The sequence below is a fragment of the Stegodyphus dumicola genome, chromosome X1 (assembly GCF_044657685.1).
Source record: "Stegodyphus dumicola isolate Sdum_Otavi_A_Nest chromosome X1, ASM4465768v1".
NCBI lineage: Eukaryota > Metazoa > Arthropoda > Arachnida > Araneae > Eresidae > Stegodyphus > Stegodyphus dumicola.
This window is the reverse complement of record NC_140780.1, coordinates 192,884,987-193,138,909: the sequence shown is the minus strand read 5'-3', so window position 1 is coordinate 193,138,909 and position 253,923 is coordinate 192,884,987. Positions and strand designations below refer to the sequence as shown.

Here is a 253,923-nt window from a genome sequence, read left to right as displayed (position 1 = left end):
GAACAAGCTGATTGCATGGGCGTTTTTATGGTTTTAACTTTTTGTAGTGCGAGATTCTTTCCCTTAGAAAATCTGTCACGAAAGCATACCTCCCCTTAGACAGATCGCCTTCACGTGCTTAATAATCTAACAAGCCAAACCAAACACAACCCGAGCGAGGACTCGTAGTCAAGGCACGTCATCATGAAAAGCTAACTGACATTGGCTCATATTCACATTAAACATGGGCAGCAAAAATTCGCTAACTCTGGTATGCAGGCAATCCATTCCTCAGGATTTGAACCCGCTTCAAATTATTAGTATTCAACGATTTTACCGCTACTTCGTTGGGGGCCTTTTGTAGTACCTATAAGAAAAGTAATCGCAAAGACACAATCATTGCGTACCGACGGATGAATTAAGTTCGGAATTTAAAGAATAACTTTCATTCGTGCTATTGCTGTTAGCATTGACATTTGGACAGATGTTAATTTATTTTAAATTCTTTTAATGTAATTAATTTATATCTTTAAATAATTGATCTTCTGACTGTAATTTTTTGTGAGGAGTATATCTAACCCTTCCGTACAGTAACTGTTTTAATTAATTTACACTCCATTAATTTTAAGAGATTTTATATCGATAGATTTCTTTCCAAAAATGTTTCAAGGAATACATATTTTTTTCTTTAGATTTCAAAACATTTTGGATTTAAAATCTTAATAAAATTTTTAAAACAAATATTTCTAGAAATTCCTTCGGCGTATTCAATTATTCCATTTAGTTGAAGTTTCGAGTAGAATATCTTCCTTTCAACATTCATGTAATTTTTATATGTCAGTTCGCCATTTCTACGAAGCATAGAGCCACACATACGAGTACAAAATTCGGGCATGCTGAAAGCACAGTTTTAACATTTAAGAATGTAAAAAGAAGAATATACCATTATAATAATGCGCATTTGAAGTACGAAGGCAAACAAGAAAGCTGGTTGCAACATTTTATATTTTTTCCTGACGAATCAGAAATTGTAATCATTTTTCAATACAAAAATAAAATATTTGATTCTATAACATATAGGCATGAAGGCCCCCTCCGTTACAATTCTTATTTTTTCTTGTTTCTACTAAAATTCGGCAATGTACTATAACAACGTCGGATCCTGTTTGACTTTCATTTGTATAAAGTACCACAAGGCAAACAGTTGTAAAACGATTTATCTTCTTTCGCAAACTTTTAGTCGGCACACAGATAATACATACCTGCTGTCTGACAAAGATACTTTACTCTAAAGACTTTTTCCTAAAGTGCTCTTTTCAAAGAGACTTCACACCCTATTAAGACCTTTGTGTCAACTGACAGCCACCTGCAGAAAGTAGGGGAAGGAAGATCAGATCGCGTTGTCTAAACACGTCTTAAGCAATCTTCGCGAAATTCGGGCTTCGTGTATACACGTCTTAAGCATTTTTCGTGCGATTTGAAATTCGTGTAAAGACGTCTTAAGCATTTTAAAGGAAATTCCAAAAACGCTTAAACACATCTTAAGCAGTTAAAGGGTTAAGGTATTTCTTAAAAATTTCTTGAACTATAGAGAAAATTACTCATTATCATATGTGTTAGTCATCGTTTCGTATTCCTAGACATCCATACCCTGTAAGGTCATTAGGCCTTTAACTGTAATAACTCATTTGCATCATTGGAAAGAAACATTATACCTATTGCAACGATTCTGTTTTCAGGTAAGGAAACATCTGAGAATATCATAAACTTGGTATTAAAATTCTAAAATCAAAAAGAAGAAAGAGGTGCGTGATGTCTTTAAAGCAAGCTACATTACACTCCATGCAAGCAGAAGGCTAAATATAAGATTTTGCCGAAAACAATCAAAACTGCACTATACTGTCCACCACTAGGCTAAAACATTAAAATTCCCATTGGAGGGATCATAATCTGCAGTCATGCTACTGAAAAACCATCCGGGGGAATGCTATACAGATGCCTGTGTTGAACAATAAATATTTTTTGGTGGCATCATGGGTTGCCACGTAAATGTTTTTTGGCGACATGGGTGAGTTTCTTCATGAATATATTCTCATGGCTTATGGGTGGAGGTGTACGAAAAAAATCAACTGGCAAAATATTAGGTACTGTTCTATTATCCGGACTGGATTAACAAATGTATGCATGTACACATATATGTGTATGTGTATACACATACATTCGTACTTACATATATGAACACATACATCCATATATACATGCATACATATCTACATTTCTAAATTAGGTCCTGATAAAGGAACAGTGCAAAATATTATACAGAAGTAGATAAATTATGTGTTTAATAGACAATACAGTGGGTATTAAAATAACGCCCTCACCAACTAGTTAAAAGTCCTTTACTTATTTCAATACAGCCTCTTTCTGCTCAGACATTTATAGATTTAGAAATTTCCTGTGAGGAGACATCAGTAAATTTTCAAGTCCTTGCTACATAATGTAGAATTTCATGAAATTAACTAAAACATACGTAATGCAGAGTAATGACACATTTCTATATTTTAAAAAGAAATTAAAAGATATTTATAATTGGAGGACATCAAAATCAAAACATACTGATATGGCAACGAAATGAACTGAAATATAAACCTAACCTTAGTTTTAAAAATGTTACGATACTTCTTTAGTATTGCAGCTTCCATTTTTTTAAACATCAAGCTGGCATCAGAATTATTGCCAACTTCATGTCTCATGTACACTTTGTTACTGGCCTGCTTCCTCAATTGCTTTTAATATGGCATAAGAAGCATTCCAAGTTCTCAAAGATTTTTGCTATATTAACTCTGCAAAGTAAGATTCATGATGATAGTGAAACGTGCCTCTTCAATTTTTATTCCACCACTTAGCGGAATTCCACAGTCTTTCTTTATTTTATATATGAGCAGCTGTTGTTAGATCAAGAAAATGAAATTTATTGTCCACCAGCTTATAGACAGAAAAATGTCTATAAGCTGGTATTTACCAGTTCCTGTCTTTTATATTCTCACCAAAAGTTTGAATAAATTGTCACTCCCTCTTGTAGAACGGTCGACAACTTGTGGCATGAGTGTGGATGGCTCTCTATTGAGAAACTGAGCGAGAAAGAATTTTTCAGTTTTTTGGCATAACTTGTCATATATACAGCATTGTGAAAGAATCATGCCAGTTTTTTTTTTATTTTATTTTATTTTTTTTTCTGTATGAACAGATTTTCTTCTATGTTCAAAATTTTTTCAGGGTCACCTATTCACATATTTGGTTGGCGGATCATATGCAGAGAATACATCTCTCTTGTCAAAATGTTTCAGTGAATAGTCACATTTTTGTAGTGTTTGTTTCATTTTATGCTGTTACAAACAGTATTCTGAAACCACTAAACCAGCTGTTAAAACATATACTTTTCTTTCATTTGCAAATTTACAAGCTGCACCTTTAAATGCTTTCACTGATGTGAAATTTTATTGAATGTCCATTTTTGCATATTCGAATATGATGTAAAATATGTGCATTTCTTGAAAGAAAGATATAGCACGCATCTTCCTCACTTCTCAGTAAATTAAGAATTTTAAGATTAAAATATAAATAAAATTCATTAACATGTAGAATACTGAGAGCTCTTTTTGTGATGAGACAATTCTGAGTGATTATGAATTATTAACATTTGCATAGTAAGAAATATGGTCACATGGTCTCCTCGAAGCTCTTCTCATTATAAGCAAACTGTAACTCATCATTGTTGGGACTGCCAGATGTTTCAGAATAGTTTACATTGGCGATTTATCAAAAATCTTGACACCTTTAAAAAACAGGATCCATAATAATAGGATCCATAAGCTTGGTTTAATTTATTTGATTATAGCACGTAAGGCCTATCAACCTAAAACGATGGATGTCTTTGTGGATTACTTTCTGGGGAAAACTGGCTCGTATCTACACTAGAAAAGCCTGGAATCCATCTTTGAAGTCCTTTTTAAGCCTTAAATTGATATTAACTTTCTATGAAATACTTTCTATGAAAATACCTTGGCAGCATCACAAGGGCTCATTCATATTAAAATTTGAGTGTATTTCACAGGATAAAAATTTGTTATTTAAATTTAGTATGGGTGCAATATATTTTTCAAAACTATTCTAGAACAAACTTATATACACATTAAAAATTCTGAACTAAAAAAAAAAAAAAAAAACTAAAAAAAAATCTTTTGTTTAAATATATGACATGATAGTTTTTCCATCCAAAGATTATGTAAATAATTTATATTTAAACCAGATTCCTTTCAGATATACAATAAAATAATACAAGTTGTCACATTTATACAAAATGTTCGTAATTTTAAATTCATTAATTATTCATTTGAATAATATATAGAGAAAGAAATATTAATTTTTTTCTAATATAAGGATGAAATTAAAGCCAAAACACTAATTATTAGATGAAATGTATTGGAAATATTAACAGAATGAGTTTAAAACTGAAATCTCATATATTTATCAGTGATTTAAAATAAACACAAGAGCATTTTGAAATGCTATACATGCTAAAATGTTAATATTTGATATGTATTTAGTTAGCATCTGTAGTATTTTCAGAAAAATTTTCTCTGCTTCTGAAATTCATATTGCAAAAGCTGGCCGAGCGGTAAAGACGCTGAACACTGGTAGTTCGGTCTGAGGTTCGAATCCCGCGAACGGGCTGGCTGCATGGGCGTTTTCGTGGTTTTCCCCATGTGTAACGTGTATACGAGCCAGTTTCCCTTAGAAAGTCCTCCACGAAAGGCATCCCTCCCTTTAGGCAGATAGCCCTCGTGTGCTTTGCCATAATTAAATACACCAACACCATATTGCAAAAGCATGTTTCAATTTATGCGCAGAAATTTACTGAGCGTAAGGGGCGTATCTTTGATGTGACATCATCTTACACGTAGTTCGGATGTCACGTGACCACCCTGCGCGTTTGGGGATTTAGCGCATCTGTAGCAATCTTGCTTTTGAGCAAGAAGAAAGGAGGTGAGGACTTTGGCGAACGCCGTTTCCTCCAGTCCGTGAGGCGCGGTAAGTTAGAAGTTGGCGAGTAAACGACGCAACTTCGGAGTTCTTAGAATGGAATTTTTAACTAATTCTGCAGGAAGGATATCTTGAAAGATTTAACTTGAATTTAAGGAAGTACGTGAAGAGACTTCGAGTGAGGATTATGTTAATTTTACTTTTCATTTTTCTTGAGTCGGGCCAATGAAAATTCAGGTGTTTGGAATTTAAAACATTTTTTTTAAATAACAATTAAACTTCGTATTCTAGCGATTGCAGTATTATCCAGTCCGTGAGGCACGGAAAGTTAGAAGAAGTTGGCGAGTAAACGACCCAACTTCGGAATTCTTAGATTGAAATTGTTAACTAATTCTGCAGAAAGGATGTATTGAATGTTTTCTTTATCGCAGAATTTGGCGATATAGTTCCTTAGATGAATGTATTTTTACACTCATTCAGTCTGTGTTCAAAATCATCTCGTACTTTGCAATTTATGCATAAAGGAGTACTTGAGAGTTTTAACTTGAATTTAAGGTAGTTCGTGAGGATACTTCGAGTGAGGATTTTGTTGATTTTACTTTCCATTTTCCTTGAGTCGGGCCAATTAATATTCAAGTGTTTGGTATTTAAAACATTTTTAAAATAACAATAATACTTCGTGTTCTGCCAGGTGGTCTCAATTTCCCTTTCCCTGTCTTCCCTAATTTCTTTTTTGATATCCTGCCATGTATATATTGGGAGGATTGGAGTATTGCGTGAATTTACCGCCAGTTTAGCCAAAAAATCAGCCCTTTCGTTGATGTCAATGCCTTTGTGACCGGGTATCCAACAAATTGTTATCTTACTATTTGGCATGTTTTTGTAAATTTCATATCGAATATTCTCAATTATGTTGTTATTTGAATCTTCGAAGGAGGCAATAGCTTCTACTGCCGCAAGACTGTCAGTGAAAATTATCGTCGCTTCGGAAAGGTTGGCTAGATATTTCAAAATGTACCAAATTGCTGAAATTTCCGCGGTGTATATAGAAGCATTTCTTACAATCTTGATGGCTCTGTTAACGGTATTTTTTAGATTGGTAACTCCAAAACCAGTTCCGTCCAAATTTTTGAAACCGTCTGAGCCCCATACGTTTTCTGCTTTAACATCTGCAGTCAAATTCTTAATAAAAGGAGCGTAATCAGTGACAAAATCGTGAAGATTCTTTAAATCGATGTTACACAAATTCCTAAAGTTTATCCAAGGCGAAATCCGTTTCTTTTGACGGACAACGTTATTATCTAAAATCCATTTAGAATCATAGCTGTCAAGAACAGCTCTTAAATCCTTTCTTTCTTTCTTAAACCTTCCGCCTCTAGTGACGGGAAAAAAATAATCGGCTCCTTGAAATTTTTTATTTATGATGGATAATATTCTTTGCCAATTTTTTATCTTATTGTAATGCGGAATTGCTGCAATTCTCCTAATAACGTCGTTGGGAGCCAAATGACTTACCCCTAAGGCTTTTCTAATCGCTTTATTGATGTAAATATCGTACTTATTTTGGGAGGAGATGTATTCTCCCCATCTGATTTCACATCCGTATATGAGTTGGGGAATCATGATTTGCTGGATGATATTTAGTAAGTTTTTTGTTCTCATTCCTTGAGTTGGGTGAGAGAGAATTTTGATCTAGTTTAAAGTGTTATTTAATCTTTTAACTAGATAAGCTTCGTGCGCTCGCCAACTGAGGTTGTGTTCGAAAATAACGCCAAGTATTTTATGCTCTTTTTTCCATCCAATACTGAGAGTACCTATTCTGATGGGGGAAGAGTATTTCTTTCTTCCTCTTGAAAAGTAAATTAGTGTTGATTTCTCAAAGGAGAAAGCAACCTTATTTTCAGAAGACCAGCTAATGATCTTTTTGAGAGTGTCTTGTAAGCAGGAATACCGGCTGTCCTTCCTAACAGTAACATGCACATAGATATCATCAGCTTAAATGAAAAGCTTGGTACTCCTATCATTCAGTTTACAAAAATCCAGCATAAAACAATTGTAGAGGAAAGGCGATAAAATGGCTCCTTGTGGAAGGCCCTTGGACATGAGCTTATCTGTTGATAGGATAGATCTCCACTTTACAGAAATAGTACGATTAGTAATAAAATTGTAGATTCAACGCACCAGGGTAGTGTTCATGCCCATCTTTTTTAGCCTTTCAATCAAAATCTCATGTTGCACGTTATCGTAAGCTCCTTTGATATCTAAGCAAATTAAGTAATTTTCCAGAGTTTTGTTTCTGGCTGACCAGACAGAATCATAAATGTCTCTAAGACAGTCAGTTACGCAAATGTCTTTTCTAAAGCCATAAATATTTGAAGGAAAAATTTTTTCTGTGTCAGCCCACCACTCTAAGCGGCGCAGGATTATTTTTTCAAGGGTTTTCCCAATCACAGACGTTAAAGAAATTGGCCTGTAATTTGCAATCTGTTTCCCGTTTTTATTCGGTTTTAAAATTGGAACAACCCAGGATGTTTTCCAGATTGTCAGAATATTACTTGATTGCAAACTTTCATTATACATCTCAAGAAGGGCTTTCTGCGTATATTTGGCAGCGACTCTCAGACTTTTGTAAGTGATTCCATCGGGACCCGGGGAGGAGTTTTTCTTACTCCTTAGTGCGTACATTAATTCTTTGGCGGAAATTGGCTCAATATTTGCCAAAGGAAGGTCAATAGGAACCGGCTGGTTAGTATTGTCATTGGCGCTGTAATATTCCACGAAAATATCCGCCTGAGCAGCCTTGTCTAAAACATCTGCGTTGGAGTGAGTGATCACGAAATTAACTTCCAAGGGAGAGACCAATAGATATTTTTTTAGGTTTTTTACATTTCTAAAGACTGATTGAATTTGGCGCACTCCAAACTGAACCATATGTTTTTTGGCTCGACCTTGTAGGTGATTTCTCTGGAGTGTATCTTGATAGCACTGTTAATTACAGAGGCAAAAGCATTAACTTTATCCTCCATATTACCAGCGTGGCTCACAGGCAAACGTGACAGTGATATACTGACATCTCGCCAATTTGTATAGCTTTTAATTTTTCCAGGTCTCTTAAAACTATGATTAAAATTAAGATACACAGGGAAATGATCACTTTGACCCGTATCATCAAGTCTCTGGAACGACAGCTTGGACGCGATATTGACATTTGCCATACAAAGGTCGAGGATTCCTCCTTCTTGGCCACGACAAATATGAGTAGGTTTCTTATTATTTAGAATAATCATTTTAGAGTCAATTAGCCAATTCATGAACTTTTGACCGCTGGGCGGTGTAATACTATCTCCAAAATTTCTATGGCGAGCGTTGAGATCGCCAACCAAAATCGTGAAAGGATCCTTAAAGGAATCCAAGACCATTGAGTCTTCTGGTTTAAATCTTCCGGAAGGCCTATAGCAATTTACTATAGTAAATGTTTTACCGTAAGCATGCACTTTGATACTTAGAACTTCCATGTCAGATTTAATTCCAGTATCTGGAAGTTTGGAAACAGGTAGATTTTTTAACACAAAAATGGCAAGGCCACCGCCTTTACTGGGAAAAGTTCTTTCTTTTAAAAACTGTTGTATCCAGAAAGGAAAGGAACCCTAGGGTTCCGACTCCAGGTCTCCTGGAGACACACAACTGAAGGTTTTAACCAAGAAACAAAAGAAGACAAGAAACTCAAGTTCGCCTCGAAACCTCAACAATTCCAACTTAAGATAAAACACATGAAATTAGAAAGTATCATCATCACTTTGAGGAATTTCCTCTCCTTGAAGCGTGTCTCGCCCATTATTCCAAGATATCAGAGGAGTAACCTCCTGAATAGTATTCAAATTTAGATGTTCTGTTTGAAGATTTTCATATGCAAGGCAGGTCTTTTCAAGATCCTCCTTGTATTTTTGGATTTGTTTGAGGGAGTTTTCATACAGGCTTCTAAGTTGTGTATTTTCTGTTTTAAGTTTGTTATTAACTTCCTTAAGATTTAAATTGTCTACATAAAGAGAATCAATTTTCCTTTCGAGATTTTCTAATCTTGCGACTATCTTACTTAAAACATTTTCCCCTGGTTTCTCCGATACCGCGCCTTTAGTATATTTATTTGTATTGGTGTTAGTAGGGTTTTTTTCTTCCTCTTTCTGGACAACTTCTGCCCAGGAACAATAACTGGAATTCTGGATAAGTTTTTTCGATGAAGATTCACGCTTCTGTCCGTTCGCTTCCCCTTTTTTGATATTTATTTTTGGGCAAGATTTGTCTAGAGCATTATGCTCACCTCCACATCTAAAGCAACTGGTGTTATTTTTACATGGGTCGTTGCAATCATTTTTACCACAGTTCGCACATCTTGCTTTGCTTTTGCAGAGTTTCGACTTGTGGCCTATATTACAGCACTTGTAGCATATTATGGTATTTTCAATATATTTGCTTACCGCAAAATTTATTCGACCTATTTTGATATCAGACCGATAACAGGAACCAAGTTCCTTAATCAGAATTATTGGCACCTTTTCGTCCGACCTTGGCTTAGTAAATCTTATAATACATGAAAATTTAGTCTCACTTTCTTCTAGGCCAGCTGCTATGTCTTCTAAACTAAGTTGTGTATCAACATTTTTAACTATATGTTTAGTTGTGTACGTATCTTCAATTATAGAGGCCTTTACTCCTACACCTTCCAAGGATTTTACTTTACAGACGTTTTCTATTGTTTTGATTCTTTTCGTGGAAATGATGATTTTTTTTCTCTCTCGTGATGTATATATTATCTTCTTTATTAGTAATTTCGTTTAAAATAGAACCTTTTTTGAGCAACTTACCTATCGGGATACCAGATTCAATTGCCTTCAGAACAATTTTGACCTCTTTTGTGCCATTTTTAAAAGCTATTTTTACCTTGTCAATAGGGGTTGTGTCCGCGCTATAAAAGTTTCCATTTGTTTTCCTCTCTTTATTGCTGCCACTGTCCATGTCACTATCTGTTTTACGCTTGAGTTCGTTAGGCATAATCCCTAACGATTCTTCTGGAAACAGAATACATTCGAAATAATTGGAAAAACCCGTAGAAAATAACAACAAATAAACTTATCGCTGAAAGAAAAATTTTTCCGTATCAAAAGCACTTAAGTCTCGAAATCAGTAAACAAATCCCTACATAAGGATGTAATCGTCTCGGATTTAGCGCTGACCCTTCTTCCTTGTCATATACCTATGCAAGACGAGTTTAGGAGTACTAGACTTCCAAAAATTTTGAGTGGCGTTAATGTGAGGCTCACCCAATATTTAGCATTTGTTTGAAAGCGTAGCTTTTCCTTTCCTTACCTCGTTACAAAGTAATATGCATAGATATCAAATTTTTATCAGATGTTCTTGTTTTTAGAACGGTTATTTCGGAATATCAGAGTGATTATTTGGGGAGATTTTCCTTAACGAATTTAGTAGGAAAACATGCACGTTACCTCTGTAACCATAATATCAATATTATACTTTGTGTGTTAAGAGTCTTGGTTATAGGAGTGGTATTTTAGAGTTACGATGACAAGGAGTTGATATTTTTCTCATAATGTTATATTTTATTGCTTTTTTGGTTAGTATGAACTTCTGTGTTCTAAGTGATTATTGATATTATCTTTGTTTTATAGTAATGAAATACGTTAATATGTTTGAAAGTTTGCAGTCATCCACCTGCATAGGCTTAAACTATGCTTAATATAGTGTGCAGAGTAGTTTTGTAATAATTTTTCAAACGAGTGCTACATTAATAATGCCCATATTATTTTGCTATCGGAAACTGAAGAATAAAACTGGAAGACAGTCGTAAAACATCGTAAGTAGAAAGTTTTTCATTATTTAATCCTTTAAAAGCCGATTTAATTTTCATCATGAATTTTCAATTCGTTTAAACTTCATGACTACTTTAGAGATGTCATCGCTAAAAGCGATTTAAACTGTCAGTTATTATAAATGCTTCCTTGCACTGTTATTGTTTACTAAAAATATTTGAAAATGAGGACCCACATGGTGTAAAATAAATTCTGTTACATCTCCCTAGTGAAGTTTTTGCTGTTCAGCAGTTTTTAAAAATACATGTCTTATTTGTATCATTTCTAATTCTAAAGTTATTTTCGTACTTTGCTATCAGTTAGAATTCAGTGTTCTTAACATAATGTTACATAAATTTTATGTTTGTGTTCATAACTTAATGTTACATAAATTTTATGTTAAGGATTGTCTGATTATTCAAGATTTTAAATAAAATAAGAAAAATTTGTGCAAGGGAAAATGTGTTTTGATTCATGCATCATTATTTGTAGGTACTAAATGAATGGCACTGTTCTGTTTTTGGGATCAGGTTCAGAAATGTGTGAATGTATGCACGTGTGTATCCAGTCCTGATAATAGAACAGTACCGATTGTTTAATCTTTCGGTCCATCAAGCCAAGTGCTGGTGTAACTGGTGCACTCACGCTGTGGTACAGAATTTAGGAGCGACATAATTTTTAGTATTTAAGGGTGACTGTGGGCAGCAGAATTTAAGGCAAGTAGAAATGTGGCAAAACGATTCCGAGGCCTTCTAAGCCTATATATCCAACAATATATTTTTTAGCACTTTAAGGAATATAACACAGATTCCGGTAAAACTGGATTTATGTTCCAGTTTGGCGCATTTTCAAAAAAATGCCAAATCGGTTATTTTTGCTCATTTTAAAAAATTGCTAATTAATCATGTTTGCATATTAGATGGTTGCGAATTCGAATTAATTCTGTAAACATGCAAAAAATGGGAATTTAAAAAAGTTTTTGGATGCTGTTAAGGAATTTTGTTTGACTGAAGGTATGTTAATTTGTAAATAAGATAAGTGGATATTTCCTTTGAGTAGTGCAAAGATAAATTTCCTTTTTTATGTTATTTCATTGTTTGATTTAAAATGCAATTTATTCAGATTATATACTTTTTTTTTTGTTGGCTGCTCCTTTGACTTTTTAAGTGAATATAGTTCGATGTGTACGTGGACAAAGTCAAGGGATTTGCGCAATTCTCTGATGTTTTTCTAAGTGAAAATAGGTGGATGTGTACATGGATAAAGTTAAGAGAGTGCGCAATGCCATTTTTATGGAATTCAGGGATTTTTTTTTCAGTGAAAATCGGTCGATGTGTACATGGATACCGAGTTTGTGCAATTTTTCGTCTTGTTATTTTGGCTTTGTATAGCGATTTTTGGCTAAAAATTCACCGCTTTGCAAGCCAAAATAACAAGTCAAAGAATTGCACAAACTCGGTATTCATGTACCTCCAAAAATCTGCAAGTTTCGCCAAGGGGTACCCTAAAATATACTTTTACCCATACTCAGTATCCATGTACACATAAACCTATTTTCAATAAAAAAAATCCCAGACTTGCAAAAAAATGACATTGCACACTCTCTTGACTTTATAGGCCCACCAGCGGCTGAGCGGTAAAGTCGCTGAACGCTGGTAGTTCGGGCCGAGGTTCAAATCCCGCAAACGGGTAGAGTAGACTTTAAGGTACCCCTTGTATTATGGCAAAATTGTTGTTTGATTTATCGCCAAGTTGTTGTTTCATTTATGGTAGCCTGAGTAGTTGAATGGGAACTACTCTGATATGCGCCCTCAAGGCGCCTTTTGGCGAGAAACTCCACGCTGCTATATTGCTATCTAAATTTTTTGTCTACATTTCGAACTTTAAGCCTAAAATGTCTCCAAAAACACGGTTTTCGCGAATGCAAAAACCACGTTTTGAACACACAATTTAAGCTAAAAATCCGAAACAAAAACAAAAAATTTAGATAGCAAAACCGTGAAGTTTCTAACCAAAATTATTTTACAAGAGTCTATGTACACAGCGATATGTTTTAATTTAAAAAAAACATCTACGAATGGCACAATCTAGGCAACGAACGAATTTACGAACTACGCACACCTCGCTTTAATAAATTAACATAACAATAAATTTCAAAGAATACCACGTACACAGCATCCTGTTTCAACTTAAAAAACATCTACGAATTGCACAATTTAGGCAACAAACGAATTTACGAACTACGCGCACCTCACTTTAATAAATTAACATAACAACAATAAATTTCAAAGAATACCATGTACACAGCGTTCTGTTTCAACTTTAAAAAACATCTACGAATTGCACAATTCAGATGGTACGCACTAATCAACAAAATAACTAAAATAAATTTCAAACAATTCAAAAAAACAACAATAACGGCAGAAATTCATACTAGAAAAAAGAATGAACATTATATTCTACAAAATAAGAACAAGAATAAAATAAAATGCACTTACCATTAATGCTTTTTCGAAGAGCAGATATACCAATTTCATACCGCCTTTAACATGCCGCCACGTAATCACTAGTATCGTATTTATATGACAGCCAGACACACTATCGAGAAAATTCATACTATGGTTCACAAATAAATAAAATAACAAATAATCACAAATCCCTACTTCTATCACGCACAACCACTAAAAATAATCTCCCATACCTTTTTTCCACACCTCCAAATACCCATTGCCCCTCAACAGGATGTCCACGACGATATTTCCTTATGCCGAACTTCAATTCAACAACTTTCACCATTAAATCTTTCCCCCCTAGCTTCTCAGACACAAGGCATGACGGGAACCAACGAACTCCAGCGAAAGACTTTTCAACGTCAACAGGGTTGCCATACAACACGCAATCGCGCCAAAAATGGTTGAAATTTGGTGAAATTAGGGCGTATATCAGAGTTGTACCGTTGAATGTTATGGAAACCCTATTGTGACGTAATCGGGTGCATGATTCTGGGAAATTTTGAATCATGGGATGTTTTGTAAGCGTTTTTGTGGTGTGTGTTGGATTGATTCTTTAGACAGTAAAATGGCCGAATGTAGTAAGATTAATTTGAAGTTTCTGTATGATTTGGAGCGAAAGGGGGAAAAGAGCTTTAATTGACTGGTGTGTAAATGAAGGTTTCCTTAGTAGCCATTATAAGTGTCTTGCATGTAGGAAGGATATGCGTGTAAGTCGAACGTAAAAACCGTTTACATGGATTTGAATGGGTTTGTAGGAAGAAAGGTTCAGATGGTAATTATGCGAAGCATTCAATCAGAAAGAGTACCTGGTTTGAAAAAAGTCATTTGAGTATGATTGATATTTTGATTGTTACGTGGCTCTGGGTGTACGAAGCGAACTCGAAAATCATGGTAAGTGAATATTTGCTTTTGGTAGTGCTTAAATGTATAACATGTTTTTCCTTTTTTATGTTATTTTATTGTTTAGTTTGAAATGTACTTTATTGAGATTATGCATTTTTTGTTTGCTTATATCGTAGAATTTGGTGCTCCTATGACTTTTTAAGTGAAAATATATCGATGTGTACGTGGACAAAGTAAATGGAGTGCGCAATGCAAGTTTGTGCAATTCTGGGATTTTTGGTTAATCTTTGGATTATGGTAACTTGGCGATTTTTTGGTGAAAATTGGGCGACCAACCCTGCTACAGCAACCTGCTAGTTTTTGTTTGGATGCCATTTTGTTTTCACAAAGTAAAGGCATGTTTTTTTTTTACTCAACATTTTTTTCCAGCAATCTGCTAGCTGAATTACGCTTATGCTAGAAATTTTATGGAACAAAAGTGCTTAATCATGATGAAGACTAGGTGCGAAATTGGGACAAAGTGCAGAATCGGCCACTGCTTGGCGCATTTTTACGAATTGCACATACACGGTATCATCCATGTACTCGTCGACCTATTTTCACTTAAAAAAAATCCCAGGATTGCACAAAAATGGCATTGCGCACACTCTTGACTATATCCATGTACACTGCTAAAGTCCTAGCTAGTAAACTTTATCGTTTTACCAAAATGTGGCCAAACTACTGTTACCATATTCCAAAGATTAGCCTAAATTCCTGCAATCATAAAATTCACAAAATAACTATCATTTAATTAAAATATCACTAAACCATGTACACGTCGACTTATTTTTACTTAAAAAAACATCCCAGAATTGCACAAAAATGGCATTGCGCACGCTCTTCACTATATCCATGTACACTGCTTTTTTCTCATAAATTAGAAAAATTTCACGAAAATACATGACAATTTTCTCAATCTTTAAACCCGGTAAAAAGAACATATATGAAATTACCTGATCGCGAAAAAGTATTTACCCTTTCCAAATATGAACATTTCCACATATAAAATAAATAAAATATCCAAAAACTTTTACCTCTAAATCATCTATTATATTATAAACGTCACGAATTCATACCGCAACCATTACAAATACTTAGTGTCAGATATTTAAATTATTTCCATGCACGTTTACTTCAACTAAAACGTATACCAAATTCCTACAAACATAAAATTCACAAAATAACTATCATTTCATTAAAATATAATTAAATTCAAAAACACTACTTAAAATATAAATGAGCACATACATTAAATTAATAAAAAATTACCTTACAATCCTAATTACTTTAAACTAAAACATTGCTAATAACAATTTTCCCAATAATACCAAATTCCTTTCCACCTTACATTTAGAACAATGCATAAAAATAATATCCTCAAATAATTAAAAATACTAACTTACCTAATCTTCTTCAGAATCTTGATTACGTGTCTGATAAACTTTTCTTCTTTCTGTTTCAGGATCTTTAAAATCATACTTATCACAGCAAGGTACCAGGTAAAATAAATAACTTAATAAAACATCTTTATTTCTATCTCGCACAACCTTAAACAAACATTTATTACTACCCTTTTCAATACCACTAAATACCCATTTCGAATTCACTTTAGTTATGGCCATGGGATCCAAAATTAACCAACACTGTTTCACACAACACAGAATAAAGCCAAATACAAAATTTCCAGATTTTTTCCCGATTTCCCCCCTTTTCCGATTAAAGAACCGTAATTCGTCCATTAATATCACATGACATATCCCATGATCTCTCATTTCCCTCACACAAAATAATGCGTAATCGGAACTGAGTACTGCTCACATTATTACCAAAGTCCCAGGTAGTAACCTTTATCGCCTCCAAAATGTCGCCAAACTACCAGCTACCATATTGTAAAGATCAACTTTTTTTTTTTTTTTTTTTTTTTTTTTAAGTGAAAAGTCGATGTGTACATGGATACCTTGTTTGTCTTGTTATTTTGGCTTTCGCAAAAATCGTCGCTTCGCAAGCCAAAATAACAAGTCAAAGAATTACACAAAATCGGTATCCATGTACCGCCAAAAATTGCCAAGTTTTGCCAAGGGGTACCCTAAACTATACTTTTACCGCATGAGCGTTTTCATGGTTTTTCCCATGTGTAACATGTATACGAGCCAGTTACCGTTAGAAAGTCCTCCATGAAGGCATCCATCCCCTTAGGCAGATAGCCCTAGTGTGCTTTGCTGTAATCTCAGTAAAACCAAACCAAATCCTTTATCCATGTACACATCGACCTATTTTCACTTAAAAAGTCAAAGAAAAAATATAAAAATCCAATTCTTACTCTTGTAAAAAGCGCCAAACAAATAAGAGGGCGATTCTGCACTTTACCCTCCAAAAAATACACACAATTTCGCTTCATTTGGCGAATGGACCATTATCTCCATTCTAGCCCAAATTTCTTAATGTATATTTGCATGGTGTAAGTTATTTACCGCATTCAGCTGACAGTTGAAAAATCTGTGGTTTGAAGTCTAGTGAGAATATAATTGATTTTTCTTGTTTTGTAAACCTTAAATGTCTGCATTGGCAGCAAGTCCACAACAAGTGAAACAGTAAGGCTTAGATATAACAAAAGGGAGTTCTTTATATACGAAGATGGAGGATAAATTCCTGGGGAAGCATTTTCACAAAATACCTTGTAAATTTAAATACTGCCAACAATGGCAATAATAGTTCAAACCCGGTAACCTAATGGATTCGCTTTTTCGGAGGTAGCAGCTGTTCCTCTTATGTTGTTTTTGGTTCCTTAAATTGCTGTTCATAATTTTGCATGTTGTAGCATCATACTCGTTGTTCACCTTTACACATGTAATTTCTTCTTTACTTATTCACTGTTATTTTGTCTGATTTCTATATTATCTTTTCTGAATTTTTTAACTGTAAATAGATGGAATTATTTTTGTTTAATTAAGGAACTTGTCTGAGATGGATGCTTGTCAGCAATGATGTAAGGATTATGTTAATTTTCCTAGCAGTTAAATTTTGAGTTAAAGTTCCTTTCCTGCCTTCCTGAATTTCAAGTTACAACTTCCGGCCAGAGCGTATTTTTAGAATCGTGTATGAATGCAAACTGAGAAGTATTTAACCGCGAAGTTCTACCATCTTAGTTAAGAGAGAACCAGTGATTCTGGCTAGCACGCATCAGCCTTTTTAGGCTACTCCCTCTTAAGCTATAATTACGCTCGGTCGTACTTTAGGCCCTTGATAGCTTCGCAGTTATTCAGCTTTAAGGGGCCAACTCCGTTAGAATCTTGATAGCTTTGGCTATACCTTTTTAGTTAAGATTTTCAGTTCCTAGTTTCCTAAGTTCAAGCCCGAGTGGCAGCTTTATTGTAAAACTCCGTTACACCTTATTGGAATAAGACAGGGTCTTTAACCCTTTTCAAGTTTTATTTACTGTCTCACGAACTCAAACGATTATTTGCTTACCAGTTCTTAAGATTCTTCAAATTCAACTGTAACTTGAAAGTACAGAGTGCAGAATCTTGCAGTGTGTCTCGGAAAGGTTATTGCATTCATTGAAAATGTGTTCACAGGAAATAGTGGATCAGCACTGATTCTGATGCCACTGATTAAGAAAGCAAGTGACAAAGGGAACATCTGTTATAATTGGTGAATAGCAGACATATTAATTCTTAGGCAGACATTGGTATTATGCGCATCAAACTGTTTAATCAAAAATTAAAAAAATTTCGTTAATCCAACAACTGCTGCCACATATCCAGTCTTAAGAACTGAACAGACAGCCTCTGAAAGTAACATTACAAAAAAAAAAAAAAAAAAAAAAAGTGGTCTTCAAAAGGAAAATCTTGCTGATCATGTACTTAAATAACTATTTTGGTGTAAAGGTAAACATAACAGCAAGGTCCATTTATGGAATTTAAGATTTTATCTTTTTAGGGTGATATGTCTCTGACAATATTCTTTTAATGGCATAAGTTTTTGAAAAAAGAAAGGAAGTACAGTAGAAGTCCAGAAATCCACAAAGCTTCGTGTTTACGTTCCTGTATTAGAATGGCACTGACATGGATGACGCAGTTTCGACTTTAAATATACTTAATAAATTCAATTACTCTTGGTCTGTTACTCTCTGGTACTCTTGGACTGAATACATTTAATAATATAACATTCACACGTAAACCTTTTAGTAATAATTCAGCAGTACAGATAAGCTTTAAAATAAGAATTACAACCATTACAGGCCAGCTACGCTTTTAGCGACCGAATTCTACGAACGACAAAACTCGAAAGCTTGTTGCCAACGCAGGGCAACGAAAAGGTAGAAATTAATTCGATAGGCGTGGAAGTGAACATTTGGGACCAGAGGTTGTGCGGATTTCAGGACAGAAAAGATAAAGCATAATATTCGGACTAAAAGTGCAAAATAAATAAGGTGTATTAAATGCATTTAATTAAATTATTATATACATTATGGCAATAATTTATTATTAAATTATTATTACGTATATAAATTGATTATATTATTCATTTTATTATATGTACACAGCATCGAGGTTTGCCGATTTCGCCTCATGCAAAGATTTGTTTTCGGATTCCGGTGTTAGAATAACTGTTGCTGTAAAATTTCAGCAGCTTTTCTTTATTTTTCCGTATATCGTACACAATTGTGTTGCAATTCCATGCCATTCTGCTATAAATCGAGGGGTAGTACCTGCTTCCATCTTTTACAGAATTTGCACTTTTTGCATTACCATCAATGCAGCGTGTTTACATTTTTCAACGTTGCAAGCAGTAAAATCATGAGTGTGTTTCTTATCTGTCATTGTATTAGAAGGGCTGAGATTTAAAATATTCTTAATTTATCCACAAAATATCAGGATAAAAAAAAAAGGCAGCACTAAACAATCTCGTGAAATAACAAAGCTCAGAAAATACAACAACGTGAAACTTGAACAAAGAGTTGAGTGAATCGTCTCCTATGGTCTGCTTTTTTATCTCGATGCAGAGATTAGAGAGGGGAAAAACTTTTTTATGTCAATAATTTGGTATTTCCGTTATGACTCATTATTATTCGGTAATTGTGACAGCATTATTCGGTAAGTATTTTTTCTTCGATATTTCATACTCAATGTTGCGGTTTCCGGAACCTATAAACTGAATGCTTATATTTTGAGAGGCAACGCAGATTTTCGGTATTTGACTGTATTGCTAGATATAAGTATACAATTTTTTTTTAATTCTTTTATAATAATAGAATCAGAAACTATATCTCAGTAATAATACTGACATTTACTTTACTTTTTTATGTTACTCTTTACTTACACATGCTTAATACCATTTTTTCTCGCAACTAAATTGTATTAAATACCATAACTGACTGGCTAGTTTTTAATTGTGTATGATTAACATTTGGAGGCAGGGGCTTTGGCAGCTGTAAAAGCCTTGAAAGAACGGTTATGAACTGAATGCATTTCTCCCTTTAAGAAATCTCCTCCTATGTGCAACAAATATCCTCGTGTGTAGTTTAATGGATTCTCAGAGGGGTGCATTTATGTTACAAAAGTAAGGGGAATATAAGGATTGGTGACCAGACTTTAAGAGGCTTTTCGTTGTTGACGGAAAATTTCATATTGCAGTTGTTCCAGAATGAGACTACTGGGCATTACACAGAAGAAAAAGTATAAATTTCCATTTTTTATATTATGTTACTTTTGCTTTTATAAAAATTTTGTTTGAATTTTAAATTGTATTACAAAATTATGTGTCTTTAAGAAGTACTTAAAATAATTATTTATATCATATCATTATATTAAGGTTATATAACAAAATTAGGCTCTGCTCTTATATGCGTCCTAAGATCACCAAATGTAGCGACATGTGTTCTGCACTGGTTTTTGGCGTGATTCCGTGCTGAGGGATGGTTTAGTGGACGATGCTGTTTGTATGGCAACCTTTTTGCCATTGACTCTTTTGTTGCAGTGTCGTGCATGTTTTGAAATGGCTTGTGTTGCAATGATAGACGTGGTGGGAAGTTTTCAGTCACGTATTTTAGATTGTGTTGAAAGTAAATTTAGTATTAAAAGGTACGATGTTGGATTTACTAATGAGTCTTTTGTTCACGGGTGTGTTTATGAGGATCAAAGTGTATTTTTAGAATTTCTGTGGTACTTTTAAAACGTAGTGCGTAATGTGGAGCTGCTATGAGAACTCGGACGAAGAAGGGCGTTTCTGATAGTTCTTGTGTGGATTTGCAGTTAAATGCTTGCTGAGTATGTATCATAAGCATGTGGCTGTCAGTGGAGTTTAAGATTTGGATCATGGTTTTTGTGTAGTGAGTTAACTTTGGAGGAAGTTTTTATTGTTACTTTCAAAATTGGAATCGCAAAAAGACGTGATATAGCAAAACGGTGGCACTTTTGTTCACAGACGTGCGACTGGTGGATTTACTAATGAGCCTTTTGTTCACGGGTGTGTTTATGAGGATCAAAGTGTATTTTTGGAATTTCTGTGGTACTTTTAAAATGTAGTGCGAAATGTGGAGCTGCTATGAGAACTCGGACGAAGAAGGGCGTTTCTGATAGTTCTTGTGTGGATTTGCAGTTAAATGCTTGCTGAGTATGTATCATAAGCATGTGGCTGTCAGTGGAGTTTAAGATTTGGATCATGGTTTTTGTGTAGTAAGTTAACTTTGGAGGAAGTTTTTATTGTTACTTTCAAAATTTGGAATCGCAGAAAGACGTGATATAGCAAAATGGTGGCACTTTTGTTCACAGACGTGCGACTGGTGAAATTTTATTAACGAATGTATTATGGTAAATGCATTTTATTTTACTGTTTTTATTTTGTAGAATGTTATGTTCATTGTTTTTTTGCTATGAATTTCTGTTCTTATTGTTGTTTTCGAATTGTTTGTAATTTTAGTTATTTTAGTTTATTTTGTTGATTTGTGCGCAATGCCTAGATTGTGCAATTTGTAGGTGTTCAACAGGATGCTGTGTACATGGTATTCTTTGAAATTTATTGTTATGTTAATTTATTAAAGCGAGGTGTGCGTAGTTCGCAGATTCGTTCGTTGTCTAGATTGTGCAATTCATAGATTTTTTTTGAGTTAAAACATATCGCTGTGTACATAGACTCTTGTCAAATATTTTTTGTTAGAAACTTTACGTTTTTGGAGACATTTTAGGCTTAGAGTTCGAAATGTAGACAAAAAATTTAGATAGTAATATGGCACCGTGGAGTGGTGAGAAATTTGTCGCCGCATTTGGCGACTTGAGGGCACATCTAAAAGTAGTTCCCAAAATTATTTTAACTATTAGAGTATTTTATGGACAACTTTAAATTTAACTAGTCTTTGTCTCAGTCTTTTTTTTTTCACTCTTAAATTTCCTTATAATTTCAAATTTGTTTTGGTATATTTTATCAAATATCTTTGAACTTTTTCCGATACAAGGAATAATCAAAAAGTAAACACTTAAAGCTATGGAAATGAGTAAAGATTAAAGTTTAGTGGAACTGTTAAAATTATGCTCTATAGGCATAATGATATTTAAATTTTACATAAATGTTAAAAATCTGGTTGATAATGTACTATTTCAGGAGGAAATTTTCAGCAAAGTAAAATATATCTGTTTAATTAAAAATTATTTTATTGTAGATTGTTAGTATTGCAGTGTCCAGTTTTGTGTTTCTAATTTACATTCAGTTTTTTCCCCAAAATATCTGCAGAATAAAACAGAAACTGCAAAACTGTTTTCGAGAATAATATACAGTCAAAAGTCGTTAATCCGGACTCGTCGGGACTTCGGCGATTCCGGATTATACATCATCAGTTTAAATCTGGTAAGATGGCAGTCAGAAATTATAAAATTAAAAATATGAAGCCGTAATTTATGAAATAAAGAACAATTATGATCTAAAGGGTATCAAAATTTACAAAAAAAAAAAAAAAGGCTTAATATTTATTTGTTTACTTTATTAAACATTTCTTTCAATGAGTGCATGTGTAAAGCATACATTACGCATAGTCGAAATTAGAAAATTGGGTACAACTCTAATATACGTCCTAATTTCACCAAATGTGGCGATATGTGTTCTGCGCTGGTTTTTGGCGCGATTGCGTGTTCTATGGCAACCCTGTTGACGTTGAAAAATCTTTCGCTGGAGCTCGTTGGTTCGCCTCTGTGTCTGAGAAGATGGGAGGGAAAGATAAAATGGTAGTTGTTGAGTTGAAGTTCGGCAAAAGGAAATATCATTGTGGCTATCCTGTTGAGGGGTAGTGGGTATTTGGAAGTGTGGAAAGAGGGTCTGGGAGATTATTTTTAATGGCAGTGCATGATAGAAGTAGGGATTTGTGATTTTATTTATTTGTGAACCATAGTATAAATTTTCTGGATAGTGTGTCTGGCTGTCATGTAAATACAATAGTGATTACGTGGCAGCATGTTAAAGGCGGTATGAAATTTATATTTCTGCTATTCGAAAACGCATTAATTCATGGTAAGTGCATTTTATTTTATCCTTGTTTTTATTTTGTAGAATGTTATGTTCATTGGTTCTTTAGTATGAATTTCTGTCGTTATTGTTGTTTTTTTAAATTGTTTGAAATTTATTTTAGTTTATTTTGTTGTTTAGTGTCTAGACTGTGCAATTCGTAGATGTTTTTTAAAGTTGAAACAGAACGCTGTGTACATGGTATTATTTGAAATTTATTGTTGTTATGTTATTTTATTAAAGCGAGGAGTGCGTAGATCGTAGATTCCTTCCTTGCCTAAATTGTGCAATTCGTAGAATTTTTTTTAAGTTTAAACAGGAGGCTGTGCACATGGTATTTTTTGAAATTTATTGTTGTAATGTTAATTTATTAAAGCGAGGTCTGCGTAGTTTGTAGATTCGTTCGTTGCCTACATTGTGCAATTCGTAAATGTTTTTTTAAGTTAAAACATGTCGCTGTGTACATGGATTCTTGTCAAATATTTTTGGTTAGAAACTTTGTTTTTGCTATCTAAATTTTTTGTTTTTGTTTCGGATTTTTAGCTAAATTGTTTGTTCAAAACGTAGTTTTTGCATGTGCGAAAACTGCGTTTTTGGAGACATTTTAGGCTAAAAGTTCAAAATGTAGACAAAAAATTTAGATAGTAATATGGCAGCGTGAAGTTTCTCGCCAAAAATATTTGGCGACTTGAGGGCGCATATCAGAGTAGTTCCGAAAATTGCAACCAGAAAACTATTTGATGTGTATTCGTGATATTTATAATGAATTTGATTTAAATCATATAAAAGACAGAGTACATTGAGATGAAATACTACATTTAGTAATGAACTATAAACCGAAAACATCTAGCCGAAAGCTATAATAAAATAAAAACATATGCCCGGAAGATATGGATAGTGCTGACAGATCAACTTCCAGTTCATTGTGCGCCGCGCCGTTCCCTTCCCCCGCAGAAAAATGGTTAGAAAAACAAAGGATATGCCTTTATCCATTTTTTGCAGCAATTCCACTTTTTGTTTAATGGACTTCGAAACATACTTTTGCTTTGTAGATCCTTTACATATTAGTAAATATATATCGGAAATTCTATTTGACATAATCGAAAGTTCAAGCTTACTTTTATAAAATTGCTCTAACGGTTTGCAAAAAATAATAAGCCGGATCCAATTCGAAGATTAAGGAACAACGCAATCTGCAACATTAACTGAATTAGATAATTTTAGCTTAGCTTATACCGTCCGTTATACAATCAACGCGCATGCGTAAATGTATTATGCACATGCACACACGCATATTCGCAGCCGTAAAGGTGTTATGCGCATGCGTAAACGCGACGCATGCGCAGAAAGTTTGTAGCTTTGAGGTCCGGATTATAGATCATTCCGGATTATGGGTGTCCGAATTAACGGCTTTTGACTGTATTATAGTTTCAAAGGGGGGGAAAGGATCATTAAATCAAGTACTGTTTTATACTGTTTATTGAAAATTATTAAGTAACATATTTCAAATACCTGCTCTAGACGCATGTTTGTCCAGTATTGGACTCAGATAAGTAAAACGTAAAATTAATGCTGTTTTTTTTTATGTAAATTCTTGCACAATAGGAGTAATAAAAAGAACAAATACCCTATGATAATTGAGTAAAAAACTTACATACAAAAATGAAGAAAATTTATTACTCGTTTGTAGAAAAATATCGAGTGGTGGTAGATTGTCTGATACTCATTCTATCATTGTGCAGCTCTATCCCAAAATGTCCATAACAGATGCACCCTATTCCTCCATGTAATGAAGCATTCCTTCAGCGGCCTTCAGTCCTTCACTATGGGTTATCATTTTAACTTTTCGTTGTCTTCGATAACTTTGTTCTCTGATTCACCTACATTTTTATCCACATGGCATTGTCTAGAATGAGAATCACCTTCCTTGGTAGATTTTTTGATTTTAAAAGCTCTTCCACTGATTGAGCTGCTGATAGAACCAATCTTTAAATATTACTCCATTGATCCATACGTTTGACTGTGATTCCGGTACCAAACAGGAAGCTCATAGTTGGTTTTGGTTCCATTAGTGTACTTTTTTAAAGTCTTTAAATGCCTGGAAATTTTTGATTTGCCTATAAGCGCTAGTTTGAGCTTATGGCTGCCTGTTGCATTGCTGCATGCCAAGTTTGTGACTTTCTTCTTGCTTTTTTTGTGACCTGATTTTTCTTCCCTGGATGCAGCGTTCTCGAAGGTATCATTCAAAAATTCAGACTGGTCTCATCACAATTATAAATTTGATATCCAGATATGCCCTCCTTTCCAATTAATTTCTGGAAATTATCCTTGAATATTGCAGCATTTTCCAAGTTAGCAGATAGTTACCGCTTTTTCTATCTGTCGAGCCAGCTAGCACTAGCAGTAAATCCAGGCTCTCCTTTTTGAAATTCATCATAAAGTTTTAGGGCTTTCTCTTGTAAAACTGGTCCTGAAATGTGGGTGTTCCCTGTTCCCTTTGCTGCCTGAACCACAAATAAAGTGCTTTGCTCATTTTTTCGTATTCACCACCTTTCATACTTTTTCTTTCCTCTAAACTATCCGTACATGCTGTTTTCACACACCAAGATTCAGTTTCGGACCTCTTCTTTTTCTGCCCTACCAAAGTAGTCTGTCCAACACATAAAACCCATGGTAATTTTGTTTACAATTTCTCCTTTGTCCAGTCTCTTTATAATGTTCCTCGATACTTTGTCTACATATAACGTTAAGGAACCTAGTTAACTACGTACTGAATTATCGCTGAATTCCAATAGTTACTACAGAGACGTGAGAAGGATTAAAACACCCTTTTATTCATTCAAAGAAATAATAAAAGATGGCCCCTTCTCAGGCATAGAGGAAAGCCTCCATTTGGGCTTTTAAATCAGGGTAAGAAATTAAGAAACTGATCTAATACTAAATTAAATAGACTTAGCTGAAGCTAGACACAAATACCTAACATAGTTGGCCCTTAAATTAAACTAGCTGTTGATTCTCAACAGATACGTACAATAGGGCTGAGTGTAATAGATTCAAGAATGAAGTAGCCAGGTGGCAAGATTCAAGAACGAAGTAGCCAGAAGGCAAATGCGCACCACTAAGGATTCCTAAGCACTCTCTTTCGAAGTAAATTGAACTTCCTTTAAATACTTCTTCTAATTTGTATTCAATGCGATTCATTCTGGTAGAGAGCTGTAAGTAAGTCTGGAGGAATTGAAAGGGTTTCAAAATAAAAAATAACTGTTAAAATACACCTTACATCTTTAAGACATCTAGTTTCATTTCCTTTGCCATGTTAGTTTCTTTTCTTTTCAAATGACATTTTCACTTCACAGAATATTAAAAGTTCCAATTAATCCTGCTGCTAGAAGTGTCAGCCATGTTTGTTTACTAAGCGTGACAATAACAGTAGCATTATACCCCTTCACCACTTTTCTTCATTGTTATGCACTTTATGCTTAGTTGCAGTGTAATTAATTATAATTCTGTTTAAGTAGTTGTATCATTGTTTAACGTATAATTATCATAATTTGAATTCAGTACTTAACACTCAGGTTCAGCATCTATTGAAGGCCTACCTTCCCCACTCAAGCTATCTTTTACACATTATAATGTTGTTGTTTATGCTATATATTCTAGTGTTGAAGTAGCATACAAAAGATTTCTTAAGTTCAAATACCTTATAGCAATGGAATATCAAAATGATTAATACCAGACTAACACTAATTGACCTAAGCTGCCCAATTTTCTGTTTCAGATCTAGAGCACCCAAATTTACGCGGTAGCAAGCTTTATACAAAAATACAAATCCTATTTCCCTATCATTAATAGTTGCAGAGACCCTTTCCATTTTTTTAATTGTATGTAATTGCCTTTAATTTCGTTGTATTTCTTCAATAACTTCTCATCCTGCAACTCTCACAAATTATTTTTTTATTTAGACCATGTCAGTGCAAAGGGAAACTTAGTGGTTCTCAGAATCGGGGGAAAAAATTAGACCCCCCCCCCAAAAAAAACTCATAACTCCAGAATAAGAATGGAATTCTATTTAATTAAAACATCCCAAAAAGGAAAAACAGAAGAAGGATGAACTAAAATCAGATTCAGATTGTATTCCTATTGCTGCTAAATGTCTATGTGATAACACATCACAACAAATAAAATACTCTAAAAATGATGAAAATAAGGGCCCAAGTACATCAGGAGTTTCAAATCCATGTTCATATCTAATAAGTATAGAAAATACAACAGAAAATCTTTCCTATAAAGTTGCAAAACAATTGAAAGATTATGTTCATGTTTGATCTTATCTTTAACTTAGTACAAATCTGCTGCTGTATATGATGTAGCTCAATTAAGTATTTTTATAAGCTTTAATGATGGTAATTTGAATTTTTGAAACACTTTTAACACTTTATGGGTAAACTAGAGGGTCTGACATATTTGACAAAATGTCTAGAAAATTAACCATCAGATTATAATGAGCTCATCAGTTGTTTGCACTGATCCAGAACTACTAGTACGTTATCTGGGACTGTAGCTTTACTTAAAAGTTTTTTTTTTTTTTTTTTTTTTTTTTTAACTGTAGTATCACTGTATTATGCACAAAGAATTTCTAGATGGAAAAACTATACATGTAAGTTTGAAACATGTTGTGATACCAGTTTTAAAGTATGAGAATAAAATTAGAGGAAGATGATTCTCTCCAAATTTGGCGACAAAAATTAGTCGCCCAAACCACCACCAGCTTGGCGATATGTCACCAATTTAGCGAGATAGCCATTTACTCAATATTAAATACGCTTCTCTCTGTAGTCTTACTTTTCCACCAAAGCATTGACTTTTTAGATTTTCATATTAATTACATTATTTTAAAAAAGGGGGGAAGAGCAATTTGACATATAATCTCACCAAAATCATCTACATGTGTACAAAATTCACAGCATTGTGTACAGGGTGATTCATAAAGAAGTATACACTTTTCAGATGCTGTAAAAATGACAGTCAAAGACACACACCCTTCAGCAAACCACAAGGTAGACATATCCTTAAAGCTTGTGCCTAGCCCCTGATGGAAGTGATGTAGGCAATAACGTGCATGTCATATTTGTCAATTGAAATGGCATTGTCTGCAGTGGAGAAGGCCTTTAACGTTCTTGAATTATCAAAATGGAATCCACAACTGAAATTTCGATCACAATTTGGAAATGAATCTTCAACTAGAAAAATCTATCTATCAATGGCATGAAAATTTTAAAATAGGGGCTGTCTGTGCAGAAGTCCGGGACCACTAACTGTACAACTATATCCCAAGAAGGCGTCGATTGAGTTTGCACTGCCATTTAACGAAGCCAGGGAAAAATCAATGTGAAGTATGAGTTGTGAAGTGCGGATTTCTCAGCCCACTGTCTGGATAATTTTAAGGAAGCTGAAAAATGATTCTATACAAAGTGCAGGTGTTGCAAAATTGGAGCGACTTTGACAAACAAAAAGCACTTTGAATTTTGCCAATGTGCAGCTTCCTTTTGAAAATGACGATTTTGCGGACTGTTTAGGTTTCACTAATAAAGCAACATTTCACTTCAGTAGGAAGGTAAGCAAGCATAGTGTTCACTTTTGGAGAACAGAGAATCTCAAATTCAAAGTGCAACACATGCAAGATTCCTGTAAGGTAAACAAACATGTTCTCTGCTGTGTTCATCTCTTTTTTTTTTTTTCTTTTTTTTTTTCCCATGAACAAACTATCACAGAAGTCACTTTATTAGATGTGTTAACTCTTTGGTTGATGCCATAGTTGCAGGATGACATTGACAACTTCCATCTCCAACTGGGTAGTGCTAGACCACACAGGTAGGCCTATGCATGAGAATACCTTGATAAACATCTTACTCACCAATGGATTGGCTGACCTACAGACTGCAACTTGTCCCATACCCACTGACCTCTTAGAAGACCTGACTTAATACCTTGCGATTTCTTCCTGTGGGGGATACTTGAAGGGCAAGCTATTCGTCTTGCCCTTTCCTGTTGATGTAGCAGAGCTGAAATGTCATATCACAGCTGCTATCAATGAACTCGTTTCAGGTACCTTAACATGCGTCTGAGCAGAAACGAATTATCGGCTCGATGGGTGTCGTGTGACTAAAGTTTCACACATAGAATTTTAAGTTTTCTCGCTAGCAAAACTTAAAATAATCTCGTGCAGTTCTGCTACAGGTAACATATAATATCTTGCATTGTTCTTGATTTATAGTGCATTGAAACTGTATACTTCTTTATGTCTCACCCTGTATTGTATTGTATTGTATTTAATAGAGGTACGAATTTAATTTCGAATAAATTTAGGTGAAAGGATGTTTGTACAAGAACGTTCATCTAAGTTGTGAATAATTCATTAATTTGCCTAACCAATAGCAGCAGTTGTCAAGCTAATTTTGTTTTGTAATTGTGGGGTTTTGTTACTGAGCATGCTCTGTCTGTTAAAACAAAAGTTAATGTATTGAAGAACCTTGGAATAAAAGTCACACTTAAGAAAGAATTGTGATATAGTGTAAGGTTGTATGATGAGAGAAGTAATCTTAGAATACTGGGATTCTTAGATGTGAAGTATGACGGACTTATCCATCATGCTGGCTTTCTAGAGCCATAAGTAATTTTCTAGAGTATAAATTTTGGCCATTGAAGGACAGTATTGATAACTCTCTGGAAGGCAAGGATGAGCTGCATGATATAAAAGCTCTTTATTTGATGAGAAATGGGTGTTTGATTTATAATTTTAATGTTAAAGGCATTAATGTTAAAGGCATTGTAATTATTTAACTTTAATGACATTAGTGTATTCCAAGTATGTAAAACTGTATATCTCCTTGTTAGAAAATGGAGATTTAACCCATTTTTAGCAATATTCTTTTAAATTACCATATTTAATAGAATATAGTAAATATGTTGAAGATAATGCCAACCGTACAGAATGTATTCAGGAACTTACATTATGGCAAGAGTCCTTTAACAGTTATTTTAGTGGTTTTGCCGAGGAAAACTGCATCTTGCATTTATAAATCTGTTTTCTTAAACTGAAAATCTAGATAATTCACAGGAACATGCATACAAATTGAATTTGATCTAGTAACCAACTCTTTATTGAAAAAGAAATTTAATAAACTTCCATCATTTTCAGATGCTTCTGATAAGCTGCCATTTTTGGTATAACATACACATGCTGACAAGTATCTTCCTATGATTAAGCACAGCAATTACAGGACTTGAACAGTGGAACTTTGTAACTGAACAAGAAATTATGCCTGTTTATAGAATTAAAGAGAAAGTATTAGCACATAAAGCGAAGCAACTTAAACAACTTACATTGAAAGAAATATTTAATAAAGTAAACAAATAAATATTAAGTTTTTTTTTGTAAATTTGGATACCCTTTAGATCATAATTGCTCTTTATTTCATAAATTACGGTTTCATATTTTTAATTTTATAATTTCTGCATGCCATCTTATTTGATTTAAATTGATGATCTATAATCTGGAAAAAAACCCTAATCCGGAATCGCCAAAGTCCCGACGAGTCCGGATTAAAGACTTTGTACTGCCTAACTTTAGGGGGGAATTACGCACACAAAACATCCTAACATCATAATTTTGGTACCATTCTAGATTATTACTTAAGCTATAATATATGTTAAAATGAGTATTTAATATGCTTTACATGAATTCCTTTACTTAATATGTTAATATGTAAAACAAACTCCTTTAAGAAATAATTTGTGGAAGCACTAATCAAATTATTGCCAAGTTTTAATTGACAAAATATGTTAATAAACTTTAAAATTAATAAAAAAATTACAAGAAAGACTATTTGCAAGAAGAAGTAACAAAATCTTTCAAAGCTGACACTCTGATAAAATGTCTATATGTGATTTACTAGAATATCGCTCTGTAGTAACTCTTTAGGAAAGGAATCATCGCTCTCATCGATGCCACTAAATGGTTCATTTACCATTCGGGTCTATCCTTCCTCTGATAAATAATACTTTCTCGTCATAATAAACTGAATTTAAGGCTTTCAGAAAGGAAAAAGGAAGCACGTGAAATATAAAGCAATAAAAGCAATGCTAAGCATAATAGAACCTTACTTATTAACTCTAAAAACCCTACATAGTAGCCAAAAAAAAAAAAAAAAAAAAAAAAAAAAGACAAAATAGGATTTGAAGGCTATCAGAAACACAAATGTTTATATCACGTGGTGAGTTAAAGAGTTGAATAGCTCCGTTTGTTTACATTAAGCTTCGCTTCTTTCCCCACAGCATCTGACACCAACGTTACGCAAAATGTGATCAAACGGAAGGTCAGAATCCTAAAACTATATTCAGTTAGTTCAAAAGTAATGGACACAGGACGCCATCTAGTGGTCTTTAAAAACCTGTTTCAGCTGAAAATGCATATACGAATCACTCGTCTCTTGTGTTATTTCTTCAGTGATGTGTGTGGGGGGGGGGAATGTCCGGCTGTGAGAGATGTTCGTAAGGAATGCATATATGAGATGCCTGTCCTGAAAGGGTTAAGTGCTTTAGGGTTTTTTTTTTTTTTTGTGTAAATTTGTCAAGAGTTACTTGAAGAATACCACTTCTTTCTTTCTTTTCTTGGTAAAGGTTTCTATAACATACTGTGTCTTTCTTGGTCAACCTGTGTACCTGACATATACATTTTCCATTGGGATCACATTCTTCCATGATAGTAAAAACTTGTCCAGATGGATGATTCTTTTTTTTAATTTTCAGAGTCGAGGCTTTTTTTCAGGTTCTTCTTCCGCACTTTCATTGTGTACTTTGTTGTTGCTCAATTAAGTATAATGTGACAGAGGTACAGAGTGAGATTCTGTCAACTTATCAGCATCTTCATTGTTGACTTCATTGTTTATTTCATTCATTCATTTTTTTTTAAAAATTTATTACGTGCTCCGCCCTTAGGCACTACACGGAGAGGTAGGGACCATGGAGGTAGGAAAGGGAGGAGGGGCCAACCCGCGCTAAAAGTGAAGCACTGCTTTGAAGCTTGGGTCACCAGATGGGGTGTTCTTTGTTTACATTCAGAAGCTCGCTTAACAAGATTCTGATAGTATTTCGACACACGACAGTTCCATAGAAATCGGAAAAGGCGACACTTTCGCATGAAAGAAACATTCACAGTGTGATGGATAATAGCAATTTGTATAGTTTAGTGACATTTACGCAAAAATCACATCTTGGTTATTTTTCGATAACTAACAAGAGCGATTTTGATTATGAATTTGTTTTATAAAATTCTAAGCTGTTGCACTACAAAAATATAGATTTTAAGAAAAGTGTTATGCTTAAAGAATGAAAAATACCTTGTAGTACATTTAAAATTGTATATGTCTTTCGATACCCTTGATAGAGTATTCTCTACTTTTATTTTATTTTCCAAACGTCAAAATGCTTTAAATAAAACAAATTTTTTTCACATCCATATATTATTGTAACATGTACTTTTTAAAATTTTTTAGAGGAGAGGCTTTACTGCTGCTCATTTTAAACCCATCGTTTTAATTTTATATATCTGAAAAATAATCACTTTGGGCTTACATGTTTAATAAATATAAAATTATGTATGTTAAAATATTTGTAATTAGGCACGTAGGTCAGATTAAGTTTTTATTAAATAGCATGCAAGGGCTAACTGCCTAAAGAGAGAGAGCCCATCCTGGAGGAATTTTGAAGAAAAACTGACCTTTGAGTGGGTATTAAAAATAATATTTATAATTTTCATTCAAATTATATTCGTATATATTTTTTATGTAAAATTTTCGGGTGTATGCTAAATTAGTGTAAATTACTTTACACGAAAAATATAGTGAATGTACAGAAATTAAAGATTTGCACATGCCGGAAATGAAAAATAGGAAATATGTATGGGTATTTATGCATGTGCTTGCAAAAAGCATGTATCTGCCTTTGACAAAATACTTAAATATTCATTAAATTATTTATAAATGTATTTGAAATGAATTTATTCACTTATAAACAACTGTGAAAGTACTGTGAAGAAATCTAATTATTAAATGCGTCTAATTTATAATGATTATAAATGTTATCTAAATATATAATAACCTTAATATTGAATTGTAAACATAAATTGAAATTCTGTTGACAAATACGTTATAAAACTATTTAAGAAAGAATTGTTCGTATTGGAAAGCAATCTGTTAAAAGGTATTGTAAAGCAAATGCTATGAGATGCGCACTTAAGAATGTAATGAAGAGTTTTGGAATATGTATTGTTGAAATGAAGGGTAAAAAAATATCTGATAAGTATAATTAAAAGAATTATTCCCCTTACATTTTATAATAACTCAGTTACAAGTTTTTAATAATACTTAAAAAAGAAAAAAACTTATTTTATTCTCTTTCAGAAATGTTCAGAGAAAGTCAAGTACTATTTAATACCTATTTAATTATTAGGAATTAGCGAAATACGTATTTAAAGTATTTCGCTAATTCCTAGTAATTCTCTAATTTAAAATGAACCAAATAGAGCATTAATTATAAATTGACTTAAATTTTTCGATTTAAAAGATGCCTCAGAAGCCAAAAATTCATGTCATATTTAAGAAAGTATTTTAGGAAGAAGCTCTATAAATAGAAAAGAAATAATGCATAATTTTAATATTAATAATACAATAAACTTAATCTTAATTTTTGTTTCTTAATTTTTGTACCTTAACCGAATAAAACCAAATTACCTTAATTTTTTTTTTAATGTAATTAACGAAAACTTGTGAAAATATTTCATTCAAATTAAACCATTCTGAGAAAACTGTCCTGTGAAAAGTATAGCATTTAATTCCGTTCAGAATGAAATGTTGTTTTCACATACTTAGGACTCTGAAGTGTTGTAGAAAAAGAAAATATATACATTTATATGTATATTTATGACGTAATTACAAAATATTTACATCCGAATGCGTCAAATCCCATAGAACTCAATGGTAAATGACCCAATGTTTTGGTCACCACGTAGGGATCGCCGGTGCTTCAGAGCACGGGTACGGGAGAAACTTGTTTAGGGCGACTCCATCTTACTTCCTACCTCCATGGTAGGGAGGCCCCGTGGAGGTTTTTTTAAGGGAAACTGGCTTGTATCCACGTTACACATGGGTAAAACCACGAAAATGCCCATGCAGCCAGCCCGTTCGCCGGATTTCAAACCCCGGACCGAACTACCAGGCCGCTGGTGGGCCCCACTCATTCATTCATTGGGCTAATTATTTCAATTGTTACAGCTTCTGATATTTCTTCAAAATTTATATGAGGGTTGTGTAAATAATTTTCGACCTTTTGCCAGGAAAACTATATTGTGTATGTGTCGGAATTGAGACCCTAAACCCCTTCAAAGTTAGCCCCTTGCACCTCCATTCACTTAGTCCACCAGTCCTTGTACTGCTGAAAACAGATATGGTTTTTTTTTTTGGAAATGTCATTTCATCTCAGCCATCTCATTCTGCATTATCTCTTCTCTGTTCTCAAAATGTGATCCTTTCAATATCGTCTTCAATTTGGAAACAACTAGAAGTCGCAAGGAGCCCTGTCTGAAGAGTAGGGAAGTTGGTGAATGATTGGAATTCTATGTGTCACCAGGAAAGTCTGAACCAAATACTATGAATGAGCTGGAGCATTGCATGATGCATTTGCCAGTTTTTCGTCATCTAGAGTTCTGGTCATTTGTGCCTAACTGCGTCATGGAGTTGGTGGAGAACTTCTTGTTAGCACCCTTTTATCACTATTTGCCTTCCCACTGCACAGATTCCCGGATAACAGACAATGCAATAAGCATCACCTTGATTTTATTTCAGCCCTGTTACATTTTTTCGGCTTTCAGGACTCAGGAAGCCTCCATTATGATGATTGTGCTTTTGTTCATGTTATACCCATTCACTCATGAGTTAGCTGCAATTATCACAGTGTTCAGAAACTGAGGTTCAGTGCCGGTAGTGTCCTGCAGTCTCAAGACTGTTCTTTCTGTTCTACAAACCAACAGCATCTTGGACACAAGTTTTGTGGCCCCTATTCGTAATCTTGGTGGCAAGCAGGCAACGACTGGCACACTTGTACATAGAGAGAAAATTCAAGCACGCTGTATTAAGCTGTCTCCTTATAGTCCACAGTGGTGCCGCCCCAGCATCATTACTTTCGGTGGGAAAATTCAGAGTTGGATACTTTTTAGACAGACCTCGTAAAATCACTCATCATTTGCAGCCATAATTGTTTCCAAGAACTTTTCATTGGTGCCTCTTTTATTTCAGTCCACGAATCTCCAGTGTTGTTTATTATGTTCTATATATTATATAGTTCTTCCAAAAATCTTCCTTGTCAGTTGCCTTTATAGTCTTAGTCATTATCATCCTCATATGTGAGTAATGTCGTTTAAATGTATCTATTACTGTTAAATCCATGGGCAGGTAGTATTGGGAGGAAGAAACACAACACTGATTTCTGAGTATACATTCTGCTGAGATTTTGGGTGTCCTGGAGTATTGCATAAGATTTATTATGCTTTAAATTGTAAATTATTATTTTTACAATATTGCTTTAACTCTCGGCACAAAATGAAAATTGAATCAATTTTTAAATATTAGTGCAGTAACCCAGGTATTTTTATTTGATTACCACTTGCCTGTATCAAAGTAACAGGTCGCCACTCACTTCTACCAATCATACATTATGTTTAAGATGCATTAAATTTCCAAAAATATGAGTGCAGTTTGCATCTGTGCTGATATATGAATGAGAGTTGCTTTATCAAGCAATAAAAATTAAGTGGTGAATCTACAAATTTCATCATTTTATCTTTATGCCAGCAACATCTATAACCATCTTGGCTGTGACTAAAAAGTAATCTCCTGTGAAGACTCTCCTGTGCATCCTACATATATATGTATCTGTAATTAATTATGACTGTCACCTTGGACAGCAAATAGATGATGCACATAATAAATATTTATGTTGAAGAGTATTGCAGTTTTTCTAATATTATATTTTGAAAATTATTATCTAATGGCCTTATCGAATGGGAATTATACAGTCGTACTGTGTCTTCAGGTAGTCTGTAAATACCTTTTTATAGAATCTCTTAACAATAAAGTTTCCTTTAAATGCAGATGTCTTTTTTTTTTAAATGCTGTGTAGCATTATATTCAAAAAATATTTCTTGCAGTAAAGTAAAAGTTTTCATACATGTGTTTTATTTCTGATTAGTAATTAAGTTAGGGAATAAGAATGAAATATTAAATGATTTTAGTAAAGTTGCTAAAGTAGGTGTTTATATTGTGTAAGACAGTGTATTTCAGGGCTAGTTTTCTTTTTATAATGCAGAAGGATTTTGAAACCCTTTCTGTTCCTGTCTACAATTAGAACCTTGTTTTTTTTTTTTTTTTTTTTTTTTTTTTTTTTTTTTTTTTTAAAATCAGAATGAAAACATAATCTGGTATAGTAATGGCATTGGTAAAATAAAATAAAAAGCAACCATCAGAAACTTGGTTCTGAAAACTTGTTCTAGAAATAGTATGAATCTGATAGAGATATAGATGCTTGTTTTTTTGTTGTTAGCAAATATTTAAGTATTCTGTTTTGCTGAGGTAGACTTTAAATTGAGATTTGTATGAATGGATATACAATTAACAAAGATTGTTTAAAAAATGGTGGTAATGTAATTTATGATATAACCACATTCTAGAAAAGAACTAGGCAGGAAGTTTTTGGTTTGTTTGACATTTCTTAACAGGAAATGGTTTAAAAGTATTCCTAAAGTTAACCAATAATTTAGATCATCTATATAACTATAATTTGAAAAAATACATAATCTTGAAGTTTTTTGGCTTATTTGACAGATATCATTCAAGAAATATTCACGACAGTCCTTGTAACATTTTGAACATTATAAAATATAAATTCTCATAATATTATCTGATTTCAATTGAAACCAGCAGATTGACCATATATATTGTATATGTATGCAGGGTACCTTCAATTCTAGTGTATCATTTTTTATTTCAAATTATAGTTTCAAAACCTGAGTAGTATAATTTGAATTTTTATTCAGTATTTATAATAGTGAAACTTGATAGGTTTTTTTTAAAAAATATCTTGTTAATTAAACAGTGATAGCATATTGTAAAACATTGCAAATTATTCTTTTTACAGTAATCCATCCACATATATTGCATGTTCTTCTGGAGTACATCCTTATAATAAATGCAGCAGTTGTTGTAGCTGTCCATTTTATACTGAATCTGTACTCATTGATGCAATAGGACTTGGATGTATCTACAGGGTTGGAATTTCTTGATTATTGATCTCTGTATAATCCTTGTTATAGGTATTAACTTCACTGTGAGAAGGATAGCGAAAGGTAATGGAGAAGCAATATTTGTATTTTTAAAGCTTTTTTTTAAGTGTTTTACTGCTTAAATATTAACATATGTGCATTTTACAGAATAATGTCTGCATCTGATACAGAAGCAAACTTAGTGAATGCAAAAGAAACAAGTAATAGCGAAATCGTGGAAGAGGATGGTGGAATTAGTAGTCCTGGGGAATACATTGATAGCCCTGAAGCAGGTAAAGTGGTTAAATTATTTGCTTAATTTGGTGATTTTTCATTAATATTATATATTTTAATTTAATAATCTGCATCATGAGAAATTACGAAGTGATATAATGAGTAAGCAAAAAGATGTGGAGGAAAGCAAAAGTGAAATATTGATAAATTACCTGAAAAATTAAAATGCAGTTGAAGCTAGTTATAATAACTCATCTTACATAAGGACATTATAATGAGTGATTGCAAGAGTAGAAATAAATCTTATATATCCTTATTGATTACAAACATTTAGTACTGGCTAATGTAATGGAATGGCATAGTCCCTATGAAAAGTGGTTATTATAGGAAGCATAGACTGTATAAAGAACTGTGGCATTAAATAAATTTTTAAGTTAAAAAGAACATGTATAATTATGTCAGAATAAATTTGCCAGATAATTGGCTAGATGTGTATGTGTATGAACAGCTTAAAATCATCTGCGTCCGGTTAGCCCGTTGGCAGTGTCTCAAAGCACATTTGACTAACAAAAAGGTCACACTTTGTATCTGGTGGGATTGCCGTGTTATCCACAAAGAGTGTCTTGAAAAATGTAAAACCCGTGACAGTAAGCTGTACAGCAAGATGCTAGTCCATGGTGGGGCTGCTCTCAAGGAAAAACTAACTGAATTCTGGCACAAAAAGTTTATATTCCATCAAGATAATGCAAGACCACATGTGTCTACATTCACTGGCTGGACTCTGTTCAAATTAACATCTCACAGTAAAAAGAGTAAAATTGTATTTACATGTAAATACAATAAAATACAATTTTTAATTGTTAAGTAAAACTTTTAATTCACTGAAGTAAAAATAAGCACATTAGGAAAAATGCTAGTATAACCTATTTGAATATTGTTTTGTTATTATACTCTTGATGCAATGTAATAAAAAATGTTCGAATTATTTCTCATATATTTTTATATATTTAATTATTTGTTTATTTTTTTATCTGAAAAAAAAAAAAGCTTTAGCTTATATTTGAGGCTCCTTTTTAAAATTTGCTGTGAATGAAGCACTTTTTTTTTTCTAGCTTATTGTAATTTTCTATAGAAAAGAATTTTAATGAAGTGTACTGCTTATGTCAAAGAGTAACCAGAAATATTTCTGTCCTCTGAAGAATTTATGATAAAGTATTCAGTGTTTGTAGAATTATTTCATTGTTGTTTTAAAGCATAAGGATTATAAGAATTTTTAACTCGCTTATTCCTTTGTATAAAACTAAAAGGAAGAAAAAAAATCACTTGTGATCATAAAACAAAAGAAGTCAGCTACTCCAGTAATAAATTATTTTCACTTACTTCATGTCAAACAGGAAGTAATGAAGGAACTAGAAGGGCATGAAACAGGCTAATTTTAATGTAGAACGCTTTTAAAATATATAAAAATAAAAAAAGTAAAAATTATCAAAAATGTTTTGCATAAAATGTAATAATTATCCATGAGGAAAGGAAATAAAAGAAACAATACAGTAATCCTAAGTTCATGTACTACTCTTGTTTCTTTTAAAATTCCCAGATTTTTAAATCTGTATTTTTCTCACCGAGATCTAGAAAATGGAAAAGTATCAATTGAAAAGTAAAATATTAATTAACAGTGTCATTCATAATCAGTGCTCATAATGAAATTCAAACTAAATATTTTCATCTATTACAAAATAAAACAAATATATTAGGTACAGAGGCTGTTCACACATTTTTTAGATGATGTATATTGTATTCAGAAAACTAAATTACATAAAATTCTTGTGTTTTAAATGTTCTATTTGACATCCCTTATTCTGAACTATCTTTCGACACCGCAATTTCCAGGATAATAATGCCTTTTGAAGTGGCAGAAGAGGTATTCTATCCCATTCCTCCCGAACAGCTTTCCAGAGTCCTGTTAGGGTTTTGGGACAACATTTAGGTAATGCAGTTTTTAAAAGTCCGAAAGCACAAAAGCCAATTAGGATGCAATCACACCGCTCACCTGAAGGTTAAAATATAGGAAAGCAAAATTAAGGGTTAAATTCACCAATTCTAATGAGAATGCACTAGCGATGTAAAGCAGTGCAGTTTTACATAATTTCTGAGTAAGCTATTCGTATTAACTTGAAATTAATGTAGATAATTACTGAGAGAATTATACTTTTGTAGTGCAGTTTACGTGAGATGAGGTCAGTTTGGGTCACGTGATGCAAAACGGCAAATCAGGATGTTGAACCATGAAAGCATAGTAAATTCTTAAATTAATGTCTTTTTACAAATTTATTGTCTTTATTGGCTTTTTACAAAATTTTAAATCATATTAATATGTTTATGCCTTCAAAATAAAAAATTTGGAGAACTAGAATTTTTTATGTGTATTCTGTATGCTGTTTGTTGCCAATAAAGTCTGCTTGGCGAGATTTGCGCTGGCAAAACGAAAAGTACCAAATAAAGGAGGCAATCAACCTCAGTATGAAAACGTAGACCATTTCCACCTTTCTCTTAATATTCTAAGCATAAAAATTAAAATTAAAAGAAAGTCTTGACAAGTTGTGAAAAATAACTAAGGAAAATTATGTTTACATAACCATTGACATGCTTGCAACATCATGTCATGAGTTTTTTTAAATTTTCAGTTGGCATTTTGGAATATGCTACGAGTTGAATTTTTGCATGCTTATACACAACATATCTTATAGGAAGCATCATTTTGATATAGTTTATATTCTTTGGTTATTTTTGTGTAGATTTGAATATTTAACTATAATTTCTTCTTCAAAGGCCAGACTGCCCAGGATGGGCCTTTGCCTTCCTCAGAATCGAATTCCAAGCTCTTCTATCCCTGGCGATGGACATCCAGTTGGTTATTCTTAAAATTCTTAAGTCTGTTTCCAAACAGTTGAGCCACCTAAGTTTAGGTCTCCCTCTTTTTCTGGTGCCAAATGGTCTGGCCGAGAAGATCTTTTTAGTTACTTGATTTTCATCCATTCTGCACAGGTGTCCTGTCCATTTAATTCTCTGGTACAACTCTAATATACGCCCTAATTTCACCAAATGTGGCGATATGTGTTCTGTGCTGGTTTTTGGCGCGATTGCGTGTTCTATAGCAACCCTGTTGACGTTGAAAAATATTTCGCTGGAGCTCGTTGGTTCGCCTCTGTGTCTGAGAAGATGGGAGGGAAAGATAAAATGGTAGTTGTTGAGTTGAAGTTCGGCAAAAGGAAATATCATTGTGGCTATCCTGTTGAGGGGTAGTGGGTATTTGGAAGTGTGGAAAGAGGGTCTGGGAGATTATTTTTAATGGCAGTGCATGATAGAAGTAGGGATTTGTGATTTTATTTATTTGTGAACCATAGTATAAATTTTCTGGATAGTGTGTCTGGCTGTCATGTAAATACGATAGTGATTACGTGGCGGCATGTTAAAGGCGGTATGAAATTTATATTTCTGCTATTCGAAAACGCATTAATTCATGGTAAGTGCATTTTATTTTATCCTTGTTTTTTTGTAGAATGTTATGTTCATTGGTTCTTTAGTATGAATTTCTGTCGTTATTGTTGTTTTTTTAAATTGTTTGAAATTTATTTTAGTTTATTTTGTTGTTTAGTGTCTAGACTGTGCAATTCGTAGATGTTTTTTAGAGTTGAAACAGAATGCTGTGTACATGGTATTATTTGAAATTTATTGTTATCTTATTTTATTAAAGCGAGGAGTGCGTAGATCGTAGATTCCTTCCTTGCCTAAATTGTGCATTTCGTAGAATTTTTTTAAAGTTTAAACAGGATGCTGTGTACGTGGTATTCTTTGAAATTTATTGTTATGTTAATTTATTAAAACGAGGTGTGCGTAGTTTGTAGATTCGTTCATTGCCTACATTGTGCAATTCGTAGATTTTTTTTAAGTTAAAACATGTCGCTGTGTACATGGATTCTTGCCAAATATTTTTGGTTAGAAACTTTACCAGGGTTGCCACGCTACCTGGAAAACCGGAAAAAGTCATGGAATTCGGAAATTGACCAAAAAATTCAGGGAAAAGTCAGGGAATTTAAGTGTTTTAGTCAAAATCTGGAAAAGTCAGGGAATTTCATACAACGATCCCGCCAAAAAAGGCAAGTTTTGCGCTGACGTCGAAAGAGATCACTTTTTTGGCGAATTGTGTATCGCGTGAGTGTCATTCGGGCAGCTGGCATAGAGCCAATTTTCGCAGCTCCAATTTGATTGTCTTTTTAGAAAGGCAAAGCAAGTTTCCCGCAACTTTTGGTTTCCAGTTCGAGAATCGCATGTGCAGTGCATGAACTAAAGAAAGTACCTGTTCTCGTATAAAACAAAATGGGTTTAATCCTAGTATACGGTGCCATGAAGGTTAGAATAAAAAAAATATGTGTTGTAAAGAAGGAAAACCTCTCTGCAACAGACGTGGCTCGGTTCCATCATAGCGGGAAAGAGCTGTGCCTGCGCGATATATCTGTCGCCAAAGCTCGAAACCGGTGTCGAAGTTCGAAGGTCACGTTATCAAGAGTTCATAAAATGAATATCGTTTAAAATGTCTTTATAGGAAAAGAAAATATTTTTTGGCGCAAGTAAATTAATTCATGGATTACTTATTTTAAGGGGGGGGAATATCTACGAAAATCCGTTTTTAAAATTACTGTGAAAAATCCAAGAAAAAACGTTCTTTGATAAAACATTTCTTCTTGGATTTTTCGCAATAATTTAAAAACGGATTTTCGTAGTTTTCTTTTTTGTCAAAGAACGTTTCTTCTTAATACGTGTTTCTCAATTTCCTGTACACATCGCGGAGAGGGAAATTCTGGCCGTTCCGTCGTCAAATCCCTTGGCAAATTTTCCCTCCGCTTTTTACATAGACGTTCTTTGGTCAGAATAATCTCCATGTATGCTACAGCGGGATTTGGCGACATGATGATGAGCAGTAAACGGGTCATTTTGTTCTTGGCGACAGTTTTCAAAATCATGCGAAGGCCGTATCGTATACTAGGATTTTACCGCAATTTTTTTTTTTTCTTTTTAATAAATACCTTGTCATTTTGCAGTAAAACAAAAAAATAGTAATCGATCATCTAGGATAACCATGTAATATAACTATATTTGCTAAAATATCGTTGATTATTCTAATTACATTTTTAAGTAATTATCTTTATTTTTATGTTATTCATATCATTTAATGTTGCTTCTTCCCTCTAAATTTATGTATCATTAGTAAATAATATTTCCAATTTTCAGGAAATTTTCTCTGACATAATCCTGAAATTAATTCTAGCAGTATGATGACATCACGAAATTTAATGCACATATTTTTTCCTTATGTATGCTGCGAAATAAATATAAAATACCTCAATTTAGTAAAAAAATATCATTAAATAGATTTCTTTCTTTCGTTTAGCTGCAGAATGTCTGCAAAAAAAGCCTTATGTTATTCCAGATTGGGCAGATTCTAAATCTTCAGTGGAGAAAACAACTCCTATTATAATTATATTTGTGTTTTCAAGTGTTAAGCTGCCTTTTAAGAATACACCTCACACAAATTAAATTTACCTAAAATGTAACCTAACTTTTAGCATTGTGTTGTGATTTATAAGAACCGGATTAGCCTCGTGTTGAACTGGGGATGATCATGAGTAAGAATTAAATAAAACGTACATTTGTTATCCAATGTATATATCTTAAATTTTATTAAGTTTTTTAAGCGGAAAAGTAAACACAATTATCAAACAAAGTGTACCAAGAATAATTAAGAATAAATGTCCTCTGGGATTTATTGAATAATTAAGTGAATTTGCTACACAGTACAAGTAATGCCATAATTAATTTACCTCTTAGCACAGCGAACGTACATTACGCGGATAGACTGGAATTTTCTCGAAACATACCTGGAAAACCTGGAAAAGTCAGGGAATTTCATTCTCCTGTTTGAGTGGCAACCCTGCTTTACGTTTTTGCTATCTAAATTTGTTGTTTTTGTTTCGGATTTTTAGCTAAATTGTGGGTTCAAAACGTAGTTTTTGCATGTGCGAAAACCGCATTTTTGGAAACGTTTTAGGCTAAAAGTTCAAAATGTAGAAAAAAAATTTAGATAGTAATATGGCAGCGTGAAGTTTCTCGCCAAAAATATTTGGCGAAAAATTTGGCGACTTGAGGGCGCATATCAGAGTAGTTCCAATTCTCTGAAGCCTTATATATTTTACTATATCTATTTCTTTAAAAGATTTATAGAGTTCAGAGTTAGTTCTTCTCCAGATATTGTTACATTTTATGCCGCCAAAAATACTTCTCAAAATTTTTCTTTCAAAACGATAATTTAGTTATGTATTAAAATTATCTACAAACATTTTCTAACTTTGTTAGAATTATAAAAGCTGTTTCTGCACTTGCCGAGCTATATAGAAAATGCTGGGTAGAGTAGACTTTAAGGTACCCCTTGTATTATGGCGAAGTTGTTCTTTGATTTATAGCCAAGTTGTTGTTTCATTTATGGTAGCCTGAGTAGTTGAATGTTATGAAAACCCTATTGTGATGTAATCGGGTGCATGATTCTGGGAAATTTCGAATCATGGGATGTTTTGTAAGCGTTTTTGTGGTGTGTGATGGTTTGATTCTTTAGATTGTAGAATGGCCGAATGGAGTAAGATTAATTTGAATTTTCTGTACAATTTGGAGCAAAAGGGTAAAGGGCATTAAATGACTGGTGTGTAAATGAAGGTTTACTTAGTAGCCGTTATAAGTGTCCTGTATGTAGAAAGGATATGCGTCTAGTCGAACGTAAAAACCGTTTAGATGGATTTGAATGGGCTTGTAGGAAGAAAGGTTTAGATAGTCACTATGTGAAGCGTTCCATCAGAAAGAGTACCTGGTTTGAAAAAAGTGATTTAAGTATGATTGATATTTTGATTTTGACGTGGGTCTGGGTGTACGAAGCGAACTCGAAAATCATGATAAGTGAATATTTCCTTTCGGTAGTGCTTAAATGTAAAACATGTTTTTCTTTTTTATGTTATTTTATTGTTTGGTTTAAAATTTTTTTTATTGAGATTATGTATTTTTTGTTTGCCTATATTTTAGAATTTGGTGCTCATTCGACTTTTTAAGTGAAAATATATCTATGTGTACATGGACAAAGTAAAGGGAGTGTGCAATGCAAGTTTGTGCAATTCTGAGATTTTTTTTTAAAGTGAAAATAGGTCGACGTGTACATGAATAAAGTTAAAAGAGTGCACAATGCCATTTTTGTGCAATTCGGGGATTTTTTTTTAAGTGAAAATAAGTCGATGTGTACATGGATACCAAGCTTGTGCAATTGTTTGTCTTGTTATTTTGGCTTTGTGTAGGCGGCGATGTTTGGCGCAATAATCGTCGCTTGGCAAGCCAAAATAACGAGTCAAAGAATTGCACAAAATCGGTATCCATGTACCGCCAAAAATCGCCAAGTTTCACCAAGGAGTACCCTAAACTATGCTTTTACCAAAAATGCTTTGTAATCGTGGAATCATTGTTGGAGCTCATTTATCAAGACTTGTGGGAACAGTTATCCGGTCAGATTTCTGAAAATTTCCTAATAGGTAGGGTTTAATAAATTAGATGATGCTGAATTTGAGGTACTGTGTGGTTATTTAATAGGAAAATAGGAACAAAATATTTTTTATTTATGTTAAGCTATTGATTTGGATTTTATGAAATGTTGATTGTTTAAAATAAAGTTACCTCTTTAAGTAACTGGGCTTTTAAAATAAGTAACTCGTCTAGTGCAGATTCTTTGAGGTATGTTTGTAATGGTATTAAATCAGATATAGAAAATGTAAATATTAAGGAACTAATTTGAAATTTTCTATTTTAGTGATCTGAAAAATAATTTAAAATATGACAATCAATTAATTACGTGTTAAATTTTTTTGCAATAATGCACACATGTAATGCATATCTGTCAGGTCCTGCATGTGAATCCGAAAATACTGAAGTTTGTGATGATTCTGAAATTCCGGATCAAGTTAAATCTCATGAAGGTATGGAAGGAGAGTTGGATTTTGAAGAAGAAGAAGATATAAAGCCAACTTTGTGTGTATCCGAAACTGAATGTGGTGAAAAAGAAGAGGTTAGTGAGAGATCATTATAATTTGTCTAATAAACTTTAAAAATGTAATTTTAGTACAGTTTGTCTAGTAAACTAAAAAAAAAAAAAAATAATAATAATAATTTGTGTTGTCTGAAAGTAATTCTCTTCAAATCATTGTATTTGTTCAGTAAATCCTTGCTAATTTAATGTTACATTTGCTATTGAAAAAGCATCCAAGCAAGCAGTCTATTATTTTCTCTTTTTTCTATATCATGTTTCATTATGTACATTAATTTGCTAATCTCATGTTCCTTTACAACTGCTGTTGTAGCTTTTATCATCCACTTAGTGAAGAATATTCACATACCTGGTAAATATTACCAGTCTTGCTGGAGTTCTCTAATTTATCAGTCCTCGCATTTTCTCAGTAATGAGACAGCTGTCATCAACATTTGGGAAGGCGAAGTTTCATTTATATAAAAACATATATGTAGGCCATGTAATTTTAAACCTTCTGATTTTAACACGTTGAGCGTGGCGCCGAATTTGCTGTCCTTTCCGTTCAGCCGGCAGCGAACTATTTTTGTTGTTTGTATTTTTGTTTAGAATGTTTCAATACATTTCATTAAAACTAAATTTGTCCACATTTCATTGAGACTACATTTATTTTTTAACTTTAATACTGTCGGTTCCGCAGACCGACGGCAGTCAAACGAAAATTCCACTGCCGGTCCCCGCGCTCTACATGTTAAAATATGGGTATTTTTGAATAATTTTTTTTTTCTATTTTACATTTATATATAATTGTTACAATTTATAAATTCAGGTATTACAAAAGATGTATAAAATTTCAATAACACATTTTTCATTAAATACATTGAAAGCTAATTTTCTGAATCTTGGAAGTGGTATGCTAGAGCATATATAACGTTTTTCCTCAGCATTTTGTGCAGTGAAGTAGGTGTCCATGTGTCCATGACAGTGGACAGAATGGGCACCAGTGCAATGGAGAATGTCATGTATGTAGCTATACCATAATATTGTTACGAATTTTGTGTATATGTAAATAATTTTAGGGAAACTGTATGTGAAACTGTTATATCTGTTGTATAATGTAACATGAAAAGTCTGAAGAGAGCAAAGCTGTGCCAGACAAATAAGATTACAGGGGCAGGTCTATTAAACAATGAGATAAATGGCTATTTCCCTAAATTGTCAAGATATTGCCAAACTGGCAATTGTTTTGGTGACTTAATTTTTGATACCAAGTTTGACAAGAAATTGCCTTAAATTGCCCACATTTGATTTGGTCCTTGTATAAATATAATCGGCCACTATACATGAAGTTTTGAAACTCATAGGCAAAAGTTTAAGGGGGTGATAAAACTATCTAAACAAGCAATTTTCACCATACAATGCATGGGTGGAAAGCCAAGTAGTGACTGCTAGACGGCACTGTCATGGAAAGCATAAAGCGCAAGTTTTCTTCCACATCATCATTTCTAGCTTGGATTTCTAAAGGCATGTCAAAGTACAGTAATCAGGTAAAAAGGGGACATGCATTTTATGTATGGTTTTGCAAATGGTAATGTTCTGGAAGCGTATAGGCAGCATTTCCCAAGAAGACTCGTGCCAGACTTTAAAATGTTCAAGTGATTGCCTGAGTGCCTGTGTGAAAAAAGATATCTGTATATTAGCACTCAAGATGTTTCCCTTGCTGTAAATGTGCCCCACCCAATTGGTAAATATCATAGGACGAAGGATTACACCCCTACCATCTACAAATAGTGCAAGCCTTTATAGCTGCAGATTATGTGCCGTGTGTCTAGTTTGCATGTTGGTTTATGCAACAGTTAGCAGCAGGGCCTGATTTCAGTGCACATGTATTATTCACGGATGAATTCACCTGTACTTGTAAAGTCATTTCTAATATGCATCCTTATCACCCCTGATATTTTTTCCCCATGAGTTACGAAAAACTTTGTATTTAACTGGAACTTTCCCTTATGTGTAACTTAACAGTATTTGCTTTCCAGTGATTTTGAGAAATGGAAGGTACTAGACATTTATTGAAGCGGGGAAAAACTACGAGACCAGAAAGAGCATCAGCTCTGAGTTGTTTAGTTCAGTGCTGAGAGATCTCTGTCCAAGCTTTACCTCTTAGATGTGCTTTTCATTATGCTGTGTTTAATGTTATTAATTTGAAGTGTAACTACTGATTGTACTCTGAGACTGAGAAGAGCAGTATAGTATTTTTGTGGAAAGTCACAGACTGAAAGTGTTCTTCTGGTAAAATAAGTTTTATCAGCTATCATCGATTCTGTGTGCAGTCAATCCATTATGAACTTGTATGCATGCAACGATATTATAACCATTACTGAAATATAGAACTGTATACCGAAATTGCTGTATATCGAAAGCAAATAAAAGTGTTAATGGGCATATATTTTTTCTTGAACACAAAATGTAGGTGAATGGTTTGATGTAGTAACTGTCGATTTGGAGAATTAAAAGATAGTTTAATTAGACATAGAAGAGTCAGAGGATTAAATAAAAATATTACAGATAATCTATTGAGGGAAGATCAGGGAACATTAGATAAATAAAATCTGTAAAGCTGCTTAATTAACACAAATTAGCTGAAAATTTTAACTAGAGAAAATAAAATAGAAGTTATAAAGTAAAATAAAATTTTAATTTCAGAAGAAAAGTCAGTCATGTAAGAGAAAATATCATGTAACACATAAGCAACAAAATACTAAATCATCTTCAAATTATCAAGGAAATAAGAAGTTCAGTAATTCAAACTCAGGTAGAAAAAATATTAGGCTTTTCATAAGTTATACACTTGTTATGCTTATAAGAAGATTCGTTTATACTGGAAAAAAAAAAAAAAAAAAAACTTTTATAAAAATGTGTAAATTATAATTTAGTACAGAATAATTTAGAGTATGACTCGCATTATAATGATAATATATTTTAGAATCAGTTTAAGATAAAAATCCATTTTCTTAAAATAAAACAGAATGGTTTGAAAAACTGAAAGTAAACAAATCTAAGTAGTTATTTGTTAAGTTGGATACTCGAAATCAATGTAAAGTGATGTCATTGCTTAAACAATGTAAGAAATAAGTGATTGAATCAAAAGTCAATTTAAATATTTACAATGGTTTTTAAATTAATGTAATTCAAAAATATTAAGTTCTTATTGAGGTGTAAGGATGAAATAGAATTTCATGTAATAGCATGCGATAAAACTATTCCAGCTATTTTTGGTTTATCTGCCTTACAGAAATAAAATCGAGTGCTACAAAGGATATGTACGGTAAATCTGGAATGTAATGAAAAGTTACAAGAATCTTTAAATGGATATGAAGACTTATTTAAAGGAATTGGTACATTAACTGGTTATACCTCTCAAATTAAATTAAACCAAAAACTGTTGGTAAAATAGGGAACTGTAGGAAAATTCCACTTAGTCCATAAAAATAATTTTAAAAAAAATCCATAAAAAAAAAGGAACTGGCAACAAAGGAAAGATGGTATTGTAAAGAAAGCTAACTACCTACAGAATTTGTGAAATCATTAGTTGTAGTAAGGAAAAAAAAAAAAACTGTTAGTTTAAGAGTATGTTTAGATCCTCAGTTCCTTAACCAAAGTATACTGAAAGAACATTATCACCTACCAACTGTTGAAGAAATTTCATCTCATATGTCAAATGCAAAAGTGTTTAGTGTTTTAGATGCAAACAAAGTATCTTGGTTAACTGTCAGATTCAAGTTGTTAACATTGCTACATTTAATACTGCATTTGGTAGATACTTTTTTTTAAGGTTGCTTTAAAGACTGTTTTCATCTGCAAAAGTTTTGCTGAAATTTTTAGTGGTATAGGAGTTTAAATATATATAGATAACTTATTAGCTTGGGGGAAAGATAAAGCAAATGCATTAGTTTGGGGGAAATAGCAACAAGAAAAACATTATTTAAGGTTAAAGAAGCTGTTGGAAACAGCCAGAGACAAGAATGTTAAATTGAATTTAACTAAATGAAATTTGAATTTAGGCTGAAGAAATTAATTATATGGGACATATATTTTCTAAAGATGGTTTGAAACCATATGAAGGCAAAGTCAAGGCTATTTTAGATATAAAACCACCAAAAAATGTCAAGGAATTAGAAACTTGCCCAGGAACGATTACTTATTATAATACTTTCTATTATGTTTAAGAGATTTGTTAAAAAAAGGTTTTCTGGAACTTGAATGCAGTACATGAAAAAGTATTTAAAAGACTAAAAAGTTGTCTTAGTAAATCAACCATTTTTACGGTACAGTACAAAGTCCAGTATCTGGACGCGTAGGGACTTTCACAATTCCGGATTTGGGATTTTCCCGGGTATTAGGTCATATGTTTAAATCTAGTAAGATGGCAAGTAGAAATCGTAAAACTAAAAATATGAAATCGTGATTTATGAAATAATGAAGTATTTATAATCTAAAGTGTATCAAAATTTACCAAAGAAAGCTTAATATTTATTTGTTTACTTTATTAAACATTTCTTTCAATGTAAGTTGTTTAAGTTGCTTCATTTTTTGTGCGAATACTTTAATTCTGTAGTAGGCAGATATAATTTCTTGTTTAAGTTACATTGCTGAAGTCCTGTAATTACTGTGTCGAGAATTCCGACTAACTTGTCAATCAAAATTTTTTCGTTTTCAGTAACCTCTCTGTCACATTCTTCACTATTGGTAGTGGTATTTTCAGGATCTCGAACCATACTACAAATTTCGCCATCTGTGAATTGATTGATGATTGAGGAGCATTGTCATCATAATCGAAAACTTCTTTTATATCATCTTCATTTATTACCACTTCTCCGCATTCCTTTACAAAATCCGTTAATTGAAAAATTTCTTCTTCGGTTTGTGATATCCGAAAACCTTTAAAATTCGCGGCCATAAAATTTAGCTATCGTTGACTATACATATTTGCATATGTATCATAAATGCATTTTCAATTTCGTTAGTTGTTCCGCTAAAATTCCTACAAAAGTTTCGCTAGTTGTTTCAGAAAAATTAACTAACAAAGTTGTTCTGCTAAATTTTATGTTGCTTATATTGCGCACTAAGAAAATTAAGTCGGAATTGTATTAGTTATTTATTATACTTACTGTCTTATGTCTTGCACATGCTTGAGGTTTATCTGAGTCCTGAATAAATAAATTCCCACATATACTTAAGGCTTATTGAGGGCCGGTGCTAGGTATCTTACTGCCTGGTGCATTTCTCTGTGGGTCCTAAATTCTGCTACTAAGTGCCTCCTTTTGTCTTCCCTAAATTGTGCCGTCCGGTGGGGCCATAAGGGCCCCAGCGCGGGTTCTGGGTTTATGTGAATAACAAATCAGTTATTCTTAATTCAAATAGCACTAAATGTAATCTTTTTGCCTATGAGTATCATTAACAAAATCTATTTTTGCATATGCAAAGAAATTTTTCTTCGCCAACATTTCTTACCGTATTTAACTTAAATGTGCAATCATCGCCAAGCTTTAATGTCAACATAAAAGGTTACCATACTCTTTATTATTCAGTTACTAACATTAAAAAAATTATTTAGTCATCGCTACACAAGTCATTACTCAAGTTGTCGTGTTTTGATAAACATGCTGTGATGAAAGCAAAATATAATAAATAATGATTTGCCAGATTGGCATCAGGGATATAAAATATTAGTAAGTGTAACATCAACAATGTATATATGTAGAATGCTTCGGTTTGAGATGTATGCCAAGCAGATACGCAGCAACGGAGCCAAATTATTGATCATATAAATTTATGCTAAAAAGATTGTTTCTTTAATAACGAGATATTTTATTTAATGCCAAAGTGAAATTAAGAATCGGGACTCTCCACATGTTTTCTTTTGCGCAAGGGTGGGGGGATCAAATGCGCATACATAAAGCATACAAAAAAAGTGGTGGTGTTGGCTTTGAGGTCCGGATTTTAGATCATTCCAGATATTGTATGTCAGGATCTCGGACTTTGTACTGTGTTATGATATAAACATGCCTGTAGTTTTGTACTAGGAGCAGTCTAATTGCTGAATTATTTACCAGTGACTTAATACATTAACAGATACACAGAAGAATTAAGCTCAAATAGAAAAGAAAACTTTAGTCAAAGTACAAGGTGTCTGAAATTGAACTATCATGTTACCAAATTAGAACCATCATTTACTTCCAGTTCTGTTGCAGAAAATCAGCTACAGAATGTCACCAAATCATGCATGCAGCTTTAGATACTAATGTTGTAGCATATGACACTGCGTAGGTTTAGTACCAAAATTTCAAAAACAAGGACTGTGACATTCAAGAAGCAGAGTGCTCTGGCGGCCTACTTTTGTTAATGAGGCCCGCCTGCGAGAACTTGTGGAAAATCACTGTGTGACGACTTGAGAGCTTGCTAAGTAGTTTGACATTTGTGCCATGTCCATTAGTCGCACTAGGTATCACATGAATTTGACGTACAAGCTTAGTCACTGGGCACTGCACGAGCTGACTCAAGCAGACATGTTCTGGCCTGCACTAATCTGCTTGAATATCAATGGAAGGAGAAAATTCTGGACCGGATTTTCAGTTTTGATGAAAAGTGGATTTTCTTTAACAACACAGGCTGAAAAGGGGGTGTGTCTGTGCCGATAGCAACATTGCAAATGCAATTTGACTAACAAAAAGATCATACTTTATTAGTTATAATTTTGTTTATTTGTAAGCTTTAAATTTTTAAATTTAAAATTTGTATGTATATGAAATATATATTTTAAATTTTTAACTTTTGTTGTTAACTGAGTTGTAAAATATATATTGCAGACAGATTCACATGCTCCAAAAGATGTTCTTACACAAGAAACACCATGTATTGATGAAGATGGTCAGCTTAGTCCATCTCTTGAAACGAAAGAGGGAAAGACTGCAGTATTAGCTGGCAAGAAGGTTTATTTATTTAATACTTTAGAGTATAATTTTAGAGCAGTCACATATTTATTGTGAAATGCATTTATATACCATTTACCTGAATATAGATTACTCTTTGTGTCACCTTGCTGTTGCTTATATTGCAGACTAGTGGTTCTTAAATTCTAATTAATCGTCATAATAAATCTGTATGGAACTGGCATCCCTTTTGCTGAAATAGATAAAATGTAGATAAGATTATAATAATCAGAATAAAAGTCTGCATGTGTGTACACATGTTCAATTTATAATGTACATATATCGTACATCATCAATTTATAATGTACATATATATAATCAGTTTTTATAAGCATTATAGCAAGTTGTATGAAATAATAACCATTTCATTGAGTAATTGGTGAGATGTTTACACTTAACTCAATAGTTGACCATTATCTTGCTAATGTAGAGTCATCTTTATATTCAGTGCTCAACTTACTCAGAGTTCTGCCATGTTAATAACTTTCTTACTAAATAACTTAGTTGTGTTTGTCAAAAATATTACTGTGCATCAAAGGGTAGATATCCTGACGTTAGGCTAAAGTTGTTCTGGCACATTATAGTTGATTCGTGGCTCTGATTTTGGTACTTGCGTTTTAATGCAACCAATCTAGCAGAAATCGCCAAACTCTGGACACTATGCATTTTTCCAGCAATCGTGCTCGTAACAGCCCTTCAGTCAAGCAATGCCACCATTTTTGTGTGCATTTTTTTGTTGCATTCAAAGTTCCAACGGTATTTATAAACAAATCATGATATGTTTTCCTGAAACTTAGTTAAAATATGAACTTGTGGAATTTGCCAGCAGTCGAGAAAACTGGTAAAATTTCTGCAGGAATACCGAATTTCACTGAAAATTTACTAAAGGGAACAATGAGCAAATGCATTTACTGGATAGCCACTGCTGTTGCCAAGACTTGCACAAAACAAGTCTCTAAAATTCTGTGATTTTTTGTAAGCAAAAGCAGATTACTGTTGATTCCAAAATACATTTGTATGGATATAAAAAAAATTTAATGTATTTTTCAAACTTTTAAATTGATTAAATCTCTCTTGAAAAACCTTGTTTTATTTCCTGTATAATGGTTTAATATTTTTAATTGTATTTTCTTGAAAGTCAAGGGTATTTCTAAAAATTATAGTGTTTCGAAAGTGTTTTTGTAATTGAGGAAAATTTTTCCTGATTTTTGTTTCATCATAAATATTTTAATATTGTTCAAACATCATTGATACAACTTGTCCATTTTCCACATTCTTTTTATTCGTTTCATTGAAATGCTGAGTGAAGTCACATGAGAGATCATTTAACCAATCTATATTTGGAAATTGGTCATAACTACAGTTTTTTCCTTTCAAAATAGCTTTATTTCTTCTAATAAGCTTAAAAACCAATTAAGATATTTATGAGAACTGTTCCATCAAACGTTTTATATCAGAACCCCAGAATATTGGCATTCAGTTTCCTCTAATAATTGTGCAAATTCTTGTTTATTATGACCACTTGAATTTATAAAATAAGTGACATTTCTTACAACTTGCATTACATGGAAAATGTTTTTAAAACTTGTTTTGCACATAAAACCTCCTGGTGTGTTATACAATGAAATTCAGTCAGGTAGAATGTCCAATATTTTGCTTAAGCTGCTAAATAAAACTAACATTTTTCACACGATTCTGGGTGCACCATCTGTTGTCACAGAAACAATTCTTGTAGATCAATATTGAATTTTTAAATGCATTATCATATTCTTTAGAAATATCAAGACCAGTATACTTCCTTTGCAACTTTTAAATGTGTTCTTATATTGTATGTATGTGAAGTTAACTTTCCCTTTTTACAAAGTCATTTTATTCTTTTCAATCACTCCATATTTTTCAAACCATTTTGTTTGATATGGTCTGGAAGTGGTATAATTTGTTTTTATTTTTTTTAACAGCTGACATAGTACGGGGCTACAAAATAAAACTATATTTAGAAGAAATTTTTTTAACGTTATTCACACAAAAACATATGTACTTCCGAAGAAATATATTAGCCATCCATTTCAATAATACGCCAAAACAGCATCTATCCTTTAAAAGTTATTTTAAAATATGTTTTAATATATTATGGAATTTTTTAAATTTTGTAACTGTAAAATTTATTTTAAAAGTACTGTAGTATGTTATAAACTATTTTTATGCTTTATTAGTCATGTTAATATTTATCAGAATAGTATCAGATTATAATAAGAGGTTCAAATGAAATAACTGAAATTATATGCACCCTCTTTTTGTGGTAATAAAATTTTGATTTCACAACATATCCTAAAAATACATGCATATTAACAATGAAATTTATAAAACTTAAAAATTGTGTTCTAAATATGTAATAAATTGATTTAAAAAACTGTTGTAAAATAAAAATTTCAAGAAAAGGAATTTTATTTCATATAATCTTTTAAAATTTAATGAATGAAACTATTAAAGGTAGATGTTATGTATATGGAAATAATAACGTGATGATGCTTGTAAATGAATAATTTTCTCACTTCGCAACAAATACCATTTCCTCGGCATTAAAAGGCACTCCATTCAAAAAACAGTTTTTTTCAAAAATATGGATCAATGAAGCTGGTTTTTTTTATTTAAAATATGTACGAAAGTCTATGCATTAAATGTTTGTCAAATAAATATAGCTATGATATGATCTATGTACAATGTTGTTACACGTTTCTAGCTTAGATTAAATGTTTGAAACAATATGTAAAGATTTTCATTCAGTTCATGTCACAAAGTTTTAAAACTACCAGTACTATAATTAAACTGAAAACTGACATCATTAAAAGTTTATCAGTATGAGTAATAATTATTAACTTTGCTAATACCAAGACGAGTCCTTGATAATCAGCATATCTGATAAATTTTCTACGAAGGAATATCATGGTTTCTAAACTATTAAATGGACTGGCTTTTTCTTTATAAAGACGTGAAGCATTCTTGTTTGTAGTAAACTTTTCCCCAAAAATTAATATCGGAGCAATGTTTAGTGGAATAGTTTAGAAACAGTTTATACAAATATGAAATCAGAAATCTTACCTCCTCAAAACCTTCCGACCATTATCGTTGAAATATATGCTTTTATAGCACTTCATTCATGAGAACGTTAGATGTACCATATCAGACAACTTTTCAGGCACCTGTGCATTTTAAAATTACAGGCATGTGACTGTAATGACTCATCAGAGGAGACGATAGATATAGGACTTGAGTGATACATGATAAAAAATCAATTGGCCAGTCGTCCACTTGGAAGTACTTCTTTTATAAATTTAACATTAGATATTTATATTTTTAATTTTTTAATATTTTCAATTATCTGTTAACTTTTTATGAAAGAAAATAAATTGATAAAATTCAATGCATTGTTCACTTAAAGAGCCTTCATGGGCAATGTCTGACCCATTGGTCATAGGTTCTAGAGTGACCAAAATGCTAGAAATGTGCCTGTTAATGGGACATATGACTTTCTTGTTGTCAACTCCATTTGGACCAGCGATGGCGGACTTTTTTTGTGTTAGTGTGCCAGTTAAATTATATAGTTTATTATTTTCAGGTGTCTAATATGTCACTTGTGATATTTCTTTTTAAAAATTATCTTCAAACCCCTGCTTTGATTTCAAACTATCAAATTGTATTTTGTAACTGTTTATGCTGTTTAGTTATGAATGGCGCCCATGCTTGTGCTCATTTTTGAGTCTGTTTTTGATAGCCATTAGGCTCGAAGATTTTTCTTTCTTTTTTTTTCTTTTTCTGAAATGTTGTTTTTAGTAAATGTAAATGAATAAAAGCAATTAAATATGTACCTGCAGCATGCCACCAAAATATCTGCTGTGTGCCATAGGTTTGCCACCCCTAATCTAGACTGTAATTTTTTGAATAACTTTCTGTGGCAAAATTAGATAAATCAGGGGTGTTTGTGCTCCGGGAAAATCCCGGAATTCCGGGGATTTTCAACTTCGATACCTGGAAATTCCGCGGATCGTCGTTCAAAAGGAAGTAGGAATAATAATAAATTATTTATTTTGATCTGGGTAATTTTGTTTGCTTTGAAAGCAGAAAACGCAAAATCAGTGTGTGTGGTGAAAACTTCCTTTCTTTCTCCAAAGGCAATGATAATGCATGGAAAGGGGGAAAAAACTTCTTTTTTGTTCTTTCCTTATTGCGAGTTATGACTCATTCCTCCGGTTCTCGGACATTCTCTTCTGGATTCTTTTCGGCAAGTAGGCACGGCAGGAAAAAAAGGGAGAGACCTCGTTTGACCAGATGTGCGATCACATTGACTCTGGGTTCAAAGGTCTTATCTCTCCTGGCATGGCGCCAATAAGTAGAGAAGGGGGATTTTTTGCCGTGTTAGCTATTTGTCATTGATTGCTTCGCAACTTTTTTTTCTCCGCTGTGTAAAATTTTCATTTCATTTATTGATGCACGTGTAAATTTTTCGTTTCGTTTATTGAAATATTTTTTTATTTATGTATGCAAGAGAATTTCACTATGAAATTTCTGGATATAAATAGTGATATTATACAATTAGAAGAAGGTGTTCGGAATGCATTTAGGTGGAATTGGATTGAACGGAGAGATGGTAATGGGGATACCATTGGCACATGGTGCAAGAAAATAAATTTTGCTGGACAAGCATATTGTGTTTTTTGTAACTCACTGCTGAAGTATGGTGGGGAAGGATTCTAGGCTTTCACAAATCATTCTAAAACTGTGACGCACATAAAATATTAAAAGTGCATTAGACATTCAATGACTTTTAAGTAATTATGCTAATTCAAAAAATACTGATGACTTACTGGAGACTGATGCTCGGCCATTGGACAAGAAAAGCACGCCAAGAGGTATTAATAACTTCGTTTATCGCCAAGAATTCTCTTTCAATGTAGCTCCCAATTTAATTGAACTCTGCAAACAGTTCCGCCGCGATCAGACGGCACTAAACTCGTTGGAAATGTCCAGGACTGTTAATGTTATAAGATGAAATATGGGCTCGCAAAAACTATTAAGGAAAATATTAAAACTTTAAAGGAGACTCCATTTTCTCTAAATTTTAATGAAGGTACTAGCAATGCTCAAGAAAGTATACTGGCAATATTGGTGCAGTTTTATGACAACAATCAAAATGAAGTTGTAGTTCATCATTTTGCATCTCTAAAGATGGAATCTTGCAATTCAGAAGCTGTTTTTAAAGCAGTTGTTAATACTATTGAAGATAATAATATTCCATGGGCAAACTTAATTAGTGTATTAATGGACTCATGTAACACCATGCGTGGAAAAAAAAAAGGGTGTTGAAACCAGACTATGATCAAACAAAGCACCCCACTTATTACATATTGATGGTGACACATGTCACACAGCTAATAACTGTGCAAAAAAAATTTGCTTCATGTTTTGATAGATACTTAGATTTGTTTGATGACATCTATTTTGTCTTGAAAAGCTGCAGTAAAAGAGAAAATTTTTTCAAAATCTGTGAATCCCTTGCCATTAAAAAACTTAAGCCCTTGAAGAGACCGGACCATAGGTGGGTGTACATTTTATGTGTTTTAGAAATCTGTGGGATGCTCTTATTGCATTTTATTTTCACTACTTGGATAAAACTGATAAACGGGATTATTTTTCTTATGTTGAAACTGTATGCAATAAAAGAAATATTTCTGCAGCTCAGGAAAAAATTGTTGAAGGGGTGTATTCTTGCTTGCATTCCCAACAACTCACAAAGGATGCTTTAGCTCGGGGAAAAAGAATACTAAATGGGTTATTTGTTATGCTGAACAAAACTTTATTGCATATGGCATTATATTCAGCAGTATTACCAGAGTTCAACACATATATTAAATTATAAAAAAAAAAAAAAAAAAAAAAAAAACCAATGCTTCATTTAATACATTCCAGTATTTATAAATTGATGGCAAAATTTTTCTCTTTCTTTATGAAGCCAGAAAATATAGAGTGCACATCTTATAATGAATGATTTATTAAAGGTTGATGTCACAAATCCAGAATTCCATCTACCTAGCAAAGTAATATTTTCTGGTGCAGAAGCTTCCACTCTCCTGAAGAAATTATCAAAAAATCATCCAATAACAAAAGAATTCTAAATTTCTCTGATGAAAGCTTATACTAATACAGCACAGCATATGAAACAGAAATTACCCCTTAAAAATTCATATCTAATTAGTTTTACAGCATTAGATCCAGAGCTAAGAGGTAAAACCAGTACAATATTAGCTTTTGAAAAATTATCATCTTTTATGTCCCATATTTTTAGTGATAATGAAAAGTCAAAAGTAGAAGCTGAAATAAGGTTATACCAGAGTGATATTGATATCACCAAAGAAATGCTCTACACATCTGATGAAAGTGGAAATCAAGTCAAGTGTACAATTGATAAAAATTGGTCTAAAGTTTTTAATTTAAAAGATGATTTCACAAGTATCCTACATTGGCTAAATTGGTCAAAGCCTGCCTTAGCTGCTTCCATGGCTCATTAGTGGAAAGTGCATTCAACTTAATGGATACACTTGTCACTGACTATAGAACCGCTCTTAAGATTGATTCCCTAGATGCAGTGCAGACTATTAAATATGATTTAATGGCTTCTAAAGAAACCTCATAAAAAATATGGCTCAAAAAATCCAATGACTGATCCAATTCACAAAGATCTCTTACTAAATATGAACAGAAGTTGGAAACATATCAAGAGGACTTAAAAACATGTATTTCAGATGAGTCACATATAAAAGTCTCTAAAAAACCTTCTACATTAGCAGAAAAGCAAACTGCTTCTACGTCTGCATGTGCAGTTCTCGAGGAAATTTCTTCAACTGTAAATGAAGAAAATAAAAGTCAACCTTCCTGCAATTATGAAGTTTACCACAAAAGAAAGACAAGCCCACAAACATCAGAAAATAAAAAAAAGCAGCAGAAATTAGATAATTTTTTTTAAAGAATTAATTCAGGTAATTTAAAATATTTACGTAAAATGTAGTAGTTTATATGTTTGAAAATTTATGGTTATTAATTTTGCAAAAAAAAGGTAATTCATTGAAATTTTATAATTAGGTCATTCAATACTTCATAATTGTAATTTTTCATTTCTCTTCCCCCCCCTTCTCGAAACTCCAAAATGTCGGTAGTAAGTCCGTAAAAGTTTCAGGGGATTTTTGGGGGTCCCACAAACACCCCTGATAAATGCACACATCATGAGACCAACTGGAAATGCATGCTAGTTGACGAAACACATTTTGTTTGTTTGCACCTCGAAGTTGCTAAGTGAGATATATGTGAAATTTGTGCCAGTTGAATAATAAATGTTTGAACAGCAGATCCCACAACGATGATGGAACCAAACTGGTTGCTATCTAAGAGGCATTTACTTTTTGTGATTATCTTACAGACAAGAAAATATTGTATTTCTTACATTTTTAAAATATTAGGGGCATTAAATTTATTAAATTACAGAAACTCCTTTGTAATTAAGAAGTGTGTGAGTCTATACATATATCATTCAGTACATCTAATTTTTTTTAATTGCTGGAGCTTTCTGCTTCATTAAACTATTACTTGTTTTTAGTTCATTTTTAGCCCTTATTTAATCATGGTGATACTTAGCCACTGAAATAAAGGGGAGTGGTATTGCACTTATACTTTCCCTTAGTCCCTGCCCCCAAAAACTGTATGGTTGGGGGATGTAAAAAATGCTTTAATATGAAATGCTTTTTTTACATTGATATTATTGTTTGTTCTATGTAATCATATATTATTTTTTTTAGAGTGATCTAATGGAAGAAGGCGAGGATGATGGGGAAATATCAGATGTAAGTTTGTTTTAGTTTGTGTATAAAATTGTCTTTGTGTGATAATCTTGCAGTATATATTTTGTAGACATATATGTGTCCCTCTTTGCAAAAGTCAAGCTGCAGTGTCTTTGATGAACGTTTTATGGCAAACTGTCAGTTCTTCAAGTGTAAAATTGCTAATAGAGTAGAATTCTTATAAATCAACAAATAATATAATCTTTGAATACAATCTTATAATCTTTGATTTTCAGAAAATTCAGCATGATAAATTATATAGTATTAAATAATAAAAATGCCCTGAAGCATATTTTGATTGCAAAAGTGGTTTAGTTATATTACTGAAATTATTTTAGAATTTTCTGCACCCATGTGACTGTAGAAAACCTTAAATTGTGTTCTTCTCTTAGTAAAAATATCTTTTTTGTCTATCATCGATACTTTTTTATAATTCGCCTTAAAAAGTTTCTGTGCCCCATCCTATAATTCTTAAGCAAAGATGAGGAGCAAAGCATTATATATAAAAAAAGAGTGAAATATTTACCAAGATGACCATAAAGATGCTTTCCTTTTTATAATACATGAAGACTAAAAATTTCAGCATTTATTTGTGCTTTAAATGTTGTGTGCATGATTTGATGTTTTTATAATATTAATTTTTACATGTCTAATTAAGTTTAAAATTTTGCAGCTTAGGTCAGTGTATTTGTCTGCTATTTATCGGACATTGCTTTCAAATTTAAACGTACTTTGTAGCTGGTTTGTTTACATTCCCTTGCACTTTCTAGTTATGTTTACACTGTTGACAAATGGAGATGCATCAGGGTAACATATTTTGTGAAGCTGGCTTCCACATGGTTGTGCTATCCTAGAGTTGTAGCTGATGGCGATTTTCTGGCTGGTAACTTGAGCATGAAAATTTCATAGAGTGATGCTGGTCTAGTATGGGAGCATACCTCAGGCAATAGCAACTTTTTCAAAGCCAATCTGATTTGGAGCAGTCTGATGAATACTGATCCATGGACACGAGAGCTGTTACTGCACTGAAAAATTTGGTTAAGATGTCACTGAGTAGTTGATAGTGCCTAAACCATTATGTGTGTATGCCCAGGGGCCAGTTAGAAAATTCTAAAGAGGCTATGTCCATGCTGTATCTTATTTCTACAGTATATTTTTTTATGAAGTCTGAATTCTCAATTTTGTACACTTTGTAAAGATCCTTAGGTTTCGGTAAAAGAAGATATTAATTTAGAAGAAAGAGAAAATTAATTAAATATTAATTTAGAAGTCAAACAACAAAAATCTGCATTATATTTGCAAATTTTCACAGGACTAAATTTGATAGTTTTTAACGAACCATCATCCTCATCTGCCAAAGAGCAGATGAACCCCAATTGCTCTGCCATGGATAAATATGGAAGAAATTCATGTGTACAGAAATAGGTTGTGAAAAAAGCAATACAAATTTAATATAGCTTAATTGACATACCTGAAAATTCTTTTTTTCCCCCTGTTCAGCCAAATGTTAACAAGTGTGTTATTTTTGAAATCTTCAGTTAGAGTTTGATCACAGGAAATTTCTATCGATTGTTCTTTCTCTTCACGAGAGAAAATTTCAGGTACATTTGAACAAAATAGATTTCTAATCCAATTTTTTTGATAATCTTCTAAAAAATAAATGTTGAAATTATTTATCAATGGAAAATGGTGATTTTTAATGTTGGATGTTAATTCTTTTATGTTCAAATTATTTTCGTTTAGAAAACTTTCTAAAAGTGGTATTTTTTTTTATTTTTGATCTCAAGTTTTTTTTTTTTTATCATTGCATTTATCTCTAATGGTAAACAAATTAATGCTTTGTTATCCTAAATTTACTAATTTAACTTTCCAATAAGGAATATGTGCTAAAAGCATCAACCATAATTCAGTAAGTATACTGCTGGCCATTAAAATTGCAACACCAGGAAGGAAGGATCTGATGAGCGTCAAAATCACATGAAATAATGAAGGGGTTGGGATATGCAAATGATTAGTATTTAAGTACATTTAGACTATGCAGAAGGAAGAAACAACATCTCAAGCACTGCATGAAACAAAAGTTGTGTAGTGGGTTTCTCATTCGGAAAGCACTTTGTAAGGCCAGAGTTTACTCAGAGTATCGTGTTATGCCTCGAATATGAAGAAGAAATGCTTACCAGCAAGTGTCGTATTTTGATAGAGGCAGGTTTGTTGCCTATTGAGAGTGTGGATTATTGTTCTGATATCACCCGTTGCACTGGTGGACATCCAACCACTGGCATGTGAATATAGATGGAATGGGTTGCTGAGGGTCTTACTGAATGACTTGCAGGATCTTAACATACTATCATGACTAACGCCCGAGAGGTCAGATATATTGTGAGGGTCAGCCCTGCAAAACCAAGGTTCGTAGCGGTCCTTACAAGTGCTTATAAGTCCTTATATTTGAAAATAAAATATAAAGGCTCTTATAGGTGCTTACTTTTTCTTTAAAGCCCTTATTTTTTTATTTTTAGTGCTTATTTTTTGCTTTTAGTGCTTTTTTTTTTAATGAACGCGCATTTTTTTTCCGTACCAAAGCTGAAACTAAATAAACAACTTTTCTTCCTTATATGCAACGTCAGATGGTGAATCATACTCCCGGAAATTGCTTTTCCCCCCTTTCTCTGCATTAAAGTAACCTGTGGTGCGTGCTCCGCGTTTCAGTTCATATTCGTGTTTATTATGATCGTTATGCTTATATTATGAGCATATGAATGAAAATTTATAATATAGTTGCAGTAACTGCTGAAGTATAGATAAACTTCCAAAAATGGGTGTGTTTTTATGCAAATTACCTTTCTAAGGAATAATATTCGGAATGGCTTAAATAAAAGGAAAGTAATCGAATAGTCAAAATAATTTTTTCCCCCAATACATTATACAGTACGGAGGTTGGGAGTTCTCCTTTCTCCGCAAAATCTCTAATATTGAAACAGCGGTCTTTCTTTCTTTTTCTTTTTTTTCCTGTCACTGCCCAATCTGGATTGAATAGGACTAAAAGTTTTTGCGGTCCACCCAGCCTAAGCGAAGATTGATTCTATTCCGGCAATTTAACGCAGTCTGTTGAAAATTAGAATCAGAAACACCCCAGAATAGTAAGTCTCTTTCTTTTCCTTTACTCAGTTCTTTATTCTCCGAATACCGGCTGCTGTTGATTCTGATTGCGTAATATCACATATGGAAGAATTACGCCGCACGTATTGCGCAATAAAGTTTGCGGTATTTTGCAGAGATAATTAATTTTGATGTTCAGTACGAGATTTGTTTATGAACACTTAAAAGAGTTTTACTATGCTTTCTAAGCAGAATATTTCTCAGTTCCATTGGTCTATTTTTATATGATGCACATATCGAAATGTCAAAATCAATTATTTAGCCGAGAAATCTAAAGAACGGCTACAATCTCCCCCACTCCTCTTTTTCCAGTTACTATCCCGAATATTCGGCAATTTCCGAAAATGCGGGTTAGTTAAGCTTTTACTGTTAAAGGATTACTGCATGAAGCAATTTCCCGTCTTCTGATTTCAGAAATGTGCCTCTTTTTTACTTAATTTACTTTGCTTAGAATATATGTTAAGGGAAAACTGTTATGCAATGAAAATTTGTAAAATGTTCAGAATTTTGATTTAAGTTAAATTATTTAAATATTAATATGAGTGGGAAAATAAATTGTATTTATTATTAGGTGCCGAACGAATACAATTAATATGGCTTATTATTATTTATTTTCTATATTTTGAACTGAAATTTCAGTGCTCATTCTCTTAATAAATATTGCATTGCTCATATTTTAAATTACAAGTCTAACTTTTCTTTTAAGGTTATGCAGTTGTATATAATGTAATTAGACAGGTGCTTATTTTTTCCTTAAAATGTGCTTGAAAAGTGCTTATAGGTGCTTATTTTTTTAACTAAACTGTGGCTACAAACGCTGAAAACCATACAACATCATGTGCCGATAGTTTGGGAAATGGGCATGTTTGCAGCACGCCCAGTATCCGCTCGTATAATGCGCTGACTTTTGCAGCAGTGGACTATCAGCATGAAGACCATTGCTTCGTCTTCCCTTGACAATGCATCATAGAGAGAGACTGCGAATCTGGTGCACCGATCAACAAAGCTGGCTACAAGAGTGACATAATGACACCTTTTCAGATGAGTCCGGTTCTGCCTGCAGTATTCTGATGGCGGTATACATGTTTGGAGGCTCCGAGGAGACTGCACATCACCTGCTTGCATTCGATATCCGCATAAGGGCCCTGCACCTGTTGAGATGATTTGGGCAGCCATTGGTTAGACGACATGCACATCTCTAGTGCGGATCAATGGTAATTTGAACACATATTGGTACATTAATGACATCTGACGTTCAGTAGTTGTGGCCTATCTTTGAGGCCTGCCAAATGCTATCTTCCAACAAGATAATGCAAGACCAAATGTTGCATGTCATGTTCTGACCTTCCTCAATACACGGTGTATTCGACTGCTGCCCTGGCCTGCATGATCTCCAGATCTGTCACTCATTGGAAACACTTGGTCATGGATTGCTAAGAGAGTGGCCCGCCACCCCTCTCCAGCTAATAAGGTTGATGATATGTTGTATGCATTTGAACCAGCATGGAATGATTTGCCTGTTTCTCCTCATCCAAGTCCAGTTCAACTCCATGCCTAACCGGGTAAGGGACATTTTTGCTTCCATTGGTCGCAGCTGTATTTACTAATTTCATAAATCCCCAAACTGCATACAGCATACAAATTTAATCATTTTGTCTTCATGCCATACCGTTTAAATTCAATAAATATGTTTTTTGTATTTGCTTTCCTTCATGGTGTTGCAATTTTAATGGCCAACAGTGTAAGAAGATTTTGCAATTCAAATTTTGAGTCACAGAGGAAAATTTGAATTTCTTATCAAAGTTCAGAAAAACAATTTAAAGATTTGGGCTGCTAATATAAACTGACCTGTGAATTATTTATTTTTTGTTTGAATGTTTAAAACGAATCATGTATATCTCAAAGGTGTGAATTTTTGCGCGACTTTGCTATCTGACTTTATATTACTTAGTCTTTGTTTGAACCGACTTGAAAAATTTCAGTAGAGCATGACTAAGATGTGTGGTATAATTGTAAGTTACCTCCTTCAAAATCAATGCCCTCTTAGTTGATTTTTCTGAAATTTAAACATTTGTCATGCTTGCTTTAACATCTTTGTATTATGGGAAATATGTTCTTTTTATACAACTTCTTTATCAAATGAAGTGTATGGTCATTCTTTTATGAGATTTATCTTGCATAGAAGTTAATAAACTAAAATTAATTTGTTAATGGAAGTTGCGTAGATGAAATCAGCATTGTTGAAATAATGGTTTTTATGATAGATGATCTCAGTCTCATTATTTTTCATTCTACCTATTAAAATCATTACTACATCCAAAAATTTTTCGTTTCTTTTTGTACTAAAAGTATGTGGATTTTGATTTGATTTTAGCTTTAATTTATAATCTTCATCTTTTTTTTATTTATAGGCTAAATATACCCGCCTATAATGCAAATTGTGTCTTTAAGTAACCATTGATAACAATCTGAGTTTGTGGTATCTTTTCTTTATCCATCTATGATACAAAAGTCCCTTACTGTTTTCTGTGATATATATTGCCTAATTTGTTAATAACTATTGGTAAGAAAAAAAAAACAAATTAATAAGGTACATAAAATTAATTGGACAATCAAGACTGTGTTGTATTTTATCTTCTGTAATATGTTATCAATATTTTGTTTCCAAAATTAAATACAGATTGAAAGGCAGTTTAAGAAATCTTCCTTGTTATAGTGTATTAAAATGCTTCCTGTGGATTCCCTATTGTATAATGTAAATACAGGCCAATTTCCAGCTGAAAGTTCTCCACCAAGGTATCTATTCCACAAGGTTGATCTAGTGTGTTTTGCTGTAATTAGGTAATTCCTCGTTGAAAACTTTCACTCAGAACTGAGGTTCTCAAAAATTCTGGTTTATCCATTTTTACTGAGTAATTAGGATATTAGAATGGTTTAAAGCATTTCCTCTTTTCTCCATTTTGTTAATTTAAATATTTGTTTTCTTTAATGCTCTAAGTTATGACTTAATTTGTTCATTGATTAATGCAAGGAGCATCATGCCTATCCAGATTTGGAGTGATGTCTCTATGAGAATTTTCTAAATCAAAATGCTATAAATTCACAATACACATAAAGAGAATACTAAAAGACCTATGCAGCAATGTGTATTGTAACTGAAACCCAGGACTAAAACCTAGTTTTCAGCAATCGTTTCCTCTTTCTGTGGTAAAGCAAATGATGTTTAATAAATGTGGTATTAGTTAAGAGATTATATTCAGCCAACTATTCATCGCTTCTTGAAGTAATTTCTCAGTTTTTTCCCTACCATTTATAGCGTACAATAAGAGCATAACTTATCAATTAGGAATACAGTACAAAGTCCGAAAACTGGACTCATCGGGACTTCGGCGATTTCTGATTTGGGATTTTTCTGGATAGATCATCAATTTAAATCTAGTAAGATGGCATGTAGAAATTATAAAATTAAAAATGTGAAATCGTGATTTATGAAACAATGAAGTATTTATGATCTAAAGGGTATAAAAATTTACAAAAAAAAAAAAAAAGCTTAATTATTATTTGTTTACCTTATTAAGCATTTCTTTCAATGTAAGTTCTTTAAGTTTCTTCATTTTTTGTGCTAATACTTTCTCTTTAATTCTGTAGACAGACATAATGTAGAAGTCCTGTATCTGCAGTTTCGAGAATTCCGACTAATTTGTCAATCGAAATTTTCTCGTTTTCAGTAACTTCTCTGTCACTTTCTTCACTATTCATCTAGAACCATATTACAGATTTCGCCATTCATTAATGATTTATGATTGAGAAGCATTGTCATCACAATAAAAAACTTCCTTTTCATTTATTACCGCTTCTTCACATTTCTTTACAAAATCGGTTAAATCGTAGGAGAGCCCATACCCTTGGCAACAAACCGGGAAAGTGCAGAATCACCCACTGCTTCGCACGTTTCTCAAAATCACCAACTTGAAAATAGCAAGTCAAAGAATTGCACAAAATCGGTATCCATGTGCACATCGACCTATTTTCACTTAAAAAGGCATCAGAGAATTGCCCAAACTTGGCATTGCACACTCCCTTGACTTTGTCCATGTATACATCGATATGCGCCATATAAATTGGCACGCCAAGGGTTGTGGGAAGTGCTTGGAAAATTTCACCTTTGTTTTGAGATATCCGAAAGCCTTTTAAAATAAGTGGCTGTCATCATCAAATTTAGCTATCCTTCACTATACATATTTAGCTATGCATTACAAGCTTGGCGACTAATGACAAGTTGTTCCATTAAATTTATCTTGCTTTAGTCGTGCACTGAGACAATTGAGCATGAATTGTACAGTACACTCCCGATTATCCACGAAATTGGGTGGCGTGGCCGCCACGGATAACAAAAATCGCGGATAATCCGAAAGAAGCTAAAAACGGGTACAGCAAAAGAGAAAACAGTCATTCCAATTTTGAAAAATCGTTTTCTGTACAATAAAACGCAAAATAAACAGCAGGAAATGTTTAACTAATGTTTAATATTTTAGTATATCACTCAAAACTAACCTAAAATGCATTTTGTTAATGAAAACAGAAAAGTGCTTTGTACTTACGAGAGGCGTCAAGGATACACAGAAAACTAATACGTATGTACTGTTTTAATACCGTAATGTATTATGTAATTACAAAAGCATAACTGTAAAACTATACCTTTTTGAAGAAATCAGTCATTTGCTTTGGAAGCATTTTCTCATGATCCGAGTTTGCATTTTTCGTAGCATAAATTCCTCGGCCAACTCCGCGTCGTCTTGTTCTTCCAAATAGCTCAGCAGTCCATCGACTTGTTGCAAAGCCACTTTGTGAGTCTTCCGCATCTGCACAATGTGCTCTTATTCGCCTTCACTTTGCTGTCCTTCATTCTCGGTCTCTCCCCTTGCTTTCTTCACAATTTTGTCATCTGTCAAGCGTTCGAAGCCAGGATCGTTGACGTCACACTTCAACCACTCGTTAATGTTTTCAGCATCGACGTTCTGACCACCCAGAACTGTTTTCACCATATCGGCAAGAGTTGTTGTGGGCGTGTCTACATCTTCATTCTCTTCTTCACAACTCGAAGGGTTTAGGTTGTTGTTGGCTTCAACATTAGGCATGAGTTTTCTCCATGATTTTATGAGGGTTGACGGTTTCACTGAGTCCCATGCAAATGCAATATCGTAGATGCTGTCCAAGATTGTGTAGTGTTTCCAAAACTCTTTCAGATCATAACCTTTTTCAATTTCGGTCATTAGCAGCTTGGTTCGGTATGTTCTCTTCATTGTTGTAATGACTCCTTGGTCCATGGGTTGGATTAGCGCAGTAACGTTTGGAGGGAGAAACTTTGCAAATATTTGTCTATCAGAAGACTTTAGCACGCTTGTTGCTGGGTGAGAAGGTGCGTTGTCGATCAATAGCATAGCTTTCTCAGGCAGTTTTTTCGATTTAAGATGTTTACGCACTTGAAGAACAAAGATTTTTTCGAGCCATTCTTGAAAAATGTTTCGGTTCATCCATCCTTTTTTTTTTTTTTTTTGATTAAAGTAATCAGCGGGCAAATTTTCTATCCTTGTGCCTTTGAAAGATCTCGGTTTTTTTTGACTTTCCAGTGACAACAAGTCTAAGTTTATGTCCACCGGTAGCATTACTGCAAGACATGATAGTGATCCTTTCCTTGCTGCTTTTATGACCCGTCGCTTTACTTTAACTTTCAAATGCTAAAGTGCGAATGGGAAGACATTTCCACAAAAGTCCCGATTCATCGGCATTGTAAATTTGTTCAAAAGATAGGTCTTCTTTTAAAACAAGTTCTTGAAATTCATGGTGGAAATCATTGGCTGCTTGTTGGTCACCACTAAGTTTCTCCCCATGAAATCCAATATCTCGAATTCCATGTCGCTGCTTAAAACGAGTCAACCAGCCAGAAGACACATCAAAATTTCCTTTCAAGCCTATCAACTCAAGAAAGGTTCTTGCCTTCGCCTCAATGATAGGACCATTTACAGGAGTACCCTCTTTTCGAACTTAAGCTAACCACTCTGTCAAAGCCATGTCTAGCTCATCAAAGGTCCCTTCATAGTTTTTCACGTTTTCATTGCGGAAGCACTGTTCGACATTGATGCAAATTTCACCAGTTTGTCTTTTTTCTTTAGAATGTCACACGCTGTTGTTTCCACGATTCCATAATCCAATCCCATCTGCTGCCTTGTAGTGCCGTTTGCTACTTTGGAAATTAATTCTAGTTTTCCGCAATCGTCAACACAACCTTCTTTCCTTTTCCTGACATTTTAAATTGGTAACGAAAAGCACAAGCACTCAACACAATAAAAATAAAGGATAAGAAATTAACTCCTACCGGTTCGCAAACACAATCCGGCTTAAACTAACAACGACGAGTGGAAGGAAGTGGACGTGTCAGTAAGATTAAGACGAGGGAGGTGGAGCGGGCCTGCAGGGGTGAGTAAGAAATCACTTGCTCATCAGAGGGGTAGGTTCCGAGAAGGCCCGGGATATTTTTGCCATAAATAAGCATGTTGTTAGCAAATTTAACGTTTTGTTCAGTTTTGTGAACATTTTTATTATCTTTGCTTTACGCTTGTAAAAAAAAATTGTTCGGCAGGCGCGGATAATCGGAAGTCTACTGTATTAGTTTAGTTATTTATTATACTTATGTCTATTTCTTGGACATGCTTAACCTTTTAACTGTCATGCCCGAAATAATCTCGGGCACAGCACTGGTATTCCAAAATGTCACGGCCGAATATTACTCGGGCTAATTTTTTGTTGAGTGCATTGCATTGTTATACCGAAATATATATCGTGAGAAGTTTGTTTCGGCTTCAACAGATGGCAGCATTTGATTGAAGGTTTCAAAGGATAGAGGTTAAAATTCAAAGTGCGCAGCATTTTTTTTTTTTTTTTTTGACTTTGAGGCAAACATTTCATTTTTGGAATAAAAAAAAATTAACAATTTATGCACCCAAATCATCAAAATAACTTGACAATTAAAAGGTTAAGGCTTATCATATTTCTGAATAAATAAATTCTCACATATGTAATACAAAATGTAATCTTTGGGTCTATCTCTATCATCAACAGAATCTATTTTTATCATATGGAAAGAAATTTTTGGTAAATTTTTCCTCGTCAACATTTTCTAGCGTATTTTAACTTAAATCTGTAATCAATGCCAAGCATAATGTCAACATAAAAGGTTACCATACTCATTTATTATTCAATTACTAACATAAAAAAATTGTTTAGGCATCGCTACAGGAGTCATTACTCAAGTTGTCATGTTTTGATAAACATGCAGTGATGAAAGGAAAGTATAATAAAGAATGATTTGCCAGATCAACGATGTATCTATGTGGTATATTTCGGTTTAAGATGTGTGCCAAAGCAGATATGCAGCAGCGGAGCCAAATTACTGATCGGACAGATTTGTGCTAAAATGAACATTTCTTCGATAACAAGGTATTTTATTTAGTATCAAGTGAAATTAAGAATCATTACTCTCCAGATTTATATTATGCGCGGAGGGGGGATTAAATGCACATGCGTAAAGCCTACGAGAAAAAAAACCTTAGTGTTGCTTTTGAGGTCTGGATGTTAGATCATTCCGGATAATGGACGTCCGAATATTGGACTTTGTACTGTATATGGGATACTGTCTTTGAACAGGGTTCGTAGCGGTCCTTACAAGTGCTTATAAGTCCTTATATTTGAAAACAAAATATAAAGGCCCTTATAGGTACTTACTTTTTCTTTTAAAGTTCTTATTTTTTTGTTTTCAATGCTTATTTTTTGCTTTTAGTGCTTTTTTTTTAATGAACGCGCTATTTTTCCTATTTTTCCCCGTACCAAAGCCGAAACTAAATAAACAACTTTTCTTCCTAATATGGAATGTCAGATGCTGAGTCATACTCCCGGAAATAGCTTTTCCCCCTTTCTCTGCATTAACATAACCTTTGGTGTACACAAAGAGTACAGACAGGTGCCTGTCGTTCTATTGGTCAAAGAATTGCGAAAGCAGTAGAAAATTCCGCTACATTCGGCATTCTTTTCCTCCCACCCAAATACTACACATGTTTGAATTTCTATCAAGATCTTAAAAATTTGCATTCTCGTTCTGCTTGGTCAGTTCATATTCATGTTTGTTATGGTCGTTATGCTTATATTATGAGCATATGTATGAATGTTTATAATAACATAGTTGCAGTAACTGCTGAAGTGTAGTAAACTTCCAAAAATGGTTGTGTTTTAACACAGATTAGCTTTCTAAGGAATAATATTCGGAATGGCTTAAATAAAGGGAAAGTAATCGAATAGTCAAAATAATTACATTTTTTTTGGCCAATATATTATACAGTACGAAGGTTGAGAGGTCTCCCCTTTCTCCGCAAAATCTTGAATATTGAAACTGTTACAGTTCGCTGCAAAACAAGCAACGGACTTTTTTTTTTTTTTTTTTTGGTTACTTTCCAATCTGGATTGAATAGGACTAAAAGTTCTGTGGTCTACCAACCCAAGCGAAGAATGATTCTATTCTGGAAATTTAACGCCGTGTGTTGAAAATTAGAAAGAAAAACACCCCAATTAGTTAGTTCTTTATTCTCCCAATACCGGCAGTTATTGATTCCGATTGCATAATATCACGTAGGGAAGAATTATGGCGCACGTATTGCGCAATAATGTTTGCGATATTTTGCAGAGATAATTAATTTTGATGTTCAGTCCAAGATTTGTTTATGAACACTTACTTACTAACTGAAAGAGTTTTACTGTGCTTGCTAAGCAGAATATTTTTTAGTTCCGTTGGCTTATTTTTATATGATGCACATATTGAAATGTCAAAAGCATTTATTAGCGGAAAAATCTAAAGAGCGGTTACAGTCTACCCCCTCCCCCATCCGCTCCTTCAAGTTAGGCTCGACTGTCCGAATATTCGCCAGTTCCAAGTATGCGGGTTAGTTAAGCTTTTACTGTTAAAGATGGCTGCTTGAAGCAAATTTCTTCAGAAATGTTCCTCTTTTTTACTTAAATTACTTTGCTTGCAATTTCTTTTAAGAGAAAACTGATATACAATGAAAATTTAGATTTAAATATCAATATGAGTGGAAAAATAAATTGTATTTATTATTATGTTCCAAACGAATACAATAAATATGCCTTATTATTATTTATTTTCTCTATTTTGAACTGAAATTTCATCATTAAATCTTGTAATATAGTTTAGTTCTTCAAAGTTTTTTTTCTCTCATTGTAAACTAGTTCTGTAAATTGAACTATTATTTAAAATAAAAAAAAAAAAAGAAAAGTAATTATTTTCCATGGTTAAGGTAATGCTTATTCTCTCTTAATAAGTACTTCATTTCTCATATTTTAAATTACAATTCTAATTTTTAAGGTTATGCAGTTGTGTATGATGTAATTAGACAGGTGCTTATTTTTTTTCTTAAAATGAGCTTAGAAAGTGCTTATAGGTGCTTATTTTTTTAACTAAAATGTGGCTATGAACCCTGTTGAATTTATGCAAAAGCAGCCAAAGTAATGTCTTTTTTATAAAAAAAAATGTGTGAAATGAAGCTGCGATTAAAAATAGGATGCTGTATGTATATGTATCATGTTTTGCCCTATGTATGCTCTAAATGTAAAACACTGCCTTAAATATATATATCTTATACATACTGCTTTGCAGGATGATGATTTAGAAGAAGGAGAAGTCAAGGATGGTAGTCCAAGCCCTAAGCAACCAGCACGTGCAGTTTGCAAATTTTATAATAGAGGCAAATGTACCTATGGAAATTTATGTCGCTTTTTACATCTAAGTGTTAATAACAAAGGCTATTATAATATGTTTGCTGGAAATTCAAGATATTCCCTGTATGGATTGCCTGGAAATAGTCCTGGGAATGCTCTGTGCCAATCAAGTTTATCTGCTGGTATTATAAATCCAATTAATCAAAGAGGAGGGCCTGTAAGTATTTAAAACTATTTTAAAACTGCTGGTATCAAAGAATTGCTATAATTTCAGTGATTAATTTACATACATTTTTTGCTTTCTGTTAGCGTGGAGGACCAGACTTTTTACCAGTTCCACCACCTTTGCCTCCACCACCTCCACCAACTCCAGTAGAAACTGCATGGGAAAGAGGCTTAAGGGAGGCTAAAGAGGTGAATTTTTTGTATTATTTCTACATTTAATGGAGTATTATACTGCATTAATGTATGATTTTAGACCTTTCTCTATTTCCATATATTGTAAGAGCATGAAAGGGCATTTCCTTCATGGAAGCGTTTCTGGCATGGCTGTTTCTCGATCTATTTCAAAAATGGAAGATATGTGGCTCAGTTCTTGCTAAGGGCTTAGTTGATATTTTTATGTTTTCTGCTTTGAAAAATCCAATAGTTTCTAACAGAGAATTTTTTGTTTCAAGGTTAGTTTTCTACTAAAGATTAGATGGGCTTCTTTTGTTATGGTCTCATTAAAAAGTAAAACAGTTTGTTTTCCAGCATAAATTCCTTTTTTAAACCTGCAAATAATGTGTCATTGTACCAAAATTCCAATTTTCAAGCTTTAAATTCTATTATTTAGCACATTCCTGTTGTGATGGTTGTAGACAGAAAATGATGTTTAGTAGCAGTAAGTTTTTTCTGTAATTTTGTGCAGTAGAATATTTATCTTTTTTTCTTGATAATAGATTGTTTTGGAATATTGCCATTTTAGAATTATCTGCCTTGCTTCTAAAGCAGCCAATCTCTCCTTCAATAAGAACTTCATCATCTTAAGAATTGCAAATTCTCCATCTTAATGATTATTCCAAATTTATCTATTAAAAAGCTGTGTTGAACTCATTTAAAATTTGAAGCTAAATCATAAATTTGAAGGATATGTGCCTTGCACTTAATATGTATTTAATGATGTCTTGCCATTAGTAGCATTTAATGATGCTTATTTGTTAGTGGTATATCAGAGACAGGTTGGTTAAATTAAAGGGATAACGATAATCAGGTTTTCATTTTATTTCATCCATGGTAAAGTAAATCACATTTTGCATTTATTTCATGAAAATACCATTATTGTTATATGTGTAGTGATAATTTTGGTCACTAGTATACATTTGAAATTAAAAAAGAAAAAAAAAGTAATCCACTAGATTAATAAATACTCAAATACAAAGTCAGTGATTGAAATATATATTATACATAAATGAAACTCTGCACATGATACTGTGTGTAAATGTTTTCTGCTATCCAGATCATGAGCAATTTTTCAATGTGCTGTAATGTCTCTCATCTCTGTAATCAAATTTACTCACTTTCATTTCATGCAAAAAGAGAAGCCGAGAATTTTGGGGGGGGATTTTAGTAATTTGTGGTTTGTAGCCCTGAAATGTTCTCAACAGTGTGCTTAAACACTCAGGGTGGTTATCATTGTTTTTTTTTTTTTTTTTTTTTTTTTAAATAGGTATGGAATGTAATAATTCCTATGAAATAAAATTGCGCATCCTCATATCTCCATTTTTCTCCTGCATTATTTTTCTGTCTATATAACTCTCAGCTTATAGTCTTGTACATTTCTAATAAAAAGTGTAATTTTAAGATGTTAATTACACTTGTTTTCTTAAATGTGTAAATAATTTTCACAGTTAGTGAAGAAAGCAAATGAACGCAAAAAAGAGGAACCAGACTTTGAAGAAAAAAGATTGAATTTAAGCATTGATGTCAATGAGAAATATTTACCTGACATTGATAAAGAAAATGAAAATTACATAGAGAAATCATATAATAGATCTCGTTCAAAGAATGATATCCACTACAACAAGTAAGCATTTGCTTTAATATTTGTGTACTATTAATGCATACAATTATATTTGATTTAAAATGTAAATAAAATCTCTTTTGTATTTCTTTTAGTAATTTAAAATTACAGCATTGTTTTGCTAACTTTTTAAATTCCTTTTATTTTTTATTTCATACTTTGTACTTGTGTGTGTATATATAAGAAGGGAAGGTTATTTATTGTGAGGAGAGTAAAATAATCTAAATTCATTCTGAAAGTCTAAGGAATATAAATTTGTAAATAACTGGACTAGCATTTTTAAAGATTTTAAATACTTTTGAAAATGCTGCACTTTTAGAACAGGGTACCTATAAACGTGCCTTGATCCTGTCACATATATTTGCTGCTTCTTTGCTGTTAGATCCTCTTAGGCAGAGAGCTCTCGAGTGCTTTGACATAATCAAACAAACTGAACCTTTATTGCTAGTGATAGATTTGTTGAAATTTTAAGGTTGTTTTGGTTGATGAACATTGCAATATGAAAATAGAGGCTACTACTTAACCAAACTAAAAAATAATAAGGCTATTTATTATCAATTAGATAAAAGGCAATTCTGTGCTGCAAATTATAAGGTTCTTTACCTAACACGTGCAGTGTCAAATATATTATTCTTGTTTTATCTAATAAAAATAAATGACTGTTTTTTTTAAATATGATTTATGTTGAAATCTAAGTTGCAGTTTGACATACCGTGCATACATTAAATGTGTATTTTTGGTGTAATATATGTATTATAAAAGTGTATTATCTCAGAAGCTAAACTTTCTCTTATGTGCTCATACTTACACATGGGGACAAATAATGAGTTAGTTATGATACCAAATATTACTGTCAAAACTTGGTGTGACGTAGACGTTGAGAATATCACTTCTTGCATCTGCTCAGCAGTTAATGAAGCTTCTTGCTGCATTCCTCAAGCATTAAGGTTTTGTGCCAGGAAACCCACCCCCACTACCTCAAGACCAGCACGCCAACAGACTTCCCACTAAAATTAGATAACAGATTAAAGAGAGAAATTGCATAAGGAAATTGAGGCATGCTATTTCCTTATGCCTTTGGGACCCAAAGTTAATGAAATCACTTTAGAAGATTTGTAAGAATATTAAAAATTTTAGGAAAAATAAATGGTCTAGATGCCGCAAGCAGTTCTTTCTGATCTTCCACCAAAGGACTAAATCGTAAATATGTGTGCATCCACCCGATTTACGTGAATAATCATGCTGTCCTCACAGACAGAGATAAGTTCATGGTTTTAGCTAATCATCTGAAGTATCATTTCAAGGCAAACCCCAGCCCTTGAGATATCAACTTTGTCTATGTGGTGTGCTGTACTGAAGTTCATGGTTTTAGCTAATCATCTGGAGTATCATTTCAAGGCAAACCCCAGCCCTTGAGATATCAACTTTGTCTATGTGGTGTGCTATACTGTCACAGATTCGCTGAATGCATGAACCATGCAGGATCCATTGCATGCATTGCAGGATTCGCCATGCCCAGTGAAATGAGTCATATCAAGAAACTCGAGGCTAAGAAGGCACCAGGTTATGATAAAATCAGTAATCTTGCTATTAGCAATTTTCTATATAATTTTATAAGCAGATATACTGGTATTTTAAATGTCTGTTTAATGCATTCGTATGTTCCTAAATTATGGAAAATTTTGAAGCTAATCGTCATCCCCAAATCGGGCAAAGACGACCCAAGCTGTTGGTTATATGCCCATCAATCTGTTATCTGGACTGGCCAGAATTTACAAAGGGATTATTCTCAACAGAACCCAGCCGTACATGAATTTACTTGCCCCCAAACAATATGGGTTCGGGAAAAGCTTCTCTATGACAAAACAGTTGGTCAGGCTCACGAAGTGCATAGGAGTGACTGTGCACAAAAAAATATTACCCTACTGATGCTGGATGTAGTGAAAGCTTTCCACCACATCTGGCAAGAGGGTCTTTTCTACAAGCTCTTTAAATTAGGCTTTCATTGAGAACTCATTGAGGTGATTATACCCTTCATTACAGACAGAAAATTTTTCGTGGAATTTGGTAAAGAGCTTTCTGATTTTTGGATTATTAATGCTGGTATATGCTGGTGTCTCGTAAGAATCCATTATTGGTCCCATCCTCTATTTATTCTTTTTTGCAGATTTTCCCAAATTTCATTTAAAGAATTATCAGTTCTTAGGATGTTATGCAGGTGACACAGCCTTAGCTGTGAAGTCTGTTATTGCCAATCATGCTGTCAAGACTCTGCAAAACATTATTCCTTTGATTGAAGAATGGTACTCCAAGTGGCATAGCTTTATTAATGAGCACAAATCACAACTTTTAATAATATGTAGATGATGTTTGAATATGCCTGTCAACAGAAAACTACCTTTTTAATGACAACATCCCTCAAGTCAACAAAGCCAAATATGTAGGAATCAGAGTGAAAAAATGAACTGAAATGATCATTCAATAAAATTCATAGCAAAAACCTTAGGAGTTATGGATAGTCTTATGCCATTAATTTGGGAATTACTCAAATTTGGACAAATTTGGAAAAGGAGACTTGTATATCATGGTGTCCTTTATAGTCAACTTAGATTACATGCTGAACCGCAGTAGAACTCAGAACAAACTACAACATTAATACCCTTGCTCGTGAACCCTTTTATAAAACAAGCTGTCCGTTCTCTGTTGATTCTTCTGCCTTCTGATTTTGCCATTCCTTTTCTGTTAGCACAGTTGAAAAAAAGTGAATCTGCCTAATGCTTTAAAAGCACATTCCTTGGATACTGATTATACATACACTTTATTCCACTGGTCTCTAGCTCCATATCTATACGGATGGCTCATCTAAACCTGATGGTGCCTCTGACTCACTGTTATGGTGTTTTTGAGGGTTCTGTGGCCATTGGGTTAAACTCAATGAATTTTAAGGCTGAGGTGGAGACTATCAGGCTCTCTGTAGACTTCCTTCTATCACAAATTATAAGACGGCTGTCTTTTTTATTGATTCTCAGGCAGCAATCTTGGCCTTTGCTCCTACCATACCATAATGATGACTCTGCACGCCTTTCTGTTATACGTACTTTCGCTAGCAATATTCTGATTTCAAATTTGAAAATAACTTATCAGTGGATCCCTAGCCATTGCGGTATTCGGGTAACGAACATGCTGATTGGCTCTTTAAGGAAGCGTGTGTCTCAGTAGTCTTACTCTTATACTTTTGAAGAATCTTTCGCTGTGATAAAAAGTAAAATAAAAGAGAAAGTCAAAAATACATATAATAACCCAGGCCATGGAAAAGGCCTGCAAAAAATCTTCAGTCTAGATTTATTCCTCAAGACCTGAGATACGCTACAGTTGCAAACTTTGTCGTCAACACTGCTCACGACTTTTTATTTGGACACTTGCACTGCATTGGTGTTGTTTCTTCTCCTGATTGCCCACTCCCCTCTACAGGGAACTGCATGGATTTTAATCCTATCTTGTGTCCTCATCTTCTTTAAGACAAATCCTTTTCTGTTGCTGACTGTTGTAATATTGCTGAACTATACTGGGCTGCTTGTGGGGGAAGTTATGGTTCCTCGGCCTCTTCTCAAACATAGGTGTTTTTTTTTCAGGTTTTCAGCATATAACTCTGTATATTAATATATTATTATTATTATACACATTTCTATTTCAGCAGACATCACCATCTTTTTTGGTATTTTTGATTTTATTCCAGATGTCTCGGATGGTTAGTGGTTTAATTTTTGTTAGTAGTTTTATACTTTAGTATGACATTTATGTGGCACTGTCAGTAGGAGAGCTATATTAGTAATTTTCCATTTTGTCTAGTGAGGTCTTTGTATCTGACATATTCCCTGCTGTTTCAGAAATTAGCAAATTGTCACAAAGTAAAGTTGTTTCAGACTCACTGTTGTGACCTGCAAAAAATTCAAGTACTGTTTGAATGCATTGTAGTTTTGCATATCACAATAGCAGCAGTTATAACAAATTAAAATGTTAGATATCCCTTTGAGACACTTTATTAATGAAGAAATATTTAAATGAAATAATGCCAGTTATAACCTGCATGTATTACAGAAAGAACTTTTATTTATTGTTACAGGTATTAGTATTTTCAGCTATAATATTCATCTTGCTGGCCACTGTATTAGAAGTATATATAAAATTCTATGGGGGGGTTCCCCCAAAATTGTGTTCAATTTGCTAATAATGCATAGTAAAATGAGGGCATTTTTTCTAACTGTTCATTTTATGAATTCTTTTTCTTATGGGGTAGCAGTAATGTTCAAAGTAACTCTTTGCTTTGGGAAATGTGTTTAATGCTTATGTTTCCTAAGGAATTGACCCAGTTTACATTTGCTATTTAGTGGATATGCTGTATTTGATTCATTTCAGCTGGAAAGTCTGCAAAAGAAACTCGCTGTTTTGCAGTTTTCTTTGGCCATTATTAGTCATTGTTTTTTAATTTGTGATTGTTTTGCTCAGTTCAAGTGTTGCATGCATTTATTATGTTGGAAGGATGTAAATAAATACTTTTTTAAAAATTAATCTTAGATATGATGAGTCAAATGAGGTATTTGACAATGGTGAACGGGAAGCTCGTGAGCACTGGCGTGGAGGTCGTTTTGAAAATTTTGAAATCCGATGGACTAGAGCTCGCACACAAGACATGCACATGGTAAATTCATTTTATTTTTCAGTGTTTTCTATGTTCCCCTGTTGTTAATTATATTGTCAAGGAATTAAAAAATTCTTTCTTACATAGTTTCTGTGACAAAAGTCAGCTTATTGATCCAGTAATCTCAAATTATTTCGGGCTGCTTGTGGTTAACTTTTCACTGAATTCTAAGTCCATCTTCATTTGTCCACAGTATTTAAATTGTCAATTTTGTGCGGAAGTCTAAACATTAGAAATATATTGTTTTGTTGGAGCAATTTGTTTAAATCTTGAATTTCTGAAATAGAAAATGCAGATTTTCAAAATACAAGTTTTTATTCAAAATTTTGAAATCTGCATTTATTGGTGATAAGTTTCTTAAAATTTTACTAATTTGTGTTGATTAAGTTACATGTTGAATGTTATGAGAATGGTTATTTTAAAGTAATTTGTAAAATATGATCATTCTTCCTTTTTTTTTTTTTTAGAGAGTTTCACATTCATTACAATTCTGTCAACTATTGAATATGTTTTACATATAATTTTTTAACTACATTGTTAACCATTGCATTCATAATTTTTAATTAAATACACTTTTGAATTAGCATCTGTTGGCTACTGGTTCAAAATAAAATTTTATGTATAAGCTATTGAATGCAAATGAAGGAAATTTAGGCATTATTCTTTTAAATAATATTTTTTTAGGTGAATGATGTGTTTGGTTTTTTGACGTTACAGTTTACAGAAATAAAATAGGCACTTCACATTACTGACACAAACTTTAAGTTTCTTTTAAGATATGTAATAGAAAGAGCAGTTTAAAATTCAAAGATGTACAAAGTCTGCAATGAACTTGAAACTATGATTCTGATGGAAAACGTTTCTGTAAGTGCATGTCTAGTTATACAGTACAAATGCATTGCTATCCAAATCCTGACTGATGTGCAAGTTTTCCTTTCATGTAGCCTAAAATTTCATGTAAAAAATGTATACATAGCTTGCTTTCAACTGCAAATTGAGTTCTGTATATATACAAGGTGTGTCTATTAATATCCAGGATTCATGTCACAGCATGAAACCGTTCACTTGCCCGAGAGAGGCGCTGCTGGTATCTGGAAAGTAGTACATCTGCAAATGGTCCTTGCAGCGTGCATCAGCTGTAGACACGAGCTTGGCTGGGAAAGACGAATGGAAACGTATGTGGTGAAGTGTTGTCAAAGTGGTAAAGTGGTGTTGTGGAAGTGTTGAAATAGAACAAAGTTTGAGCATCAAACTCTGCTTTAAACTGGGCAAAAGTACGACAGAAACACCTGCAATGTTGAAGCAAGTGCATTGTGAGCAAGCATTATCCCGTTCGCACACATTTGAATGCTATGTACGTTTTCTGGACAGCCGTGAAAGTGATGAAGATGATGACCACACTGGGTGACCGATTTCTGTGCATACACCTGAAACAATTGAGACAGTTCGCAAGCTTGTAACAGCGGATCGGCGACTGACTATTCGAATGTTGGCCAGTGAATTGAACATCAACAAAGACTTGGTTCTCCAAATTCTGATGCAAGACCCAGGGAAACACAAAGGTGTGTTCCAGATTTGTCCCACACTGTTTATCAGACGATCAGAAGCAAGTCAGAATGGACACGTGTGGTGAACTCATCGACCACGCTGACCCTGCTTTCCTGGATTTGATAGTAACGGGTGATGAATCGTGGTGCTTTCAATACGACCCTGAAACCAAGATACCGAGCACAGAATGGTGTTCTCCCAGCTCCCCTAAACAGAAAAAATTTCGATTTCAAAATCAGTCATGTTAATCACTTTCTTCCATAGTGAAGGACTTATTCATCATGAATTTGTCCCACCAGGCACTACTGTTGCAAGACAGTTTTATGCAGAAGTTCTTCCCCAACTCTGACAAAGAATTCACAGAGTACATCCCCATTTTCGACAGAATGGGAGTTGGTTTCTGTTGCGTGACAGTGCCTGCCCCCACAGGTTTTTGGCCAAGCATGAGGTTGTGAAGCTGCATCATCCACTATACTCTCCTGACTTGGTCCCTGCAGACTTCTTTTTGTTTCTCAAACTCATCTGGATGTTGAAGACATTAAAAAGGATGTCTCATCGACATTGAAGAGCCTTCCAAAAGAGGACCTTAAAAGTTTTTATGCAACTTATACAGCCAAGCACAAAAGTGTATTATGGTAGATGGGGATTACTTTGAAACATATTAAAAGGTTACATTTTTTGCATCATCTGTTCTGGTGTTATTAGAGCAGTCCTGGAAATTGATAGCCACACAATGTGTATATACAGATGGAGAACAAAATAATCCGAACACCTGCAAAATAATGGAAAATCTTTATTAATAGGGAATTGTACCACCTTTTGAGTGAAGTACAGATTGAATAAGACGTGGGATAGATACATAAAGGTAATGGGCAATATTTATAGGACTATTAAGCCATTCCTCCTGCAGAGCAATCTCTTAATTCCGAAAGTCCGGATGGAGGTGGAAATCGAGAACGAAGTTTGGACTCCAAATATGCCCATAAATGTTCAATAACATTCAAGTCCAGGGACTGAGGGGGCCAAGCGAGATGTTCAGTGGCATCGTCATGGTCTTCAAACCATTCTTGAATACACCTAGCAGTTTGGGTAGGGGTGTTTGTTGTCATCTTGAAAAAGTGGTCGCTCCTCAGGGAATACAGTCTGGACAAAAGGATGGACATGATCCCCTAGAATGCTTAGATAGTGATTGGGTGTGATCTTCCCATGCAGAATAACAAGTGGGCCGAAAACCGCGCCAAGATATCGCACCCCATACCATAATTACCATAGAACATAAGCCCCGTTCACATGCAGCAAACTTTCGCACAGCCGCCATTTGTATTTGGGAGCAACGGGGATATGAAGCAGTTTCGCCTTCAGGATTGGTTCAGATGCACATCGTCTTCAATCCCTTAACCCATAAGCCACTGCGAGCAATGAATGATGTCACAAACGCACATCAGATTTGGCGGATTTGTAACGTTTACTTACATCTTTTTTGACATTGTTTACTATTGCTATAGAACACCATCAGAGTTTAACTCTTTAATTAATTAAAATATGCCTAAATTAATATAAAATGCAATTTATATACGAGACTAAATGATTAAAAGAAGAAAAGAAACCACATATGCTGCTGAGCAGTTTTAAATAAAATGTTTTGTGGCTGCTAAAATTTCCAAATTTGCTTTTTGAAAAAAGGAATAAAACTTCAAATTTATAGTATTAATATTGATTATAAACATTTTAGAGAATATATTATAATTAATTCATCTGTTAAAATTATTTTTAACGTGTTTTACAAAGATTTTAAGTAAAAGCTTGTAATTTATGTTTATATTAATCAATTGAATAGCATTCGGTGTTATTTTATATCTGTGTAATGGAATTCAGTAAGAAAATTTTTAAGCAATTTGAAATGATATAAACAGCTTATATTCTTTTAACTGCGTTTTCTCAGTTTGCATTTTTTTGATAAATTCTTTTAAAAGTCCTAAAACTTATATAGATATGGCCAAACTATTTAATATTTTTACTGCTTAATTAAAATTATATCCTTTATAGAAATAAGAATGGATTTTTCAAAATACTGAAAAGAAAAATTATTTGAAGTGGAAATGTAATTGAGATAATATTTGTTTCAAAGTTTTTGCATAAATGTGTTTTTATTTTTTCTCGGAAACTAATTCATTAAGTGCAAAATCTATCCTTAAAGTTATTAAGAACTTTCTAATAAATACAATAAGAAAATTGGTGGGAAATCATTGAAAATTGTGAGAGAAGAATGACATTTTAATTGTTAAACTTTTTTTCCAAAAATTTAAATAAAAAAAAAAAATACTGGCAAAAATTTTTTTCTCAGTTTAAAAGTATTTTGTCTTACGAAACCATTTAATAACATTCATAAGACTAGATGAAAGTTCTTAAACAACAACGTAATTTTTTTGGATGAATCGAGTCCTCAGATATCTACCAACTCAATTGTTTCGCTGACAGTTCTGCGAGCAGTCATTAAGTGAACCGCGCAATCATGCAGTGCAGTATGGGAAATGTCCCCATTTGCCCTGCTCCCAAGAGGTAGGAATGTTCTACCTCCAACTCGAAGAAGAAGTTAATTTTTGTCGCCGTGTGAACGGGACATGTTGGAAAAACCAGTTTTCACTACCAGTTGAATCTGCTCTTGTGAACGGGGCTTTAGGGTTGCATTCCATTCTGAGAGGCAGAAAAGAGGAATATTAGAATTCCAACCTGAACTTACAACAGTGGAAGAGCGAATGAACGAGACCAAAAGTTGCACAGTCAGTTTAGTGAAAAACTCCCAGAGGGTGCACGGAACAGATAAAACTAAAAACTTGGCGTTAATGTTAATTCGAGCTCAGACTTTTATGGCAAACACTCAGATGTACATCTCTGTTTTGCAAGGTCTCAACCTTGCAAACAATTGTGAAAAGTTAATTATCTAATCAAGGGCTGAATATTATCAACTGACTTCAACTGGAGTACTGAAGTATGATTTAATATGATTCCATTTCAGCTTTTAATAAGCCTTTACGGTAAATCGTAAGAGTTACCAATGCCTTCTGGTAAAAGCCCAAAACGAGGAATTACTTAGGATTTTCCATTTGCAGGTATATTGTATACAATTTGTCTCCAAAAGGTTAAAACACACTTTAATTTTTAATTGATAATATAAATTGTAAAACTGATATAAATAAGTTTTAAGATTATGTCATTGGAACAGTCTTACAATTATTGTTCAGAGAGTTACAAGACAAAAATTAAAAAAGCACTATTTATGTCATTTCACAAATAAGATTCCATGTGAAAAAGGGGAACCAATACACAATTGTCTTTATAACAACAGAAGCGATTTCAATAATTTTTAGAATATTTTTGGCAAAAGTTAAAAAATTTGAATTGATAGCCCGGGGGGGGGGAATAAAAATTATGAAATTTTAGAAAGAAGGAAAATGTAGTAAATTTTTTTAATACTTCTTACTATCTGTTACAGCAAGGTTGACTGTAGCGGCATTTTGAATTGTAAAGTAGACCAGCTGATTTGCACAAACACATCATCGTAGCTCACTTCTTTGAACAGTTGCATTTTCTGAGTTCTTATCCCCCAACTAAAAGTCTTTTTACTATTTCATGTATACTCATTTCTTATGTATTAACTTCTTTGATGTTTAAAAAATTTTCTTTGTAAAAGGTAAACCGGTTTCTCGTGTACAGTGATTTTAATTTATCAAACTTAGTACCAAGAACATAAAACTCATTATCTTTAATATCTGCAATAACGGCTATTACTCATTTTGGATCCATTTTCAATCAATCATTATCAGGTAATTTTATTTTACCATTTTGTCTGACAGTAGGTTTCGAAATATTTTAGTAGATGTAATCTTCATCTTCTTTGCCTGATTCACAAGTCCTTCCTTAGCTGTCTCCAAACACTTTAATATGTTGAACTTTGCTGATAATCACACCTGTTATGCCACAGCACATATCTGATTCTGGTTTCCCCCCCCTTCCCAGTTTAAACTTCAGTATCTACTTTCATCATTATGCATGATTCTTTTTCATGTGTATTATTGTTATCTTGCGATTCTAAATCAACTGTTGATTCAAGATTAGTGCCTTCATCTACTGTATTATCCATGCATTCATTATTAATATTAATAAATTTTCGAAGGCCACTTCTGTGGCCATGTTACTAATCAAATTCCATGGCAAAATTAAGATAGCAATCCCAGCTTCATAGGACAAGAAAACATAGCCTCATAAGATGAGCATTTGATGTCCTCATGATATGCTTTGGTTTTCATTGCTTGTGCAAATTTTAATTATTCTGACCACTTTTCTGTCTTATTTGTTTCCATCCATGTTGCCAACATGTTCTCAACATCCTTGTTGGCCCGTTCAACAGAACCTTGCGTTGAGTGTGTCTTGGTTTACCGTGAACTGTTTTTATATCATTTCACATAACCTGTTTATGATTTGGGTTCAAAATTTTCTCCCATTGTCAGAATGGAGAATTTTGGGGGCTGCAAAAGTTGTGAAAATATCCAGAAGAGGGTATGCTACTTCGTCAGCTCTTTTACTATGTACACTTCAGAGTAGGATGACTTTTGTGAGATGATCTTGATACACTAAAATGAATTTCATATTACGATCAGGATTAAACTTCATATCTATTAGGTTGACTTGGCATCGAGAATTCATTTCGCTATGCACAATTGGCTTGAGGCCCACCAGCGGCCGAGCGGTAAAGACGCTGAACACTGGTAGTTCGGTCCGAGGTTCAAATCCCGCGAACGGGCTGGCTGCATGGGCATTTTCGTGGTTGTCCCCATGTGTAACGTGTATACGAGCCAGTTACCCTTAGAAAGTCCTCCATGAAGGCATCCCTCCTCTTAGGCAGATAGCCCTCGAGGCTTTGCCATTATCACACACACACACAATTGGCTTGATTACAATCCCCCTTTTCAACACTTTTTTTTTTTTTTTTTTGTTTTGTTTTTTCTGGCATGGATCACATTTTCAAATACGTGACGACAGATTCTACTGTGTGATTCTTGTACTTGTGGTTCAATTCTTTAATCATCCGGGCTCTTCCACCATGGGCCAACTCCGATATGTTCGTCGTGAATGACGTTGAAGATTTCATCAATTGTAACAGAATACAGGATTTCTGCTTTTTCTGCAGACTGTTGTGCTATAAGTTTGTTCTCTCCTCCAGTATTTAGAACCTTCAATATTTCAACCTTCTGTAATTTCCTTCGCACATTTTTGCATCTTCCACATCATTTATTAAGGAAGTGTATTTTTCATTTGTTAAATAAAAGCTGTTATCCTGCTCAATTTTTACAAATTCAGACAAAATTTCTTAAAACTTTTTCCGCATAACAACGCTTATTTCCTTTCAGCAAAATAAAAAATGCAAAATATGCTAAAATGGAAGCAAATTGTTTCTATTTTAGATCGTAGCCACTTAAAATTGTTTGAATTAGCTCGAACCTAGACATCAAATGGTATGAATGAGGAGGGGCAGGAACAGAAAGGTGTTGCCATGGAAATTGCATGTACAGTCTTATTCAAGGTCGATTTAAAGCCCTTGTTTCAGGCTTTTACCAGAAGGTGTTTGTAACTCCTAGGATTTACCACAAAGACTTGGTAAAAGCCTGAAATGGAATCCGTACTTCAGACTTTTACCAACCCACTTTGGTAAAAGCTAGGTTTTACTTGTAGTTTTTAAAGTAACAGATGTTTTGCATTTGCTTAAATTGCATTAATTTTGGATGGTAATGTATTATACATAATAATGAAAGCTTCTTCGTATGTTAACAATTCCATATAAAAAGCTTTATTTTCGTCCATGCTTATTTGCAACTTCCATAAGAATAAGGCTTCAGCTTGAAGATACATTTGTCATTCTTAACTTTCTATCCATAGGAGGAAAGAAAAACTTGTTACGTGAAAGTTATATTTGATGTTAGCAAACTGCATAGCTCTATTTTCCCCCTAATATGTACTTTTTAATTCTGCAGCTGTATTAAACAATTTGATAATTTTTTTTGTATATGTAATATCTAATAGCTTGTGTAATCAAAATGTTATGTACTTTTTAGGTAGGTTATAATTATTAATGTTTAGAATATTTGATATTCTTATTTTACTAACTGTAAATTTGTAATCGTTTCTAAGTTTTACATCATTTTCAGGACCGCCGGGATCGTGAAAGATCAAGGGGTAGGAGAATATCAAGTGAAAGAGAAAAGAAGTATGTAGTTTTCTAGTATATATTTAAATCTGAGTTACTTTTTTTTATTTTAAAGAAATTTGATTCGCTGTAATATGAACAAGCATTACAAAATATTCATGCTGGAGTTTCAGACTGGAAATGGTCTCGTTGATCTGTAACATGTAGTGTGCTTCATGCCCATGACACATACTTATAACAGGCTGTGCTCACCCCAAAATAGAAAGTGGTACAAAGTTAAATTTGTTTAGAATTTTTAATATGATGCAAAAATTCTTGAAATATGACTTTAAGGCAAAATACAGTTAATTTACATTCGAACTTACAATAGACATTCATTGCTGGATGATATCCAAAAGAGGATTTAAAAACAATTTCTTTTAATAAATAATTAACGAAACATAAAATATTTGCTCTTATCATGGAAGGATACAGCTTTGCTTTGTCTTATGTTCTTAGTGCTTTTTGGATGTACTCTTAAACATAAGTATTTATATGGTATGTTACAACTACATTTAGCTTGTATTTTGTTCTTGTATGTCAGTTTATAAAAACAAACATTATTTAAGAATAGAATGAAAATCTTAACTGTGGTATAATATGTACAACGTCCCAGAAATCTCATTACTGATAAAAGTGTTAAAGTAATGCAAAATTTTAATTTACAAAGTGAACCTCTGTCTATGCATAAATTGGCATGCACTTTGAAAGAATAAATACTCTGTCAAAATTAAATAATTAAATATTAAAAGTAATATTTTAGAAATGTCCTCCATACTCTTTTAGAAAATTCCAATACTCTTTTCTTCACATGGTTGTTCAGCTTAAGGTGTTGAGTAATCTAATTGATGCATGGATGCACACACTGATCTTTAGCTGTAATGTGGTGTGCATGGTGTTACTCGAAATGTCTAACTCAAAGTGCAACGAATTGACATTTTTGAACACTCATTATTACTAACACTCTTATTGGCAATGTGATTGGCCAAATATCTATTACCAAACCTGTGTATTCAAACTTTATAACCACTCTTTTTGCATTTGGTACCACATGTGATGTAATTTGTGCAAAGTTTTATCACAATACTGTATATGTAATATGCTTTCAAGATAGTTATGCATTTCTGCATCATTTATTTCTCCATCATGAAAGGGTCCACGAGCAGTAAAATTACTGAAAACTGTTGTGGTTTTCAACATGTGTAATGTAGTTATGAACCATTTTTTTCTAAAAATTTCTCCACTAAGGTATCCCTTCCCCCAGGCAGGTAGCTTTGCCATAATCAAGTAAGCCAAATCTAACTGGAATATGATTACCGTGACATAAGTTTCAGTAATCTAGTGTGTGTGGGGGGGGGAAGGCTTAAAATTTGGATCCTGTGTTAAGACATCCTGATGTTCATTAACAGATTTATGCATTTTTTCTTATTTCTAATTAATTGTGTGCATATATTTCCATTTTTTACTTTCCTGAACATTGCTTGACCGGAATTGTTTACAATGTGATTTCTAATAGATTAATATTTCCATTTTGCTAATTTGATTAGTTATAGATTTGTAAATCACAGTCTATAGTATAAATATTGTTTTAACTAAGGTTTTGAACGTTTTTGTTTATTCCAAGGATATTCCTGTGCATATCTCTTGTGTAGTGCTTTATACCAAATTGTTAGTATGGTAAAAAAAAACTCACCATGTGACTAAATTTGCTGTGAGTGACTTGAAAAGAAAAGACAGAAGCCTTTGAAACTATTCATGAAGATCTGTATATACAGCAAATTCAGTACCTAGATTTATTTAAGTACTTGAATCATTGTTTCCATAGCCTTCTCATCGTGTTACCAGAAATATGTGCCGCATTTGGTAATCAGTTTTCAAATTGTGTGGAGGATGCTAAATCAATCTAGCTTATCTTTCTTCAAACATTTTTATACACTTTAAAGAATATTTTTCCTGATGTGATAATTGAAGGGGGGAGAACATGTCTAACTCCCATGTTGTTTTTATTAGATGCCTTCATGAGGATCCCACACCATATACAAGTTAGTCACAGTTCACAAAAACAGAAACATTTAGAGAGCACACACAAACTAAAGATCTGTTTTCAGCTTAAAGAAAACCATTAAAGGTGCCTGCATCCTTATAAAATACCGCTATGCAAGTACAATTTTGTTTGCAGTGTCTGATTAACTAATTGAGCAGGGGATGAACTCTTCAGTACTTTGCTGAAGGTTGTCTTCACTTAATGAAAAACTGAATTGCAATAAAACTGCCTACCGTTTTGGGGGAAACACTGGACTGGCATAAGGGGTGCCCAGAACTTTTTGAAAAGTGCTGGTGTGGTATAATGATGCTGAGAATATCTTTTTTTAGCTTTTTTTAAGTTGCGCTGTGTGGAAGGGAACTTGGGTATTTTAATAAATTAACTGCTTGCTGTTTTAATAAATTAACTTGGGTATTTTATTAATTAACAATCTGCTGTATGTCTAAAGAGTGAATAAGAAGCATAAGTTTTTTTTTTTTCTTTAGTTTGTGTCTAAAGAGTGAATAAGAAGCATAAGTTTTTTTTTTTTTTTTTTTTTTTTTAAGGTAATAAATCTTTTGGGGTCTGGAATGAATATAGACTGTAAATTAATAAAATGCATTATACTGAAATTTCAGTCTTCTACCAAATATTCATTTTTTAATTATTCTATTAGCTTAAATTTCCTGTTTTATTCCAATGTACATAATGATTTCTGATGTAAAGTAGCATTCTTACTATTAGTAATGGAATGTATTCTCTCATTTGAGTTGTCCTTTTTTCGTATGTTTCCCAAATTATTTTACCATTGTGACTTGTGATTTTGGTTATTATTTAAATTTTTAAACTGTACTTCATCATATCATGATTTATTGTTTCTGAAGCCTTGGTCTTTCTTCATACAGTTGTATTATTTTTCATGAGTTCTGCATTCTCATTATAAATTCTGGTTTTCTGTATAGTTTTTCAGCCGTTTTTTTCATTTAGTTATATGAACTCGGTTTTATATCTAGTGTCAGTAGTAGTTATTTTGAAAGCATGAAAATAATTCAGGATATGACCTGAACTTTTGCGTATTGTTTACATCCAGTTTACTTTTAGACAGCCAGAGAAAAATTTTGTCTTGCCGTTGACATTAGAGACTAAAGGTACTGAAACATAAATTATTTTTATGGCATTAAAATAAGTGTTTAAGAGTGGTCTTTGACTTTTGAACGTAATTGGCTTCTGAAAGTGTGTGAGAATGTTGAATTTTTTTAAAGTAGATAAATGTAAAAAAAAATATATGCCCAAAACTGTATTTTAAAATATTCGTATATATATATATATATATATATATATATAATAATTTATTTCCTAAACAGTATTGATTAATTGATTATATTATCTCCTAAGTTTAATTAAAGTACAATTATTTTAAAAGTGTGAATCCATACTGGTAAGTTATATTTTGAAAGATGTTTTGAAGTAATTTGAAAGCAAAATGTTAATAATGTTTTAACGGGGACTGGAGTTAAATAATCATGAATAATAAAATTTCAATTGTAAAAGGAAAAATTAAAACATGTAATCATTGTCATTGATCGGAAATTAGTTGACTTTTCAAGGGGAACAAACCAACTCCCGTTCAATGAACAATAATTGATAAAAATACGTAAATACGAAAGTGTTTCGTCTTTACTCGAGTTATAAGTAAAAGCCAAACAGGCAATTCTAGTCAGGCCAAATATTTCCGCGAATAGAAGGAATTTTTGATTTTCATGTGACTGCAAGATATTCCCTTCAATGCTGTGGGATTTTCCGCTTGATCAATGAACAATGGCTTCAATTTTAAATCACTTAAGTTTCCACCAAGAAAGAACATGAATCAGTTTTGGGAAATTTTATGTCCAGGGGCAGCTGATTCTTACTTTGATAAAAATTTGACATTTTTTCCAAAATAAATCCATCTCATATACATTGAATATTGGACTAAAAGAATATTCTGCATCTACAACAATTTTGGACAATAAGGGGAAATAAATTCTTTTACAGCATCTTTGCATCAGCTTATTCTCCACTGAATTTAATGTTATGTAAACAGTATCTCATTTTAAATTTGTTGAATCACTCATTACTTGTTTGAAACACCATGTTTGAATCTGTGTTTAATCTAATCTTCATGCAAACTAACTTTGTCTGAATAATTGAAGAATTCAGAGGCTCATTACTTTGATGTTGATTGTCAATCCATAAAGACAGAGATGTTTCCATCCCATCCATCACTATGCGTGTCTTTTGGAAACAACCTTTAGAGATGTATTTCCACAATTTTAAACATAGTCATTTATTTGACTCTTGTTTTTCAAAATTGAACATATAGTAGATCTATTTACATCATACAAATGCCCGATTAAAGGAAAAGATTCACAGTTTTCAGAACATTTAATCTATTATCTCAATACTATGAAGTTAATGATTTCTTTTTGCTCATATCAATAATTTCCTTAATAAAGTTCTTACTTTCTTATTGTTCATATCAATACTGCAGTTTCTTCATTTCTCAATCTTATCAATTTATAGAGATGAAATATTTAAACATAAACAAATGAATTGGCAAAACACACAGCACTTTGATGCATTCCCTAAGACTAACTCTTTTGACCTCTTCCTCGAAAGAAGGCAGTTGTGATTACATTTCCAAGAAGTGTACTATTGTAGGAAGTAATGTGTGTCTGTCACATATTTACCCCACCCCTAATTGTATGTAAGTAATGTGTGTCTGTCACATATTTAGCCCACCCCTAATTGTAAGTAATGTGTGTCTGTGACATATTTACACTTGTCACAGCTGCAAATGTCTCCTGCTGACAAGAGAGATAAAACAGATGGAATGAGTGAACTGAAGATAAGACAGATTGAATTGTGAGTGAACCCAAAACTTTACAAGTGCAAATAAATTGAAAGAATAATTGAATTTATATATGATGTCAAGGAATGTGTATTGATTGAATTCAGACAGAAAGTAGGAAATCCTGAGTGTTGTGTTGAAGTTGCAGCCAAAGTTAAACGTGGGTTTTTGCGAACTTAAAATTATTTTATCTTTTATATGTAACTAGAGTAGGCAGCTAACTGGTTTATGATTCGTAAAAAATATTATGTAGCAGAAAGTAAGATGTTCAATTGAACGCATTAATTTGTAAGATGATATTTGTAATTTTAAGTGAATTCTTAGCTAATTGTGCTGTCAAGTAAATGTGTTGTTCTGTTTAAAAAGTAAATGCTGTTTTGTGAATAATAAGCAATTTTTGCTCTGTGTGCATGATTCAAAGTGTCCAAGAGTATTTATTCTAAGATGCAGATTGGTCATATATGTTAGAGCCATTTTGATAATTTTCATTTAACTTCATTAAGCCTTGAGGCCTGTCTGCCTATATTCATTTAATGAAGTAATTACATTCATTACCAAAGAACAGGTGACAATAAAATTTATTGGTAATTATCTGTTTTGTACATTTAACCCTTTGACTGCTGAATTTGTGGACCAAAATTGTGTGTGTGTGTGGGTTTTTTTTTTTTTTTTTTCCATATTTTAAATCTATATATATTGGAGATAACTGCATATTTAAATGGATACTTGGATAAACCAATTTACTTGGGACAACCACCTGGATTTATATCATATTCCAACAAAGTGTATCTTGTGAACAAAAGTTGGACTATAGTATAAGAATTATGTACAGTTCTTAAGAAAAGGAAATTGATTAGATTAAAGTCAGATCCATGTATTTATAATGATAAGCTCAACTATCTTATAATAGCAGTATGTATGAATGACTTAATGATTGATTCTTAGAGAATATAATTTGTTTGACTACCTTCGCCAACAACGGTTTGTTTCCAGTTTTCATACTATTTACTGTAACAGTATAAAGGTAGGTAGTCCACTATAACAATATAAAGTAATATTGAATATGTAGGAAATTGAACGGATGAGAAGCTTCATATCCAGGGGTTAGTTCTGAGCTAAGTTCTTTCTACATGGGTTTGACTGCATTAATAGATAGTACAGTACAAAGTCCATAATCTGGACTTGGGCGATTCTGGATTAGGAGTTTTCCGTATTATATAGATCATCAATTTAAATCTGGTAAAATGGCATGCAGAAGTTATACAATTACAAATATGAAACCGTAATTTATGAAATAAAGAGCAATTATGATCTAAAGGGTATCAAAATTTATTAAAAAAAAGCTTAATTTTTATTTGTTTACTTTATTAAACATTTCTTTCAATGTAAGTTGTTTAAGTTGCTTTGTTTTTTGTGCTAATACTTTCTCTTTAATTCTATAAACAGACAATTTCTTGTTCGGTTAGAAAGTGTATCTTGTATTCAAGTCTTGTAATTGCTGTGTCGAGAATACCGACTAACTTGTCAGTAGAAATTTTTTCGTTTTCAATAACCTCTCTGTCACTTTCTTCACTATCGGAAACGCGCATGTTTAAATGCTTTACGCGCATTAAACACGTGTAAGTTTGTGGCTTTGAGGTCTGGATTATAGATCATTCCGCATTATGGACTTTGTACTGTAATATCAAATTTTATATTCTCTAAAATCAGTTTCAGTTAATCAGTCTCTTTGATATCAAAGAAATTAATTCTGTTTAAAGTTTTCCTTTGAATTTTTCATCAATGTTATGTATCATACTTTAATTTACCCATTTTGATTTTGATATGTATATCAAAATCTTGAAGTACAAAATGCGATGGATGCTCAGCAGGATCAAAAACAGAGCTGTGTGACGAATAAATTGTAATCATTTTTGTAAAGGGCTTATAAAATGGTCAAAGTTAGGACACTTTGTTTCACATGAAAATGAAACATGTTAGTCATGTATAGAATTAATGGAGAGTTTTATGTACAGTATGTGCCAATTTAAATGAAGTTTTCTTAACTTAGTCTCATACAATAAATTATTTTACCTTATACAGTTTGTTTCTTTTAATACTTTTCTGAATATATTTTATTTATTTTTTATAGAACTTCAAAACATTCTAGAAGCAATGAAAGATGGCGTGATGAACGTCTTTTTGAGATTCAGACAAGATCAAGAGGAGATGAATGGGTTGATCCTTGGCGGAGGTATTTGTTATTAAAAATTTCACATACGTTGCAGAGATGTTTGAACTTGTAATTAAGTTTTGCTTAATACATTAATACAAAAATGTGAGATATTTGGAAATATTGTACATGGAAAAAAATATGCTCCTGCCACTATTAACAGGCATAATATAAGTTCCATTTTCTGTTATAAAGCAGAGTTTAATTAAATTTGAAGATCGGGGGGGGGGCATTTGTATCCATTGACATGAATTTTTAGTTTGTGTAACTGTAATGATAAGGGAGATTTTTGTTATCGAATTATATAAAAAAATCCTTAATAAACTTTCAATCTTTATTAAATGGAATTTATATTATAGCTCTCTCTAAATGTGTATATATATATATATATATATATATATATATACACACACACACACACATACACACGCGCGCATGCAGAGACGCATACAAAATAGGGGAGAAACAAATTTTTTATTTATTTTTTTTTTTAGGTGACTTAAAATTCTTCAACATCTGTTAGTCATGGGAGCACATCTTTCTTTACTGTCATAAATATTATCATTGCCAACATTATCTGTTTCAACTTATTCCTTGTAGAATCGGGTTGGCTGAGGAACCTATGGAGATTAAGAAAAAAATTAATAACAACACTTTTTGTAAAGAATGACTGTACAATTATAAAATCCTGTAAACCTCTTCAAATGCTGTGGGTCTTTTAACTTTGCTTTAATTTGAAGTTTTCCATTGAACAGCTTCTTCAGATTATTTTTTGAAGTGTCAGCGTAGAGCTGGTTCTTTGAAGATTCGAAGTCTATCTTTCCTGATTTTTTTCTTCTTTGTAAGTATAACTTTTATGCCTCCTCTTAAGTGAATTTTTATGGAGTGTTAAATTAGTGTTTTGTACTTCCAAGTTAGTAGAAATAAGGTTTTTCTCTGGATAAAGAAAGTCTGGCTGACCTCATGAAAGGTTTTTTTTTTTTTTTTTTTTTTTTAATCCTACATCAGACCTAGGCATGACTGCCATTTGCCAGTGATGGACAGCCCAGTAGAATTCAGAAACATCTAAAAAAGTACTATAATTTTGGACAGCATAAAGCCCAGTTCCACATCTACTTGACACATTAATTTTAGGCATCTCGGTTTCAAATGTCCAGTTTATACCAAGGTTCTTAAATGATTGCACTTTCAAAAATTCTTCTGGGAGGGGAAGTCAAGTGGGACTAATCATAATAAAAATTTCAGATAATAATAAAAAATGCCTATACTAATAGAATAGCTTTATAAATTATTTAGAGGAAAATTCTCAAGTTTATTAGCAGTAATAAACCTTAATAATCAATCATAATGATACATGTTTGATAATTTTTACAAAATAATCTAAAGTAATAGATTGTTGCAAGAAAATAGTGATAGATTTTGAAGTTTTCTTAAAATCTATCTACATTAAGATATCTCTTGTTGCCTAATGGATAAAATGTTGGCTTCTGGAGTTAAAGATTTTGGATTCAAGTTTCACCAGGGATGTTGTTGTAATGGAGTTGGTATTTTTTAAAAAAATATTTACAGAAAAATTTGTCACTGCCTTCAGAGTAGCCCATATGCTTCTTGAGTTTTCTGAACGTGAAGTGTGAAAACACCTTAGCTCTGCAAGACACCTTAGCGTGAAGGTAGCATGCTTAGTAGAAAATTCAACTAGTATTAGGGACTTGTATTGAGTCAAAGGAGAATATTTTTTTCTTTACCGTCTTAGTATGCACTCAGTATCACAAACCTAGACAATATCAGTTATATGTGGCTTTGTCAACATTACCTGACACAAAAAGTTTCCATCATCAAGCAATCAGTTAGCTCTTGATGTCTGGTTCAATCTGCTTTTTTCATGTTCTGACAGGGGAAACATGGCTCGCCGTACTCACCAAAACCAGAATGCTCAGCCATGCGCATTGTATGTCCTGCTCCAGCTGGCACATGTAGGTGCATGTGCACAATACGATACAGTATACACTAGCAATAAATCTGGTGATGTTCAGATGCATTAATTGATGCAAATTTTGAAATCTTTTGTGATCATCTAAATGTATTTCTAAGGGAATATACTGATTTCTTGTTGTGCTCTTATAATTATGTGCATATATATGAGGTCTTACTTTAATTTAAGAAATGTAGTTTGAATTGGAAGCAGTTCCCTTTTTTTTTTTTTAGTAATTTTTTTCCTTCTCCTTATAGATCTAAGACTCCTAAGGGTAGTGGTAGACGCTCAAGATCACGTTCTGGCTCACCATATTCATCTGTATCATCATATTCATATTCTGACAGGTACTTTACTTGTAAATACTTTGCTTGTTATCTTTGGTGTTTGCAAAAGATACTAAATATTTTTTTTTCATAGGTCGTCAAGGTCTTCGTGTAGTTACTCACGTAGTTCATCCCGAAGTTCCTGTGTCAGCTCAAGAAGGTAATTATTTTGTCACACGTTCTGTGTTTTACATACCTTGTATTTTTTCTTATCAGAAATGTTTGCTAGTTTGATTCATTTTGGTAACATGCATATGGGATAATTACTGAAAAAAAATAAAAAACATTGACTTCACAGATGACTTCCAGTAGCAAACCAGGTTGTAAAACAATATAACTTCCCTGTTTAGTTTCCAGAACTGAAACTATGTTGAGTATCTTAAAACCTGTCCACGAAATGTACAAAAAATAGTAGCAAGCACATAAAACTCGATAATCACATTTATAGGTTTGACCATATGTTTTCAAATTACTCTTAACCTGTGCAATATAGCTTTTTTGGATCTGTTTGAAAAGCTGTATTTAAACATCATTTATTAAAAAGATTTGTGTGATTACTTATTTTCTTTCTTTTTTGTTTTCATTACCTTCTGCTGATTAAGATGATATATAGTTTATTAAAAATATAAAATATTTCAAATAAATTAACATACATATAGTGGTGGATCTTGTGAAAAAAGTGACTATGCACTGTGGTTGAGTTTAGGTAATTCATATATGGCAAATCTTACATATAACCTTAAGGGAAGGAATACCTTCATTGAGGTCTTTCTAAGGAACACAGACTGATATTCACATTACACATGGGGGAAGACTATGAAAACAAACTTTGCAGCCAGTTCATTCTTCTGGGATCGTTGAATTTCCCAGTCCCAGGAGGTTAAATTCCCAGTATTCAGCGGTCTCAGCCATGACATTGTGGTCAAGAGAATAATATTCAGAGTCATATCAAATCTAAATTAACCAGATAGGCTTGATTGTTCAGGATAGTGTCATATTTAGTACAGTATCCCATTTCAGTACATGCCTGAAAATCCATTTGATTCTGCAAAATATTGAAATGAATTTTGTTAGTCTCTAACTGTAGAGTCTGTTGGCCTAAGGTCCCAAGTTGTATGGATATTTGATTTTCTGTAAATATGTGTGTATATGTAATATGTACACATGTATTAAATCTTCCTTTGACAGCCACAACAAAATCCACATCATTTTGGTCTTCTGTGGAGTTTGTCACATTATAGCTGCATTTGTTTGTGATGCAGATTCGTTAGCGTGCAGATTCGTTGTTTAGAAAACTGCTCTTGTTGATTGTAGCGAATTCGCAGATTAGCGTTCTTTAGCTGTTTTGAATTACGTTCTATTGGACATTTGAGTAGTTAAAAGAAAACTACTGTGAGATATTGTAATACTGCATGATAATTTGAGAAAATTTAAGCATTTTTGTTGTGATAATAATAAATTTTTGTTCATTTTTCATCGGACTTGTGCATGCATTTCGTAACGAATCCGTACACACGCAACAATTTTTGGTGTCAGGAGTGGGGTTTGAATGCCAATAACAAGAGCGATGGAAGAGCAATTAAGGCAGTTAATATCAGCCTTTGCCTCATTTAAAGAGGAAATGAAATTGGGCCAGGAATCCGTTAAGGACGAAATGAAAGCCGTTCAAGCTGGTCAAGAAAAGATTGAAGCATGTCAAGAAGAAATGAAAAGAGAAATTACCTGCATAATAGAAAATAAATTTGAAGCTATGGAAGGCAGAATTGACACAGTTGAAAATAAAGTTGGACAAATTGAAGAAAAAGTTTCTTTCGTAAAAGATCAAATTGAAGAAAGGTTTTCTTCGATGAAAGAAGAAATAGAAAAAATTTTCTTCTGTAAAAGAACATATAGAAGGGAGAGTTTCGGCTGTGGAGGAACGAATTGAAGGAAGAGTTTGTGCCGTCCAACACCAAATCGAACGACAAATTGATGAGAGAGTTTCTGCAGTTGCCAAAGAAATGGAAACTTTAAAGAAATTCATAGCGACGGCTGGGAGCAAGAGTGATAATTTTAAATTCTTACCGATGCCTGCTCGTCCATCTCTGAAGCTATCCACATATGATGGAAAGACATCCTGGCAAGTGTACAAGACCCAGTTTTCTATCATTGTGGATGCGAATGGATGGGATTCCCAAGCTAAGGAATGTCATATCGCCGCTTCTTTAAGAGCCGACGCAGCGGATATCCTTCAGACTCTTCCCGAAAACAAAAGGTTAGATTTCGAAGCTCTGTCTGGTGCCTTGGAGCTGCGCTTTGGGGAGAAGTGTTTAAAAGACTACAGCAGGCTCCAATTAAAATCTCGTCAACAGAAGCCTACTGAAACACTTCAGGAGCTCGCCACGGATGTTGAAAGGCTGTCCCGTCTCGCCTTTTCGGAATGCCCGACAGAAACAAGGGAAATCCTCTCTTTGCAGTACTTTATCGACGGCATCCGGGATACTGAAATACAAAAGGCTCTACGAATGGCGGATGTAAAAAATTTAAAAAGTGCTCTAGTGTACGCCATGAAATTCGAGGCAGCCCAGCAAGCCACTCGTCGAGACCGCCACCCAGTCAGAGCTGCTCAAGTCCAGGGGCCAGGATATCAAGTCACCGCTCGTCTAGACGATTTAACTAGACAACTGAACGCCTTGAGACGGAATATTGGTGAGAAGAAACCGACCGTTAAGTGCTGGAACTGCGGTGCTAAAGGACACACACGACGAAACTACAGAATACCCCAGGGTACGGATGTTAAGACCACTTTTAACAAGCAGCAGGGAAACTAATTAGTGGCCATATCGCGGGGCGGAGGTTGCCAGATAATGAAAAGCCCCAGTTTAAAGCGCTTCACATTTCTGCAGTGAGAGGCGGCAGTAATGGACTTTTCATAATAGGACATATTAATGGAGTTCCCTGCAATATGACGATAGACACAGGAGCCAACGTTACCATCATCCGAAAAGATTTGGCCCAACAACTGGAAAGCAAACTTATCTGGACGCCGCCCTGCGTTACCCTACAGACTGTGTCCGGTGAGAAGATCGACATCAATGGGAAAGTAAATGTTAACATCACGTTTGGAAGTGCCGCTTACCATCACACGGCATATGTAGCAGAGATCACTGATTCTTGCATACTCCGATTGGATTTTCTAAGGAAATACAATTTTTCCTTGGACTTTAAAAATAACGAATTGCATTCTGTGTCTGAGGACATAACGTTATTTGGAATTAATAATGAAGAAGTTAAATCTGTCCACAGGATCGTAGCACAAGACAATATCACAATACCGGCAAGAACAGAAATTTTACTCCCTGGATCTATCGCCGAAAACAGAGATTTTCGCTACGGCATCATAGAATATCCCAATAGCTGTAATACCCCGAAAGGAGTACTAGTAGCCTCAACACTCGTCGACCTATCGAGAATGGTTATCCCGGTGAGAGTTGCCAATGTAACTGAGAAGGCGAGAGTTATTAAGAAAGGCGACGTGGTTGCAGCATGTACTCCAGTAACCAGCGTTGAAAGAAAGAGCAATATCCCAGAATCCGTGTCCTCATCAGAGAGCATTACATCGGAGTTATTGCAGAATGCGCAATTGAACGATGAAGAGAAGAATGCTGCCGATCGCATCATTAAAGATCTTCAAGTTGTTTTCTCCCTCTCGTCTTCTGACGTGGGTTGAACTAATTTGACACAACATGGAATAGATACCGGCGATCATCCCCCGATCAAGCAACATCCAAGACGTCTACCGTTTGCTAAACAGGAAGAGGTCCGAACACTGTTAAAAGATATGGAAGCCTTCAGCGAGTCCATGGGCATCTCCCATCGTTCTCGTCAGAAAGAAAGACGGCTCAACAAGATTTTGCATTGACTATCGCCGGTTGAATGAGGTTACGAAGAAAGACAGTTACCCTCTTCCTAGAATTGACGACATTCTAGATACTCTTTCTGGAAGCAAGTGGTTTTCAACACTTGATTTAAAGAGTGGGTATTGGCAGGTAGAAATACAGCCTGAAGACCGAGAAAAGACGGCATTTACTACGGGACAAGGGCTTTGGCAATTCAAGGTGATGCCGTTTGGACTGTGTAATGCGCCGGCAACATTCGAACGTCTTATGGAGACTGTTTTGAAAGGCCTTTCCTACGAAGCCTGCCTGATATACCTACCGTACGCACGCAACAATATATACCGAAGAGCCATTATATTTAATCACCATAGTAATAACATGTAAGACCACCCATGTGTCATTGACTCCACAAGATGCTGATACATAGTCTGAGATATCTGGTACCAAGCACTTGCCAACTGGTCCTGCAGGGATCCCACACATTTTAGGTTGGGGAAGGGGGTAGTGTGGCAGCACAATTTTGGTTTTCCAGATGCCATCACATGACTTGAAAGTCACCAGAATGTTCCTCGAACCGCTCCCTGATGATTCGACCCTTATGACATGGTGCATTATCCTGTTGGTAAACACCATCTCCCGCCGGAAATACTTTTGTCCTGAATGGGTGAACTTGATCTGCAACGATATTCACGTAGCACAGAAGTAAGGGATTCTTCTATGAGGATTATGGGCCTCATTCTTTAAACAACAATAAAAACAAGATTTTTAAGCTCAGTATTTTTACTTTAACACCTCACCTTCCCTAGAGGACATATATCTTAAGAGTCTGAAATTAGTAGTATCTTAAAATACTGGTCTCTAAGGAACATTGTGTGGGCCTTAAAAGTTATCTGATGGAAATGAGTTAATCATTATATTTCTTTAGGAATGTCAACAAACTTTTTAATTATCTCGTTAGCACGATCGCCTGTATCCAGCCGTGAGATTTTTTGTCATTTGGTGTATATTAAAATTATTCACTATTTGAATATTTTGTGTGTGTGTGTGTGTTTTCCTTAATGATCTGAATATGAAAACAGATTAAAACAAAAGCAGTGCCACTTCTTTGCTGGAAAAGACCTAGGGTTGTTTATAGGGGACTCCGGTTTCTCTTAGAACAAAAGGCATGAATTCTCATTTGAGAGCTGACCACTCTTCGCAAAATCATCGTATCATATGGGTCTTGCAGACTTGCCACTGGATCATCGTGTGGCTTGTCTAATGTGACTGGAAAGCACCGGTATATTTTTTCTGGTCTTAATGATATATCAGAAATTCTGGGGAGGATGCCAATATTTTGCTCATTTCTGAAATTTATTGGGTTGTATGAGTGTTTAATAGCCGAAAACAAATGTTCAGCATGGGAGTGGGGATGATTTTTGATATTATAGAAATAATACGTGATGTGAGAAATCTAACCTGTCTATTTTAAGTTGACATAATTGTCTGATGTTACTTAGTTGATGTACCAAGTAATGTGTTTGTGCTTGTTAGTTAATTTTTGTTTAATATTTAAATTTGTTTTGAGCAAACTGAAAAATGTACATTAAAAGCATGAAACTTATTTGAAAAGTACAATTTCTATTCCATTTACTTGGGTAAAAGGATTGAACCTTCTCTATTGGTATCACCTAAATGAAACAAAATTTCTAATTAATGTTATATTTGTTCCTAATGATAAACACATGAAAAGTAAAAAATAGTATAAGGTAGGAGGTTTGCATTTCTTGCAAAAAATGTTTCCAAGTCTGGGCACCATCCTCTTTATAATCTCAAATAGTTAGATCCCTCTCCAGCCCATATGTTTTTATTGTGACTGTAGTATGACTGCTTTTATCAGCTTTGGAGTTAATACTGTATTTATTTAAAACATTTCCATCAAAACCATTGCCCTGTTCTGCTTTAAGGTATTAATAGATGCACGATTAGATAATGTATTAATCTGCAATGAGTATTTCAAAAATATTGTTACATTTCATAAATTTTGTTCATTTTGTAAACATTTAAATTGTTTTTAAGCTTTTAAGAGGGGGTAGATATTAGAAATAGAAGCTATACTGAATCAGTTTGCACTGTCAGTATTTTTTAAAATAAGTAAAACCAGTAAGTGCTTTGGCACAATATTTTTTATATCGAAATGTAAGCAAGATATTTAGCAGTGGTGAAATATGTGTATTCTGACAGCTTCAGATTTGACAACAAATTTGTATTAAATTTTATGTTGCTGCTTAAGTGTGTTTGTATGTTTTCTAATTACAGAATAAGTTGGTAGATGTTATTGCATGTAGTTTCTAATGTGACAAATGTATAATATTTTGTTATAATACGATGTCTTTACAGTCCATCTGTTCTCCAGAAAAGAAAACTCTCTCCTGATATTGAAGGCCCAAATATGTCTCCTAAAGGTCCTAACAGCAGATTTGCAACTATTAAAAAAAAGCCAGGAACAAGGTGACTTGTTTGTTATTAAATGTACTGATTTTTAGTCTGAAGAGTATAAAATCATATTGAAGAGGGCGGTGGTTAGTAGTAATAAGAGAAAGAGGATTTCATTTTAAGGCAATAATATCACTATAAAAAACATATTTTTTTGTATGTTTTTGTTCTAAATTTCTAAGAAGTGTAGTTTTATTTCGTTTTTTATAACTGAAAAATACCTTTATATAATAGAACTTCAAGAAGTCGAAGTTATACACGGAGTCATTCAAGTCGATCATGCTCCCGTAGCAGGTAATGGACTAATATATAGCACTCATGAAGATGCTTCAGTCTAATCACTACCTTTTAAAAGCAATGGTTTCTGAGCAATGCCTTTTTATTTAATTTGCTTTGCATATTTTAAGACTTATTTTCTGATAGCAATTAAAATAGCTTGTAATCTAATTTTGGGATTTTTCTTCTCTTCCTCCTTTTTTTTTCAAAAAAAAAATTTAATTTTGGTTATAATCAAACTTTTATAATTCTTACATATTACCCTTAAATATTCTTTAGTGCCTAACTGAGTTCTTAATACTTTTTCTTATGGTTTGGTATAAATAGAAAAGTGTGCATCTTCATATGAAAAATTTAATTAAATATTCCTTAAGTTTTTTGGGTTTATTGTATTTGGCTACTTTATTATATTTAATTAACACTTGTTTTGGCACTGATATTTCCGTTATAGCATCTTTTATTAGAAAGAATAGTTGGGAAATTTCCGTATTAATGCATGTTGGTAATATGCTTCAAATTAAAATAATTTTGTAATTCATTGGAAATGAATATGTGAAATTTTTTCATTTACAACATATTTTATATTAAATGTCTATTAAAGTAATTTCTATTCCCCATAAGTACTCTAGCTTCATGTCAATATTTTTAGCAGAATTAAGGAACTTTTAAGTACTGTGAAATCTGGTTAATTTGAAAGAAATCCCAAGTCCCAAAAACCTCAGTTGAGAAGCAATTCTAATAAAGATTTTTAATTTTAACTTATCTTGTAACTTCAGATATTTGTGCAAGATCTAGAAGTTCTGACTTTGTTGTATGTGAATTTTGGATTGCTTAAAACAAAACTGATATGCAGTCTAATATTACTAGCAGACTAGAGCTGATATTCATTTTGCAAGGCATAAATAAAGATCCAGAATTGTACTAAGAAAGAGATTATTGAAACCAGTTTTATTTACAATAGATTACAATGAAAGTTATAATTTTACTATTAGCTACTAGTGAATTATATATGACATGGGATATTTTAACATCGGCAGTGCCTGCCAATATCTTTTACAATGCCCTGCATCGTTGACTCTTGGATTACATGTGTATGAATGCAAAAAAGGCTAACAAAGAAACCCTGCTTGTTAACTTTTGTGAAAATTTCAAATGCGGTAATCAAATTTTCAGACATTTTCTCTCATTATTGAACTATTTAAAAAGCTATCAATGAACACGAGAAAAAAGTATATCAAATTGAAATATCAATCTCTGCTTCTGAAACAAGTTTATTGCTAACAGAGAAACTGAGTGTTTGCATACATTTATTTTTATGCAGCCTTTAAAAAACAAAACATTTTCAGGCCTGTTTAAAATAAAACTAGTGAAATTTCTGAAACTGATAGGGATAAATAGACAACTATTGATAAGTTCCTAGAGTTGTGCATATTTATACAGGTATCCACAGATGTGATGTAAATGAATAAACATGCATACGTATATTTTATTTTTCTTTCCTCGATCGATTTTTCCCCATATATTTGTTTCAGATTTTATAGTTGGCTTTCTCTAATTTGAATAGTTTTGTTAGTTCCTAAGAGTTCAAATTAATATGTGACCTGTTATATTGAGTTTTAATTCAATGAATTAAATATATTCTGCTTACCTATCAATAAAGCTAAATATAAATTATATTAATCATTTTGTGAAAGAATGACTTAAGACCAAATTCTTTAGTCATCAGAAGGTGGAACCTTCTCTCTGTTACATTTAATATAAACAAGAGGACTCCTTAACAATTTTAAAATAGTTGAAAAGTGTTTTTGGTTCTAATTCAGATACACGTATAGTGAAAGTTATTAATTTTCTGCAAAAGAGGAAATACCCATTTTGCCCTCTGTTTTGTTTTGAACAAATATGCCATATCTTCAAATTGTACCTGCAATTTTTCATTAGGCCTTTCTAATTTTCTCATTATGTATAAAATTCTGCATATTTTGGTCTTCTGTACAGTATAGAAGTTCCACTTTGGACTACAAACATTAAACTCAACTGATTACAGGGTTCGTACGGTCCTTAAAAAGTCCTTAAGTTTTTCGGAATTGATTTTTGGTCCTTAAACGTCCTTAATTTTGGCCAAAATCGGCAGAAGGTCTTTAATTTTAATCATGTGAAATTTCTGTCTGTTTTTATGACTGCCATTTTGAGTTATCAGTTTGGAGGTATATTTTTGGCGATTCAGTGATAAATATGGTTATTTGAATGGGTTATGATTTGTTCCTAATTCTAATATAAATGGTGGGATACTCGAGTTTCTGAGCAAGAAGTGAAACAAGTATTTCAAAATTATTTCACTTTCTCTAATGAAGAGCTCCTAAACAATTTTTTGCTTTTGGGGATGTGAATTCTTTATTGAACGGATCTACGTTGACTTATCAACATTTTGGCGATTTTTAAGATCAGTTTCTATAGAAAATTTTAAATTTCAAGAGCTGGGAATTTTTTGACGATTTTTTTTAAAACATTCTAACATTGATAAATTTCATTAAAATAATGTTATATTGAAATTATATTTAAAAGTAACATATTTATTTAAAAATATTGTTGCGTGCGTACGGGTTCGTTACAAAATGAATGCACAAGTCCGATAAAAAATGAAGAAAATTTATTATCACAACAAATATGATTAAATGTTCTCAAATAATCGTGCAGTATCACAATATATCACAGTAGTATCTTCTAACTACTGAAATGTTCAAGAGAACTTAATTCAAACAGCTAAAGAAAGCTAATCCGCGAATTCTCTACAATCAACAAGAGCAGTTTTCTAAAAAAACTTTCTTCTCTTGAAACAACAACAAACTAAGTAACTAACTAAAATCACACCGAACTGAGAGGTTTTCCTCCTCTTATAAGATTTTAAATAGCGCGCGAGAATTTTCTGGAACTTTCTCGAAATCAAAAAGAGATATTTATTTATTAAATGTTAAATGCGCGTGCTCTTGTATTTTTAATTTTCCGGCTTAGCTTTCCTTTAGTATTTTGTCACGCGCTGCAGTGTATGGGGAATAAACCAATTTAATTTATAATTCGAATAACATTAGCTATTTAAATACCAAATCCGTAACAGTATCTTTTCAATTTTTTCATGATAAGAGTTTTCGCATGTAATTGTCTCAGAGTATTACGAATTCTCAGAATATGCATCAGTTTTCTCTATAAAATTAATTAATTAATTTCATACTTTTTTCGTATGTTTTTTTTTTTTTTTTTTCCCCAAAAAAATATTTCTGGCTGTTTGCTGTTACAAAACTGGTAGGGGTAATTTTTCTTTGGGACATTAGACATTGCAACTTGGAAAGTTTAGAAGGATTTGAGGGCAAGATTTATAGACCCCCGATTGCATAAGATTTTAGAAAAATGTGACAAAATGAAAAATGTTGCTATGGTATTAACACGTAATGGATGTATTTTACAGAAAGTTTGCAATGAATTTCTTACTTTTTGGATAACATCTGGAAAAACAATGAAAACATAATATTTGAATGTTTTACTTCTGATAGTAGAATCTTTTTCTTAACATACTTATCTTCGCTTTCTCTACTTTTCACTAGACACGAGTATCGAAAATATTAAAAATGCTTCTAATCTTATCTCATGGACAGGCATTATAGAAAGGAATTTTTTGATTAATAAAGAAATTGAAAACTGGCAATTTAAAAGATTAATCTGTCTTAATGCATCATACACTGGTCTGACGCTAGGCATTCTCCCACCTAGTGCAATCACGTGGAATATTAAACCTCTCTATGTATATCCTAAATTCTGCTTCCAGTGCCTGCTCTAAATTCTAAAAGTTTTGCCATTTCTACATTTTGTTGCTGGGTATGTCACTAAATTCTAAAAATTCTGCCACACCAGCTCTGTAACCGGCCCTTAACATACATATTTCATATCTCTTGTGAATAACTAACTAATATTACTCAAGAAATAAAATTAGCAGCTTTTTATATACATTTTAAATGCATTTAGTATTTTTAGAATAACAGAAATATTTAATTAAATCCAAAAATTTTAAAATGAAAGAAAATGTAGACAAAAGAAACTGAATATGTAAAATTATTCTTCAAAGATATGTACAGTTATTATTACGTAAATTACCCAGTTGTTTACAATTTTAGCTTTTACTATTTTTTCCCTAGAATGGGAATCACCTAGACATTTTTTAAACTGAGGTGTTTGGAGTGTAAGACGAGTGTGTTTCTGATCTCCACTTGCTCCTTGCATTAGTTCCTGCCGGCTCTGATAATTTGTAATTATTTTTCTTTGCGTTACTGCTGCCGACATTTGAATTTGTTATGACAGTAGAGTTACTGAGCCAGCTTAAAATTAAATTAAATTGTATATTCTTTGACCACTAGACCACATTTTTCTGTTTGAATTTGATTGTTCTTGTTTAATTATATCACCACAAACTTTAATTGATTTGGTTAGCATAAGAACATACGTTTAAGTTCTTTTTAAATAAGAGGCTTATTTAAATCTTTGTCTTTGTAATTACTTTGAGACATAGCGATAATTTGCTTCGCGTCTGTCTGGAGTTTTTGGACTATTTAACTTTTACCAGATCAAGTAAACCCTCATAGGTACATTGTGGAGAGATTGATAATTTAGGAGATAAATCACGCAGAAACTAATGAGAACACTACTTTGCATATTGAGAGAAATTTCTAATTCTTAGTAAAGATGCTTAAAGAGAAGGAAATCGATATAAATTAGCCAAAATGTCTGGCCAGGTTTCAAATTAAAAAGAAGCATAAATATTTTGCTGAGTGTTGTTGCTATAAAACATAAATGTTTTGTAGCCTTTAATGTATGATTATTCTAATATCGTTGAAGAATCAATGACATAAATTGCATGTATTTTAAAGTGTGAAATTTTATTACATTGGCATTTTAATAGGGACTTTTAACAGTATTGTTAAAAAATAGGTAAAATTTAATAGTGGTCATGTAAATCCATAATGACTAAGGTTATCTAACTATTTAATTTATAACTAACTGCTTACCCTTAAAAATTAGCTGTGCATATTAAAGTGAATAATGAAAGCATTATTTCTTAGCATGGTACAAGGTAAAACAAAAAAATTTTAAAATTCATATAAAACTTATTCTTTGTATCTAGTGAGACCTAAAATAATACACAGCAGGTTAGTGTCACCTCTGGTTATTTAGTGGCTTATTGGAAACTTAAAGTATATTAACTGGGTTACATCCCGTGGAACTCTGCACGGAGCTACGGCACCTTAAAGTATATTAACTGGGTTTTAATCCCTGGAACTCTACACAGAGCTATGGTACTGACTTTAAAAACTAGCTAACCGTGCCCACATCAGGCCTTTGAGTTCTGGTTGCATGTCTCTCTTTAGGCAAGGAGCAGCAGTGACAACAGCCAGTCTTTTGTTTTAAATCATTCTTATTATGATTTTCTTCTGATTTAACCTATGACGCTTGACATAAAATCTACCTGGCTATTTACTAAACCTCTAGGTTGAGCAAGTAATAAGACATAAAAATAATCCAACATGAAACTATAACTATTAGTAAAACATAAATAAAATGTCACTTATCTTCTTTCAAATATGCTGAACTATTATAAGTGTAAAATATTTAATGCTGTTTGATAAATTTCATAAAGTATATTTTATACTCAAACTTACTAATAATTATGTTAAATAAGTTATGTTTAATAATAATGCATCCTACTTAGGGATCTATTTTATTTTTTGGATGGTATTACAAAAGTAAAGTTCAGGCATTGATAATATTTTTAATTAAATTTATTAATTTGCTGTTTGCTCATAGGTCCTTAATTTTTTCATTAATTGTCCTTAAAAGTACTTAATTTCCATGTGCAGAAATGTGTACGAACCCTGTGATTAATGGGCAGGTTTCTTCTATGATAAGCAATTGCAGCCGAAAGCGATCTTGAAGGCTGCTGTTCTTCTTTGGCCTTGATCTGGCTTCATAGCATCTTACATTGTCTCTAAAGAAAGAGACAATTTTGTCTCGACTTGTTCACACTTATTACATAATCCCATGCCTTTCTTCCACACAACTTATAGCTACTTCAAAGATTCATCGAAGTGATACTTAGGGGCCTTGGAAATTTTTTGACTTGAAAACTAACATCGAAATAAAATGGAAAAATTGAAATAATTCATGGAAAAGTGTAGATTGTCAAAGTGATTGTCACACGCTTAGATATCTTGCTGTTATTTATTTTCCTGAATATAATGAGAGCGTTTGCCTTTTTATTTAGAAAAAGAATAAATTTTCGCTTCAAGAAATATGGCTTTTAGGTATATAGAATCATGTCTTATACTATATATTGTACATAATGTCACAAACAATACAGATTACACTGTTCTAGCATAATCACATGTTTTAGTGACCTCTTTGCAAAATATTTTTCTTTATTACAATGGAACTTTCGTATGCATGGTCTTTCTGGAGCTATCACTGTGCATTTTTTATTTTTAATATCGTAATATATACATAAGTATATGCACTGTATACACTTCTGTGCAAATTTGCACATTTTAATGAATATTTGAAAACTAATGAAGAGATTTTAAGAAAAAGGAAAGAAAGTTGTTTAAATATACATTTATAACACAGAAAGAGGTGTACCAATGTGTAAAAATCATTTTATATATGCATGATCATCGGTAAAGCTCATAGTGCTGGGATATCCAAATCCCACATTGTGATATTGAAGTGAAAATGAGTATAGCATGGAGTGTGTCCCCTGTCACAGCCAAATAAGTATTGTAGTGTGACAACATACAATAGGTAGTTGCGGAGTTCCCTGTGATGGTCGATCCCACTTTTGTAGCCATGCAGCTTTCAGCTTGGATATGGTTCTCAGAATTGCATGAGAAGATGAAATTGCCCTTCCAAGAACATTCCAGGCATCCTCTGTAGGGTTAACCCCTTTTGCGGCAACTGGTATGCATATGGTATGCAGAAACGCACTCATTTCCTGCCCGCACACTGATGTATGAGAGCCTTCTCTCTTTCACCCCCGATCATCATACATTTGTGCCAGTGTCCTAGAATGTTTGAAAGACCACTAGATGGCATCCTGTATCCATTACTTTTAAATTTAATATAGTTTTAAAGATCTTGACTTTCATTGGATCACATTCTGTGTAATGTTATTGTCAGTGGTTGTTACGGTGGAGGAGGAAAAGCATAATGTACACAAAGCTCTGATCTTTTAACTCACCATCTGGACAAACATTCATGTTTCTGATATCCCTTTGAATCAAGCTTTTTTTTTTTTAAGTTCTTTCTTTTGCTACTTGTGTAGGGTCTTATAGGGTTACTATATGGGGTTCTATTCGCTTTCCATTGCTTTTATTGCGTATATTTCATGTACTTCCATTTTATTTCGGAACGCTTCAACTTAGTTTATTATGGCAAGCAAGTGTTCTTTATCAGACGAATGATATACTCACATTGTAAATGAGGCAATTAGTGAATCATTTTCTAAAGAGTTAGATATATTTCTAGTGATTCTCATATGGGCATTTGGTCAGAGACTGAGATCACTGAATGACCACTTTCAGTTTAAGTGGAAGATTTTGTTTCTTGTATTTTTCTTTTTAATTTAAAAGTTTGTTAATTTAATGTTTCGGAATAGTTTCAATAACACTTTCAAAAATTATTTCTCAAAATAAGCAATTTTTTATCTATATTTTCATGTAAAGTAAAAGATTATTAAATGCTAATTTTAACATATATGACAGATAAAGTAATATATAAAATAGCACCGAAAATTATGAAGTTAGGCCTAGCAGACGCAAACTTCCCAACCTGTGGAACAATTCCTTTCGACTCCTATCTGTCACGTGTCACGTGTCTTAAAGAAAGGCGCACCATCTCAAAAGGGTTAAGTTCAGGAGATCTAGCTGCCCAATCCATGTGGCAAATATCTTTTTCCAGGTAATCATTGACAAGCAGAACCCTATTTGGATGAACATTGTTGTTAATTAATGTGAATCCATGAATCTGTGGTCCTTGAAAAGTCAAACATAGAGCTGCAAGATCTGCCTGTACCTCATAGCTGTTAGGGAGCTTTATCAAACATATGTGGTGATGAGGAGCCCTGCAACCATAATGTCTGCCCAAACCATTATACTTTCACCCATCATAATGATATTTTTCTATGATGAAGAAGGGATGTTATGTTCCAGGCTCTCTGTAGATGTAGGTGTATTGAAAATCAGTGTCCAATCTTAATCTCCACTCATCTGTAATAAGCAGAGTGCTCTACTAAAGCTGCCACTGTTCCAAGGTGTATATTGTCTGCAACATGCTAAATGTGCTATCTTGTGTGCTGCAGTGAGCAGGATGCAAAAGGGGGTCTTCTGCCATAATCCTATTTCATAAAGCCTTCGAGTAGGTGTACACTGTGTAACTCGGGTTCCAATCACAGCGTACAGCTGACACGAGGACTATGAAATTGTAGCAGTCCTGTGTCTCCATGCTGGAAGCAACAAATAACGATCTTCATCCATCATTGTGGATCTTGTTTGACCTTATATAGGTCTTCTCAGCATGGATCCAGTGTCCTGAAACTGTTTCTTTAAACTATGGATGACACTAGGCATTACATTGAGCTGTGTAGTCATTTGTGCTTGTGATTGTCCTGTCTCCAGTCTACTGACAATTCCTCATCTCATTTCATCATCCATATGTTAATTAGTACTCATTTTACCTGATACTTCATAAAATTTACCCAACTGTTACAAGAAACATGGCAGATGTTGAGAAGTGTCAGCACACAAATCGTCAAACACCCTCGTACAGTTATATCTCCTCCACAGTCACATCTCTGCAAACACGCACATTTACGCTTGTGTATTTGATTCTGAATATTTGCATAATTAGTACCTTTGTTTCAATACTTTTCTAAAAACTGAGATAATTGTCAAATTCTCTTTAATTTTTCTCCTGAGTGTATATACCCCGCACAAATATATATGTATTGAAAAAAACTCATATGTTTCTTTTTAATTGGCAAATTCTTAGCCTTGGTATGTATTACTCAGTTGCTTAATGTATGTTGAGTTCATAGTTTTAACTGAGAATTAAAATACTAGAGTTTCATTAATAAAGCTCCCAGAAGTATATGTTAGTATTAAAGAGAAAGCCTGGGAAATGCAATTTTTTTTAAAAGAAAGCTCAGAAATCTTGCTGTAAATCATATTTCTGTACAAAAGATTTCAATTTTATATATTATAAAATTCATATCGTTTGACCAGATTCTATTTTCGAAATTGTTACCTCTGTAAGAATTGTGTTTGTTGAAAATATCCATTTACAAATTTTACTTTAGAACATAAGACATATACAAAACAATGAGGAATTTGCTTCTCATCTTATGGGAGAACAATCTGCATCGTCAGCTTTAGTATTATCCAAGTTTCTCATTGATTGATTACAGTTGTATATGTAAATCACGAGTCACGTAGTACATCAATATGGTATTAAAATTCTTCTGAAATTTGACGTATCATACCTGCTGTAAAGTGTGTAACCATTGCCTTTTATAATTTCGTAAAGGAATTCCATAGTTAAAATATGGAACAGGGGATGGCCTAGTGAAAAAATGCTCTTTATCTGCAGTTTGCCTGATTCTGCACTGTAAAAAAAAAAAAAAAAAAAAAAAAAAAAAAAAAAAAAAAAAACTAAGAAGCATTTGCATATTGCTATGCAAATATAAAGGAACACCTTTCATTTGTATGATGCAGTTGCCATATTAAACACGTCTTTTAATTGTACCTGAATTTCATTCTGCAGTATAATCAGAGACATGGATACTTCAAAATGGAGCACACAGAAGAGCTTTTGCTGTTCCAGTTATATTTTGGATAGTTCTTAGTATTCATGAAAAACCAACTGGCATTCAAAGAGGTTTGGTAGTACAGGTACACACTATCAGAGTTCCAAGGATATAGATAAGCAGAATGTAAAGCAGCTACAGAACTCAAAATCCTTCATGGATATCACTTCTGAATGCATGTTATCAGATATAACAACTTGTCTGGCAACAGTACTGAGTAGTGATGAGGTAAATATTGTTATAATGCACTCATAAGGAGAATATGGATATAATATTAATAACCTGAACCATGGAACAATAGTGTGAAGTTGTTTCAGTACAGAATGATACAGGGAGCATTTCTCTGGACATTTGGGAAAAAATTGTTAAATACTACACATATTCAAAATGTGTTGGTGAAACAGTTACACCCTTTCTCCATAGCCTTAACTTGTTTTAAAATACAGTTTATGAGGATCATCCAGAAGATAAGTTGCTCACAGCCCATAAAATGAAACAAAACATAATTACCTGGAAAGTTTTGTTGTAAAAGATACAGCAATATTTCAGTTACGTTTCAGCATAAGAACGATTGGAATTGTAACATTTGTCACATCGTGGGATAAGTGTTTGTGGTCCAGTGCCGTAGAAGTCTGCTGTCTCTGAGAAATGAGCCTGTGTAGAGTTGTCTGCATATCATTGTGGGAAACTGATGCCCAGACAGGAATTTCTTTATGTGCAAGAACAGGTGGTAGCCACTGGAAGCAAGATCGTGACTATAGGGTGGATGGTCAAACACCTCCCACCAAATTCTCTGTAGCACATTTTTTATCTAATTACCAGCATTGAGCATGCAGTGCCTCTTTTTTTTTTTTTTTTTTTTTTTTTTTTTTTTTCTGAATGGCTTGTCACAAGTTCTGAGATGTTGCACAGCAACATTCAACGTAGCACCCATCAGCAAGAAGTCAACGAGCAAAATGCCTTTCCTGTCTGAGAAGACCATGGATATCAATTTCAGTGTGGATGCAGTCTGCTTGAATTTGACCGACTTGGAGATCCTAATGTGACACCTATGCATCAACTGTTGCTGGGTTTCTGGCATGAAGTGAGCAATCCACATCTCATCACATGTAATGATCCTGTTGAGGTACTTATTACCTTCATCGTGGTATCACTGCCCAAAAGTCAATAGTGCTCCCATGCATTTTGTTTGTTGTTCAGTTGTAAGGTTCTTTGACACCTACCTAGCACACAATTTCTGGAAAAACAGGTGTTTAGTGACAATTTCATGATATCTAATGATAAATGGCTATCGAGTTCCGTAACTGCAAAGCGACGATTACACAGAATGTACTGCCGCACTCGCTCCATAAGGCCATCATTGATGAGGGCTGGCTGGCTGCAGTGCTGTTCATAATGGACATTTTGCCCTTCTTTGAAAGCATCCCGACGGCATAGATGAACCATGTGTTTGCTCATCACATCCGGTCCATACACTTAACGTGACTGATAATGGATTTCAATCGGTGCTACCTTATGGGCAGTCAAAAACTCATGGTCTTCATCTCACAGTTGATAGGAGTAGAAATAAGAGGTGACACTTTTGCGCACTACTACAATGTTAATGTAAGCAATCGGGAAATTGCAACTACTGCATACGATAACCACATCCACAAATTACCCGGCTTGTGCCTTCATGATTTCATCCTTTTGCAGTACCATCTCTTGGCAATGTGGGAAGCTTATTTTTTTTATGTCCCTTGTATTTCAACAAGGCAACGAATTGCCCTACTAGAATCTAGACATGGCTTTATCAACAATCATTAAGTCATCATGGGGTAAGCAGTTTTCAGTATGAAGATGGGAGGTGCAGTTATCAAAAATCAAACACATCTGTTTTCTATGAAAATTTTTTATTCAGCATTTTAAAGATTTCATTCATTATCTATACTTTTGAATGGCAATCATTTTTGACAGGTAAACTTTTGGCGTTTTTTTCAGCAGCAAACTTGTTTAGATTTTTATAAAAAAATATTTTAATTATTCATTATACACAGAGAGTTGTCATAAAAATGCATAATTTTTTTATGCATTGTATGATAAAATAGGTTTGTTTCATAAAGTAGTTGATAAAATAATTTCATTCACAACTGGAAATATTGCTTTCTTCGTAGTAATATAATTTTTTTTCCAGAAAATTTCTTGACAAGCTGATACACTTTCTCCAAAAGCAGACCTTTTTCACTATATGTGTTATTGTATTGTTTGAAGTGATAAAACGAAACATTGATTGCTTAAGTTCATTTTCATTTATCAAGTTCCTTTGTCTTTCCTTATTCCGTACATCTACGTTTGTTTAACTTGTTTGTTCACAAACAGGTTTAAACCAAAGCAAATTTGCTTACTTCTATATGAATAAAGTCTAAATTTTACAACTGTAATTTTTAATAATCATTCATGGCTTATTTTTTCTTTCTTTCTTTCTTTATTTTTTAAAGTCACTTCCACTTATTAAACTAAAATTCCGTTTAAATAGCACTAATGTTCCAGTTGATCTGTAGCAGATTACATGTTTAAGAATAAGTTGTGCTATTTGCATTTCTGTTGTCTTCTTGAAAGGTGTTTAAGAACTATTTATGTAAGTGTGCATTATGCATGGTTACTGAATTTTATATTTGTTCTCAAATGGGTAAAGGAAAGTGTTGAGGTGGATTGGCTGCTTGCACTGAGGAAACAATATTGTGATCGGGTATAAAATATTCACTTATGCTTACACCTGCTTCACAAAAGGAGCTGAATTCAATGATAGAGACTTACACATGCAGGGAAGTATTAGGTATCTTGTAGTCCTGCCATATAGTTGGTGATGTAGGAAGATGGTATGAGGTGGTACCGGCACATTATGGCTGGATACTGGCCTAAAATGTTGCAGCTACATTTAACATGAGATATGTTACCCACTTCCATGTTAAGTGTTATTCACATATTAGAGTAAAAGTACTAACACCAAAATATTCTCCTTCTGGAATGTTTCACAAGTTTTTTTTTTTTTTTTTTGAAGGCTGGTGTATGTTTTCTAAACGTTCTTGAGTGATTGGATTTGCCAAATGGTCATGATGGGACCGTTATTCTTAGTCAAAATTATAATAAATTGTGATATTATTTTTTATAATTATTTTATTCAATTTGTTTATAATATTAAGTATTAGCCAAAATTTATTTGAATCATCTTAATTTATGTCTATATAGTAAACATTTACTAATTCTTGACAAAAAGTAGAATAATGGGGAGCAAATGTATATATAGATATATAAGCTATTCAAGTTGTTGTTTTCCTGTTTACTTGTAACAGTCATTTTTAATGTCAAGTTTTCATCTTTAGATCAAGCTCATCTCGTTCACACTCGATCTCAAGGACACCTTCAGCATCAAGATCTCGATCATACTCTCGAAGCTTGAGCATGGATAGTGTGTCTTCGGCATCTAGCAGCATTACACGTTCATCTTCTGGTTCTAGATCAGAAAGCAAACGTCATACGCATATCTCTGCTTTCCGGAAACGTAAGTATAGTGAAACGCATTTTGAAGATCAGTTTCATTCTTTATAATTATATGAATAAATGTAAACTGAAAACTTTCCAAACATCTGTTTTTGCTTCCTTTGTAGTGCATTATTCTTTAAATTTCCATTGAATAATACACTTTTCAATTCAGATCTTATGTTCTTGGTAATCAAAAACAATCACATTATGTAAATTGTACTGTTATATGTAAATTAGTAAATATATATTGGTTAGCCCATTTCATTTTGGCATTTTGCGTTGCTTTACTATAAATGTTAGTTCACTTTTAAACTGTTGCCAACAAATATTATCGCTCTGTGTTATATTTAAATAAATTAAATAATGAAGAATTTGCATAAATGTATGTATGTTTTTTGCATTGTAAGAAAAGAACGGTACCTAGAGCCATCAAATTATAAATAACGTAATCATCCACTGAGTATGGGCATCCAGAAGCCATAATTTGGAATTTGAAATTTGTTTTATTATTAATTTCATACAAAGTGCGATTCAAAAGTTTCAAGACTTACCTCAGAACTAGAAATTTATTGGACATTTAAGTACATCGGACTAAAATTCTTCAAAATATGATCCTTCAACATCAACACAGCGCTGCCCTGTGCCTTCCGCTGTTCGTATCCCTTTTGGAAGGCCTCAGGTGTCATGCTGTCAAGGGCTCTCGTCGAAGCCGGCTGGATGGTGTCGAATCGCTTGTCTTGATTCGGGGGAAGAGGGAAAAGTCACTTGGAGCCAAGTCGGGGCTGTAGGGTGGCTGCGGCAGTGTTGTCACGTAGAACTTTTGGCGACAGCGAGCGTCATGTGATCAGGCGCTCTGGATTCGATTCCTCAAGCGGCGGAGCACTCCAGCGTAAAAGTGACCTGTGACATTCTGTCCATGAGCAACAAACTCCTTGTGAATCACTCCTTTACCATAAAAAAAAACAGTCAGCATGCACTTCGCACGCGACTTGCTCATGCGTGCTTTCATGGGCTTCAGCGAGGAAGCAATGTGCCATTCTTTGCTTTGACACTTCGACTCAGGATTGTATTCGTAGGCCCAGGTCTCATCACCAGTAACCACTTTCTCTAGAAGGTTCAGATCAACATTCAACCGTTTGGGCATTTCCTGGCAAACAGTCATGCGGCGTTTCTTCTGATCCAACGACAAAAATTTTGGCTCCAGTTTGGCACACACTTTTCGCATCATCAAATTCTCCGTCACGATCCTCCACATCGAACTGACTGAGCTCCAGTTCATCGGCAGTTAATCTAGTACTAAGACGATGGTCAGTGTTTAAAAGTTCCCGTTGTCTCTCTGCATTTTGATACATTCAGCTTGTGATGATGGCCTCCCAGAGCGGTCGTCGTCTTCAACATTCCCGCGACCATCTTTGAAACGTTTGTGCTACGTGAAAACCATTGCACTGGACATGGCTTCTTCCTTAAAGATTTCTTGAATCATACTGAGAGTCTCTGTGGTAGTTTCGTTCAGTCGCATGTGAAACTTAATTGCATAACTTTGCTCCATTTTCGCCTCTCCCACTTTTCGACCGAGGTCGATGACACGCACTCACGCTGCAAACGATGCTCGCTCTCGAGGGTTCCGGAAGCAACTGCTGCAGCATCATTTCTTTCCCTGAAACCTCCCACTTGGCGGAACCAGTTCGCGCACGCTCCCCTACTCAGAAATGAACCGGTCTTGAAACTTCTGATTCACACCTTGTATTTTGTAACATTTAACGAATTTTTATTAACAAACTGAACAATTTCAAAGCAAGCAATGGCAACACTATACGAAAGGAAAACATTTTTGTCTCCAGCGCACGAGACTGTATTGGAAATTGTAAAGATATGCTCATTTAAAAAGTATTTTGAGATATTGCTGAGGAATTGAATTTTATCCTTTAGTGCAGAGAACACACAAAACCTTTGGGCGTAATATAAAATCTAAAAAATTTCAGATTTTTTTATAATATATTCTTAAAAAAATATCTGTGCATCAGTTATACAAAAGTCCAAGAGTAATTTATGTGTCTGTGTACTTAAATTACTCATTCCTTTTATCATTATTCACACATTCCAAGACTCATGGTTATGGAGATGATAGAATGTATATGCTTATTGAATCCTAAATTTGGAAAATTGTGTACAACAATAAACTAAACTAGAACTTTGCACAAAATTCATGGAGGTAAAATTGCCCAAAATAATTAAGGAATTAATATTTTTGTCAAAAATTTTCTCTGGAAAGGGCAGGGAATTTCATATGGCGATCTCCAAAATTTTTGTGCCATCGTTGGAAGCAATAACTTTCTTGGTGAATTATGTATTGCATCCGCATCCTACGGGCAGCTGGCCAGTTTTCACAGCTCCAATCGGATTTTCCTTTAGAAAGGCAAAGCAAGTTTCCAGTAGCCTCGAAAGTCGAGAAACGTGCAGTGCATGCCGAACGAAAGAAAATACCTTCCCATTCTTGTATAAAACAATATATGTTTAGTCTTAGTATATGGTACACATGAGATTTACGTACATTATGATGAGCAGTAAACCAGATGTTTATGATGTGCGGTAAATAGGTCATTTTAGTGTTGGTGGCAATTTTCAAAATCATGACAACGCCATATACTAGGATTTTACCACAAAATCTTTTAAACCCCTTTTTTCCCCCTTCTTTTTAATAAATACCTTGTCATTTTGGAGTAAAATAATAAAAAAAAATAGTAACTAGATATCTAGCCTAACTATTTAACGTAACTATATTCAACAAAATATCGTTGATTATTGTAAATCAATTTTTAATCTTTAAGTAAACATTATTTTAATGTTATTCATATCATTTAACGTGTTTTCCTTCTAAATTTATTTATTATTAGCTAATAATACTTTCAATACAGGCAATGTTCTCTGGCATACTCCTGAAACTAATTCTAGCAATATGATAACATACCATCATGAAATTTTATGCGCATATTTTTTGCTTATGTATGCTGCTAAATAAACATAAAATACCTGAATTTATTTTTAAATGTTGTTAAATAGATTTCTTTCTTTCATTTAGCTAAAAAATGTCTGCAAAAAACACTTCAAAATCCAAATTGGGCAGGTTCTAATCTCAATCATCAGTGGAGAAAACAACTCCTATTATAGTTATAATAGTAATGCTTTGGGGATAATATATATATATATATATTGTGTGAAATTGATTATGCAGTAAACTTGATAGCACGTTTAGTAAAGAGCACAGAAGAAGAAAAAGGGGGGGGGAAGTTAATGGATATTTTAAACACAGAAAGAAACGGCCTTTCCAAAACTGCAGATATGTGAAGAAACATAAGCATAATTTCATGTATGATCTTTTGCAAAATGTAAAATTTTCTAAAAAGTTACATGTTTGTAAAGTATGGAATGTTTGATTAGAGTAGTTACATATTTAAATGTAAAGAGTAAATGAAAAGTGGAAGCGATTGGTTTGATATATCTCAATAACTTTAAGGAAGAGCATTTTAGTGTATTTTCATATCCTAAACATTAACTAAATCATAAAATAAATATTTAATTGTCTTAATTTTTTTCCCAGACTTCACTCTGTCAGAGGAAATTTTTTTTAACTACTACTATATATGCTTTATTTTAGTTTAAAGAAGGAATTTGTTCTCTAAAAAATAAATTTTAAAAAAATTGTAGAATTGGGTTTTATTAGGTTATAATATCTTATTAGGCCTTGTAAATTTTACTTTGCTTGAGGTTTTATCATTTTGAATAGTCTCATTCAGTTACATAGGCTTCATAAAAGCATAAATTCCAGTTAATGCCATTTCATGGACAAATTTTGTATATATTACATTGTTTTTTCCTGATCTGCTTCAAAGCATCTAATTTACTTCTTCCCATAAAAAAATATAATTAGTCTATGTTAAATATATTTCTTGGCTTTAAAAGATACATCCTTATATATTTAATGTTGATTATATTTTTTACACAGTTTTATACAGAAAGCACTTATCATCTGTCTTTGCATTTATTGTATGGTGTAATCATATAGTATTTGATAAAGCTATAAGTTTGTTTTATTTTCTATATTTGATAAAGCTATATGCCAGTACAAACTCCCAACTCTGTAGATCAATGCTGAATCATATTTTTCGTTTTTTAATATTGGTAGCATTCATTGTAATTTTCTTCATGAAGCCAGTTCTGTATGTATAACACAGTCATGATATAGGCTTGATTGAATTTGATTGAGAAGTGATTGAATTTGATTAGAAATAATTATAACTATTTTCCTTTACTTCTGCATTTATAATGCAGATAGTTATTCATATTGAGGATAATGTTCAAACACTGGTTATTCTAATTGTATATATGCTGTTCTGTATGAACATCGTCATGAGATTCATGCTTAATTGAAGTTAACTACCATATAAGAAAATGGATTGGATTTAATAGGTTATTCTAAAGCACACTTGATTTCATGGAGGACTCTGTAAGAAAATCAGCTCTTGCTGATGTTACATGTAGATAAAACCACTATATGTGAAAAATCAATGAGTGATCTAGCATCTCGTTAACAAACTGTCCATATTCAAATGTACTGGCATCAAATTTCATGCTAATTACAGATGTTCTTACCATTTGCGGTGGTTGACAAGAATGTTCCATCACAGAATAAAATAGGTATAAGTAGAAAGTATTCTATAGCTGGTTAAAGAACATTGAAATTTTTAGACAGCTAATTTGGAATTGTGTGTCTTAGGAGTTTTTGTGTGCATGTTAGGAAAATGAAAAGATAGCACACATTAACTGTAAAAGTAATGTGTGTTGTAAACTCCTATGTGGAATAAGGAAATATGCTTCCCCCCCTTTTTTTTTCCCACATTGAAAAGATACTGGAAACCTTTTAAAATAATTGCATGAGATTAAAAAGTTATTTTTAATTCATGTACTGTTTAATTCAGAAGCTTACTTAAAGATGCCAAAGCTGATAGAGAGTTTTACCCACTGTTTCTGAGTTTAAACTGGAAAAGATGCTGTTACGTACCATACAGCAAAGATATCTCGTATTCTTTTGATTCTATGTGATTCTTTGCTGACAAATAGTGACTAATAAAATGTGCGTTCAGTCATTTAATATGTCGTGTGGAAAACAATCAACCCAAGTATTTTATTTCATCCTTTCATTTTCAGAGCTTACACTATTATTTATTAATTAATGTAATTTTTGTAGCTTTTTGAATTGTTGTACATAATATTAATCTCTTAAAACTGTAACTACTTATATAAAATGCTTACATAAGTCTAAACTTTAAAATTAAAGAATGTGTCAAATTTCCTCTTTTAAACATTTATATTTATTATCTATAAGTAATTTTATATTACAAAAAATTGTATTTTCTGCACTGTATTATTTGCAATTATCTTTCAGAAGAAGAAAAACCTTCTCCACTCATTGAGAAGTCTGACTCAAAAGGTGCTTCAGCAAGTCTTTATGAAGAAATACAAAGGATTCGACAGTATGATAAAAGTACTGTTGAAGTGCCTCATATAAATGCATCCCTTCCTTCATTACCTGAGCCTCCTCCTTTGCCAGTAGAAACACCAGCACCTTTTCCTAGCTTTCAGCATCTATTACCACCACCTGACAGAGTAACTAAAGATCCACCATTGAAGGGTCTGCATAAACAACAGATTAAATTAACTTTATTGAATAAGGTATGTGTGATATTTCTCATAAATATATGTACCTCAATTCAACTTTCATAAAATTTTGATAATGCTATTTCATCTCCCTTGTTTTTCAAATATGTATAATGCATTGGGAATGAATATCAGGATATCTCTTCAACTAATCTGACAAACCAAGTTTCTCCATCATTGTCAAAATCTGGCTCTTTGCAGATAAATTCTGTTGCTAAATATAAAAGTGTATAAAATAGTATTCTATCCAAAGGTTGTGTTCTCATAGAAATTGCTTTGTCATAATCATTTATTTATCATGCCTTAAAATTGCTGTATGATGCTTGCTTCAGAGTTCTTTATCTCTTCATGATAATCACATGATATCTAAAACTTGAACTCCTCTCAGATTACCAGTATTATTACAACATCCATGTAATACTGATTTGTTTCACATCCTGTGTGCTGGTACATACATGCTTTAAATATCCCTTTAACAGCTTTCTTTATCTCTTTAACCAGGATCAAGAGCAATCACTTCATTTAGTAATCTTTACCTGTACTTACTCTATTGAAGTATAATTTCATCATATTGGTCCTGGTTAAATCAATACTTTCTTCCCTCTGCGTAGCCCATGAGGTTTCCACGGTTTACAAAATTCGTCACGTGAAAATAGCATGCGTAAACTTATTTCTTTTATTTTCAGTATGTATCCCATCTTTTTATCTGTGTAGGCTGAGAATATTGTAATATTTATATTTCACATTTCATTTTGCACTTAGATTACGCTACAGGTTTGTATCATTGAAAGCTAATGCTATTGGTTCTTCACAGCCAAACACTATCGACACTGTTGCTTCTTTTATTGTGGAATAAGAAAATAGTAAATACGCTTAGTTCTTTTCTTGATGCATTATCTGTATCAGTTTATTCAGGGATAGCAAAGGGAAAACTAAAGCCAAAAGAAGTTTGTGATTTTAACTTTACTGTGGGTGGTGTTGACAGATTTGATCAGGAGATGTTGTACTACCCTAGTACCTGAAAACAACTTTGTAAGTATCAATGTTCTAAAGCATCTTTTTACAATTTAGTTCAATATGGCAACGTGTTGACTTGGAGCAAGAAATTCTCTGCAGTTGTAGTTAGTTGTTAATAAGTCTTCAGGAACCAATTGAAATTAACAGATGTCATCTTTTGCATGACTTTCGCTAATGTTCCGTTAGGGAATTGTGATAACTAGCCAGTTCATCTATGGCTTTATTCTTTTTCAGAATTTGGATAATGATAGTCTTCCATACAGCACAAATACCAATTTCTCTGGTTGTAGACTTCCAGAATACCAGCTGTAGTCTTATAACTTAGATGTTTCATAAACTCTAGATAGAAATTAATTAGTCTAGGATTTCTGCCATTCTTAATCTGTTTGATGACTTCCAAAATATCAAAAACCTTGTAGGATTCCCCACTGTGTAATTCTAAGTTACAGTTGAAAGTGAAGAATCTTAAGAACTAGTAAGCGAATAATCGCTTGAGTTCATGAGACAATGAATAAACTTGGAAAGGGAAAAGACCCTTTATTATTCAAACTAAGTTTAACAAAACTTCGTTTTAGAGTAGTACAATAAACCGACACTTGGGCTTGAACTTAAGAGACTAAGAATTAAACTAAACTAATCTTGACTAAAGAGATATAGCCGAAGCTATCAAATTTCTAACAGAGTTGGCCCCTTAAAGCTAATTGACTGCAAAGCTATCAAGGGCCTAAAGTACAGCCGAGCATAATAATAGCTCACAAGAGAGTAGGCTAAAAAAAAGGCAGACGTGTGCAGCCAGAATATCTGGTATCTCTCTCACTAAGACAGTAGAACTTTGCTGTTAAATGCTGCTCTTCCTCATTAGCATTCAGACGTGATTCTAAAACTATGTTCTGGTCGGAAGTGGTAAGTTGAAATTAAGAAGCGATAGGAAATTAAGTTTAACTCGAAATTTAACTGTTAATAAAATTAACATAATTCTTACAACCTGATGAAAAACTCTCTATCCTGTAAGCATGGTGATTGAAATTGTGATTTTTTTATTTTCAAGGTATTTATTTTGTGTGTCTATGTGTGTAAAAGAAGTTTAAATATTGTCAATAGATTTCTTATTAGTTTTGAATTTATCAGGTGCTTTTATATGGGTGCATCTCGTATTTCATAATGTTATTATAAATGGAAAAGAACTTCTTTCCTTTGCATTATTTGTTTTATGGATTAAGTCAACAAAGACAGCGATACCTTTCCCCTCCCCCGGTTTCCTGAAAATCTTCGGATAATTTTGTTCAACATGTGTAAATGGATCTTTCAGCAAAGTAATGATTTTATTCCAGAAAAGCATATAGTTGTATTGCTTCCCTCTTAAGATAAGTATTAATGATCAGTTCATTAAATCCTGAAAAGTATTTGTCTGTGCTTTTGTACATCTATTCTGTAAAACGGGTAGTTCATTTTATTTCTTTTGTAAATATAATTTATTTAATTTGTACTGATACATTTTTAGGGAACTGTAAGTGGTTTTTTAAATCACTAGGCCATAAAATAAATCAAAATAGTTTTCATTTAGGATGATTTAAGAATTTCGGGCATACATTATCAAATTAGGTCAAGCGTACACTTCTAATAATAGCATAAATATATAGACCCCATAATAGCATAAATATTAGGTGTATACAAACAGTGCTATACGATTAGAGCACTTCTTTTGTTAGCAATAAAGCAAATGTTACAGCATTGAACTAAGATTAAATGAACAAATGTAAAGTACCATTCTTATCATGGTTGCCTTTGTTAACTTTTGTGATAAGGCCAGCGTCAGATTTTAGTGATGGTATTAATGTCTTTGATGTAGTTGTTTAGATTGTTTAGGTTTGAGTAGGGATTGTTCATGTGACCATGGAACATATTGGCTGATTGTGACAGGTGCATTCCAGCTAAGACATTCTACAAGAAAAGCTCTGTTGAGATAATACCATGTAACTGTGGTTAAACCTCATGCAACCTTTCTAGTAAAATTTTCTCCAGAAATGTCTTATGCGTTTCCTTTGATTAAGAAAGGACCTCTACTTTTACCAGTTGTTCTGAGGGGAGGTAAGCAAGAAGTTGGAACTAATTAAAACGTAATCTAATTTTGTCTCCATATAACATTTTAAATGTATATGTTCCCTTCACTATTTGTTTCATTGTTGAATGTGAAGGGGTAATTAAACACGAGAGGAATTCTGAATATAGTTGGACTGTTTGTCAGTCTAGACATTGTCATAACGGAGATATATTGCAGTAAACAGTGCAGTAATGTGTTGCTATCTCATATATTTTGATGTCTCTCAAAATCAAAATTTAAAATACTTCTTTATCTTTTCAGAAGAAAACATAGTTGCATGTGTATGTAAAAAGCAGCCTTTTTTTTTTAATATTGAAAATTCATAATTTTCAGAGCATAAAGCGTATGTTACCTGTACTGCCTGTAAAGGGCCATTTCCACTGAGGTTTATCTGAGCTAATGAAGTCAGTTCCATGTGTCGTCTAGTTCCGCTATGCCTGCATTTCAGATTTTTCAACTTGCTGTCCTATGGGGAGAAAACTAGTTTTGGAGATGGGTCGGCTATGTCGGTTGTCTCCGTTAGCTCAGATAAACCCCAGTGGGAACGGCCCTTAAAGAAAATCTGAGAATGTTACCCCTAATGAAACTTATAATTGTGTGTTTTTATAACATCTTATATATGTGACAAAATTTCTTACGCCTTTTTGCTAAATGCTCTGTAATTAGTTGTAAGCATTTTAATAATTTCATAGATGAACCATTAAATTTTGAATTGTATTAGTATTTTTAATTCTTCAAGCAGCCAAATAATATGTTTGTGCGGAAGGCAAATAATACACATTCAAGTATAGTCCTAGTACACTCAGATAGGCACCTACACATGTATCTTGAAATGTGTTCTGACAATTTATGCAGTAATTGTAAACAAAAAATCCAAGCACAAAGTGGCTCAGGATTTTGGAATTCCAATAAAAATCTCTCTCTTGTAGTGACTTTTGGGCAACTTTGTTTTCAGGGTTAAATTCCTGTCACGTGGATGTTTAATGAATATGTAGATCAGGGGTGCCCAACCTTTTTGTGCATAAGAGCACATTCTAGAATATCTGACGGATGGCAAGCACCATTTATTTTTTCAAGGTGAATTTATCGTTGGATAGAGTTAATAATACATGCAAATGAATAAATAGATTGGTCGCATATTGCTTTGTGCTAGTATCTGTGTTGGATGCAATTTCTTTTTCATTAAAAATGAGGAAAACTTTCACGTAGAATTTTATTGGAAACTAAAACATTTTATTGTAATCACAGAGCGGCTTGCACACGTTACAATTGGCAGGCGCTGGGGGCATAGGGTTGGGAACACCTGATGTAGATTATGTAGGAGATGGGTGATAAAACACGAGTATAGGTATCGAAATTTCAAAACAGCTTATGTACTTCTGGGTAGAACACTAAATGATTTCAGATTTGTTTTTTAAGTTTATGTTTAGATTTTTCAAAATATTAGAAATACTCACTAAAATAGAATTGTAGGCTCTAAATCGGCAATGTAGGTATCAAAGAATAAAATTATTGGTCCTTATCTGGGTCGTTACTAAGGCAGCAAATCTGTTTTATACATCAACCATCAATTTATACTGATGTGTGTTGTATCTGTGTGGCTAGAGTAGTGAGACCAGTCACAGTAACTGCACAGGTGAAAAAAAATTATGAAAAAGATAATAGAATGTTATAAAGGATTACATTTAGAAACAGTAAAGCAATGGTTATTTAAGTTATGACAAAGCTCAATATTCCCTTCAACTCATTTGTACACAAACTGCCTATTGGGAACTTCAGAAAGTCTAATTCATGATCATGCAGGTTAAAGCAAAGCCATCCACCACTCATGTTAAAGGATAATTTCAGTGGTATCAGGCAGGCAAAGCTTGAATGGAACTTAGTGTAAAATGTTGATTATGCAGAGTGAGTTTATTTACCTAGTTGTTCCATTCTGGAGAAGTTATGTATTCAGATTTACTTCGTGTGCTTATGATCTGGATTGCTTTGTGGCCAGTTTAAAGCATGGGTGGTATGCACAGATTGAAATACTAGTTTAGTGTTTGCTCTTGGTAATTATTTCCTTCTCAAAGACATTTAACAGGCCAAATCCACCTAAATGTTAAATTTTTACATCCTGAAAGCCAGGATGAGAGTATACCATTTGACATCACAAAACTGGTGACAGAGTGGCTTGAAGAACATAAAAGTGAACTTTGAACATCGTCCATAATCCTTTGATCTCATTCCCATTCCCACCATTGAGCCTGCCTCTATAATGCTAGAGGACAGAGTAGGAAAACATTTTTCTGCATGAGATGGAATGGTTGCTGTTTTGCAAACAAAATGACTACAGTCTGTGATCTGTTCATTTTCAAAAGAAGACATTTCTCATTAATAAATATTGTTACATTATTTTCTGATACCAATTGTTACATTATTTTCTTCCTTCACGTTCGTACGGGGTTCATGTGGATTTGAAATGAATCGACGACAGCACTTGATGAAGTATCGAAACACACTTTATTTAGCCAATATTAATTAGGACAGCTCCAAAATCATGTTACAGTCGTCAAAGAACTATTATAAACACGCTGGAGCAGTAAGGACACAGCCTTCACACTGTCAGGTTATAGTGGTGGAGACAGCTTCACAGTAAAGCACCAGAGAACAGCTCCCGACTGTCGGTCGTTCTCGGAACTCTAGGTACATAGGTAAGATCCTTTTTGTTGTGTCAAATGAAATGACTGATTTTAAGGACTTTGGGAAAAGAAAAATGTTTATTTATTCAAATTTATTCAATGTAATCTACAAGATCATCAGTGCATTGTCTCTTATATCACATTTAGAAAAATCTGTGTCTGTGGCAGTGACAAAACTTTCCTCAGTGTGACAAGCTGGTGCATTTTTGGCAAAGCATTTCTTGCAAAAAAAAAAAGAAAAAAAAAAAAAAAGATGGCTGAAATGCTAAAACTGTATTAATTTGTTTGGGAAGTATCAGGAGAGTATGGAGAATGAGGCAAAATTTTCTGTCCTAACTTGTTGATGTGCTGTATAGATGACATTGTTATATATGTGGTTGAGTATTAACCTAAAGTAGTAGGACTCCATCTATGTTTACAAGTGCTGCTTGCTTAAGGCTCAGTTGTTTTACCTTCAGAATGCAAGGAGTAGTGAAAAAAACAGTAGCTGAAGACTATCCCACAGTAAATAGCATCTTTGGATGTGAAGAAGTTTTAAAGTTTTTTCTTTAATGTCTCATTCTCAACCATTGTGATAAATAAGCATGATTGCCATAGTCTATCCATTTTTAACCTGCAGTTAACCTTTCTTCATTTTTTTTCTCTTGTAAGAAGGAGAAGTATGCTTTCTAATATCATGCTTTTCTTTCGTCCTATTTGTCAAGCAACCTTTTCCTGTTATTACCAGGTGCTTTAAACATTACCAGGTGTGCATTTAATACCTGGGCAGTCTGTTATACAATTTGTGGATCTTATTCAAATAATAATTATTCCTTTCTGCTTGTATGGCAATACTTTCACTGTCATGGCATCGTTTTAATTGCTACAAGATTTTTTTTTTTTTTTTTAATATAGCCTTATATACGGATTGTGAACGGGGAAATTTTTTAAGAAAATATGCATTCAGCTTACACATGAATCGGTTTATATTCAGAAATATATACTGTGTATATAAAAATAACATTGCATGCTGATTTTTTTTTGGCAAAAATATGTCCACACAGTTTTTTAACCCATCAGTCAGTGCCATAATTTATCCAAAAGGTATTTCTCTGTAGAGTTAAGGGAGAAAAGTTCCCACACCAAACTGCAAACTAAAATGCTTGAGTGTAAATTGTTCCGACTGCAATTGTTGTTTATATAATCATTTAAAGCAAGGCACGTGGGGGTGTATATCTGAAAGGAATAATGCCTAATTACCTTTTTAAGGACTGGCTCATATTCACTTAACAGATAAAGAAAACATGCATGCAGCCTCCCTGTTTACAGTGAGTATGGTTTGAGCCTGGATTAAGTTGTCGGTGTTAAATCGTCTAATCGGCCTCTGAAATTTCATTTAGAGGAAAATAGACAAAAATATTGTAACCAATGTTATTTAAATTATTCCACTTTTATCCCATAAAGCATGAAGAATGCAAAAATGTAATGCCTGCAGAACGTACGTGGCGGTTGCATAAAAACCAATGGCAATCCAGTGAAAGCAGTACTTTTTTAAAATTACTGATATCTTATGGTGCTCATTATAGAAATTACAAGTTACGAATATAAAAACTGTAAGGTAAAAATTTAATACTTTTTTTTAATTCAGTAACTTAAATATGCTGTAGTGTAATTTTTATTTCTCATCTGTACTGAATTCCTAATAATTTTTTATGAATTAAGCTAAATTTGAAGTAGTAGTGTAAGTATTCTTATTGGAACTTATTGGAAAGTCCTATTTAGTTTGTTACAGGAAAGTTGTGGCAAAATCTTTTCAGACATTTTTGTGCAAAAATTGTTATTCCGTGAAAAACTACATTCTACAGCCTAATATTGGAAATCTGTTTTTGTTGATGTGGATTGCTAATATTTTTAATGTTTCTTTTCTTATAGCCTGCAGTATCCAAATTAACCAGTTTACCAAAAAAGGAGCTTGATGTTAAAGGGAAGCCAGGTAATAAATCATTGTTTATAGTTTAGCTTATCGCAGATGTGAAGTATTTGTATTGTAGGTTAAAATAATGCATGTTAATTTTTGAAGTCTGCATAACAGTGCTACTTTGAAGTGTTATTGTTACAAATGTAAGGAGATTTAATTAATGTCTGTCTGTTTAAACTGAGATAAAATATATTGTATAAAAGTACTTAAGTTCTTAATTGAATTCTTATTGCAGTTTCTCCAAACAGTAATTACTGTAAATATACTAGTGAGCCTTCAAAAAGGCCCTAAAAAGGATAGCAATTTTTAGAACTTTTGAAAGGATACTCTTTTTTTATTACTTGTGAAATTATAGTTGTAATTTAATATTTCATTAGTGATTTAATCCATTTCATCAGTAATAAGCCATAATGCATTTACTTCACTTTTAGGCCTAACATACTGAATATTCTTTAAAAGTCTATTACATCTTTATGAATATGAAGTTCACAATCTTTTTTTTTTTTGGAAATAAATTCCTGATGAATAATCTTTTAGAATCAGAAAAAGGCAAGATACCAAAATTTATCTGAATCAGATTATGACATGCAAAAATTCAATTCCCTGCCTCAGTAGTCAGTGCATTTACTTAAAAGATATTTAAAGAGACAAGTAATGATTTTTTGACAGTTGTTGAACAACTACTTTTTCGATATTCTGATCCATTCAGAACTGTGAAGCATAGTCACCCCTGGGTCCATCGTAAGCATCTTTACATTTTTCATGAAATCATCTGTACCACCAAAAAACATCAGATCATGCTAATGTTTGAACCTATATGCTTTACGCTACATCCCAAATGTCTCCTCTACTGTTTCTAAATTTGCTGCAAAACATTATTGCTGTTCTTTGCTGAGATTTTAAATCCATGATTTAAGATGTTTACTAGATCAAGACAAGCATTTAACTGCATTTTCAATTATTTCTTAAAATTTGTTTATCTGAGGATGGTATAGTTTCTTTCTCCAAAGTAAGCACTGTAGTGGTTCCCTGGATCAACAGATTTTGAAAAGTATTTGTGCAGAACTGAAAAGATATTTTATGATTTCTTCCCTTCTGTATACATTTTTGTATTTTATTAAAAAAGTAAATGTATTTTTAATGTTATAACAACAAAAATAGGAAAGGTTTCAGATTTTAAATTATGTAATTATTTAAATATGTATTTGTGCTGCACTAATGTTAAAAAATATTTATTTTTTCAGAGGAATTGTGTAAAACAGCATTTGGTGTTCATTCCGGAATTAAGCGACCTGTATCTCCATCTTTTGGTATAGGTGGAAAAACTGGACCTACTCTTATACCCAAAAAGTCTGCTAGTTCACGCAGAGATGAACTGTTAAAACAATTAAAAGCAGTTGAAGATGCCATTGCCAGGAAAAGAGCAAAGTTTTGTTGAAAAAGTATTTTTTGTATATGACTATATATATGTTCGGGCTGACTGACTGGGATGTGAAAGATTTTCATACAGTATTTCTGGACACATAAGGAATCAACATGTGCAGTGTTACATAATACATTAGTAGGGAAGTGTAAGCTGTTGTGCTGCTCAGTTAACTTTTCCTGAAGAGGCACAAATGTGCATATCTGTTAAGTAGTGTTTTACAACTGTCAGTCCTTAATCTGTGGAAAAAAAAATTTTCTGCATTTCTATGTCAATTTTTCTAAAAAAGGTTGCATTGTGTTTTCATCGGTGTGGTACTTATATTGTAGGGATGGAACAGCATCACTGTTTGCAAAATGCTTTATGTGTTAATCAGATTTCATTATTTTCCAAAATTATCACCAAAACTGATTTTGTGCCATCCCCTTAGACAGATTACTGAACTGCTCTTAATGTTTAGTCTTCCATTTATTTTCTTTTTTGTGAGTTTTGAAAAAACTCAAATTAACTCGTAGGTGATTTTATAACAAATAATTATATTAATTTGGACAAAATATGATTATAAAAAAAACTTTGCGTGATTTAAACTTTTATAAAAGTTTATATTATTTAATGTGTATTTATTAACCTTCAAGCTGCGCGTGTTTATGGATCTGTCATAAAGACCTGTATTAGCTTAAATTTGTATATTTATTTTAGCCTCTATTTTTCTTAAGCTTACATTAATTAATGACATTTATATTATTAAAAAAAGTATCTTAAATTATAAGCTAATATATACCTAGTGACAAAAAAATCATATGACCTTGTAAAGCTGGTCATGGTGCTCAGTGGGTTAATTGTGCTAGAGAATTTGTTTTTTAACTTCTAACCCAATTATAGAGAATCCCTGCATTTAGTTTCAAATATTAATGTAAGTTATGCTTCTGCTACAAGGTTTCTGGCATATAATAATATCATATACACATAAAAAAATCTATCAGGAATCTATCATGTTCATTTAAATTCTTCGTCCCTTCTTTTGTACATAAAAGAGTTTGATGTTTCATTATATGTAGATTTTTCTTACATATAAATCATTGCATGTGTGATCTATATTGTTTATATAGTGACCTAATGTGGATCATGAAATTTCATTTGGAGTAGAGTAGAATTTAAAAAAATATGCAAAGCGAATGCATATGCCATAGTATACTGATTAATGCAGATACAAATTCAATTCACTATATTTCTTTGTTTTTCTGTAATCATTGGCATTATAGACATTATTAGATTTTTATTCACAATTTGTATGTACTCTTATCACAGGATACATTGGATTACTTCATGTTGTTTAAATCATGAGAAATTTTACTGAAGTAAAATGAAAGAATTAGCTTTTGAAAGTATGCAACAAAAGGAAGTGTTTTAATATTGTCTTTATAATGCATTTTTATTTAAATTAAAAGTATTGTTTCCTATACAGGATCTATAAATCAATTGAATGGTTCAGCAGTCATTATGTCAAATTTTCAGTATTAATCACAATCAATAATAATAAAATTAATTAACTATCCACATATCACAATTTACTGATCTACATGTCTCACATCTATCTGTCCATGCGAACACACACAATAGAATTAACACCCTCTGGCATGGAGCAGATTTGGGAGTTTACACATCAGCTTTAAAATATTCAGATAATAAAATTTTACTAAACTAAATACTAATAATTCAAATTATTAAAATATGTAAAATAAAGGAAACATAATTCAAGTTCATATTAGTTACAGTTCTTGAAAGGCCATGTCATTACTTTGTTGATAACTTAACTGAAGAAAACCTGTAGCCATCTTGGCAACTCTCTCAATTTCATCACTACCAAGACACACTTCTTGGGTGTGACCCAACGACTATTTCAAAAGATTAAAGTTGCATTTCTTCAATAGTTCCAGTTGGCTGACCTTAAAATTGGATTGTAAAATTTGCCATTTAGCACAAGTTGATTTGACTTAAATATTCTGAATGCCATCAGTTCTAAAAATTTAGCTTGGAATTTGTGAATCAGTTCCCACCTGGAAGAAAAAGAGAATCCGAAGCAGTATGTGCTTCAGGAAAAGATAACATTGTTATATAAATAAATTGAATTATACCTTCATCACAGGGATAACAAGGTTTATGAGAGAATGGAAAGGTAAGCATTCATACAGCAGTGATCAACATTACTACTGAAGAACATATAATTGAAGTTCAGAGCTTAAAGTTAACAGATTGCCCCGAAACATAGATGACATCATTTAACACTCTGAGAGGCAAACACAACTTAATAAAGGAAAAGAAATCACATTAATCATTGCATCTTGAGACATTTAGAGATATAAAATAACAACACCCCTCCTCAATGATTAATCTTTAATAAAACAAAATAACTTACCTTAAGATGCACAAAAACAATAAATCAATATATAACATGAAATTAACACCTTTAACATAAATTTGCCTGAAGGATTTTAGTTAGTATATAAGGTATTTCTTTCGCCTTCGTGGTGTAGTGCTCAGCACACTGAGCCAGTGTTTCAGAGGTCCATGGTTCAATTCCCGGCAAAGGCGTTGCATATTTTTCATCTCTCTTGCTCCAAATTCCTAATGTCCCTACAAGTTTGTCTTAATGGCTATCCTGTTGGACTTTTATATTCCTCAGCTTTACTGTAAGCTTTTGCATCTTTCCTTTGCTTATAACATCCTGGATCAATAGGAAACGTAGATATTTTACAATCATTCATGTGATACTGTTTCAGCTTTCTCGAAATGTAGCCTGACTGGTCTAGGTAGAAGATTCCCTCGTCATCATGTTGAAAATGCATGCCTAAATAGTAATGACGATTTCCCAAATTTTTCACTGAGAAATGTTCACCAATTTCGCTTTTAAAATTTTCAAGTGAATCTTCTGTGCTTGCTTCAACCAAGGAGGTAGGAAGTTAGATGGAGTGGCCCTAACTGGTTTGCCCCATACCCTGCTTTGAAGCACTGACAATCCCTGCGTAGTGACCAAAACATTGGGTCATTTACCATTAAGTTTAATGGGTTTTGACACAATTGGATGTATAATTTTGTTTTTCTACTATACTTCAGAGCCCTAAGTATATGAAAAGAATACATTTTTAAACAATATTTCATTCTGAACAGAATTAAATGCTATACTTTTCACAGAACTGTTTTCTCAGAATCGTTTAATTTGAGTGATATATTTTCACAAGGTTTTGTTAATTACATTGGAAAAAATTTTAAGGTAATCCGATTTTATTAAGTATTGCAAAAATTAAGATCAGAGTCTATTGTATTATTAATATTAAAATTATGTATTATTTCTTTTCTATTTATAGACCTTCTTCCTAAAATACTTTCTCAAATATGACTTGATTTTTTAGCTTCTGAGGCATCTTTTAAATCAAAAAATAAAAGTCAATTTATAATTAATGCTCTATTCAGTCCATTTCAAATTAGAGCACCTTTTAATAGTGAAAAACTTTAAATAATACTTAACTATTTCTGAAAGGGAATAAAATAAGGATTATTTTTTTAATATTATTTAAAACTTGTAACTGCATTATTATAAAATGTAAGGGGAATAATTCTTTTAATTTTACTTATCGGATTTTTTTACCCTTAATTTCAACAATACATATTCCAAAACTCCTCTTTATTACTTTCTTAAATAGGCAGCTCATAGGAATTGCTTTACAATACCTTTTAACAGATTGATTTCCACTGTGAACAATTCTTGCTTAAATAGTTTTATAACATATTTGTCAACAGGATTTCAATTCATGTTTACAATACTATGTTGAGGTTATTATATATTTAAATAATATTTATAATAATTATAAATTTAGATACATTTAATAATTAGATTTGTTTATAAATGAATAAATACGTATTTTGTTAAAGGCTTTTTGCAAGCACATGTAAAGATACATGCTTCTTACAAGCACATGCATATTTGATATTTTTCATTTCCGGCATGTCTTACGGCACTAATTTTAAAAAGTGCGTCTTAGAATATGTGGATGTGAAAAAAATGTATTTTATTCAAAATATTTTGGCATTTGGAACATAAAATAAAAGTAGCGAATGCTCTATCAATGCTATAGAAAGATATATACAATTTTAAAGGTACCGTAAGGTATTTTTCATTCTTTAAGCATAATATTTTTACTAAAATCTGTATTTTTGTAGTTCAACAGCTTAGAATTTTATAAAACAAATTTATAATCAAAATTGCTGTTGTTAGTTATCGAGAAATAACCAAGATGTGATTTTTGCAGAAGTGTCCCGTTTTTTGATTTGTATGGAACTGTTGTGTGTCTAAATACTATCAGAGCGCTGTCAAGCCAGCTTCTGAATGTAAACAAAAAAAACACCCCATCTAGTGACCGAAACTTCAGTGCAGTGCTTCACTTGTACTGCCAGTTTGTCCACTCCTTCCTTTCTTACCTCCATGTCTGCAACAACCATATCATCCACATGTACAGTGATGTATACAAACCCTTCTTTATCCTGTCTTGTATATAAACAAGGGTCATTTTGACTTCATTCAATTCCTTTGCGTAAGAGAATTTCATCAAGTTTTGTGTTCCATTCATTCGTGCTTGAGTCCATTATAAGTTATTTACTAGTTTACAAACTTTATCTCCTTCTTCAAATCTGGGGAGTTGTTTCATGTATATACCATGAGATAGATCTCCATATAAGTATGCTGATTCGATATCATAATGTCTTACTGCCATTTTTCTTTTTCCTGCTATGGTAAGAAGCATTCTTAAAGTAGTTGGCTTGACTACCGAAGCAAATACTTCATCATAGTCATGACCATATTTCTGCTGGTATCCTTAAGCAACCAGCCTAGCTTTATAACAAAATACTTTTCCTTCGCAATCTCTTTTGGACTTGTATACTCATTTGCAGCGTATAATGATTTTCCCTTCAGGTGTACATCTACAAATCCATGTGCCATTTGTCTTTAAAGCATTAATCTCTTCTTGCATGGCTTGTTTCCATTTTTCCTTATTGGCACCCGAACAAGCTTCTTAATATGATGTTGGATCTGCTACTTGCTCTGACTGTGGTGAGAATGAACTAATATTCTATCTCGCAGGAGGTACACATTTGTTTTGTCTAGGAGTTCGCCTCAGGTCTGTGTTTTCAGAGATATACTCCTTTACTGAATTACCTTTAAAAATAGTTAGATCTTCTGTATCTTCCTGCTTATCCTTAGGATGGGGATCATTTGGTATAAATGTCACATCATGACTACCGTAATTTCCGGAAGAAAGGCCGCATCAGCGTAAACGGCGCACTTGAGAAAAATGGCGGGAAAAAAATTAAAATTACACAGAAACGCCGCAATAGATTAAATTGCATGTGACATCGTGGGCCGTATAGTTGCAAAAACTCAACCTAAGTTCTGATATATGACATACCAGTTAAGAAAAATGCATGAAATGAAACCATAACTCAAAAATAAATTAAAGGTAAGAAATGTATAGCTTCTGTGCCGTTTAGAGACATTTTCAAAAATTTTCCGCTCCCTTCTAACTTAAAAACTATTCAACAAGTACTTGTACCCAAACTGATGGGATCTGTATTTGGCAGAATGCCAAGAAAAATCCATTCATGCTGAAGGGGAAATACGTCAGAGTTCGTTATTGCGAGGCAGGTCGTAACCATCGGATGGTTACGGGCAGGTGGAGTCATGTCCGCCTTTGAAAAACATTGCAGAAAAGGCAGGGGTGGGGAGAGGATGGGTCCTGGAAGATTCATCGAATAGCAAAGAGAGACTATTTAAACTGATGAGAATGTTGATTTGAAAGGGGGAAGAATGTTATTGTTCTGAGATCTTGTTTAGGGTGAATAAGGCATGTAGGTCCGTTCAAGGGAAAGAATGTAAACAAAATAACGTTCGCAAAAAGCAACTGAGTGGTCTTTTGTGTGGGAATAGCACCAGTCTATGCACAATGACAAGGCCATCCAAACTATGTACAATGACCATCGTAGGAAATATTTTATTTTTAGTGCACCTAAACGCCGCACCTGCTGAAAATTTAAGTTTTAAACACGTAAATGCCGCGGCGTTTCTTCCGGAAATTATGGTAATTGCAATACTGTCGGTATTTGAATCTAGCAAACGATAACCTTTTGTTCCTTCTTCATACCCAACCATGATTCATTTAACAGACGTGTCATCAAATTTTTGTCTCTTCTGTTTTGGTATATGCACGTATGCTGGAGTACTGAATGCTTGTATATCTGCTAATAATGATTTCCTTTTATGCCATTTTTCATAAGGTAGTTCTCTCATAGGCAACCTATTTTGCGGCTAGTTTGCTGTAATAACACCTTCACCCCCAGCACTTGTTTGGAAGATCAGAGCTTTTTAGCGTCGCTTTTGTCATCTCATTTAATGTACGATTCTTTCTTTCAGCGATTCCATTCTTTTGCGGAGAATAAGGAACAGTTTTCTCATGTACTATTCCATTTTCTTTCAGCAATGCTTATATATTCCCCTCCTCAATCTGATATCAGTCGTTTTGATGCTTTCTCAAACTGTGTTAATACTTGTTTGAGGAAGTGTGCGATATATTGTTTAGTTTCTTCTTTATGCTTCAGAAGGTAAACTGTAGCGTATCTACTGTAATCATCAATTACTGTTAGTATATACCTTGCACCACCTGGAGTTACAGTTTGCATTGGTCCACAAAGATCTATATGTACTAAATCGAATATCTCGCAGTTTCGTGAAGTAGATTTTCTCGGAAATGGTTCTCCGCATGCTTTGGTAGCAACACAATCCTCACATATCAATACAGTAGAACAGGGAACAATATTCATACCTTCGGCTATAGATTCATTGCACATCCTTAAAATATTAGCAGGATTTCTGTGACCTAATTTTAATTTTATATGCCAGTCATGAATGCATTCCGTATGGACTTGTTTCGTACAAAGAACATACAAACCTCATCTGACATAGCTAAAAGCTGTTATATTATCGTTCACAATATGGCATTCTGCACCTTTAAAGTTCACTTCATATCCATTATCAGTCAGCTTCTTTGCAGGTAATAAATTTCCGGATTGCTGTGGAACAAAAAGCACATCTTTGTTCGTAATCTGTATTTCCTCATTTTGATTATTCTGATATTTTACCAAGCAATTACCTTTTCACTGGCTAAGCACTGTATATCCGTTAGCTAAAGTTATTTGCTCAAGAACATAATTACTATAAAAACTGCTGAACAGAGTTTTATCAATGCACATATCGGCACATATTGGTGTCTCCAGAATCGATACACCACGTACATGTAACATGCACATGTAAATTATTCGCACTTTTAAAACAGTGGTAATTAGAAACTTGTTTTGAATCATTGATGTGACTTGAAATCATAGTTTCATTGACTTTTTGCTTTTGATTATGCTTAAGCTTCTATGTCACATATTTCCTGCAGTCAGCCTTTAAATGCCCTAATTTCTTACAAAAGAAACAATTAGATACTTTATTTTTATTAGCTGGAATGTTACGTCTTAAAGAAGAATATGACTTCAAAGCTTTATTCTCGCTTCCTGTACCAGGTTCTTTATTTTCGTTTTGACAAGTATACTCTTTCAACAATTTATTTTTCACTAATTCAACTGTTAAATCTGCTTCTGGTCGTATTTCTAAAGCTGTTATTAACATAGCATAATTTTCAGGTAAGCTACTTAAAATAAATGCAACGAATAAAGGTTCTGAAATTTTCTCACCTAGCACTACTAGTTGATCCACAAGAACTTCCATTTTCATTGGATGATCTCTCATTTGTTTTTATTCCTGTGCTGCAAATTACACAGCTTTTTCAGAAGCTCAAACTTTCAGGACAGTGTTGACTTTTCTTAGTACTGTTTGAGAATATTCCATGCCTCTTTCGCAATCGTAAACTTTCTAATGTCTTAATTGGTTATCTTCACTAAAAGTCCTATAGTTACTGTAGCTGTTCCGGCTTTCGAAACCCACTTTGTAGTTACTGGAGATGGAGGTTCTTTAATAATAACATCCCATAATCCTCCTTAATCAGCAAGAGTTCTAGTTTAAATTTCCAAGTATAGTAATTTTGGTCATTCAGCTCTTCGATGCAGGCGTGGTTTAGATCCAAACCACCATTACGTAATCATTAAAGGCGAAAGAAGAAAATTGTAGTAATCTCTGTTCATCAATTTTAATCAAAAATGCTGCTTTGAAATATTACTATACATGTTTTATGAAAGACTTCTCCTAATTCCTGGTGCCCATAACCTGTTATATAAATAAATTTAATTATACCTTCTTCACAGGGATAACAACGTTTATTAGGAGAATGGAAAGTTCAGCATTCCTACAGCAGCGATCAACATTACTATGACTAATATATAACTGAAGTTCAGAGCTTAAAGTTGGTAGATTGCCTAAAAACATAGATGACGTAATTTAATGCTCTGTGAGGCAAACACAAGCTAATAAAGAAAAAGAAATCACATTAATCATTGCATCTCGAGAGATTTAGAAGTATAAAATAACAACAATGTAACATTTCTTGTCAAAAAATGTGTTCAGATCGGAAGAAGGTAGTGATAATGGGCGAGAATTCAGAACGACTTCTATTTAAATAACTAAAGTACTTAACTCTTCAAAATTCATGATAGATGATCTTGTTACCTTTAACAAAATCCCTTTCACTAATTTTGTGTTTGCTTCCCACAATCCACCCAAAAAACCTAATTTTAAAGGTTCTGGAAGCCATAACTCTGTCTCTAGGTAGATCACCTGATGTATTGTTTGATTCTTTGTTCGAAAGCAAGTGTTGCACTTATTTAATACTCTTCCAACTCAATCTTGACCAGATGGTATCCAATATGACGGACTGTCTTATTAAACAAAGTGCAAGTGTTTTCTGTGATAATATTCAATAATTAAGTCGGTGAAATGCTGAGCTTTTGGCTCCTCTCGACAGTTCATTTTTGTCAAGAAGTGTGTTTAATGATATGAAGTATGTTTAAGGATGATACTTTACTCTTTTGTGGATTAAATTGTCTATTTTTTAAGCTTTTTATTTCCATTCAAAATTCAGTTGATTGGATAAATTTTACTAAAACTTCAGTAGCATGTCTTAATTCAGAAACACAGAGGAAGTATGTTCTTCTTAATTCTGGATTCAGTTTACAATTGTTAATAAATCTTAAGAATAAAGCAGTGGTCCTAATTAATTTACTGAAAGAGGAGTAGCTTGTCATCAAATTGTTATCAGTTTGGCTATTTTCAACTGTTGCATTTGCAACGACTGATTTCTTATACACTAATGAGGAATGAGGCTAGATGCACAGTTAAATTCCATAGCAATTTTCACCCTGCAAACTTTTATTTACATTGGACAATAAATTCTGTGGCAGTGATCTGAAACCCAAATTGCATGCAGGCCAAATGCACCAATTTAACAATAACTGATGGGCCACTGTTAAAGTAACGGAGAACAAAGAAAGAAAAATACTTTTTTTTAAACAAAAATTTTTAACTAAATTTAAACGTATTTGTCAAAACATACATATAAAAATAAAGCCAAAAAAAAAAAAATCAGTTATATTCTTATTTTCTGCCTAGAATCTTGCAGTTGGCATCTGTAAGAAATTTTTTAGTCACAGTTTATTAATTCAGATGCATTAACAGCTAAGTGTTAAGATTTTTAGACTGACAGTTATTCAAATAATTGTAATGTATTTAAGTAACCACCAAGTTAGTTACTTTTAGCATAAATGAAGTGTACGAAACTTGAGAATAAAAAATGAAATCTATTCTCTTCCTTATTGGATTTTCCTAGGATACATTCAGAAAAAATAATATTGTACTTAAATAATTGTCAGCTTCTTTTCTTACTTAGTCTTTCAGCTATAACCCCTCATAACATTTCAATATTCATAAAGTTTGTAATATTGGAGGAAAATTACTAGAAATCATCATCACAAATTGTAAATATTTATCAGCAGTTTTGTAGATTTATTAGTCTTCAACTATGGGGGGGGGAATAGTTCAAATGTAAATGTACTCCGAAACAAAGCGATGTATTTTATTGCAAAAATTCGTAACTGAGAATATTTACCTTTTAACAAGTACTGATAAAAGTAATTTGTATCTTCAGATCTTTGTACAGTACAAAGTCTGACATCCGTTATCCAGGATAAATTTTTTTTTTTTTTTTTTTTAGTATGCCTAACACATGCGCATTTGATTTTTCCTTCCATAATAAAACGTGGAGATTTTCACTTAAAAATTCTGATTCTTAATTTCACTTAGGCACTAAATAAAATGCCTCGTTATGGATAAAAAATCATGTAAGCATAAATTTGTGAGATTAATAATTTGGCTCCATAGCTGAGTATCTGCTTGGCGTACATCTCAAACAGAGACATTCACCTATTTTATATCCCTGATGCCGACCTGGCGAATCATTATTTATTATATTTTGCCTTCATCACCGCATGTTTATCAATACATAACAGCTTCAGTAATAACTCATGCAGTGATATCTAAACTTTTTTTATATGAATAATTGAATAACAAGAGTATGGCAACCTTTTATGCTAACATTATGCTTGGCAATGATTATAGATTTTTAAATGCTCTAAGTAATGTTGACGACAAAAAATTCAACAAAAATTTCTTTTCATATTCTAAAAATAGATTTTGTTAATGAAACTCATAGGCCAAAAGATTACACTTAGTGCTATTTTAATTAAGAATAGCTTATATGTTATTCACCATAAACCCCGAAGTGGTGGCAGGATATGTCAGCACCAGACGGCAGAATTTAGGGAAGATGAAATTTTTGGAATTTGGAGAAGCACCGAACGGCAGAATTAAGGGATGAGAAGTTTTTTATGATTTAGGGAAAGCACTGGGATCTAAAGTTTAGGTGCGGTGAAAATTTAGAACTTAGGAAGGTGCTTTGTAGCAGAATTTAGGACCTGTAGAGACTGCACGAGGCGATATCTAGCACTGGCCCTAGATAAAGCCTTAAGTATTTGTGGGAGTTTATTTATTCAGGACTCTGATTAGTTTTAAGCATGTGCAAGAAATAAACATAGGTATAGTAAATAACTAAACTAATTCAGTACGCAATAGGAGCAAGACAAAATTTAGTGAAACAACTTGGCTTTAGTTGCCAATCTTGTGATACACAACCAGTAATGTATAACGGATGCTATTAAGCTAGGCCAAAATTATCTTTACTGATTCTAAGGCATTTCATTTAATGTAGCAGACTGCGCTGCTCCTTAATCTTCTAATTGCATCCAGCTTATTATTTTTTGCAGACTGTTATTATAACGGCAATTTTATAAAAATTAAGCTTGAACTTTCAATTATGTCGAAAAGAGTTTCCAATTCTGGAGCTGCCAAAGGATCTACAAAGCGAAACCATGTTTCAATGTCCATTAAACAAAAAAGTGGAATTGATGCAAAAAATGAATAAAGTCATATCCATCTCCAAATTATGTGAGGAGTATGGCGTGGGAAAGTCAACTGCATATGACATAAGAAAAAGGAACTTTTTGAATTATTTGTGGAAGCAACTTGAACAACTTACATTGAAAGAAATGTTTAATAAAGTAAACAAATAAATATTAAGCTTTTTTTTTTTTGTTGTTGTAAATTTTGATACCCTTTAGATCATAATTGTTCTTTATTTCATAAATTATGATTTCATATTTTTAACTGTATAATTTCTGCATGCTATCTTACCAGATTTAATTGATGATCTAATATCTGGAATTGCCAAAGTCCTGACAAATACGGATTTTGTAGTGTGTTAAGATTTATATTATAGTGTAAATTGATTGACTCCATTTCCAGATTTTCTGGAGAGTTACTCACATTCATTTGTTGGAATGAAAATAATATAGAATTTTACTCCAAACCATTAAAACTTAAACTTTTTCTTCAAACTCTTGTCTTGGTAATGGTAATTTGCAGGCCACAAACAACATGTAGCCCATGGGTGACCAGTTTGAGGACACTGCTCAATAGAATTCATATAGGGGCAGTGTATAACCTTGGGGGAATATTCATTTCATTATTCTGAAGTAACTCGAGAGTAAATCAGGATGTAAAGACACATTTATAGCTTGATGAAAATTGCCATTTGGAGATCAGCCTAAAACTTGAAACACCGTTCTTTACTTAAGGAATCTTGAACAATGGTCTTACCCTTAAAGGGTTATGCATATAAAATTCCACATAGAAGGCTGTTTTTCGAATTTGTTAAAGACAACTAGTTCTGGCTGCTTTTGATTAATCCGAATCAAATTGTAGGTATATTGGAAGGAAAGGAATCAAGATACAATGTGAGAAGGTCATTTTGCAATTATGATCAAGAAATTACCATTTATTCTTGGTAATTTAGGGACCAAACCCTTAATGCTTGGAGCGTTAATTCATGGTCATTTTTCACAATATAAAATTGCATAGTCTATGCTAAATATAGATCACTCTCTCCTACAAATCGTGAGTTAATATTTCAGTATCAGTTGAACACAGTTCGTGTAGAATATAAAATTGTTTTCAAATCTCTTTTCCCCATACTTATTTTTATTTTTTTTTTTTAATCTGGCACTTCAATTATTAACATATCACAGAATTTGGCTATCGTATAGGTCTGCGTTTCACAAGTCCTAGATTTTTCAGCCCCTCTTGCATCACATTTGTTAATGTTATGTTTCCAACCAAGCAGGCTTTTATTTTATTTCACTGTGGTCATTTGTCTCTTTGATGTAGTTAATCTTTACACAAAATGTATACAGCACAAAGTCCAAGATCCGGACTCGTCGGGGCTTCGGCAATTCCGGATATTAGATCATCAGTTTAAATCCAGTAAGATGGCATGCAGAAATTATAAAATTAAAATTTATGAAATAATGAAGCATTTATGCTCTAAAGAGAAACAAAATTTACAAAAAGAAGTTTAATAATTATTTCTTTACTTTATTAAACATTTCTTTCAGTGTAAGCTGTTTAAGTTGCTTTCTTGTGCTAATATTTTCGTTTTAATTCTGTAGACAAACGAAATTTCTTATTCAGTTGCAAAGTTCCATTGTTCAATTCCTATGATTGCTGTGTCAAGAATTGCGACTAACTTGTCAATCAAAATGTTTTTGTTTTCAGTAACCTCTCTGTCACTTTCTTAACTATCGGTAGCGGCATTTTTCTGCATCTAGAACCATACTACAGATTTTGTTGTCCGTTAATTGACTGATAATTGGGGCATTGTCATCATAATCAAAAATTTCTGTTATATCATCATTTATAACAGCTTCTCCACATTTCTTTAAGAAGCCCATTAACTGGAAAATTAGCCTTTAGTTTGCGATATCCAGAAACCTTCACATTCACAGCTATCATCTTCATCAATCTCATCATGAAATATGTTAGCTGGCCAATATTATGCCCAGCTCCAGTATCTGGAATTTTAACAGATCTTCCCACAATCTTCGGGATGCTCCACGAAGCTAAAATATTTTTTTAATTTTTGAATAGTTCTGCCATTAGTCAAGAAACTGAACATGGATTTTAAAAATTCTACTTTATATTTGCATTTCAGTGCGTGCACTATTCCATTGAGCCAAACGTATGTCTGCAATCAGGATAATTTTGGCATTATCAGGTAATTAACATATCACAGAATTTCCTATCTTGTTCATTTGCGGTTTTGCAGCTGAGGATGCTGGTTTGGTAAAACCATCGAAACTAGTCCTGTGTTAGTTTTGTAAATATAACGCTGATTTTTGTTGTTTGACTTCTGAATTAGTATTATCAGTTAAACCAACCAAATTCTGCCGAACCTTGGGTATGAAATGATTTTCAAACCAATCGTTCATTAACACTTGTGTTATCCATGTTCTTTTATTTGCACGATATATGGTGGAAATGTTTTACTCCTTTAAATGCTTGAGGTTGTGTATTTTTCACGATTACGAAAAGTTTACACTTGTGCGTTCCTGCTGCATTTGCACATGATGAAATTACTAGCCTCGCTTTGAAATCTTTGACATGAGTTGGAGCCTTTTCTATAGAGGTTGCGTAGGTATTTTGTGGTACATATTGCCAGAATAGGCTAACTTTCATCAGCACTGTAAATTTGTTCTGGAGATAACTTTAATAGTTAAAAGTTATATCTGAAGATTGAGTTCATCTGCAAATAGTTCAGCAGCTCCAGTATGAGCTGAAGCTTTTTCACCTGAAATTCTTAACTGCGTTATACCATGGCGATTTTTAAATTTGGTTAACCCATTAGCTGCTGGTGTTGCGTTGACGCAACGGTCGAAATATATGCATGTATAACTATAACTACCTAAGATATTTTGTACCAGAAGATGATTTTGTTTAGGGAATATCATGATTATTTCTGTAAAAAAATATTTGCATTCAACAATCATTTTGTTTATAATAATAATCTGATACTTTAAGCAAAATTTTCGACCGGATATTTTTGCCAAAAATATTAAACGAAAGAATCGCCGTCTTTATGTGTGATTTATTTTTAGTCAAGGTCACCATTTATCAGAACATTACATCAATCAGATGTTTATATTTGTGTTGGGAAAGAAGAGAAAACGGGTACTGCGCTGACGCAGCGTCAGCAGGAGACGGGTAAACTCCTTTTTTACTCATTCCTTTCTATTTTCTGGTTCTTAATCTGGCTGCTTTAAAAATGCTAATAACAAGGTATCTTACATTAGAGTTTGTGTGTGATTATGGCAAAGCCTCAAGGGCTATCTGCCTAAGGGAAGGGATGACTTTCTAATGGAAACTGGCTCATATACACATTACACATGGGGAAAACCACGAAAATGCCCATGCAGCCAGCCCGTTTGCGGGATTCGAACCTCAGACCGAACTACCAGTGTTCAGCGACTTACTCAGCTACTGGTGGGTAAGTCACTCAGCCGCTGGTGGGCATCTTACATTAGAAGAGGCCCTTCAAAGATTTTTTTGATGAAGAAACAGATGATGATGATAATGTTTAATAATGACCTGAATGAAACTGATCTTGTTGTTGTTTCCCCGGAAATTTCAGAAGCTACTGATAAAGAAGAAGGGAATGATAATGTTTTAAATAATGATATTTTACCAAAGGATATTGCTGGGGAAGTTGAAATTCACGTAAGAAGTAAGTTTCAGCGTTCTAAAAGCAGTGGTAGTTGTAAGAAACAGTTTAAAAAGCAGAAAACTGAAACTTGAAATGGATAAAAAAGGAACCGTCAGTTATGTCTCAGGAAGAAAATAAAGAAAGAGATAGAAGAGGAACTATAAAAGACAAAATACAAATTAAAACTAGTGGAGAGATTTTCGGTTTTCTTTTTGGTTTAGACATTTACTCTCTTCTCGTTGAACAGACATATCTATACGCTCAGCATAAAAATCTGCCAGAATTTATTGCACCTGTAGCCTGTATGGGAAGATTTATTGGAATATTATTGCTTACGGGATAGCATTCTTTACCTCAAGAAAAAATATATTAGTCACTTGATAAGGACCTTTCTGTTCCTATTGTACAAGAATCAATATCATGTTTGCAGTACAGGAATATGAAGCAGAATGTGCATTTAGCTGACAATAGTCAAATTGAGAATATTGATAAATTATATAAGTTGAGACCGTATCTAAACTTACTAAATACCACGACTTTCTACTACTGGAAATAAAAAGTGTCTTTTAGATTTCAGATGCAAGATTACATTATTCCTTTTACAAACTCCTATTGAGAGTGTAGAATTAGCCAGAAATAGATCAGCAATAGAAAGATCTAGTAAATTCAGCATTCAAAAACCACTGCATGGAGATGGTAGACATTTTATCATAAAGTCCGATGATAACAAAAGACTTCGTTATAAAGAGTGCCATAGCCAGACTGTTTATAGATGCAAAGTATGTAATGTAGCTTTTCATCATGATTGTAGTGAAGCTTTTCATGCTTGAATCTCTCAATTGAAAGAATCTGTATTTGTAAAAGAAAAATTATGTATATTTTAATATTAAATTAATTACAAGTAAAGTGACTTATAGATTTATATAACGTTATACAGCTAAAAAGTAATCCAGTGCTCCACTCAAAGGAAAAATCGCACGAGTAAAATCCTAGTCACTAAACATCCATAGTCTTATTCCGTTATTCCGCTGACGTTGCCCGATAGCAACACTCGCTTTTTCCACAGGTAAGAGCATTTTTTTTTTTTTTTTTTTTTTTTTTTTTTTTCCATTTTCAATGCAACCAGAATCCTGAAGTTGAATCATTCTTTAAAAATTCGGGGATACCAGATTCTTTATTCGTGGATCCCTGGACACGTTGCCATTAAGGGGAATGAATTGGCGGATATTGCAGCTAAAACTGCAACCACAATGTACAATCTTCAGATTCCACTAGCAGACATCAAAGGGTTTATCAAAAGCAAAATTCTCAGCAAATGGCAGAAGCAATGGGATGACAAAGTATATAACAAGCTAAGAAATGTAAAACCCACCATTGGATACTGGCCATGTATGGCTAATAGAAGGGAGGATGTCCTCTTGACTCGACTGAGAATTGGCCATTGTTGCCTGACCCATGAGTATCTTCTGAAGGGAGAAGAGAATCCCAGCTGCCCAAACTGCAATGCAGACCTGACAGTCCATCACATCTTGGTGGAATGCCAGAGGTTTAATTATTTTCGCCAAAAACATATCAATTGTTTAGAACTGGACTTAGGAAATTTAATTGGAAAAACACATCATTGTAATTTCTTTCTATTTTTAAAAGATATTGGCTTTTATAATAGACTTTAACCTGTTTTTTAAAAGATATCAGCTTTTATCATAGACTGTAATCTGTCTCTTTTTACCTAAGTTAGAAGTTTTTACAGATGACTAATTGCATTGTTACCATTTGTCTGGCGCAGATAACCTTGACAGGTTTTGTGCCAAATTACAATAATCCAATCCAATCCATCATTTTCAATGTAACTTTATGTTATAAATGCTTAATTTAATATTTGTTATTATTTTCATGAGAAAAGAATCAGTCCTGGTAGTTTTGGCAGTTAATGGGTTAACCAACCTGTTGAATATGTGCACTTAGTTTTTAAGTTCATTTCTTAATGAAATATTTTAGCTTCCTCCATTTGTATTTGACCCCTCAATGGCACGCTCTCGCTGCAACACTGTCTACCCATTAAGTTATCACTTTGTCATGATCTTCACTTTTAGCATAACAAATAACTTTTCTGTTTTCGTTGCGAGCGAGGTATCGGAATCAACAAAAAATTCAAACAGTTCCCCCTCCTTTTCTGTTTTCTTATATCATATACATTTGACTTTACTATGCTATACTCCTCACATAATTTTGAGATAGATATACTGTTATCCATTTTTTGCAGAAATTCCACTTTTTATTAAATGGACATCGAAACATGCTTTTACTTTGTAGATCCTTTAGCAGCTCCAGAATTAGAAACTCTCTTCGGCAGGATCGAAAGATGAAACTTCAGTTTTCATAAAATTGCTGTAATAAAAACAGCTTGCAAAAAATAATTAAGCTGGATCAAATCAGAAAGTTAAGGACGAACACAATCTGCTATATTAGCTGAAATTCCTTGTAATGAGTAAAGCTTAATAGCTTCTGCTAATATAGCATGATAATAATAATAAATAATTTCATGATACATGTATCATGAAATTGACAACGACACACAAGTTGTTTCTCTAAATTTGTCTTGTTTCTATCATGCACTGAGACAAATAAGCCTGATTGTATTAGTTTAGATATTTGTTATAGTTACATCTATTTCTTACTTATGCTTCAGGCTTATGTGAATTCTGAATAAATAAATCCCCACATGTACTTATCAAGGGCTGTCGCTAAATCTGTTACTGCCTGATGCAATCTCTGCAGGTTCTATATTTTGCTACCAAGTGCCTGCCCCTAAATTTTGGATCCTAGTGCTTTCCCTGAATTCTAAAAATATTTTCATCTTTTAATTTTGTTGCTCGGTGCTTTCTCTGAATTCCAAAAATCTTGTCTTTCCTGAATTCTGCCATCTGGTGTGGCCATACGAGCTCTGGTGCTGGTTCTGGGTTTATGTAAAAACAAATCAGTTATTCTTAATTCAAATAGCACTAAGTGTAATGTTTTGGCCTATGAGTATCATTCACAAAATCTATTTTTGCATATGGAAAAAAAAACTTTGTTAAATTTTTCCTTGTCAATATTTCTTAACCCATTTAACTTTAATCATTGCCAAGTGTAATAATGTCAACATGAAAGGTTACCATATTCCTTTGTACTAATATAAAAAATAATGTTTTGGCATCACTGCATGAGTCATTACTCAGGTTGCCATGTGTTGAAAAACATGCGGTGATGAAAGCTGCTGCAACTGTAACTGTTACTGTTTAGCAATTTGAAATCGTAAATCTACTTTGGTACCTTCATCAACATTTCACACAGAAAATGTTGTTTCAATCAAAACATATTGAGAGACAAAATTTGGTATGGATTGCAGTATAGGATTGTTATCGTTAGGGCACATGCACATATTCTGGTTGCTGCCTGTTAATGGAAGAGTTTGAAAATTCCAGATACTGCAATCTTGACCAACTTAAACCATGCACAGGTTATCTTCAGTTAAAAGTAGAAGTTCTGTCTTCTCCTCTATAACTAGAAACACTCCATAATGGTTTTCAAAAAGTTGCAAGTGTATGTATGTAAATTACAATGTGGATACTGTATAGTCTACAAAGCAATTTTAAATTAATCGCGTCTTGAGTCTTCAATACATAATTTGTGGAGCACATTATATTTTATAGCAGTTAATAATTATTAATTTTGAAATAATAAATATCATAGTCTCAATTAAGTAAACATGATGCAAAATTTTCCACAAAGAGTAGATTATGAATCCCTTATGCTGCCTTTAAAATATTTGAGGTAGATTCTAAAATATGGATTTTTAAGATTTCTTTGTTATAACATTGTTAATGTGAAAATTTTTGCGCTGTTACATGCTCCAGAGCTGCAGTTCCATCCTTGATCTGTGTTAAATAATGAGTGTTTTCAAATAGCTACTGATGCATATTTAGTAAAATATTCTCTAAATCCTTATGATTTGCCCTTCTAGTGCAATAAAGGGCCATGTTTTACAAGGTGCATATTATAAAAGCAGCTATTAAATATAAAGTATTTCACTAAAAGAATGAAATCATATTTTTAAATTAATATGCCCTATTATTATTTTTATTCTCTAAGAAAGGTTATAATTTTCTCAGATTACTAGTAATTTTTAAGTATTCTGCTTTGTGTATATCATTGTAATGGAATGAATTTTAATTACAAATTTTTTTTAACTGTACTTTCTCATTTTTTTTTTTTTTTTTTTTTGTGTCTTTAATTTTTTTTTTTTTTTTTTTTTTTTTTTTTTAATGAAAAGGGAAATTTTTCTTTTGGGGGGCTGTATAATTCTATTTCTTTCTCTTTATTCAAATTATTGAAGGTCAGTCAATTTTAGTTATCTTGTTTCTCACTTAGCACATTGAACCTAAAAACTGATGAATTAGTAACTAATTTTCCCAAATATAAGACCTCCAACTGCCATTTTTTTTACCATCTCATTCTCATTATATAAATTCAATAATCAGGCAGTTGAGCTATTTCATTTTGTGGATATATGCAGTTGAGAATTGCCCCATCCCCATGCATTTTCTGTGATTATTTTTGTCCTCTACTTTGTTACATTAATAAAATGGTCTTTTCTTAGTGTTTTTTAGAGGTATTTTGTTTGCCTTGCATAATAAAATTGCTTTTAAATTAGTCATTCATTAGTAGTAAGTTATATTTGATTCCTGCAAGTTAATTTAGGCTATTGTGGTAATAGGGTACTTGACCATTTGAGCTTTGTGATATACAGTCACACTTATCTTTCTGTTCCTTTTTCTGTCCTCTAATCTGGAGTGAAAGTATTCCTGACTCTTCTAAGTTGATGAAAATAAAGGTGAATATATACACACTAATGAATTTCAATAATATTTCTTCATTTATCATTTGGCGTTGTTCATGTAAATATGACAGTTTTAATACAAAATTCCCTAATTTTGGTATAAAACAATTATTTATCATGCAATTTAAAAATTGAAAAGAATATCAAGTCATCTGCTTATATGTGACAAAAATAACTAGTTATTAATTTTTAAAATATTTTCTGCACTTCACTGTACTTATCATTTTTATCTTTTTAATAAACAAATTTCATTCTTTGCAGTAGTATTTCCTTGTTTTTCTAAAATCCTGTCTTTTTATCTATTTTAAAAATGCTATTTGTTTTTTCATTGCATTCTCATTATTTTTTATATGTACGTTTTTTACATCTACATTTCAAGAGATTAATTTTATGAAAACTAGATTTATGCAGCTCAGTTTCCAAAATTCTTTAAAATATGCATTTAATAATGTTTCATTGAAAATAAATAAATACATATTTACAATGAAGTTTAGAAATAATACCAGTTGTTGAGGTTTTCCTGAACTAAATATTAAACAAAAGTAATTATGAATCCTTTATTATTTGCAATCCCAAATGAGTAAAGAAAGTGGAACTTTTAGAAGTTTGCATCTGTAATGATTAAGGTGAATAATTTTGTGCTAGATTAATATTCTGCTTCTTAACAGTAGTCATTTAAGGGGATATTAAGGATTTCAGCATTGTGTATTTATAAAAGTACATTCAAATTTCCTTGTGAATTTTATACTTTAAGACATTTTATGAAAATTTTAAGTAAAAGAATTTTAAAAGTAACATCTAAAGTATTTGTAGTTATTAATACACTAGCGTGCATAAGAAGGCTTTTTGTGATTAATACAATGAAAAGCCAACTCATTTGAAAGTGATGCATATGCAAATATCAGCACCATGGCATCAGAGGGTTATACCAGGGCATGCAGAGCATGAGGAGTCAGTGTGCAGAATACAAGGCAACTTAAAAAGAAGAAAGAAAGGCAGATATCCGGGCAATCTTTTGCAAGTGAGATTGTAAAAGATTATGTACTGTTTAGCTACAAAAAGACATCAGTATGCTTTTATGTGTGTCAGAATGATTAGCAAGCTTGAAGTATGTTGCCCGAGAGTGTGAAAATGATAAAAAATTTTGTTTTATGAGCTTGGAAAACCTTCCAAATGACAAGTACAGCTGTAGGAAAGGTTGTCAGGGGGTCATCCAAGGAAAAGAACAGTGACTGATGATTGATATATCCCCCTGCATGTGAAAAGAGATAGAAACCAAACAGCAAGCGATGTTTCTCAGAAATTGGGCATGATGAGCGGAGCCTCTATCAACATGTGATCTGCATTGGTCATCAAAATTAAAGGATAATGAGAAAAAATATGTTCTGTAAGTTAATGTAGCAACTAGTGCCCAATGCTGTAATTATTTATATTAATGAAATACAACTGAACACAAAAATTGCACTTCCGCATGTACATTAGGGACAGAAATATGCAAATTTGGTGATTGATAATGTGATGCGCAACAAACGTGTGTTGGAATTTCCGTCTGTATTGTTGTTTAAAGGGTATGTGGTTTCTGAGACGGATCAGTATTCAGTAGTTATGGCTTAAATGCGTCATTTAAGTAAAGGGGCAAATAATTGGTAGAACTTGAGAGAGGTCAAACACAAATAATTATGGCTCAAGATTTAAATTTCCCTCCAAATGCCATATATAGAGTTCAAAGCCGCCTTTTTATTCACTGGATCAGTTGATAGATAGCCAGGTCAAGGTCAGTCAAGAGCAACAATGGCATTTCAACCATTGTTGGCTCGTAGAAACTGTAAAGCGACTGCAGGAGATTTTGTTTAGACTTTCAGGCTGTCACTTGAACTCGAATCAGCCATTCAGCTGCTGCACAAAGGTTTAACAAGGTTGGACTGTATGAGAAAACCAGTGGTTTGTGTTGCACTCACTCTAACTTCCAGAGGGGCCCGTTTAAACCGGTGCTGTCATCCTGTTCAGTGGAGCCAAGATGACTGGACAACTTGTTTTTACTGACGAATCCAGATATAGTCTGAACAGTGATTCCAGATGAGTTGTAATCTGGAGAAAGGAAAGAACACACAACTTGCCTTCCTTTGTCTGTGAAATATCCCATTTCTGTGACTGCGGTTTAATGCTTTGGGGAGAAATTATGACAAATGGTGGCACCAAGCTGCACATCTTTCAAGGAGGTTCTGTAACTGCTCAGAGATATGTGGATGAGGTACTGGAACCCCAAGTTAGACTGTTTATGGATGCTGTTGGTGCAGATTTATTGCTAGTGAATTACAATGCTGAGTCTCATCAAGCATATGTATTATCAGAATACTTGGAAACCGAAGATATCACTCGAATAGATCAGCTACCTTTCTCACCCAATAGCGCATGTGTGGGATGCCTAGGATGGTGAATTTCAGCTTGCTAGAATTCCTCCCCAGATGGTCTAGGAATTGAAAAGTACACGTTTAGAAGAGTGGGGGGGGGGCAAATCCACAACACTTTGGTAAAGTCTGCGGAATCAAGATGTGAGGAATGCATATCTGTCCAAGGTGACAATACACCGTATTAAGTAAAACTGTTTTCCACACAAGCAGTGACTTTATTTTTCCATTATTTTCCAAATTCCTTAAATTTTATTTTAATTTCGATATTTTCCAAATAATCAACTGCCAAACATTGTAATTTACATTAACTAATGCTTTTACCAAAATTTATATTAATGATTTCTCATTAAGTTATAGTTACATTTTATTTCTTTCATTATCCTTTAATTTAATGGCCAGTGTACATTTATTTAAACTAGTTAATGTATTTCAGTAGTGATTGTATATATAAATGTTGTTATCCAGTTCTGTAACAGAACTCAGAATTGGTATATTTGTATTAGCAATGCCCCATTAATATATTTTAGGCTAATTTATGTACTTTCAAAGTGTATATGTATACCTATGTATTTACATGCAAATGTATGGTATCTGTAGCAGGAACTAATTATCTGCATATTTGTATTAGGAATGTTTGCACAAACATATTTATTCGAACCAAGTAATGTATTTAATAATGACTATATTTATACATAATTATTATAATATCTGTAATAGCATTCAGTATCTGCACATTTGCATCAGCATATTTAGGCGTATACACGTTTTTATGTACAAATTTATAATGTCTGTGACAGAAATTCGGCAACATGAAGAATACCATATTTTAATGATTCAACCGTTTGCAAATAGTGATAATGCTTCATACCCAGCAAATTGTTCTCATTCCCCTTCCAAAATGTTATTCCCTTTATAGTTCACTGTCCTTTTTTTTTTTTTTTTTTTTTTTTTTTTAATTCCTTCATTTGCTTTTTCCTGTAAAGAGACTTTGAGGAGCTTGATCTAAAGTGCTAAGAAATCATTATAGTTGTTGACAGGACTTAAACAGACCGACAAGCACCTTTCCAAAGCGGACAGGCTATCCTGCAGGCAGAGAGAAGAAAGCAGTGTTGCATGGCAATCAGATGACATGTCCTGATTTACTGTGGCCAGATGATTTCATAAAGGTGGCCTTTTCATCCACCATCCTGCATGCCATTGACAGCAGACCATTGGCAGCACCATTTACAGTAGTATAGAATCGAGAATGCAAAGTATGGTTACCTCTTCAATGGACCATGTCTGCTTTTATGGATGATAATGCTCAGCCACATAGGATTCATGCTGCTGAGGAGCTCCTGTAAAGTGAATATATCTGCAGAATGGATTGGCCTGTGTGCTACACGGATTTAAATCCAATTGAACATGTGCCAGATACTTTAGGGAAACTGCTGGCAGCATGATCTTGCCATTTGGAGGATATTAGACCAGCGGTTCTCAACCTTTTGACTAAAGCATACCGTCTAAACAAAAATTTGATGCTAAAGCAAAGTTTAAAGTTTAAAGAAAATTAAACAATTAGCAGTAGTAGCAATAAAAGCTCCCTGAGATATGTGTTGCAGACATTGAAGACAATAAAAGATTTTGAACTTAACCAATTTATTAACAATATAATAAAGAATAAAAACACAGAAAATAAATTTCAACAATATCAGAGTCTTAGGAAAAATATAATATAACCATCATTCATCAAATAATATTTTTACCTGGTCTCCAAAACACTGGCATTCTATACAAACAAAAATTTCAAAAAACAGTAATTATGCGGCCTAAAAGTGAAGCTGGCTACACATTCAATAAGTCCATAATCAGTGGTTAAGAAAAACACCTGAAATTTAAATCAAGTTCTTGAAAACACTTAAAACCGGCCTAACTCCGTTTGCACGAGGAATCGCCACTCACGTGTTTTAAATGCCGCCTTTATTGAAGAACATGGATACCGCCCACAGCAGGCACTCATATGGTAGCCTCTGGAACAATCATTTTATGGATATGAACCAAGGAACTTTTTCCGGAACAATCATCCCGCGGACAGGCACCAAGGAACTTTATTCAGGAGCAGCCATCCCGCAAACCGGAACCAAGGCACTTTAATCACCGGACTGCATGCATCCTTCTGAAAGGGCTGGAAACCGCTCACTCAAGTGCCAGGAAAGCAGGAACTAGAAGGCGTTGAGCTTGGATCTTGGATCATATCTTTACTGCTGGCTTTAGCTACTAGGAGCTCTTACCAGTATATTATCAGTATATGCCTTTCAAATACTTCAAACACCTGACTTTTCTCCACAATGGGGTACACTACCACGTAACGAGAATATTCGTCAATAAAGGAAACGAAATAACGTTCACCATTCCTACCTGGAATGTTAATAGGTCCCCATACATCAGAAAAAAACCCTTTCAAGCGGTCTCTTTACTTGAATACCTTCTAAGGGTCTATAGGAGATTCGTCTTTGCTTATTGATTTGGCAATGTTCACAAAACAAATTAGGTGAGTGCTTTAACACAGGAAGACCTCGAACTGAATGTCTCTTACTAGTCCTGACAATAGCACCATAATTTATATGACCAAACCGACCATGCCATAATTCACTATTGTTATGCTGAACTGTCGATGCCTCAAATTTTACAGATTTGCCCCCCTATTTCACTATTTTCGGGAATACATGATAGTTACTTCCTATCAACTTAGCCTTGTACAAAGTTTCATTTTCATCATCAGTAACTTTAATTTGCCCATTTTTACCATAAAATCTTGCTCCATTGATATCTAGGTCCATATATTAAATTTCGTCTCAGCTCAGGTGAATATAACACATCTTTAAGCAAAATAACCGTATCCCCAAATTTCATTTTAACCGTACCCTTACCATGAATTGGAAAAGTTACCCCGACAATAGCTACTAGCATATTCTCATTTTTCACAGGAGAAAAAGTATCAAAACAATTCACGATTTTTACAAAAATGATGAGATGCAGCTGTATAAAAATCCAACTATCATCATTTTCTTCCAAATTATTAACATTAGTTTGAGCTATAAAATGGGACTGAGCATGGGAATTATTTTTACCTTTACTCAACTTGGGTTTATTCTTACACTTAGGAGATGCTTTATTACTACTAGATACAGCTGAGGAAACAGAAGAAGCAGGTGAGGGTGATCTGGAAAAATTACCTTTCATTCTACAGTATTTTTGAATATGACCTAGACGGCCACATTTATAACACTTGAGCCCTTTAATCTGCTTAAATTTGGGTTCACAGTGAGTACTTTGAACTTCTATAGTCTTATTGGAGTTTTCCCTATCTATCTCTCTTAAGTTAAGACGCGTTTCCTCTGCTAGTATTTCAAGTTCAACATTTTTAAATATGAACTTTTCATCTGGCCACCTCAAATCATTCTGAACTACTTGATCAAATTTATCTGGAAGGAACCTAAGAAACTGGAAACATATATATACGTCTCTTACAGCCTGATTAATATCAGCTAACTGTTCAGTTACGTGTTTTAATCTAGAAGAAAAGAAACTAATACTTTCATTTGGCTTAATTTTACAATTTAAGAACTCTGAAAACAGGGACATATGTCTTGACCGATAATCTGGCTGGAAGTATTTGGCAAGCGTATTCCATGCCACTACTGGGTCATCAATTTCACATATCAAGTTTCTATATTCAGGGCTTACATTCATATAAATTAACGATAATGCCAATCGACTTCTATTTTGATAGTCGGCAATAATTTCTTTTGTAATACCCTTAACATCCTTTAAATCAGGACATTTTTCAATACCTTTGACCAAAAGCCATGCATTTTTTTCATTTAAAACAAACTTCATATCTTTGGACCATGTAAAATAATTACATGCATCAAGTTTAGCAATATTATGCATGACACTAACAGTAGCCATATTTGAATTTTAACAAAAACCGCCCCCCAATCTCTTAAGTCCTAAATTAACTATAAACTTCAAAAGTCTGCACTAAAAATAACTCAGGGGCTGGTGGCCCATAACCAAAATGATGCTAAAGCAAAGTTTAAAGTTTAAAGAAAATTAAACATTTAGCAGTAGTAGCAATAAAAGCTCCCTGAGATATGTTGTGCAGACATTGAAGACAATAAAAGATTTTGAACTTAACCAATTTATTAACAATATAATAAAGAATAAAAACACAGAAAATAAATTTCAACAATATCAGAGTCTTAGGAAAAATATAATATAACCATCATTCATCAAATAATATTTTTACCTGGTCTCCAAAACACTGGCATTCTATACAAACAAAAATGTCCTAAACAGTAATTATGCGGCTTAAAAGTGAAGCTGGCTACACATTCAATAAGTCCATAATCAATGGTTAAGAAAAACATCTGAAATTTAAATCAAGTTCTTGAAAACACTTAAAACCGGCCTAACTCCGTTTGCACGAGGAATCGCCGCTCACGTGTTTTAAATGCCGCCTTTATTGAAGAACGTGGATACCGCCCACAGCAGTCACTCATATGGTAGCCTCTGGAACCAAGGAACTTTATTCTGGAACAATCATTTTATGGATATGAACCAAGGAACTTTTTCCGGAACAATCATCCCGCGGACAGGCACCAAGGAACTTTATTCAGGAACAGCCATCCCGCAAACCGGAACCAAGGCACTTTAATCACCGGACTGCATGCATCCTTCTGAAGGGGCTGCAAACCGCTCACTCAAGTGCCAGGAAAGCAGGAACTAGAAGGGGTTGAGCCAATGATTTGCAATTTTCGGAGTGCCTATGGTTCAAAACCATGTACCTCCACATCAGAATTACTAAAAGTGAGCAGAAATAGGAAAAATTTGGCATAAGTAACTTGATGCTCAATAGAGGGAGCCACAGGCTCGAGAAAGTTTAAGGATAGAGATGAGAAAATAAAAACTTAAGTATCATAACTTTTTTTTAAAGTTTTTAGGTTTTTATAATTTTTTTGTATTTTATATTTTATACTTTTTTTGGTTTTTATAATTTTTTATACACAATACAAACACTAAAGAAAAAAGCGGATAGGAAAGAGTTTACGATTAATAGGCTCATTGGCATGTGGCTTGTGTAGGAGAGTGCAAATAATTAATGGGATCGCGATGAAAATATTCTTAGGCAGATTTAGAATCTGCGGGAGATGTGATTCTTAAGTAAACAGATTGATAACTTTGCTTGAAGATCTTGGATTGCAGTTGTAGAAGATGAAATAAGCAATTATATGGCAGCTTCATGGCGTGGGGGCTGGAACTGATGTTGAGAGGGCGTGTCTTGCCCTTTTGGATGGCGGATAGATGCCGAACTCTCGACCAATCACGGCTCTCGGTCTCTTCTGTGAGCTGCGAATAGCAGGGTCGTATGCTGGAATCTGCTGAAGTGCTCGGTTATCAATCTGTTCAATTTTGAGGAATAAATTTTGACTAAGCTTTTTAATATGGTAATCTACAGGTTTAATATTAAGGTCCGAATGAATCACATCTGTACGGACGTACCAGGCTGCATTCAGGGCCATACGTAAGGTCTTACTTTGAAAAGATTGAAGTTTTTTTACATGAGTTTTTGCAGCAGTACCCCAGATTGTACATGCATACATGAAGACAGGTCTTATAATTGATGTATAGAGAAGAATTTTGTTTTTAATTGACAGATGGCTCTTTCGAGCTAAGAGAGGGTAAAGTTGGGCTCTAGCACCTTTTGCTTTATTGAGAACATTTTCAATGTGAAGGTGCCAGCGTAATTTTGAATCAAGTACAACTCCTAGGTACTTGTAAGAATTTGACCAGGGAACATAATCGTCAAAAAACTTTAAATTAATGGAAGGGTACGGGAGGGGGCTACGTTTGAATATCATAGCAGCACATTTAGCAACATTAATTTTGATTTTCCAAGTGATGAGCCAGTGCTGAAGGCTGGAGAGATATCTCTGAATGGTGTGAACCAAGTTTTCAAGGCGTTTGTGTTGGGCTAGGATGGCCGTATCATCTGCATAAAGTGCGAGAGTGATACTAGGTGATTTTGGTATGTCATTTATGAAAATGTTGAACAAAATTGGGCCTAAAAGTGACCCTTGGGGGACGCCGCTTAGTATTGGACAGGGTGCCGAAATGAAAGAATTAACTCGTACAGAAAAAGATCTATTAGTGAGGTACGAATTAATTATATGAATTAAATGGGCCGAAACGTCAAGTCGTATGAGCTTGATAATGATTCCTATATGCCAAGTCCTATCAAATGCTTTGGCTATATCAAGAAATAAAGCGCCAGTAAGCATATTGTTACGAAACCCTTCGTGAATGAACTCCACTGTCCTCAGGAGCTGGTGCGTAGTGCAGTGTTTTGCTCGAAATCCAAATTGTTCATCAATCAGAACGTTGTGATTTCGGAGAAAATCATTCAGGCGTTTAAATAACACAAATTCGTATATTTTAGATAACGATGATAGGAGGCTGATAGGTCTATAATTTTGAGGATTTGAAAGGCTTTGGCCTGGTTTTGGAATAGGCACAATGAGTGCTTGTTTCCAGCTTTGAGGAAAATAGCAATGCTGTATCATAAAATTTATAAGCATTACTAAGAAAAATAGATAACTGGTGGGTAAATTTTTAATCATACGATTAGAAATAGAGTCCATACCAGGGGCTTTTTTGGGTTTGAGCTTGGTAATGTATTCACTTACCTCGCTCATGGATGTGTATTGTATTTCTCTCGCGAAAGGCGAGGAGAGGAAACGTTCAACATCTTGTGGGAAAGAACTTGCGTTGTTCGCAAAAATTCCTTCATTATGTGGTGTAAATTGAGTTTGAAGAGAATCCGCAATTAATTCGGATTTCTCAGCGTCTGTGTGAGCCACCGCTGCGTCCGTAGCTAAGGACGGAATGTGAGATTTGTGTTTGCGTAGGCGGGCTGATGCGCGCCAAAGACTGTTATCATTGGTCGTTAGGGACTGAATGTAATTCGTGTATTGTGATTGGAAGAACTGGTCACATGATGCCTTGATCTCATTTTGGAGAGTACGGAGTTGAATTTTTAAGCCAGGATTTCTATTTCTTTGCCAAAGTGTCCGTACTTTATTCTTTTCTTTAATTTTGAGTTTAATTTCTTGAGGTATTTTACGAAAATTGGGTCTGAGGGTGGGTTTTGATACTTCCTTATAAGTATCAGTAAGGGTGTTCGTTAATTGATCTACTGCCTTGTCTATATCATGGCTGGATTTAATTTCGAGGGAGGGTAAGCTTTTAGAATTAAGCTTAAAACGAAAATTGTCCCAATTTGTTGAGACGAGTGCCGGAAAATTTTGAGTAAAAATAGTACAGCTAAGGTCGATGATCACGGGGTTGTGATCTGATGATAAACAATTTTCAACAGTCACTTGGTATCCAAAAGGGATGTTTCTAAAAAGTGCCAAGTCAATAAAAGAGGGGGCACCCCGTGAACCATATCTAGTGGGGGAATCCGGCGCAATAATTTTAATTTGGGCGCACTGAGCCCATTTTAGGAGGCCACGACCAGCAGGGTTTGATCTATGACAACGCCAATGCTGATGGTGACAATTTAAATCACCAGCTATGATAAGATTATTTGAAAAATTGAGCAGTTTGTTAAAATCTACCACAGCAAAATTTCCACCTGGTGGGAGATAGGCAGAGATCATAACTAGGGATGGCGAATTTTGAATAAAAATTTCGATAATTGTTGCTTCAAGTTTGCTCATATTTGGTGTGTCAATTCTGCGATGTGGTATTGAATTTTTTATGTAAATACAAGTGCCACCATGATAAACATCACGTGAATCAGAAGCTTGTCTGTCATTTTTGTATAGTGCATAATTTACAAGCTTGGGAGCTCTCCCTGGCTGGAGTTTGGTCTCTTGGACAAAAATGATATCAAAATCCTTCTTTTCTACATAGTCTCTAAACTCATGAAATTTGGAAAGAATGCCATTTGCATTCCAGGTGCATAGTTTAAGATTTTTCAACCCTTTCAAAGTATTGAATTTTAATGAAGGTGGGAATCAGAGAATTGGAGAGTGACATAGCTCTCAAAGATGTAGTAAGCCGCGTGAGCACCAGATGGAGCCACTCTGAGCTGCGGTAAGGCGTTTTTGAATGCCAAAAGTAATTTGCTCTGGTCAATACCAGGCTGGTTAGAAATTTGGATTATAGCCAAAAGGATTTCGGTGCAATTTAGATTCGAATTTACTCCAGTGGGGACCGATAAATTTGGAATAAGTGGGGGTGCAGTCTGTTGCATACCCGTAAGGGCAGCAGAGTATGAAACTCCAGGGCGAATATTATTTGCACTGGGAGTGTGTGCAGCCGGCAGTGTTGGAAATGTATTGTGTTGTAAATTAAATTTGTTCGTGTTGTCAACGGTCTGACTGGGCTTGGTACTTGGTTTAGGTGGCTGTCGATTTTTCGATCCTGGAAATCTCGGGCATGATCTCCAGTTAGCTGCATGGCTCCCGAAGCAGTTGGCACATTTATTTGGTTCTTCGAAGGGCTTGGTGCAGTCTTTCGCCTGATGCGGACCAGCGCATCTTACACATCGTTGGGGTAGCGTACAAACCTCTGAAGAATGAAAGAATCCCTGGCAACGCCAGCATTGAGAGGGACCTTTCTGCCCTTTGAAATGCTCCATTACCACTTCTGTTCCAAGGAGTTCAGTGACTGAGTACATTTCTGATGCTTTGAGGCTATTGTGAATTTGAAGATAAAAGAGAGGCATTGGCATTTTGGTCTTGAATTTTTTGAGTTGGGAGATCTTGTGGATTTTATAACCAAGTACTTCGATCGCAGTCTGCACAACGTTGATTGGTGTGTTGGAGGGTAATCCCCTAATGACCACTTTGAGTGGTCTGTCCGATTTTAGTGTGTGTGATTTGAATTGTATGTTGTTTTCTGTGAGAAATCTAACGACTGTCCTGTAATCTGATTCGTTAGTGGTGGTGAGGCGTAAAAATTCAATGTCCTGTTTGGATTGGACAGTCGGTGCGTGTCTGCGTAACTGATTTAGTAAAAAGAACCAATCAGCACGCGGTTTAATGAAGATGGGTGGTGGTGTTTGAATTTTAGGTGTTGTAGTTTCAGCCGGCTGCTGCGTTAAGTTTTCTGTGTTTTCTGAGACGTTTTGTATGTTTGTGTAAGAATTTTTGGTTGGAATGTTGTTAGTATTATCGTTAGTGTTGGGTAGTTTCTTTGCAATCAAGTGTTTGGGGGGGACTGCAAAGCCGTCACTGTCGACAGGTCTGGTTCTTTTTTTGGTATCAGGCTTAGAATTTTCTTTGGGTGGGTCTGAGGATGAGGGTGAGTTAGATTTTGGATTTTTGGTTTCAGGATCAGATGCTATTGTGGTTTTTGAAATTCTCTAATAAATTCTTCTTCTGTTGCAGGTAGGGTGAAAAGATTAATGTTGAGTCTGGTGCAAAGTGTGTGTAAAGAAAATAAAATTTTCTCACCCTCATCCTGTAGTTGCTTCATCATCAGTTCCTTGTTGGGAGTTTCCGATCGTTGTAAGCGTTGAATGTCGAACAGTAGATCCGTGTGTCTCGTCTTTAGAGCGTAAATCTGTAGTGCGCTTTTCGAAAGTTCGTGAGCTGAAGGAGAAGCAGGAGGAGTTGAGTGCGTAGTGTCCATATCCGTTTGAACTTGTAATGGTTGAGAAGTCGAATGGTTGCCTGCTGGCGGCGCCGTATTCGAGGTTTCCGTTTTCGCATTGCGGAGCTCAGAGCTCGCACGTCTGTCGCTCTTGGCGTCCATGACGCGAAAAAAAACGGGTTGAGCCTTCCTTTCCTTTCCTTTTCCCACTATTGCCGTGTGTAGCTTGCTGATAGCAAGCTGTATACCGGCTGTCATGAATTAAAAAGTACATTGCAGGTATAGCAAATGCTTGAGTGTGTCCGGAGGACAGGATGCAAAATGAAAGAAGGTGTGACTACTTTGTCACGTGAGGCTATAGCGGTGTCTGGTAGGCTGGAGAGATGCTGGTCCGAGTTTCAGGTACAGTGTGCATTTTTACAAATATTCAGTGCATAAACTCATCAAAGTGCATTTTTCTCACAACTAGAAAGACTATATACAAAAGTAAAATTCCGCAGGGAGTCCAGCAGAAGCAGTCAAAGATATCTCTTAGTAGAGGTCTTTTGATTGGCTGTTGAGACGTGTATGCGAAAAATCATGAGAATTTGCTATTTACAAAATATTCAATTGCAGAGACATAAAAACATACTTTCCAGTAAACTAAAAGTTAAATTAAATAAAATAAAAGAAATTTGAAACCAATAGGAGCAGTGAGAGATCTACAGTAAGCAGTAGAAGACTTTAGTTCGTAGTCCCGTGGGAGGTCACCCTCCCGTGCCTTGACCCCGATAGTGGCTGCTTAACTTTAAGCATTTCAGTTTTCCAAGTAAACACAGGGTAAAAACTTAGGTTGGAAAGTTCTGATTTTCATTGAGGATAAATGCAGTAAATGGTCTAAGGTGCCTGTCTTCGTGCAATGTTTCATATTCAAAGAGGTTAAATTGACGCATATGATTGCAGTCCTGGGCTTCTCTGAAGAAATTCGGATTTTGCTTTGCGATGAACTTATCTAAGGGGTCGATCTTGAGGTCATCTTGTAGACACTTATTTGTCACGAAATAATGAGCATTCGTAATAATCCTGAGATAGCGGTTCTGCACAACACATAATTTATTGAGGTCAGTTTTGGTCAGGGCGGCCCACGCTGGGGAGGCGTAAGTCATGATCGGTCTGATCGCAGACGTGTAGATGAGCCGCTTTTTTCCCAGGTCGAGAGTGGAGTATTTACCAATAATTGGGAAGAGACATTTGATAATTTGTAAGGCCTTATCCCTGACGTAATTTATATGGTTAGTCCACGTTAAGCGATCATTTATAATCACTCCGAGGTACTTGGCATGGGGAACAATTGGAACAATTTCGTTAAATAGATAAAGTCCTCTTTTGACAGGTGTGTTCCTTTTATTTCTGCGTATGAGGAGAAGTTGAGATTTGGCTGCGTTTATTTGGACTTTCCATTGCGCGCACCATCGTTCGATGCTAGGAATGACATCTTGTAGTTTTTTGATGGCGTGATTCATATTAACAGACTTTACTGCCAGGGCAGTGTCGTCTGCATAACAGGCCAAAATAGCGTTATTTTGAGATGCTTGAGGAAAGTCAGCAGCATAAAATAGATACATATAAGGTCCTAGAACTGACCCTTGCGGAATACCGCTATGGATATTTCTAGACGAGGAGATAGCACCGTTCACACAAACACAAAAAGTCCGGTTTGTAATGAAGGAGTGAATTGTCAAGATCATTTCTCGGTCCACGTTAGCAGTAATTAATTTGGATATGAGCCCCTCATGCCAGACGCGGTCGAAGGCTTTCGCCACGTCCAACATGAGGAGAGCAACACTTTGTTTGTTATGCAAAGCAGAGCCACAAAAGTCAGTAATGCGTAACAATTGCTTCGTAGTAGAAAGGTGCTGGCGGAAACCAAATTGTTCCGGAGGCAACATGTTTAGATAGGATTGCATACGTGAGAGAATAATGCGCTCATAAATTTTTCCGAGCACAGGCAGGAGACTAATAGGTCGATAGCCATCTGGTTTCGTGTGGTCCTTTCCAGGTTTAGGAATTAAAATAATTTTTGCACTTTTCCACTGCTGTGGAAAGTAGGAGTTAAATAAACACGCATTTAAAATGCTAGTGAAATTCGCTACTGCACAGGGAGGTAACATTTTAACTGCAGTATTTGAAATGCCATCATTTCCGGGAGCTTTGCGTGATTTGAGTTTTTTAATAATTTGAGACACTTCTACAGGGGTAGCAAATTTGGGAATATTTCGTGCTGTGGGGGCATTTAGCCAATCTTTCACATGAGTAAGGGTGAAAAGTTCAAAGTTTCTGTCCACGGGCCAATCATTTGGCGTAAATTGTAGTTCCAAATGCGAGGCGAAAACATTTGCTTTATCTTCATTTGAAAGGGCAACAACTCCGTTATGGAAGATGGGACGATTGGTAACAAAATTTGCTTTGAGGTTTTTTATTAAAGTCCAAAGAGATCCGTCACGGAAATCTAAGTTGCACATTTTTTCACACCAGAGTTCGTCCTTGTGTTGCTTCACAGCAGTTTTGATGTCCCGGTTTAGGCGATTTATCGCCCTTTTGGCGACAGGATCCCAGGTAAGGTTGTAAATTTTTCTGAGGCGATTTCTATGCCTCATCATTTGACGTATTTTAGGCGGCAGTCGGAAGAGCGTGTTTGTATTTACAACTGTATCACTAGCATTTTCAATAGGCCTTTGAATTTTTGAGGTAAATGAGGATACTGCAGAGTCGATGTTATCAACACAGATCAAATTTCTGACATCAAGAACACTGTCTTTCATGAAGAGTTCATAGCGCTGCCAGTCAGTAATTTTCCTAGTGGAAGCAGTATTACTTTTGTTCACTCCTAAAGTAGCAATGATCGGTAAGTGATCCGAGGATAGTTCGTGCAATACTTCAAGCGTGATAGGGATAGTTGTGGTGGACAAAACAATATCCAGAATGTCGGAATATTCTATTCTGTCCGGGCGATAAGTGTATTCGTCCGGTGTGTAAATAACAACAGGATGGCTTAAAATGTAATTTTGTAGAGTTTTACCGTTTGTATTTCCTTTACGGCAATTCCATGCGATGCTCTTGGCATTTAGGTCTCCTGCCAGGATCGTAGGAGTATCAGGAGGAAGGATTGAGTCTAGTAGGTTATAAGTTAACACATTATGCGGTGGATTATAAAAAGCACTGAAATAAATATTTTTGTACACCGGAAGGGTAATGCACACTGTAATCAGCTCGCAACCAAAGTCTTTACACTCTTTAACTAGGCAAGATGGTAAATTTCTCTTCACATAGATGGCGACACCTCCGCCTCGATGGCTAGTTCTATCACAGCGATAGATTCTGTAGTTGGAGATATTCAGACTGTAACATCTTTGAGCATGTGTCTCAGTAATGAGCGCGAAGTCAATATCGTGCTCGTACAGAAATTCTTGCAGTTCTGAGATTTTATTGCGGAGACTATTTGAATTCCACACCATGAAGCGGATTAAATTTGCCTTATTAGTGTGTTGGCCCATTATCTGAGATCACATTTTCTTGAGGTAGAGCGTTTTTTTCTTGGGTTAGTTGCTTGAAGAGCAGGGGAAGTCCAGAATTTTGAATAATTGCGACAAAGCTTTTAAGTTCATGTAGAATGGTTTTAGCTTCGCTTACCGCTTCAGGGGCAAGTCCACTGGCTAAGGCTTGCGAGTAGGATTTGTTACTAATTACTCGATCTGCATAAAATGATGGCTGAACCTGAGCTTTAGGCTTTGGAAACTTTTCACAACCACGAAAGTTCGCAGTGTGTCCAGTCATCTTACAATTCGCACACGTAGGGGGAGTATTCTTGTCTTTTTTACATAAAAACGATTGATGAGTGTCTCCACACTTAACGCACCGAGGTTCATGGTGGCAATGTGTCTGAGCATGGTGAAATCCCTGGCAGCGAAAACACTGCAGGGGTCCAGCTCTACCTCGGTATCTTTCTACTTTAATCCTCATTCCTAGGATGAATTCTTCGTCGAAGATATTTTTACTTTTTTCCTTACGATCCAGGGTGATCAAGAAGAGAGGCATATTTATGACTTTTCCGTCTCGTCTTCGTTTGAGTTGATTCACTCTGATGATGCTATAACCTTTTTGAGTTAAATACTCAGCAATTTCGCTTTCGTCCGTGTCATTGGGGAGATGTCTAATAACAGCCTTAACATATTTGTTTTCAGGCAATTCGAAGCAGTGATATCGAATACCTTTGTCTTTGAAGACCTGTACGATTTGTTTATAAAGCGCAGGGGATTTGGATTGGATTTTAAATCCACTCTGAATTAATTGACCAAAGTAATCCTTTTCAGCCTGCATATTATAACCGATGAGGAGTGCTTTAACTTCTGAAAATTTGAATCTTTCATCTTTAACCATGATAGGCGGTGGTTTTCTTGAGCTCGTGTTAGGATTGGTCGATGGTAGCGTCAGCATTGGTTGCGGACTGGGAGAAGTGTCCATGACGTTATTTTTTGGTGTTTCAGTAGCCGGATCTGCGACCTGTACTTCTGGGGCTGTATCCATATTATCAGAAGTTGTTTCCGTGGTCGGCTCAGCTGTCGAATCAGAGGAATTCGTCAGGGTAGGCTTTCGAGAGGGTTTTCTTGGTCTTCTAGTAATATCTCCTTTTGGACCTGAGTCCGTATCGGAGCTGTCTTCATCCAATGCTTTATATTTTTTCGATTGCTCTTCATCTGAGCGCGCAGGGCTGCTGGCTCGTCTGGCATTAGTTTTGTTGATTCCAGTTATTGAAGAATCGTTGTCATTAACCTTAGGAGCTATGTTTGGTTTGGGAAGAGAAGTAGAAGAACGATCAGCATTCAATTCTCTGTCGATGAAAAGTTTGAGACGACGAAGGAATTTAAGGTCTCGTGCATCTTTAGATGAGAGAGATCCATCAGCTTCTTCAACGCATTCTAAGGTGGTAATCTCAGCGGCAATAAAATCAATCATTCGACCCATGGTGGAGCGGATGGCAGAGAATATAGCAACGGGGAAAGCAATCAGAGTCTATTGCAATGCCGGCCTACTGTTACAGCGGCATGCACTCTGATCAGGTATAATAAAAGAAGAGTTCTAATATCACAAAATCAGGAGCGAGCAGATGCACGTCTTACATGTACGATAGTCAAAACTCGAAATCTCTGGGCACGTGGCCACGCAAGCGCGGCGATTAGGCCTAGGACAGGGTGATCAAATCGAAGAACCGGATCTGGTGGAACGAGCACTCGCAAGCGACGTGCTACTCTCACGAGGAATACGACGACCAGTTCGTCCCCTAAAACAACCCGTTAAAAGGGAGAGCGCCGGACTGCCAAGTTGGCGCAACCCATTTTTTCGAGAGGGTTGAGCCAGAGCGACACGAGATACTTATAGCAGAAGTAGGAATGACGTCATCTCACGGCAACCAATCAGCTTTCCAGATGACGTAACATCATGTTTCGTTTTTGCATCTCAATTAGGTTGAAACAGTCCGTTCTCAATGCAAACAGTGGCAGCAAGAAAAAGAAGTAGAAGTAACTACTATATTACATTAAAATAAGAACTAAACTAAATAAACATTTCAAGGAGGAGAGATGATGCAGTAAAAGGGAGAAAAAGAGCTATATTTTCCAACAAATGCCCCCCCACATCATCATCTCCGACCTGAAATAAAAACCGAATGCCAGTATCTTTACAAAATTCAAAACAAGAATAAATAAATATCACAATTTCATTCAGAAATTTTTAAGAAAATTTTCCTTTGGGAACATCTTATCCCATTATTCAAAAATTTACCATAGCAAGAAAGTTCAACATGTTACAAAACAATACAAAGACATATGTATGATCATACACTCAATACATTTACCCAGGGCCCTGGTCACTCATACAACATTCTACACTATACAGTTTTACATTTACCTAATATCCATCACATATGACTTATAACATATTTTCAAATTTCAACAAAACTCTTAACTTAAATACACACAAAAACAAATTTCATAAGAAAATTGTTCCACAAAATCTTATCAGGTTATGCTTAGTCAGCGGTTTTGTCATGGGATCAGCCAGATTATCTTTACTTGGGACATATTTTAAATCAAAAATTTCCCTGTTCAATAGATCACGAATGAAAAATAGTTTCACATCTATATGTTTTGTCCTCGAGTTTTCAATGGGTGATTTTATAAAACATATAGCAGCCATATTATCAGCAAACAATATTGGTTTTGAAACATAGTTACTTGCAATTTTAAACTGAATGCATTCATCCAAAATATTTTTAAACCAAACTAATTCTTTTGCTGATTCAGTCATGGAGATAAATTCAGCCTCCATAGTAGATAAACTCACTCCCCTTTCTTTAAATGTACGCCAAGATACAGGTGATTCTCCCAACAAAGCTATTTGTCCACCAATAGACACCATATCATCCCTGCTTGAAGCAAAATCCGAATCTGAATATATATTGAGCTTCAGTTCCTTGCATACCAGTTTACGTTTGTGCTGTCTGGTATTGGAAACGTACCCTAAAAGTTTAAGTAATCCTTCCCAGTGAAACTTACCAGGATTGCTTTGGAACTGAGAAAATATATTAACAGCATAAGCTATATCAAGACGAGTACGATTGCAAAGAAACGAGAGACATCCCAAAACATTTCTATAAGGATAAGTCATCATTTCAGTCGTTTCTTCTTGTGTACTGGGACTTTGAGTATTTCACACCTTTAACTATAGGAAGGGAAGTAATTTGTATTTTAAAAGACTTGAATCGATCAACTATGCCTTCTATATATAATTGATGATGAATTAAAACACTATTGTTCTCATATTCAAATTCCACACCCAGAAGCTTTCTTGTTTTACCCAAAATTTTCAAATCGAAATGTGAACTCAGGACTTTTAATATTCTTTTAGCCTGAACTTCACTTTTCCCAAACACAACTATATCATCAACATAAACCAACAGAATGACAAAATCTTTAAAACGATAGACACAATTGCACCACTCAAACTTGATAAACCCTAGGTTACATAGTGTTCTATCCAACTCGTAGTACCATAATCGCCCACTCTGATGCAAACCATACAAGGCTCTATCTAAACGACACACAAAAGTTTCTTTATTTCGCTCCACAAAACCCTGAGGTTGGGACATGTAAATTTCCTCTGATAAAGGAGCGTAGAGATAGGCACTTTTTACGTCGCATTGTATATTTGCCCATCCAAGGTGTGCAACTAAAAGGGAGAAAAAGAGCCTTATTACTGAAAAGTTGACTACAGGCGAGTAGGTTTCATCATAGGTATCGTATTTAATTTGCCGATAACCCTGAGCCACTAAACGAGCTTTAAAACGAACAATGTTTCCAAGTTCGTCACGTTTAATGTTGAAAATCCACCTGCAACCTAGTGGAGTCTTGTCTTTAGGAAGTGGAACAAGATGCCATACCTTATGCTTTCGCATGTTGGCCATTTCCTCTTCCATTGCCTCTATCCATTTAAGCTTTTCTGTGGATTTCATTGCCTGGTTATAAGTGTTTGGAATTGAAACCTCTAGTCAGCTATCTCGGGTATATGACGTTGAAGGAGTACCAGTTGGGTCGTTTTCACCACTATAACTATTGCTTCCCTTGAAATCAAACAAGGTAGGATCATACTGAATATTATGTTCAGTGCAATACCTTTCTACATCATTTGGTGATCATAGTCTTTGATTAGATCCCCTCTCAAAATAATACACATCCGTACGAGTGCCGTCTGGCCTTGGAACAGGTTTACGAAGCCAAGTTACTTGTCTCAATGTAAATTGAGTGTCAGTGCCAATTGTAGAAGAAGGTACATTGGTATCGGTTCTTTCCTCTATTTCAGGAAAATAGCCAAATGGAGTATCAGTGGATTGGAACTCTACCCTTTCTTCAGATTCCAAATCAGGAAGGATGCCCAGTACATCTCCACTGCCACTTTTCTGCATTCCAATTGACTCTTTAAAAGTAGCATTTAGGGTTTCTACTACCTTTTGCTCATTTTCCAACCAAATCTTGCACCCTTTTGTTCGTACACTGTACCCAATCAATCGGCCCTTCGTTGCCTTTGGATCAAGCTTAGAATTTCTTTTAGCCTTTGGAATTCCCACATAGGCAATCGTTCCAAATGCCTTAAGATGACGTACTGATGGTTTCCGCTTAGTGTATAATTCGAATGGGGTTCTATCTTGGCCCTTATGACAAATTCTATTAAATGAATATGCAAAATACATTACTGCATCTGACCAAAATTCGGAACTCATTCCACTATCATCTAAGATTGCACGTACATTGTTGAAAGCTGTCTGATTAAATCTCTCACAAACTCCATTCTGTTCTGGAGTATATACATCTGTAAATTCGTGCTTTACACCATTTTTATTACAATATGTCCTGAATTGATCATTATCATATTCTCGCCCATTGTCAGTCCTAAAGTATTTCAACCTAAGTTCAAAGATCTTTCCGTGCTATATGCCTTTCAAATACTTCAAACACCTGACTTTTCTCCACAATGGGGTACACTACCACGTAACGAGAATATTCGTCAATAAAGGAAACGAAATAACGTTCACCATTCCTACCTGGAATGTTAATAATCCCCATACATCAGAAAAAAACCCTTTCAAGCGGTCTCTTTACTTGAATACCTTCTAAGGGTCTATAGGAGATTCGTCTTTGCTTATTGATTTGGCAATGTTCACAAAACAAATTAGGTGAGTGCTTTAACACAGGAAGACCTCGAACTGAATGTCTCTTACTAGTCCTGACAATAGCACCATAATTTATGACCAAACCGACCATGCCATAATTCACTATTGTTATGCTGAACTGTCGATGCCTCAAATTTTACAGATTTGCCCCCCTATTTCACTATTTTCGAGAATACATGATAGTTACTTCCTATCAACTTAGCCTTGTACAAAATTTCATTTTCATCATCAGTAACTTTAATTTGCCCATTTTTACCATAAAATCTTGCTCCATTGATATCTAGGTCCATATATTAAATTTCGTCTCAGCTCAGGTGAATATAACACATCTTTAAGCAAAATAACCGTATCCCCAAATTTCATTTTAACCGTACCCTTACCATGAATTGGAAAAGTTACCCCATCAATAGCTACTAGCATATTCTCATTTTTCACAGGAGAAAAAGTATCAAACAATTCACGATTTTTACAAAAATGATGAGATGCAGCTGTATCAAAAATCCAACTATCATCATTTTCTTCCAAATTGTTAACATTAGCTTGAGCTATAAAATGGGACTGAGCATGGGAATTATTTTTACCTTTACTCAACTTGGGTTTATTCTTACACTTAGGAGATGCTTTATTACTACTAGATACAGCTGAGGAAACAGAAGAAGCAGGTGAGGGTGATCTGGAAAAATTACCTTTCATTCTACAGTATTTTTGAATATGACCTAGACGGCCACATTTATAACACTTGAGCCCTTTAATCTGCTTAAATTTGGGTTCACAGTGAGTACTTTGAACATCTATAGTCTTATTGGAGTTTTCCCTATCTATCTCTCTTAAGTTAAGACGCGTTTCCTCTGCTAGTATTTCAAGTTCAACATTTTTAAATATGAACTTTTCACCTGGCCACCTCAAATCATTCTGAACTACTTGATCAAATTTATCTGGAAGGAACCTAAGAAACTGGAAACATATATATACGTCTCTTACAGCCTGATTAATATCAGCTAACTGTTCAGTTACGCGTTTTAATCTAGAAGAAAAGAAACTAATACTTTCATTTGGCTTAATTTTACAATTTAAGAACTCTGAAAACAGGGACATATGTCTTGACCGATAATCTGGCTGGAAGTATTTGGCAAGCGTATTCCATGCCACTACTGGGTCATCAATTTCACATATCAAGTTTCTATATTCAGGGTTTACATTCATATAAATTAACGATAATGCCAATCGACTTCTATTTTGATAGTCGGCAATAATTTCTTTTGTAATACCCTTAACATCCTTTAAATCAGGACATTTTTCAATACCTTTGACCAAAAGCCATGCATTTTTTTCATTTAAAACAAACTTCATATCTTTGGACCATGTAAAATAATTACATGCATCAAGTTTAGCAATATTATGCATGACACTAACAGTAGCCATATTTGAATTTTAACAAAAACCGCCCCCCAATCTCTTAAGTCCTAAATTAACTATAAACTTCAAAAGTCTGCACTAAAAATAACTCAGGGGCTGGTGGCCCATAACCAAAATGATGCTAAAGCAAAGTTTAAAGTTTAAAGAAAATTAAACATTTAGCAGTAGTAGCAATAAAAGCTCCCTGAGATATGTTGTGCAGACATTGAAGACAATAAAAGATTTTGAACTTAACCAATTTATTAACAATATAATAAAGAATAAAAACACAGAAAATAAATTTCAACAATATCAGAGTCTTAGGAAAAATATAATATAACCATCATTCATCAAATAATATTTTTATCTGGTCTCCAAAACACTGGCATTCTATACAAACAAAAATGTCCTAAACAGTAATTATGCGGCCTAAAAGTGAAGCTGGCTACACATTCAATAAGTCCATAATCAATGGTTAAGAAAAACACCTGAAATTTAAATCAAGTTCTTGAAAACACTTAAAACCGGCCTAACTCCGTTTGCACGAGGAATCGCCGCTCACGTGTTTTAAATGCCGCCTTTATTGAAGAACATGGATACCGCCCACAGCAGTCACTCATATGGTAGCCTCTGGAACCAAGGAACTTTATTCTGGAACAATCATTTTATGGATATGAACCAAGGAACTTTTTCCGGAACAATCATCCCGCGGACAGGCACCAAGGAACTTTATTCAGGAACAGCCATCCCGCAAACCGGAACCAAGGCACTTTAATCACCGGACTGCATGCATCCTTCTGAAGGGGCTGGAAACCGCTCACTCAAGTGCCAGGAAAGCAGGAACTAGAAGGCGTTGAGCTTGGATCTTGGATCATATCTTTACTGCTGGCTTTAGCTACTAGGAGCTCTTACCAGTATATTATCATTTTACCATAGGCCATAAAGTTAAAAATTTAAGATGTGTATTTAAAATACACCGCGCCCGAAGGCGAAATCAATAAATGAGAGAACTCATAAAATAAGTTTTGCTAAATTGCATGGCATAGCATGGGTGATTATATATGTAAATGGTGGCGAGAAGCGAAATGAAAGTCTAAGCTTCTGCGTGAGTCAAGAAGTGCAGAAACACGTGATCAGCGTCCGGCATTTAGATTGGTCGAGGAGTCAGAGTTCGAAAAATGAAGTTTTTGGCAATAAATAAAGTTCGAACATAGTAAAAGCAACATCTATTTGTGAATTTAAGAGTCCTATGTCTTTTGAAACACTTGAAAATCTTCTAAACTTGCGATATAATCATTAAATGAATAGGAAACTGTAAAAGGCGAAAATGAGGTCATGTAGCTCACTAGGGCTAATGAGTGAGAGTAAGCACTTGGTGTTACCGAACTTTGATTTTAAAACACATGATACGAAATAGTAAAAATAAAAAGTAAAAGTAAAAATCTTGGTTAAATAAGTAGTAAAACGAAGAATCCATCGATGAAAAATAAAGTCCTAATTTTGCAAAGTTCATCTTTCTTGAATAGTAACTGCAAAGGAATAGTAATTTTTTTTTTCATATTATATACACTACCACCACTTAGAATTGTGGTGGATCGTTCGAGGTCTTTTCACTACGTTCTCAATAGTAGGGTCATAGTCTGTAAGCGATTTAATAGCTTCATAAGGAGAATTTCTCATATCTTCAAAGAAGTTGTGTGCAGAAATTAGGATTTGGTCGTGAATTGGATTGATATCCAGGTCTTTGTGAATTTGAGAATTTCGCACGAACCAGGGTGCGTTCACTATGCTACGTAAGATTTTGTTTTGAAGTACATTTAATTTTTGTCTGTCTATTTTTCGGGCAGTAGCCCAGGCTGGAACTGCATAGAGGATTATTGGTCGAATAAGTGAGATGTAGATATTTTTCTTGGTACGGAGGTTTAACTTAGAGTTTCTTCCAATTAATGACTAGAGAGCAATGAAAGCAGCGTTAGCCTTATTTGTAACATATTGAATATGATCTTTGAAATTTAGGGTTTTGTCAATATAGACACCTAAGTATTTATAGGAGTTGGCAACAGGAATATCTTGGTTATTGAGTCGGATATTTATATTCACTGGGATATTTTTTCTGTATCTGCGAAAGAGAACTACGCAGCATTTATCAGTATTTAGTTTGATTTTCCAGTCTTGACAAAATTTGTTAATAATGTTGACTTGGAGCTGAAGTTTCTCTAAAGCATTATTTGGACTTCGTGAACTGGTGAGGATGACTGTGTCGTCGGCATATTTGAGTATATTAGAATGAAAAGGTAGAGGCATATCATTTATGAATATTGTAAAAAGCTTCGCTCCTAAAACACTGCCTTGAGCTACTCCACTGTAAATCACTTTTTTTGAAGAGATTGCTTCACCACAGCGCACTTGAAAAGTACGATGTTTAAAATAAGAATGCATAAGCTTAATAAAGCTGTTTGGTAAAAGGAAGTTAGATAGCTTATGAAGTAAGCCAGCATGCCCCACTCGATCGAAAGCTTTTTCGAAATCGAGGAAGCATGCCGCTACTCCGTTCTTTTTTGTAAATTCTTGGGCAATAAATTCAACTAAATTTAATATTTGATGTGTGGTATTGTGGCCTTTGCGGAATCCAAATTGATGCTTGTCTATTAGATTAAGGCGTTCTAGATGATTGGTGAGCCGAGCACAAAGTACTCGTTCGAAAACTTTTCCAAGCGCTGGCAGAAGACTGATGGGTCTGTAATTTTTTGCTAGCTTTGAATCTTTTCCTGGTTTCGGGATCGTAACAATGATCGAATGTTTCCACTGCGATGGAAAGTAGCTGAGTCTAATACAAGCATTAAAAATATTTGTAATTAAGACTATGCATCTTCTAGGTAAATCTTGCAACGCTTTATTAGAAATCATGTCATATCCTTTAGCTTTGCGCTTCTTTAATTTTTTAATAATTTGCTGAACTTCGTTTGGAGATGCAGGCGTAAAAAAATTAATGGTGGGACTGTTGAGGATGCTATTGACAGAGTAATTAATATCTTTTTTGTGATCAGAATTTTTATTTTCATGTTGTTTAAAAATGTTTTCTAATTCTTTTGCATGAATTTCAGCAATGGAGTCTTCGGAGTGGTGAATTTTGCCCATGTGATACAGGGGGTGAATTTGATTGGGTGAAAGATTTCTGAGTGATTTAGCTACTTTCCAAACAGAGTTTGGGTAAAGATCCATGTTTTCTAGGAAATTATCCCACGAATTTGATCGATGGGTGGCGATGTCTTCTTTTATTTTTCTGTTTAAATAATTAATATGACGTTTTTCAGTAGGATTGCGAGTAATATGCCATCTTTTTCTAAGTCTATTTCTTTCTTGTACAAGGGATTTAATTTCATCTGGAATGCCATAGGGATTTTTATTCTTGACTGTATAGGTAGCATTATTGATAGCGTTTTGAATTTTGGAGTTTAATCTGGTGATTTCCAGCTCAATATCGCAGTCATAACGAAGTGTGGCTCTGCTGTTAACAGAATTTAGCTGTTCGGTAACCATATACCAATTAACTTTTGTATGAGCTTTAGGGAGAGGGGGATAAAATCCATAGAAGTTGAAGACTATAGGGAGATGGTCAAATGAAAGTTCTGGGAGAACATCAAGATTAGGAATATTAGGAAGGTTTTTCATCAAAACTATATCTAAAATATCCCCTAGTCCGTTGTGCGTATAGTGCGTTGGGTGATTGGGTGCAATGAGATTGATGTTACTATTGTGGATGAAGTTGCTTAAATTTTCTCCATTTCTATTTGTGACTCTACAGTTCCAAGAGGAATGTTTAGCATTTAAATCACCTGCTATTAAGGTGGGGTAGTTACTTTCAGTAAGTAGTTTCAGATTATTGAGATCAAGAGTTGGGGGGATTGTAGACGGAGATAAAAAGAAAAGGTTCTCTAAAACCACTATAGATAAGTACTGCAGCATTTTCTATAGTACAAGCAGGATTTAAATCATATTTGGCCGTTTTGATATGGTTTTTAATGAGAATTGCGTTTCCTCCCCCTCTATTATGTCTTCTGTCTTTTCTGTAGATGCGGTAGCCTTGTATTTTAAATTTGTCGCAAGAGCGGAGATGGGTTTCATTTACTAGCATAACATCAATGTTATGTCTAGTAAGAAAATTTGAAATTTCCACTTGTTGGTATCTGATGCCGTTTGCATTATAGTAACAAATCTTTAAGAAGCTATTTGTAGCTGAGATAAAATTTATTTGACTGTGAGTTTGATTAAAATTCATAGTTTAGATTTGAGAAATATTCGAAGGCCGCTATACCGACCTCTAGTTTTTCTAATATTGTTTTTGCTGTTTTAAATTTCTGGAAGAATTCTTTAACTTGAGTGAATTGGATTTTTATCCAGTCAAAAAAGCCAAGTGGGTTTGAGTTTGTGTCTTCTGTTTTACTAGTGTTTTCATTTTCCTTGGAAGTATTCCATGCATTTTTTGGTTTGTTCTCAGGGAGTGAAGGAAAATCCTTTTTGTTAAATTTAAATTGTTCTTTTTTCTTTTCTTCTTTGAAAGCTTTAGAGTCTTCGATTTGCTTCTGAACATTATAAGGATGTTTACTGCAACCTTTGAAGGAAGAAACGTGATTTTGCCCACAGAGGGCACAGACAGGGAGTTTGTTGTCATTTTTTGTTTGTTTACAAGTGAATGTTTCATGAGGCTCTGCACATTTTAAACAGCGAGGTTTATAGTGACATTTGTCCCGTGTGTGCCCGTACCTTTGGCACTTATGGCACTGCACGGGTCCAGGGCGAGCTTTAAAAGGCTCGATGAAGACATCCAGACCTCTGAGTTTCTTTAGATCATATATTCTTTTACCTTCTTTATTTCTAGTACATTCTGCTATAAAAACAGGAAGATGAACTTTCTTTCCTTCAATAGTGTGAATTACTTGTCGAATTTTTTGAATTGGGATACCTTCTTGGGCAATTTCGTTTTTGATTAGTTCCATATTAGCTGTTTTTGGAAGTTTTTTAATTATTGTCTTGATAGGCTTTTCACTGTTGAGTTTAAAAGTATGAAAAGGAATAAGTAGTTTAGTTAGATATTCAGTAACTGTGCGGTAGTGGTCTGAGTCATAAACTCTTATGGTCAGTGTACCTCCATTTAGGTTTCCACGATATTTTTTTATATTTAATTGCTCTTCAAAATCTTCTTTCATCTTATCCCAATCCCCCGTGAAGTCTGCTAAGACTATAGGGGGAATGTGTCCTGCTTTTTTGTTGGGTGTAATAAATTCACCTTCCTCTGCTTCCATATTGTCTTCAGGGTTTAGTTCCTCGAATTTATTTTTTTGAGCTGGTTCTTCAATTTCGGAATTTGATAGAGTTCTTTTATGAGTTTTTCTAGGGTTTATGTATCCTTCTCTATCTATTGTGGTTTTCTTTTTGATTCTAGATTTTTGATTAGCAGTAATATCAGATTGATTTGTTTCCTCTGTTGGATTATTTAGGGTTTCTTTTTGTTTCATTTCATTAATGTATAATTCTAAGATTTGTATATCCTTTTCCATAGCATTGACGTGGGCTAAGTGAACTTCAATCGCATTATTTGGATTAAATGAATTTTGATAAGCATGAAACTCAGAAAGCATAAGTTGCATAAGTTTTTCTAAGTTATCGCAGGTAACTTCCAGATTTCTGTGATTACACACAGATTTGATACGGTTTTCGATCGCCTCCTTGTCCATGATATGCATGAATCCTAACTTTTAACCTAATGGCGAAAAGAATAAAGAAAGCATACTTATCGTGAACATCAAGAAGAGACGACAGCAACTCAGGATCAGCTTCAGTAGTGAGAGCAATGTCGTTTTCCCTTACTTCACAAAATCGCAGGAAAAAAGCAACGCCGTAAACAGAAAGAACAATTTCTTTAATCAACAGCAACACCTCAAACTGTTAAAACTTTACTATGTCTTTACTTGTCTATTAAAACTGTTAAAACTTCTAACTGTTAAAACTTTACACCAGCCTTATATATATATAAAAAGGATCGATCATAGCACAGCAAACGCTCTGGAACTTCGCCCAATTAGCTGCACATTCATATTATGTACAGTTAGCACACATCACATATTTATGAATGATTAGAGGCCTAAGGGTGTACAGACAACAATAAGAAGGACCGGGATTCAAAATATAAGGAAGTAAATGAAGATACCTTATTAGATATTGTCATTGCATTACTATGTTTTATTACTGAAATGTAGGATTCTTCTAAACAAATAATATTGTAGTAGCTACCGATAAGTTTTCCATGACTACTATTCATTTGTTATGTTTTTACTCTAACTGTATCCTTCGGAAACTAAATGATTCGCATAATTTGCCCCTCTATTTTTGGACCAAAAAATTAGAATTTTTTTTTGCTTGGGTAAAAAATAAGTCTCAAATCTTGGCTACAAATTGGTGGGAAAATACCTCTTACACCTTTAAATATGAGAATTTCTGTTGAATCGTTCTTAAAAAGCTGATATTTTACAGATCCCTTCACACCTCTCCCAAGTTCAAAAACAAATTCACAGACAATCGGGCGCTGTCTTCAACACGTCCGCAATGCCAGCCAATTGGCCCACGCGCGTAAGTAGGTCTTGAATGTGAACTATTTCGAGGCGTTGAGCCAGAGCCAAAGAATTCTTTGCCAGAGCGACGCGAGATACTTATAGCAGAAGTAGGAATAACGTCATCTCACGGCAACCAATCAGCTATCGGCACGAATCGGCTTTCCAGATAACGTAACATCACGTTTCGTTTTTGCATCTCAATTAGGTTGAAACAGTCTGTTCTCAATGCAAACAGTGGCAGCAAGAAAAAGAAGTAGAAGTAACTACTATATTACATTAAAATAAGAACTAAACTAAATAAACATTTCAAGGAGGAGAGATGATGCAGTAAAAGGGAGAAAAAGAGCTATATTTTCCAACAAAATTGAAAAACTTTAGTACCACCAATACATTTTACAGTGATTTTTTTTTCAAATTCTAATTGGAAATAGTTAAAAAAATATATATATATTGCCATTTTCACAACTTATTGGCTATTTGTGTTAAATATGCACACATAAAAAATGTTAGATTAAAAATTGGTTACCATTATAATTATCACAATTAAAGTTATAATACTTAAATTCTAAAATTTAGTGCGAAATTTGAGTCTGTTTAAGAGAGATCAGTTTTCTTTATGTCTGCCTTATTTCACTTAGCTTTAACCACAAATTAAAAATTAAGATCCACTTTTTACTTTGTTCTGTTTTTATTTTTCAAATAAAACATGAAAGAAAATCCTTTTTCACACAAATAGGTTGTGCAAAAAGGCAATAAAAATTAACCAATAAAAATACCTTTATTTGAGATGCCTTTAAATTCTTTTTTTCAGTTCAGCCATAGGTTAACAAGTGTGTTATTTTTGTAATCTTCAGTTTGAGTTCAATCACAGGAAATTTCTATCAATTGCACTTTTTCTTCACGAGATTTTTTAACTTAATAGTTAAAAGTACTTTGTTTCTTTGCTTACTACCTATTTGTCTACTGCTTACCGCCAGTGGTACGTGTACTACCAGTTGAGAACAGCTGCTCTAGAGTAACCTTAGTGGTCACATATTTATTGCTGACTTCATTAAAACCATTAACAATAATACATATGCCACCACTTCAAGATTTTAAAACAATAAATGCTTGTCTCGATTAGGTAAAGTCTGATTTAACTCCAGGCATCTTTAAACAAGCTTGCCAAGGTAATCCAGCGCAATATAAACATGACTAAGATCGATCTCGTAATACTTGAAGCAAAGATTTCTGAAGTTTTCGAAAACACAGGCAAGTAACAGTACATCCATTTTCATGTATAAACCACGATATTCTAAATTTTTAAAATAAAAAGTTTTCCACGCATTTTGAGCTTGATCGTAATCAGTTCCTGAAAGTATTTAATTTGTTAAATCTTTGAGAAAAGCATCACAATGATTCTGAGATGCTACATAGACTAGTGAACTAAAATTTTAAGTAAAAGATTTTCTCTAGAGTTTTTGAGTTTGTATCACCTGTTTGACACTGCCGCTGCACAACCATTGTAATTAGGGAAGATGATATCCCTTATTATGTTTTGTTGTTCTTCCTCTAGGATGAGACAGTTTATTTTACCAATGCCATTCTGTCAATAAAGCCTTTTTCTAGTCTTTCCGTATTGTTATGCATCCTATTCATTTTTTTGCTACTACACTCATTCTTTAAGTAGTACATTGTGCCTCTCTAGTATGAATTTCATAGCACCCAGTTGATTTCTTACAGAATACAGTCACATTCGTGTAATTTGCTTAAGTTTTGTACACTACTCTATGTAGCATCATCTTCATTATTAGTTTCATTTATAATAATTTAATGACTCTTAATTTTTAATATCATGATTTAGATGAAGTGCAGTCAAGAGTGTGATTCCATGATCATTCTTTTCAGCATGCCCAAAATTTGTCAAGAGTATTTTGGGGTTGATAGAATTTAAATGACTTCAATCTGCATGCTAGACATCCAGAATTCAAACCTAGGCTTGGTGGCACGTGGAGTAAGTCAATGCTAAGCAGCATACCTTCCAGAATGGCTTTTTGTAGCAGAACTGTTTCTTAATTTTATGCAAATATATATATTTTTTTTAAAGATAGTCACTCAGTACCAAGCCAGTGTTGGATGCTTTTGACGACCAATTGATCAGGAACATAACAATAGTCGTTTTGCATAGTCGATGCAACTTGGAAACCATGCTGTTTTGAAGGTTGCTATATCTTCCCCTACTGAATTATTGCCAGAATCACTCAGGAATGGCTCTTAAAAAGTTGCAAGTTTATATATATGAATTAGAGTGTAGACATTGTATAGTCCTTAAAGGTAATAGGTGGTAAGAGATATCATTCAAGAATGAGTACAGGATATGGATGTAAATAGGTGTAAAAAAAGGGGGAGACACATTCTATTAGCAATTAAAGTATAAAAAAATTTGTAAAAATTTAATACCCTCTCCCAAATGTTGCTTTGTTTTTCCCTGTATGAATCAAGAGGTAATAAAATGAGAAATGGAGAAATTTTAAATGGGATTTCAAATAAACAGCTTTGTAATATAAATGTGATAACGGTTTCCACTTTTTAAATATTCTTAGTGATGTACTTTCTGTGTCAGAAAATTGTAATGGATTTTTATCATGCAGGATTTATTAGGGAAAAATGAGTTCAGTAGCTTAACATTGATGACACAGTTTGTCTCTCTCTGATACTGATAAAGAATGTGAAAATATTTCAAAAATCCCAAGCATGTGAATATTCTAGAAATTTCATCTGTGAGAATTATGTTGCTGTTAATAAAAATATGTGATGTTTGGAGGAGTATTACTCAGACTTGACATATAAACATATATCCTCACATATTTTTTCCACAGCTCTTTAGTGTTAGATTCTGAAAGGTTTAAAAATTTTCATGTAATTTTCCCCATCCTTAGTGAGTTTCCCTAAATTTTAAAATTGGTGATTCTAGCATTAATGGAATCCCTAACATCTGTTAAATTTAATTTAATTTTATCGTCAATCAAATCCTACTTCAATTCCTAGAAACCTGTCCCTTGCCCGAAATCAGTATTTTCCTCATATCCGTTTGCATTCGAAAGTTCATGCAGTTTTGGACAATTAGTTTTTAATTTCCTCAAATGAAATCCTGCAGCATTCAATGTCTGTTGCCTTAGAGATGAATTGATAAGCACCCTGAGCGGTATCGGTTCCATAACACAGATCACCAACATAAAGAAAAGAACCTAACATGTCACAGTATTTCAGAAGATATACTTTAAATTTCTTAATGTGAAATTTTAAAACACAAGCCAAGGAAAATGGCGAAGTCGCTAAAGCAAAATGGGAGACGATTTAAATGAAGTGTTTAGGTTGAATACCCTACCCCTTATGGAAACTATAAAGATATTTTCTATCTTCCATTGTAAGTTCTATCATAAGAAAAGCTTTCTCCAAATCTCCAAAAACTACAACGTGATTTTCTCGAAATTTAGGAATGTTTGCATAAAGATTAACTCCCGATTCTAGAGACTCATTAAGATTAATTATTTCACTTGCTTTATTTCTACAGTCACAAATAATTCTAACTCAAGTTGTTTCCTAGTCACCCCTAATAACCACTCTGTGGGGCCTATAATTTCCTGACTTTTTATCTTCATTAACACATTTCCACGATCTGACATTTTAATTCATCAGATATGATTTGTTTATAATTATCATAAATGTCTTGATCTTTATTTAGTTTATGCTTTAACAAAACAAACGCCTTTTCACAACGCCTTATAATTAGAATTTAACCGGGTCCCATACTTTCTTTCCACATCATTCTGCAAACGTACCTTTCCTCATTAAATTCCTAAAAAGTTTCACATTTTTCAATCAGTTGATTGTCACTCTCAGAAAAGTTTTGTTTTTCCGACTGAAATTCTTCTATCTCCGAAAATTTTTTCAAATTGCTCAAAAGGAAGACACATTGTCATAATTACTAGTTAACGCAGAACTTATTTCCACTCCCGCTAGTAACCAACCAAAACAAGTAATGTTTCCATTTAATTTAATTGTGTCATAACAAACAACGTTCCAAAATAAATCGTATCTTATGAGTATTTCCATTTGAAAACGGTTGCCCGAATATGAATCAGCCAAATGTAATCCCTTTGGATACATCTGGAATCTTCAAGGACAAATGACTTATGTATTTCGTTATGACAGGCTGTTCTTTACTTAATTTAAACCTGCAAAAACAATTATGCAGAAGATTGAAATAGGCATGGCAGCTTTTGATTATTTTACAAGCATCAATTATGAATTTTAAAGCAATGTACTAACTTAATCCGAGCTATGAATAATTACAAGTCTCGTATTATAATGTAAGTGGTATCCGAAATTAACTACACGAAATCGCAGATTTTCTTCACAAACATGACATTGATCTCATGTTAATGAATCAGACTCATCTTCTTCAGTGCGACAGAATTGAAATTCAAGGCTACACTATCATCAGAAAAGACATGCAACACAATAGAGGTGGCGGCACTGCGGATAAAAAATCGTATTAAGCATGCTGTCTTGCAATTTCCGAGCCCTTCGCATATCGAACGCACTGCAATACTCACCTACAGCACCATAATGAAGAGCTCTTACTCATCGCAGTGTCTAGTTCCCCAGGAAGAACTCTTTCTACGCAAGATTTAGATATTTTAACCTCTTCAAACTTAGCTACAACAATTGCAGGCGACTTTAACTTCAAACATCAATCTTGGAACTGCAGGAACACAAATGAAAAAGGAAGATACCTCTACAACTAATCAACTTAGTAATAACACCAAAATTATTTCCCCAAGCAACCTCGTAAGATATAATCCCAACGACACAGGGGATATTCTCCTACTCAAGTACCTTACGCAGACTCCCTATCTTGATGTTAAAGGAGAACTTTCTTATGATCACTTACCAGTAAATTTTGATTTCTATGGTTTCTATCCTCCCCTTAAAAAGACGTGTGTGAAAATTAATTGGACTGAATTTACCTAGCTACTATGCCATGTAATGTTAACATTCAATGTTGCAGAGACGCTGAAAATATAGATTATTCAGTAAAATTCAGGATGCTCTAAATTAGCTACTACTCAAGTTAATCAATGTCTCAAAGTCCCTACTTATATCACTGACTTTATCAAGAAAAGAAATTGGCTGAGGAAATATTAGAAAACAACCCAGTTACGAAAAGGAGAGTTAATTATCTGACTTATTATAATTAAGAAAAACATAAAATGAAATCGATGATTACCAAACAGAAAGATGGGAGATTCTTGAAACTATTGATGTCGAACCCAACAATATCTGGAAAATTGCAAAGTCCATCACAAAAGAGAGAACGAACAGAGTTTCTCATATAAATCACATGGGGCGCACTATCCACTCAGAAAAAGTGATTGCAAATATCATGGCAAATGAATTCGCTGAGTATTTCAAACCAAACCCTTCTTTTGATCACTCCCATGATGAATAAATCAAGCATTCAGTATCGCTAAGTAAAGAAAGAACAATACGAACTTCGTTTCGCCTACATCCCCAGATGGCATGAGAAAAATTACAGTATTGAGTATTTTATCATGTAAGGAATGTTAGTCAGAAGTAACATAGTTAGGAAATACAGTCAAAAGTCGTTATATCCGGACACCCATAATCCGGACCTCAAAGCTACAAACTTTCTGCGCATGCGTCAACTCCGCATGCGCGTTTAATGTACAACGGACGGTACAAGCTAAGCTAAAATTATCTAATTATCTATTTCAGTTAATGTAGCAGATTGCGTTGTTCCTTAATCTTCGAATTGGATCCGGCTTATTTTTTGCAGACTGTTAGAGCAATTTTATAAAAATAAGCTTGAACTTTCGATTATGTCAAATAGAATTTCCAATGCTGGAGCTGCCATAGGATCATCTACAAATAGAAATTATGTTTCGATGTCCATCAAACAAAAAGTGGAATTGCTGCAAAAAATGGATAAAGGCATATCCTTTGTTTCTCTAATCATTCCGAAATCTGTTTATCAATTTCACGCTGCTCTGCACAGGGTTCATAGCCACATTTTAGTTAAAAAAATAAGCACCTATAAGCACTTTTCAAGCACATTTTAAGGAAAAAATAAGCACCTGTCTAATTACATTATACACAACTGCATAACCTTGAAAAATTAGACTTGTAATTTAAAATATGAGCAATGCAATATTTATTAAGAGAATGAGCATTACCTCAACAATGGAAAACAATTAACCTTTTTTTTTTTTTTTTTTTTTTTTTTTTAAATTTTAAATGACAGTTCAATTTACAGAATTAGTTAACAATGAGAGAAAAAAAAACTATGCAGAACTAAACTATATTACAAAATTTAATGATGATATTTCAGTTGAAAATATAGAAAATAAATAATAATAAGCCATATTAATTGTATTCGTTTGGCACCTAATAATAAATACAATTTATTTTCCACTCATATTAATATTTAAATAATTTAACTTAAATCAAAATTCGGAACATTTTCTAAATTTTCATTGCATAACAGTTTTCCCTTAACATATATCCCAAGCAAAGTAATTTAAGTAATAAAGAGGCACATTTCTGAAATCAGAAGACGGGAAATTGCTTCATTCAGTCATCCTTTAACAGTAAAAGCTTAACTAACCCGCATACTCGGAAATTCCTGAATATTCCGGATAGTAACTGGAAAAAGAGGAGTGGGGAAGATTGTAGCTGTTCTTTAGATTTAAATTTAGGCTAAATAAATGGTTTTGACATTTCGATATGAGTATCATATAAAAACCAACGGAACTGAGAAATATTCTGCTTAGAAAGCACAGTAAAACTCTTTTAAGTGTGCATAAACAAATCTCAGACTGAACGTCAAAATTAATTATCAATGCAAAATACCGCAAACGTTATTGCGCAATACGTGCGGCGTAATTCTTCCAAATGTGATATTACGCAATCGGATTCATTCGGAGAAAAAAGAACTAAATAAAGGAAAAGAAAGACTTACTAATATGGGGTGTTTCTGATTCTAATTTTCAACAGACTGTATTAAATTTCCGGAATAGAATCAATCTTGGGTGGTGTCTTCCTGTTTGCGCGGTTGTCAAAAACGTTCCTGTTTGCGCGAAATCATCAATCTTCATTACCCTTCTTCCAAAGGGGTTCCATAATCGGGGGCCGACTGGGCGTTGGCTTCTTCCGAAATGTAGGAAAGCAAATATTTTTTTATATTAAAAAAAAGAATTTTTAAAAGAAATAATCGAAAGATATTTACGAAGTTGCATAAATGAAGTACTGTATTTAAAAAGGGAGAGATGTTCATGCTCTGCGATGATTTTGGCAATGAACTAAAAGATCGTTTCCTAAAGTAAAAACAGTATTCTTCCGAAATTCTGCATAAAGGTGAATTATAATAAAATCTCAGAATATATATTCGTTGCGAAAAGAAAGGCAGATGAGAAGAAAATATACCTCGAATATCAAGGCAACTTCTGAGAAAGCTTTGTCCTAGCCAAAAGAAGCTTTCTTGTCCTAGCTGTAAATTGTCAAAGTCCATAATTCAGAAATATAGCATCTGAATCTCGATTGAATGGATTTGCTTTCATCGGAATATCAATTGTCAAAGGTAAATTTGTTAGTTTCAAAGATTTAATTCAGAAATTCCAGAAGCATAGCGCACGATTCAGCAGTGATTGTATATATTTATCATACTAATTTAAAATAATTAATTATGTGTATATACTTGTTAGTAATTATTAACAGTAAATATAAATAGTTAAAGAGTATATTTTAAATCATTTATTTTTATATACACATCTGCATTTGTATATATTGAAATGGCTAATTATTAATGCTCTTTTTCTAAATCTCCTATTCATCTAGCTTATTTTTTAAGAGAAACTGTACTTTGTGAGTCACTTTCAATTCCAACTGTAAATGCGATTCGCAATTTAATTTATTCGTATGGTGGCAATATTAAAAACTTCGGAAACACTGGTTCAACAGTTGTAACTGAAGAGTAAGTACAATCAGCTTCTTTAAGGCAAATATCAAACGACTTTAGTTTACTCTGACGATGGATATTTAAAAAGTGGAGAATTCAGTACTCGTCAAATATTGCGATATTCTGATAATCCCTTAAAATTCGTGCTTTCGAAATCTCTGATAATCCCTATTTAATAAATTTGATTACAGTGGGACGTTATTAGGTTTAATCAATGCAGCAAACGTGAAAAATATGCAGTGCCCTCCCCGAGTCTCGAATCCTGGACTTCTCGAATTACACGCCCGAGTATGCTTCCAATTAATCACGGAGGCATGCGGAAAGGAGGCAGAAAATACCTTATAACTAAAATTATCACTTTAATAACAGAGAAAATTCAACTTTCCTTTACACTTTTCCAGGCTTAGGACTGGTAGTAAAAATACTGGCGTGTTTAAAAGTTGTGTGATGTTAGTCACTTTCCTTTGAAAAAAAAAAAAAAATTATTATTAAGTTGTTTTTAAAGAAAATTTTCATATGTTTTAATCGAATTTTTGTAGATAAGAAAGAGATAATAAGCACTTTCTTATATTTTATGATGAGTAAAATTCTTGCATAATACGTTGGATTCTTTCCTCTTTTTTGACCACACTTGTTTTCCTTCTTTTCCCTTCTAAATTTACATAACGACGAGTTATAAAATAATCACTTTCTTTAGCTTCGTTTTTCAAAAATTTTATCAGTTCTAGAGTTTTAAGATGGATTTTCCTAATAACAGAATTTAATTTATGATGCCATCCTTCAACAATATTATTTGTCCTGTGCAATTTCTCATTGCAATTCCACATCTGTATAGTTACGATGTCATTTTCAAGCCACTGCTCAACAAAGTAATCATAAAATGCCTCTAACCTTGCATTAAGATGTGAACTTTCTTGTATGCACAGGCAACCATCATCGACACATTCCGCGGGTATGTATGCAAGGGACACGCACATTCTGAGATGGGTTCTAATTTCTTCATTATGCCTATATTCGTTAAAAAGTCCCAAGTCTTGAATCTTTCTCCACAGACACTGATTTAAGTGGAAATTGCAACCTTTTTATATTTAAGGAAGGAAAAATATTTTTCAGAAATTATAACTGCAATTTCAAAATCCATCACAATTTCTTTAGGGTCCCAATCAGAAATATAATTTTTAATTAAACGAAATAATCTCTCATAAGTCTGCTTTTGCTTATCAGGAAGTAAGCAAAACAACACAGGAACAACATTAATCTCGTTAGAGGTACTTCCAATATCAACATGGATAGTATAAATTTGAGAGAAAAGCTTTTTATGCAAATCCAATAAACTACATTTTCCTTATTTCTATTCCGAATTCGATATTGATAACCTTTGTAAAGGGCTAAAGGCTTTTTCCTTTTAGTTTCAATAATCTCTAAAACATCCATACTGATTTAGATACGAAAAATAACAGCTAATACTAAAGATTTTAAAGTGGAATGAAACTAAAGATTTCGAGAGGAGCCTAAACTAAAACACGTCTTCAGTCTAACAATGTCAAGACGATGACTAATTTATTCACAAAGGAACTGCCCAACTCTTCTTAATGACTCATCCTGACATTCCCTGAGGAACTTTAGGAGGGGGACTGTACGCATGTTCCTAAAACGTACTCGCCGTACCCCCTGCTGGGACAATGCTGAATCACTATTGGCTGACCGACTTGCTACGTAAAAAACGTCACTTGTTTGGTCACGTGACAAGCCGATTGCATGGATTCTGAAGTGTTGTTTAAGTGTGATTTGTAGTCTGCTGTATAAGACGTAATAAATTTTGTGTGCATATACAATTCTGAATTAATAATAAACCACTAAAAGGTACAGCTGGTAAAGAATATAGAACACAAACCTCTTCAGACATAACGCTTGAAGTATTTTATTCGGACGGCATAAGATATGTTTACTAGGAAGACAAATTTCGGCAAACAAAATATATAATTATGCAAAAGAAATTTCGTTACCGGAGCATAAAAGTATCTATTATTGTACTTTAGATTTTCAAATATCAGAGGTTGTGATATAATGTAAGAGAATTTTGATTTAACATTAGAGATTCAATTTTGAGGGAGTTGGAGCTTGGCATGAAGGGATTTTTTATTTATTTTATAATAAAACAAGATTAGTTTTGTATTTTTGAAAATTTTTGGCAGAAGAACAGTTTAACCTTTTAATATTTCATTGGTATGTTAATATTTTCTGGAACTAAAATTAAAAAATGGAGGACTGTTAATATTTGCAGTAATAACCGATATTCTGAAAAGAATATTGTTTTCGATTATTTAAAAATATAGAGCAACTTCTGATGATGTCCGTCTTTTAAAAAGGTACAAAAAGGCAAACTAGAACACTACTTTGTCATTGTCACAAGTAATGTATCAAAAAGCATTGTTTCATTTTTGGATGTGGGTATTCAATTGCATACTAATTTATGTGAATCACAGGAAAAAAATAAGCATTCAAAAACTTGGAAACAGTCATTATGGTATTTCTAAGCAAAGTTTGCCATGGTGAATTAATAATTTAAAAAAGTTGTGTAGTGGATTTGTCATTCGGAAAGCACTTTGCAAGGTTGGAATGTGCTCAGAATATCATGGTATGCCTTGAATAATAAGAAGAAATGCTTACCAGCATGGGTCAGAATTCAGTAGAGCCAGGATTGTTGCCTATAGAGTATGTGGATTATCGCTCTGTGATATCGCCCGTTGCACTAGTCGACATCCAACCACTGTTAAGCGAATATGGCATGTATGGAATGCTGAGGATTATACTGAACGGCATGCAGGATCTCATTGCCGTCCCATGATTAATACCCGAAAGGACAGGCATATTGTGAGGTCAGCCCTCCAAATTTACAACCACATCACAGACCATTAGTCAGAAAACGGGCATATTTGCAGCATGCCCAGTATCTGCTCGTACGGTGTGTCAACGTTTGCATCAGCATGGACTATCAGCACAGTGTCCATTACTTTAGCTTTCCTTAACAATGCAGCACAGTGAAAGATGGCTACTGTGGTGTGTCCAACAACAAAGCTGGATATAGGAGGGGTACAGTGTCGTCTTTTCAGACGAGTCCCGTTTCTGTGTGCATTATTCTGATGGTCGTATAAGTGTCTAGAGGCTCCAAGGAGACCGCACATCGCCTGGTTGCATTCAGTATCAGCATAGGAACCCTAATGTGATGGTATAGGTAGCCACTGAGCACATGGCACACACATCTTTAGTTCGGATCGATGGTAATTTGAATGCCAGATCGGTACATTTGTGACATCTTACATCCAGGGGTTGTGCCCTATCTTTGAGGCCTGCCAAATGCAATCTTCCAACAGGATAATTCAAGACCACATGTTGCACATTGTGTTCTGACCTTCCTAGGTGTATTTGATTGCTGCCCTGGCCTGTACGGTCTCCAGATCTGTCACCCATTGAAAATACTTGCTTTTGCTGAGGACTGGCCTAGCAACCCTCTCCATCTAATACGATTGATGAAGTGTGGCATGGACTTGAATCAGAATGGAATGAGATGCCGATTTCTGTCATTCAAGTGAAATTCTACTCAGTATCTAACCGGATAAGGGCCGTTTTAGCTGCCAGGTGGAGCTGTTGTTTCGACTGATTTCGCACCCTTGTAAACCCCAGGCTGCTTACAAATTTAATCATTTTTGTCTTCATGCCATACTATTTACGCACAACAAATATTTTTTTTTATTTGCTTTTCTTCATGCTATAGCAATTTTAATGGCTATTAGTGTATTATTGATTAACAGTTATCTAAGAGACTTCAAGAGTAAGTACTTTACATAGTTTATAAAACTATTGCATATTTCTGTATAAAAAATTATTGATGCAGAATAGATAGCACCTAAAGACTTCGTGCAGCCATCAATGGAGTTGACAACACATTCATATTAGATGATTTTCTTTTATACTTTTCCCAATTACCGATAGATTGCAAATAAAAAACAAAGGGACTTACAATTACAACATAGCCAAACTGTCCTGAAGTAAACATTAACAATATATACAAAGCCAAAATAATTATATTCGCATAATATGTGCATGGCACTTTGTTACTAATAAATATCAGAGTGTCTTGGATCAAATTAATATTTGAACAGATGAAAAATTAAGTTTGACACTATCATAAGCAACTGCAGTTTTTGATTATCATAGAGTGGCAGGGATATCTTTGAAGATATAATTAATAGCATCATTACAACAAGGTAAAGAATAGTAAAACCACCCGCTACTAGACAGTTACAGGATTGCTATATATGTGTACAGTGGTTCTCTGCTTAAATCAGGAATTATCTATTAGTGGGGTATATCTGATAATGTGAAGTGTGCATTGCTGGAGGCTCGACTTACATTATCATCATGTTGGGAAAATATTTTGCATCATGACATAATTTATGTGCATGATAAGATACATAAAACTGTTTTGAGTGATATCAGCTGTAAATTTAGAAAGACACTTTGTACACTCCCTTATTAAAGTGGCTTTTCCATAGGTCTTAGGCATTGTTTAAGATTACATAAAGCAGTCAAGTTGATTCGTGATGAATTACTAACTCTATCTCAGATTTTATTATACTTATGAAAGCTACAGATCGTGTTTAATAAAAAGCACCAGAAATAATCACTGTCTTATTGACTATCCATTTAGTCGCTCTCATACCATTTGCCATTGTGCATAATGATATAAAACTAATGCCTTAGTAGCATTGCTCAGTTAACATCATGATATTCATGAAATTTTCTAAGGGGTAAATCAAACAAAAATGTAAGCAAAAGTCTTCTAAAAGATTATCTTCCCTAGAAAATACCAGCCAGATTTAAGACAAAAATACAGCATGTCATCTGAGAAGAAAATAATTACTTACAAAATCATGTTTCCAACACTAATAAATCACCTAATTATATATTAAAATTTCAAAAGATCTACACAATTGATATTCAACTAAGTCTTGCATATCTATTATTTGGCTTCATAAAGTAATATGTTGTCTAAAATGAAGTAGTCATATAAAAACATATTAAAAACAATATATTTTTCTTAATGATGGTTATATAAAATTTCTTAATAGAATGGTTTTTCTGAGTAAATGAATTAGAGTTTAAAACAATAAATATAATAGTGCTATAATAAAGCTTCGTAGGACTAAGGCTGGATTTCCTGCTAATTTGTACTTTAGATTTTTTTTCTGCTTTGTGGAACTTTTCTCTTCTTCGTAACATCATGCTTTTAATGTACCTTTAAAAGCTAATTAATTAATTTTGACAAGTATTTTTCTTGAGAGATGCTCTCATGGAAGCTACTAAATGATATTTGTGTCATACCTGCTTTTCCGATTAGAAAATACATGAAAGACCAAGCCAGCCATGACCTGCCTGAAATCAGCGTACAAATGTTTTGTGTCTTTAAATATGAAGCTAGGTTAAGTGATGTATGTTTAGTAAAACTCTTAATCTTTATAATAAAATATATCATAAATATATTATACCTACAAAAATATGTATCACAGAACATTTGCTTAGATACAGCTAGGATAACTTCTCTTGTTAATGTTATTTTGCACAGATTTTTTAATCAAAATTGTCTCTAAAGTAATGTGCTATAGATTTGTTTTGAGATTTAGAATGATGTCAGACAAAACTGGACAAACTTTATATTTTCCTAGATCCAACTTTTCCAACTTAATGGAAATAATGCTTATTCATTACATGAAGTAAAATTCTGAGAAGGAAAAAAAAAAAAAAAACTTTTGAAAGCATTTTAATGAAAAATTAATAACAAACAGCAATACCAGTTTCTAGGAAATGATGATTTAAGTGAAAGAAATATTAATTAGAAAATATGTAAACTGACGTTTAACATGTATGTTACAAAAGTGCAAAAAAGATAAGTTAAGTAAAATGTGTTTCATCAAAGAGTAAAATCTTCTATTAATGATTTACTATGAATAAATTATTAGTAGTTATGTGTACATTTGAGAAAGAGTATGAAAATCATCAGTACAGCGAATATGTTCTACTGATATTATGACTTAACGCAGTTACCATTTGACTGTTAATAGACAAAAATATAAAAATTTTCTAATTTATTTGCAGAATGAGTGTGGATGAATCTAAACAACATAGGAACATTTCTTTAGATCAGGGGTTCTCAACCGGTGGTATACAAAGAAGCAAAGTATTTTTAACTATTAAATTAAAAAATTAAAACCCAACATCCTGGTTGAGTTTTTTTCTAACACTCGTAAATTTATGTGATTTGAGCTTTGTTCAAGAGTGGTGGTGGTATTAAAGGTTTTCAATTTTTGTTTAGATGGTACGCATTTGTCAAAATGTTGAGAACCGTTGCTTTAGATTAAATATTAGAAGAAAATGATAATTGCAGTTTGTCTAATTTGTAGATTTCCACAATGATTTAATATTTTAGGGGGTTAACATTAATATAAATAACTGTTGTAATCATAAAACACTGATGGCCATTAAAAGCATAACATTATTGAAGACAGGAGATAAAGCCATATTTATTATACAAATAAATTTTAATACATGGTTTAACTGTATATGTGTAAGCAAATCAGTTAGACTTAAAGTACATGGTTTAAAAAACAGTTAAACTTAAAGTATACGACCTCGTACAGCCATTGCATGTAGATAAACAGATAATGGATGTGCACCTAGAATATGTGAGAAAAGTAGATTTCAGTTATTACCAGTGTTCAGCTGATGTAGCCATGGGTAGACTGTGGTACGTTAGTTTTTTTATAATCATAGGCCTGATATATTCAGTAGATAACAGATCTGATGAAATCATAGATCAAGGGATTAATAGATCAATAAAAAAAAATGGTGGGAACTTAGGAGTTGCTCTCTGTTATGTGCCAGACATTCCTTGTTGATCACTAGTTCTAGACAACCTCTAAAGATAGACAGCAGTGAGCTTCGAAAACCTCAGAGTAATAATAAATGATTCATCAGATTTTAAAAACACTGCATTTTCATAAATAGTATACATACAATAATCAATTTATGGAAATGAACTAGAAACTAAAAAATTACCTCGCATGCTACATACATTTTATGAACATTGATCACATAGCACACTTCCAAATGGCTATTGATTTCACCTTTTTTGTACGAGTTTCCATACTGCATCATCTATCACATTTGAAGTCTTCCATTCGGCAAACATTAAGGAGTGCATTTTTGTACATAATGTACTGTTAATACATTATGTACAAAATGCACCTGGTGCTCACATGGTATTTTTGTACATAATGTAGCTGGTGCTCACATAACATACACAGCAAAACATTTGTTGTACGTAAAGAAAATTTGGATAATTTCTCATTCTTTACTTAAATTCAGTCATTATAATATGCATAATATTTTCGATATTAGAATTTTTAAATCTGATAAATCATTTACAGTAGCCCTAAACAATGGCGCCTGTTCAACTGCACATTAAACATGGAGGCTGTTTTTTTTTGGGGGGGGTGTTTAATTTATTCGATTACAGTATAGTAACTTGGCTAAGGGTAGAGATACTTTCATGGAGTACTTTCAAAGAGAAGTTAGCTTATACATATTTCATATATGCAGAAAACTATGAAAACACACGTGCAGCCAACCTGTTCGCTAGAATGTAAACTCCAGGTCGAATTATCAGTATTCAACTACTTTAGTGCTTGGCTGCTAGCGAAGCCAGAGCTAGATATTTTATCACCTAATAGAATAACTGCTGCTTGCAAATTATGCCTTCCAGTTCCTGCCAAAATTCTAAAAATTTTGACGCTCCTATGTCTTGCTGCCCATTGCACTCATACAGGTTGCCCTGGCCACCGATGAGCATTAAACGTGAAGGCAACTGGAATGTAATGGACCATACGATTACACTTGGTTTCAGACCTGTATGGGGATGCATAATGCATGACATAATGTGGCATTTTTTTGATGCAGACCATGGATGTGATCCTTGATGGTGTTGATGGATTAAGATTCATCTGGATAAAATGAATTTATATTATTTATCCTTCTATTTGCAAAGTTCTATGCACAACTATAGCTCTAGTCACTTATAATGTTCTAACGAGGATTTGGTTAGGTTACTTGAACATGGCAAAGCATCTAAGGGCTGCTTATTTTTTCTACCAAAGTTAGCTGAAACAATGGTCACTTTAAAAAACACTACTTTAACTTTTTGCTATGTAGCACCTACTTAGTTTTGAACTGAAGAATAATATAACTGTAACAGCCATACATACAGATTATTTTATCTTAATCAATGAGTCAAACTAGTGAGTTCATTCACCAGCTCAGGTAGGAAAACCAGATCAAGTAGGATAGTGCTTTTTTTTTTTTTTTCTTTTAACATAATTAAGTATCAATGTGCTTTAAAAATAATAATTCAAATTGTGACAAAGGTACCTATTTATTATTAATACATCTCAGATTTTTAGAGGTAGTTATTTCCCAGCAATGATGTCTGTGCGTTTTCTTTGGTGGTAAAGTAAAAATTTCATAGATTGAAATAATAATCATTCCAAAAGCATATTGCAATAGTAAAGTTCTGATATATGCAAATAAATCATTATGTGGAAGAAAGGAAATTGGTTTGAGGGAAGCACAGCTTATTAATTTTTGTTCATCACAGTTCACAAAGTGTATAACTTACTCAAAATAATTCTAAAATGATGAATTTTGGTACTTTCTAATTTTCTGAACCTCACCAGAATGCTGTGAAAAAGTATTGATGGTCTAAACCATGATGCGAAGAAAAATTTATGTGGCTACACATGTCACTAAAAATTATTTATATGGCAACCCAAGTATACACATAGCATTCTCCCAAACAGCACTTCCCCAGATATTTTCACCAGTCTGGTTGCAGATTATGATCCCTCCTATGGGAATTTCAGTACTTCAGCATAAGGGTGGACCACATACCGCAGTTTCTGTTGTCTCTGGTAAAATCTTTGGCGATGTTGCTTTCTGCATGCATACAACATAAAAGGCATCACATGCCTCTCTTTCCTTTCTCATTTTAGGATTCTGGTGCCAACATTTTGCAATTTTCTGATTTTTTTTTTTTATTAAAAAGATTTATAGGGAAAACAACGCTGAAAAAAAGCCTAGCATTGTGCGTGTCTTGTATTGAAGAAGAAGTATGTAAAACAATAGGTGGTGGTGGATGCATCATTGAAATAAATTTAAAGATATGCAAACAAACATCCCTCTCCTAACTCACCAACAAGTTTGCAAATGCTCTTCAAAGTTGCCAATGAGTTCATGACTTTTCAGTGCCAATGAGTTCATGGCTTACCACATCTGTGGTAAGAATGTAAATTCCATATATTTTATGGCTCTTGTTAAAGATGAAATTAAACACAGGAATTTTAATTTAAATATATGAATTTTAATTTAATAACTTATATTATTATATTTGTTTCCCTTAATGGTAGAGCAAACATAAATATTGGTGCAAAATGTAGTTTAAAATATTAATGGTACATTTAAAATACATTCAAAATGCAATTTGTCACACAAGATCATCCCCATCTTTAAAAAAAAAAAAAAAAAAAAAAAGGTAATGAAGTAGAAATAGATAATGGAAATGACACTGTGTATTTAAAAATATAAATGAAAATTTAGGATAATCCAAGCAATGTTTATGTGTCTAAAAAGTATATTCCTTACTACCTAATGCATACTAAAGGTTACTGATAGAATTAACTGACAATAGTTACTTTTAAAACAAGAATAATATTAAGAGCGATTCAAAGGTTACATTTAATTTAATGGACATTAGGCAATGTAGGCATATATATTTTGCTGTAAATTGACTGGCAAATGTTATTCAGTAAAGGAAAGATCCCACGTGTGCTTTCTCCATATAACTACTTTGATCTAGTCCATCATTAACAATATTTTTCCTGGGATTCCATCTCAGAGTGAAAACTGAGATAAATTTAGGTGTATAATTGTAAACTTTGTAATCTTGTTCTTAAAAATGTGGTTGTATCACGATAAAAGATAATAAACTATGTTATAGATAAATATATACTATAGATAAATAAACTATGTTACATATTGTTTTTCCAACATTCCATTAGCAAAATGCAATATGGATATAACCCTCTCAAGCAAATAACCCATTTTCCTTCCTTGTAATGATCCGGTATTTCTCAAGTGTGTATTGCATAAAGTGAAAATATATATTAACATATGAATTAATTCAGTTGTACATAAAATCACCTCTGACTTCTTAACTGATTTTTGTAAAGGATTAAAACATAACCGCTGTATGCGATCCGATCCGAACAAGTATGGCTGGAGTACGAGAAGCTTTACCACGTGACAAAACAAATGACGTCGAAAGCTCTATGTTACGTCTAAATTCTTCTAACCAATAGCACCGAAGCAGCTCTCACAGCAGGAGGTACAGCGAGTACGTTTTAGGAACATGCGGACTGTACTCCCCGATTTTGCGCAAACAGGAAGATTTTTTAAAAACAGGGAAACAGGAATCGCGGAAACAGACCTAAATCGCTTGGGTTGGGTGGACCGCAAAAACTTTTAGTCCTATCCCAACTAGCACAAGAACGTTCAGAGAACGTTCAGAGCAAGTGCTTCACAAACGTGTCGGGAACATTCAAGCAGAACGTTCAAAATGCCGTCTACATGTTACAGTTCTAAGACGGGCAATAACACGTCAAATACTTGTGTTTGTAACACTTTCATGCAACGTGTCATTAACGTTCTAGTACAACGTTTTTGACACATTTTACCTGAACGTTCTGAACCACGTCTATGTATTGAAGTTCAATAACGGACAGTAGTACGTCAAAAGTGGTACTACTATCACTTTTTTATAACGTTCTATGAATGTTCTTCTAACGTTCTAACAGAACGTTCCTTTAACGTTCAGGCAGAACGTGGTGAATCACGTCAGTATGTTACAGTTCAATAACGGGTAGTAGAACGTCAAAAAATGGTGTTACTAACAATTTTATAAAACGTCCCTTGAACGTTATATGGAAGCTCCGTTACCTTTTAACAGAACGTTCCTTCAACGTTCTAGCAGAACGTTTCTTTAACGTTCTAGCAGAACGTTTCTTTAACGTTCAGGCAAAACGTTCTGAATTACGTCTGTAAGATGTAGTACATTAATGGACAATAGAAGGTCAAAATGTGGTACTAGTAATAATTTTATATAACGTTCCTAGAACGTTCTTTGAAAGTTTCTATAACGTGCTAGCAGAACGTTCTCTTAACGTTTGGGCAGACGTTCTGACTGTCGTCTATAGATTAAAGGTTTATGACGAGCAATACCACGTCAAATACTTGTACTGTTAACACTTCTGTATAACATGCAAAGAACGTTCCGAATCACGTTTAACTAGAACGTTTTGAGTTACGTCTAACTAGAACGTTCTGAATCCGGTCTATATGTACAGACTCTGAAGGACAACAGTACATGAAATATTTGTGTTTGTAATACTTGCGTCTAATGCGAAACTTAGTTTCCAAATAGTGAATTCATATAATAATTTACATTTCTTTAACGGAAGAGAACACTGCAATTTTCTGGAAAAGACATTATCTGTTTGAAGAGTTGAGCCTAAAATGTTACATTTACAAATATATGTTATGCTTTATATGTGCATCAAAATTAAAATTCTATTATTTATTTCTATTCTCTTAGTTCATTACATACATGCCATTTATTAATGAAACTTTACACTTTTTCTCTACATTTACATGCAATTCCTCAAATGCAATATTATCTAGATCTTATATTCCCATAGAAGTTTTACACACCATTCTTATCAACTACATATAAAAACAAGATTTGTTACAGTTCTAATGATAGAAATGTATTTTAATTTTAATAAATTAACCAACAAATTAAGTTATTGTTCTTACTGGAAGGAAAAGGAATCAGACTGCAAATCACGATTTTTAATATATGGCCATAATCATTGCAATTTTCAAAATTCTGAAACCTTATTCATGTGATCATATACACCAAACTATTTTAATGGGAGACTGTATTATATTCTGGACGAAATAATTATTTCTTATTAAATATAATCCTCGGTACTTTTTTTGCAGTAAATTAAAAACAAATTGTTTTCTTTCAACACTAATAAGCTCTGATATGCCAGTTTAATAACTGTACTTAAACTTTATATGAGACTACTGCTGTCTAGAGTTTTTGTCATTGCAGTAGACTGAAAGCATCAGGATGATGGGAATTTAAAGTGAATGCTTGGATATTTCTTGTCATTAAAATAAATTTAAAAGTTTGCATTTAAATGTATGCAAATTTTAAAAATAAATATTTTTTCTTGTGTTCTGTTTACAAGCAATTTAACTGTACTAAACAGTTCTCTGTTAAAATTACTTCTGTCCATGTAATTTTTTTATAAAGTTAGAAGGCGTATTTTGAAAGTTAATAAACAAATAAAATGACATATATCTTTCACAAATTCATTATTTTGCCATAAATTTGATTTATAAAATTAGTTCAGTGGATGGTCCAGTCAATGGATAAGGTTCTTAACAAGCAATTTTCAGTTAAAATATAATTATTGTCATAATTTAAAATTTGAAGCATTTATTGCAAAAGGTTTTAATTTAATTCAGCTACTAGGAATGCATTAAATTCCCAAAATCTATAAACTGATAGTTTTATATTATTTCATAAAATTTTAAAGCAAAATTAAAAGTATTAAAGGAAATGTAATGAAATTAATTTCCATATTGCATATTCAGGTAATAAATTTCTCTTCTAGAATCAAACATTCAAATTCAATGAACTAATTATTTTCATATTCAGTAATACAATGTATAAGATACAATATTTGCTTAAGCTAAGTATCCTCTACCAATCCAAGTCTTCATGAAAGTTAGGAAACAAACTGAACAATTAATAACTTTAATTACAGTATTTTCGTACAAGCTAATACACAAATTTTTTATTCCATTGTTTACAAACTTCCTTCTGTTTCCTTTTTGTTTACGATACTTTTCTCTAAATGAAACACTTTTCAACCAGTCTTTTATAATATGTTCAATAATATTGCAAGGTACCTCTCTGGTGGCCCGATTTTCTTTGAAAGCACCTAAAAGAATAAGAAAAAATATTTTTTAAACTAAATAATCAAGAAATAATAAATTTTCTCAAACTTTAATAAAAGCGATGCTGTTTCATCCTATGTGGTCGGTTTAATGTAAAATTATGTTATCTTGAAATAGTACTATTGAATAATGCTTCAATTTGAGATTTCGCCGTTAGAGTTGATTTTAAAAAAATCAAAATTTTAGATAAATTTCAATTTTTCAAAAATTAGATAAGTGCAAATTGAACTGTTATTTAGAAAACGGGAACTAAAAATATAATGAAATTAAGAAAAAGGATTTTTTAACAGATAATTTTTGGTTAAAGATTTTGAAGTTTGCAATACAAATACCTCATTTTTTTGCATTCTCAGATAGCATTATCAACAATAAAAAATGAAATTTGTTTCCTTGCCAGAAAAGAAACGAAAATGGTTATTTAAATCATGAAATGCTGGTCTAGTTAAAATATTTGAAAAGAATGAAATGGTCATAAAATTATGAAGTATTACAAACAAAAAATGTCGAATTGTGTTTCTTTCAAGTAGCTATTTCCCCATTTAGTTTCTCTAGTGAACAAGGGTAACATGTGCTGCAAAAGATTTTCGATTCTGGAGATTCGTTTTTCCTATTTTCCTTTTATTTCGGCACCGCACTTAAAGGTTCATATGAGTTAGTCATGGAGTAGAAAAAATTATTTCATTGAAGAGATGGCAACATATATGTTACGAACGAAAATAAGGAGCATGGATACTGTCACCTTGAAATGCTTATATTAAAATAAGAGAATACAGTGCAACTATGATAAAAATTTAAGTACATGTGCATATGCATGTAAAGATAAACGTTTTACATATATATATATATATATATATATATATATACTCTTTTAAAATAATTTTACTTTAATTAAACTTAGGAGATAATATAATCAATTAATCAATATTGTTTAGGAAATAAATTTATATATATATGTGTGTGTATGTATATACACACTATATATGTATTTTAATACGAATGTTAAGGAAATTAAATAGAACTTTGACTCACAAGCAAAAATATCTTACAATGACTCCCTAAATATTTTAAAATTTATTACACATATAATAAGTATAAATATAAAATTGAGAAATTTGATTTGAAACATTATTTGCTATTTACATTTTGCATATATGAATACATTTCAGTAATCAGAATAATTTTTTATCCTAGTGTTTCATTCAAATTAAAATTTAATTTAATATGAAAGATTTACAATTAATTTAAAATCAAATTACAATGTAAATTCAATTTAATATTAGAGATTAGTGCATTGATTAGTTAGAATTGTGTCATTATATGTTGTTAAATGTGCTTTATTTGCATTAAATTTGCGCAGGTATCTAATTAAACGTGAAATAATCTTAACAAAAAGTGAAGTAGTATTTAGTCATGAAAATTTGTCAGCGTAAATGGAGAAATGTGTAAATGAGAAAAACGTTTAATATGTAATTCTATTCATTCCTACAAATATGTATTTAGGAATTTTGGCACCCTTGTTTTAAATTGAATAAAGCATTTTACTATAGACTTTTCTTTTTTTAGAGCAATAGACTTCAGGAAAGCCGAGTAGCCAAATTTTGGGGCAACAATTACATCTATTAATATAACAGTAGTGCTAAAGCTATTTCATGATTCATTTAATGAGTGCTTATGATTTTAAACCTGTGATGGAGAACAACTACAAGAAGCGCAACATAATACTTACTCATTAGATTCTACTAAAATAGATCTGATCAGTTTTAACCACAAAAAACTTTTAATAAGCAATGCCATATATATTAATATATATATATATATAAATTGAAATAGAAATTGAAAAGCTAACAAGTAATTTGACGTAAGACCTATTTGGTCTTAAAAATTTTTTTGCGCAAAATGCTGCAAAAATATGAAATAATAGGAAGAAATATTCTAGTGAGCTCGCTAAAAAGTTACCAGGAGCTGTGGCTCCATAAAATAGTTCAACGCAGTATTTTTTAAAATATTAACATGGAAGTAATTTTTAAAAAAATATTAACATGGAAAGGTGAAAAAACAGCCTACACGCGAAATAAAACTGTTAGAATCAATGTTGGAAAACATGTGAATGCACTAAAAACTAATCTTATCGATGTGATATGTGAAAAGTTAACACATATAAAAAAACAGATCGACGGATATATATAAATCTATACATATGTATATAATTAATAAATATAAAGTAAAAAATGAATATGGGTTATCCTAGAAATGACAAACAAATTATAACACTTACTAAAATTAATTTTGTAAGAAGATTATTGGTCAAGAATTGTTTTTAGCACCAAACGTCGCCAAGAAATTGCGCTTCAATTTCATATATCGTCAGTTAAGTCAAAATGCTCTCGAAATGGTCGCCGTTTAAAGCAATCATTTTCGAGATTGAAATACAAAATTAACACGCTCTGTAATGTCACTATTTGAATTTAGTTAAATTCACTTGAAGAAAAATATACAATCCTTGAAAAAAATCATTGAAATTTTTTTGAATATGATTAGAATATGGTTAGAATATGATTTTTATGTACTTTGAAATCGCGATTTAGTCTCAAAGATCATGTTAAGTGAAATATTGGAAGTGAGGGTATTTTTTGATTTTAAAATTTTAATTTCCAAATGTACTTTTAAGCAATCGCTTTTGAACTTTCCTCTTCCTTGCATATATATATACATACAGAGAGACATGTGAATTCAAACAAATGGAGTTAATATAAACCTAAAATGATGAACTCTGTAACAATAAGTCACAAATCAAAAGAATGAATCAAAAACATGGAAAACAAAATTGGAGCAAAATTAAATCAATACATAAATAAAACAAAGTTCGCATGAAATTTAAAGAATTAAAAAATATCTTCGGTCTTTGTCAAAGAGCAGCCGAAAGAAACTGGAATTATAAACAGAGAAATCAAATTATATCTGGATGAATTGTACAAGTAATCAAAGAGTCCTTTGAATTAAAAGACCAAAACCTTAATTCAAAATTAAAAATTTTCAAAAAATTTAAAACTGTTTAAAAATTATTTAATGATTATTTAAGGATACTCGAATATAACGAAGTGTACAAATGATATCTGCCTAAGGGAGGGAATGAATTCGTGGAGGAATTTCAAAGGAAAACTGGCTCGTATTCATGCTACTCATGGAAAAACCATGAAAACCAATTACGCAACAAAACCGTTCGTCTGGAATAAAAGCCAAGACGAACTCCCAGTCTTCGCTAGTGTTATACATTTAGCAACCGATGAGGCAAATTAAAATAATGATAAAAACTGCAAGTATCTGAAATCAGTATTTATCACGATATCACTTACCTTTTAGTTTTTAAAAATTAATAACTTGGAAAATAGGAATGACATAATGTACATGACAAAAAAAAAAAAAAAAAAAAAAAAAAAAAAAGACACATGCGGAATTCAAAACCACAGAGAAGGCAAAGCTGGCCAAATTTTGAAAATATGGACTTAGTAAACTTATGAAATTAAAAAAAAGATTAATGAATTTAGATCGTGAAAAAATAGCTAATAAGCAAAGTTAATGCTGAGGAATTAAACATAGCGCTAAGTGTCTCTGAAATGAACATTCTTGAAAAATAAAAGTAAATGATTAAATAGCTAGTTAATTTTTGACGTGATTCAAAATTAGTTACCCAATATATAAAAATATGAAAAAGTCAACACTTTTTTGAAAAGAGCAAATTTTGTTAATTTGAAAGTTAGAAACTTTTTATATAAAATGTACTATAAAAGTACTACTAAAGTACAAACTTTTTATACGAGTAAAAAGAACTTGAAAAAGTACAGTGACATAAAGCACAAGCCACAAAGAAAAAGAAAACCGTAGAATTCAAAAATCTTATAATAGAAAAACATTCATAATGTGAAATTGTTAAAATGCAAAATTTCAAAATAAAATTTAACTTTGATAAAGGAAAAAATAATCAGCAAACAAAATTATTATAATGGAATTAAACATATAATTTCGATTTAATTATAAAAAAAATAAAAACTAAAATAAATGATTAAAAACATCTACTACTGTAATTAATATAACTAAGTAAAGAAGCTTAAGAAAGTGTAGTAAAATTTAATTTACTACCGCATGAGGAAAAATTAAAAGGGATTTCTTTTTATTTAGCTATAATTTAATTTAGTAGAAGGTAATTCTGTTTTGTTTCTTTTTGTATTTAATTTATCATCCGAAGAATTAGCATTCTGATACATATACATGTATCAGAATGTTAATGGCCTCTTTCGCTTCTGTTTTGGTGTTTCAAAGTCTGAACCTGAATCTAAAATTCAATGTCTTTAAAGCCGTTTTTGGACTTAAATTCAACTGTAGCATAATTAGCTACAAAAATGCATACATTTTTCATTAGATACAGTCTCATCTTTCAACTCAACAGCATATTTATTGTTTAGAATCGTTAATCACTTTAACATATCTTATAGAAAACTCAAATCTTATTATTGAAAATTATATTTTTATTCAGATTTGTAAATGAAATATATAGATAGGCGTTTTTTAATTAAATTTAAACACAGTGTTAACATTCTGGAGCCTGATTCATGACTTCACTCAATGGAATTGAATTTGACATTTATATGGATCCGCAGGCTAAAATCTCTCGTTCAGTCTTCCTTTGAGCATCCATTATTTTATATATGGGTAAGTTTTTAAAGAAGTTGTATTAAAATTCACAAACTAGCAAAGTATATTGAATATTAGAGTCTTACTATGAACCGTAATTAAGAATGTAGAAATGATTTATTTCGGAGCGAAACTATTAAAACATAAGCTGATATAATATGAGCACAATTAATTAGAGAGAATAAGGATAAATAATATTTTTTTAGAAAAATTAAAGTATGCTTAATACATTTTCCTTCGCATCAAAACATTTTTTTTTTTAAATCTCAATGTTTCAATTCAGAAAACAAATTATTTCAATTTTATGCTCTCGAAAAACTTCCTACCAATTAAATTAATATGGGAAAACAGACGTAAAAATCATTTGTAGAATACTTACAATATTCTCCCAGGACAACAATTTAAAAATTCTCTCAGGATGTATCTGGTTCTCTGTGTTCCAGAATTGCTCTTTTCATGTGACTTCTTTCTTTATACGAAGGCCAGTTACATGTCCCTTTTTATCATTTGACACTCATTTGCTTGGACGACAGCCACTTCATCGATCATTAGCAAATGTACAACGCTAAATGCCATTTTCTGTGAATGTAATATAATAAATCCGTAAATGTTCTGAAACTGAATTGAAGCAATCTTACTTTATATGTAGTTAATTATCAACATTAAAAAGCTTGTCTTATACGAACTCAACCTTCCTGACATTCTGGGAAGATTCCTCCCTGACTTTCTGAATATATTTTGTATTTTCCATAGCAGTCTAAAATTTTCTAGGTGAGGGAAACTCTGTTAGTACACCTGATTAAAAACATAATGGATAACAAACATAATAATCCCTATATGCCACTAGCATATATATACAGTTAACAGATTCAACTGATGTAGATTCTAAATTTATTGAAAGTTCTGAAATTATAATGACACCTAAATTTAGAGAACTGAAAGGATGACTAAAATTCTTTTTGTTTATTAAATCTGTAAAAAAACAATTTCTTTTTCCGACGAATTTTCTAGCAGATATTTGATTATTAGAACTGATTTGTCTATAAATAAACAACAATTATCACCAGTGTCAGCAGATATCTTAAATTCTGAGAGTTGAAACGATATATTTTGCTAATTTCACTTATTGATTCCTTTTCTTCGTCAAAACGTGTTTGTTAAGCATATCTGCGTGCAAGCTGCTGCAAAGGTTTTGAAAGAGCACAAAGCATATTTTTCAGTTCCCCCAAAAAGTTCAAATGTTTTCAACAAAAAGTGTCAAGAGGCCCAAATATTTGAACATCATTTATTAAATGAATCAAAGATAGAACATTATACATTATTAAATAAATATTTTCCCATGTAATCGAATACTGTGTTTAACAAAAGCTCTTAAATCATTTTCTGCAAATACATCATTAGAGAAAGCAATATCTGAAGGCTTTATTAAAATAAAAATTTCCACATGTAGTTGTTGTACATAGCAGATGGTAAAATTGAATTCATAACAACAGGCCTAGCGTATAAAAGAAATAAATGAAACTTTGTTGCCTTCCAACTCTGTATTTCTTAAAGCATTCTAGGTTTACGACTAAATTCGCTTGGTATGTAATGTGACCAATGTGAGATGAAGATATTTCATTTACATCGCTCCAGTGCAGTTCCAGTGATTTATTGAAAGTTCAAATTTTTACTTATTTATTTGTTTATTTATTTATTGCCGCTTTAGTTGGAGAACTTAAACTGCTCTAAAATAGTTATCAAAAAGTTAAAAAAACTTGCCAAAATTTCAGTTTTTAACTCTAAATAATAAAAAATGTCTATTTCATTGCTTGTGTAAATATAAGATATCTAATTCTTTTAGTGTTTTAATTTTTCTTTACAATTTAATGAAAACAGTACGTGCATAAAATACCAGTACTACATTTGAATAGTATAAAAATTGTATTTCTAAAGCCATAAACACAATCGTATATGCATGCAGATCATAGTTTCCAGCCTTGGAAAATCTTAAAAGACGGGAGATTTTCTTTAAAGACGGGTTTGCTCTAGAAAAATGAAAGGTTTTTCACACTGCGAGGTTATACCATTTCAAAGAAATTCCAAACTCGCTTTGATTCAGTTTATGATGCATGATGGTTCAGGTTACTATAGTACTTGTAATTCAATTTTGATGTAAGATGCATTAGCATTTTATTAGATAGTCTAAAATTTATGCTCTTTACTAATTTAATTTTTTTTATTTCCTCGCTTTTTTATGCTGAGGAAATCTTCAGTAGTGAAGCAAAGCTTTTATTTATCAAAGTATTTTTAAATATACGATGCATGTGAAATTAATAATTAACATACATAACAACACAAGATAAAATTAGTAATATGCCAGGTACTAAAGTAAACAAAATTAAACACGAAAATTAACTAATTAAACATTGCCTAAATCTTCACATAAAAATCTACTGATGTCTACAGCAGATTAAAACAACTCAGATTAAACGAAATCCGATAAGAAAAATTTATTAAGGTCAATAAAATTAATAAAAAAAATACAGTTTTGTGAAATAAAGTTTAACAAGAAAAATTATTATGAAAATCATTACAGGTGGACGAATACAATTCGCCTAATTAAAAATTTCATTATTTTGATAAATTTCGTTTTTTTGCTGGGAAAAATTTTCTCTAGTAAAGATTTAAATTTCGAGACTTTAAAATCTCGAGATTTGGTAATTTACCTTGAGATGTGATGAAAAACTGGGACTGAGTTGAAAACTTGAGTTGGCAGCTATGATAAGTTTGAGATCAATATGATTATAGCATTTGGAAGATTTTAGACACATACAAAACAATTTTAGCAAACTTTCATTATTAAAAATACGATTAAAAATGTGAAAATATGCATACTTACACTTTTAGTAGAGCGGATAAAACAAAGACATCAATACTTCCCTTCGATCTGGAATAATTTTAGGGGTGTTCTTGATGACCTCAAACGAATCGTTCTTCTTTAAGAATGACTGAGGTCAGAGTCAGCCGGACGTCAGTAATTTCAGGATTTGATTGGTTACATACGTTTTTTGGACCGCAGGGCATACTTTGAGGGAGAGTACTTTGAGAGAAAAAAAGTGATTTCGTCCTTGAGAGAAATAGTGCTGTGGGACAACATATGGAGAAGCGGAAAGAGCTCCAGCCTAAAGTCTACTGTGTGCAGATCCATAAGTCAAGTGAGATGATAAAAAAGTAAACGTACAAAAAACATTTTGTTTTGATTAATCCATCGACCAAAAATTAAAAATGTTTTACTAGGCACTTTACAATTTACAACACATTCACTGCAGAGACGTTTTGGCTTTTATAGTGTTTTTATACGGTAATAGTTTAATAGTTAATCAAAAACAGAGGTGTTAATTTTAAAATTTTTCATTAAGTCGAGAATTTAACTAGCAGCTTTCCTTGCAAGTGATGTAAGTTCCACACATTGCAAAAGTTACTTTAATTTCAAAATTTAATCAGATAATTATGGCAGAAAACCAACATATTTTCGTATTCTCGTCGACATCAACAAATGTTTTTATAATTTTAGAAAAATTATCATAGAAAAATCAACGTACCATGGCACGACTATGATGAAATATTTTATATCTGATAGTAAACAGAAGTTGGTTAAAAAGTATATTCGAATATTTTGAAATTTGTCCAATATATCTGGAAATTAAGCTGATCTTCATGATTGGAAGGTAGTAGGAAATTTAAATCTATTAACACAGAAGTATTAGAGTGTCCTTTTCCGAGTTTAATTTAATTTATTTATTTATTGGGCATGTTCGTGTGTGTTTTTGAATTCTGCATCTGAATGCTTCGCGAGAAAGCATCCTTTTTCTTAGCTTTCTTTTTAAATGCATTGTGAAATATTAAAAAGCATACATCTTTATTTATTACATCATAATGATATTTAAAGAAACATTAGTATTTCAAAGAATCCATAAATGCACATACGTATTTGATTTATATATATTAAACTATTCTTAAGAGACATTTATGAATATCATACTTAAACATATAAAAAAAGATACCCTTCATGAACATACACTGTCCATGTGACACATTTTAATGTGCTCTACTACGTAAACTTTTATACTTTGTTGTTGTTGTCGTGTCCATATTACATGGAACAATGGTTGCCAGAGCTTATTCCGAAGAGAGGTTGGACTTCTATTTTCCACCCCAAATTTTGAGAGAGAGCATTCCGGGGATATCTCACTCCTCTCCCCTTCCACCAATCCCCACGAAATGACTTTCGGGTCGCCGCATATTTAGAGTGCCGCCATGCCGCACTGACACTATACATTTACAAACGTTCATGTCTTCTCCGAGATTCGAACCCGGGACCTTCAGTATGGTAGTAGGCTTCCCTAACCACTATACCGTCTATGAGACACTTTTATACTGTCTTTACATGTAATGGAAACTGTTAATACCGGTAATTGACGTGCGATTATACGGATAAAAGGTGTAACAGATAGGCATAATTCAGAACGTTCTTGTAAAACGTTATTGACACCACCGTGAATAACGCCTGCTTTACATTTTCGGAACATGATCCTGTTATTTGTGTCATTGGTTACTATTTTTGAGTCGATTATATAAGTAACAGAATAGCAGGATCAGTTACGGTATCGTAGCATCATTAGGTTAAATCGATCCAGGAAACACGAAACACGTGAGGAAAAGAAGTCTTATATACTTTCTCTTTTAAGGGTGACTAGGTATGAGGTGGCTCAGTCGAAAAATCCTGGTAGTGACGAATTGTTGTCTACCATCTTTTATTTCGGGCGCCCCTTGTAAAGCTTTTTAGAACTCACGAAACAAGAAATCCGCAGTACTCTCACCAGGATTCGAATTCCGAATCCAAGTAATTTTGGTAGTCTTCGCAAGCTGGATCATAGGGCCCCTTAACGGGGTTTCTCTTTTAAATTGCAATTTCTATAGTATGTTTAGATTATCACCTAATTTATTATCCTTCACCCTATTATTCTGAAATTAAAAATTGAAGTTACTTATGAAATATATTTTGTGCATCAACAATTTTCAAAATTACGTTGTTTTCCATAGCCAAATAGAATAGAAGCATAGTAAAAGAACTCTTCAAATTCGGCACATTCTTCCTGCAAATTGCGATTTCTAATTGCAAATCTTTCTGCTGAATTATTTTATTAACTTTATTGCAATGAAAATAAGTATTAGACCAGATCGTAAGAGATAAATAAAATCTAAACACTGCAATTTATTTAACTAGATGTCTCACAGAAACATATGGAATTTCTTTTAAAATTTTCCTTAAAATATTTTAAAACATATATGATATTTTTAAGTTCTTACCAGTTCTAAAGAAGCATTTATAAGACGGAAGTTTTCTCGAGTGTTTTGCTGGCTAGGAAAGAGAAGTGAGAGTCCCTCGGAGTGTTCTCCATCAAAACTGCGACGAAACTTTTCCCTTTCTCACGGCAGAAGATCGGTCGCACTCACAGCAAAGTTCTCGGTGATGGAATGGCTAAATAACTGATGAAGACTGGCCATTCCTAAAAATATATTAAGTTACGAATGCCCGGAATTTGAGACTACAGCTTTCAGTTCTCATTTCTCAACTAGTTTCGCAGATTGTTTTCAGCGTGAATTGTACATGACTATCAGAATTTTTCGCGCTACATAGATGCAGAAAATAAAATTAAAAATCCCTGCCTTTTACGAATAAATAAAAAATGCAATTCATTCCTGCTATGAGCATAACAAGATATAACGAGTTTCTGTGTTTTCCTGAAAAATTCATGCATGTGTCCGACTATGTTTTACCTTCCATGTTTTCCATCATCATATATGACTCTACACGGCAATCTGCAAGGTATCCAAAGATCAGGTAATAAATAAAATTGTAATTCAGCGAACATTTTTCCATGATACGTTACAGTTTCAAAATATCGAAATAATGCTAACAAAAGTAGAACGCCCATCATCACTCTTAAAATCACATTCAACTTTTTTTGACGTTAATTACGTCTAGCGTGCAATATAGAACAAACGAATAATATTTTTTAAACATTATTTCCATAACTTGTGCAATTTTTACTTTGAATTTTATTTTCAATTGAATTATTTGGTTTACTTTTCATATACCGTTGATACTCAAAGACATTTTCTAAGGATGCGAAATGACGTTATAACGATCATTAGATTCATATAACTATGAAAATAATAAATTTCCCTGTTAATAAAAAGTTTTTATGTTTATACACATCATTTAAATGCACCGTATGTCATTTAAGTTAAAATTTTTATGGCCATGTGTAATTTAAATGGTACAGAATGCCTTCAGTTTAAACTCATATTAGCTATTAAGTTGGATATTGCAGGATCAGATTGCAATTTTTATGAAAATCTCATAATTTTTTATTACAAAAGAAGATATACAAATGTTTAACAGGTTTCGAATGCTGTTATATGCATGCAGACGTATTGTATGCAGCAATTTAAAATACTGTAGTCGCAAAAGGATTTTTTGAGTGTATTTGAAATTTTATATGTGCACGTTTATTAAAAATATAAAGTCTTTATAGATTTTATTACACTGCACCATTTAAGTTAAGTTTTTCTTCTCTTTTCTTTCTTTCTTTTTTTTTGGGGGGGGGCGATAATTTTATGTGGATATTTTAACAATAAATATTCTTAAAATATTTTATGGTAAATTTTAATTAATTCTATGTGAACATTTATATAATAGTAATCAAATATTTGAACATATAGGTTTGGTTTCTAAACAATAATCAGCGTTATTTTAGCCAGTTTATTAGAGAAAAATCTTCTTTTTAACCACCATGTTGCTAGAAAGCTATTTTTCTTTTGTTGAAGAAACACATAACTCGCTTTGTGTTGCTTCATTTGAAACTCGCTTCATTTGAAATTTTCATTCATTTTTTTTTTCTAAGTAGAGCAGTATGCACATATTTAAAATAAAATTATTCTTGAATAAGAGCATATTCTGTTTCATAATTAAAGTTTGGATTAGCGCATGTAGAAAATATTTATTTACTTTGTTGAACTAATTACGGATACGAAACAAGTATTTTATAACTCCAAATATTCAAAGTTCTAAAGTACTTGGTACTAGATATTAAATTCTGAATTGAAAAATCTGGGTAGTTCTTTAAATCTTTTATTTGTAGGCTAAATGGGATTATTGCTCTACAAGTGAATAAATTTTGTACATACCAAGTTTTGTTTCATCAGAGATAACAGTGCTAAGTGAAAAGTAAAACATTTTCTGTTTCTTATAAACAGTATACAAAAAACGGTTCTTTGATGATGATAATAATAATAAGAGTAAGTACTGAAAGGATATAGTTATAAAGGGAAATAAAATGCACTTTTAGAATTAATTGAAAAGTTGTAGAAATCTGGAATTGATGAACTTCACAGTGTTATAAAGAAAACCTAAAGTTCTTAATCATCGAATATCTTGAAACGATCCAATTGCTGTTTTATATTGACATTTTGGGAATGGACGTAAACATTATTGTATTCCGTGAAAAGGAAATAATGCGGTCGGTAACCAGAAAGATCAGTTTTATTGTTAACAGACGTGGCCACAGGCGAGGCACTTGGCGCCCCACGATGTCTTGAAAGCTAGTTTGAGAATGGTCAAAAGCAGCGGGAACCTGAGGCCTTTCATCCAAGTTCGGTGTAAAACTTTGAATCCTCGAGAATGAGTCATAGTCACAGGGTAAAAATTTTAAGGAAATCAAAAACATTTGCTCATAGACTTCTGCGAAAAAACTTTTGGAAGTAAAGTAAAATATTATTTTCCATGTTTACCGAATGTGCATAAGCTTTGCACGCACGATTGTTCAAGAAGTTAAGCGTTTTCAAGAATACTTTGTTTACATGTTATTGTCAATAGATGAGCAATGCAAATAAAATTTGCTTTTCATTAAAACAACGAATATTTTGCTAAATATCAGAAATAATATGTAAATAGCTTCTAGTTAATTGGACGACATGATTTTCATACAGGAAATCAAATTCTGAGTTAAAAGTTGATATGAATAAAGGACAAATTTATATAAAAGGAACTATATAAATTCATTTGAAAATCTACAGCTTAATAATATTCGTAACAGTTTCGATGCAGATATACATAAATTTCTCGCATGTGATTAAAAATCATTGATAAATTTCAGCTTCATATATGTGATCTTCCGAATAATGATTAAATTATTTAAATTTGCGAAAAATAACAGGATTAAATTTTCCCAATTCGCAGAGTTTTTAAACAGGGAAAAAATTAAAGCAACAAATATATAGAGTATGAAATTAAAATGCTGTTGAAAAAACTATTTTTTTTCATACTCTTCTTTTTTCATGTCTATGAAAATGGATAACAAGTGTAAAATATCAAGATATTTTGAATTCATAAATTTCTTATGCTGCCTAATTTTCAATTTTTTATTTTTCTGTAAAAACGTAATAGTGGACAAATGACTCATTTGGTGATCACTCAGAAGGGATTCCATTTGTGGCGTATTTAGGTATCCAAATCTTGCAATAATCCCAAGGCCTTTTCATTTTTTTCAAAGAAACGCAATTAAGCATTAGCGCATTACTAGATAAGATTGTTGGCATTTGCTAATGCTTTGTTATCTAATGGTCTTCTACTGATGTCATTCACTTTTCAGTTCACACTATAACTGATATTCGGTAACGCGCAGATCAATTACTTATGGCCCTCGAGGCCCCTTGTTAAGTAATTAATTAAGGAGTTCGGGTCCATGTGTTGCTAATTATTTTACATGCGCTCGAAAATAAGTTTGATTTTCAATTGACTCATTTTTTATCCTAAATTGTGCATAGCATCACTCTGCTTTATTGTAAATCTTGTACAATATCATAGATTGTTGCAATATGTGAAGGTGGGGGGTTCGCGAGAGATTTTGGTCTGTGTGCCTGACAAATATCCTCTTTATGACGCCTGTTTTAGGCGGTGAGAAACATGGAAAATGTTCAAGCAAAAAAGCGGATTTTGTCCCCCCAAATTTGTATCCTTATTATTATTATTAAAATTATTGTATACGTGTGTATTATTATTATTATTATTGTATAGGTGTTTACATGTTTGTAAAATTAATAAAATTTATAAAACAATTTTCTTAAATAAAAATCATTAAGTGACTTTTCTCTTCTTTCACTTGAAAGAAACAGTTCATCACCAACGACATTTAACACCTACAATACGAATAATTCGTGCATTTTAGGGAAAAAAATTAGCACGCTCGCAAACGTGTCCTAACATCATCATAATTCTGTTGCTATTCTAAATATGTACAATCGCATTTGTAACGCGAATAACATGTAGTTTTTTTACTCCATGTCCAAATGTTATGGAAGATACCAATATTGCACATAGAAAGCTACATAATATTCACATGGTTGTTCTAGTAGAAAGTTCATGACACGTTTCATGAACGTACTGCAAACACAAATGATTAATGCGAAATGAAAAAAAAAAAAAAACAAACAAACAAACAAAAAAATCGACATAATTTCATCTGAAAAAATATGCAGGAACTTTTATTTATTTATTTATTTATTTTTTTTGAAATTCTAAATAACTTACATTTAATAAGCAGAATACAATTTTTAAGAAACATTATTTTATCTATTTTTGAAATACAAGCCTTACGAACTGTCTTTACAGTACATATATAATGAAAATGTTTTCTGTAACTAATACTGCGGCAAAATAAAAGATATTGAAGTATTTATGAAAAATGAATAATTTGACTGTTGCCTGAAACCTAGGTAATTAGTATAATTGTAATGTGAGTAGCATGTACTTTATAGCACACGCTCCAAATGTTTTAACGAAGAAACATGGTACAACACGGCAGTTTTATATATTAAAATGTACAGAAAAATACAGGTGTAACAAGCACGTCATGTAGAATGCGCTTGATAGCATGCAGTGAGCCATCCGAAAATTACCAATGGATGCTCTGAAAAGAACATCCTAAGAAACACAGTGTAATTAGCTTTAGCGTGTCATGTATAAAGTAATTTATACCACATTTTTTTTTTTTATTAATGTGCTTCGCTCTTAGGCACTACACGGAAGGGAGATGCCTTCCTGGAGGGCTTCCTAAGGGAAATTGGCTCGTATACACGTTACACATGGGAAAACCACGAAAGCGCCATGCAGCCAGCCCGTTCGCGGGAATCGAACCTCGGACCGAACTAACAGTATCCAGCGAGTTTACCGCTCGGCCGCTGGGGGCCTATAGCACATGCTGAGAACGTTTTGAAAAATACCAGTATTGTATTTCTAAATGTACGTTATAAGAATATAATTGTAACACACACTTCTTCAGCACATCATGCAGAACGTACTTTATAGTATGTCTGGGAACGTTTCGAAAAAACCAGTATTGTACTTTAAAATGCATGTCCGAAGAACACGGTTATAATACGCACAGCTTTACCACGTCCTGTAGAACGTACTTCAGCACATGATCAGAACGTTCCAAAAAGTATAAGTGTTTTACGTTGAAATATGTGTTCTGAGAACACTGTTATAATGCGCACCTCTTTAGCACGTCGTTTAGAACGTTTTTCATAGCACATGTTGAGAACGTTTCGAAAAGTACCAGAATGTACGTTGAAATATACGTCCTAAAAACACGGTGATAATACGCACCGTTTTAGCACGTAATTTAGAACGTTTTTCCCAGTACATGTTGAGAACGTTTCGAAATGTACCAGGATTGTACGTTGAAATGTACGTTTTAAGAACACGGTTATAATACTCACCGCTTTAGCACGTCGTTTAGAACGTATTTTCTAGCACATGTTGAGAACATTTCGAAAAGTACCAGTGTTGTACGTTGAAATATACGTCCTAAGAACGCGGTTATAATACGCACCGTTTTAGCACGTAATTTAGAACGTTTTTCCCAGTACATGTTGAGAACGTTTCGAAATGTACCAGGATTGTACGTTGAAATGTGCGTTTTAAGAACACGGTTATAATACGCACCGCCTTAGCACGTCGTTTGGAACGTATCTTCTAGCACATGTTGAGAACGTTTCGGAAAGTACCAGTATTTTACGTTGAAATGTACGTCCTAAGAATACGGTTCTAACATAAGCAACTTTAGCACGTTATGTCGAACGTATTTTATAACTCAATCTGGGAACGTTTCAAAAAACACGATTGTTGTACGTCGAAATGTACGTATTAAATAAACGGTTGTTACACGCACCACTTTAGCACGTTATGTAGAACGTTCTAAATACACCTAACACCGTTATAGAACGGTATGACACGGACTCTGAACGTTTTCGGAACGTTCCGGTGCTGTTTGGGATTCAATCCAGATTGGACAGTGACAAAAAAATGTCTGCTGCTTCAATATTAGAGATTTTGCGGAGAAACTCCCAACCTCCGTACTGTATAATGTATTGGCAAAGAAAATGAAATTATATTGACTATTCGATTACTTTCCTTTTATTTAAGTCATTCCGAATATTATTCCTTAGAAAGCTAATCTGTGTAAAAACACACCCATTTTTGGAAGTTTATCTATACTTCAGCACTTACTGCAACTATACTATTATAAATATAAGCATAACGATCATAATAAACACGAATATGAACTGACCACGCGGAATGAGAATGCAAATTATTAAAATCTTGATAGAAATTCAAACGTGTGTAGTATTTGGGTGGGAGGAAAAGAATACCGAATGTACCGGAATTTTCTACGTTTTCGCAATTCTTTGGCCAATAGAACGACGTGCACCTGTTTGTACTCTCGCGCGCACCATAGGTTACGTTAATGCAGAGGAAGGGGGGAAAGCAATTTTCGGGGGTATGATTCACCATCTGACGTTGCATATAAGAAAGAAAAGTTGTTTATTTAGTTTCGGCTTTGGTACGGGGGAAAAAATGCGCGTTCATTAAAAACAAAGGATTAAAAAAAAAGCACTAAAAGCAAAAAATAAGCACTAAAAACAAAAAAAAATAAGGGCTTTAAAGAAAACGTAAGCACCTATAAGGGCCTTTATATTTTATTTTCAAATATAAGGACTTATAAGCACTTGTAAGGACCGCTACGAACCCTGTCTGCGGGGGTGGGGACGTCGCGGCGCGCAATGAACTAGAAGTTAATCTGTCAGCACTATCCTTATCTTCAGGGCAGATGTTTTTATTTTATTCAGCTTATAATTCTTTACTAAGTGTAGTATTTCATCTCGATGTATTCCGTCTTTGATATGATTTAAATCAAATTCCTCGTCATTATAAATATCACGAGTAAACATCAAATAGTTTTCTGGTTGCAATTTTCTAATTTCGACTATGCGTAATGTATGCTTTACGCATGCGCGCGTTGAAAGAAATGTTTAATAAAGTAAACAAATAAATATTAAGCTTTTTTTTTTTTTTTTTTTTTGGTAAATTTTGATACCCTTTAGATCATAATTGCTCTTTATTTCATAAATTACGGTTTCATATTTTTAATTTTATAATTTCTGCATGCCATCTTACCAGATTTAAACTGATGATCTATAATCCGTAAAAATCGATAATCCGGAATCGCCGAAGTCCCGACGAGTCCGGATTAAAGACTTTTGACTGTAGTATATTTTGAAAGATAATGTTAAGTAATTATTACATTTATAAGTGTTAGGTTTATTTTAGATTTTAACATATACTTGAGTAATTGATTATTACTATCCCTTTAATAACAGATTTGAATAAATTATAAATATATCTTTTCTTACTTAGACACAAGTAATTATCATTTCTGTAACTTTTTCTTCATTAAAAGACTGTTAGTTTTCACACTTTAAAAAATTCTATAATTTATAATTTAATAACTTGTCCTAATAAGACATAAAAAGTATATTTTATAACTCATAATGATAGTGTTCCATTTAAAAACTGTTATTAGAAATGTAGGTACTTTTTTCTGTTATATGGGCACTTCAAAACAAAAAACAGTGTTAAAATATGTGATAACTTGCTGAAGATAGCAACAATGTGATCAGCTAAGTCATCTTGGTTTTATGAGTGAACTGAGCCAAATATTCATGTGTTATTATTTGTTTATTACACTTTCTTATTCTCATTAAATAAATATAATTTACATGCCGTACAGCTTGGGTTGTACATTTTCCAATACTAACCGTACTCTTTGTGCACTGGACTGCAATATATAAAGCATTTCTAATGAAATCTAGAAATTGTTTCTTTTAATGTCATTTCAAAACAGAAGATGCATTTCCACGTCCTCTGCATGAAAGCATGCAGAACCTATTTATCGGGCCCTGTTTTACATTCGCATTCTGAGCATATGCCACAGAAATTAAAAAAATTGTGCACGATGTTCCATCGATTTACTTTCATATCTGCTGAACTTGTTTTTGGCTGTGCTAAGCAGCATTTCCGAAACAACAAAATGTTGTTCAGACCATGAACATCCTTGAAAAAGAAACTGTCACCGCAATTTTTTATATCATGTATAACATGGCTTTATACTGGCTGCTGTTAGAGATATACAAGTAGTACAAAGTGAAAGATCTAGAATCGTGACATTGGCAATTTCAGATTTGGGATTTTGCTGCATATTAGATCTTAAGTTTAAATCCACTAAGATGTTAATTATAAAATTAAAAATATGAAATGGTGATTTGTGAAATACCAAAATATGTATGACCTAAAGGGAATCAAAATGTACAAAAAAGAAAAGTTCATTTATTTGTTTCCTTTATTAAGCATTTATTTCTGAAGAATAAAATGACGTCTTCCACACACATGACAAACATTTATTTAAACTACGAAGACGTTGAACAGCAGAGTAGAAACATAATATTACACAGCACTTTGCACTTCTCTCTTACATGCAATACTTACCATTGACTTTGGCTAACTGCATATTAACTGAGTATAAGTATTACGCAGCAGAGAACTTGCTTATCACGCGCATGCGCTAGGGGAATCAACGGCGGTTGCCAACATACCCCCTTTCGACGTTGATTCTCCTATTCCTGAAAAGTAAAACAAAATACATATTAAACAGTATTCAATCCTACAATTGTACAACAGTTTTGATGTTTAACAGGAGTCAGGGGTTTGGTTAACACATCAGCTCCCATTTCACTGGTAGGTATGTACTTCACATTTAATTCACCGAGTTCATATACTTCACGCACAAAATGATGGCGAATGTCTATGTGCTTTGTACGGGAGTGAAACACAGAGTTCTTTGTAATTTTCTGAGCTCCTTGATTGTCGCAGTATATTGTTGTTGGGTGTTCTAGTATGTTGTAACCCAGCTCCTTCAGGAAACGACGTAGGTAGACTGTTTCTTTGGCGGCCTCAGACAGAGCCATATATTCCGCCTCCGTTGAAGATAGAGCTACACTGCGTTGTTTTCGTGATTCCCAGGTTATGGCTGAACCACTTAATATATATACAAAAATGGTGTAGGATTTTCTATCATCGACATTTGACGCCCAATCTGCATCCACAAAGGCGATGAGTTGTTTTCCTGTTTTCGTATAAATTAGTCCTTGATCTTGTGTTCCCTTTAGATATCGAAGTATTCTTTTCGCAGCATGCCAATGTTCTTTTCCCGGATTGTTGTTAAATTGACTTAAGAAATTCACGGCGTATGTGATATCTGGCCTAGTAGCTACTGAAAGGTACATTAGTGATCCGATCAGATTTCTAAATGGAACATTTTTCATGTCAGCGATTTCGTTTTCGTTTTTAGGACTCATCTCTTTTGATAATTTTTTGCTGTTATCTATAGGTGAAGACACGGATTTAGCATTTTGCATATTACACCGATTTAAAATATCATCAACGTATTTCTTTTGAGAAATTTTAATTGAATTCTCATTTTGGTGAAATTCTATGCCTAAGCAATAATGTAATTTTCCCAAGTCTTTCATTTTGAAAGCAGAAGCTAAACTATTGCGAATTGTTTCATACGTTTGCTTAGAATCGGTAAAAACGATAAGATCGTCTACATAAACGATTATAATAGTTTCACTGTTAGGCGTCTTTTTAATATAAACACAATTATCTGAATTAAGAGATTTAAATTTCATAGATTTCTATTTTTCATCCAACTTTTTGTACCACTGACGTCCTGACTGTTTAAGACCGTATAATGATCTCTTTAAAAGACACACTTTATCTGAATTAGTTTCATCGCGAAAACCTTCGGGAATTTCCATGTAGATTTCTTCATCTAAATTTCCATTTACATAGGCCATTACAAAATCTAATTGGTAACCTTTGAGATTGTGTTCTACTGCGTAGGCTAAAACTGTTCTTATGGAACTTAATCTAGCAACAGGGGAAAAGTTTTCAGTGAAATCGAGACCAGGGATTTGAGCGCACCCTTTAGCAACTAGCCTAGCTTTGTATTTTTCGATAGTGCCGTCGTGATTATATTTTAATTTAAGAACCCATTTGCTACCAATAACTTTCTTGTCTTCAGGTCTGTTTACTAATTCCCAAGCCTTTTCCTGAACAAGCGAGTTATATTCTAACAGCACGGCATTAAGCCAATTTTCAGCATATAGTCCACTTAATGCTTCTTGCACCGTAGGATTAATGCTTTCCTCAACAACATTTTGAGTTTGTTCACTTTTATTTATAACTGTATAATGATATTCCTTTTTAGGCCTTCCTGGCAAACCTGTTTTTATTTTCTTGGGTCGACTAGGCCCCCTTTTAATCAGGATAGGAAGCATTGCTTCGCTATCTAAATCACTTCCGCTTTCCTTTTCAGCTTCAGAGTGAAGTGGCGACTCGTTACCGTCCAGAGGTGATGATTTTTCACAACATGTTTTATTTATAATTTTTTCCTCCGGAGCGAAAGGCAGATTTATTTCTTGCTCTGAGTCATAACTACAGCAGTTTTCAAACTCATTAATAAATTTTACGTCTCTGCTTATTATCACTTTACGTGCCTCGGGATCCCAAAGTCTATACGCTTTTGATTCATCAGAATAGCCAATAAAAATACATTCTTTAGATCGAATATCAAATTTGCCTATTCCTGGCCTTTTATTTAGCGAAAATACTTTTTGGCCAAAGGTTCTGAAGTGAAAGACAGCAGGTACTCTGCCAAACATCACTTCGTAAGGTGTTTTTATTTCGTGTTTTAAACCTCGCGTTGGGCAGCGATTTCGAATGTAAGCAGCCGTATTGACGGCTTCGGCCCAGAATTTCTGAGGCAGATTGGATTGCAATAACAAACATCGCGCCATTGAAACCAAAGTGCGATTTAATCTTTCGGCGACGCCATTCTGGGCTGGCGTGTAAGGAGTGCTCATTTCGTGTTTTATTCCCGCATTATTAAGAAATTTATTAAAGTCTTTCCCTAAATATTCTAGCCCGTTATCGGTTCGCAGGATTCTGATTTTAGAGTTAAGTTTATTTTCAAAAGATGCTTTAAAATTTCTGAAAGCTTCTTTAACCTCATCCTTAGATTTCAGAAAATAAACACAAACATATCGAGATTTATCATCGATAAATGTTGCGAAATAAAATGATCCACCGATTGATTCAGTTCTCATGGGACCACATAAATCAGAATGAATTAGATTCAACAATTCAGTACTTCTAAATTCAGATTCTTTGGGAAGAGGGGTTGCGGTTTGTTTACCCTGAATGCATATCTTACAAGTAGAAAGAGAGTCATTTTGAGAAAAAGAAAGACCTCTAACCATGTTATTTATTTGAAGTTTTTTAAGATCATTTTCATTTAAATGGCCAAATCTTATATGCCACTGATCTATTTCTTTAGCAATTGATACAGATTCAAATATTGGCATGACAAAATAAAAATCATTTTCGCGTTTAGCTAAAATTACTGTTTCGTTATTAGAATTAATTATTTGAGCACATTTTTCTTTGAAAATTACTGAAAGATTATTTTCAGTTACTTTAGACACTGAGATTAAATTATTTTTCAAATCAGGTACACACAATACATTTTTGAGTTTGATATTTTCAGTTTTAGAACCTATGCGAACTTTAAATTTAACAGTTCCTTTTCCAATAGCTTTAACAGTTTTATCAGCAGCTAATTTAACATAAGTGTCACCTACCTCGTGAATTTCTTGAAACAGTTCCTTGCTGTTACACATATGCGATGTGGCACCACTATCCAGACAAAAAATGTGTTTAGAATTACTATTAGTGCATGCTACGGCTTTTTCTTGCTCCAGGGAATTCTGATATTCTGCAGACATCGCAGTTTCACTAAGGTATTTGCTTTTAGTTTCTTTACTTTTCATCCTACATTCCGATGCTCTATGCCCATAGATATGGCAGAAGTTGCATCTGTAGTTAACTGGATACTGTCTTCGGTTTGCAGACTTATCTGCTTTCGGTTTAGGAACCGGTCGTTGAGTATACTTCCGATCTTTCGAATAGAACGCATGTTGTTGTTCAGAAAACGATGAATCTTTATTTTTGCGAGCGGTAGCTTCTTCCAACAGTTTAATTTTCAGCATTTCTGGAGAAGGCAGTTCATCACGAGATTCGATTGCTATTCGAAAGCTTTCATAAGAGTCCGGTATGCTATATAAAAGCAATATTGTAAGCAAATCATCCGGAATGTTTATTTCCATTTCTTTAAGTTTGTCCACAAGAATGGAAAAATCATTTAGATGAACAGTCATTTGTTTAGACTCACTCATTTTTGTAAAAAGCAATTTTTTTAGAATTGTGGCCTTTCTAGCTGGTCCCTTCGATTCGTAAATAGAATGCAATTTACTCCACAGTTCGTGAGATGTTACACAATTCTTTAGTTGTGGAAGTTCACTGGGTAAGATGGATAGGATTATATCCGCTCGTGCTTTTTGGTCAGTAGTTTTCCATTTAGCAAATTCTTCATCACCAGGTTCTGGTTTCGGAATTTTCCCAGTTACATAGTCCCAATGATCATTTTTAATCAGTATTGCTTCCATTTGCAACTTCCACGTATCAAAGTTGTCCTTGTTTAGCTTTTCAATTGACACTGTATTAGTCGTCGCCATTTTCATTTCAGTCGACGCAGCTTGGCTTGCCGAAATTTAACAATGGTAGTTGCACTGCACAGTTAAGCGCTATCTGGGCCCATAACCTATGAAGAATAAAATGACGTCTTCCACACACATGACAAACATTTATTTAAACTACGAAGACGTTGAACAGCAGAGTAGAAACATAATATTACACAGCACTTTGCACTTCTCTCTTACATGCAATACTTACCATTGACTTTGGCTAACTGCATATTAACTGAGTATAAGTATTACGCAGCAGAGAACTTGCTTATCACGCGCATGCGCTAGGGGAATCAACGGTGGTTGCCAACAATTTCAATGTAACTTGTTTAATTTTTTGTGCTAACACTTTCTCTTTAATTCTATAGATAGAAATTCTTGTTCAATAGCACAGTTGCCTGGGGTTTACACACACACACACACACACACACACACACGAAAAAAAAAAAAAAAAAAAAAGGAAGAAGCAGTGAAATTACTACAGAAAAAAAGGGATTCCTCATAGCTGAAAATTTTGTAAAAATAATCTTGAAATGATGTGTTTTACCAATTACGATACACTAAAATGACGTTTCAATCTTAGATCTTGCCCAGAAAAAAAGTCTCGGATTTCTCACTTGGTTTGAAGGATCGCATCTAAATTTCCTTAGAGCTGTAAATTTATGTACCATTGGTACCATGGACTGACCTCAGTTGAGTTTTTAATATGCAATGCAGTTGTTGATTGGAACAATTATATGCGGAAATTTTTTAACCATTTAATATCTAGGTATGTCTCTTGCTTGTTTCTGAAGTCTATTAATAAATGTTATTTTATCAAATCCTAGTTGATTTCTCATTTAAACTACAACAGTGCACAATCCTAAATGTTGGAAATTATTTCTTACAAGTTTTAATTTTTATGAAAATTGTTAAAAAATATATAGAAGCATTTATCATGCCAGCAAATTGGAGTTAATGGCAATCGTATGGTCATTGAACAGGTTAAGAGAATTCTTAATCGACGTAAGATTTACAATATAGAAGCATTTACTGCAAGAGAAAAATTATTTCTAATATGTTAGCTAAGTAATTTGACAATTGTAGCGTTTAAATATTAATTACATTGGCAAAATCACACTTTTATGTGCTACCTCTCTTGCAAGAAATACTATATCTCATTTTAAAAGCATGAAAATATTTTAAGACTTATTTTTAATAATTATCCCCCCATCATTATACAGCAAGGATTATATTCACCATAAGTTTGGCATATTGTTGCTATTTTTGGTTATGTGCTACTAATATGCACTACGTACTTACAAGAAATAACTATCTTGAAATTTAAAGTTTGAAAGTTATGGCAATTATTTTAATTAATAGTGTCAAGCTGATATAATTACAGAGCAATTTAAAAATTTTAATTAAAATCTGATTTTTTAATACATAATGAAAGCAATCTCTCATTGGACATTTTTATAAACAAAATGGTATATATCAAAGAACTATTTACCATTAATTTAAATGGAAAAAGCTTCTCGGATTAGAAAAAAATAACCTTTCAAATTATATTTAAACAAATTAAAATTACTAAAATATAAAATAATGTAATAAATATATAGTCTAGCAATTAAAAGGCCAGCAAGTGCATTATAATTACAGGTGGTTGAGTAATGATTATATTTTTTATCCTGAGTTGTCAAAGATCTGATAGTAAGAGATGCAATTTTTTTATGCAGAAAGAAGAACGAGGATCATTTAGTAGTATCTTAACCATTGCTTGAGTGTGTACTGTTCCTATGATTTCTATGCCTGTTTGCTCACAGCACTGGCAATTCATGTTTATATTGTGTTATGGATAGCATAAAATATTAAAATTAATATATTCAATAAACAAAAATTTGTTTTATACATGATCAAAGCATTTTGAAAAAACTGTGTTATATCAGTATACTTTCTTAAAATTAAGGCCTACATTTTTGCAATCATTACATTAAATAAAAATATTAAATAATAATTTCACTTTTTCATTCTAGAAAAATGAAAATCCATGCTTTCTTTTATAACCCTTAGTTCTTTCTGAGAGTAAATTTAAGACCTTTGTAAAAGAGAAGTGGCATAAAGGATTTATTTATTATAGTCATATAATTCGGGAATAATAAATTTCCAAATATTAAAAATATTTATTAAACTCAAATATTTAGGGATTGAGTGGGCTTCCTACTAAAATACAGAACTTGCCATTGTACAGATATAATTTCATTTTTTCTTTCAAATTATTGATGTCACATAAGAGATTTTTGAAGAATGAACCCCCCCCCCCAAAAAAAATTGAGTACCACATATATTTTTGTTTTGATGCACTGCATTCATATGATAAATCTGTATTTATTTTGAAAAGTTTAAAATGAGAATTAAAGGGGTGCAGGTTGGCATTTAAATTGCTCTTCACTTTGTGGCATTTTTGTATATAGCAGAGCTTAAATTGCGCCGGAGCCCGGCTCCGGTACTTCTCAGTTTTCGAGATAAATTATAATTTCAGCCGGAGCCCAAAATAAAAGGGCTCAGGCACTTTTTCTAAGCAAGTGAACCACAATTTTAACACAGAAATTTTGTTTTAATAGTAAACAGCCCCGTTCACATGCAACGCTCCTTCGCACAGCTGCCGTTAGCAAGAGGAGAAAAAGGAGACATGAAAGAGTTTCGTCTTTAGGACCCGTTCAGAACACCACCGTCTTCCTTCCCCTTTACACCTAAGCGTCTGTGAACAATCACGTCTCCGAATTTGCAGATTTCTAATACTGTTTACACATTTTTAACGTTGCTTACTGTTGTTAATTTTGTAATCTGTACTTTCGAAACTGGTACCTGAACTTTCGTAATGGTTCCTGAAAAATATATGCTTTTTAATTATTATTATTATTATTATTTTATAAGCTGTTATTTAGTTCACTCTTGGTGCTTGTCGCTATGGTTAAAAGATGGTCATGGATTTTTATACTGCTTCCCGATAAGAAATAGAACTCAAACTTTGTACATACACTGCTTGTGGATGTGGTGTCACGCTTTTGAATTTTACAGGATTAGATTTTCTCCAAATTTAAAGTTGAAAATTTTTTTTGCAAATATTAACAAATAAACTGAGAATCTCAGAATATTATAGTTTGCACCATAACACGCTATGGAGGAAAAAAAATTACATGAAATTTTTAGCGTAATTTTTTACAAAAATATTTTGGGAGAATTTTTGAAAATCGTTCTTTTTTTTAGACTTTTTGACGCCCATTAATTTTAAAATTTCATATCTAAAAATATATCGATTACAAACTTCTGACATTTTCACAGCTTATAAAACAAACATTTCGCATTTAAAAAAATGAGGAAGTAAATAAATTGGATAATATTTTTACTTTTTTGAAAGATATGCAACGAAGCAGAATGGGAAATATTGGTTCTTCTTGGGCATCAATTCGAAACATCGGTTTCAAAGTAATAAGCTCATTATACCACACTATTTTTATAACATTATTTATGCTATATAAGTTGTTATTGTTGCCATTTGTTAATTCAGTGTGAGATTGGAGATATTTCTGAGTTAACTTTCTCTTAAGATGCGTTTTGCATTCCATTGTGTTTAACGTTCTTATTAGACTGAAGCATAACTACTGATTATACTTAGTGATATTCTAAACACTTGTACGAGTATTTATGAGGAAAATTACAGAACTTTGAAGTGTTTCTGTTGATAAAATAAATTTAATTAAGCTATCATCGGATTTGAGTCCAATGACAATCATTTACGAACTATTATCAATCTCTTAGAAACCCGTACGCACGCAACAATATTATAATTAATCAATGTATTAAAATTGTTTTGAACGTGTTTTACAAAACAAAAACAGGTAAAGAAAAATTCTGCTTGCGTTTTATGAGTTTTTGCAATTTTTCTGGCCACATAAGGTTTCGTTATGTGGAACGTAACCTTATGTGGTGTTCGTTTATTTCAAGATGGAAACGAACTACCAGATTTGTCCAGTTGATATGGAATCGTTGGCATAGGGACTACTTAAACACACTACAACAGCGTTCAAAATGGAAGGTAGAACAAACGAATATTAAAATAGGTATGCTAGTACTAGTTAAGGAGGATGAGCTTCCTGTTTGTAGATGGGTGTTAGGACTCATTACAAGAATTTTTCCTGGAGTTGACGGTAAGGTTAGAGTAGTAGAAATACAGACAGCAAAGGGCATCATTAAGCGTGGAATTACAAAAATTGCAATTTTACCCCAAGAAGAAGCTTCCTAAGTTAGTTAAGTGTTAACTTATTATTATAAAACTTGTATTGTACATTGTATTGTGTATAAAATTTTTATTGAAAATTGAATATTATTATATTGAATTAAGAGATGTTATTCGTATTGCATTATTGTATAAGGCAGTAATTGTACAATTTTGTAGGTTATTATGAGTATTATCGTACGAAATTATTGAAGTAACCCTTCAATGCCGGGGGGGTATGTTAAGTCATTAAGACTATTTAACTGTAAGATTACGTCATTTTTTCTCTTCTTGGCGCCTTGCATGGCGCAGATGTTCATTACAGCAACCCTGTAAACGCTTACTCAGTTTTTTTTTATTGCTGTTGTTGTTAGTAGTAAGTCATCGCTTGAAAGATGACACGCATTTGATTAAGTTGTTGAATAAAATATTTAGTACAGTCCACTTCTAGTTAATTTGAAATTGTTGTATAACAACGCACGCATCGCATGAACACCCTGATTACTTTTCCTGAGTACAACATGAGAATAAATATAAGACTTCTCGGTACAAGTGGCAGCAGTGGTCCCCCCGTTTGGTTACATCATTCAGAAAGTCTACAGCTCTGCAGAAGCAAGTCACTAGCATGGAACGTGCATGACCAGGGTATCACTTTTAGTTCTTTGAGGAATACAAAATTTACCCCCCCCCTCTCGTAAATTCATTGCATATCCTGGAGAATAAGCCTTTGACATATAATTGGGGGCTTTTCTTTCCTCAAAAGTCTCAACCTCTGTGAAGGCTTGAGTGCGATGGAAAGACAGGCTTGCATTCAGAAGTCAGAATCGGATTTTTAAGACATGTTAGCCCCGTTCACAAGAGCAGTTTCGACCGGTAGCGAAAACCGGTTCTTCCAACGTGTCCCGTTCACATGGGACAAACATTAACTGCCTCGCCGAATTGGAGGTAGACCTTGGTTGAATGTTCCTTACCTCTCGGGAGCAAGGCAAATGGGGAGATTTCCCGTATTATACTGCGCGGTTCACTGTCAGCTGTCACTGGACTGTCAGCGAAACAATCGCGCTGATAGATGTCTGGAGATGTGATAGCCATCCCCCCAAAAATTAAATGCAACTGTACAAGATACGGAAATTATAGACAAATACAGACAACGTTATCTGATGCTAGGTATTCCAGAAATATCGTTCAAATTTAAGCTGAAGTTAAGACTAGTGCATATCGGCCTCAACACGACAAGGGACTCGGTACCTTTTGAATGATTTTTTTTTTTTTTTTTTTTAAATTTAAGCATTTTCATCTACTTTTTATGAATTATTAAATGGTTTTGTGAGACAAAATAATTTTAAGCTGAAAAAAAGTTTTTGCTAGTAATTTTTTTAATTTAAATTTTTGAAGAAAAATTTTACAATTAAAATGTCTTTCTTCTACAATTTTTAATGTCTTCCCCCCATTTTTTTATTGTATTTATTAGAGTGTTCTTAATAACTTCAAGGAATGATTTTGTAATTAATGACTTAGTTTCTGAGAAAAAAATAAAAATAAACTCTTATCTAAAATCTTTAACAAATATGATCTCAGTCACATTTTCATTTCAACTTACTTTTCCTTTCAGTATTTTGCAAAACCCATCCTTGTTTCTATAAAGTATATAATTTTAAATAAGCAGTAAATGTAATAAAAAATTTAGTCCATGCCTGTATATGTAGGAGTTTAAGTAAAAGGATTTATTGAAAAAAATGCAAAAGGTTTCTCAGTTTGCATTTGCAGTTTAAACAATACAAACTGTCTAAATAGACATTTAATCATTTCAAATCTTTAAAATTTTATTACTGAATTTCAATACACACATATATATACATATATATATATATAAATCAAACCTAGTGCTATTTATTCAATTGGTAAATATAAACATAAATTACAAACCTTTTTTTAAAACCTTATGTGGCCAGAAAAATTGCAAAAACTCATAAAACGCAAGCAGAATTTTTCTTTACCTGTTTTTGTTTTGTAAAACACGTTCAAAACAATTTTAATACATTGATTAATTATAATATTGTTGCGTGCGTACGGGTTTGTAAGAGATTGATAATAGTTCGTAAATGATTGTCATTGGACTCAAATCCGATGATAGCTTAATTAAATTTATTTTATCAACAGAAACACTTCAAAGTTCTGTAATTTTCCTCATAAATACTCGTACAAGTGTATCTTGAGAGTCTGTTTTCAGGTATATCAATTAATTCGGGTTCTACTATAGCATTCAAGGGTCTTCCAATGAGAAAATGACCTGGTGTTAATGCCTCTAAATCATTTACATCGGAAGATAAGGGAGTAATAGGGCGAGAATTTAAAACAGACTCTATCTCAGTTACTACAGTTAATAACTCCTCGAAAGTCAACCTTGCATTACCTACAATCCGCTTTAAGTGATATTTCACGGATTTTATTCCAGATTCCCATAGTCCACCAAAATTAGATGTCCGTGGGGGAATAAACTTCCATACTATTCCTTCTTCACCTAAATAATCTGCTAATTTTTTGTCAGGATTTCTAATTAAATTGTTAATTCTTTGCAATTCGGCATTTGCGCCAACGAAGTTTTTTGCGTTGTCTGAGATTATGATTGAGCATTTTCCGCGCCTAGCAATAAATCTCTTTAAGGTGGCAATAAATGCGTCAGTGGTGAGATCACTCACTAGTTCGAGATGCACTGCCTTTGTTATAAGGCAAATGAAAAGAGCTAAATATACCTTATGAAGAGTTCCCTTCCTCTGCCCCTTGTACCTAATAAAAAATGGACCGCAAAAATCGGTGCCGACATGATTAAAGGGTGAGCTTGGATTTACGCGCTCTGCAGGTAATGACCCCATAATTTGTTCGATAGTGACTGGTTTATTTCTACTACAAATTATACATTCATGGTTAATCTTTCTAGTTAAATTCCTACCTTGTAATGGCCAAAATTTCTGTCTCATAAAACACAATAATGCTTGCGAACCTACGTGTAAATATTTCCGATGTTAATGCTCAGCAATCAGCTTAGTTAGTTTGCATTTAACAGGCAAAATTATTTGATGTTTTTGTGAAAACATTACATTGGCCCCTTGTAATCGGCCTCCTACTCTCATTACATTATTTGCATCCAAAAAAGGGTTCAAAGAAAGTAAATTACTTTTATTATTAATGGGTTTACCTTGTGCGAGGGAGTTGTATTCTGAATAAAAACTACATTTTTGAACCTCTCTTACTAAAAAGGATTCTGCCTCATTTAACTCCTTTGAACTTACTCCTCCTGTTCTTCTCTGTGCTCCTTTCTGTTTTGCACACCTAGAGTTCCAAATGAACCTGAAAATATAACTAACAATACGTAATAATTTTAAATAATTGTTAGTGATATCTAGGACATTATCAATAAATTTTGAAGGCAAAGTGCATAAACAAGCAATGTCAGTTCTTTTTCTCAGTTCATTAGAAAATGTCTCTGTTTTTTCTAATTGTTCAAAGTCAAAAGTCAATGTTCTTGTTAGGTATGACACCCTCACTCAAGAATGGAGGACCTTTCCACCACAGATCAGCATCATGCAGCTTGTCAAAATTCAGTCCTCGGGAAATAAGGTCTGCCGGGTTCTCCTCTGAACGCACATAATTCCACTGGCATGTCTGTGTTAGGTCTTGGATCTGCAACACTCGATTAGCAACAAAAGTTTTTAGTACATGCGGGGGATTCTGAAGCCATGCTAACACTATGGTTGAGTCACACCACAGACATATTTTACTGATGTCCAATTTCAATAAAGGCACCACCTTTGCAACAAGCTGTGCTAGCAGTACAGCTGCGCAGAGTTCCAGTCGAGGTACTGTCAGCGGTTTTAGTGGAGCTACTCTGGACTTGCTGCAAAGCAAATGTGAAGATAAATTATTGTCACTTCTACAGCGTAAATAGATGGCTACTCCGTATGCGTGTTCTGATGCATCTGAAAATCCATGAATTTGTATATCAGAAAAACTATCCTGTAAAACATATCTACTGACTTTCAAATTGTTGATAGATTGCATTGAATCAATAAAAAGTTGCCAATCCTTAATTATCCTTTCGGGTAGCGGATCGCTCCAATCAAGCTTCAATAACCAAAGTCTTTGGATGAAGATTTTTGCTTTTGTTATCCCTGGACCAAGCAGTCCTAATGGATCATAAATGCGAGCAATATCAGACAACACTGTTCTCTTTGTGTAAGTAGTTGGTTTCTTGATCGTTGATTTGTACGAAAAACAATCTATCCTTGGATTCCATAATAATCCTAAAGTTTTGATGCTCTGATCGTCATCGAAATTACTGAAAGAATATTCCTCTTGTCCATCCGGAAACTGCAAAAGATCAGGATGATTAGCACACCATCTGTGCAGACGCATTCCTCCACGTGATAATAGGTTAATCAATTGCGACTGTAATTCTTTAGCCTCTATTAGAGTATGGGCTCCTGTGAGTACGTCATCGACATAAAAATCCCTTTGTACTATAGGCGCTGCTAACGAAAAATTATTTTTCTCGTCTTCTGCTAATTGATTAAGTGTGCGTGTTGCTAGATATGGTGCGTTGGAAGTACCGTAAGTTATAGTCTTCAGTCTATAGACCTTAACTGGTTCTTCTTCACTACTCTTCCATAAGATGCGTAATAAATCTCTTTGATGTTCTTTAATCAAAATCTGACGATACATTTTTACAATGTCTGCTGTGAAGGCAATTTTATGCGTTCGAAATCTGCAAATAATATCAAATAGTTCGTCTTGAACTAACCCTCCATTCAGCAGAATATCGTTTAACGAAATTCCAGTAGTCGTAGGAGCAGTGGCATCGAACACTACCCTAAGTTTAGTGCTAGGTTTCTCGGGCCTGAAAACCCCATGGTGAGGAAGATAATATGAGAAACTAGAGCTATCCCCTTCATCAATTTCTTCGGAATGGCCTAATTCATTATACTCCTTAATGAAATCTTCGTATAAGTGTTCCATTGCGGGATTGCGAGTGAAGCGTTTAAGTAGATAATTCAGTCTTTTGCTAGCGTTTTCTCTCGATTCCCCTAAAAGGCTAAGTCCTTCCTCCTTAATTGGCATTTCCACTACATATCTGCTATCATCTTGCCTCGTGTGTGTACGAAGAAAGTGCTGTTCACAAAATTCCTCTTCCTGACTTTTCACTTTTTTTGCTTCATTAATACCTTCAATCTCCCAAAACCTTCTCATGTTGTCAGATAAATTATCCCCATTTTCCATAAACCCACAAAAATTATCAACACTGCCTTGCTGCGGCATGCGTACTGACCCGCTAACGATGTATCCAAAAACTGACTGATGGAGAATCAGGTCTTGCATATTTATTCTATTTGTTCCCAGTAAATCAAAAAATATTTCGTTAGATAATAAAACATGTATTTGACCAGGTTTATAAAACTCTGGATCAGCTAAACCAATGAGTTGCAACTGCTTAACATCAGCAATGTTTATATATCTAGCAGGCGTTACGCGAGTTATTTTTGGAACAACAAAAAATTGTAATGTACGAATAAAATCTCTAGTAGCGTTAGCGATGGTTGCTATAGCTTTTTCCTTAACACTCATAACTGTACCATTGATACCTGAAATAGAAGCGTTTATTTTTCTTTTCTTCAAATTCAATAACTCAGCACCTTGTTTAGAAATGAAATTATTTTGAGAACCGGAATCCAGCAAGGCTCTCAGCGAGATAAATTTTCCATCATTACCCTTAACGAAAATAATTTCAGTTGAAAGTAGAACTTGTTTATTAAAAGAACTGGAAATATTCAACGCAGTACCGTTAATGGACTTTGCTTGGTTGGTTTCATTAGTGTCACTAACCTTTTGGCTGCTTGCCATTGGAGTAAATGTATCAGCATTTGGAGAAAGATTACTGCTTAATTTATTAGTCTTGTTTGTGATTTGATTCGATGTGCCGTTTGCTCTATCGAAATTTTCTTCATTTCGATCAAAATGTAACAGCGAATTGTGAAATTTCTGACATTTTCTGCATGTATTAGAACTTTTACAGTCCTTGATTGTGTGGACCGAAGATAAACAATTGAAACATAGTTTTTTTGCCTTTACAAATTCAAATCGTTTCTTGACTGTTAGATTTAAGAATTGCGCACATTTCAACAATAAAGGATCAGCTTTACAATAAGGACAACTTTTTGAATTTTCCGAAAGTGATGTAAGAGCTTTGGTATTAAATGAGCGTTTCGATTCCCCATGCGGAGGTTTGTAATGTGATAGGGTGCGAGCGTGTTCCTTCAAAAAACATGTCAGTTGTTTAACCGTTCCTATCTCGTCTTTTTTAAGTGACCTTTCCCACCAACACCGAGTATTTTTATCCAACTTTTCAACTAATAAATAAACAATTAACGTGTCTGAAAATTCTTCCACCTTTTGCTCCAATGCTTCCAAGGATCGTAAACATTCATGCACCTTATCGATAAATTTTAAAAGTGACGAAGTAGAATCACTCGTTTGAGGTATAGAAATTAATTTCTTTATGATAGAATTGATCAAATCTTTTTTGTTGCAATAGCGATCAACCAACAGATTCCATGCTATGTCATAATTCGAATCTGAAATTGGAATGGACTGAATAATATTTAAAGCGTCTGCCTTACACGAACTCCTTAAATATTGCAATTTTTGCGCATTAGTTAATTTGCTATTTTTATGCACAGCTTCGGAAAATAAATCCTCAAATTCAATCCATTCTTCGATTTTCCCACTAAATATTGGAAGAGACAATTTAGGCAATTTTATATCCGAAACAATTATGTCTTTACTCGAACCGTTTTCATTTGAGCAGCTATTCCTTTGAGAACGGATCTCAGAAATTTTTCTTTTAATTTTCAAATGAATTTCATCGAGATTATCTACTACATTTTCCTTTTCCTTAATGAATTCGTCAGTGTCCTTTTCTTCACAATGTGCAAATAAATAACCGAAAATGTTACTTAATTCCTTTTTAAATTCTAATATTTTTGATTCGTATAACTCCAATAAGGAAATATCTGCTTCATCCACTGAAGAATTTACCTTATTTTCAAACTTTCTGATACTGCATTTTAAACTTTTTTTGTTAGCTTTAATCGCTTTCAATTCACTCATCATGAACAAATAAATAATTTATCACTTACCGTGATTGCAGATTTCTCGACAGCAACACCGGAAATGAACGATGACACAGTATCCAATCTTAATTGCGTAATCCACACGAAAACGAAAGCATTCCAAACACTCTATATGAAGTTATCCGTAATACAACCAAACGAAAGTATTACAAATGTTCTAAAAAGTTAATTTTAGCAACGATATCTTTTACCTGTGGCTCGGCGGGCCATAAAGTGTTCATGCGATGCGTGCGTTGTTATACAACAATTTCAAATTAACTAGAAGTGGACTGTACTAAATATTTTATTCAACAACTTAATCAAATGCGTGTCATCTTTCAAGCGATGACTTACTACTAACAACAACAGCAATAAAAAAAACTGAGTAAGCGTTTACAGGGTTGCTGTAATGAACATCTGCGCCATGCAAGGCGCCAAGAAGAGAAAAAATGACGTAATCTTACAGTTAAATAGTCTTAATGACTTAACACAGGGAAAATTTCTGCTTGACGGCTAGAATTATATCGACCGGGCATCGCGATCAGGTAGTCTTGAACTCTTCCCTCTTTATTTTTGAAGCTACACTTTTCCGTTAAATTTCTGTCCATACTCTCATACTCTTTCTAGAATTCTCACTATTCTCCTTAGTGGAGCTTTAATCGTTTTATCTTTTTTCCTTGGTGTGCTGCAAAAAAAGACTGATACTTGTCATACTCTAAGAATAGTACATTTTATGTATAATCAGGGCTTAAACTCAGACAGTGATTGTCTGAGCTGTTTTTTAGCAATCAAGTGGAATTGTAATTCCGGAAAAGGCCTCAAATAAGACGAGGTCCGATACCTTTTTTTCTATTTAACTATTCAAAATTAAATTAACAATTTATTAAATTTCTCTTTATCTTTACATTTTTCTTAATTTAATTAATTAAATTAGTTAATTTAATAAAATTAATTGATATTAATTTAAATTTATTATTTAATTATTAGCTATTTTAATTATTTATTTATTTTTTCTTTGCTTCCTCACAGTTTTCCATACGGCTCCGACACTTCTAATTTTAGAAATTAAGCCGTGATATATAGCATGGAACAATAAGTCCTCAAGAGTTAATGGGAACAGAAGAGGGGTAGATGATCTTTGGATCTATCTCCTGGTCATTGTTTCAAAATGAGATAGAGATGGGTAAATTCATATTGTCACCTATAATGTGTCCAAGGTTTAAACTAATGACAGACGTAACCAAGTGCACTCTTGGTCAATGATTTCGTAGACATTTTTGATGTTACTCTCAGAGGAGTCGATTATATTTAGAATTTAACTAAATGAAAAGTTACTATGTGTTATTAATTACTTCAACATTCAATTAATTTATTATTAAATAATCAATTAGTTAAGTGATTTTTCCTTCTATCGTGTCTGAATAATTTTATATTCTGAATTCATTTCAATATACATATAAAAACTATAAATTTATTCATTATTCCATAATGTAATGGATGAATTAATATGCTTAACAATCGCAATGTAATGTGCTTTCAGCTGTTGCAAAAAATGCCTTCAAAGCTTCTTAACTAGGGCAATCAAAATAATGCCGATATCTTAAGTAAAATTCATTGTACGAAATATGAGGTACTGAATATCACGAAAAGTAATAAAACATATTGCCCATTAGGTGGAACAATTCTATGTTCAGATACATGTTTATGAGACTGCCTTTATCGTCACCATTTTGACGGTATTTACTAACAGTGAATTCTGTAGATGTATAGCAGAATAAAAATATTATATTATTAATTGTTATTTTACCGGCACGAAAGTAGTTGATGAACACTTCTTTCGCCGAATCATTTAAGCGTAAGCAATTCCACGCTTCAGCAACATCACATCGATGTGTGTGCCGAAATGAAACTTTAATCTAAGTGCACAGATTCTTTTTTACATACTCATCACGACATCTTTATTATTATTTTTTTTAATTTTGACATGCAAAGTAGCTAAACATTCATTATTTCTGAAACTAGCCTCTTTCTTATTTAGTTTGCATGCTGACACACATAATCTTTTCTAATACAGTCAAAAGTCGTTAATTCAGACACCCATAATCCGGAATGATCTATAATCCGGACCTCAAAGCTAAAAACTTTCTGCGCATGCGCCGCGTTGATACATGCGCATAGGCGTTTACGCGTGCGCGTAAGACATCTTACGACTGCGCATTTGCGTGTGCGCAAGCGCAGAATACGTTTTCGCGTGCACGTTTTATGTATAACGAACGGTATAAGCTAAAATTATCTATTTCAGTTAATGTTGATGATTGCGTTGTTCCTTTTAATTTTCGAATTGGATCCGGCTTATTATTTTTTCCAGACTGTAAGAGCAATACTATAAAAGTAAACTTGAACTTTCGATTATGTCAAATAGAATTTCCGATTCTGGAGCTCCCAAAGGATCGTACAAAACGAAAGTATGTTTCGATGTCCATCAAACAAAAAGTGGAATTGCTGTAAAAAATGGATAAAGACATGAAGAATGTGACAGAGAGGTTAGTGAAAACGAAAAAATTTCGATTGACAAGTTAGTCGGTATTCTCGGCACAGTAATTAACGGGACTTGAACAGCGGAACTTTGTAACTGAACAAAAAATTATGTCTGTTTACAGAATTAAAGAGAAAGTATTATCACATAAAACGAAGCAACTTAAACAACTTACATTGAAAGAAATGTTTAATAAAGTAAACAAATAAATATTAAGCTTTTTTTTTTTTTTTTTTTGTAAATTTTGATACCCTTTAGATCATAATTGTTCTTTATTTCATAAATTACGGTTTCATATTTTTAATTTTAGAATTTCTGCATGCCATCTTACGCGATTTAAACTGATGATCTATAATCCGGAAAAATCGATAATCCGGAGTTGCCGAAGTCCCGACGAGTCCGGATTAACGACTTTTGACTGTAGTAAACTTTGCTGTTTCCGATTTGCATTGTTTTGTTTTGGAAGATACAATCCAATGCACGTGGGAAACAGCTTCAAAATGTATTTCCCAATTCTACCATCTATCTTCACTATTAAGATCACATCTGATCCCTCCTCGGTTTAATCCTAGTATCCGGTGCACATGGGATTTGGCAACTTTTGGTGCACATGGGATTTGGCAACAACAAAACGCGACATATACGATGAGTAGTAAACGGGTCATTCAAAGAATATATATATATTCTTATTAAAGGGCATTGAGTATTTGAGTTGTCAAAGGGCGGGTTTCTACCTTGGCGTAGTTTATCATTTTTTAAGCGTTGGAGACTTTCAAAAGTTTAGAAAGGAAAATGGGTTCCTTTTCTTATAAAAAGAAGGAACACATTTCCTTTTATTAAAGTATATATAAAAAAAGGCAGATTTTTATGTTCGCAATGTTTATCCTTTTCCTGAACGGTTTGAATAGTTTAAATGACTGATTTGAAGGGGGGGCAAAATTGTGTTGACATTTTTTGTTCTTCTTAGAATATATTTAGCTTTAAAGATGTGTTTTGCTCAATCAAGCTTTTAATTCATTCCTCTTTGAAAAATTTCGTCCGATAAAGGTACTAAAAATTAGACAGCGGATTTCTGTGTAGAAAATTTAGACATGAAATAAATTAAAAGCGATTATATGAACTATTAATGAATTATTCTGATGCCTGCTTATTTTTTTTATGGAAATACTTGGCATTTTCAGGACACAAAAAGTGCTTCAAAGAACTTTGAAATATTAGTACAAACACATTAATCAATTAAATTGAAATAAATAATGGGATGTAATTTAAAAGACAGAAATAATTTAATGTAAGAGATTTTGATTTAAAATTTGCATACACAAATAATTTATCATATTTTGTATGGTTTTATTTCATAAATAACTTTGATTTTGAAATATGGCATTTGAACCTATAAACCTGTGTGGATACTGAAAAAGTGATGAATATATAAGAATATTATCATTTTCAGTAAGTTTTCTTATTGAATAATAAATTCTGACAGCCCTATGCTATGAGAACAGGGTCTAAGTTTGCATAAAAATTCCTCTGTTAAATAAAAGAATTTAAGTAATTTCTGTAACCTATTTGTCAATACACTAATGATTATTTAACTAATTACTCGTCCTCGCTTGCAATTAGAACCATCATTAAATCCCTATTTTATCTAATCATTTCCTGAACATTATCATGTATATAGATTGACTTCGTCTTTGTAACTGATAATTATTACTTGCAAATTATTCTCTTGCTGGTGAACTATTAACAACCCTTTCTATTGCTGAGTTAGGGTTAACAACCTTCGCTCTCACTACCGCCTTACGGAAATCTTCGTAAAATGCTGGTATCTGGGCTGCTTGTGCGCATGCGCTAACGTAGGTGGTGTGAATAGCCTGTTAGCTATTCGCACCGTCTGTGCGATTAGCCACTGCAGTACCTCCTACATACAAAGCCAAGGCTCTAAGGTTGCTTGAACGCTCTGACGTCACGAAAGTGGTTTTTCCACTTTGTCAACACCAACCTCGTGCTCTGGTAGCGTAGTGAACCGACTGTTGTTTGAAAGTGTAGTACGCTGTTGTAGAACATTTTACATTTGCGAATTATTATTATTTTTTTTTTTTTTACTATGCCATACAAATGCTGTGTTGCAACATGCAAAGGAAACTACAAGAATGGCCCGAAGATGGCCGTATTTTGTTTTCCTGCGGAAGAAGAGCTAAAAAAAGAAATGGATTTGGAACTGCAAACGACAAGATGGATTCCAGCCTACCAAACATTCAAAGGTAAACATGCATTCCATTTTTAAATTAGAAAATCCTGAAAGATTAATGCTATTGAAACTTAAGTGACTTGAAAATGTTAAACAAAAAATTCCGACTGCAAGGGAAATAACATACTAAAATTCTATCGCATTCAACCAAAGCAAATAAAACGAACTTTTATATTATCGTTTCACTGCTTTCCATACAAGCATGGTTATGTATTTATTTAATAGGCTGAAATTCCTTTTATACACATTATGAATGAGAATTATTAATGAACTCTTTAATTAATTTATATTTCCCCAGGACCATCGAGATTTTTTAACATGTTCATTGGTCTGTGATTCATTAATCTTGCATAAATTTTCATTTATGTAATACAGAGCTTATGTTGAATTTTAAAGTGATTATAAAATGAATCCTTTTCTCAATAAGTATTCAATATAAAATTCACCTATCTTATAATGTTCATATAATTTTGATTTATTAGATAAACATACAAAATGTATCAACATTAAAGACGTTAATTTAAAGTTGTTTTAGATTTAAATATCTAACTGTTTGGTATATTATTAATTGCTCTGATTTAGATTAAGTCCCATTATACCTTTTATATAGCTTTTTCTTTTTACAGTTGAATGTATGCAATACCCTATTATATTCTAGGAGCATTTGAGAATGCATTTTGCTCATAGATCATGTAAACAGGAAATTAATGCTAACGATGCAATGTTCTAAATTTTACTAATTGAAAAAAGCGTTAAAAAATTAAAAAATATAAGTAAAAGGAAACAAACATATAAATTGAGTAGTGTTTCACCATAGTTATTTTATTTTCTGGGATAAGTTACTGGGTGTTAAAATAACCTGCTAAGTAAAATTGCCACATATTGTAAGCTTACTAGTTTTCACTGTGCATGGTAGCATAAATCCTGATTAGCTTAGTAAAGTGTTCCATACACAAATATATACGAGTTTCTTATACCAATAACACCTAACTTGTTCCTACCATTAAGTTTTTAATCTAAAAGCACTTACTGGTGTTTGATTTATTTGTAGTTGTTGCAGCCAAATGTAAAAATGTTTCATTGTATTAATAAATTAGATTTAAACATTTTTGAAAAAGCAAAGAAAATCATGTGGAATATAAGAAATCTAAAAATGAGCAATCCACAGCAATATATTGTCAAACACATGACACATGATTGTGAAATTTTAACTCAAAAATCACATAATAGCCTAAAACATTTGATTTCTGCAAGTGAACTCTGAAATAGACAAATTCTTGTTTTTCTCTTTTTTATTTCATTACTTTAGCATTTATACTTCTCTTAATAATAATAATAATAAAGGAGCAATGTTTTTTTAATGATTTATGTTTTATGTTCTTAAGAATAAACATACGTATGTATACAAGTAAATTTGTACTTCTGGTCGTGAACATGTCAGTTCTCAAAATGTTCAGCAAAAGAGCCAGTAAATTTAAATCCGAATGCCAAGAGTGAATGCGGATTGCTTTATCCATCAAATTGATGATTAATCATATTCTTTACATAACTGTATTATCAACTTTTTGATTGTACTTCAATAACCAAGTGTTGTCTTCAAATAACTGAAGAGAAAAATATTTAGGATGTAGTAATTATATGTTACTTGATCTGTGCATTTGGCATATGACAAACAACAAACATGTGCTAATTGTTTACACTTTCAAAACTTTGCTAAAGCATCCATGGCTCTTTTTAGCTCAAAAGGGTTTTTAATTTTGTTTTGGGATTTTGCCGTTTAAAGTGGATTAAATGGCTGTATCCCTTTTCAAATTATTGCTACCAAATATTATCGCTTTGTATTATTTTTAAAGAAATTAAATAACGAAGAATCTACATGTAGCAACAGTGTTTGAAATAAAATATTTTCATCTCCAACACACGAGATTATTGCCATTTGGGAATGTAAGATTTTTATCTTTTAGTATCGAATATTTTCTGATTTTGCTATTGAATTGAATTTTATATTGCCTAAATGCAAAGAATGTGATATTTAATAAAGTTTATAATAAAAAAAGGAAAAGAAAATTTAACATTGATATGATGAATAAGAAAAAAGTGAAAAAATAGAAAAATGTATGCTAACATTTAACACTACATCGGGAATTCTAAACATATCCTGCTGTTAAGCTTTTAAAAAATGTGTGGTTCTGTTGTTGAACTGTATGTGGTGCAAATGCAAAGAAAACTAGGCTTAATAATAATGCTAAAAGGAAAAATAAAAAATGTTAGTAGAAGTGAGTGCAAGAGCAGACTGGTAGACTGCGAGGTCAGCGAGAGTGTAAAAAAACCCTGATAAATTCTTGCTTGAGTCCACCAGCAGCTGAGCGGCAAAGTTGCTGAACACTGGTCATTCATTTCGGGGTTTTTCCCAAATGTACACAAGCTAAATTCCTTTAAAGTGTCCTCCACAAAGGCATCCCTTCTCTTAGGCAGATAACCCTTGAGTGCTTTGCCACGATTAAATAAAAACCCTTTTGGGTGACCGTTATAATCTGTATTCTTCCAGATTTCTTTTTTTTCTTTTTTTCTTTTTTCTCGGTAATCTTTAGCGTACACATTATACGCTTAGATTAGATAAGATTAGACTTATAAGGTCTATGCATGTGTTTAAAAGGATGGCAAAATGCTTACCATTTTATAATTTTTTTAACTTTAATGCGTGTTTATTTATTTATTTATTTATTTATTTTGTATTGAAAGGTGTGTGAACTTCACTTCAAACAACATGATGTTCTGAGACAAACTGAATTCTTTGATGAAAAAACTGGAAAAAAGGTAATCGTACCACTTTTCATATCCTCGTTTAAAAAATGGAGCAATTCCAAGTCTGTTTCCTGATGGTCCGAGTCATCTTAGCTCCAGTGTTTCATCAAGGGAATCACCAGAGCTTCAAAGACGTAATTATTGATACAGTGCATATTTTAAAATGCATTAGAAATAACTGGGTAAATAAAAAAAATAATAATCAGAGTATGTTTTTTCCAAGTTTTGATGATGCTTCACATATTGAAACTGCATCTTTTTCTTGTATTAAAAAATTACATGAATTTGAAACTAGTAAATTATTAAAGTATGCTTATGGTCTGACAATAAAAGCTCTCTATCCAACTAACATAGAAAAACAAAGAAGCTTGCATTGCAGATTTTTAATGATAATGTTGTTGAAGCATTGTTTTCTTTTGGGCAGCAGAAAGAAATAATAAACTTTCAAGAAACTGGAAAATTTATTAAAATAATAAACACCTGGTGGTCAATTGTAAATGTAACATCTATTTTTAAAGGGGTTCATAAAAATAATATATTTGAAACACCTTTCACTGTGGCAGACAATGATGAAAAAAATATTTTTATGAACAAATTTTTGAATTGTTTAGATAGTTGGAAAAATTTGAATTTAGCATCTGGTTCCCTAACCAAAGAAACTCACTTTGCAGTATATCACACAACATATGCTTGAAATGAGATGTCAAGTTATTGTATAAATGAACTGGGTTTTGAATACCTTTTACTTGGCAAAATACAAACGGATATGTTAGAGGCTAGATTTGGTAAGTGTAGGCAACTGGCTGGAGCTCACCATATATTTCAATCAGACAGGTTTATGAAATGGAGGGTAAATTAAGACTTCAGAGTACTTTACCAACCTTAATAAATTCTTCAAAATTTGGAAAAATTCTTCTTCATATATCAGATTTTAAAGACGCCGAAGAACAAGCTTTTAATGATACTGATGCTTAAACGTTCATAGATGATATAACAGTTGATGATAGTGACATACACGACATAAAATTGGATATACCTATTTTAACATATATAGCTGGATATTGCTGTTACAGTATCCTAAAAAAGTTAAAATGTGATATATGTAAATCCAGTATTACTATTGATAAGGTGTTAGCTTTGGAAAATGATGAAAATATTCACTTATGGATTAAGGTTTTTGATAAAGGACTAATGTATCCTCATCCTGATATTTTACATGCTGTTATATATAATTTTATTGTTGTGAAGAAACTAATTTCAGACGAATATGAGCAAAAATTTTTATTTTCGGCTAATCCACGAGATACAATGTGTAAAATTACTTTAAATTTACTTCATGAGAAATTTCTTTTGGAACTGAATGACTCTGCAAAACTTCATAACCCTCAGATTATTTTGATAAATATCATACAATCATCAATAAATATTTTTCTAAATAATTACTGCAAAAAAGTTAAATGATAATCTTTTAAGCAATAATTTAACCAAGCAAGGGAAATTGAAAACATTAAAAAAATAGTTTATGTATGTAGCAGAAATGAAATATATTATGTGTTTAAGGTACAAAATAAGAGAGTGAAACTAGCCTATTTTTTCTTAATATTTTCAGACTTAACTTGTAATTAATTTTTTGAAATGAATATTTCCTGCAGAATGTGTATAATACGTTGAATAAAAAAGTGCTTTTTCTATTTGTGTTGTGAAATCTTTGCCACCTATTCCAAAATGCGTGTACGCATACACACAAAAAAGGGAAATATTTGCAATTATCATAGAAAAGTGCTAAAGCTCTAAGGTCTGTTATATAATATACTAAGCTTTTTCATCATAAACTAAAGAAATATTCATTTTTGAAGATAAAATAATTTGTCAATTAATATTACTTTCGTTTATATTTTAAAATCAATATGTAGGGTTTATATTTATTTTAACTAACATTTATTTTAAGTTTAAACTATCTTTCCTGTCAAGCCTTACTTTCCCCTGGAACTGCCAATGCCAGAATATGTAAATTTTAGTAGAACGCGCAAGGATTCAAATTATCAGCGGAAGTATTATGATTTAAATAGAAGGAAACAAGTTCGGTGTGAGATATTCTTACTTAGCGAGCGCGGAGGTAGTTAGCGAGAATTGAAGAACCCCGCGTTGCGGCCTATGTGCTTGGCGGGAAGTAGTGTTAATCGTTCAAGTGAGCTTCAAGTCTGCTGAATTAGCAGCGGTGTTGTAAAACGCGGTGAGTTAGTTATTTTAGAGAGCCTCGTAGTTAGAATCTTGTCTTTAAGTTCTTTTCAGGTTATTATTTTTATTTGACTGCCGAGTTGGCACCGTCTGTAAGCGTCAAGAGAACGCAATTGTAATTTATTACGTTGAATAAAAAGGGACTTAAACCCTTCACAAGGCTCTATCTTTTATACAAGTTTTCACAGTCACCTCTTGGTTGCGTGCAAGTTGGAGGCGCGCAACGTTATATTGGCGCCCGAACAATTATCGAACTGAAATGGCCGAAAATTGGATGGAAGCCGCTGGACAACACCAAGAAATGACAACTCAGTTAGAAGGATTTGGATACCTGGTCCAGACTTTGAGAGCATCAATCAAGCCAAACGTCCATTTCGACGGAAAAAATTCGGTGGCGGTATTTTTAGAAGGTCTAGAAAACCATTTTCAGCTCTACCCTGTGCCTGAAAGACAAAAAGTTGCCATCGCCACATCAGCACTAAGAGGACAGGCCGCGCTATGGTGGAAAAATATAGGCAAATTTCTTCTAGGTGAATTTGGAAGCCCGACGTATACATTTGAAAATTTCAAAAAATCGTTAGTAAAGGCCTTCCCTATAGTGAAAGATCGCGCACGGCTGGAAGCCGAACTATATAGTTTCTATCAACGGGATACAGCACAATTGACGGACTTTATTTTACGAAAAATCAAGCTAACGGATATGCTGTATGGAAAAAAACCCGATGCGGAGATAATTGAAATAATATTACCAAGATTGTTACCCGCTGTCCAAGACTACTTTGAAATTAGAAACCCAAGCACATTGCAGGAACTTTTCGAATTGGCGGTGAAGTTTCAAAATCGCAGAATAGCGGAAAGAGCGAGAGGGGAAACATATTCTCAAAGTACCCGAAGGAAGGAGGAAACCAGAAATGGAAATCGCTCGTATGGGGGAAAGAACTATCAACCTAACGCATCGAAACTCGAAGGTCAAGGCCCAAAAATAAAATTTGAAAATAAACATCCGCGTACCCAGAAGACACAGATTGAAAGGAAAGCTTTAAACGACTAGAGGGGCCTGTGAAAGGGAGGGTCCAGACCCCGGAAGTTTAAAAAAAACCCTCAAATAGACATTTAAACACGGTCATCGTAAAAAACTCACAGCTACCAATTATACAAGTCCTGATTCAGAAGTCAAACAACAAAAATACCTACAAAATTTTCACAGGAATAGTTTCGATGGTTTTACCGAACCATCATCTTCAGCTGCAAAACCGCAAATGAACAAGATAGGAAATAATGATTAGATAGAATAAGAAAGCCTGAACAAGAATAAGCAAGTGGCGCCATCTGTTGGCGAAACAAGAACTAAAACATAATTTCTCTAAAAGCCGAAGGCAAATTTGGATTGGAATTAGGATCGTTAACTAGAACAGAAAGATTTTTATGAATGTGAAATGCATCTAGAAAATCCAGTTCTCCAATGGAAGATGTTTTTTGAATAATTTTGGCAGCAGAAAAATTGAAAGTGTGATTTTCGGACCAGCAATGTTGAGCAACAGAAGACTTCTGTGTTTCCTTTTTTCTAACATATGCCTCATGTTCTTTGACGCGAAATTTTAAGGCTCTCTTAGTTTGGCCAATGTAAATTAAACCACACTGGCAAGGAATCCTATAAATACCCCAGGAATTCATATCCGGAATGGGGTCCTTGAGTATAGAAGTTGGAATTTTATTGATGGGAGAATAAACAACCCGAAAGTTAAATTTCTGCAAAATATGTGCAACTTTATAGCTAATTGATGGAAAGAAGGGAATGACAACAAAATTTTTATAATCTCCTAAAATAAGAGTGTGGCTTTTAGTGTGTTCAGATGAGAATTTTTTAACTGCTTGATTAATAATGTTGGGTGAAAAGCCCCTGTCAATAGCTATTGCTTTTAAATAATTTAGTTCTTCATCAAGGGCTAGTTTGGAGGAGCAAACTTGAAGAGCACGGAAAACATAGGAATAAAATGATGATATGTCGAGAAACGGATGTGTTACGTGTCTGGTCACACGTAACACATCCAACTTCAGTACTACAGTTTACCGTAAACCTTCATCGGTTTGCCTTCCACCACACTTTAAATCATGTCATCCGACTAAACAAAAGTTAACTTCATTTTATTCCTATGTTTTCCGTGCTCTTCAAGTTTGCTCCTCCAAACTAGCCCTTGATGAAGAACTAAATTATTTAAAAGCAATAGCTATTGACAGGGGCTTTTCACCCAACATTATTAATCAAGCAGTTAAAAAATTCTCATCTCAACACACTAAAAGCCACACTCTTATTTTAGGAGATTATAAAAATTCTGTTGTCATTCCCTTCTTTCCATCAATTAGCTATAAAGTTGCACATATTTTGCAGAAATTTAACTTTCGGGTTGTTTTTTCTCCCATCAATAAAATTCCAACTTCTATACTCAAGGACCCCATTCCGGATATGAATTCCTGGGGTATTTATAGGATTCCTTGCCAGTGTGGTTTAATTTACATTGGCCAAACTAAGAGAGCCTTAAAATTTCGCGTCAAAGAACATGAGGCATATGTTAGAAAAAAGGAGACACGGGGGTCTTCCGTTGCTCAACATTGTTGGTCCGAGGATCACACTTTCAATTTTTCTGCTGCCAGGGTTGTTCAAAAAACATCTTCCATTGGAGAACTGGATTTTCTGGAGGCATTTCACATTCATGGAAATCTTTCTGTTCTAGTTGACGATCCTAATTCCAATCCAAATTTGCCTTCGGCTTTTAGAGAAATTATGTTTTAGTTCTGGTTTGGCCAGCGGATGGCGCCACTTGCTTATTCTTGTCCAGGCTTTCTTATCTTGTCTAATCATTATTTCCTATGTTGTTCATTTGCGGTTTTGCAGCTGAAGATGATGGTTCGGTAAAACCATCGAAACTAGTCCTGTGAAAATTTTGTAGGTATAACGCTGATTTTTGTTGTTTGACTTCTGAATTAGTATTTATTCGGCGTGTTAATTTGTCTTAATTATACAAGTCCTGGTTGGCGATGTACCAGTAGAAGCCCTCATCGATACAGGAGCAGAAGGAAATTTTATGAGTGAAAAGTTCTTCAAAAAGAATTTTTATAGGATACGACTATTTAAAACCAGAAATACGGAAATTATAGCGGCGCAAGGAAAAACATGTCACTGCATCGGGAAATTATCATTAAACTTACAGGTAAAAGAGGAAAATCTCAAAGTATTAATTTTTGTGGTGAAAGACCTACAACACTCTCTTATTTTAGGTATGGACTTTTTAAGGGCCGCGAGGGCCAAATTAAATTTTCAAGATAGTTCCGTGGTGTTGGAGATGGACCAGAGGGTGGTGGAACCTGTGGAGACACCTGAAGTGGACCTTAGCCATCTGAATGACCATGAAAGTAAAGCAATACAGCAAGTGGTGAGTAATTTTTTTCATTTGTTTTCAGAAAAACCAGGAAACTGCCAGATAGTAACTCACAAGATTCAATTAAATGCCGAAAAACCTTGTAGGACTAAACCATATCGTTATGATAAACAAAAAGACCTAATCATCGAAGAACATATTCAGGAGATGTTAAAGAATAAAATAATAACGCCCATAAATAGTGAGTACGCGAGTCCAGTCGTACTATGTAGGAAAAAGAACGAGTTTCCTCCTTCGGATAAAAGGGCTTGGAGGTTTGCTATTGATTACAGAAAACTAAATAGTATTACTAAATTTCCAGTTTACCCTTTGCCGGTTATAGACGAGATCATTAGACAGATCAAATCGACAAGATATATGTCTACTTTGGACTTAACGTCTGGCTACTATCAAATAGCTATGAGACCCGAAGATATACACAAAACCGCGTTTATAACAAAATCGGGCACTTATGCATTTTTACGTATGCCCTTTGGGTTGTGTGGGGTCCCATCAACATTCCAGAGAGCTATGGACATTGTTCTAAAGCCTGTCCTAGGAAAATCAACTTTAATTTATCTAGGTGATATAATTATAACGAGTAGTACGTTGGAACAACACATTAATGACCTCGAACAAGTTTTTAAATTATTAAAAGAGGCCGGTCTTACAATTAACGCCTCAAAATGCAAGTTCGCAACTAAAGAACTTAAATATCTCGGTTATAAAATTTCGCAAAAGGGGATAGAAACGCAAGATTCAAAAATAAAAGTTATTAAGAATTTCCCACCGCCCAACACCGCCAAGAAACTTTCATCTTTCCTTGGGTTATGTTCTTACTATCGATCTTTCATAAAAGATTTCGCTAATATTGTTGAACCACTCTTAGTAATCAAAAGAAAAAAGAGTAAATTTACGTGGACAGCGGAAGCTAACACAGCTTTTGAAAGATTAAAAGAAACGCTTATTAATGCCCCTGTTTTAAAATTCCCTGAGGGGGACGAAAACCTGGAAATTGCGGCAGATGCGTCAGACTATGCGGTGGGTGCGGTTCTTATGCAAAATAACCATCCGCTGGCATTTTTTAGTAAAACGTTGAATCAGACACAAAGGAATTATACAGCTACAGAAAGAGAAACATTAGCCGTATTAATGGCTGTACACAAATTTCGAGTTTATTTCGGCAAATCGCCAGTAACAGTCTTTTCGGATCATGCGGCTGTTGGTAGACTTTACTCGGGAAAAAACCTAAGGCCCAGGTTAATAAGATGGGCTTTAAAACTCCAAGAATATAATATCACAATAAAATATAAATTGGGTAAGGAAAACAATGTAGCTGACGCACTTTCTCGTATAAAACTGGACGATGAAGGAAATGAACTTAAATGCTCTGTGTTGACTTCAAAAATTTTAGATTCTAGAGATACGGTTATTACTGAACTGAAAGCTGATCCTGAATTTGGAAATATCTATGCTTATTTGAAAGACCCCGAAAGCTTTGAGCACACAGATATCGATGCGATAAGAAATAGAGCAAAAAACTATGAAATAATAGATAATTTATTATTCTATACGAAAACAGCAAACGAAAATCTTGAGTATAAACCAGTCATCCCAGCCTCGCTTCGATTAAGCATTTTGAAGGAGTTGCACGAAGAAAAAACAGCGGGCCACCTCGGGGTCAGAAAGACTATAAAAAGGGTACGCGAGGCGGTATATTTACCGCAATTATACAAAATAGTAACGGCGTATGTCAGGTCCTGCAATCAATGTCAGTTAATAAATGATATTAATTACAGCCCGGCCGGGTACTTAAATAGCATTCGCGCTACATTTCCGAATGAAATTTTAGGCATAGATCTCCTTGGTCCCTTCCGCCAGAGCGAGTTAAATAAAAATCGTTTTCTTTTAGTAATAGTAGATCATTTTTCAAAATGGATAGAAATTGTTCCACTTAAACGCGCGTCAGCCAAAACAGTCGCAGATGCATTCTTACACAGATACTCGTACATTTTAAAGTACGGTGCACCGATAAAAGTTATTAGCGATAACGGAAAACAATTCATTAGTCAAATATTTGAAAACATATGCAATGGACTTGGCATACGCCATATCAAAATGGTTCCGTATAGACCACAGGCTAACATAGCAGAAAGAGTTAATAAAAACATAGTAAAAATAATTCGCAGTTACGTGAGCACACATCACAAGCGCTGGGATGGCTACATAAATGAATTAGCTTATGCTTTAAGAACGGCACATCATGATACTACGGGAAAAACTCCAGCAGAATTATTTTTAGGCAGAAAGTTAATTACGCCTTTAGATAAATTATTCTTTGTGCAACAAAGAGAGCAGGAGTTTAAACAAAAAGATGTGCAAAAGCTAATTGATCAGGCGCTTAAAACCTCGGATACGGCAAGAAATAGGCAGAAACTATATTACGATAGAAAACGCCGTGAAGTAGATTTTAAAGTTGGGGATAAAGTATTGAAGCGGAAATTCTCTTTATCAAGTGCCCCAGACAATTTTATGGCAAAGCTAGCTCCAAAGTTTGCAGGCCCCTATGTAATTCAGGAAATCAAAGGAGTAGTCTTATATCTTAAGAACGAGAGAGGGGAAATCTGTAAAGCAAGTCCCGACCAGGTGAAAAAATAACTATAATCCAAATGATTTTGAAATCCTTAAAAGTTTCTTGCAGGACTCAAGTCTAAACGAAGTAGAAGAATCAGAGACTACAACAACTATTCCACCACCCAAGAAACAGAGAACTGAAGAGAGACCTAGCACTTCTACAACCCGGACGTCGGTATCAAAAAGAAAAAATAATTTTCAAACTCCAGCGTTTAAGAAAAACAAAAATACAGATGCACCGGGTAAAGAAACCGTGGTAAAGAGAAAAACACCACCTACAAAGGATAGCAGGAGAAATTACACATCAAGGAGAACGCGCACACGGCCACAGAGTCAGGTGCCAGCAAGGCCGCCGTTCCGGAAACTGAAACGCCAGCAGGAGGCACAAAAATACGAGGAACAGAAGAAATTCAAGAAGGACTCCAGACCGGAGGACGTCAAGACCAGCCGTCCCAGGCAGAAACGGAAAGGCCAACAACCAGACGATTACTCCGTCAAGAGGCCAGCATGTAGAGGACGCAAAAGAAAAAGCAACGTGGACGACACTCGGAGATCAATAAGGAGAAGATTGACATCCATGAAACCTCTAACTTGGGATCAATTTTGCCAAAAACGGATGACGGAGTTTCAAGCATCGAAAACTCAAAGATAAGTTAAAACCTTCTATAATTTTTTTTTTCTCTTTTGTTCCGAAATGTTATGCATAAGTACGAAGTTCTATGTTTTGACGAGTCAATATGTCTCGGTTGAGACTTAGTTTTGTTTTACTTTATTTAGCTAAGGCAAAAGTATTATTTTCTTTAAGTGTAAAAGCTAAAAACAAGCATTTTCTGTTGGTCGAAAGACTAATTCTGTTATGTTAAAGCCAAAATTTGGCCGGAGATAAAAATAACTTCGTATTCTTGTATTTATAAGAATTTTACTTTCAGTGCCGCCAGCTTGGCGAAGAATGAGTAAAGTAAAAATTTATTTTCTCTTATTCATTTTATGGTAAACTGTAAAAAGCATATGTATTAAAAATTTGTAAATGTATGTAAATACTTGAAGGTTATGTAAAAGTAGAATTTAGTCTAGAAGCATAAAATTGTAGATGCTAAAAGTGAATGCTTAAAAGCAATGAAGTCAAAATTTAAGTATTAAACTGTAAAGTCATGCTTTAGAGCGAAAGCCTGCATGTTTAAAGATGAATGAGGGGGAAGTTAGAATGAATGTGTTTTGTAGGGTTCTCCACCTACATTTGAATTTTTAAGACTATTAAAGTAGCTCATTGAGTTGTAGAATGTCGAGTAAGGTGTGTCTATTTGGTTGTTGAATTCTAACAAATCATGGTGGTTAGGGGAAGTGTTGTAAGACTAAAACATGAATATTCCCGTTTGACACCACACACGGTGGAGAGCCAGGGTAAAGTTAAATTAATGCTTGAAAAATTGAATGAATGTGAAGTAAGCAATAACTAAGAAAAACGAATCGTTTAAAAAGAAAAATTTATTGTGTCAAGAAAGTGTAAATTA

General features: G+C 33.4%; 1 protein-coding gene across 4 annotated transcripts; it reads left to right on the top strand.

Annotated features, from left to right (window-relative positions):
- Nucleotides 1–10,336: 10,336 nt before the first annotated feature.
- pyr (pyramus) lies at nt 10,337–133,682 on the top strand. 4 transcript variants are annotated; one of them, XM_085807684.1, is made up of 20 exons: nt 10,337–10,651; nt 37,025–37,232; nt 37,317–37,441; nt 45,371–45,534; nt 52,362–52,484; nt 60,329–60,373; nt 73,248–73,526; nt 73,619–73,723; nt 75,199–75,374; nt 79,947–80,070; nt 87,822–87,880; nt 94,904–95,005; nt 97,214–97,303; nt 97,377–97,442; nt 103,540–103,650; nt 103,870–103,929; nt 117,169–117,347; nt 122,772–123,058; nt 130,754–130,814; nt 132,044–133,682. In XM_085807684.1, exons 3-20 carry the CDS (start codon nt 37,321–37,323, stop codon nt 132,235–132,237), a joined length of 2,346 nt encoding a protein of 781 aa, XP_085663810.1. In that variant the 5' UTR covers nt 10,337–10,651; nt 37,025–37,232; nt 37,317–37,320; the 3' UTR covers nt 132,238–133,682. The 4 variants fall into 4 exon arrangements, with proteins under 4 accessions (XP_085663810.1, XP_085663809.1, XP_085663811.1 ...); XM_085807683.1 differs by having other exon boundaries at nt 10,337–10,891; XM_085807685.1 differs by lacking the exon at nt 103,870–103,929 and having other exon boundaries at nt 10,340–10,891.
- The last annotated feature ends 120,241 nt before the right edge of the window (nt 133,683–253,923 follow it).

What these genes read in the sequence shown, in the direction of transcription:
- pyr (XM_085807684.1), top strand. Translation starts at nt 37,321, where the DNA reads ATGTCTGCATCTGATACAGAAGCAAACTTAGTGAATGCAAAAGAAACA. An exon ending in CATTGATAGCCCTGAAGCAG is followed by an intron (nt 37,442 to 45,370) that starts GTAAAGTGGTTA and finishes CATATCTGTCAG; the next exon opens with GTCCTGCATGTGAATCCGAA. An exon ending in TCCTGTGTCAGCTCAAGAAG is followed by an intron (nt 97,443 to 103,539) that starts GTAATTATTTTG and finishes ATGTCTTTACAG; the next exon opens with TCCATCTGTTCTCCAGAAAA.